The sequence below is a fragment of the Tenrec ecaudatus genome, chromosome 9, assembly GCF_050624435.1.
Source record: "Tenrec ecaudatus isolate mTenEca1 chromosome 9, mTenEca1.hap1, whole genome shotgun sequence".
Classification (NCBI taxonomy): Eukaryota; Metazoa; Chordata; class Mammalia; order Afrosoricida; family Tenrecidae; genus Tenrec; species Tenrec ecaudatus.
Genome location: NC_134538.1, coordinates 102363785 through 102652142, shown reverse-complemented (window position 1 = coordinate 102652142; position 288358 = coordinate 102363785). Strand labels below are relative to the sequence as shown.

At 41.4% G+C, this 288358-nt stretch overlaps 1 protein-coding gene across 6 annotated transcripts; it reads right to left on the bottom strand.

Annotated features, from left to right (window-relative positions):
- Window positions 1-171337: 171337 nt before the first annotated feature.
- Window positions 171338-276968, bottom strand: SEM1 (SEM1 26S proteasome subunit). 6 transcript variants are annotated; one of them, XR_012786119.1, is made up of 4 exons: window positions 276739-276968; window positions 261044-261137; window positions 186509-186710; window positions 171338-174451 (listed from the first exon to the last, which is right to left on the bottom strand). XR_012786119.1 is itself a non-coding variant. In XM_075558381.1 (4 exons), the coding sequence occupies exons 1-4, from the start codon at window positions 276812-276814 to the stop codon at window positions 186702-186704; spliced, it is 225 nt and encodes a 74-aa protein (XP_075414496.1). In that variant the 5' UTR covers window positions 276815-276966; the 3' UTR covers window positions 186177-186701. The 6 variants fall into 6 exon arrangements, 5 of the variants coding, with proteins under 5 accessions (XP_075414496.1, XP_075414494.1, XP_075414499.1 ...); XM_075558381.1 differs by lacking the exon at window positions 171338-174451 and adding an exon at window positions 187581-187626 and having other exon boundaries at window positions 186177-186710; window positions 276739-276966; XM_075558383.1 differs by lacking the exons at window positions 171338-174451; window positions 186509-186710 and adding exons at window positions 253700-253905; window positions 254690-254747 and having other exon boundaries at window positions 276739-276966.
- Between the last annotated feature and the right edge of the window lie 11390 nt (window positions 276969-288358).

Genomic DNA, 288358 nt, shown 5'->3' with positions numbered 1-288358 from the left:
ATGGCTTACATTTAGGAATATGCTCGACAATTATCCCCGACCGAGCGAGCAAAGGTGAGAAAGTGGAGCTCTGAACTCGCAGCGGGGAAGAGAAGCCAGCACTCGCTTTAGTGATCTCCAGTGGTTGGCCTTCCATGAGCCAAGGCTCACACTTCCTGTCCCGGGCTTCTGCAAGAACTGGGAGAAAAGAAATGGCGAATCTGCCTAGTGAAATCTCTCAGTCACATCTGATCCAGTCAGTCCCAGTCTGCATGTGGAGAAATGCTCTGACTTTACCCAGGAAATGGAAGGTCCAAGAGCACAACAATCAGATTTCAAACCAACTACGATCCTTGTTAGAATCATTACCTTTTGGCAAAGACAAAATTTTCAAGTTGTCCTATGATCTTTTTCTAAGAGCTTTTAATTTCTGGGTGGTGCAAAGAGTGAAGGTTCTTGGGTCCTAACCAAAATGTTTATCAGTGGCACTTTGGAAGTTATACAAAAAAACAAACAAATAGATAAACACAACCCCCCCAAAATACAGTCATAAACCCCTATAAATCTACTGACACATGTGGAATCTCCAGGAATCAGAATCTATTCAAGGCAACTGGTTTTATGTTAAACAACTCCTACTTCAAACTTATTTTTTTAAATGAAGTAGCTAACTCCATTGCTTTTTAAGAATATTTTTTGTCAGTAAAGATGGGAGCAGCAGTACATAGCTCAGCATCATCCTTCTTTATTCCATTAAAACAAATTCTCAAACCTGGCGAGAGACATCAAAATATCGCAACTTAAAATACTCAACAACCCACTTGTCCTCGTTGAGCCGGCTCCATAAAAACTAACGAGCTTCAGAAGTGTTGGGGGGTGGTCAGGAGAACTTCAGAGGACTCTGTGAAGTCCCACCTTGGGTTTCCTCTTTTAATGATATCCAAAATAGACCCATTCATCTAATTTTAGATTTTCTAAAATTAGCGACTGAAAAACAGAGTAGCCAGCCGCAGCCATCGGCTACTTCATTACCTCCCCTATTAGCCTGACAAAATAAGGGACTTTCCATTAAACGGCCATGAACGAAAAGGAGAAAGGTTTAGAGGTCAATAGCTCCTGTGATACGAATCCTTAAATGTAGCATATCTCTAGAGGCTGTTGCAATTAACTGCTGACAAGCTAATTGCTCTTATTCCCTAATTAACCAAGCCTTACTTCATTAGTAGCTTGTCTCAATTGGACAACATTTTCAGGGAGCTTAAAGATTTAACCAATAATAATTAGTAAACAACTGAAATGAAACCAGCCTCCACTTGTTGACAAGATTAATTGAATAATTATTGTTTCATTGAGAATTAAAAAGAGCAAGGAAATGTAGCTAGGAAATCTATGGCACTCTTTTCTTGGGAAAAATCTCCTCAGAAATAGACAAAAGTGGGAGAGTTGCAGAATTTGATTTATCCTAAGAACCTGAACATGGAATCTACTGTTGGAGTTGTAATGATTTATTGTGTCTTTATTTCTCTTAATAAAGTGTACTTTCCATGTGTACATTTAACATTTTATATAGCAATTAAAACACCAACCATATGGACAGATTCCGAGCAAGCATCTACCAAATACAACTGGGCAAAAACTAATTATTCAGCTGAGCAAATCATACTCAGAAACAACTTTTGGCAAATATCTCAGAACAAGGTGTTTGGTTTAGTTTGACTTAATAGCTGTGATTTTTGAAATTGTTCAAATGGTGCTTGAATACCGATTGCAAAAGATGAAAATTTACATCAAACTTCCATGGAGATTCTAGCTTTCTTATTTTTTTATTGTGTCATAATTAAGCACAAGTACGAATTTCGATGCTTGAAAATTGGTCACCATGGACAGCCCGTGATTTCGTTATACTTGAGCCTGTTTTTTCTTGTCAAAAATGATTTCCTCCACCCAGCTGGAGCTGTCAGTGAAAAGGGGATCCCGACTGTCTCAGACTGGATCGTTCCCTCTGGAGACTCGATAGACTGTTAGCAAAAAGCCATTTTAAAGGGTCTGAAGATTTGCCGACCCCTCCATCAGTGGGAAATAAGAAGTCCTGGACAACTGCGGGGATGACTACCCATCTCATTACAAGAACAAGGCGGGAGTCTATCTCGCCCTTCCAAAATGGGACTGACGGTACTGTGCAAGCTTGAAAGCAGAGAAGGGATTCTATGCAGGGAACCCAGAATCTGTTTGGGGTGCTCAGACGCTTTACGTGACTACTTTACAAAGTTGCCTTTGGGGAATTTTATTATATCCCAACAAATTGCAATAAGGTATGGAAAGGGCGATACAAATTACAACGGTCGCAGCTGCTGTCCATGAAGCAAATGCTCCTGCTAAATGCTGTACGAACATGCCCTTAATTGACACAAGGCTTCTGCACGGGAGGTTTTATTTTTCCCCTCCGATGAGAAAATAAATGATGAGTGTCAACACAGTTAATCAGTGGAAAAGACAGGCGTCAAGCTCAGGTCTGTCTGACTTCAGACCCCTTGTGGTTACTGTAACCCCACACTGTGTGCTGGGACAGAAACCCAGAAAATGTCTACCAGAATCGCTGTTCCATAGATACATAGCAGCAAGATTATAGCACCAGCAATAAGGAGAGAAGCAAAAATCAGCTCATTTCAGTTAGTGAATTGAAAATCACATTTCACCATGGCGTTGGTCCCAGGGCACAATAAACTAAGACACAATAAACTAAGACAATCCTGGGAATGTCTTGGGTCTAAATTAATCTCCGTTCTTTGACAGAAGGTCCTGCATGGCTTCTAGAGCAGTGGTTCTCAACCTGTGGGCCGTGACCCCTTTGGGGATCAAACGACCCTTTCCCAGGGGTCGCCCGATTCATAACAGTATCAAAATTACAGTGATGAAGTAGCAATGAAAATAATTTTATGGTTGGGGGGTCACCACAGCATGAGGCACTGTACTAAAAGGTCGGCATTAGGAAGGCTGAGAACCACTGGGATAGAGTGTGAACAGCAATGGATCTGATCAAACAAGGCAGCCTTGCAGAGTAACTGGGAGTCCCTGGATGGCACGAGGGTGAATTGTGACTAATAACTGAAAGGTTGGTGGTTCAAACCCACCCAAAGGTCCTTGAAAGAAAGGTTTGGCAAACTGCTTCCAGAAGATCATGGCCTTGATACCAAAATGGTAAGTTTCACTCTGGGCCTCAGGAAGGCCACCGTGACGGCTGGCTTTGTTGTTATTTCTTTGCTGGCCTGCAGAGTACTTGCAGCTGAGTCTCGATATACAGATATCCAACCACAGGGTAAAGTGTAAAAGGGGTGAGTTAGGGAAATGGCTGGCAGCAAAGTCCCCAGTTTGTAAAGAAAGATCAATAAACTGGAAATCAGGCAACTTAGGTTAATTCTCCTTTCACCCTCTGACGATTGTTGCTCTTAGGTGTCCTTAGTAAGGTTCAACCTTATACTGAACACTCTGCACAGCAGGACAAAACGCCGCCGGGTCCTGCTTCATACTCGTTATTGTTGCGTTGAGTCCATTGTGGCAACCACTCAGTCAATTCCTACCATCACGGCTCCTTCTCATTTCCACTGCTCCTCCACTTCACCACGTGTGAGGGCCTGCTGCAGGCACTGACTTCACTCGATGACACCTTCAAAGTACTTGAGATGAAGCCTCTCCATCCTTGCTTCCAAGGAGCGGTCTTGCCGTGCTTCTTCGAAGACAGATGCGTTGGTTCTGGCAGTCCAGGGTACTTTCAATATTTCTCGCCAACACGATCATTCAGATGCATCGATTCTTCTTCATTCTTCCTTATTCAATGTTTAACTTTCACATGCTCATGAGGTCATTGAAAATGCCATGGCTTGGGGTGGAAGCACATTCGCCCTTAAAAGTGACACACTTGTTCCTCAACACTTTACAGAGGTCACGTGCAGATTTTCCCAAGTCAATGCATTGTTTGGTTTCTTGACTGCTGTTGCGCTGAGTACTGATTGTGGATACAAGCCAGATGAAAGCCTGGACAACATCAATCTTTTCTCCATCTAATCTGATGTTGTCTATTGGATTTTTGTTTTCTTTCCACTGAGTTCCAGGCTATCCTGAAGACAGCAGTCATTTATCTTCTTCAGCAAGTGTGTCAAGCCCTTCCTGCTTTCAGCAAGCAACATTGCGTCATCTCAGTATCACAGGTCGTTACTAAGCTTTCCTCCAACCCGGGTGCTGTGTTCGTCGTCATGTGGTCCCGGTTCTCATATTATTTGCTCGGCACATGGGTTGAGTAAGTGGGATGAAAAGATACTACTCTGCCCCACCCCTTTCCTGGTCATCAACTGTGCCGCGTCCTCATGTTCTTTTGAGTGCGTGTTCCATGCCCAGGTTCTACACAAGCACAGCGGTGCGTTCTGGAATTCCCATTCTTCTCGATGCTATCCATAGTTTGTTAGGATTCATACAGTTGACTGCCTTGGCATAGTCAATATAATGCTTTATTAGTGGCGCCGTGGGTACGCATTGGATGTGATCCAAAAGCCCAGCCGTCTGAAACCAGCAGCCGCTCCTCGAGAGGAAGATGAGGCTTTCTGCTGCTCTAACTCATAACCCCCGGGGCAGGCAGTTCTACCCTGTCTTCCTCCAGGGTTAGCTGAAAGTCGACGTGGACTCAGGGTTAAGGAGTCTTTGAGACAGTGCATTGTCTTCTTCAGCTGCCCTCTGAAAAGCTCGGTTCAGCTCCTTTACTTGGTCATTTCTTCCACTTGCTTTGCTGCTCTCTGAGCAAACGCATGTGTCAGGGTCTCTCCTGATGTCCACTTTGATCTTTTCTTTGTTTCCTTTTTAACGAACTCCTGGTTTCTTCCTGTATGGTGTTCTTTAGTCATCTCACAACTCACCAGAGCTTATGTCCCTAGTGTCCAATGATTCAATGTATTCTTGAGGTCTTTTAAATCAGGTAGGATATACTTAAGGTCACATTTTGGCTCTAGTGGATTTCCTTTAATTCTCTTCAATTTTATCCTGAACTCACATATGAGCAATCGACAGTCTGTTCCACAATCTGCCCTTGGCCTCATTTTAGCTGCTAATATTGAGCTTCTTCGTCATCTCTTCTTATAGATGTAGTCAATTTAATTTCTTTGCATTCTGTATGGTGAGGTCCACATGTTCAGTCATCACATATGCCATTGAAAAATGGCTATTTGCAACGAAGAAATTGTTGGTCTTACAAAATTCTATCATGTGATCTCGTTTCATATTTTCCAACTACTGTTGCTTCCTCTTTGTTTCCAACTTTCAGATTCCAATCACCAATAATTAATTCATTTTGGTTGCAGGGTTGATCAATTTCAGACAGAAAATAATTGTAGGATTCTTCATTTCTTCATCACTAACTTTAGTGTTTGGTGCTTAAATTTGAGTAATAGTTGTATTAATTGGATTTTGCCAGTTAAGGAGTCTGTGTGGTCAGACTCCAAATCCTGATTTAAGAGAAATTATTGTTATAGGTATATATCTGTCACAAAAAAGTTTTAAATAAATAAAAATTTCAAATTAAAATCAATGTCAAATGTAACATGAAAGCATACAGTAATATTTCCCTGGAAAGGGGGAAAATAACAGTTTAATACATGTAATTATTTGTTAGCTTCATTGCCTTTTTATATTGTATTCCCTTAAAGTAGTAGATGGTCATGATACCTAAAGAATTTCACATACTGTTGGGCTACCTTTGAATAATTCATTCCAAACAGACTATCTCAAGGGAAAAAGATCTTTAGTTTTTCTTCAGCAATACTACAGGTGGGAGAAAGAAATAAAAAGAAAGTTAACTTAGAGGTAGGTAAATAGAAGGAACATGAAAAATATTACATTTATGTACTGGGAAACATTTCTATTTTTTCTTTATTATTATTATTTTTAGATTGTAGCTGTCAGTAACAGGATATGGAGACTCAAAATAGCACACAAACTACTCAGATGTTTATCTATTGCCGCTCGGCAGGAGGAGAAAGAAGACTATTTGCACTCAAGGCCTGATGTGCTATACATAACAGAAATAACTATAAATCTATATTATCTTAATTTGTGAGCATAAACAAGCATTCAGGACTCAGCAGATCTTTACAGAGCATTCTGTGTATGGACTCTAAAGGTCTGTAAGGGTTAACTTTTAAGATGTTTTCCCTGTGTACAATTCAAGACTTCAAACTGGTTCTTTCCAGTTCCGATTTGGCTGACAAAGTGAAACTGGAATGGACCTAAATCTGTAAAATGTGGATATACCAGAATGATAACTGGAATGGGAAAAAATTATTAGTCACTCTTCTTTATCAGTTCAATAAGGTCAAGATTCTCCATTCCAGCTCCACAGCTTTTTCAACTCAACCTACGGCTCTATTCTTTTTAGAAGTAAATCTGTGATAGGATGCTATCGCAAATCCTATAAACCAAAGTGACAGGTGAAAGCTTGGCCATATTGGCGAGGCATTTACACTACCGCCTGCTGCTCAGTTGGGCTGTGCTGCCTTGCATATTGCTCTGAGGCTGGTAGCGTTGTTGGGTGCCCTCAAGTAGTTCTAGAAAATGGTGGGACATGAACAACAGAACAAAATGCTGCCTGGTCCTATTCCAGCCTCGTAACTGTTGCCACGTTTGAGCTAATTTATGCAGCTCCTTTCTCAATCCATCTTACCGAGGGTGATTTCTCTCATTCACTGGCCCTCAGCTTATAGAGCATGATGTCCTTCTCCAGGGACTGGGCCTTCCTGATGACTTTTTCAAATATGAGAAATATTGCAATTCTCATTTATAAGGAACATTACGGCTGTATTTCTTTGAAGACAAATTCGCTCATTCTTCTGGAAATCCATGGTACCTTCAATATTTGTTGACAACACCTTACTTAAAAAGCATCAACTTTTCTTCAGTCTTCTTGAGTTGGTGTTTAGCTTTCACATGAACATGAGGCAATCAAAACTACTGTGGCTGGGATCAATCCTGGATGTGACATCTTTGGTATTGAACACTTGAAAGAGATAATTTGCAGATGATTTTTCCCAGTGCAAGACATCATTTCATTTCTTGACTGCTGCTTCCTTGAGCATCAGGTGTGGACCCAGGTAAAAGGAAATCCTTGGCAACCTCTACCTTTACTCTATTTATCGTGATGTTGTTTACTAGTGTAGTTGGAGGATTTTTGTTTTCATTATGATGAGCCATGCCACCAGTATTTCAAATTCCAGGAGGGTCATTCATGGTGGACAGGTTACAACAGAGCTTCGACATAAAGACAGATGAGTAAGAGAGGCCTAGGAATTTACTTTCAAAATCAATCAACAAAGAGAAGTCTATCAGACTGCTATACACATTGGACAAGACCACAGAAGAGGAGATCAAAAAGGAGGTACTCTTCACAATAGCCAAGCACAAATGGAAATCTCTAGGGATATACCTGATTAAAAACACAAAAGATTTATACAAAGAAAACTACAGAACACTATTACAAGAAACCAAGTGTGACCTCAACAAATGGAAGAATATCCCATGCTCATGGGTTAGAAGACGCAATATAGTAAAGACATCAGTTTTTCCCAAGATATGTCGGTTTAATGCAATCCCTATACAAGTACCATCATCTTGCTTCACAGAATTTGAAAAACTGATTACCAACTTCATACTGAGAGGGAAGAAGCCCAGAATTAGCAGAGAACTCCTCAAGAAGGACAGAGTGTGAGGGCTTACTTTATCTGACTTCAGCTCATATGATACAGCCACAGTGGTAAAAAAAAAAAAAAAAGAAAAAAGCATGGTATTTGTATAATGACAGATACTCAGACCAATGGAAAAGAACTGAAAACCCAGAAATTAAATCATCAGCATACAGACAAACGATCTTTGATAAGGGCCCCCAAAATATCAAATGGGAAACAGATGCCCTCTATAACAGGTGGTGCTGCAAAAATGGATATCTACCTGCAGAAAAATGAAGCAAGACCCTACTGGAAAACACTCCTAAAGGTCAACAAAAAGACCTTGAACTATTTATAGGCTCTTTTTTTTTGTCGTTGATTTTTGTTGTTGTTTTGCTTTGTTTCTTTGTTTTGCTCTGTCTTGTTTTTGTGCATATTATTATCTCTGCAGCTCATCTAGATAATATAGGTGGGATAAACAACCTGGAGGAGAAAACAACGGAACCAATGGTTCTAGGGGAACATGGGAGAGGGGCAGGCGGGGGAAAGGAAGTGGGTGTTAACAAACCCAGAGACAAAGGAACAACAGGTGATCTAAAATTGATGGAGAGAAGGGTGTAGGAGGCCTGGCAGGGCTTGATCAAGGGCAATGTAACCAAGAGGAATTATTGAAACACAAATGAAGACTGAACATGATAGTGGGACAAAAGGAAAGTAAAAGGAAATAGAGGAAAGCAATAGGAGACAAAGGGCATTTATAGAGGTCTAAATACAAGCATATACATATGTATATATATTTATATGTGATGATAGGGAAATAGATCTATGTGTATATATTTATAAGTTTCGTATTAAGGTGGCAGGTGGACATTGGTTCTCGACTCAAGTATTCCCTCAATGCAAGAACACTTCGTTTTATTAACCTGGCATTCCAAGATGCTCACCTTCCCAACACGATCACTGAAGACCAAGTAGGTGCATAAGCAAATGTGGTGATGAAAGCTGATGGAGCCCGCCTATCAAAAGATATATCATCTGGGGTCTTAAAGGCTTAAAGATAAACAAGCGACATCTAGCTCACAAGCAACAAAGCCTACATGGAAGAAGCATACCAGCCTATGTGATCAAGAGGTGTCGATAAGATCAGGTATCAGGCATCAAAGTACAAAAAATCCTATCATTGTGAATGAGGGGGCAGTGTGGAGTGGAGACCCAAAGCCCATCTGTAGGCAACTGGACATCTCCTTACAGAAGAGTCATGGAGAGGAGACACGCCAGTCAGGGTGCAGTGTAGCACTGATGAAACATACAACTTTCCTCTAGTTTTTTAATGCTCCCTCCTCCCACTATTATGACCCCAATTCTACCCTCCAAATCCAGCTAAACCAGAGAATGTAGACTGGTACAGATAAGAGCTGGAAACAGGAATCCAGGACAGATAAACACTTCTGGACCAATAATGAGAGTAGCCATACCAGGAGAGTAAGGAACAGTGGAGGTAGAAAGGGGGAAATGACCACAATGATCTACATATCATCCCCTGCCTGGGGGACGGACACCAGAAAAGTGAGTTAAGTGAGTTAAGGGTGACATCAACTAGTGTAAGACATGAAAAAAAGTTATAAATCATCAAGGATTCATGAGGGACAGAGGGTGCAGGAGGGAGGCGAAAAAATGAGGAGCTGATACCAGGGCTCAAGTAGAAACAGTATGTTTTGAGAATGATGATGGCAACAAATGTACAACTGCACTTGACACAATGGATGGGTGTATAGATGGTGAGAAGAGTTGTATGAGCCCCCAATAAAATGATTTTTTTTAAAAGAAAAGAAAACTGAACTATAAAAGACTATTGTCTGATGTCGTGCTGGAAGATGAGGCCTTTCCATTTGAACCCAATTCTACAACACTGCCTTGGAGTTGATTACAACTCTTAGCAGCTCTGTGTGCAGTTGCCAAGGCTGCAAACCTTCCTCTTGCAATTGAACCACCAACCTTGTGCTAGGCAGTCCCATGTTTACCCAGCAGTACCACCAGGACACCTTTCATAGGAGACTCACTGCCATCAGATCAATTCTGACTCATGTCAATGTATGGTTGCCCACTGGGCTGCTAACTGCAAAGTCAATGATAAGGATTTCCAAGACGGTAACTCTGAGTAGAAAGCCGCATATTCTCCTTCGGAGCAGCTGGTGTTTTCCAGCTGCTGATCTTAAGGTTAGTAGCCTAATGTTTAAACCATTACACCACCAGGGTTGCTTACCAAATCGTCTGTGTCTAAAATAATGGGCTTGAGCAAACCAATGATCATGAAGACAGCACATGATTGGGCAACATTTTGTTCTGCTGTACAAGGGTTGAGTATGCGTCTAAGCCTATTTGAAAACAACTAACTACACATACCTATCAAGAATGGCTTATTCATTCTCTCTCTCTCTCTCTCTCTCTCTCAGGAGTGGGGGTGGGAAGAGAGGCTGAAGCTGTTCTGGTAAATTCCAGCTGCAGGATGTGCCTGCTTGGCTCCTTGGATGATGATTGAACAGGATTGAGGAGTCCAAATGAATATTTTGACTTCTAAGGTGTATTTCTAGACATGTTTTGTTTGTGTTATATTGTTCCGAAAATTATATTTCTGTTGATCATTGCATGGAAATATTTGTGTAATTTAACAATATAATTGATCGGTTTTAATGCCATACACACCTCCAGGTCCCTGGGAGCCTAATCTCTCCACAGGAATATGGTGGAAACAAGTGAATTATTTCCAGAATGACGGTTACAGAGTGCTAGAATGTGCAACAGAAGCTACATCAAACGAATGTATTCGTTCGTAGTTAATTATGCCTCCCAACATATACATTGGCCCTATAGGCCCATCCACAGGCATTTCCATATTGGGTTAATTTACCTATCTCCCTTTATGTAGATTTTGCTTTGTTCATAAGATTCTTGTTCTGACTGCTGCGGGGGTGGAGGTGGGTTTTTTTCCCAGAACTGTGTGAGTCCCATTAGCTGCCTTCCCATAGCTTCCACACAGCAGGAATCTCTATGATTTGATCAGCCCTATTCAACCTTACAAAAAGATCTGTTTCTACGTGGGCTGATGCTTCAAGCGCTGACTTCACACCAAGGCCTGTTGCTCTATTAGCCTTTGTGCCACATGCCTGCATGCAGAAGCCCAGAAATGAGGAGGTGAATGAAAATACAAACAGGCCTCTACGCCCGCAGAGGCGATGATTGCTTCATGCATTTCATTTGCACAGCGGCCCCCAAAGAAACCAGGAAAGTGGCTCCTCAGTGAGGAGGGGTTAGCATGTTGCAGCAGATGCATAGTCAATTCTAAAATAGGAGAACCTGGACTGGCATAAACCAGTATTACCTTCACACAAAGTTTTCTAAGGGAAGCATCAACTAAGTCCACATGGAAGAAGCACATTAGCCTGTGTGATCCAAGCATTATAATTAATAAAATTTAAATCCGAAGGAGGGAATGGTAGCAGAGCTTAAATTGTGAACATCGGTTTGCAGAAGGCTATGGATGACAGGGCTTTGGGAGCCCAAAATCCATGTGCAGGGTTCCTACCTGGATGAAGCTTTTGGTAAATTCCCTCTGACCGTAGTTGAGGGAAGGGAAGAGCTTCTCTATCACACAAAGAGCATTGTAAACTCAATCACGGCAGATGCAGTAGATTAAAATGTAGTACTTTGTCATGTGATCTTTCTGTTGACCCATTTTAAAGTTGCTTCAGGTTTTTGCATTTCCGGTTTTCTCTTCTGTCGAGGTTACTCTGTTTTGTCTAGTCACTGATGCTGGGTGTTTTGTTTGCTTCCTTCATGTTTGTGTTCTGTATATAAAAGCCAGGATAGCAGAGCTATAGACAGTAACTGGATCGATAATTGCTGAGGGTCAATGCAGGGAGGGGATGAGGGAAATGGGGAGCTAACGAATGCAAGAAGAAAATGTTTTGAAATTGATCGTAGTGATGGCTGCACAAATCTTAAGATGTTCAAAGGACTACATTGTATGACATGTGAGGTATATACACCAATGAACTTTTCTTTTAAAAGTGAAATAAAACCAGGACACTCCCCCCTCCAAATTTCCTGTTGATAGGCTGCAAGAAAGCAGCATGTATTTGGTCATGTCACACTTTCCAAGTGATTTCAGCTGCTTAATAGGTTATAACTAACAACAACAACAATATTGTTATGGATTCTTATCTTATTTTCATACTGATTACCTTGTAATGGAAATCTTAATTGGAAATTATATTGTCAGTCATACTGGGATGGCTTACATGTATGTCCTACTGGAGTGGCTTACATGTTAATGCGATGATGGAAGATAAGCCACCTGCATTTCAAATACCAGCAAGGACACCGTTGATCGGAAAATTTCAATGAAGCATCTAGACTAAGAAAAATTAGCCAATGACCATCATATGGATCTCAGCAGAATGTCATTTGGAATATACTATTGGAAGATGGGTGTCCTAGTTTGGACGACAACAATGTACTCAGGCATGTGGTGATCTTGAGGATGGTGTGGGGCTGGACATGGTTTTGTTTAATTGCAACAAAGTCACCATGAACAAGGCTGAGTTGATGGCATCTCACAAGAACATTGTCTCCTCTACTCTGCTGAACATGCTCTCTGTCTCCAGGGACTGGCCCATCTTGATAACATGTACAATGTACATGAGACAAAATTTCACCATCTCTGCTTCTAAGAAGTCTCTGGATATACCATGTATGCTCAAATATAAGCCAACCCGAGTATAAGCCGAGGTACCTAATTATTACCTGGGAAACCAGAAAAACCGATTGACTCAACTATAAGCCTAGAGTGGAAAATGTGGAAAGCTATTGGTGAGTTTCAATAATCAAAACAAATGAAAGTAAAATTACTAAAAATTGAGGCATCAGTGGGGTAATGTATTTAAATATTTATTTTAAATAAGAAACCTAAATAAGAGGAAAAGTCATTTAACATTAGTAAACCAGCACAGTAAGTGGAAAATAGGTTCAACAAAAACAATAAGTTATCAGCAATGATACCTTAAGAGTTCTTCTATTCCCTGAGCTCAATCAGCAACCAACCTAAAATGTAAAGAGTTAAAATCCTTCAAAACTGGATTCCTCATCATCATCCGTTTCCCAATGCAGAGCTTCAGCTGGTGTGAAGTCATCATAGACGCTGTCCTCACTGAGATCGCCGTCATCACCATCACTGCTGTCATTTTCATACAAAGCGCAGTCTTCACTGCCATCCACGGCATTACTAATACTACATTTATGGAAGGCATGTCACACCATGTCTTCTGGAATGTCTTCCCATGCATCTCGAACCCACTTTGCTATTAACTCTATGTCAGGCTTCATGAGATTTCCTCCTTTTGTTATTCGGGCTTGACCAGATGACATCCATTCACATTTTTTGTGCTGAAAAACTCGGCTTACACACGAGTATACACAGTACTTCTTCCAAGACAGATTGGTTGGTTTTTCTGGCAGCCCCTGGTGTATTCAATATTTTCCACCGGCACCATAATTCAAATGCATCAGTTTTTCGATGGACTTCTTTATTCATTGTCTAGCTCTCACGTGCACACAAGGCAATGGGAGATGCCAGGCTGGGGTCACACATACCTTAGTCCTCACAGTGCTGCATGTCTTTGCTCTTCAATAACCCGGAAGAGCTCTTTGGAAGCAGATTTGTCCAAGGCAGTGACTGTTGGATTTCTTGACTGTTGCCTGCATGGGTGTTTCTTGTGGATCTGTAACTTCCTCCTCCATCCATGTATCATGATTTTGCTTATTGGTTTCTCTACACACCAAATCAAGCATAAATTCTAGTTGAAGGCCCCCACTAAGTTAGAGTGGATGGTTTAGCTGCTTTTCTGCCCTCCGCTGGTTCTAGCACATCAAGGAAGAAGGCAGGCTGAATTTAGTCATTCAGTCACTAGCAACAAGTCTAGAGATGTGCTTTGTATCCAACCGTTTGCAGCTTTATTTAGAATTCACTTAAGAATTCTTTATTTTAGTTGCCAATTTGTGAGGAAACATATGAAGTCATCATTTAATATTGTAGAATGATCTGGAAACCGTTTGAGTTTTTTTCCTTTCTTTTTAAGAAACACACTAGTCTAAAGAAGGTTAAATATATTTGTTCCTGAGCATTTCACTTGAATTTGCCTACCCTGGTAATTTTTCTGGGAATGGGATAATGTTCTCCATTTGCCTATCATTATTATTGCTTTTCATACATCAATTTTGACCTTTCATTTTGATTAAGGTATGCTTTAAATACAATAAAATGCAAGAAACATTAAAAGCATGCAGCTTGATGACATATATGTACACACACATATATATATATACAAAAATAAGTAAAAATATACTGAATTTTTTCTTGAGGTCTTTCAGTTTCAGATATGTTGAGCGTCCTCTTCCTTTTTGGTTTTCTAACTCTAGGTCTTTGCACATTTCATTATAATATTTGACTTTGTCTTCTGGAGCTTCCCTTTGAAATTTTCTATTCAACTCTTTGACTTCATTATTTCCTCCATTTGCGTTAGCAACTATATCATTACGAGTAAGTTTCATGGCGTCTTCTAACATCCACTTAGATCTTTTCTTTCTTTCTTGGTTGGTTTAATGACCTTTTGCTTTCTTCATGAATAATGGTCTCTATGGCCTCCCACAGCTCATCAGATCATTCATCATTAGTGTTCAATGCATCAAATCTGTTCTTAATATGTTCTTGAAATTAAGGTGAATAGAGTAAAAGATGTATTTCGATTCTCATGGACTTGTTTTAATTTTCTTCAACTTTAACCCAAATTTACATATGAGCAATTAATGGTATGTTCCACAGTAGGCCCCTTGGCTTCTGTTAGCTGCTAAAATTGAACTTTTATATTGTTTCTTCCCACAGATGTAGTTAATTTGATTTCTGTGTTTTCCATCTGGAGAAGTCCATGTGTTTACTTGCCTTTTGATTTTTTTGAAAAGGGATACTTGCCATCAGCAATTCCATGGTTTTACAAAATTCTATCATGGGACCTCCAGCTTATTTCTGTCACCAAGTCCATATTTTCCAATACTCTTGCTTCTTTGTTTCCAACTTTTGGATTCTAGTCATCAATAATTATCAATGCTTCTTGATTGCATATTGGATTCATTTCCAACTGAAGTTGTTGATAGAATTGTTCAATTTCTTCACCACTATCTTTTGTGGTTGGTGCATAAATTTAAATAATGGTTGCATTGATTGGATGTTCTCAAAGTGGGATAGATGTGATCCTATCACAGACAGTATGTGCTTAAAGACTGGTTTTATAATGTCCTTTTTGACAATGAGTGGCATGTCATCCTCTTGAATGTGTTATTTCTGGCATAGTAAATCATATGATTTTCTTATTCCAAATGGCCAAGACCAGTACATTTCAGCTCATTAATTTATAGGATATTGATATTTAAATGCTGTTTCATTTTTCATGACTTCCAATTTACCCAGATTCATATTTTGCACATTCCAAGTTCTGATCATTAGCAAATATTTGCAGCTGTTTCTTCTAACCTTGAGTCTTGCCTCATCAACAAACGAAGATCCTGACAGCTCCATTCCCCCAGGCTTGGCTCCATTCATTTTACTCTGAGTGACTCCACTCAAAGGAATCAGCTCCTCCTCAGCCAGTTTCAGTGTCCTCTGACCCAGGGGCCCATCCCTGACACTATCTCGGATAATGTTCTCTTTGCATTCATTGGGCTTTCAGTCTCTGGAAATGTTTCAAAGTCATGAATAAGGCTTTCAGTGGCTACTTCCTCCAAAGCTGGCTGCCCTTCCTTGTCTGTTCATAGTCTGGAGGCGCCACTGAAATCTGTTTTCACGGCGGGTGACCCTGCTGGCATTTGAAATACCAGTGACATAGCTTTCAGCAGCACAGCAACACACAAACCACCACAATATGATTGATAGACAAGTGGCAGTTTATTCACTTTGGCTGTTTTAAAAATGTTCTTTTGTTTGTCTGTTTATTAAGAGTTTTATTTATTTATTTTAAGGGTTTTGTTTATTTATTTTAAAAGAGTTTTATTTACATATAATTTGCATATAATTATTTAGATATAATTAATGTACCACACCATTCAACAGGGTTAAATATATTAAAGAGATTGGTGTAATTATTACCCTAATCAATTCTAGCTAATTTTCTTCATTCTTGTGTCTATGATTATTAGTTCTCAATTACCCTGTTTTCTATAGTTGGTTATCATCCACCTAGTTGAATGCCTTTGTGTAATTAATAAAACACAAGTAAACATTTTTCTGGTATTATCTACTGTCAGCCAAGATCCACCTGATATCAACAACGATAGTCCTTGTTCCATGTCCTCTTCTGAATCTGGCTTGAATTTCTGGCAGCTCCCTGTCAATGTATTGTTGCAACCATTACTGACTGATGTTGCAAGTTGCCTTAATGATGTGGAATCAGTACAGATATGGATCTTTTCCAGGTAGTGAGCCAGGTACCAGTGTTTCAAATCTCTTGGCATAAATCTGTGAGTGCTTCCAGTCCTTCATCAGCTTGTTGAAACATTTCAATTGGTATTACATCAATTTCTGGAGCCCTGTTTTTGACTAATGCCAGCGGTGTAGCTTGGATGTCTTCCTTCAGTACCATTGGTTCTTGTCCATAGGCTACATTTTGAAATGGTTGAATGTCAACTAGTGCTTTTTGGTATAGTAACTCTACACTCATTCCATCTTTTTTTAATGCTTCCTGCATCATTCAATATTTTGCTTATAGAATGTCTTAATATTGTGCCCTTCCTTTCTGATAGTCTAAATTCAGGTATTTGGACATCCCATGATAATATTATTATACTTTGTCTTCTTAAGGTGCTCCCTGGAATTTTCTGTTCAGCTATTTAACGTCATCATTTCTTCCATTTTCCTTAGCTACTCTCTACTCAAGAGCAAGTTTCAGAGTCTCTTCTGACACCCACTTTGATTTTTTCTTTCTTTCTGACCTTTTCAATGATTTTTTTTTGTATAAGAAAGAACTTTATATCAAGAGAGTGATTTTATCTCCAGAAAGTGTACCAGCCCAGTTTAACTCGAGTCCATGGACATCCCTAGCCAGAGAACTCGTCAGACTCACGTAGCTGCAGGCCTGATCCCATTGACACCTCATGGTCACACAGGATGGAGTGCTTCTTTCATGTGGGCTTTGTTACTTGTGAGCTAGGATGGCTACTTGTTTATCTTCAAGCCTTTAAGACCCCAGACTATATCTTTTGATAGCCGGGCACCATCTTGCCTTCTGGATGTGCTGAACCTCTGTGAAAGTGTTACTGGAAATCCATGCTTACTGGACAATCCCCGTCCCTGTCAGGGACTGCAAACTTGAGCAAAGGCTTTGATTCTGTCAGAAGGTGCTCAGTCCCTCTTGGTGACCCATGGGGAGGTGCAGGAGAAGAGACGAGGAGAGATGTATCTTTCTAACCAAGACTTATTTTTGAATGTTCTTCCTGTGTTATGTTTTGATGTCATTCCCACAGCTCATCAGATATTTTGTAATTAGTGGTCAATGAGTCAAATCTATTCTTGCAATGCTCTTAAAATCGAAATGGATATACTCAAGGTTGTATTTTCTCTCTTGTGGACTTGTTTCATTTTCTTCAACTTCAAACTGAACTTACATATTAGCAATTGATAATCTGTGCCACAGTCCACCCTTGGTCTCATTTTGGCTGCTAATATTGAATGTCTCCATTGTCTCTTCTGGAAGATGTAGTCAATTTGATGTCTGTCTATTCCATTTGGAGGTGTCAAAAAGGATAGGCATCATTTATGTTGGTGAAAAAGGTATTTGTGATGAAGAAGTTGGTGGTCTTGCAAAATTCTGTCATGTGATCTCAAGCTTCATTTGTATCATCAAGGCCATATTTTCCAACTACTCTTCCTTTCTCTTTGTTATCAACTTTCAAATCGCAATCAATAATAATTACCAATACATCTTGATTGTATGTTTGATCAATTTCAGAGTGAGTGCACTGCTGGAAATCTTTGTTTTGCATCACTAGCTGTCGTGCTTGGTGCTTCCATTTGAATAATAGTGTTGACTGGACTTCCTGGTATATGTATAAATATTATCCTATCATAGAGAACATCATACTTCAAATAGATCTTGAAATGCTCTTCGATAATGACTGCAATTCCATTACCCTTGAGTTTGTCAATCTTAGCATAATAAACCATATGGCTGCATGATCCCAATGGCCAAGATCAGTTCATTTCCGCTCACTAAGCTTAGGTCATTTATGTCTATGAAGTCCCTGAAATTTTTCAACATTTCCAATTTTCTTGGGTTTGTACTTTGTGTATTCCGAGTTCCAATCTTTAATCAGTATTTATAGCCATTTCTTCTCATTTTGAACCATGCCCTATCAGCAAATGAATGCCACGAGAGCTCTACTCTACCATCATGATTGTGGTTGTGTCTAATTTCAGAAGGCAGCCCTTCCTGAGTCATATTTTGAGTGTCTTCTAACACGCGGGCAATGTTCTGCTGCTATCCATAAGGTTTTCAGTGGCTAATTCCTCAGAAGTGTATAGGTTACTCCTTCTTTATAATTCTGTTCTCCATCTGGAAGCTCCCCTGATACCTATTCACCTTGGATGACTCTGCTGGTGTTTGAAATACCAGAGAGATAGCTTCCAGCATCATAGCAACCTACAAGCCACTACAATATGACAAACTGACAGAAAGTGGTGGAAAACAAAAATCAGTAGCTTAATTTAAGATAAATATACAAAAAAAGTGTGTTTTTCCTATACTAGCCATAAGTACCTAGAAATGGCGATGGGAAATAAATTTCATCCCAATAGTAATTACACAATAATTGGGAATCACTTAACAAGGATCACATAAGATCTAAAAAAGAAGACGTACCTTATTGAAACACAAAAAATATAGATAGGACAGGTGTGGGATGGAAGTAAGATGGTCGGTTTTAGCAACAAATGTTGTACTTAGTACACACAGTGGTGGAACATCCAACTAGGATGTGAAACAGGCACTTTAATATATGAGTCTGTCAAAAATGTTCATGGAGATAAAGATTTGGGAACTGCTGACACTGTATGTCAGGAAACATTTGTGAGTGTGCCATGATGAACTTCAGGGTACCCAGAATGGTTATTGCTCACTTGGGTCTTGACTGAGAGTGACCCAAGTGTTACAGATTAGAACTGTCCCACAGGGTTTTCCTTAGTTTAAAAAACTCTTCCATTGTGTTTTTCAGTGAACGTTTACCCAGAAAACTGAGTTCCGTTGTATAATTTCTACACCGATTGTTCAGTGACATTGGTTACATTTTCCAGAATGTATCACCATTCTCGTTATTTCTGGACTGGCTGTCCCATTTCTATGTACCTAGGTTCTCTGGCACCCATTACTTTCTTGTCTTTCCTGTAAAGATTGACTGGTCTCATACAGATGATTTTTCAAAGAAGCATGCTATTCACAGGTGATGGTATTTATTTTATAAGCCATTCTGTTCCTTGACTTGGGACCCCCAGGAGTAGTTCCACTTCAACATTTACAAGAGAACATCATGCTTAGTAAAGTGAGTCAATCTTATAAAGACAAATATTTAATGACACCATTATCATCAGGAAAACAAAGGAAAAGTACAGAGATTTTCGTACCAAAGGACAGGACTGGGACTTTGAATGCAAAAAGAGGCCAGGGTGGGGCCTGGGATAGGGAGAGGGGAGGGGCTGGCAACTCTGGAAGAAGGGCGGGAGGGAGGGGACTTTATGGTGGTGGGGGTAACAGGACACTCTTACTGATGTGATTTGATGAGGGGGTGGTGCAACGACACAGAATATGTTTTTCATTAAAAACCAAAATGCATTAATAAATAATGTTCCAGTATTTTTTTAAGAGAGTGAAGGCTCACAGCCTTAAAAAAAAAAAAAAACCTGTCAGATTCCTTAGCCTTCAGATCTAAACACTGGTTTGAGTGACTAAAAAAAGGAGGAAAAGTAAAACTGAAGTGGACTTGGATTCTTTAGCTACGTGCAAGACAAGACAAGACAGGAAAAGAAAAATATATCTCCGGGCAATAGTTACAGGAGGCCCTCTGGGCTGGTGTAGTCCAGAAAATCTTGACTGTTTAAAAATCTGAGTTTTGTTCCATACTTTCCCCCCATTCCATCATGGTTCATCTCCTTGGTCCTGATTAGAATGGTTGGCAGGGATACCTGGGCATGAGCGTCCTACAAGTCCCAGGGGGAGATGAGGCTGTGGTTCCTGCAGTCTCAACCCTACATGTTCCGTTTCCGCTTCGGGTCTTTGGTTCATTCTTTCCTTTGTGTCTCAAATAGATTGAATAATTGTATTTCAAGATTTTAGAACTCCAAATGCTACTTCAAAAATTAGGATGTAGAACAGTAATGAACTTTATCAGTTGACTGAGTTGTCCCAGCGGCCCTCAGACTTTGTAAACAGGGGGCCAGTTCACTGTTCCTCAGACCTGTTGGAGGGCTGGACTATAGTTTAAAAAAAAACTATGAATAAATTCCTATGCATACTGCACATATCTTATTTTGAAGTTAAAAAAACAAATGGGGCAAAAACACCCGGCGGCCCGAATAAATGTCCGTGGTGGGCCAAATAAATGTCCTCGGTGGGCCGCATGTGGCCCATGGGGCCGTAGTTTGAATAAGCCTTCGTACCCAATAAGCTAATCCTCGAAGGTGACTGGCTGTCAGTCGTTGTGCCCTCCCCAAATGGTTTCTTTGGCTTCAATCTTTATGAAAGCGGCTTGACAGGCCTTCCTCCCAAGGCGCCAGCTTTGATTTGGCAGCCAATCACAAACTGCTGACACCACCCAGGTTCCTTCAGCGTATTCACACCTCCCTAAATGATTTCGGAAAACTTATGCTTGAGCATCTATCTTTTTCAGGAATAAGTTTTAGAATTTTCAGCATATTCTCAATAGGGTCTGGGAGTGGAAAAAAAGAAAATAAAAAGAAAGTGCACTGATATAGATCACTAGAGGTTAAGGTTATACTCACCCTCACTGCCTTCAAGTTGATTCTGACTTATAGCCACCCTATAGGATAGGGTAAACTGCCGGTGTGAGTTACTGAGACTAGAAGCCTTACAGGAGTAGAAAGTCTCATCTTTCTCCTGTGGAGCAGCTGGTGGTTTCAAACTTCTGACCTTGTGGTTAGTAGCTCAATGTCTAATGCGCCACAGCACCAGGCTACAGTTGAGGTGATGGGAATAGGTCAAACTACTCAGCAAGGATGTGTGGAGTGAGAAGAGACCCTAGGAAGGAATCTTCTAGAAGAACAATACTATGAGGTAGGGAGAGAAAGCTATTGAATATGGGTGGATCTAATGACGCAGTCAAAGCAGGAGAGGGTAATGCTATGGAAATCAATGGGAAAGAAAGGATCCCCAGAAAGAAGTCCACAGAAATCAAGTGAGCTAAGGACAGAAAGGAGGTGAGTACTTGGAGTGGATTCGTGAGAAGATTTAGAAGTGACGTGCAGAACGTGACTGTAAACTTTACTTTCTGAGGGGTGGTTGTGAAGAGAGAGGGACAATCTATTGATAGAGAAAGGGATGCAGGTTTAAATGAGAGATTTAAGCATATACTAAGTGGAATAAACTAGGAGGAAGGGAGACTGGGTGAGGGAGGATGAAGAGACTAATTGATGGAGCTGTGTCTCTGCAGATCTGAGCAATGATGGGATTCAGAAGATAGGCTTGGGAATTAGGCTCAGAGAGAGAAAGTTTTTCTATAGGTAAGGAAGGGAAGAAAGGATTGTTCCCATGACTCCAACAACTCTCCCCTTTTGGGGGGCATAGGTTTCAGAGGGGGCAGTTGAAGAAAATCTCTTAGCATTGCTTCTTCTTTTTTCCTGAAATAGTAGATGAGGCCACCTCTTGAGAGCAAAATAAGAGATCTTGAACATATTGCCTGGGGTGCCCTGGTGATGCCTCAGGTGAGCATTAGCCGGCTCACCATAAGGTGTGCAGTTCAAACCCACTAGCCCCTCTGCTGGAGAAATATGGAGCTGTCTGCATTTGTAAAGATGCACAGTCTTGGAAATCAAATATCGGGGAACTCTGGTGGGAATTTACTTCTTGGCAGTGGGTTTTTGGTTTGACTGAGAAGATGGATGAACTTTTGAAATTAGAATTTGATAAGGGAGATAGATCCCTGATTAGAAACACCTCAAGAGTTTAAAGTCAGCACATGTTTAACATTGCTGAATGCAAAAAAGGTGACCCGATATATAAACCTCCATCTAAGTCACAATAATGAAAGAAGCCTTTATAGGCAATGATAAAAAACAAGCAAAAATAGATCTAGACCAGTGGTTCTCAACTTGTGGGTCATGACCCCTTTGTGGGTTGAACGGCCCTTTCACAGGGGTTGCTCGATTCATAACATTAGCAAAATTACAGTTATGAAGGAGCAACAAAAATAATTTTATGGTTGGGGGGGTCACCACAACATGAGGAACTATTAAAGGGTCACAGCAGTAGAAAGGTTGAGAACCACTGCTCTAACCTGTGAAGGGACCCCACTCTGCACTGTAGTCTTATATACTCCAGGGACTCAGTTATATGATCTTGGGCATGTTGCATAACCTCGATGTATATATAAACAGTGAATTATAATATCACTCTGATAAGATTGTAAGGATTAAAATATAAAGGTACACAATGCCTGACACATAGTAGTAAGTGGACAAAAAGAGGTAGTGAAAAACTGGTATTAGTTACTAAAAGAAATATTTGTGATCCATGTCTCATTTATTTTATCTTTCATTGTAATCTTTGCAGAAGGATTGTCTACAGCAGTGCTTTTCAACCTTCCTAACACCGCGACCCTTTCATACAATTCCTCATGTTGTGGTGACTCTCCAACCATAAAATGATTTTCGTTGCTACTTCATCACTGTCATTTTGCTACTGGGATGAATTGGGCGACCCCTGTGAAAGGGTCCTTTGACCCCCAAGGGGTCACGGCCCCCAGGTTGAGAACTGCTGGTCTTCGTGATTTTCTCCAGTCCTCAGGTACACGCCTTTCTTCACCCCAAGCTGCTGTCCTCCAGCTGCTGACCAACCCTGCTCTCCAGGTCAACCTTGCTGTCCACATCACCAACTCCAGGGCCCGCATTGTCCCGTCCTCTTGAGCTCCCTGAGCGGCGTGACCATGCCTGCCTTCTCCAAACACTTCCTTCTCAGCTACAAGGCACAACGCTTCCCTGGGTCCCCTCTACTTGAATTGTCCGCACCTTTGCTGGCATCTTCTCTCCTGCATTCCTCTGAATGCTGGGCATTCACAAACAGTCTCTCTAATCTGTGTGTGCCATTTAATTCAGCCCCATGTTTACAAACCACCAGTTTCCTGGTGACTCGCTCATTCACAACTCTGCTCCCAACCTCTGCCCTGAACTCTGGTCCTGTATGTATTTTCCTACCAGACACCTCCAATGGGATCATTTTCCCCACCTCTGCTATTTAACAGCCTCTTAATTGGTGTCTCCGTTACCACTCTGGTCTCTTTCCACCTCATCTTCCACCCCTATCTATTAATTTTCTTTTTAATCTCTGCCAAAGCCTGTCAGGCTGGCCCTACCTACTGGGACTCTCTTTCCCTGCAGACTCACTTGTTCCACATTCACTCCTCTCTCAGAGCCCTCCGGACACGGAGGCTTTGCTCCTCCAACCTACCCAACTAAGGGCCAATGCCTGAGCGCTTCTCTCTTTCCCGAATATTCTTCTCCTGGGTCTTCCTATGCAGTGACTTCATACCATTCATTTCATCCGGTCCACAGTGCAAACTGTCCACAGACACTCCTCGGCCATCGCCTACCACTCTATGCTGCTTCACATTCCCTTCACAGCTTCCTCGCTCAAGGAGATTGTCTGTATTTTGCAGAAGCCACCTCGTTCTTAGTCGCTGCTTCTTTCGGACATGGAACAGTGTGCGGTGCCAAGTTCGTGCTCAAAGCATGTTTTAAAGAGTAAATGGATGCATGAGTAATCATAATGTTAACGTTTACCGAACATCGAATTAGCATTTGACATTGTATTGTGTCACCTCATTAATATTAACCAGCTCCGACCCTGTGAGGAAGGTATTATTGTTCTGATGAACTAAGTATTTTCGTGCCCTTTTACCTCCATGTTCCAAAGGAAACAGCATGGTGTCTTCTTTCTTAACCTCCGCAAGAAGAAGAGCACCAAGGAAATTTAGTAGCATTATTTAATAGGCTGAACTAGCCATCTGTAAACTTTTGCTTTTTTTCTTAATTCAATGTTAGACATTGAACTACATGTGTTTCTATCCTGAACACTACAAATTATTCAGGGAAATTGCGCTCCATTATTCCTGGGTCCAGATGCAAGAAGTGCATGGTAGTCAGTGCTCGGTAATGAAATGAGATTGCCGGCTGGGCTTCGAATCCCCGGGGACACCGAATGTGCAGCTGCACTAATAACCCCACCTATTAGACGCATAGCCAGCCAGGTCCTTATTTCTTTACGTATGAGTATGCGTGTGTGTGCGCGCACTCGCCCCACACACATACACACACTCACATTTCTATTTCTAAAGCCAACAACAACCCAAACACAAGGTTCTCATTCTGGCTTTAAATATGGGAAATAATATTAGATTAAGTTAATGTAATCACTAACATCATGTTCGGTAAATTGAAAACTAATGCAGACTGCCCAAGAAATCAGAATTTCCAGAATGGCCAGACCCACACTTTTCGATGATAAAATATATATACCCCACTTGGAGTAAGGTGCATAATTTAATATTTTATTGTGTTTGATTTATAGGCTTCCTCAGCCCTTATTAAATTTATGTTTTCACAATTGAGGAAAGGCCTTAAAGAAAGCATATTTGTGGTTAAAGATGTATCCCACATGTGCTGGGCTGGCAACGTAAAGGCTGGGGAACTCCTTGCTGATCCCTCACAGAGCTGCTGGACGTTTCCATTGCCGAGCTAAGGTCGGTCAGGCTGAAGTAGGAAAGGCCAGCGCTCAGATTCCAGGCTGAGGTGATTGCTTATGTCTTTGAGGCTTGGTGTTACATCAAAAATCCACTCCAGGCCCAAATCTGGTATGCTAAACCTTGAAAACTCATAGAAAACTCTGGGCTTGTGTGGGGCTAGGAGAGTGATTTTCTTCAGACACCCCTGGCAAGTCCTTCTCAGTTCACCTGCAGAGCAGCAATTCTCAACGACTTGGACCTCACCATACCGAACTGTAGCTGGAGACACGTTCCGCCGAGTGGCAGGTATTTCCTGGCAGCCATTCCAGGTCCAGATGAGCAGATATTGAAGTGCCTCTGGGCTCTTAAGTGGCAGTGCCTTTCCTAGAAATCACCTTTGCCTCCCTTAGGGCTGCAAGCCCAGAGAAGTCCCCAAGGTATAGAGCTGGTGTCACTGACGAATGGAAATGTCTGTCTAGCTTACCTCCATGGCCTCCTCCCCTTGATACCCTGCCTGGCCCTGTTGTCCCTAAGGAATCATTTGCTCCTGCCTCTCCTAACCTTGCTTCACTCTTATGTCAGCAACCATCTTCTGTCCTTCGGCACGCAACCGAGGCCGCCAACATCATTCGTGTCTCGACCCCATCTCAAAGTCACCTTTCATTCTTCTCCTGTCCTCTACCCGCCCCACCCTACTACCTTGTTGACCGTCTCTTCTGGAGGTCTTTGAAACCACTTCTTGCATTTCCATGGCTTTACTTGAGCTCAGGCCAGTTCCAGGCCTCGTTTTTACTCTCAGAACAGGTAAATTGGTCTTTCTGATCTAAGAGCCGTTCCCAGCCTTCCCCATTCATTCTTTGCTAGGCTATCAGAGGAATCTTTCTAAAATGCCTATCCACCTGACCATATCATTCCCCTACTTGAAACTTTAGTATCGCATCATTTCCTTGGGATGAAGCCCAACCTCCTTACCATGGCTTACACGCTCTCTTCAGCAGACGTCCCTTCTATTGTCTCCTGCCTTACATTCTACACTCCAGACTGACGGAACGCCTACTAGTTCCTCCAATGGAATCTGTACCACTTGCCTCTGAGCCTTAGCCTGTGCTTCCCCCTAGCACTCGGCGACTCTGCTTTACCTGACTAACTCCTATGCAGGCTTCCAAGCTCAGAAGTCACATCCGCCAGGACAACCCCCTTGACCTCTTCCTTAGTTTTTCTCTCCTGCAGAATCTCCCTAACATAGCCCCTGTTCATTAGCATACATGTAGTTCATATCTCTTCCTTTATTCTAGCATCCTGCTCTCTTTTAAGCCCTTAAAACTTAACCCAGTGGCTGACACATGGAAAGGCCCTTACTAGACATTAAATAAATATTCATATTTGTGTCCTCTAAACAGATGAACTCAGTGCCTTGCACAGAGTGGGTGTCCATTCCTAATTTAATGAATTTGCTCAAAATTATCCATTGCTCAAACTACCTGATAAAAAATACAAACCTGTTAGAACAAACTAACACAGCAAGGCCAGACCCTTACGGTTGATTTAAGAACAATTAAAATGCTCTTTGTTCACAAACAGATTTGACTCTACCTTTCAATGACATTTGACTAACAGGACATGAATAACCAGACGGTGGTGTGGTTGCTGCAAGGATTTGGGAGACTCTGGCATTGTAGTTATTGCCTGCACACAGTTTGCAGACAACATTTGTTGTCTGAAAATTGGGTGCTATTGAATTGGCAAGAGATTTAAAAAGACCATCATAGTGATTATACTACTACTCAATGTAATAGTCCTAATAGTCATTAATCATGTTCTCAGCCCTTTATATATATCAACTGATTTAGTTAGTATAGTAAGCCTAGCAAGTGGATCTCGGGATGTCCTTTTCAGGCTATAACCGTCAATAACTCACCTACAGAACTAGGAAGAGGTCAAGATGGACTCTCAACCTTGAAAGTCCTGCTTTGGATTCCAGGCCACTGTTTTTGGCTGAAAGAGCCCTACAGGCACAGCGATTCAGTGCCCAGCTGCTAACCACAAGACCGGCAGTTAGAACCCACCAATTGCTCCCCTCAAGAAAGCCGCGGCAGTCTGCTTTGTAATGGCTTACAGCTTCTCAAACTGCACAGAGCAGCTCTACTCTGTCCTGGGGTGGGGGGTGGGGGGGCACGGTGAATCAGGATTGACTATGGCAATGAGTTTGGTTCTGGGTTGTTTTGCCCACTTTGTTATCAAAGCAATGTTTTTGGACATAACTATGGTCCTCTCTTTGGCTATCTATGGGTTTACAGACCATGCACAGCCTGGGGAGCCTTCTGTACGGTGAGTATGCATAGGACTTAGGAAACAGGTCAGCACCTTGTCATCCCTGCCGGACTTGATCTCAATAAAGCTTCGCAAGCAAGTCGTAAGAGAAAGGGGAGCAATTTGGAAATAGATTACTTCCATTATGCTAAAGGATCTCCTATATCCTGTGGCATTTAGGAATTATTCACAGATGTATGTTTACAGTGAAAAAAACTATACTGTACTCAATTATGTTGGGGGGGGGACCCTAGTAAACAGCTTTTAATTGGATTGAAATTAAGATACATTTAGGATAATGAAGGAAAATGTCTTAATAGCAAGATTTATAGACTGTGTACAAAACTTCCATTGGAAGTGAAAGTAGTCCAGTATTTTGAAATGAAAAATTTATATGCACATGAGGAAAACAGATTATGCATACAATCCATCTCCGTGTAGTCATAAAATGCTTTTGAAAGAGTGTGGGGTGCATTTCGGCTATTCATTAGACAGCAAGCAGCACCCACTCTGTGAAGTCTCATCCTAGGCACCATGCAGTAATAGAATTCTCTAAAATTCAGTTGCAGGATTCAAGTAATTTATATCTACTTCATTATAAGACTTCTTTGTTGAAGGGACTTGTATGGCGTAGACTTAGAATGAGAATTAAGTTATAAAATATTCTTTTCGGAAGAGAGGCTACAGTTGACGGAGGAGTAAATGAGGTCCCGGGGGGCATTCTGAAAGAAGAGAGGGAGAGGGGGACTCGTCATTCTCCTTCTCCAATTTGAAAGTTTAAATGCAAGAAAGTGTTTGTGAGGATCCTAGATGGAGCCGTAAAAAAATAGCTTATTGCCTTACTTGAAAATATGATTAATATGGGTTTGGGTTTGAAGAGTGGTACTAGAGCCTACATTTAAATTAAGATAAATCATTTGGGAAAAGACACGACAGACTCGGAGCCCTTGATTTCCAGATGTGCAATCTGTGGACTAGCAACTCCTGTGAGCTTGCTGGGCCTACAAACCCTCCTGCCTTCTTCCCCCAGCTTCCAGAATCAGAATCTCTCTCTTTTTAAAACAAGGTCCTGGGTGAATTTGCATGTGTGCCAGATTTTGGAAATAGTCCTGGTGGTGTAGTGGTTCCACCTTGGGCTGTGATCTGCATAGTCAACAGTTCAAAACCACCAGCAGCTCCTCAGGAGAAAGACTGTGCTTTCTGGCATGTGACTGTAGATCTGTTTCTCTGACAGACAGCAGAAAGGTAATGGGAGGGGTGGTTTAAGGAAAGAGTAGCTTCTGTGAAAAGAGAAAGATGCAGAAATGCTTAAGTTTGGTGAGAGGATGGTGAGAAGCCAATTTAGTTGGAGAAGCTAGTTTGGGGGGGTGGTGAATTAGAGATGGGGGATGTTAGGAAGGTAGCCAGAATGCACATGCCTGTTGCAAAAAGAGGAGGTCAAATGCCAATTGTACCATACCCCAGGTTTGCTATGCTACACACACACACACACACACACACACACACACACACACACACACACACACACACACACAGCCATCAGGTCAATGCTGACTCATGGTGGCCCACTGTGGGTCTCTGAAACTGTACCTGTTTATGGGAGTAGAAAGGCCAGTCAGGCCATGTCCCACAGCATATACAGCCATGGTCCCAGCCTCTGAAAAGCCTATTACATTTAAAATTCTGAGGTACCCACAGTGGTTTGAATTACAAATTGGTGCTACTTTGTGATGTGCATCAAAATGTTATTATTATCATTGCAGTATTTTAATATTAAAGGAGCTTTAATGTGCCCAGTCATATTTTAACGCATATATACCAAGACAACATTGGACTAACTAACATTAGACACCAACGGTTTTTAACTGTTCCAACTCAGATACATCATTTCACTTAAAGACAGATGAAGGAACAGAAAGCACTCATAATCTGGTCCCTACCTGTGTAGAATGCAGTGTTTGCACAATATCCAAATCACATAAGACCCTTTCCACAGACCATATCATGTATGTTTATTGATGAATGACTATATTTGCATTACATATTATGCTGTATGTTTTCCTGTCTTCCTCCCAAGTTTCCCAGTATATCCCTGATTTGGCCCATGTGTCCGCCAAGACTCTAAACTTTTCCATGTCCCCGTCTCACTCCACTCGAATGGCTGGTTTACTTCACTCTATTCCCACGGGGCGGCACAGCGGTCTGTGAGCAGCTCCAATCTTACTGCAGCGTGATTGTGCACACGCTCTTGCTCTCTCTGCTGTGCACTGGTGCTCTATACTGTGAGCATCGCAAAGGACATGTTTGGGTTGCTTTTGTAGCACTAGCACATGCAAAATGTTTGCCGAATTTATGATTTATTTACAAATTAAAAATCATCATTGCCTATTTAGTCAACCACCGGCCCTGGTAGTGTGTTGGGTTATCAGTTGGTTACAAGTTCAAAACCAACAGCTGATTCACGAGAGAAAGAGGAGGCTTTTGGCTCCCATAAAGAGTGACAGCCGTGGCAAGCCACAGGGGCGGCTCTGCCCTGCCTGTAGGGTTGCTCTGAGTAGGAATTGGCTTGACGGCAGTGAGATGTGTTTTCTTTCGTGAACCACTGGGACGTGCAATAGGTGGAACAGTGACAAGGCATCGAGTCTAGAACTCTGAAAATATTTGCAGTAATATTCAGCACTAGTTTATTGACTCACACTAAGGAATGCAGGGGTCCCTGGGTGATGCACTGTCACATCTAACAGATGCTGTGCAGAGACCCTACAATCATCACAAGTAGCATAACACGGACAAATCGGAACATGGGAAATGGAACATGATGTGTTGTATTATATTCAATTTCAGGGAACACTAAACATTTGAGGGGTCATGGATTCCTAGAGATTAGGGGGAAATCAGGAGGTCAGTGATTCCCAGAGATTAGGGGAAATCAGGAGTTCAGCAAATATATAATTTTTCTCAAGAAAGACATTTTCTAAGTCCTAGTGGCCCTTATAAACCCATGGGCCTGGCTCTGGCTCAGCAGTGAGCTTGCCTGCCCAGAAAATTTCCAAATACAGAGGATTAAAGAACCAGATAAGTCCAGCTGACTTCTTCTGGGATGCCCAGCCCAGCAGCATTTATAAGGAGGTCCAGTCATGGGATAAATTATCAGGCATCAGAAGACCCAAACAAACAAACATATCGATGTAAATGATGGGTCCATCTGTAGACAGCTGGACATCCCTCACAGAAGGGTCGCAAGGAAAGAATGGGACAGCCAGGGTGCAGCACGGCACCCAAAGAGCACACAGCACTCCTCTAGCTCTTAATGCTTCCCTACCCCCCACCACTATCATGATCCCAGTTCTACCTTATAAATCCGGCTAGACTGGAACATGTACACTGGTACAGATAAGAGCTCTGGACACACTGAATCCAGGACCAATAAACCCCTCGGGAACAGTAATGGGAGTAGCGATACCATGAGGCTAGGGGGAAGGCGGGGAAGAAGGGGGAGAAACAGGGAACCAACTTCAATGACCGACATATAATTCTCCCCGCTCCTCAGGGGGATGAACATCAGTAACACTGAACGAAGGGAGACAGTGAGCAGTGTACTATTTGAAAAAAATATTTATCATTTATCAGGGGTCCATACATTCCCTGCCCCAATCATTCTCAAAGCATTTGCTCTCCACTTAAGCCCTTTGCATCAGGCCCTCTTCCCCCCCCCTCCCGCTTCCCCCTCCCTCATGTGCCCTTGGTAATTTATACATCGTTATTTTGTCATATCTTGCCCTATCCGGAGTCTCCCTTCCCCCCTTCTCTGCTGTCCCTCTCCCAGGGAAGAGGTCACATGTGGATCCTTGTAATCAGTTCCCCCTTTCCAACCCACTCACCCTCCACTCTCCCAGCATCGCCCCTCACACCCTTGGTCCTGAAGGTATCATCCACCCTGGATTCCCTGTACCTCCAACCCTCATATGTACCAGTGTACAGCCTCCGTCCTATCCAGCCCTGCAAGGTAGAATTCGGATCATGGTAGTTGGGGGGAGGAAGCATCCAGGATCTGGGGGAAAGCTGTGTTCTTCATCGATACTACCTCACACCCTAATTAACCCATCTCCTCTCCTAAGCCCCTCTATGAGGGGATCTCCATTGGCCGACACTTCATCAAGATTTTCAAATAATTTTTTCAACTCACAGTAATGATCTGAAGACGTTAAAAAACCAATTCAAAAAAAACAATTGTGTAAAGTATACATTGTAAAAAATGTGAATATTTTATAAGAACATTAACTTAAAGATAAATTACAATTATTTTAATATGTACTTGTGTTTTCAAAAGTCTTCTTTTAATATATTCATAATTTATTAAAAACAAAAGATAAAACACCCATTATAATGAATAGATGCCCATATTGTTACATACTAAACTATATCTCATTATTTCTATAAGGACATTTATAAGCAAAGCATTTTATTTCCCTTTAGTTGCCAATTCTAAGAATAGGTGCCATGATACATATGTGTACCTGCAAATAATACAAAATATCAATCTTTCAAAATATCCTGAAGTCCTCTTTCACAACTTTGGAGAAAATTAAGCCAGTTGAATATCGTGTGAGCCAGGAATTAGAAGAAGGAGAAAAGAAACAAGAAAATGGTCCTTTGGCATTCTCTTCCTGTCTTTTGAATTTGTGTTATATCTCCGAGGAAGACTTTGGTAAGTGTGATGGTTCACTTAACCCAGCATGTTTGCCCTCTCACACTGACCATGCATGCCACAGCAATGCTGGCATCTTTCTAAGTACAATCCATCACGGCTTTCAAATTCAGCCGCCTCTTCTTTCAAGACGATAGGACTGTGACGCAGAGAAGCATTCCCCCGAGACCCGAGCAGTGTGGTCACCAGAGGATTTAGAATGACATCCGATGATTTGGGCCTGCTCTGAATAATGCCAGATGTGGAGCGATAGAGACCCTGTGCGCTCCTTATAAATTCATTTATGCGTGATTGTGATACGCGAAGCTCTCTAAAATATATCTTCCCTAGATGTAAGGCGAGTATAGTATATATCATCCATAATCTCACTTTCCAGGAGAAACTAGTGCCGACATTTTGGGACATTTTCTTTCAGTTATTTTCTATCCCTTATTTTCATGTATAAGTATATATCTTAGATACAGCCTTATATCCTGCTTTGCTCATAAGGCAAAATTTACCAGTGGGAAGAGACCAGCTTGACTGACTTCCCACCCAGGTTAGGAATTCTTACCAGAGGACTGGACAGCCTTCTAGAACTGCATTCTTTCAACACTCTGAGGGCATATGTTATTCAGTCATTGCTGTCCACACCCTCAGAGTTGGAAGAAAGTTCATATTGTTCTCACAGTGAGCATATTGTTGTGATGTGTCATTGGGTAGGTTCCAAGTCATAGCGACCCTCTGGACAACAGAATGAAGCATTGCCTGGTCCTGTACCAGCCTCCCAATAGTTGTTATGTCTGGGCCCATTGTTGCAGCCACTGTGTCAACCTATCTTGTTGAGGGTTTTCCTCTTTTTTGTTGCCCTTCTACTTTTCCAAGTGGGATGTTCTTCTCCAGGGACTGCTTTCTCTTGAGAACATGTCCAAAGTACATGAGGTAAAATGTAGCCAGCCTTGCTTCCAAGGAGCATGCTGGCTGCACTTCTTCAATACAGGTTTGTTTGTCCTTTTGGCAGGCCATGGTACTTTAATATTCTTCACCAGAACCAAAATTCAAATTTTTTGATGATGATGATGATTCTTATTCTTCTCCTCCTCCTCCTCCTTTCTTCTTCTTCTTCTTCTGTCTTCTTTATTCAATATTCAACTTTCACATGCATATGAGGTGATTGAAAATACCATGGCTCAGGTCAGGTGCCCCTCGTCCTCAAAGTAACTTCCTTGGTTTCAACACTTTAATGATATTCTGTGCAGGAGGCTTACCCAATGCAATGTGTCATTTGATCTCTTGACTGCCACTTCCATGAGGATTAGAGGAAATTAAACCCAAGTCACCAGTCAAAGCTATTAAGTGAAAATTAAGAAATATATCTAAGAGGCAGTATTCGATACAGTACAAGGTATTCAAGCACAGGTCAGAGTTCCTGCTCTCATGAAGGATTATCAATGAGGTTCATGTCTTTGTTCTAGGCAAAGCAACCAAATATCACTAAGTCAAAAAGAAATTTGTCTAAATATAAAACAACATTACTTTCAATCTCCAGGGACGATTTTTAAAATCGTATTGTTTATTCTTTATTTTTTACAAATCATTTTATTGGGGGCTCATACAAATCTTATCACCATCCTTACATCTATCCATTGTGTCAAGCACATTTGTCGCCATCATCATGCTCAAAACATTTGCTTTCTACTTGAGCCCTTAATATCAGCTCCTCATTTCCCCCCTCTCCTCACACTCCCTCCCTCATGAACCCTCCATAATTCATAAATTATTATTTTTCCATATCTTAAAGTGTCTCACATCCCACCCTTCTGTTGTCCAACCCCCAGAGAGGAGGCCATATGTAGATCCTTGTAATCGGTTCCTCCTTTCTACCCCACCTTCCCTCCACCCTTCAGGCATTGCCACTCCCACCACTGGTCCTGAAGCAGTCATCTGTCCTGGATTCTCTGTGTTTCCAGTTGCTTTCTGTACCAATGAACATCCTCTGGTGTAGCCAGATTTGTAAGGTAGAATTGGGATCATGATAGTGGGGGGAGGAAGCATTTAAGAACTAGAGGAAAGTTATATGTTTCATCATTGCTACCCTGCACCCTGACTGGCTCATCTGCTCCATAGAACCCTTCTGTAAGGGGGTGTCCAGTTGCCTACAGATGGGCTTTGGGTCTCCACTCTGCGCTCATCCTCATTTACAAGGATATGATTTTTTGTTCTTTAATGCCTGATACCTGATCCCTTCGACACCTCGGGGTCATATAGGCTGATGTGCTTCTTCCATGTGGGCTTTGTTGCTTCTGAGTTAGATGGCTACTTGTTTATCTTCAAGTCTTTAAGACCCCAGATGTTATATCTTTTGGTAGGCATGTCCTCCAGTCAAGTCCGATGGGGTGCCACGCTCTGGCCCCAGAGTCTGTCCTTTGTACTCCCTCGGGAGCTCTCCAGGGATGATTTTTATTGTTAGTGGCCTCAGGTCCATTTAAATCATAGTGACCCTGTGTACAACCGAGTGGAACATTATTCAGTCCTGTGCCGCTCTTAACATCACTGCTACACTTGAGCCCCTGGTTGGAGCCCTTCTGCTGCTCTACCTTGCTGGGGAGCTTCCTCTTTTCGCTCACCCGATATTGTACCCACAGGAGGTCTTGCTCGTAGGAGTGATACATGGCCAACGGACATGGGATGAAGGCTTCCAATGCCTTATTCTAAAGGGCATACAGGCTATAGTTTTTCCGAGACAGATTTGTTGGTCCTTCAGACAGTTTATGGTCTATTCAAAATTTCTCACCTGCACCATAATTCAAAAGTATTGATTCTTTTTTGCCTTTCTCTATTTTCCAGCTTTGCCACATATAGGAGGCAACTGAAAATACTAGAATTTGGGTCAGGTGCAACCTAGTTCTTAAAATGATATATTTGTTAACACCTTAGTTCGGTGTTTTGGATCAGATTTGCCCAATGTAACACGTTTGATTTTTTTTCTTTTTCATGTTTGATTTCTTGACTGCTGCATCCAGGCTCCTTCTTTTGTGTGTATATTTACTAATTTTTAAAAATCATTTTATTGGGAGCTTGTACAACTCTTATCACAAGCCATCCATCCATCCATTGTATGTCAAGCACATTTGTACATTTGCTGCCCTCATCATTCCCAAAACATTTGCTTTCTACATGAGTCCTTGGGATCAGCAGCTCATTATTTTCCTTCTCTGCCGCTCCCCCCTCCCTCACGAACCCTTGCTGGTTTATAAATTTTTATTATTTTGTTATATATTACACAGTCCGATGTCTCCCTTCACCCTCTTTTCTGTTGTCCATCTCCCAGGGAGGAGGTTATATGTAGATCCTTATAATCAGTTCCCTCTTTCTACCCCACCTTCCTTCCACCCTCCCGGTATCACCACTCTCACCACTGGTCCTGAAGGGATCATCTCTCCTAGATTCCCTGTGTTTCTGGTTCCTATCTGTACCAGTGTACATCCTCTGGTCTAGTTGGATTTGTAAGGTAGCATTGGGATCATGAAAGGGGGTGGGGTAGTAGGAAGCATTTAAGAACTAGAGGAAAGCTGTATCGTTGCTACACTGCATCCTGACTGGCTCATCTCCTCCCTTCTGTAAAGGGATGTCCAGTTGCCTATAGATGGGCTTTGGGAGCCCTATCTGTAATCCCCCTCTTTTACAGTGATATGATTTTTTGTTCTGATAATGCCTGATCCCTGATACCTTCAACACCTCATGATCACATGGGCTGGTGTGCTTCTTCCATGTGGGCTTTGTTGCTTCTGAGCTAGATGGCTGCTTGTTTACCTTCAAGCCTTTAAGACCCCAGACACTATCTCTTTTGATAGCCAGGCACCATCAGCTTTCTTCACCACATTTTATGCACACATTTGTCTTCAGTTATCGTGTTGGGAAGGTGAGCATCACAGAATGCCAATTTAATAGAACAAAGTGTTCTTGCATCGAGGGAGTACTTGAGTGGAGGCCCAATGTCCATCTGCTACCTTTATACTAAACCTATAAATATATGCACATAGATCTATTTCCCTATCATATACAAATATATTTACATATATAAATGCACTGAAGCTGCAGCTCAGGAAGAGGAACATGTCTGATCAGAGTACATGGGAGCAAATGAAGGGGGAGGAAAGGAGAGTGGAGCAGCTCCTGGCCCACCAAGCCTAGAGGACGATATCCCCGTTCAGACAACCAATGCACAGAGAGGACCATATGGCTGGCTCTATTATTAGACACAACGTCCCTCGCTGACCCATGGCCTTACAGGGGACAACACTGGAGACACGGTATCAGGATTGGCCGGGGCTGACAAAGGGTGTTCGGCAGAGCTAGGGGGAAGCAGAGGAGGGAGGTCCCAAGGGAGTGCCAAGGATAGACTTTGGGGCCAGGGCATGGCACCCCATCAGAATTGACAGGAGGACACTCCTAGAGGTCAACAAACAGACCTTTAACTATTTATAGGTTTTTCTTTTTAAAATTATTTTTTAATTAATTAATTTTTTGTTGTAATTTTAATAGCCTTCATTGAATCCCAAGGTGACATTCTTCTACTTGTACAGCTTCTCAAATTATTTGCTGAGCAAAGATTGCTTAAGTGTGATGAAAGGATACAACTTTGATACACGCCTTTCCTAATTTTAACCAAGTCATATCTTGTTCTATTTGAACAAATGTCTCAGTTCTACACCATTATAATTAAGTTTGCTGGAATTTCCTTTGCTCATTTACTATGATCCACACAATTGAATGCATTTGCATAGTTAATAAAATACAGGTAAGCATCTTTCTGGTGTTCTCTGCTTTCAACCAAGATCGTCCTAGGTCAGAAACGATACCCTTCACTCTACTGTATCTTCTGCATCTGGTTTCCGTTCATCCAGTTCCCTGTCTATGCACTGCTTCAACTGTTTTGGAATTCCCATCAGGAAGATTTTACTTATGTACCATATTAGTGATATTGTTTAATAATTTTCACGTTCTCTTGGGTCAGCTTTCTTTAAACCAGCACTAGAATATGGATATTCTGTGGGAGAATTACCCAACTGATCACACTTATAAAGGGTTTGTCAGAAAGGTGATGCACGGCATAAGATTTTACTCTTAAGAGACACCTTCGCCTCCTGTGTGAACCTGATGAGCTGCTCTGTAAATCTCCACAAGGGTCACCAAAGAAAACAAATTAGAGAGAAGACATAACATTGCATATGGAGAAGGGGTACACATTGCAAGAAAGGAAAGATCAGCTCCCAAGATCATCCTGGAATATGTCATACTCTTGTGTGTCTCCAAGTTTACGTCCTTTCCCTGCAGAACTGCTGTCCTCTTTCTCATGAATGCTCCCTCCGGCTTCTCCAAGCATGCCTGCAGCTTTAGAAGTGCCGGGAGCTTACTCTCCGTGTCTCCGAGTCCTCTGATTCGGATATTCAAGCTGGGCCTTCTCTCCTTTACACCGACCTTTTCCTCTGCCCCCTGTCTCTAGCAGGGCTGGAGGAGAGACAGGCACGAGCTCTGGGCACGCTTCAATGCTTGGCTGTAAATGAAGGCTGATGATTCTAGCAGATCCGATGGCTCCACAGGAGAAAGATGCAAAGATTTGCTGCCAGTACGATCCCAGTTTAAAACAAACAAACACACACACACACACACACACACACACACACACACACACACACACCTATGGGACTGTCTTACTCTGTCACTATGATTCACTATTGCGTCACTATGAATCAGAATTAGCTTACCAGCACCCACCACCTTTACCACCACCAGCAGCAGCATCAGAAGATAGGCTGTGGAGGTATCCCAAACTTCTCAGATGGGAAGGAGACAAGTATAGGGCTGCTACCTCATCTGTCTGGTCTCAACACCCACATTTGAAGCGGACCTCCTGAGTGATGGTGGTAGAAAACGATAGCAGCAGGAAAAGCAGGGCCTTGGCCTGTGATCAGGAAAATTGTTTGTCATCTCATCCATGGTCACAGCTGTCTAGACAGCATCTCACTCATTCTTGACTCCAGTGTAAAGGGGCTGAAGCGCTCCCTACGGGTATAAGAGCAGCCATCAAAATCAAACGCAATGGATGATGACACAACTTGCTATCCAAATTTCCCTGCATGGGGTGTGTAGCTGCAGAAGGAGCAGTGTTTCCAGTTCCACAAGTTAAACTGGTTCTCATATAGAACATACCAATAAAGAAGAATTCTTCTCTGGCTCCCTGGGATGGGACACCTGGAAATGCCTGCTCTCACTCCGAAGACTCTCTTCCCATTCAGCAACCAGAGCTTAGTCAGGGAGCCAAAGGGGATTTTTGACATGCCCATGAACACATAAACATACATTTTGCCATTTCAATAATTTGTAAGTGTACAATTCAGTAGTGTTAATTACACTCTAAATTAACCATTACCACCATCTATTTCCAAAACTTTTCATCACCCCAAGCAGAAGCGGTCTACCCAGAAGACAATAACTCCCACTTTCCCCCTCACCCTTGGCAGTCTCTAATATCCTTTCTCTTTATGAACTTATAGCACGCAAAATGTAAGGGGGCATCATATGGTAATCAAGTAATCAAGGTAAACAATGTTGAAAGCAATATTTAAAAAATAAAAAGGAATGCTAAATATCCATGATGAATAAAGCATCAGCATTCTAAATAAAGAAGGGCCACCTACCAACATGGTACTGAACCGCCCAGATCCCAAGGCAAAAGCAGTCATATTACTCATGTTTATTGAAAATTTTGGTGTTTTATTGATAATGGATCTGGGGGTATAGATTTAGATTTTTAAAAAAGAAATGCATTAAAATATTATTTTCATGATTGCTTTTTGCCTCTTAAAATGCTGCTACCCAAGGTTAATCTCTCCCTCACCTCACCCTTGACCCAGCCCCACAGTTTGGATGCTTTGTTCCTCATGGCTCCCACCTCAGGTGGGCACTGACCACATTGCTAACAAATCAGTCCTGACTCATAGCAACTCAGCAGGACAGGGCAGAACTGCCTCACAAGGTTTCCAAGACTGCACCTCTTGATGGAGGTAGATTACCTGAGCGGTCTTCTAAGGAGCGGCTGGTGTGTTCGAACCAGGGAGCTTTTGCCTACCAGACCAGTGCTGGGTGTTATTACCTGTGTTTGACATTGAACAGGGAGAGAACTAAGTCCCAAATCAAGGAACATGGTCCGTTCAGAGCTATGCCGTAGAAACAGAGATTAAAATCCAGACCTGCTCCTCCCGAACCGAGAACTCTTCCTTCTGACACCAGGGATTCGGACTGTCTAGTGCCCTGGCAAATCATCCAGGGAAATGGGTTAAATGCAGATGGCCGAGCTCCAGCTACCAAGATTCTGATCAGAAAGTCTGGGATGAGACGCAAGCGACTGGATGATTCTGATGTGAATGAGTCATACTGGAAGCCCCCATCCTGTCATGGGGCGGGCATTACAAGGGTAGAGAATTCTTTTCATTAACACTTCCTCTTGTGAAAGATACGAGCGTCTTCATTTGAGCCCAGTAAGTGTAACTTCAGCTAATTGACAAATAACAATCAGTAGCTGCCTCCTGTGTTCCGACTCATGGCGACCCCATGGTGTCAGAGCTGAAGGGTGCTTGCTAGGGTTTTCAGTGGCTGACGTTTCCTTTTTCCCTGAAGTCGATTACCAGGTCTTTCTTCCAGACATTTCTGGATGGATTTGAACCTCCAACCTTTTTGGTTCCACCCAAGTGCGCTAACCCAGGGAAATGGAAGCAGGACCGATAGTTTGAGGTATGAGAAAATACAGAACTGTGTTTTTTGAAGTGTAACAACACAGAACTGATATATTTTGAGGTGTGAGAAAAAGAAGGGAAGTTTGGAGCCTAGGAACAGCCCCCATTAGGTGGGCTCCCTCAGGAGTCTGGGCGACTTGACGGAACCTCCAAAGGATAGGGAATGATCTTTGTGGCAGTTTCATAATCTCCTGTCAACTCGAGTGGGGGGTGGGGTGGCGCCTAGCTTGTCAATCAGGTTGCAGCTTGATGACATCACATGGAAGGTGCAACGGAGAGAAATAGCTTCCTGACGGCCAGAACCAGTCTCTCTGCCTTCCATTTCCTGCTGTTGAGACACCCAATCTCCCTGCAAGACCTTCCTGTTGACAAGCCACATGGAGCTATGTTGATGGAGCGAGAGCCCTGGAGCTGGAGGGGCCACATGGAGACGCACACCAGCACTGAGATGCTTCTACCACCACCGGATCCACAAGATTTCCCACGCACTGGCCTGTGATCTTCCTACATTCAGCATCATTGCATGTGTTGTATGAGTCTGGCGAGGAATTCATAGACTGGTATCAGGCATATGGGCTAATGTTGGACTTATGAACTTGATCTGGACCGAACTGGAATGTTTTCTTAATATACAACTACTCTTTGATATAAAGCTCTCTCTTACATACATACGAGAGTCTCTGGATTTGCTTCTGTAGTCAACCCAGACTCACAGTCTTTCAAAAAATTTTTTACCTACCTAATTTTTCTAGCGCCTGTTAGAGCTGAGGAGAAATTGACTCTTGTTAGGGACATTTCTAAATCAGGAACAAGTAAGACAAATTCGTGTGTTTTACATCGGTGCTTATGGAAATGGTAATCCTAGCTGCACACCACGAGGGCCTACAAAATAGTCGAGTGGAATATGTGGCTAGCAGGAAAGCAGCCTGAGAATCTCATCAGCACAGCCAGGGAAGCGTTCTGTTTGGGGTCAAAGCATGTGAAAATCAACCAACCAAACAAAAATATTTAAATTGGATTCTTAAACCATTCATCTCTGGGAAGGGAAAAAATTAAAAGCTGATGTTCAATTGTATCAAGTGCTAAATGCTAGCTATGCATATTTACCAAAGCGCCCCATCCAGGCACCAGATTTTCCATTGCCCTTTCCTTCCCCCAGTGATTCACTGCAGTCCCACAGCCGGACTCAGGCGAGACCAGAATTCTACACCCAAAATAAGACGCACTGGTCTACCTCGGAGGTAGAAGAAGTGATAAAGGGAGACAGTTATTTAACAATTGAAGTATCTCCCTCCCCCCCCTCCCCCAAAGACTTCAATTAAGGGTTTCTTCTCAAGTGTTCCTATTGCTTTGGTTTTCTGTATCCAGTGTTGCGGTAGCTGCCTTCATTGGCCTGAGGCACAATGGGATCGATTGCTTCCCAGCCCTGTGTTAGTCCCATCACTGGCTGTAGATGGAACCGTTATGATTCACAGGCTGAGTTTTGGGGCAGCAGATTGTCAGTCCTTTCTCCCTAGTCTTTCATAATCCGGAAGCGCTGCTGAAACCTGTTTGGTATTCTGGTTTCATTTCACTGGTCTTGGCAGAAGCAGGGAAAACCAGTTCAAAGTCCGGTTAAGAACACCCATCATAGTAACATGTAAGCCTCCACTGAAAGATACGTAGTGACTGTGAATGAGGTGCATCTGCAAGGAAACACACCTGGGCCCCTTGCATAAAAGATGAGAATCCAAGCACTGAGCCATGAATGTCTCCAGTGTAGACATATCCTAATACACTTATTTGGAAAGTGCAACAGCAACACAAATTCCGAGGGTGGCCTCTCAAAGCAGAAAACAAAATTTTCCTCTGAAAGATGACGGTTTGACACGGATCCAACACCCCAAAGTTCAAAAGCTTTGTGGGAAAATGGAATGAAAATATAACAGAAAACTTCCACAAACTGTTAGAAGTCCTGTCACTTATGGACCCCTACTCATCTGTCAGGTGGTCGCACGGCGGGCACTTCAGTGCCACTGTGAGGCTGGTGACATTGCCATCAGTAGTTCAAATATCAGTAGGGTCACCTGTGATGGACAGCTTTCCACGGGTCTTCTGGACTAAGAACAGACAAGGAGAAAGAGCGAGGGAGCCTACTTTGGGGGCACTAACTTCCAGCCTATTGTCTGATATAGGGCTGGAAGATGAGCCCGTCTGGTTGGAAGGTCCTCAGCATACGAGTAGAGGAGAAATGGCTCCTCAAGGTAGAGTCCACCTTACTGATGCGGATGAAGCAAAGCTTTCAAGACCTCCGCTGGTTGGTGAGGCACAACTACAAAAGAGAAGTAACAGCTGCTAACGTCCATTAATAACTGGAACATGGAATGCAAAATATCTGAACCTAGAAAAATGGGAAATTGTCAAACTTAGAATGGAATACACGAAGATCAAGAACCCAGGCATTAGTGAGCTGAAATAGACTGGTTTGGGCAAGTTTGAGTTGTAGAAGCCTATGGTACTATGGTGGGACCAGTTCAAAACCACCAGCCGCTCCTCAGGAGAAAGACCAAGCTTTCTACTCCTGAAAGATGCGCAGTCTGGGAACTCATAGGGGCGGTTCTACCTTGGCCTACAGAGTTGCCAGGAGTCACTGGATGGCAGTGACATTGGTTCAGTTTTGGTTATTACATTTATCATTTAAAATTAAAGTTCTATCTTGAAGAACAATGTTATCTGTAAAAGAATACTATCTATCCTCCTATACAGAAAACCAGTTAATACTATTATTCAAATTTACCCATAAAATACTAAAACCAATTATAAAGAAACTGAAAAATTCAACCAGCTTCTTTAACATAAAATTGATCAAACATGCAATCGAGTAGCATTGACAATTCTTGGTGACCGGCATGTGAATGTTGGGAACGAGAAGTTACAATTCGTAGCTGGAAAATAATGACTTTGGTGATAGAAGCAGGTACAGATCTCGTGATAGAATTTCTTTGAGGGGCGACATTGTTGTGAAGAAAAACCAAAGAGCAACAGGGAGTGGGGGTGAATAAGAAACCTTTGGGAGGAGACCCCAAATTCCCAGAATCCCTTGGTCTCCTCTTCTTTGGGTGCATGGGGTCTGGGAGTGAAAGGGAACAGGCAAGGTGTTGTTTTTATTTCAAAATGACCCTATAGGTCAAGGTAGAATTGCCTCTGTGAATTTCTGGGACGTTAACTCTATAGAGGAGTAGAAAGTCTGTTCTTTCTCCCGCAGAGAGCTCAAGTGCACCCCAGCTCACATCCGTGTACTTGCTATGAGCTCCAAGCTTCCCCTTGCAGTTTCGGGACATTCTACACTGATGTGCCGGGTCTGGGTCGCAGGCTGAGTCCGGGTCCTTTTGGAAACCCAGGGTGAAGTTCTTGCTCCTGGAAATTCAGGGCCCCCAAGTCCACCCCATGCGTTCACTGCTTGGGCCCCTCTTCTTCCACCTGTCTCACCTTTCTTGATGGTCACTGTGGAAATGAGCAACTAGAGGGCGAGGGGAGCACAGACAAGAAGGCTCGGTGCTGCATCTGACTTGCTGCACTCCCACATCAGCCTAGCCGCATGATGCAATTTTTACAGGGCCAACGATTTCATTGCAACTACTTTTTTTTAAAGACCTTAAAAGACAACTATACACATGTCTCTCACCAGATGGAATACACAGAGATCAAATTGACTAGATCTGTGGGAAGAGATAATGGATAAACTGAATATTATCAGCTCAAACAAGTTGAAGCTGAAGAACGTGAATATAATATGCTACCTTAAATTTTGACACCGCCTCAGACACAAAGATGCACATTTGAATACCAAACACGGGTGGAGTTGTGGCATGGCATCAATCACGGCCATAGATGGAGAAAGCAAAAGGTCATTGACAGATGAGAAAGAAAGAACCAAAGAGATGACAGAAGAGATCCTGAAACTGCTCCAACTATGGAAGAGCGAGGGGGAAAGGCAGAAAGGATGAAGGTACAGAGCTAGACAAAGTTTCCAAAGGCAGCTGGGGAAGAAAAATTAAAGAATTATGGAACGTGCAAGGTCCTGGAGTTAGAACCCAAAAGGGGAAAACCTGGTCACCGACTCTCAAGTTGAAAGAACTGAACGCTAATAATACTACAAACCTCTAATTGCAATTTCAAAGAGTTCTATGGACAAAACTAGGAGCCCTAGAGGCATACTGGGAGATAAGTTGGGCTGCTAACCACAAGGTCAGCACTTTGAAACCACCAGCTGCTCTACAGATGAAAAATGAGGCTTTCTGCTTCCATAAAGATTCACAGCCTTGGGCCCTCACCCAGAGAGCTTTCCTGTGCCGCTCTGGGATGCTGTCATGGGAGTCAGCTTGACAGCAGTGCGTTTTGTGGGCAAAACAGTAGAAGATGTAGGAAATGTCACAAGAAGATGGAAGGGGTACACAGGGTTTCTGGACCAAAATGAAATTAATGGAAATTCAGCCATTTCAAGAAGTAGCATATATTCAAGAACCAATGCTATTGAAGAAAGAAATCCAAGCTATACTACTGATGTTAGTGAAAAACCAGGGTCCAGGAATTAGAATACCAATTAAAATGTTTCAACACACTGGTACAGCGCTGCAAGTACTTGCTAGTCTATGCCAAGAGATTTGGAAGAGAGCTACCTGACCAGCCAAGAACAATGACCTAACAGAATGTAGGGACTGGCCTTTCCTGATCACGTGCTCCATAGGCCAGAGATAGAATGCTCACCGGAGCATTCTGGCTACGCTCCTTCCAAGACAGATGTTTGCTCTTCTGGCAATCCACAGTATTTCAATAGTCCTCGCCCGAAGACACCAGTTCTCCCTGGGTCTTCCTCATTCACTACAACTGTCACACGTGCATGAGGTGCCTGAAAACGCCATGGCTTGGGTCAGATGCACTGCGTCCTCAAAGTGGCGTCCTTGCTCTTCAACCCTCTAAAGAGGTCTTACACAGAAGTTTGCCTAGTGCATACATCTTCGGATTTCTTGACTGCTGCTTCCATGAGGATCCATGGAAGACGAAATCCTTGACAAATTTGATCTTTGCTCCATTTCTTGCATTGTGGTCTGCTGATCCACTTATGAGGACTTTTGTTTTCTTGACATTGAGTGACAGCCCATACTGTAATTCTGGTTTGTGTCAACCATATAGAAAGTCCCCCAGCTTTAAGTCTTTGTAAGAGCAGATATTGTTGTGATTGTTGAGCGCCAGAGAGACCATTCCAATCCATCTCGCTCCTATAAGCAATCGGCAATTTGAGCCCATGCTTTCTGCCCCGAGAATTTCTCCAAGGGGCAACCGATGGTTCTGAATCCCTGGCATTGGGTCACTTAGCATCAGCAGTCCAACTCTTATCAGACCAGGCACCAGGCTCCTCAAGAAAAATCGAGGGTCAGTGAAGACCTTTAACCAGATGAGTTAACCGTGGTCACAACAATGGGCTCAAACACAACTACACTTGGGGGGATGGCACAGGCCAGGGTGATGAATTTTCTCTCTTCTATCAGAAGTTGCTGAGTTAGAGCTGATTCAATGGTACCTTTTAACAGCAAACCCATATGAAAACTTTACTCTGACTTAAAAAATATCTTTGTTGATATTCTCTGTTTCTAATTATCTAACATTTCCTTGTCAGCTAGAGCAGTCACAAATAGTGCGTTAGAATCACATGGAGGGCTTGGCAAACCACAAACGACCAAGTCTCCCTCCTACAATTTTCTGATTTGCTAGGTCTATGTGGGCCCTGTGGATTTGTCTTTCTAATATGTGTCCAGTCAATGCTGAGGTTCAGTCTGGACACTGAAACCTACCAAACCATCTAATGGTGGTTCATTAGAATTGCTGAAAGATTCTTTTAACAATACCTATGTTTACCCTCCAGAAATTAAATCCGTTTCCAGGGTTGGAGCTCTTGCTAGATTATGAAACCCTTGAGGGCAAGAAGTATGTGTTCCTCAAGTTCTGTGAGGAGTCTAGTGAGAGCAGGATGTGAAAACCTAAAACATGACTAGATGAGTCATGTACACTGTTCTTCTAATGCACAGTTTCACAACACCACCGATAAACACTCTCCTAATTTATCTTAAAAGCATGTTAAACACAACTTTACATTCCAAGGGCTTTAAAATGCCTTATTTTGTATCTAAATTCGGCTTTACATTAAAGCCCTTCTGCCCTGAAGCACCAGATGATAGTGAAGGTATTCCCTTGTAGACAAATCCATATGCTGTTCCTCAGAGCATGTTATGGGGAATACTTAAAAAGAGCCAGATTTAAAACACTTCTGAGAGCTTTTAATGGAAAGGAGCAATGTTTCAGAACTTTCCATTATGAACCAGAAATAATATTTTCACATGAAACAGAAATGCTGAATTACTAAACTGCCTCCCAAGGGTTTTGAATTTTGTACTGTGTAAATGATTGTTTTAGATGAATTAAAACTTCAGGGTGTCTCTTTAAAATGCTGTGGAGTCCAAACAGGAGACCAGATACCTATTTTCAGTACTCAGGGTTGGAGCGGCAAAGATGGGGGTGGGGCATGGCGTGGGGGCTTGGACCAACCATGAGGCAGAACAGCTCACATGTGAAGCTGTGTCATGAGGACTTCAGGTGCAGGTGGAAATCAGAGGATGATGGGTCATCTGGTGGCAGTGGCATCCCAGGACCGCATTCAGACTTGTCCATATGACTCTGTGTTGGCTCTGATATCAGTTATGGGAGTTTAGTGGGTGTCTTAGTTTCTCAGTGCTACTTTAACAGAAGTACCACAAGTGGGTGGCAGGCATTAGTTTCCTCACGGGTTAAGAGGCGAGCAGTCTGAATTCTGCGCACTAGCTCTGGGAAAGCCTATCTATTTCTCTCAGTGTTGCAATTGCTCCAGTGTGTTCAGGGCCTCTCGGTCTCTCAAACGGAAGAATGGACTCACAGACCACAAGGCAGAGTTTCTCTGGAAAGGAAAGGAAGCCCTTGGTGAATCAGGTGGAGACTCAAGTGCGCTGCCACTGAATGAGCCGTGTCCAGGGGGTTGTTTTTATCATATGTGGGGTGCTTGGCCTGTCTGCCTCTCCGGACCAATCCCAGGACTAGTCCTATTTCTCCAGTCCAAACACAGACACAGTCATGCTCTCCCCTCAGCTGGGTCTTGCCTGGCACAGACAAGGAAGTACGCTTGCCAAGGTTTGATGAGCTTAGAGTTTAGAATCAGCCTTGGGGTCTGATGCCTGTAGGTTGAAGATGAAATTGTCGCAGGCTGTGGAGATCACTCTTCCAGATATCTGGCTGCTCCCAATGTTTCCTGCCTCTGGGCCTCTTTGCCTCACTCTACCTGCAGGCTTTCCATATCCTGTCTCTCAGCAGTTCCTCTAGCTCAGCGGTTCTCAACCTGTGGGTTGAGACCCCTTTGGGGGTCCAATGACCCTTTCACAGGGATTGCCTAAGACCATTGGAAAACACATATTTCCATTGGAAAACACATATTCCCAATGGTCTTAGGAACTGAGACACCACTCCCTATCCATCTCCATGTGGTCCACCCACTTATAAGTACCCAGTGTGATGACATCATCATGCCAACCTCATCACATACACCCTGTACAAATACAGGTATATGTAACAGGTTTGGTGCCTTAACGTACTTATGTGGACCATTCACACACGTGTAAAGAGCAGCTACTGTGTAGAGAGCAGCTACTATGTAGAAAGCAGCTGCTATGTTGAAAGCAGCTACTCTGTTAAAAGCAGCTACTGTGTTGAAAGCAGTAGTACTAGAGGTAAAATGACACTTCATGAATCAAAATTACTGGGTAAATGTAAGATCATATACAGTAAAATCATCAGGTACTGCAAAAAAAAAAAAAAGAATCTGTACCATGGGAACTTAATCTGGATGCTGATCAGTCTTTTTATATTCAGCTGTGGTTGATGTGAATACTGCCCCCTTGTGATAATAACAGGTATGTTAAAAAAAACCACAGAATGGTAAATCATAGGAAACTTTAACTGTATTGACTGAACTGTTCCATGTATCATCTTTTGTATTATTAAAGCTATTGTTGTTATATACGATTTTCATTATCAAACCATCCCATGACAACCGACTGTGTAGAGCAGAATGTTAAGAGAAGAAGATATAGTGAGGATTTTTACAGTGTGGTTTTACCTCAATAATGCAGCAGGAATTGAGAAAGAGCAATGTGTTATTTGTTGTGTAGCTCTATCAGCTGAATCTATGAAGCCAAACAAACTGAAATGCAGTTTTGATAGTGAGAAGCCGAGCTTTGCTGGCAAAGATACCAACTGTTTTAGAAGCAAAGCTGGTGGACTCAAGAAAGCCAGACTTGACACTGGTGGCAAGTCCCACAAACAAAACATAGCAGCCATTGAAGCTTCATATTTGGTGGCACTCAGAATCACCAGAGCTATGAAACCCCACACCATTGCTGAGGATTTACTGTTGCCAGTGGCCAAAGACATTGTTCGAGTTATGATCAGAGACGAATTTGTTATGAAATTGAGTGCAATGTCCTTGTCTAATGACTCTGTCCACAGAAGAATAGATGGCATGTCTGCTGATATTCTTGATCAGGTCATCCAGGAAGTTAAATTGGCTCACTTCCAATATTTAGCATCCAGCTTGATGAGTCTACAGATGTTGCAAACTGTTCTCAGCTACTGGTTTATGTGAGGTATATTAATGATTATGACTTTAAAGATCAGTTTCTTTTTTTTGAAATCTCTTGAAATGACAACTACTGCATGTGATGTATTTGACACAGTTGGTTCATTTCTGAAAGAGTGTAAGATCTCTTGGGAAAAGGTTTGTGGTGTTTGTTCAGATGGAGCTCCAGTTATGCAGGGATGTCGATCTGGATTTTAACATTTGGGACTGAATGAGTCACCAAAAGTCATCAGAACTCACCGTATGAGCTATCTGCATTATTAGCAACAAAGATGCTGTCACAAGAGTTACAAGAAGTAATGAAAAGCGTCATAAGTTCTGTCAGTTTTGTAAAGACGAGCACTTTAAACAGGACTGTTTTCCCAACTGCGCAGCAAGTTGGATGCACCAAATAATGCTCTGCTATTTCACATTGAAGTGAGATGGTTGTCCAGAGGAAACATTTTAAAATGTGTTTTTGAGCTTCGTGACAAACTCAAAATGTTTTTTAATCAGAAAGCGAGACCGCAGTTTGAAGCACTTTTCAGTGATGAAAGTGATCTGCAGAAAATAGCTTACTTGGTTGACATTTTGAATAAGTTAAATTTACCACTGCAAGGACCAAATGCAACAAGCCTCGATCGGTCTGAAAAAATACAATCATTCCAAATGAAACTTTAGCTTTAGCAAAAACTATTGGATAAAAATAAAATTTACATGTTGCCTACCTTATCTGCTTTCTTCGAGGAACATGACATTGAACCAGACAAAAGGATTACGATGATAATTTCTGTGAAAGAACACTTGCACATGCTTGCAGACGAAATTTCCTTGTACCTTCCAAATCCACCTGACACCCCATTTATACTTACCAGAAACCCATACACAGTCAAAGTTGAAGATGTTCCCGAGACAAAACAAGAGGAGTTCATTGAACTTATTAACAGCGATGCAGTGAGAACTGATTTCTGTACAATGCCAGTTACAAAATTCTGGATCAAGTGTTTGCAGTCATATCCTGTTCTGTCTCAGACGGTGTTGAGACCTTCTTCCATTTCCAACAACATATCTTCGTGAAACAGGGTTTTCCAGCTTGTTGGTTATCAAGTCTAAATACAGAAGTAGATTTGTTCTGGAAGATGATCTTTGCTGTGCTCTTGCAAAGACTTCCCACTAGAACTTCTGATCTGAATGAAGCTATCGCAACCTTCCCACTGACGTTGACTTTTTACACATACTGTCCCAAAATTAGCAATATAGTTTACTGTTGTTATATTAAGATTATTACCCATGCTACACCATGCTTCAAGACAAAATTTCATATATTTGTAATTAGAAATAAATATTTCCCAATATATAATTACCTATTGTTTTTGTGATTAATCACTATGCTTTGATTATGTTCAATTTGTAACAATGAAAATACATCCCGCATATCAGATATTAACATTACAATTCATAACAGCAGCAAAATGACAGTGATGAAGTAACAATAAAAATCATTGTATGGTTGGGGTCACCACAACCTGAGGAGCTGTGTGAAAGGGCCGCAACCTGAGGAGGGTGGAGAACCGCCCATCCAAGCTGTGGTTCCTTAGCTATCTGCATGTTGCATTGCTCTGTCCCAGGTTTGTGCATCCGTGTTTCTGGGTCTAGGTGATCAGGTTTAAACCCACGCTACAGGGAGAGGGACTCATTACTAGCATAAGAAGGAAGGCCCTGTTCCCAAATGGCTCTCAATCTGCTGGTAGATAGTTTAGGATCCACATGGGGACACAATCCAGTGCATTACTGTGGGGTTCTCTGGAGACGCCTATGTGCCCTTCTGTGGCCCTGGGACATGCAATGAATGAACTCAGAAGCAGGAACCCTCAATGCTTTCCTCAGCCATACCCCAAGAGATCTCTGAGGTTCTTTGGCATTTTAAAATATATTGATATGGGGAAGTTAGATGTTGTTTGGTGGATTCTGTCTCAACCACTCCACATGGTGACAAAAGCAGAACCTCTCCCAAGGGGTTTCTGGGCCATAATCTGCATGGGATCAGATTGATGGGTCTTTCTCCAGAGGAGTGCTAGGTGGGTTTGAACCACCAACCCCTCTGTTCGCTGGGCACTTTGCTCCCCCAGGGCTCCTTTGCTGTGAGGCTACAAGGTCATCAGTAACACTGTGACTCAGGCAGCCTGCTTTGCCTTGCTGTGTCTGCCGCAGGCAGGCTTCCTTTCAAAAAGCAAAGAGCTTCCATTCCTCATGTTGAGTTTGGGAAGTATTTTTCCATTAGTGTATTTCTGAATCTGATTTTGACACCCTTTATGAAGCAAAACTCCCTCTTACCGAAACCAGACATCTGACAATGTTTAAAAGTTATGAAAATAGCTAAGTGCCTTTGTAATGTTTTAAAAAAATCTTTATAACCACACGCTCAATAGTTACAACAATTTCCAATTTTCTCTTATAACCAGTGATAGCAGCAGCTCCTCAATATGATATTGTCTTTCTTCTCCCTGGAATTATCTTTTCTGCCATTGAGAGAGACGGAAATCACCTGCCCATTTTTTTGAGCAGACCCTTTCTGTTTTTGGGGTGACCTTGAGGGCTGATCTTAGAAATGGCACAAGACTAGTCGGCGGTTCTTTCCATTATGCACGAGTTCTCCATGACTGGAGGCTACCTTGGCAGCAGCTAACAGCAATGATGAAAGTTGCTAATTACTCAATTCCACATCATCTATGCGAAAACATCGTATTGTTCTCCCTTCCATTCTTTTCTACTTTCCGTCTTAATCTTACAAGCTAAGCTCTCTCCATGCCCATGCCAATGCTTTCCACTCTCCCAAGGCCCTTGTCCACCACATGTGTGCTGTCATGGCTTGCGGGGTGCTGTCATGCTGAAAGCGATGCCCCCAGTATGTCAAATACCAGTTGGGTCACCTGTGTGGGGCCAGGTTTTAGGGAAGATCTCAGGGTAAGATACACAAGGAAGAAAGATCTGGTGATTTGCACCCAAATGGTAGTCAGTAAAAATCCTGTGGATCAAAACAGAATGTTTCTCAACCCAGGGAAGACGAGTCCCTTAGGTTGGAAGGCACTTCAACTACACGTGGGGCACCAGAGCACACTCCAGCACACCAACAGTTGTATCGGGTGCATGGGCTTGTACATAGGTTCTTCTGCTGTACATGAGGTCACCGCCATAAGCTACAGTTGATTTGTGTGTCACTGAGAAAAGCAACAAAATCATTTCCGACTGTCTTTCAAAATATAGATGGTCTCCATTTAGCTTTATGTTTATAGTTTGGCCTCTCCCAAACACAAGTAGAGTTTCTCACGTGCAGAATCTTTTATTCTATAATCTTGTGAGAGTCCTGTGATTCTAGGTAGATAAGTGCGTGCTAATTTATGAAATAAAAGAAAGTGGTAGGAGCAGACGGTTTGCAATATGCATAGATAGAATTTTATCAGCACTCTCCGGAAGAAAATGCTTTGCACCTGGGAAGAATTCTCTCCGAAGAGTTGTCAAATCCAAGAATAACAAGAATGTGGCTATTTAAAGCGTTTCTTATTCATTTTTAATTGCAGTGTACAAACTGGGATTAGTGCATTTTAAAAGAAAAATACTCCCCGGCTGAGTCTGTTTTTCACTTTAAACAACTCCCAACATATGTAACATTCTTAATAAGTATCCCCTCTCTTCTCGTCAAGGTCCTGATAAGGTCCCAACTCAAGAAACATCTCAGTCAAAGACACATAAAATATTCCGAATACTAACAAGCCTGGCAGCTATTTTCAAAAGGAGCTTTTAAGATCCGTCAAGAAACAGATCTTTTTCTCGTTGAGAAGGCTCCCGAGGGACAGCCTCACACTGTATAGCAGGTCCAGAAACGGCTAACGCAGCACGGCGTTGGGAAAATAAGCAGATGTGACATTCAGAGGTGAAGCCTAGAATCTGCCGCTCCTTCTTCTTGCACTGTGGCATGAGTGTTATAACTGCACGTGGGCCAAGGCGTGTGTAAGAAGAGAACATCTCAGATGAGGTCCGGTGGAACAGAACCGGGGGGCTGAGGAGAGAGGGGGCTGGCTGGGGGCATGAGGATGGGAACAGAAAGAAGAGAAGATTTGGAGACTGGGGTAATGATAGTTCAGGCCATAGGGTCCTGAGAAATTTTACAGGTCCATACATCAATGATCAACAGTCAGGATTTGGGGGTTATGAATAATGAATAAGTAATATCACGTGGTCAAATTAGCTCATTTCTATCTACTGTTTATAGATATTGTACTTATTCCCCCCCCAAAATTAATACCAAAGCTCAACCTTACTATTCTGTTTTCTTCCTTTTACCACCTTTCCATGAGTCAAGGAGACACCCCTAACTTTTCTTTTCGGCCGATATTCTTCTGTCTCCTGTGAGGGAGGCACGCACACAAAGGTTGCGAGGTCTTCTGGCAGGTGTTCTTGTCTTTCCATGCATGTTTGCAGTTATGAAAATTAAATCTTAAACAAAACACGGCCCACACTTTCACTAGCATTCCAGTCACAATGCTACATCCCTGTCAGTGCTGGGGGCCCTGAATAAACCACAGTTGTGGCTGATAGACGGCTTGTCAGGAAATGCTCGGTATTGGCCATGATTGGGAGCTAATTTCCTGGATGTTTTCCAGTTTCCGTGATCTTCCTTTTCCCTTTTCCAGACAAAAGTGCTTCTGAAAATTTCTGTTTAACATCTTTCACTTTGAATAAAGAAAACACAAAGCATGCCCCTCGCAGCTGGCATGGGTGCAATTACTTCCCTTCAGGCACCGGCAGATGAGGGGTCTTAGTCGCAAGACACTGGGCAGAAGGTTGCGTTCAGTATCAGGGCCTACACTCAGCCCTGCAACCTGAGATCTGTCCCTTTCACCCCCCCCCCCCGCACGCCCACGTGCGCGCGCAAACACACACACACACACACACATCTAAATGGACACAGATGGCTGGCACCCAGAGTAGACATCTAGGAAAACAGCCCCGGGCTTCTCTGGCTGCTGTCATTTCATTCTACAAATGGAGGACCCAAGCTGTCTGTGCTGTTTCTTAATCTGGGAACACTCTTTTTTGGGCACTTAACCACTTCCTGTTGGAGGAGCATCAGAAAGATGCACAGACATGGATTTGCCTGCAATCAACCATCCTTTTCAACACTCTGTTTAAACAGTATTATAGCTCATGAAAGTTACACAGTGATCAATTCTCTCTCAAGTCCTAACGGCCGCTTTGTTTCCCCTTCGAGGGTGGCAGAGCATCACCACCCGACCGACCTGTGTCTCTGGCAAATCAACGCCTCAAAGGGCACTGGAAAGTCGGAACAGCCAAAATGCACACGCGCTGAAAAAACAATCTAGTCTTTATGCTTCCCAAGTCAAACCCAACATGGTCCCCTTCTTTTAGTTCTGTGTAAAATATGCAAGCAATTACCTGGATTGGAGGTCGTCGTGATGAAGAGATTGATTCTGAAAGGTTATTATTGATTTATTGAAGTTTCTAGTTTGATCGAAGACAGACTTAGGGATAATATATTTTTTAAAAACATTGACTTTCCCAGGAATAATACATCCCAGCTAAGCGGTTTAGATGTAGTGACATTTCTGTCGAGCCATCTCACCCATTGAAGTATGCTTTATATGCTTCCAAATACAGCGACTAAATTCCTAGAGCAGTTTGGCCAAATCCGCATTTTTCAATTTCTTCTCACGGCTTTATAATCCTCAGTCTGCAGGTTGAAGATCATGTTAACATGCATAACGTCTTGGTTTAAATAAGAGCCCTGGCTCTTTTCATTTCCTATTGTGTCTGTGTCCGCTTCTCTGAGCACCTACACATGCCCCGCGAGTGCCTAATGGGAGGATGTTTCCTGTGGCACGGGGTTGCACAACAAAACTGAAACCTCCGGTGGAGAGCACCCCTCTACAGAACCTGTACATGCGTGTTCAGTTATTGCCGAAACGTTTTTGAGAACACTCTTATTTTCAATCCTCACAGGATTGGCTGGTGTCACTATCCAGAGTAAAACAAAACTAAAAGAAAAGCAAATCCTCCTCAAGGAAACTTTTAATTTACCAAGCCAATCATAAAAGTCTTAATTGGACCTTAAATGGGATTCTTAAATATGAAAGCTTCCTAATTTGTGGATTTTACATAAAGATTGGCCCAGTGCCAATAATCCCAAAGTCAAATGCTTCCAGAAATGAAAACAAAGAGCAAAGCCCAAGAGTGCAGGCCTCGCTTGGTGTGTGTATGCCAACAACATCCAGAAAGCACACACACAAGCGTTTACCGTCTGTGATAGATCACACTGGTGAATCCTTGTAATTTGCGTGAGAGCCACAAGATCTGGCGTGTACAGAGATAAGTAATACTAGCCAAGAACTCTCGCTTCTCGTCACGATGGAGTAACAAGGATCGGATGGACTCTTCCATTTTAAGCTCCTAGAAAGTTGGAAAAAATTCCTGAAACACTGACTTCCCCCGGGCAATAGGCAGTCCAGCTCTGTGACCCCTGACAGAAGGGTAGGGAACAAGCTGAGTCCTGTCCTGTGCGGGAGCTGCCATAGGAGTGACTCCAGCCCATTTCCAGGCTGCAGCTCGTGGAGGGCGAGCATTTGTGAGACAGAGTACCAGAGAGGCAGGAGATGTACAGAGAAAGATGGGAAGAGAGAGGAAGGGAGGAGAGGGGCAAGGAGGAAAGGGGGAGCAGAGAAGGGTGAAAACAGGAGTGGAAGGAGAAGGATATAGGAGAAGAGTGAAGGAACTTACATCTTCATGGCAGAACACGATGGTATAAGGTTGTTCCGCAGCCTTTTTGCTTGCCACAACCAGTGTTCAATGAAAATGTGACCATACACTAATAATATAAACATAACAGAAACAGTAAACGTAAGGCTATGAGGTAAAGAAGAAGAATATACTGGCATTAGGTAAGGCTTACGTGGATAGGTAGCACATGCTTTATGAAGATATATAACATGTGCTTACCACTGTCGGGTGCTATGCAGTCAGGCAACCCCATGAGCCCGAGTAAAACAGGGCCCACGGCCTGCTTGGTTTGGGTCTTCAGGGCTGGTTTGGCTGGACCAGCCAGCCTTGCAGCTGGTTATCAAGTACTTAACCCTTTTCACCACCAGGGCTCATTTAATGCGTGCTATCACATTCAAACCTACAAGAACCCTTCCAGGTAGGTTCGGCTCTCCTTACTGAAGACAAAATCATATGACCTGACCAACGTAGAGGGAAGTAATCAAGCAAAACATCTGGTGTATGGAACCCCTTTTGTAAAGAAGTGTAGTAATAGTTTCTGTTCTGTCATTATTTTTTGTAAAAAATATTGACTTTCATGGTTTCCCTACAACATGATTTCATATAAACACGATTTAATAAACTAGCCTTAACTAAAATCAACTGATAAAGGATTAAAGCACACAGATTTTAAACAAAATTATGTCAGTACACTAGAATGCCAATAAGTAATCGTATTTATTCTGAAAAGTGCATTAATGTAAATGCATTGACCCTAAGATAAGAATGTTTTATCTTTATAAGTTATGCAAAGGAATTATTATTTGCTTGAACAATGTCTATATAGTTCACGAACCCTGGTGGCGCTGTCAGGCAAAGCTCTGCCAGGTGAACATTGAACTGCTGACTGTAAGGTTAGCGGTTCAAACCCACCAGCTGCTCACAGGGGAATGAGGAGGCTGTGAATATTTATAGTCTCAGAAGCCTTCTGTAGGGTCACTATGAATAAGAATCAACTTGATGGCATCAGGCTTTGGGTTTAATGCCGTTTAACTTCTTTGTACCAAGAAAGAAAACCAAGATAATTTGGTACATTTCCGTCCCTTTTCAAAGAGGATAAAGATGGACGTGAGTGACTGTGTCAGGCTACCGGCCACATAAACAAACCAGGAATAAACTAGGTACCGAGAGTTTCACAGGTAGATTCTTACTGCAATACTTCTTCCTCTCCTATCAGCTACTCTACACTCCCAGAAGGCGTCTCTCCCTGAGTGTGGCTGGTCGAGGGTGAGGCAGAGGCCATTGCAGGAAAGGTTCTTAGGCAACTGCACCATTCAGTTTCATTTTATTGAGCAACTATGAAGTACAGTAACTATTCAAGTTGGTTAAAGCAGGCATCTAATTTACAAATAAACAAACCAGTCTAGTGGGTTTATTTCTGTTCCAGGCTCCTCTCGGAAGACCAGGCTAATAAGCAGTCACTCAGCATAGAATTGGGGAAAAATAAGCAAACCCTCCCTTAATCTTATCACAAAATTCTCTTATATGTTAATTCCATTGGTGTGGAGTAGATCAGGAAGCAATTTCATCGGGCTAGAATATTTTGTTAATTGGGGACCAACCTGCTGACTTTGAGTGCCTAATTCATCATCTCCACCTCAACGTCTAGCCCCTGTTGCCTCACGAAACTCCAGCTCAGGGAATGATGTAAAAGACTAGACGTCCTCTTTTTAGGGAATCTGACAGAACCAGCCCGCTGCCATGCCAGTTGACTTTTATGCACAAGTGCTGCCTACCATCTCTGCCTGCAGCTCCTCCTCAAGGCTCCATGAACATCTCAGCAAGGTGGAATCAGACCTGAGGTCCCCATCAGTCCTGTTGGTGCTGGGTAAAGCTGGTTTGTCCCCTATCATCTTGATTTAGACCTTTCTCTGAGAAGTCCCCCCCTTCCTTAGTGTTATGATAACATCAGGGTTGGTAGATGTCCACTTCCCTAGAGATAAATGGTCAAGATAGTCTTGAGACAGCTCCCCACTGGTCACCCACTATGTACGATTCACTCTGAAAGAAGGCTTATGACTAGCCTGCTTTCACCCTCTGCCTCGGGCCTTTTAGTAGCATGTAGACCTTTCACAGAACGAACCCTCTTTTTAGACTACCCCCTAATGAAGAGTGTTCCAGAATCCTTGAAATCCATGGTGATCTATGTACGCTCATTTATAAAAGAGAGAAAATAATAATTCAAACACGACGGGCCTTGGGTTTTTGTTGTGCACACGGAACTATTTAACTAAAATATATCCAGTGCTTAACACATGCTCAATAAAGACTTATAATCATCATTGATATGATTGGCATGGACCAAATATGTTACCATATGTTTTACATGGAGTATTTCATTTCATCCTCAGGAAAGCTCTCTGAGGAAAGTACTATTTCCTCCGGTTTAAAAGTACCTTGTAAAAACCAAAAAACAAAACTCACTCTCATGTAGTCCATCTCACTCAGAGACCCAGTAGGACGAGCAGAGCCGCTTGTGGGGGGGTTTCTGAGACTGTACGGGAGTGGAGAGTCTCGTCCTTTCCCCGAGAACAGCTGCTGGCTTCAAACTGCTGATCTTAAGGTTAACAGTCCAAAACATAATCCACTATACCTCCTATAAAGAGCTAGCGTCTCAGAAACTCACAGGGGAAGTTCTGCCCTGTCCTACAGGGTCTCTATAGGATCCTCAGAATCAATTTGATGGCAGTGAGAAATGTACCTTAGAAAGGATAAATAGCCCATGCCTGGAAGAGCCACAACTCAAGCCCACAAGAGGAGGGCCTGTACTGTAAATCACTGTGCTCGCTCTCTCTCTCTCTCTCTCTCTCTCTCTCTCTCTCTCTCTCTCTCTCTCCCTCTCTCTCTCCCTTACAGTGAAAATTACCTTTGCAATGACCCCCAAAATGAAACATTTTTTTAAAAAAAACTGGGTTCTTGTTTACTTGCTACAAGTCAGTAGAGAGTTTTGGACCAAGACTGAAAGCCTTGGAAGGAGAGGCCTTGGGTCTTGAGTAATTAGTGAGTTACAATACCCTTTGGCTTAGGAACTAAGCAGTTAGCCACTGTACCATTAACTAGGTTCCTAAAAATGACTGGTCTCTGGGTGATGTAAATGGTTAAAGAATTCACTGCTAACTGAAAGAATGGAGATGGAAGTTTACCCCAGGGGCCCTGGAAGACAGCCTGCCAAGCTACGCCTGAAAGTCAGCCATCAAAAACCCCCAGGAAGCCCAGTTTTACTCTGCACACATGCAGTCACTATGAGTCAGTAATGACTCTATGGTAATTTTTTTTAATGACTGTGATCAGGTCACTGGTGAACATTTACCTACTTAGTGACTTGTTAAGCTCTTTGATCCCTATTGTGAGCTGCAAGGACTTCTCTGTTTATATGCTGGTCAGGCTGCCAGTGAATATTGTTCTTGAACAATGAACCTTGGGTGCCTAAGTGCTCTCTGGAACTTTGCGTCCATATGAGGGTAATGGCAGACTTGAATGTGAAAACCTGTTTGCTCTTCTGGAAGCATCTTTATGTTGGTTCCCCACAAGAGCACACCCACTCTTTCCCCAGTTGGCACAAATGCCCTGGTTACCTTTTGTGGGAGGAAAAGGATTCACCTAAGAAAACTCGCCCCTTTCCACTTTCCTCTGGGAGCCAGTGTATCATGGATTACTGGAATCATCAGGGGTAGAGATGACGGAGATAGGCTAGCCGAAACAAATCTCCCTGCTTTCATTTCATTTCCCTCTTAGGCGTCCGACACTCAAAACTAATGCAGGGGTTCCTAAACGCTTCGCAATTCTTTCCTTGTGGTGTTAGAAGGACTTTTAATGATCAGAGTCTCCTGGAAGCATCGGAAATTTCCAGGTCAACAGATATTCCAACCCAAAAGGCACTTCCCTCAGAATTCCCGTAAATGGGATGGATTGCTATTATTTACGCCGTGTGAACATCAGCAATAAGACGGGCCGGGCTTCACCACGACTTTTTCTTCAGCAAGAAGACTCAGGGCCGGACTGACCACACGCTTCCTATGGGGGCTTCCTAAGGGCCTAATTCTCTTGGATCCTGAAGTTGCCTACAAGGCTCACATTTTTACTGTCACAGAGCCCACTGGAATAGGCTTACAGTTTTCATTTTCCCACTTCAGACGGTTGGTGTCAACAGTCGGGATTGATGTGATCCCTGTGAGTCTGATGAAAACGGGGAACTTTCTCTGCAGCAAAATACACATAGGAGTACAACTTTAGATCATTGGAAGACTGTCCAGTGTCCTCCTCAGGCACCCTGGGGACTAACCAGCATGGGACTACTGCATGAGCCCAGTATTCTTCAAAGGAGCATGTTTGTGCATCTATAAAGATTTATCTATAATTTGCATTGTGCAAATTAAAAGCACAATGAACTATTACGACATACCAATGCGGATTACTAAAATTAAAAGATGAAGAATACCAAGTCTCAATATGCTTGCTTCTAAGAAGTGTGCTGGTTGTCTTCTCCCAAGAGGAATTGGCTTGCTCGTTTGGCACTCCACGGTCCTCTCAGTAGTCTTCTCCCGCACCATACTCGAAATGTAGTCATTCGTCTCCAGTCTTCATACTCAATGCCCGACTTTCGCATGGCGATGAGGCCGTTGAAAATAGCACAGCTTGGTTCAGGTGTCCACTAGTCCTCAAAGTAACATCCCCATTTCTCAACACTTTTAAGTGCTCTTATGCAGCAGCTGTCCCTACTGCAGTGCAGCAGTTGATCTCCCGATTTCTGCTTCCACGAGCATGGTTTGGGGATCCAAGCAAGACAAAATCCTTGACCACTCCATTCTTTTTCCATCAACCCGGATCTTACCTATTGGTCCAGTGGTGAGGATTTGGGTTTTCTTTAGGTTGCCTTGTGATCCACACTCAAGACGGCAATCCTTGATCTTCGTCAGCAAACGCCTCTAGTCTTCACTTTCGGGAAGCAAAGTTGGGTCACGTGCATGTGGAAAGTTGTAAAGAAGTCTTCCTCTGGCCCTAATCCCACGTTCTTCTTCATATAATCCAGCTTCTCTGGTTATTTATTCAGCATAAAGATGAAATAGGCATGATGAAAGGATACAACTCTGACTCTCACCTTTCTTGACTTTGAGCCATGCACTGTTCTCTCGTTGTGTTTGCACAACTGGCTCTGGATGCAGGTGCAGGTAGGGTCCGCAGTGGCACGGTGCAGGGCTCAGGAATTCTGTTCTTCTCGAGACTATCCATAGTTTGCTGTGGTCCTCACAGCCGAATGCCTTAGTTGGTAAGGAAGCTGGTGAGAACTTCTTATAGCTTTGCAGTACTCTTTACATGGCATGATAAGCCATCCTCTATGTTTTTGTGATTTTCTTAAAACACCTATGGTCATTTCTTATATTAGAAACGTCATACTTCATATAGTCATACACTGCAGACCCATTTTGGGAGAACTTCATGTGTCACTTAATGAAATCTCCAGGTTAGAAATGATAGAGGCTGGTCCGGCTTCCGTTTCCTACAAATGCCATGATGAGGATCCCTCTGAATTCAACTTATTTACAATTCCGAGAGCCAATGCTGATACTATGGAAGCTACATCTCCAATACTTCTATTAGGTCAAAGAGAACTGCTTTGTCCTTGTATTTTAAATTAGAAAGGAAGTGTTAGCAAATGAATTGGAAATTTTCACATCCAAGTGGTGGTACTTTTGATAAGTATAGACATTTTAAAAATTACTTTAAACATGATATTACAGATAGAAAGCACATTTAAGAAAACCATGGACACACAGAATGGATTGATATTTATAATTTTAAAAACGTGCTCCAGTGTTATATATGAAAGATGTTTATAGATGTAGTTATAACTTAGTACATAAACAGGAAGGACATGTACCAGCTTCACAATATTGGTTAACTCTTGGAAGGGAGGGAGAAGATGGAGGAAACAAGAGAAATGAGATCAGGAAGGAGGGACAAGGGCTTTATTCTAAGAAAGTCTGAGAAAATTAGAAGAAATGACAAAAGAAAAAGGTAGGACAGAAGCCTCTGGCTGTACGTGTGAGTCACAGGAAGCAGGCTGACTTATCCTCAATGAGTTGGACTAGAGCAAAGCAGTAACTTTATATCGTAAGCCGGACCTACAGAGGGGGCTTCAACAAGTCTGTGGAGAAATCCCATTATCTTTTAATTCCATTTCCCCACGAACTTTTTGAAGCCCCTCTCATAGCTTTTCAAGGTAGAGAGAATATATGAACTTCAAAATGACTAAACTGATGTTTAAAGATGAAAATACAAACTGGGTCCATGTTAATTGCAAAAAAAAATCTATTGTGTTTTACAGCAGTGTTCAGGTCAGGGAAAGGCAGGCCTTTATTTTTTCCAATAGCATTTTATTGCTCCAGAAATTACTGAGTGCCAACCCTGAATCATTCACTATACAACCATTGGAACTCAAAAGGAACAAACAACACATACTCCAAACAGTACATTCTGGCCAATATGACTGCTTTCCAAGCTTCTCCTCTCTGCCTCATTACCAACATGACCCAGGAAAACACCAAGGTCTAGCCAGGCAAGGTGACTGTTCTTAGTCCTCTTTCCCATGACTGGCTGTTTCTAAGGGTAAGGTGTACTGTGGGAGATGGATAGGTATACCTAAGTTTGGAACTACCACCTACCTGTGTGCAACTACCACCTACCCGTCTCCACTGCCCTATTTCTCCTGGTGAGGTTAGAAGGGGTATAAAAGTGTCCCAGTAAAACTGATTTCAGCCTGCATTCTGGCCCAGCACAAGGATGACAAAAGCAAGACACACCCATTACCATGAAGTCAATGTCTACTCATAGGGACCCTATGGGACCGAGTGGAACTGACCCTGCACATTTCCAAGACTGTAACTCTTTATGGGAGAGGAAGTCTCATCTCTTTCCCACTGAGCTGCTGGTGGTTTCGAACTGCTGACCTTGGGTTAATAGCCCAACATGTAACCACTATGCCTTCAGGGCTACCATAGGAAAGACAGCAACTCAGAAATGTAAAGGTCTCTGCCACACAGGAAAATTCATGATCCAAGGAAGAGAAATTTCTACTGTCTAAACTCCTCCTTGGTACAATGGTACCAAGTACAAACTAACAGGTCACCTAGAATTCAATCCTGTAGACACTTGGCTCTCCCGGTTTCCCATTCTACTTCCTTGTTTCCTTGGTGTGTGTGTGTGTGTTCTGTACCACATTTGAAACTCTGGTGATGCTGTGAGCTGGGCATTGGGATGCAAACCATGAGGTTGGGGGTTCAAACCCAGGAGTGACTCCCTGGGAGAAAGAAAGGCTATTGACTCTCATAAAGATTTACAATCTCAGAAACCAACTGGATTGGCATGGCTTGGGGGAAGCACACTTAAACATTTCGGCATTTGCCATAGTGTATCTTAAAGGAGAATTTCACAGTATTATATGAGACCCAAGTTAGTGAAAAAGGGGGGGGGCTGGAAAAGGTGGGTAGAAGAGGGGCCAGTCTCCATAACCAGAAAGGAATGAGATAAAAACAGAAGGAAAAAGAGCAATGTGAATGAAAATAGATAGGAGACGCGCCTGGACTGCAAGGAGAACAATTAAGGGGATGCAGTATTCTCTGCAACCTTTATTTTAACAGGAAAATGTGTTATGCATTATCTGCATAATAAAAAAATCAATGTGATTTAATAAGCCAAAGGGATGGCAAGGAAAGGGAATGAAAGTGGAAGGAGAGAGAAGAGGCATGCTGACATCATAACTGCACATAGTGAAACACTTGTGGCGGTGGGAGCAGGGGCTGGGGAACAGTCTGGGGTCAATGAGAACAGTGTAATTACCAAATACTCAACCCATGTATACTTGACCTAAGCAATGGGGCCAGGAATAAAACCCAGATTTTCCAGTTCCTGGCTTTGGGTCTTATGTATTGAATCACAGTGCCGCTGTTGTCAGATAATCATCTTGCATCTGGAACATACATACAGCCAATTCAAATATGCATCTTGATCTTATCATGTGGTTAGCAACTCACGCTGTTTTATTGTCAGTAGGACTAACCAAACCGACCAAACCCACTGCCACTGAGTTTATGCTGATGCGTAGCGACCCGTAAGTCAGGGTAGGACTGCCCCCGGGGTTCCAAGGTTATAAATCTTTATGAAAGCAGATTGCCACATGGTTTTGTCTCAGATTAGCTGATGGATTCAAACTGCCAACCTTTCGGACCACCAGGGCCCCTAGGGTGGCATCCTGTTAATACCACATTTCACTTGGTCTTCAATCTAATGGCATGAGGTGGATACACACGATTTAAAACGTGGTCAAAGAAAATCACCCTCATGCAAACGCCATCAGCCACAAGCAGAAGTTTCTAGCAGTGATCAGTAAAGCAAAGGGAAAAATTGGGAACATTTATTTTCATTGTCTCGCATATATAACTCTAAATCAACTGGGACTTATTTTTTTCACAAGTGTAATGATTTCATTAGGATAAAAAAACCCCTAATGCCGACCTTTAAAGGTAACTATGTTTGCTATCATCAGCGCCGAAATGAAATCCTCACGTACATTGCTTAGATGCCCTTTGTGCGATCATGGGGCCCTGTGCCACGGCACCCACAGTGAAGCCACATGACGGGGTAGAACTGGCCCTGTGAGTGTCTGGACCGTAATAACTCTCTACGGGCATGGACAGCTCTGCTGCGATCAGCCAGCATCGACTGTTTGACAGCGAGTTTGGTTTTGAGTTTTACCTGCCACACAAGGAGCCCTGGTGGCACAGTGGCTTATGATGGGGGCTGCTAACCACACCATGCAGCAATTTGAAACCACCAGCTGCTCCACGGGGAAGAAGAGGAGGCTTTCGACTCCTGCAAATAGTTAGGGCCTTGGAAGGCCCCAGGGGCAGTTCTACCCTGTCCTCTAGGGTTGCTGTCAGTCTGCCTGGAGTGCGAGCAGTAAGTATACACCACACACAGGATCCCTGGTGGCTCTGTTGAATAAGAATTGGATTGCTAACTACCAGTTGCTTGCAGGAGAAATTAAAGTAATATCATCCCTTTAAGCTCTATAGCCTTGAAAACCATAGACAAGGTCGTTATGAATATACATGGCAGTGGTTTTTGATTTTGATGTGCCACGTAAGCACCCCAGTGGCACAACAGGTAATGACCACGGAGCAATTCTACTCGTAATTGATCTGATGACGGCAAAGGATTTTTGTTGTTGCTGCTGTCTATGTATTTATATGTAAACTAGATTGGAGAACTGGTTATCAGAATTAGTTATCTGATGCATGATGAGGAGTCATCATTGGTGCAATGTTGCCACAGACTCAATAGGAAAATACGCTCTGTAGCATTGAGACCCTCCACAGCAATAATGACAGAACGACTGAGGGGGTCAAAGATTTGATTTCACTTGGATCCACAAGCAATAAACATGCAAGCCACAGTCAAGAAATCAAACAAAGCAATGCTTTGCTTGCTATGAAAGACCTCTTGAAAATGTCAGATCCAGACTAAGGTGCACCTAACCCAAGGCATGACATTTTTAATAATTCCCTCAGCATGGGGAAGTTGGACAATGCGTAAGGAAGACCAAAGTAGAATAGATGCCTCTGAATTATGGTGTTGTTGAAAACATTCACATGCTATAGACGGTCAGAAGAAGGAACAACTCTGTGGGACAGACAGATGTTCCTTAGAAGAGAGCAAGATGGGGCTCCCTGTCACATACTTTGGATATGTCATCCAGAGAGACTTGTGCCTCGAGAAGGACAACAAGCTCGGCAAAGCTGAGACTCAGCAAAAAGGCAGAAGACCTTCGATGAGATTCGTTGACCCAGTGGCTGCAATGCAATGGTCTCAACAAGGTGCTAAGGGTGTGGGAGGAGTAGGACTGGAAAGAATTTTCTTTTGTTGTACAGAGAGTTGTTATGAGTAGGAAATAACTTAACAGTGCCTAACAACAACAACAACAACAACATGTATGCACGTCACTTTCTTGTACTGTTGTAGCTTTCATGTTCTTATAATTCTGGAAGATATGCTACGGGTATTTCAAATATTAGCAGGGTTCCTCAGGGTAGACAGGTTTCAGTGCAGCCTCCAGATTAAGATGGAATAAGAAGAGCTAAACAAACTTCAAGCCTTGAGTTATAACCTTGAAAGATTCTAGGAGCAAAATATTGAATGATGCCGGAAACATCAAGCGAACATGGAAAGAACACACAGAGTCACTGTACCAAAAAGAACGGGCCGACAGCCCACCATTTCAGGAGGCAGCATCTGAGCAAGAAAGAACCGATGGTGCTGACGAGGCTCAAGTGGCATTGAATGTATTAGCCAAAAACAAGGCCCCAGGAATTGATGGAATACTCATAGAATGTTTCTGCAAGCCGAGGAAGCACTGGAAACACTCATTTGTAGACGCCAGGAAATTTGGAAGACAGCTACTTGGCCACCTGGCTGGAAGAGATTCATATTTGTGCCCATTCCAAAGAAGGGTGATGCAACAGAATGATCAAACTCTACAATGATATCATTGACATAAAATTTTGCTTCAGATCATCCAACAATGGTGGTAGAAATGTACTGATGGAATTGCCAGAAGTTCAGGGAAGATTCAGAAGAGGATGTTGAGCATGCGGTGTCATTGCTGATGTCAAGCGGACCTTGGTTGAAAAAAGAGAACACCAAAAAGATGTTTACTTGTATCTCATTAACTAAGCCAGGGTATTCAACTGTGTGGGCCACCATAAACCGTGGACAATGTTTCAGAAGAACAGGAATTCCAGAACACTTCATTGTATTCATGCGGAACTTGTACATGGATCAAAAGACAGTTATGTGAACAAAACAAGGGAATAATGCTTGCTTTAAAATCATGAAAAGTTTGAATCAGGGTCTTATCCTTTCACCATATTTGTTCAACCTGTACGCTGAGCAAATCATCACAGAAACTGGCTTATATGACGAAGAACGTGGCATTAGGATTGGAAGAAGGCTTATTCACAACTGACAGCATGCAGATGACACAACTTTGCTTGCTCTAAGTGAGGAAGAATGGAAGCATTTGCTGATAAAGATGAAGGATTGCAGCCTTCAGTAGGGATTGCAATTCAATGTAAAGAAAACCCAAATCCTCATAGCTGAACCAATAGGTAGCCTCATGAGAAATGGAGAAAACATTTAAGTTATCAATTTTGCCTTGCTTGGATCCACAATAAATGCTCCTGGAAGCACCTGTCAAGAGATCAAAAGACAATGCATTAAGTAAATCTGCTGCACAAGACCTCTTTAGCATCTTACTTACTTTGAACATGTTGTCAGGAGAGATCCATCCCTAGAGAAGGACATCATGCTTGGTAAAGGTGGGGAAGGCCCTCAGTGAGATGGATTGACACAATGGCTGCATCTATGGGCTCAGGCATGGGGACAATTGTGAAGGTGGCACAGACTGTGCAGTGTTGCCTGCTGTTGTGCAGTGTCGCTATCGGTCAGAGCTGACTCAATGGCACCTAACAACAAGACACAAAGAAGAAGAAAATAGCTAATGAAAGCCCAACAGATGCCAACAGAATATTTTCCAACATACTGCTGGAAGATGCGCTCCCAAGAGTGGAAGCAAGGCATTTGGAATGCACAGCCAACAACAGTGGACTCTCAAGTATACCAGGGATGAGAAACAGAGCACAGGGCTGGGCAACCTTATGTTCTGTTTTACATGCTTTTGACATGAGTTGAGCAACAAACAACATGTGTCATGCACTGTGCTGGTTCACTCTGGTGGGGGAGATGACGACTATAGCAAAGATGATGCAACCAACTTGAGAGGTATAAAGCTTTTTGAAGATCCAAGGAGAAATGTCCTTTTTGATAGGAATTCTATGAAAACTCTTCCTGGAAATAAGACATTGCACTTGAGAGAGTGTGTGCAGAGGCTCTTACAGCAAATCCAATAACTAGGAAAGTGTGATATTTGTTCAAGTAATGGCAGATGTACCTATTGGGTTGAAGTATACAGGGAAAATTAGAGAAAAGAAGATAGCTGGAAAATTGGGGACATCATGTAGTATGTCAGTGTGAAAATTTAGAGGGAGTGCATAGAGATAGTGAGAAGAGAAGTAATTCCAACCATCACCAAATCAAACCTTCAGGGCGCCAACCTAGGAGAAGGGCTGAGAAGAGACGGGCAAGAGGGCAGAGTCCGAGCTTAAACTCAGCATCACCTTTTTTATTGCTTTCTAATGAGACTCATGCTGTGCCCCTAGGGATGAGACTCACACATTAGATACACAGACTCTTGCTTTCATCTGAAAAAATCATAATACGCACAAAAATCCCCTAGGGAGCTTGTGAAAATGCAGATTTGATTCAGTAGGGGTGAGTGAAGTCTAGGAGTCCGCATTTCAGGAGGGCTTGCGGGTGACAGCAGAGCTGCTGCTGCTGTTCGTTGGGGCAGCACTTTGACTTGAAGCCTTGAGAGTCTCACCATCACCCTCTTCAATTCTCAACAACCGTTCCATCAGCATACTTTCGCAAACATTGCTGAAAAGGCCCTTCAGAGACTGTGCTCCCAGGGTGCAGCCATTCTTCCTGCGGTAACCATGGCCCTCGGCTCCACTCCAAACCCACCCTGCCAGGACCCTCCCCCCCAGCCACCCCCCCACCCCGTGTCTTGGGTGCAGGGGGAGGACAATAAACTGGAGAGCAAGCAAACGTAATTAGGGGCTGACAGTCTAGGAGAGCAGATGAGGGATCCTGGGAAGAGAAACTAGAGAGAGTGCAGAAGCAGATAAATTACCCAGGGTGCTTGGAGTGAGTGACACTCACCTGACTTAGGGAATGATCCACATTTGTAACAATTTGGAAAATCAGATTAGCTAGCATGAACTACGAACGAAGCTAATGAGTGCGCACCACCTGCCTCGTTCCACCTCAGGCTGCAGGTAGCCTGTGCTCAGACTTGGAGCAATTAGTCAATGTAATTGAAGCCAAATGTAATTAATTATATAATTTGGGGCTGTTCGAGCTTCATTTCACTAAATCATATTATGAAACTGGGGCATCGCGGAGGATGAGCGAGAAAGGACAATAGGCTTGAGTAAAGTTTACTGGAGTGTCACAGGCACACCTGTTTCTCGACCTGTTACTTTTGGGGAGCTACAGGTACTGGTAACTTCCAGAGAGTCTCTGGTTTAAACTTCCATTCATCCTGTGCATTCGGAGAGTTAAGGTGCAGTCATGCAAAAGCGTGCAGGGCCTGTTCCTAGAAGGATGGTCGGTGAGGGGGGGGAAGAGCAAGAGGACAGTTCAGAGGGGACCCAGACCTTGCTTTAACAGGAACCCAGACGAGTAAGAGTGAAGCACACACACAGGGTTTTCTTAATTGCTTAATGGCTAAGTGATATATGATTATGGGTTTTGGTGTTTGTCTTTTAAAAGCAACACTGCAGACGTGTGTCAATGAGTGGGGCTCTTCGGGCCTTTCTTTCCTCTCTGTACATAAAAATGTCTGTGAATTGTTAGCAAGTATTATACTACAGATATTACTCTGCTACTTGCTTATTTAAATTTTACCAATATATAGTGAACCCACACAAATCTGTTCTTTAGTTTTTTTTAATGTCTAGAGATCTCATTTTATGGACGTATCATATGATTTATGCTCTAGATTTAGGGAAAGGGGAATTTGCTACTACAAACAATGCAGCAGTGAACACAGGCATGCATCTACCCTATGCTCTCTGAGAGCACAGCTTTAAACAGACTACAGCAGTGAGATTGTGAAATCAAAGGTGTTTATACTTTGATCTTGGTAAGAATTATTATAACCCACTGCCATTGAGTCAATTCTGATTCATAGGGTTGCTGATTCTACTTTGTAGAGCAGGGGTCCTCAAACCTTTTAAACAGGGGCCAGTTCACTGTCCCTCCGACCCGTTGGAGGGCCAGACTATAGTTTAAAAAAACTATGAACAAATTCCATTGCACACTGCACATATCTTATTTTGAAGTAAAAAAACAAATGGGGAAAAAACACCCGGCAGACCGGATAAATGTCCTTAGTGGGCCGTATGTGGCCCGTGGGTCATAGTTTGAGGACGCCTGCTGTAGAGAGAACTGCTTCATAGGGTTTGCAAGACTCGAATCTTTACAGAATCAGATGGTCTCATCTCTCTCCTGTGGGTTCGAATCAACAACCTTTCAGTTAGCCATCCAACCACACATACTACTATTAAAATTGGTTGCAACTTACTGGGATTGGGCATTACAGTTATCAGTTAGTTGCAACCAGGATCCTCTGCTCTGGATTTATGTTCCCCATGTATCATCCAGTTCATAATTTAGTTTCCCAAGTGATCACCTCACTGAGAAGGTAATGCCCAAATTAACCAGTATCAATATTCTGATCAGCTTGTCTCTTGTGAATTATTCAATCCTCTTATAAAAGAAGCAATGCTTTATACTATCAGCCCTCCCCCAACCAAGCAGGTTGTTCTCACAGCAACTGACTCCTTCATTAGGGAAAAGTCTGCAAGCTAATATGGCTTCTGTGAGGCTTCCATCATATATTAGGCTGCTCTGATGCTAACCAACATTGAAATTTTTTTTCTTTTATGAAGCAATATTCATTGACCTACAGGGGCATTCAGTGTAACACATGTGGGCTGACAATTATTATGAAAGAACGGAGAGATGAGAAAGGAGAGGAGAGAAGGGGCATGGATATATGTGCATATATTTACCTGTTGAGTATTAAGGTAGCAGACAGACATTGGGCCCCTACTCAAGTACTCCCCAATGCAAGAACACTTTGTTCTATTAACCTGGCATTCCGTGATGCTCACCTTCCTGACACAATTGTTGAAGACAAAGTGGGTGCATAAGCAAATGTGGTGATGAAAGCTGATGGTGCCCAGCTATCAAAAGATATAACATCTGGGATCTTAAAGACTTGAAGATAAGCAAGCGGCCATCTAGCTGAGAAGCAACAAAGTCCACATGGTAGAAGCACACCAGCCTGTGTGATCATGAGGTGTCAATGGGGTCAGGTTTCAGGCATCAAAGACCCAGAACCAAAAAAAATCATATCAATGTGAATGAGGGGCAGTGTAGAGTGGAGACCCAAGGCCCATCTGTAGACAATTGGACATCCCCTTACAGAAGGGCCACAAGGAAGAGAGGAGCCAGTCCGGGTGCAGTATAGCACAGAGGAAACATACAACTTTCCTCTATTTCTTTAATGCTTCCTGCCCCCCTCCCACCCCACTATCATGACACCAATTCTACCTTACAAATCTGGCCAGACCAGAGCATGTACATGGGTACAGATAAGAGTTGGAAACACAGGACAGATAAACCCCTGAGGACCAAATGAGAGTAGCGATATCAGGAGTAGAAGGGGAAGGTGGGGGGAGAAAGGGGGAACCGATCTCAATGATCTACATATAACCCCCTCCCAGGGGGGACTGAAAACAGAAAAGTGGGTGAAGGTAGACATCAGTCAAAGACATGAAAAAATAGCAGATTTATAAATTATCAAGAGTTAATGAGGGAGGGAGGGAGGATGGGGAAAGAGAAAGGGGGAAAAATGAGGAGCCGGTACCAAGGGCTCATATAGATATAAAATGTTTTGAAAATTATGATGGCAACAAATGAACAAATATGCTTGAGACAAGGGATGTATGTATGGATTGTGATAAGAGCTATATGAGCCCCCAATAAAATGATTTTTAAAAGAAAAAGAAAAGAGGGGAAGCATTTCATTTATCAAGATGTGAAGACCGGCACCTTCATTTTAGACACCGGAAATTATTCTTGGTCTCAAAGCCATTTTTCAGGACCTAACCACGTGTGAGGGGTTCTGGGGGGTGCTCTGGGTGAGGCTTCAGACTGCAAGTTGCAAGGTAGCGATTTACATCCTCTAAAAGTCAAGATGAGAGACTGCTGAAGGAGATAAGGGCGATGAAGCGTTCTGCTCCCGTGAAGCTGCACAGGCTCGGAAACCCGTTATCAGCTCACTGAGAATTAGAATCACCTCAAAGGCAACGGGTGTGATTTGGGAGCGGAGGCAGCTGCAAAACCACTTCCACATGTACAGACGGAGGGCACGATCCTGGTGGTCCGCTGCCCTCCCTACTTTCCTACCTTCTGCCAAAGGTGCTGTGATGGATTGGAATGACGGGGGTAATACATATGACCATCTTCACAAATGAAGACAAAGCCAGCAACTTGATATTTAATATATAAACAAAGGAGCGTTGGTGGCACAGAGGTTAAGAGCTCAGTCAGCGACTGACCCTCCTCTGCTCCCGAGGAGGCAGTGGTAGCAGCCTGCGGCTGTCACAATTCCAGCCTGAGACAACCCATGGGGCAAGTCCTCCCGTCTCCCACGGGTCACTAAGTCGGAATCGTCTGGACAGCACACAACAGCAACGCGAAGACCTCAGGGGTTGGTAAAGGCTTGGAGATGAACAATCTTGAAAGCTGACGAAGGAAGTGGAGAGAGATGCCATTCATTCAACGAACCACTTTGAGCCTTTACCAGGTGCCAGCACGGTGAGCAATCAAAAGGGAAGCTTCCTTCCCTTTAGAACTTCATTCTCGCGGGAGGGGACAGACAATAGAAAGCATAGGCCTGTAGGTAGTGATACAAGCTACCAAGGCGTCTCCAAGTGGTGCAATGGGTAACAGCTGCTAAATGAAAGGTCGGAGGTTCAAGCCCACCTAGGAGTATCTGGGACAGCAGGCCTGGGATATTGAAAAGGCTCGGAAGCAAAGTTCTAGTCTGACACACACAGGGTCGGGGGGTGGGGAGGGGGGCAACTGGTTTGGTACCTGCATTGAAAAAATGATGGTTAAGTCAGGTAAGCAGGACTGGGCGTATGAACCTAAAGTGGATGCATTTTGCATTTTAAAACGTGACGATGGGAAATACAGGCTCATTGAAAAGATGAGGTCCACGTAAAGATTTCAAAGAGATCAAGGAGTGGGCTGTTTCTGAAGCATAACCTTGCAGGCTTGTCGATATTTCAGAAGCAGCCTATCAGTCCCTTTTTCCAAGGTGGCTTCCGGTGGACTTGAACCTCCAACTTTTCAGTTAGCAGCTGTTAACCATTGCACTCCAAGGGGCTCCTCTGCAGCATGTATTACCTCCTAAAACCCTCCGCCTCTCCTTCTGAACAGAAAAAGAAGACTCCTATGTCCTTGCTTAGGGGCAAATGTTCACCATCTGCATCCTGACTTTGAGATTTCTGTGGCCTGTGAGAAGACAGCGATCACCAGACTGGACTCAACCAGGCCTCGGTCTCCCTTTTCAGCTTCTTAGCCAACGTCAGTTGACCAGGTGATCTCTGCCAGCCACACGGTTGAGTTTCTCTACCAGGGCTTATATCCCAAGGGCCCCTTATATCTCAAGGTGAAGCTTTCGTATGTAACACTGAAGCTGATGAATTTAATCTCTCAAGCAAACACGTTACTACAGAACCTCACAAAGAAAGGGATGTTTCGCTTGGCTTGAAATTTCAAGTTATTTGAGTGAACTCATAGAGCATCCCTAAGATTTTCTCTGAAGGGCCTTAAGGATAAATGGAGGGCTTGCTGTCTCTCGCTGAATATCCCCATTCCCATCCTCTGTCAGACCACTCCAAAGCACTCCCTCCCACTTTTATCATCTGAAACCTGGTGCAGATACGCGGTGTGGGGAAGGATGCAGGTTGCTACTCAGGGCCCCTGGCACGTCATGTTAAGATGAAAAACATAAGTTTGCTACTTAAAGGAGCACTGCTGATCCAAGGTCATCTTTCCCCTGCAGACCATGGGTGTGGGGTGGGACAAGCGTCTGGGCTGGGTCTCTTTGAGTGAAGCAGCGAGTAGAGCATTTCCTCCAAATACCAGATCAATTGCTTAGCAGCCGTTCATCTTCTACTAAAATGATCTCAAGTTCACGATTCATACGACCCTGACTACCTTTTTTATGGATGCGTTCCCCCCACACAACTCAGACCATATTTTAGGTCAGGCCATGAGGCGTAATAGGCCTCAAACTTGGCAGGTTCGTGTCTGTCCGTCTTTTCTTTGCCCAACCCACAGCAAATTACATGCTGACCAAAGTTCCCTTGGGGTCACTTGGAATGAGGACTTGGCTTCACAGATTCACATGTCCAGTCCCAAATGGAGGCATCTCCTATCTGACTACATTTTTCCATACCACTTCCAGAGGCCTTGTTTAGGGGCCTCTTGGAGGCTGGGCCAGGCTGTACTTTCCTGTGGATGGCCCAAGTTATGAAACTATAGGTAGGACAATTACAATTAATGTGTGCAGATGGCCCTTCAACTATAAAGTTACCAACATTCAAGAGGACAATTAAACCCGATTGTTTACAGAATCAACTTGAACTGTATGGAGCAAAGAGGGAAAGAGACCTTCGGGAGAGACAAGAACAAAGTAAACAGATTTTTTTCCTTCGTTTCCCCTATTTTAAAAATCAGTTTTGCCAAATCGCTAATTATGCTTGACAGGATGCGATGTGCAGTGAGGAGGAAGCCAGCGTTAGCATGTCAGATATCCTGGCATGTGTCATGTGCAATCGCTGGGACATCCAAGAGACACGACTGACACAGCGCTCCCTGCACATGCTCATTTTATTTGCATAACTGATCCATCCCTGGTACGTCAACACTGACCCCCGGGTGCTGTGGATTAAAAGATCAGAAGTTTCAAACTGCTGTCTTTATGCAGGTGGATATTAGCTTCTCCATTTCGACACTCTAGGGACCCAGGCAGTGCTGTAGATTAAGGGTTCGGTTGCTTAACCACAAGGTTGGTGGTTCACACCCTCCCAAGGAAGAAAGATGAAATTTATAGTCTTGGAAACCCTACATAGGGGTCCCTCTGAGTCAGAATCAATTCAATAGCAGGTTTTATTTACTTATTTTTCCAGTTTCATACTTTTATTAGATCATCAACCCCTAGTTTTCATTCCCATTGACTGCTTGTAGGTCTTTGAAAGTGGTGATAGGCACAGAAGTAACCAATGTACAGAGCTTGTTTGGTGACTCTCCATCCTTATTAGGTTTCCTGGACCACCTTCACAGACACGGTGTGGCTGCTCCTGATTCCTTTGGCCGGGCCAGCTTTGCAGAGCCTGATGTCGATCTGTACATCTGGTGTTCCCATCTCCTTCATGGCAAACTTCCGAATTGTCTTGTGTGCCCGAGGGGTACGCTTCCTGGATGCACTTGCGAGTGTGGACGGTGTGCTGTCTGTGCACGACTTCATTTATAGCTGAAGGGCCCTCCTTTGTGGGACTCACTGTGACCGCACCAGGCTGGAAAGGAAGAACCAGTGGGAATTTTTTCTAGGCCCCGAGGTGTCCCTGGATTTTGTGTTTGTCTTAAGAATGCAATACTCAAACCAACCAGTTGGCTCTGGTCAGAGGAACAGAACATCAAGTTTCATTGTTTCTGCCTCGCCTATTTTCATAATTATACATCACACCACCATGGGATTATAGCTGGGTACACATGTCACTCTACCCTGGTGTTATAGCTGTGTATATGTGCAGAATGCTACTTAGAAGTAAAGATGGAAGGAGTTCATCTCATGTGCTTTGGATTTCTTATGAGGAGAGATTAGTCCTTGGAAAAGGACATCATGCTTGTAAAGAAGAGGGGCAGTGAAAATGAGGAGGATCCCTAACAACATTGATTGACACGGTGGCTGCAGCAATGAACACAAACACAACCATGATTGTGCGGATGCCACAGGATTGGGCGGTGCTTCCTTCTGTTGTACATGGGGTCGCTATGAGGTGGAACTGACTTACAGACTTAACAGTAATAACAGCAACATATGCAGAGTTGAGCACTTGCCTTGCACAAAGTCTGTGCTAAGAATCTTCTTACATCTCATCTATGCCACGAATCTATCCTGCATGTCTTAACCAATCTCTCTTGCTCAAAAATCTCTATGGTGGCTCAGAGAGGGCCCACATTTCTTAGCATTGTGTCATCCTTGTCCATATTCTGTTCTGAACTTACTTTCTCTCCCTGAATTTGCTTTTAAACTACCTTCTTTCTACATTCACCACGAGTTAAATACTCTGTACAATTTCTTGCTTATCTGGTCTGTGATCTAGTTCAACTTTGTTTTTATGCTACCCAAGAAAAACAAACCTCTCTACAAATTTGAATACTGCCAAGTTTTTCAGATTTTTTTTCCTGCTTTACAAAAGATAGTAAGATCTAGTTAAAAAAGAAAATAAAACAAAAACATAATTGAATTAACCATGCTAAGAATGCTGTCCCAGATTTATGATCCAGATAAATCAAATACAGTAATGGGGTAAGTGTATCCTAACTACCTTTAAACCCTATCCCAGTTAAAAAGAAAGTGAGAAAGGTTAATTTATTTGAATTATTGAGACTATGTTTATTCAAATGATACGTTTTTTCTTTGTACTGATTCTGTCAATGAACTCTTAAAGGAAAATAGGACATGAAAGAAAGTCAAATAAAGGATTTATCAATATATAAAAAAAGAATGCTGTCCCAAGACCTGTCACTTAACCGTATATACTCATGTATAAGCCAAATTTTTCAGCACATTTTTAATGCATTTTTTGGTGGTAAAATTAGGCACCTTGACTGATATTCTGGTTGGTTTATACTCAAGTATATATGGTAGTTCTGTTATGTTAGATGAGTTGCTTTTTTCTTCAAGACTTGGTTTCCTCATTGTCAAATGTGAATTGCAATAATATACCTAGTTATCCAGCTTTGAGGAAATTACACAAGATAACGGAGTCTCTGGGTCTTGCAAATGATTAACATGCTTGGCTGTCAACCAAAGGGTTGAAGGTTTGAGACCACTCAGAGGAAACTCAGAGGAAAGGCTTTTGATTTACTTGCAAATATTTGGCCATTGATAACTTTATGGAGCACAGTTCTACTCTGTCACACTTGAGGTCACCATGTAACAGAATAGACTTGATGACAACTACGTTTAAATGACATGAAAGAGGTAAAGTGCTTAATATAGTGTTCCCTAGTAATCACTCAATTAATGGGAGTTGCCCTTAGTGATTGTTCTAGTCTCTGAATCTTTATTGCCTAGCTTTCATTTAGGATACTCACTTCCTTTGTGATGAAAATATACATAACAAAATCTCTACTCAGTCAGTGGTTTTTGTACCTGTGAAGTTCACGGATCTTACTTGTGCCCATGCTTCCCATTGTGTCACACTCTTCCGGTCTCTGCCTACGCTGTTGCACTGACAGTACTGCAGCCTCTTTATCACTGACGGTTTTCATCTGTGCGTATGGGTTACTGTTGTCATTGTGATCTCCTACAAGTAATTTTTTAGAAGAACACATGCTCAAGGCAAACATTCTTTATTCATTGGTTTACACCCTTGCTTGGCTTTTAAAAATGGCACAACGGGATAGTTTAGGTCAGACAGGCTTAAAATTAGTTTCCAGGCAGTAGATTCAAGAGTTCACATGGTCTCAATGGAGCTAGTTAGGTCTCATGTGCATAAAAATTTGTGGTTCTGTTCCATGGTGATACTTCTCTTATTCAGAATCCAACTATAGGGTCCTTGATTAAAACATTCAATAATGGTAGCCAGCACCTCCCAATAGCCATCTGTCAGTTTGTCCTACTGTGGTAGCTTGCATGTTGTTGTGATTCTGGAAGCTTTGCTAAAGCAATTTCAAATACCCACAGAAACATTCATGGTGGACAGGTATTATAATGAATTGAGCAAAAACCTGAAGTTAGAAAAGCAAAGAGATCGAATATTCTCTGCATTTTTGAAGGTTAAAAGGAAAAAATGCAAGCATTGGGTGGCACTACTGAAACCTTCTCTGAGAACCACATTGAACAACACAGGAAGCATCAGAGGGTGGAAAGGATACAGTCGCTGTACCACAAAGAATTGACTGATGTTCCATCATTTCAGAAAGTAGCATATGATCAAGAACCGATTATTAACGGAAGAAGTTCAAGCTTTACTGAAGGTGTGGGAGAAAAATAAAACAACAGGAATTGACAGTAAACTGAGATTTTCAACAAACAGACACAACACTGGAAATAATCACTTGCCTATGCCAAGAAATCCCTAAAGAGAAGTACTTGGTGAGGCTAATGGGAGGCATCCATATTTACGCCCACTCCAAGGAAAGGTGGTCCAAAAGAATGTAGAAATTTTCAAACAGTATCATTATTGTCACAGGCAAATGAAGTTTTGTGGATGTTATTAAATACGATGCTATACTATATGGACAGGAAACTACTAGAAAATCAAATCAGATACAAAAATACATGGAATGAAGCGTATCAATCCTGACATCTGATGGAACTTGGTTAAAAACAGAGAATACCAGAAAAGATGTTTCCTTGGGTTTAATTGGCTATGCAAAATCATTTGATTGTGTGGATCACAACCAAGTATGGTGATGTGAAGAATAGGACTTTCAGAGTGCTCATGTGGAACCTTTATATAGACCAAAAGGCAGTTGTTGCACAGAACAAAGGGACATTGTATAGTTTAAAATCAGGAAAAGTATAGAGCATAGTCATATCCTTCATCATATTTATTCATTCTGTTTGCTGAGCAAATAATCAGAGAAGGTGGGCTGGATGAAGATTCATCAGCAACTTGCAGATGACACAACCTTGCTACCTGAAAGCAAAGTTTCTGTTGAAGATCAAAGATCATAGTCTTCAATCGGGATCATACATCAACATGAACTCCTAGTTCACTGACATTGAGTCAATTCTGACTCAGAGAAACCATATAGGACAGAGGAGAATGGTCCCTGTAAGTTTTCAAACTGTAAATCTTAAAAGGGTTGGAAAGCCTCATCTTTCTCCCACCTCAACAGAAGGAAATCCTCACAAGCGAACCGACAGACAAAGCCATTTCTAGGTAAATGGAGCTAAGATTGAGGTTTCCAAGGACTTCATTCCATTTAGCTCCACAAGCAATGGCTCACGGGTGCACAGTCAAGACATCAGATAGGCACTGTTTTGGAGAGATGCGCTGCAAAGGGCCTCTTTAAGGCATTTAAAAGCAAAGATGTTGTTACTAAGACTTAGGTGCACCTGACACAAGTAGTAGCGCTTTCAGTTACCTCATGTGCAAGTGAAAGCTGGACAATGAGCAAGGAAGGCCAAAGAAGAGTCAATGCCTTTGAATTATGGTGCTAGCAAAAAACAGTAACGAGAGCATGGACGGCCAGAAGAACAAACAAATCTGTCTTGGAAGAAGCTCAGCCAGAATGATCCTTAGAAGCAAGGATATGGAGACTTTGTCTCATGTACTTTGGACATTTTACCAGGAGAGACTAGTTCCTGGAAAAGGATTTCATGCCTGGTAAAATGAAGGGTGAGCACAAAAGAAAAAGATCCGCAATGGGACAGACTAGCACCCGACAGTGACAATGACCTCAAGTAGAACTGTTATGACAATGATACAATACTGAGCAGTGTGTGTTTTTCTGCCAATTTCCCTCTTTTATTAACCATTTTATTGGGGGGTTCTTACAAATATTATGACAATCCATCATTCAATTGCATTAAGCACACTTGTACATATGTTGCCATCAACATTTCCAAAACATTTTCTTTCTACTTGAGCCCTTGGTATATCAGTTCCTCTTTTTGCCCCCTGCCTCCCATTCTCGTGAATCTTTAATCAATTCTATATTATTGGTGTTCTTTCATGTCTTACACTGTCCTTGTCTCCTGTCACCCACATTTCTTCTATTCGTCCCCCTGGGGGGTGGGCTATATATCCAACTTTGGGAAGGGTTCCCCCCCTCCTTCCCACCTCCACCATCCCCCTACCCTCATGATATCACTACTCCTATAACTGTTCCTGAGGGGTTTATCTGTCCTATATTCCATGTGTTGAGAGTTTTTATCTGCACCAATGTGTGTTCTCTGGTCTAGCCGGATTTGTAAGGTAGACCTGGGTCATGGTAGTGGTGGGGAGGAAGCATTCAGGAACTAGAGGAATGATGTGTGTTTCATCATGCTCTATTGCACTCTGGTTCAATTGTCCCTTCCTTGTAACCCTTCTGTGGGGAGGGTATCCGATTTTCTACAAATGGGATTTGGGTCTCTCTTACAACCCTCCTCAGTCACATCCATGGTATTGTTTGTTTGGGATCTTTTGATATCTGATACCTGATCCCATTGACACCTCATGATCACACAGGCTGGTGTGCTTCTTCCATGTGGACTTATTTGCTGCTCTGATAGAGGGTTGCTTGTTTATCTTTAAGTCTTTAAGACCCCAGGCACTACATCTTTTGATGCCCGGGCACCATCTGCTTTCTTCACCACATTTACTTATGCACCCATTTGGTCTTCAGCGATTGTGTTGGAAAAGTGAGTATCGAAGAGTGCAGGATTATTATAAAAAGTGTTCTTGTGTTTAGGGAGGCCTTGAGTAGAGACCCAAAGTCTCTCTGCTATCCTAATACTCAACATATAAATATATTTACATTAGCCTCTATCCCTTTCATTATAAATTAATATATTTACATATATACATGCCCATAGCTATACCTCTGGGAATAACTTTTGCTTCCTACTTCTTTCCCTATTTCCTTTCACCTTCCCCTGTCCCACTATCATGCTCAACCACCACTCAGTTCTCAGTAATTCCTCTTGGATACATTTCACTTGATCAAATCCCAGGCCCCTCACCATCATTTTTAGATCTCTTGTTGTTCCTTATCCCTGAGTTTTTTGGCTCCTTCCTCCCTATTCCAGGCCCCTCTTCTCCCATATCCCCACACCCCGCACCCCTGACTGCTGGTTCTATTGGTTTCTCCTATGAATTGTTTGCCCTGCCTCTCTTGTATAGATGGACATAGAGCAAAAGAAAGAAAGAAAAAGAAAGAACTGCAAAATTCCAGTAGATTATTCCAGGTCTGTCTGCTGACCCTTATGAGTATTTTCCAATTGGGCCTGATGAGGTACCAAGTCCTGTCCCCAGAGTCAAAAGCCAATTTTCAGGATTCCTTGGGAACTTGGTTACTTCACTTCCTTTGCTGTCCTGTTGCATTCCCTTCGCGTTTTACCCAACTGTGTGTGCAGCAGACCAGTCACACTTTCCGCAGTGTCTACAGTGCTGTCCCCCATAGCGCTATGGGTCAGTGAGGGAACTCCGAGTCTCATGCTGGGGCTGAACCTAGGGTCCTCTCTGTGCATTGGCTGCTCCAAGCAGGGATGTCGTCCCTGGGGCTTGATGGGCCATGATGAGGGTCACTCACTCTCTCTCTTTCCTTCTAAATTCACACCCATATGGTCTGGACAGACCCACCACTTTCCCCAGGCTATATCTTCAGCGCTGTACCCTGTATTACATTTTTCTAGGGAGGAGGACAACATAGCTTAGCTTGGGCCAACAGTGTTTTGCTCTATTGTATTTATGGTTGCATGAGCAGGAATTACTTAACCATAACTGGAAACTCTAGTCCAAAAATCAAAATGACAGTCGAATTGATTCATTGTGACCCTTTGCATTTAGGGCACTTTAAATATTTATTGGAGTACATAGCCCCATCCTTCTATAGAGTCAGGTGGGTTGGAACCATTGGCCTTGGGGTGAGCAGTTCAATTTGTAGCCCATTTACACCCTCAGGGCTCTGAACACTCTAGCAGTAATATTCTTTTTTACATATAGCCATATTGTCTCATTTAATTCTAAAAAAAACTCATGAGTAGGCACAGTGTACATTATTAACCTAAACAGCTGTGTTGTCCAATGACTAATGAGAATCAGTGACTAATCCCAGACCTTTTTAAAAGTCCACACTCTTTGGCAAGTAAACAAATGTGCTCGTGATTCAGAGGCTAAAAGAAATCAGATACAGTGGGAAGAAAAATCAGGAACTAAATTAAGTAGAATTAATTTTTCTAGGTATCTATTGGTAAGGAGCTTTAGAAAAACTCCAGTTTTTATAGTGAAGATCAATAATTTTTATAAAAGAACAAGAGTGTACATACTAGTCAACATCCTGGGACATAATCTGTAAAGCTCTTTAAAAACTTGCTTTCACCCATGCATACACAATTTCAATGAAATTAAAAATTAAAATCAATTTATTAGAATACTTAGCCAAGCCTTTTAATCATAGAGAACATTCAAATGCCCACCAAACACCAACAGTCTTCAGAAAGGTGGAAATCAAAACCATAAGCAGGTACCATTTCATACCTACCGGGATGACACAGGTAAAAAATCAAAACAAAAGATACAAATGTGAAAGAGCAAATGGGGAACTGGGACCTTTATCCACTGCTAGTGGGAATGTAACATGGTACCGCTATGGAGATTCCTCAAAAAATTAAAAATAGAACTCCCATGTGACTCAGAAATTGCACTCCCAAAAGACTTGAAAGCAAAAACTCGGAGACTTGTACACCAATTGTGGTAGTCACCCAATCTGGTGTCAATTTAAGGATGAAGAGTGTAGGGGTGGAGTCTAGGCTGTCAATCTGGAGATAGCCAATGAGACTTCTGGGTGGCCTTCTGAGAATTCTGGGAAATCTTCTACTTCCTCCTTGGAGGCGGAAGACACCTCTCTCTCTGCTACTCCCTGGGAGACATTGCAGAAGACAAGCCACATGGACGCAACCAGACCTCGGGAACCAGAGAAGCCACAGAGACCCCTGCCAGCACTGAGCTGTTTCCAATGACACTGGATCCAAAGACTTTCTACTCACTGGCCTGTGATCTTCTGCATTTGGTGTCATTGCATGTGTTTCATGAGTCTGAAGAGGACTTTATAGATTGATATCAGAAATAAGGGCTAATATCGGACTAATGGACTTGATCTGGACTGGGCTGGGATGTTTTCTCAATATTCAATTGCTCTTGTATATAAATCTCTTTCTTATACACATGTGAGCCCATGGATTTGTTTCTCTGGTCTACCCAGACTAAGACACCACTGTTCTCTGCATTACATTCACAGGATCCAAACGGTGGAAACAGCCTACATGCCCATCAATGGATGAATGGGTAAACAAAATACATACTAATGCAGAAAGAGAAATTAAGTCATGATAAATTCAAACCAAACTCACTGCCATCGAATTGATTGTGACTCATAGCAACCCTATAGGAAAGGCAGAACTTCCCCCGTGGGTTTCTGAGACTATAACTCTTTAAAGAGTAGAAAGCTTCATCTTCTTGCTGTGATTTAGAACTGCCGAGCTTGCTGTTAGCGGCTCAACACATAACCCACTAAACCACCATGGCTCCTAAGTCATGACGCACGCTACAATACAGCTGGATTTGAGAACATAAATCAATCATAAAATGCAAATATATGACCTCACTTATGTAAAAATACAAGAACAGGCAAATGTATAGAGAAAATTTATTAGTGTTTCCCAGGGGATGGAGGGAGGGAGGGAGGGAGGGGACATTATTGTTTAAAGAATACTATGTATTGGTTTACAGTGGCAGGAATTTGTCATGAAGGGTAGGCTTGCACAGCAAATTCAGGTCACTCTGTCAGTAAGTTGCATACCGGTTAAACAGCTTATTTGCCAAAGTTTGATGAGACATTCCTTTATAGTGAGACCACCCCGTGCCCCCCAAAAGAGAGCACCTGCTGAGTTTGCTCATACATAATTAGACATCACATGGGATTTGGTTCCTAGATTTGGAGGTTTAGGGTCTTGCTTTTATAGGATATTGCTATTAGTTTGCCTAATAATGTGTGTGGTGCTTCTGCTTGGCCTCCTAGGTCACTGTACGGCGCCAAGGGTCTTCAATGCTTGCAATCCTTCCGATGTACAGCAACTGAGCTCCACAGAGGAAACTTCCCTTAGAGTCAGTGCCCTGACTTTTGACTTCTAGCCTATTAAATGGCAAGAGAATGAACTTGTTTAGTACAGCACCACTAAGAAATGAAGATATTACCTACTTAAATATCTATGTCGATGTAAATATTCTATATTTTTGCTACATATTAGCTCCAAGCTGTGGCTATTTAACCTTTGAAATACAGTTATTTAAAATTAGGACTGAATTTTTTAAAATTTTCATTTTCAATGATTTAAATTTAAATAGAAAATATAGCTAGTGACTACTCTATTGGACAGAAAAACTGTAGGTCAGTGGCATCCAATAGGAATAAATAACCCCATAGGTAATCTCAAGTCACCTAGCAGCTACATTTTTTAAAAAAACATGGTTAAAATAAATATGATAAATATAAGGCATCATGCAAAAAAAAAGATATAAGTGTGTGTATGTATGTGTATATATGTGTATATGTATATATGTATGTGTATATATATATTATATTAAATGAAGGGGGAAGTGCAGAGTGGAGACCCAAGGCCCAAGTGTCGGCCAATGGAGATCCCCTCATAGAGGGGCTTAGGAGAGGAGATGGGTTAATTAGGGTGTGAGGTAGTATCGATGAAGAACACAGCTTTCCCCCAGATCCTGGATGCTCCCTCCCCCCAACTACCATGATCCGAATTCTACCTTGCAGGGCTGGATAGGACAGAGGCTGTACACTGGTACATATGAGGGTTGGAGGTACAGGGAATCCAGGGTGGATGATACCTTCAGGACCAAGGGCGTGAGGGACGATGCTGGGAGAGTGGAGGGTGAGTGGGTTGGAAAGGGGGAACTGATTGCAAGGAGCCACATGTGACCTCTTCCCTGGGAGAGGGACAGCAGAGAAGGGGGGAAGGGAGACCCCAAATAGGGCAAGATATGACAAAATAACGAGGTATAAATTACCAAGGGCATATGAGGGAGGGGGGAAAGGGGAGGGAGGGGGGGAAAAAAGAGGACCTGATGCAAGGGGCTTAAGTGGAGAGCAAATGCCTTGAGAATGATTGGGGCAGGGAATGTATGGATGTGCTTTATACAATTGATGTATGTATATGTATGGATTGTGGTAAGAGTTGTTGGAGTCCCTAATAAAATGTAAAAGAAGAAAAGAGAAAAAAATGATTAGGGCAAAGACTGTACAGATGTGCTTTATACAATTGATGTATGTATATGTATGAACTGTGAAAAGAATTGTATCAGCCCCAATAAATTGTTAAAAAAAAACATGGTTAAAATAAATATGATAAAATGAGTGATATATTTATTTAAATATAACTATTTAAAATTAATGATATATTTTATTTAGTGGACAAAATATTATCATTTTAAAAGGCAATCAATACAATAGTGTTGATGTGATAGTTTGTATATTTTTATTAAAACTATCCCTTGTTTATATTGTTTCCAATATTCAGTAGTTTATGCTTATAACATATTACTAGTTAGATACTAAATTTTCAGGAAAATACTTGATATATATTTATATGACTCACATAGCAATTTGTTTCAAACGTACTTCCCAATGAGTTTCCTATTAATTGAAACAAGTATTAATTTTTAGTTATATTAATGAAAAATTTATTTTCTCTGCCACATTAGCCTTGTTTTAAGTGCTTAATAGCTACATGTGACTAGCGCGTACCATTTTGAATAGTGCTGAATGAATGGTGCGATGTTCTCTCCATCTTCAAGCCTCTCGATATCTTGTCTCTTTTTTCACTAGTTTGTTTAAGAAAGACTTAACTTTCTTAATGAGGCATAGTCAATTAATATGGCTCTTCTAGCCAAATTCTTCGTGTGGTGTATTATAATTCTGGACGCTATGCCTGTGGCTAGAGTCCCATTTTGAAGGGCATTCTTGGCTACCCTGTTGGACAAGCTTAAAGCAGGATTATTAAGTCCTGACCTGAGTAGAGTGTGAATCAAGTGTTTCCAGGATGGTCTGCTGGAAGACAAAAGCCACACCTCAGTCACAGCCGTCCCTCTGTGCAGAAGTGCCGTCTCAGGCACATCAGAAGAGCACATTCAAGATCTTGGCCGGAAGTGGTGGAGGTTGAGACCAGAGGCCAAAGCAAAAAATTCATGAGTCCAGACAGAAGAGCAATGTTGAGACTGTGGACTGTTGGAAATTACAAGTGGACTTTCTGGTTCATGGAAGCAGAGGCCATGGGCTCATGTGGCTGAGAGGCTGAGGACCTGAGAGAGGTGTGGCTGCTGGCTGAGGAGAGCCGTTTCTGTGGACCAGTAACTGTATCCTTGGTGTTTACTGATCCTGACTTGTGTTAACCTATTAACTTCCCCAGGAAAGCTCCATACCTGAATTTTGTCTGTAACTCCTGTGTGTCTATAACAACGAATTATTGAACCCAATCATAGAAGAGAACTGCTGTAGGAGGAATGGTTTGCATCAGAATAAAGAAAATGGAAGTGGGGGGCACGTCCGACCCTGCTTCATGGCAATGGGGAAGCCGGAGGTCAGATATGGCCCTCCCCACATTTTCCAACTTGACTACCCTCACTCCCAGAACAGATCTAAACTTCCCTCCCAACCATAGCATGTGCTTTATTTCTTATTCTGCCTGCTTTCTTAGAGACATCGTTATGCTCTCGTTCACCTTTGTTTTCATGCTTCCATCTGTCGGCTGCAGTGTTCTCAACTCCTGGTCCCCAGACCACCGTCACCATCACCCACTGAATTAGGTACAAGCAGGACTCTGACTTTGACGGACTCTTCAGGTCCTTGTGTGGAAGAGTAGACGCAGTTACCTGAAGAGTGTGTCTATATCTACAGTCTAGGAGCCTCTCGTTAATAGAAAAGTACCACAGAGAAGGACCAACAAAAACTAATAAAAGTCATTACCCGTGAATAAACCTGAGGGGCAGGGGGACAGGACTAGGTAGATGGAGAGAAGGCTGAAGGGAGACTTGTTTGCATTCTTATGGCTTTTGAACCATGCATTGGAGTTTTTAAAAACAAAACATTTTAAAGAGAATGAGTAGAAAACATATGAAGGACAGACCTCAAATTGATAGTTGTAACATTGGATACATAGTAGTTTCACTCAGAGTACTTTAGAACACACAGATGCCTCCACATTTGTATCTTGTTTCGTTTGGTCTTGGTCCTTAGCATATTTTAAAAACTCTCCAGGTGAATTTATGACGCCAAATCCAAAACCCTTGACAAATAATGTATTGGTGGATAGCAGAGGATTCATTCTGGGGACAGGGTTGTTTCCCTTGTGTATTGGTTTACCAGGCGAGAATTGCTGCTTTGAAGTCCTGTGTCTTTATATGATGATTTTAAAACTAATTTATTGATATACAATTAGCATATTATGCAACAAACAATTTAAAGCGTCCAATCCCGTGGTCTTTGGTATGTGCTGCTGTACAGTCATCGCCACCACCAGTGTAGAGTACTTTCCTGCCCCAGAAAGAACGCTCACACTTACGAGCAGTGACTTTCACTGCTCTACAGCACCCTCCACGTCCATTATTGCTTTCTAGAGGTACATTTTTTAGGGGCTCATACAACTCTTATCACAATCCATACATACATCAATTGTATAAAGCACATCTGTACATTCTTTGCCCTCATCATTTTCAAGCCCTTTGCATCAAGTTCTCTTTTTTCCCCTCCCTCCCTGCTCCCCACTCCCTCGTGAGCCCTTAATAATTTATAAATTATTATTTTGTCATATCTTGCCCCGTCCGGCGTCTCCCTTCACCCCCTTTTCTGTTGTCTGTCCCCCAGGGAGGAGGTCACATGTAGATCCTTGTAATTGGTTTCCTCTTTTCAGCTCACTTACCCTCTACCCTTCCCATATCGGCCCTCACACCCATGGTCCTGAAGGTATCATCTGCCCTGTATTTCCTGTGCCTGCAGCTCCTACCTGCATAGTGTACATCCTCTGCTCTACCCAGACTTGCAAGGTAGAATTCTAATCATGGTAGTTGGAGGGAGGAAGCATTTAGGAACTGGAGGAAAGCTGTATTCTTCATCAGTGCTACATTGCACCCTGACTGACTCATCTCCTCCCCTAGACCCCTCTGTGAAGGGATCTCCAGTGGCCGACAAATGGGCTTTGGGTCTCCACTCTGCATTTCCCCCTTTATTGACTATGGTAAGATTTTTTTTTCTGATGATGCCTTATACCTGATCCTTTCGACACCTCGTGATCGCACAGGCTGGTGTGCTTTTTCCATGTGGGCTTTGTTGCTTCTGAGCTAGCTGGCTGCTTGTTCACCTTCAAGCCTTTAAGACCCCAGACACTATCCCTTTTGATAGCCGGGCACCATCAACTTTCTTCGCCACATTTGCTTATGTACCCGTTTGTCCTCGGCGATCGTATCATGGAGGTGTGCACCCAATGATATGATTATTTTGTTCTTTGATGCCTGATAACTGATCCTTTTGGAACCATATGATCACACAGGCTGGTATGTTCTTCCATGTGGACTTTGTTGCTTCTGAGCTAGATGGCCGCTTGTTTATTTTCAAGCCTTTCAGACCCTAGATGCTATCTCTTTTGATAGCCGGGCACCATCAGCTTTCTTCGCATTTGCTTGTTCACCTTCTTTGGCTTCAGGGGTTGTGTCGGGAGGGTGAGCATCATAGAATGCCAATTTAATAGAAGAAAGTATTCATGCATTGATGGAGTGTGAGTAGAGGCCCAAGGTCCTTCTGCCACCTTAATACTAAACCTATAAATACAGGCACATAGATCTATTTCCCCATCCTCATGTGTATATTTACATATGTACATGCCTTTGTCTAGACCTCTATAAATGCCCTTTGCCTCCTAGTTCTTTCCTCTATTTCCCTTGACTTTCCTCCTGCGCCACTATCATGCTTCGTCCCCACCTGGGGTACAGCTATACTAGAGGGACATTTTTTAACAGCAATATTTTTCAAACATTAATTCACATTCATTTTGGCAGTAATAAAACATCTTCCCGGTCACAGGCACGGATCTAGGCATAAAGTATATATATTTCTTCCTGAAATACAAAATATTCAAAATACATGGAATATACAAAGCTTCTACAAATAGTAGTCTAAGCTGTTTTTAACATAGAAGCATAAAACCAAACCTTAGTATAAAACCCAACTGATCTCCTTTTATTTCAATAAACCATTATTGCTACGATCTGCTGTGAGTCCATTCCAACACAGAATGAGCCCACAGGACAGAGGAGAGCTGCCCCGTGTAGTTTTCTCAGCTGCAGTCTTCGAGTTCTTTTCTTCCATAGAAGGACGATGGGGAGTCATATTCAGTTAGCAGGGGAGCACTTACCCAGCAGGGCATCTTTAATCACCAGTAAAAGAACCCAAATTTACACAGAGAAAGGAGAGCCACTGGAACAAGTCGGGGGCTTGGACTGAAGACCCCACACAAAAACCAAAGGAAAATGAGGGCCCGCAAGCTGCCCTTGACTTAGACTGTGCTGAGTGACCAAGGAAAATCCAGGGGAAGCCACTCCAGCCAAACAAAACTCTCCGACACTGAGTCCCGTCGGACTCTCAGCAACCCTATAGAACAGAGTGCAAGTGCCCCTGCGGGGTCCTGGACTATAAATCTTTACACAAGTAGATTTTTCCTTTGGAGTCATAAGACAAAAGACCAGACTATTTGATTCAGCCTTGAAGGGAGCTTTCCAAAACAGCCTCTTCCTTGATCTCCCGGAGCCCGAGGATGATAAAATGGTTTGTGGGCTTGGCTGGTGCCACCGGGCTGAGAGTCCACACAGGACCCCAGCCCTCCTGGCTCCTCTCCGAGAATGGCTTTGTTCTTCCCAACCCTTAGGGCTGATGTTCCCTAGGAGGCTAGGGCAGTTTTTGTTACGGACCAGACATATCAATTTCAATGACAATCACCCTTCTCATTATTAAAAAAAAAAAAGAAGGACTTTTTTTTCACATTTCCTCCCTTGTTCTGGAAATTGAAACCTTAAAGGAAAAGGAAGAAGGGGTGAGAGAGGGAAAAGAATTTACCTACAGAGAAGTTAAATAATAACCCACACAATCATTCCTTCAAGCCACCACCCCCTCCCCCCCCTCACAAACACACACACCAGTTTGCCTCTGGAACTATGAACATGGAAAGAAATCTCTTTTCCTGAAATCATGTATCAAGAACATACATTTCTACATTGAGCATCTTGAGACAAAGAACTGAATAGTTATCTTGGGGTGGGGGTAGCGGGACATCATATGCAGTGAAGTGAAATGAGAAAGGAGGGCGGAGGAGGCAAAAGAAAGAAAAATATCCCAAGCTAATAATATGTTCCTTTCTTCCTTCCTAACACAGTGACACATGTGACTTCACGAAACCAGGGAGTTTGGAGACTCTGATGTAAAAGTTCCAAAAAAAAATACTCTTCGGCAAAGGCCCCTGGGTAAACGGTGTCATTTCTAATTTCTCCAGTTCGCATGATTTAGAGCAGACCCAGGATCTGAAATTCACACCAACTCTTTGTGCTCTGAGGTCTGGGAGGCGGAGGCCCAGGCCCGAGCGGACGCAGACTTCCCATGTGATTTCACCACGGCGGTCCTGCTTTGTCTCACGTTTAAAATAATTTGCCAGGTAAAAATAAACTTCTCAGAATCAGAGAGTGAAAAATATAGCCAACAATTCAATCCCTTCACGTTCGGGATTGACAGAGAATGTGCAGCTGAGGCTAGTGAAATCTCCCAACATGCACTTGAGCGGTGGTTTCAGAGGGTTGGTTATTCATTCATTCACATCATTCTCATTGTGATTATCACCACAGGTCTGGTAATTGTGTTTGCATGAGATAGCAAAATGTTTCGGTCATGAGCTCGCTGTGAAAGCCAGCTTTGCGGTTGATGCCTTTCCCGAGTACTGTTCTTAGAGAGCAAATCACATTCTCCCGAACTCCCAAGTCCCCAAAGAAAGGGCATGCTCCACGTTATTCTTGCCTGTGACTCTTTGCAGATAATTAAATTCCTCAAAAAGCTCTCTTTTTAAGCCTGCTTTTGCTCATAACGCTCACGAGAGAAGGAAGCCTGCTTCCTGGTGCCAGTAGATCCAGGGAACCTGTAGTGGTTTTCTACTCCTAGCTGATTTGAAAATCTCAGACTCCCAGTTTCAGGCCCAGTGGGGCCAGAACTTCTCTTTATCCCGCAGGCACAATTATGGCACCTGTATAGGATTTTTGTAGTCAGATCGTTCCCTTATTGTTATTCAAGACTAATGGCCGATCACCAACGTGCTCCTTTGCTCCCTCACTTAGCGAGGGCCACTCTGAGAAGGCTGCACTGAATCTGGCTGGAGCAGGGTGGCTCTTCTTGCTTCAGCCTCTCCAGCCGGAGCTGCAGGCTTCCTGGTGCAGGGATTTAAGGAGTGGCTTCCATGCCCAGCTACTCAAAGCGTGCTCCCTGGAAACGCAGTATTGCCACCACACGTAAGCTTATTAGAAACGTGGAATCAAAGGCCCAACCTAGCCCTACTGAGTTACAATCCACACTTAGCAGGATGTCAGGCGATTTTTAAGTACTAGAAGATGAAATGGAAACATTTGCTTTCTCATTCTATACCTGCCAGCAAGCTTCCCAGTGCCATGACTTTCTGTGCCAACCTAGAAAGTATTGGCAAACTTAGAAGTAGCCTTGTAAAAGATATCTTCATCCTGAAGAAACTACCAAGTAGTAAATTTATTTCTCCAGCAACAACACAAATGAAACATTTATTCTCCCAATGGGCTATCCTGTAACCTAAGCTAACTTGAAGGAAAGCACTGGTGTGTTGGATGGTCAACAAGTAACTAACCTCATAGCTTGTGACAGTCACTTTTGACTCTTGATCCTGCTGCAGTTGTTAGAAGCCATCAAGGCAGTCCCTACTCATCGTGGTCCTACGCACAGCAGAGCAAGACACTTGTTATGTTTGAGGGCATAGTTGTAGCCACTGTGTCAGTCCATTACAATATGGATGTGTTAGTCAGGGAACTTTAGAGAAACTAATTCACAGAAATTCATATGTATGAGAGAGTTTTACATAAAGGATAAGTGCACATCCATCAAGAAAACATCTCAACCCAGTGCTGCCCAAGCCCACAAGTCCAACACCAATCCACAAAGTCCTCCTCCATCTCACAAAACACACACTATGACACCAACTGCAAGAGGAAAGCCACGTCAGTGAGTGTGTAAGGATGTCAGCACTGATAGGGGTCTCCACACCCAGCGCTGCATCGGGGTAGGTCCATGTGGCTTCTCCTTGGGGATGTCTTGCAGGAAGTGAGCCTTGCCAGCTGAATCAGTTTGACCATCAGAAAGCAAGAGACTCGAGAACTCGAAAGGCAAGGCTCACCAAGCCATTTATCTCTTTGCCCTTCAATTAACTCAAGTGCTTATCGGACAAGTTGGCACAATAAATTTTAACTATATCAATCCACCCCTTGCCAACTTGGCACCTGTACATAATTCTTTAGCCTCGGGATTGCAATTAAGTAACACCTGCACCTTAACCCTATAATCCTGTGAATGTGTTCCCCCATCTATGGAAGTTTATAAACCAACCACCTCATGCCTCTATCCCCCCAATTTTGGGTATCCAATTTATATACTGCCCACTTACATCAACCCAGTGCTCTGAGAAGACAATCATTTTCTAACATGAATCTTCATTCCAGCTGGAACCTTGTGACGTCTGCATCTATAAGCAGTAAAATCTGGACAGACCATCCATAATGTCAGCAACAAAAGGCACCAGTTCACAGGCTCAGAAATCTCCATCTGGTCGGGTTCTGGTCAACTCAATGTGGGCTGCCTCACTCAGCCTCCCAGGGTGCCCATTGGTCACCTTGCCTTGAGACCATGGGCTCTCACCAATACTCAACCAGCCTAGCCCCCTTGGGCTTGGGTCATGAACTTTAGACCAGTCAACCCGCTATCGTCTTCTCTTTTTCCTGTAAACCAAGTCCACTGGTTTCAGTGGCCAAACTCAACCCATCTCTTTATTGCTGCATTTCTCCCACTTCCACTCCACAAGTACGTCCAGGTGGTTACTTAGCAAGCATTTTAGCCTGCCCACAGGCTCCCTTTAACATTCAGTCCTAGAGGGGAGTTTTCTTCATGGTTCCAGATTTTTTCCAGCTTCTGACAAGTTCTGAAGAGTTCCTGAGTACTCCAAAGCACTGGGTGGGGCATATCTTTTCAAAGCTTTCTTTACAGGCATAGCCTAAACCCATCTAAAGATCAAATTTTAATGGCTGAAAACAAGTGGGCTTACAGACTTTTTATTTTCCTACTTCTCGTATTTCCCCCAGAAAACCACCGAGTAAACAGTGTGGGTTTATCGGACCCCTGGCTAGACAAAGAAGAAAAACTTCCATGAGAGAGAGGTCAGACAAACATCTCTCCATCTTATGATTTGTTTCTCCAGTACCCCACTCCCAGGGTACCATAATGTGTTAGTCTGGGTACTTTAGAGAAACTAATCCACAGAATTTTACATAAAGGGTAAGTACACTTCAAGAAAACATTTCAACCCAGTGTTGCCCAAGCCACAAGTCCAACTCTAACCCATATGCCCAACACCAATCCACAAAGTCCTCCTCCATCCCACAAAACATACACTATGATGCCGACTTCAGGAGGAAAGTCGAATCAGTGAATGTGTAAGCATTTCAGCGCTGGCAGGGGCCTCCACACAGCTGCTCCAGCACCAAGGGCTGCATTGGGGTAGGTCCATGCGACTTCTCCTTGGGGACGTCTTGCAGGAAGTGAGCCTTGCCAGCTGAATCAGGGAACTGGCTAAGGCAGAGACAAGGTAAGAGACCCGAGAACCAGAAAGGCGAGGCTCACTGAGCCATTTATCCCTCTGCCCTTCAATTAACCCAAAATGTATTTATCAGCCAGGTTGGCACAATAAACTTTAACTATATCGAAGGATCTTCCTCTTTTTTGAGACCCGCTACTCTGCCAAGTGTGGTGTCCTTCCCGAGAACTGCTTCCTCCTTTGGAACATGTCTAAAATACATCACTCTCATTTTCAAGGAACCTCTGGTTGTACTTCTTCCAACACAGATTTGTTCTTTTAGCAATCTGTGTTAATTTCAATATTCTTCACCAAAGCCCTAATTAGGATGCGATAATTCTTCTGTCTTCTTTATTCATTGTCCAGCTTTCATGTAAGTGGCTGTGCTGTTCGGTGCACCTTAGTCCTCAGAGTGACGTCTCTGCCCTTTGATACTTTAAGGTGGTCTTTTGCAGCACATTTGCCCAGTGCAATGCAGAGTTAGATTTCTTGACTGCCGCTTCCATGAATGCTGACGAGGGTGGGGCGAACGCTGCAAAAGGAGGAGCGTATTACAGAAGTAGCAGCTTACAGCATGCCCTCTTTCCCTAACTCGACCCCAAAAATTAGAAATAAAAAGAATGATTGCATCCAATATTTCAAAAATTATAAATGTTCATCCCAAAAGTAAATAAATTAAAAATCTGGAACTCATTTGCTGTCATTCATGAAGACTTGCTTGGATTCTCCACCCTGATAAGGACAGCTTTTTTTGGGAGTTTCTTCTAATAAAACTTCTTTGTATATTTATCTCATGGATCATAGTTGCAAATTATTTTTATATAAATAATGTTGTTTGTCTTTTAATTTCCATCTCAATTTAAAAAATCGAGTCTCTTTTCCTCACTTATAAAAATATTTATGCAAAGTAACTTGACATTTGTAATTGATTAAATTGTATCTTCCAACACTATGTATTATGCCAACCTCTATACATTCTTGGTTGGTACCAAGAATATGGGATGCTGTTCTCACAAGTAACAAAAATGCACAGAGGCTGGAGAGGGGTGCTGCTTTTGTCAGGTGCCTTCAGCTCAGTTGACTCCCTGCAACCATAGAAACAATCGAATGAAACACTGCCAGGTCCTGTCCCTCCTCACAGTCACTGTTAGGTTAGAGACCATCGTTTCAGCCACGGTGTCAATTCATTTTGTTGAGGGGCTTCTTTTTGGCTGACCATCTACTTTACCAAGAATCCTGTCTTTTCCCAAGAACTAGTCTGTACCAGTAACACATCCAAAGTATGTGAAATGAATCTCAGCATCCTCTGGTGGTACTTGCATCTGATGGCACTTGCAAGACAGATCGTTTCTCTCTGGCGGTCCATGGTACTTTCAATATTCTTTGCCAACACCATAATTCAAAAGCATCTAGTAGGTTGTCTTTGTTGTATGACTGAGGTGGGATTAATACAGGGTGTGTTTCAAGTTCATCTCCTTTGAGACACAGAAGATTAGACAGGCAAGTGAAAGAAACAGAGAAGGCAGGGGCGGGGGGGTGGAGAGATGCCAAACCACTTGAGGATTTCCCAAGAGCAGAAACTCAGAGACCTTCCAGCAGAACTGAAGGAAGAGAGCCAGTCCCTAGAGCTGATGCCCTGAAATCAGATTTCTAGCCTCTTAAAATATGACCAAGTAAATTGCTGTTTGTTAAGTCCACCCATTCATTGTGTGTGTGTGTGATCGCAGCACTAGATACTGGGACAGCATTTCCAAAATCATAATTATGACAAGATGCTTTGCATGAGGAAATAAGATCGAAGCAGTCACACGACTGCAGGTCATGCTTTTAAAAAGATAAAAGAAATTTTAGTTCTTGGCAAAGCATTCTCACTTAGAATTATTTTGAGCATGGAAAAGTAGCATTTCTAAAAAGAACCATCATGTTACAGAAATAGTTTCCGGGTGTTTTACGCTAACTTTCACTATCTTTGGGGAGATACAAATAAAATGGTGTATTTTTCCCCCTGCATATTAACTGTGATCCTCTTCTAAAAACAAATACACACTTTAGGTTTAAAAACTCCCTTGGCGATAAGCACAGGAAGAGCTTTCACTGCGGTACTAATGTATTCTGAATTGCTTTGGGGGAGCCCTGGGAATCCCAACTCCTAGCATAAAAGGAGGTGCTCTGCTTCCTCCCGGACACCAGCACTCACCAGTGCCAACTTCTCACCTGAGACCGCGTGGCTAGCGGAGGACCGCACTTCTCGGTTGGCTTTCAAGTTTGTTCTAGGGCAATCGCTGTTCATGATTTCAGCTAACGTTACAGCGGAGACGGCAAGAAGGAAGACTCATCTTTTTTCCATAGAACACTTGTTGCTGGGTTCAAACCATTGCTGTTGGGGTCACCAGCTCAGTGTGTAGTCCCCGATGACATATGTGGTTGCTGTTAGGGGCCATCGAGTGGTTCCCGCCCACAGTGACCCTGTGCACAAGGGAAACGGCACGACCCTGCACCGTCCCCACACTCGTTCCCATGCCTGAGCCCATTGCTGCAGCCACTGTGTCAACCACCTGGTTAAGGATTTTTTTTTGTACTGTGACACATCACGCCTGGGAAATAGCAGAGCTTGACCGCATCTCCACCCCCTCTCTGTTATTTGTTTGTCCTACGGCGGTGCTTTCCAAGCTGCTGGAGGGCTGGCAGGAGCCTGGGTGGCATGATAGGAGTGTGCCCTCAGTGCGTCAGGGAGAGGAGAGAAGGAATGACTTCCTCCAGCAGCTTGGAAATCACAAACACTCCTTCCAACGTTAGACTGCCAATGAAAGATGGAAGCTTCCCAGTAATCCCTCATTCCTTTCTGCGATTAAGAACCAGAAAATAATTCCTGACCTGGTGATGTAGCGATTTTGCAATGGGCTGCTACCTGCAAGGTCAGCAGTTTAAAACCACAGCTGCTCCACGGGAGAAAAGACGGGGGCTTTCTACTCTGGTAAAGAGTTACAGTCTCACAAACTGACAGGTGCAGTTCTGCCCTGGCCCACAGGGTGGTTATGAGTCACCATCAACTCAATGGCAATTACTATCTCTAAAAATTTACCTATCCTGTAAAAGGAAACAGAAGAAGGGCCTAAGAAGCAAAACGATGGATAGACGTATAAGCATAGGTGTGTACAGATATAAATGCCTTAATACACAAAAATAGAGGGATTGGCCTATGTACATATATTTATATGGCAATACACTGAGGTGGGCCTCTGCTCCTACCCTTCCTCAATACAAAAATGTTTTGTTCTAACAAACTGGCATTCTGTGATGCTCACCTTACAGGCACAAGCACTGAAGACAAAACAGGTGCAAAAGCAAATGTGGTGAAAAAGAAGGGTTTAAGTGGAGAGCAAATGCTTTGAAAATGATTAGGGCAAAGAATGTACAGATGTGCTTTATACAATTGATGTGTGTGTGTATGTGTGGATTGTGATAAGAGTTGTATGAGTCCCTAATAAAATTTTTTAAAAAAAAGATGGATGGTGCCCAACTATTAAAAGATGTAGCCTCTGAGGTCTTAAAGGCTTGAAGGTAAACAAGTGGCCATTCAGCAGAGAAGCAACAAGCCCACCTGGAAGAAGCACACCGCTAGTGCAATCATGTGGAGTCATTGGGACCGGGTAACAGGCATCAGAAGACACATAACAAACAAACACACAAAAACATACTGTTGAGAAGGAGGAGGAGTGGAGCAGAGACCCAAAGCCCATCTGTAGACAATGGAACAATCCTCTCAAAGAGGGGCCACAGGAAAGGGATGAATCAACCAGGATGCAGAAAAGCATCAATGAAACACACAATATTCCCCTTGTTCCTTGAGGCTTCCTCACCCCCCACTATCATGACCCCAGTGCTGCTGCTCACTTCAGACGAGACCAGAGCATGTGCATAGGTACAGATAAGAGATGGGGCTCACGACACACAGAATCCTGGAACAGGAGTGGGAATGGTGATATTAGAAGGGCAGGGGTAAGGGGTAGAGAGGAAAGGAGAAAGGGGCAAATTATTGAAATGATCGACACATAACCATACACCCCTCTCCAGGGGGAAGAACAATAGAGAACATGGGGGAAGGGAGACAGTGGCCAGTGTAAGATATGAAAATAATGATATATAATCTATCAAGGGATTGTGGGGGGAGGAATAAAAGAGGAGCTGATATCAAGGGCTCAACAAAAAGTAAATGTCTAAAAAAGAATGAAGGCAACATATGTACAAACATGCCTGAAGCTATCGATGTATAGATTGTAACAAGAGCTGTAAGAGTCCCCAATAAAATGATCTTTTAATAATAAAAAATATCTCTCCTGGATTTAATACACAGAACATAAAAAAGCAGAAAATATTAAAATATAGAACACATTTAAGTGAATCACAAGGGAGACTAAATGATAGGATGCTAAATTTTAACTTAACTACATCCACTTTCCAATGTGTTCTGCATGTTTGCAAGGCCGTTGAACCCTGGCCCATGGCCAGCAAATTCTTGATGGAGTCAAAGTCAGTCCATTACACAGATATCTAGGAATAGATTGTTTTAAACTCTATTTAAAAAATCGATTTTTATCCCTGAGCTGGGATAGGGAGTGGGGGAAAGCCCTTGAGAAGAGCTGGCGCCATGCAAAGTAACGAGAACAATCCACTCCGGAAGAGAGTGTGGTAAAGAAGGAGCCCTTGTTCCGCTCAGTGGAGCTTGGTCTAGAAGGATATAATAATCATGGCAGGCACAGGGGGTGGGGCGTGGACAGAGAAACAAGAACATTTATTTAACATACAGTACATTTTGACACAATGGCCATGATTTAAAAAATACTTCCACTGTTTGGATTTGTATCATGCTATTTAGCTATGGAGGTAGAGAGAAATCCTCTCTTCTAAACATTTTATTATTTTAGGGCTGAAAGATAAATTGGAAATATTATTGTTGGCAAAATAGTCATAGTGAAAGAGATGAAAAATGACAGAACTTGTGAAAATTATAAATCTGGAGGATATGTGGACAACGTATAAGACATGAGTGAAGATTCTGTGCCTGAGATCAATTTAATGGTTTTTCATAGAAAATGCACAATAATTGTTCATATGTCTGTCATTCTTTGAAAGAAAACTTCCTGAGAGTTTAAATAAGAATGTATGACAAGGATCAGAGTGAGCAGGTGCTCAGTGTTAAAGGAATTTTAACATTGACCCTATTATTACTGATAGTTGATATGGTAAGCATTGGGACATTTCCACATATGCAATATGCATTTCTAAGAAATATTATGAATGGCAATCCTAGATACCCTGTTTCTGTAAGAATGAAGGTACTGCTTAATTCCCAGTAGTTTTGTCCCTGTGCATTTGTACCCTGAGTAAGAGTTTTTGAAGTTCTAAATGAAAAGCTATTGTCTCCTTTGTGAAGATATGTTCACTTCTCCGAAGAAGTTAGTCTCCTCTTTCTTGGGAGTCCAGGGTTTCTGCTAGGTTCTTATTGAGGTGTTGTAAGCTTTCCGCTCACCTGTCTGCACCAACCATTGAGTTCTAGGCTTCTTGGAAAAGGGCTGTGTTGATGTATCCTTAAAGCCAGGTAGTATGTGACACATTTAAAATCTCATTAAATAAATGAATAGAAAATGATAGATATATGTGCTAAGTACCTGAAACCTACATAAAATTTCAAGTGCTATTAGAAGATTGGAAAGGAGAGTCTCATGGTGAACGCTGTCTTCAAGAATTGACTTTAATATCATTATCTTGCTTCTGTAATCCCCCTTTTACCTACCCCACCCCTGCACTTCCAATTCCATTGCTCTTTTTTCCCCCCATGTAGCAATTTAAAACAAAGCTTTGTTTGTGAATTAGGTGGGGGCTTATATTCCTGATCATCATTTTTTTTAATTCGACAACTTAAACTGTTTATGAAACTCCCCTCCCATTTTCTTTGCCCGTCCCCTTTGATTTCTCCTCTCTTGTGAATTCTTATTTTCCTCCTCACCAATACCTTCGACCCTCAACTTCTCTCCCTCCCCGCCCTTGATAAGCTCCAGAGGGAGCTCCCCTTGGTGTGAAGGTCACTGTCTTGTGGCTGGTTTTTTCTCCTTATAATAGTGGCCTCATTCATTATTTGCGCCTTTGTGACTGCCTAATTTTACTCAGCAGAATGAATCCAATAGCGTTTTGTATAGATCTCTTTATTGTCTTCTCCACTAGAATTCAAGCACTCTGAGGAGAGTCAATTTTGTTTATTTTTCTTTTTTGTTCCTTCTATATCCCAAGTGCCTAAAACAGGGCAGGCACACAGTAGCTGCTCAAATATGAATTTGTTTGAAAAGGAATGAATTAATAAAGACTCAGTGAAAGCATTTGTTTGTTTTTTCAGAGCAGGAAAAATAGACTGAAAGGTTTGGGCAGGGTTATAGATTTTGACTTTTGTGTGATACAAAGTAGAAATGGAAAGGGTAATCTCCCAACTGTCATGGGGGCCAGCAAGTGTTCGTGTATCAGACATATCCACCATTAGACTTTTCTAATTTAACATGGGTAAAAGGATAAAAAATACTTTGTAGGACAAAACTAGTTCTAACACAATTTTGTGCTTTAAAGCAAAGGATTTTCCCCCTTCTTTTTAAACATTTTGAAAGTTGTTTAGGTGGAAGCGAGTGAGGGCACTATCATTGCCCTTGTGGGCGTGGCCTCCCCTTCATTCTAGGAGAGGCTTTTCTACGGCGACAGCACAACCATTGTCCAGTATTTGCTGATCTCCAAACTTTGTTGAAGTGGAATCCATTTAAGCAAATAGAAATATCATCTGCATCTGTATTATTTAACTTTTGATGTTTCAGTGAAGAAGTACATACTGACAAAAATCATGTCCATGGTTAGCTAATCCTACACACACACACACACACACACACACACACACACAGTATGCACATATTCTCTTCTCTTGTTTTATCATCAATAGATATGTTTCCATGGAGTAAGGTTTGGCCACTGAGTTTGTCAAGAAGACAAGGTGTGATGTTGGTTCTAAATCATAGAGGACATGACCATAAAGAGTTAGGGAAGCCAAGTCGAAGGTCATAGCAATGGTGCAAGCAAGAAAAACCATGGATTTCAGAGGACAAATGGAGAATAATAGTTGGGAGATGGCAGACTGGAGGGCTGAGAATATGAGCTAAGCCTTAGAAGGTTGGCAGAAATAAAGATGAGAGCATTCTCTCCCTTCTAGGCCAGCTACAGATGAGATGCCCTCTTAGTTTCCTGGAAAGAAACAAAGTCTGCATCCTAACATTTCTATATCCCCCCCCCCCCCATACTAAACAGCTGTATAGGTAGCTGCGTGGCAGAAATAGTTACATGCTCACCTACTAAGTGAAAGGTTTATAGTTCAGAGGCAGCTTAATGTCAGACCTGGTGATCTGCTTCTGAAGAGTCATAGGTTTGAACACCTTGTGGATCAGATCATCTCAGCACACATGGTTGTCTCCTCTGAGACGTCAATCAAGCCTGGGCTTACTGCGCAGACAGGAAAGTGAAGTCCGAATAGTTGTGTGCATTACCAGCCCTTCTGTATTCTGTCCTTGAATGATGATGTAGAATTCTAATTTAGAAAAACTAATATTGTTAAGTTGGCTAGTTGAGTGTCATATTTAATTTTTTAAAAAGTAGGTAGCTTGTTTTAATGATTGTCATGTCACCAAATGTGAGAGGATTTGATTTTTCCAAACCCAACCCGGGCTTTGTATACTTATATTGAAATAAAAATATTTTAAGCAGAATGCATTATTTTTCTTCAAATATTTTGTAGGATGAGCCCAAGCTTTCTTCATTTTTTCCAAATAGATTTAATATTTAACATTCTAAAATGAAAATGAGTACAATAAAAAGGGATAAAAACATCTGTTTTGTTTTTAAAGTTTTGACTCTCCCCTCACAATCACTGCTAATACCATGGCAGAAATAACCTGGAGCACCGGTGTGTCAGTTAAGTGTCAAACTACTAACTGCAAGGTCGGTGGTTCAAATCCACCAGCTGCTTCTTTGGAGAAGGCTGAGGCTATCTGCTGCCTTAAACACTGACAGCCTCAGAAATACCAAAGGGTCACTATGAGTTGTAATGAACTCCAGGGCTCTGGGTGTGTTTGTTTCCTTGCTCACTCACCTGTTTGTTTTCTCAGAGGCCAAATAGCCTTCAAACACACTAAAGGAAATGTGAATGTCAACTAGGACTTGCTATAAGGCTTTTTCTTAAGGATCCATCAGAGGAAATATTTCTTCCCCTTCCCTACAAGGGAGCCTTTAAAAATGGTGCTGTTCATTGTTGCCGACATTCCCCGTTGGTAAATTGATAAACAGATCACCACTTTGTATTCCTCGCACCTGCACCAGGCTGTTCTCTGGAAGATGTTTAGCCCGGGTGTAGTGGATGCATCTGCTTTAGAAGTTAACCGACAAAATTTGTTTATAAACTCACTGAAAGCTAAATGAAGCAAACTGCATTATCTTACTTGCTAATTACATTTCATTTCAGCTGAAAGCCTATTCCAGATACAGTCTGAAAGCCTGACTTTTTAATTTTGTTTGCATCCACTTTTAGTCAGCTCCTGGAAGACATTCCCTCCCCCCTTAACTCAGAAGGAGGATTTGAGAAGCAGTTGACTGGAGGAGGCCAGGATATTGGTTAATATCCCTTCAATTCAAACTCACTGGCTCCAGGTTGATGGGGACTCATAGCGACCCTATAGAACAGGATAGAACTGCACCGTCAATTTCCCAAACTGGAAGTAGAGTCGCTTCCTTCTCTCGCAGAGTGCCAGGTGGTTTAGAACGGCTGATCTTGTGGATAGCAGCCCAACGCATAACCACTGCCCCACAGGGGCTTCTCTGAGAGTTGGTTCTGTTTCTCAAAGATTCAGCTTCCAGACCGCAGGACAAAACTGATAGCCAGCACCATACCTATCTGGGTTTTGGACACACCACTTTCTCAACACTACCATGTCCACTCAAATATGTTCTTCCCACTTTTCCTCAAGAAGGAACTCTGCCCAACATCTGAAGGGCCGCTAGGCTTGTGCGTGTTCATAAATGGCTTAGCTCCAGCTGCTCGTGATTGCTGCCTCCTTCCCCTGGAAGGCGGTTTCTCACACTACCATTCTCCATCAAGCGAGACTGGCCGAAGATCGTTACCTGCTGCTGCCTTCTGAAAGAGTCACCAGCACGATGCTGCACTGTGCAAGGAGCCCGGATGGCTAGGCTGCTGAGTTTACTAAATGCGTGACTCCTCTCTGATAAATTCAGAATCTCCAGCTTCTGCATTCATGTATTATGCTTACTCTTTCTTACCATCTGCTTTTGATCATAGTCTGGGGGTTGCAAATAGTTAGTACTTGACTACTAACAAGGTTGGCAGTTCAAACCCAGGTGGTGCCAGGGACCAAAGGCCTGGATTTAGATTACAGCCAAGAAAACCCCATCGCTTTGTTACTTTGAACATATGGGGTCTGCAGGAGTCAGAATTGACTTGTCAACAATGGGTTTGTTTTCTGGTGTTTTACAGATGTGGCAAGACATCTGAAGGCATAGTGGTTACATGTTGGGCTGCTTAACCGCCAGGCCAGCAGTTCGAAACCACCAGCAGCTCTGCGGGAGAAAGACTGGGCTACTGCCGTAAACAGTTACAGTCTCAGACACCCATAGGGGATGCTTTGAGTCAGCATTGACCTGGGGCAGTGAGTTTTTTTGAGTTTAAGTACTCACAGTAAAAAGAAAAGCTATCATAACTTTAGACTAACCTTGATGTAGTAAAAATTACCTATTTTATTTCATTTTAGCTCTTGCATATATTCTGCTTTATTATTCTAGATGACACAAAATGAAAGGCATATGCATACAGGACTTCTGCTACATACTGAAGTAGGATATGGCGAAATTTGAGTTCAGAGCTGAACTGTTTTTCTTTCCCTCACAAATGCCATTTTTACTTGAAAGAATGACTGACAAACTGTGGTTATTCAGACTCGGGTGCTTGGCAGACATTTTGTCAGAGATGAACAAAGTGAGCTTGTCATTTCAAGGAAAACAACTGACAGGATTTGTTGCCAATAATAAAATTTGAGCTTTCAAGCAAGAAATCAGAATTTTGGAAAATTTCTATCCTGCCACCGTGAGCTTGACAACTTCCCAATACGTCAAGACCTTTCTTTTGAGACTGGTGTAATGTGAGCCAATGCGATGTGTTGATGCTATACAATGACATGTGTCGACATTTGGAAAATCTGTATAATACAGTGAAGCAATATTTTCCAAATGACCAATGTATGATAACACAAAATCATACATGCAAGATTCATTCAAAGTGCAAAATAGGGATGTTAATGTAATTGTATAAAAAGCTCATTTTCATGGTTTCGTATTTCTCATTACAACTAAACTAAGAAACTGCCACTTGCTGAGTTTTGGTGTAGTATCAAAGAACAATCACAAATGTCCAAAGAGCCTCCTCCTCTTTGTAGCCACATGCTTTAAATTTTTAAAATATGGTGTTTTTAAAAATAAGTTATGCTACTTATTTAAATAAAACAAAAACTAACAGATTACCTGTTATTGGGTGAATTTAACTCATAGTAACCCTATAGGATAGAGTAGAACTTTTCTTGTGGATTTCCAAGGCAATAAGGCTTTACTGGAGTAGAAAGTATCATCTTTTCTCCCAGGGAGCAGCCTGGGGCTTTGAAGTAATGACCTTACAGCAGTAGTAGTTCAACATAGAACCCACTATACCACCAGAGTTCTCAGCTGTTTATATTAGCTTGTAACAACTTTATTATTATTATTATTGTGTAACTAATATTTTAAATTCCATTTTATTTTCTAACATAGTAAATATATACATATATATGGAAATATATATGTATGAAAAATGTTGGATATTACAAATTATTTTTAAGAGAAACCTAGGGGTCCTGAGACAATGTTCAACGATTACTGCTCTAGCTACTGCTTTGGTCTGAGGAGTACTGCTGTGATGGCTGTTGTCTGGCTATGCGCTCACTGCCAGCTAGCCAGCTGCACACCCAGTAATTTGTAATGCATGTACGGCTTCAACAAATACTACATTTATTAAATTCCATTATGTACATTAATATTCGAAAGTGAGCCATCTCTATAAAGTTGAACTGTGAAATCTAGTATTATATAGCCCAGGAACTTCTGTCCTAGACAACTATATTTTTCAGTACATTAAAATTCATCATTTTAAGTAAAAAAACAAAAAAACATTCACTTAAGGAGGATGGAAAAAAAGATCTAATGTAAACCATGGCTAACAGATACAAACCCCCAAACAAACTCGCCGGCATCTAGTTGATTCTAACACATAGTGACCCTATAAGAGAGAGTAAGAATTGCCATTGTGAGTTGTCGAGATTGAAAATCTTTACAGGTGTATAAAACTCCATATTTATCCCCCAGAGCAGGTGGTGATTTCAAACTAGTGGTCTATGGTTAGCGGCTGTGATAGGTAGGTTTATTGTGCCAACTTAGCCAATAGGAACATGTGGGATTAATAAGGTCGCAGTTTGATTGGAGGGCCCTGAGATAAATGGCTCAGCAAGGCCTGCCCCTTTCCCTCTTGCTCTCTGATAATCGGACCAGTTTGTGGCTGCTTTAGCTAGTTCTCTGCCTCAACCTGGGAGCTACACTACCTGTGGGACAGCCAACCGTGGATCATGTCTCTAGCATGTGAGGTTCCTTTAAGACCTGCTTCACCATGCTGCTGGTGTGTATATCGCTTGAGCTTGAGGCTGGTGGATCTTGTCATCTTGCATTGCTTGAGTTTGATATCCCATCTGGGCCTGCTTCACTAAGCTCCTGAGCTGCTGACTGTTGGTGACTTGCCCTGCTGTTTGCTGCCTGTGACCAGTCTGCCTGCACTATCCTAGGGAAGGCTCTTTGGACCCAGCAGCCCTCATGAGTTGAAGGACTTCCTGTATATTAACTGTTCCATGGAAGTGAGTTGAACTGAGCCCTCTGTACTACTGTGTGGAATAATTAGTTGTTATATTCCTTCATGCTGTATAAATCTATCTATCTATCTATCTATCTATCTATCTATCTATCTATCTATCTATCTATCTATCTATCTATCTAACTATGTGTCCTGGTTTTGATTCTCTAAAGAACCTTGCCTAATACAGTGGCTCATTTTGTAACTACTCTGCCAAGGGAGCTTCAAACTGTTTGTGGAAGAATTCTATTATCTTTTAATTCAATTTTTTCCCACTAACCTTTTGAAGCTCCCTCATAATCTGAGATTATAGATTTCCCTCCAAGCACTGTTTCTAATATATCAAACAAATTTTAATGTTATATTTTCATTTAATTAAAAATATTTCTTAAAGTGTTTCTTCTTTGAACCATGTTTTAGTTAAGAGTGTGTTGTTAAATTTCCAAATATTTTGGATTTCCCAGATATATTTTGATATTAATTTGTGACCAAATTCTACAGAGAATTAGGAACATACTTTATAGGTTTGTTTTCTTTCAAGCGTACTATGGGCCAAAAATGTCACTTTGGTGACTGTTCCATGCGAGTTGGAGAAGAATGTGTTTTCTACTCTTGGTCAATGAATAAAGTATTCTATAAATGTCAATGAGATCAAGTTGACTGATAATACTTTTCATGGATTCTAATCTTTATTTTTCTCCCATTTGATTTAAAATACTTGGAGTGCATACTTTGATGTCAGAATATGGTTAGATAAATAGCATCATAACTTTATATCTAGACCATAGCACGATATAGAGCAGCAGTTACTGATCGAGAAATACTGAAATCTATAGCAGTGAATTGATCTATTTCTCCTCACACTTCTATTAGGTTTCGCCTCACACATTTTGATATACTTTGGTTAGGCCCTGGTAGCATAGTGATTACACATTGAGCTCCTCACTGCAACATCAGCAGTTTGAAACCACCAGGTGCTCAGTGTTTCAAAAAAGGTAAAATGTCAATTGATGACAAACCTCATCTGGATGTCCATCAACTTCCTGAAAGGACTTAAATGTCGATGTGTAAATGCATTTAGAGTTTGTTCTATCAAGTTAGACTGTTAATCAAGCTTTCTATTTAGAGGTTCTGAAAAGACAGTGTAACAGTGTGTGACAAAAAAGGCCTGATTTGTGGCAGATGGGGGACTGGTTTTGCCACCACAACAAAGCACCTGCTTACACAGCCATCAGGGAGCCAGTTTTTGGCAAAATATAGCATGCCTCTCTTGCCTCACACACCTTACGTACCTGACCTCACTCCTTGCAACTTCCTTTTGCTTCTGTGGGTGAAGAGGGACAGGAAAGGACAGTGATTTGATGACATAGAAGAACTGAAGGGAAAAAAAGAGGGAGGTTCATTTTGTCAGCCACCCAAACAGATGAGTTTGAAAAATGTTTCCAAGAATGGAATCACTGATTTGACAAATGCATTAAGTGTAATGGAAAGTACTTTGAAGGGGATAAGGTTGTTTTGTAAAAAGAATCCATTTTTTTGAGGGGTACCCACTTGTATAATGCTTGTACCTGTTTTTTAATTGCTGCATTTGTCCTTAAACTTTCCTCTTCCTGACTTCCATAGTTTTAATTGAGACCTTTATATAATTCCAGTTTTTCATATATTAGTGTTATCATCTTTACTTTTAAAACATGGTTGCCTAAAAATATGGTTGCCTTAGAATTACAATATGAACTTTGATCCTGGTTATGTAGTAGTTATGCATTAAACTAGACTTTATAAACTAGACTTTGCTTCTGGATGCAAATACTCAGCATTTCAACTAGAATAAATATTCTTCGGAACAAAGAACATATTTTTTTTCTCAAAGTGCTGGGTCGCTGTTTCTGTGCTTAGGTGCCATCGAATCAGTTCTGGCCCACAGTGAACACAAGCACAAAGCAGGAAACACTGCCTGGTATGGCACCAACCCCACTGTTGTTTCTTGTTGGCGCTCATCATTTCAGGCACTATGTCAGTCCGTCTTGTTGAGGGGCTTCCTAAGTTTTTGTTTCTCCTCTGCTTTACCAAGCATTATATCATTCTTTTCAGACACTGGTTTCTCATTATAACATGTCCAAGTACATGACACAGTCTCACCATCCTTGCTTCTAAGAGGCACTCTGGCATGACTTCTTCCAAGACAGATCTGTTTGTTCTTTTGGTAATCCAAAATTCTTTCAACATTCTTCACCAGCAACATAATTCAAATGCATCCTTTCTTATTTTGTTTCTGTTTTCCTTACTCAATGTCCAACTTTCACATGCATAAATCAATCGACTAGGTTGCTAGGGATGGGCAACTTAACAATTAGGTGCCCCAAATAGGGAGAGATAAAGGCATGAAGTCGCTGGCTTTTATGTGTGTTATTAGTCTCAAGTAAGTGGGACAAGAAAGGACCTTCAATGAATAGCTTTCTCTTTTATTGATGGATCTAGGGAAGAGAGTGGGAGAAGCTGGTGAATGGATAATATGTTTATGTAAGCTATTTATTAATAGGATTAAATGTGTTTTAAAAATTGTTATGGAAGATGTACCTGAAAGAGGCAGGGAAGCTAATTCTTCAGGTATGAAAGTAACCATGGCTAGAAGAGCCCAAGGATAGCCTGTGGTGAAAGAAACTTTTAATATGGCTCTTCTATCCATGTCTCTGTAAGCACCACAACATTATTGTGTGGGGCCATGCAAAATGAGTAGGTGAAACACTAACAGAGGGGATTGGCCAGTTTTAGTTGCTACTCCTCTTTGTATAAGCCAGCCGTCTCAGAAACAGAGAAAGTATGCATTCCTAGGACCACCAAGGAAGAAGAACCTCTAGTGGAGCATGGTCAAGATCCTCCCCTGCCTGAAGTGCAAAGGCAATGCGGGCTCTGTTCCACCAAGACCAGAATCCAAGGAAGGAGACCCTGAACTGATGCAGTTCGTGGTATCCTATTCACATAGACTGCTATGCTGAGCAGCGTGTGGTCTTCCTGGTTGACGGAGACCGAGACCAAGGGACCACATGGCTGAGAGGCTGAGGACCAGAGAGAAAGGTGACTGCTAGCTGGAGAAAAGTGCTATGATGGACAAAAGTCTAAATGATTTTTAAAATTACTGTGTTTTAGTGAGAGTTTACATAGAAAATTACAAATTAGGGTCCCATTAAACAATTTCTATATCTATTGTTCAATGACATTGGCTACATTCTTCACATTATGTCAACATTCTTTTTTTCCTAGTGATTTCCTTGATATATACCTCCATGGCTAAACCACTTTTTACATGGGTTGTACATACATAATCACAATCAGTTCCGGTGCTCACTCCTAGTCCCAGATTCCTGGTTTACTCCCCAAGCCTCATCCTCCCTATATCCCACCCCACCCCGCATCCCTCATAAACCACTACATAAGTTATTTTCTCTATGCATCGCCTCCTTTTGTGCTTCACAAACTGGGAAACCCAGTTGTAACAATAAAAAAGAAAACCAAGATAAAATGGGAAGAATAAATTGCTACTATAAAATACAAATAAAGAGTAAGAAAAGACCACCATCAATATTTTAAAAGCCAAGGAAGAAATTTTTTGTCATGGAATAACAAGAACTACTTGAGACTAGATTAAATTCAGGTTGGGTCAAGGTGGAAGTCAGCTGACCAAGTATCAAATTATACCATGTTTGATCCACAATAATCAAGTTTACAATACTCTGGCTGATAATAAAAGTTGTTTAAGCCCCTTGCCTATGGCTAGAAGGGTTCTGCCGGAGGTATAAGCTAACCGGATACTCTGCAGATAGGCACTGTCCCCCACAGCCTTCTACAAATTGGGTGTTCACAATTTAAGTTCTGAGACTGTTCCTTTCATCATATTTAGATTTTGTGATCGTCATCTTTGGATCACACGAGATGGTGTGCTTCTTCCATGTAGGTTTAATTGATCCCTCACTTAGATGGCTGCTTATTGGAAAACACGCCTTTAAGACCCCTGCCACCATTCCACTAGATATCCAGGCCCTCTGCTTTCTTCACCACACTTTGCTGTAGCACCCTTATCTTAATGATCCCTTTATGAAGGTGAGGACTGAGCAGGGCCATGTTATCAGAACTGTTCTTGTATTGGGGCAAGGCTTAAGGGGGAGCTCAAAATCCATCGGCTTTTCTGTAGGTTCTGCAGGACTCTGGTATACTTTGGCAACAATCTATATTTTAAATGTTTTCTCATTCTGACTTATGCTAACCGGTTAACGTCTCTGATAACCCCCCATAATTGTATTGTCTGTGAGTTCTGCGTGACCATTGCAATGGATTACCAAACCCAGCAGAGATGGAGTGCCATGGAGGATCATTGCTGTTGGGAAAAGAGATGCAAAGTGGAGACATGGTGCACCTCGGCCTTGTGGTAGGTAGTCAGCCTTGGGTTGGTGTGGGGTTAGATTCTTTCTCCCTTCTGGGGCCAGAGGATGCCGGATGCAGTTTCTGCAATGATTTCACAGTATGCACGATCGGGTTCACATTCAGCTCTATCTTGGAGTCATCTCAAGCCGCATGTGAGTCTTAAAACTCGCTTGTTGTTTGTCGTTGGGTTATTCCCCTATAGGGCTTCCCTAGCCCCACCTGAACATCTAGGATCAAGGTAAATCAAAAGCCTGTTATGATTTGTTCTACGCCATTTTCCTCTTGGTAAGTGAGACTTTTATAATCCAAAAGAAAAGCCTGGATCCTACTTCACGGGGCTGCAGTGTTGTGTGGGTGGCATTCTTGTCTTAGATTGATAGTTTGAGAATTTCCAGTTTTCTTCCTAATTTCATTGAAAGGCTAATAGCAGTTAATGTTCTTTGTACAGACCCAGAAAGATTAAATGAAGGAACTCACAAGCTGCTCAGAGCTCTTAACGCTTTGAAAGTAGTAATTCCTAAAGCTGAAATAGTAAAATTCAATAGCTGGTGAAAACTGCCACCGAGGGAAATATTTATGGCTGAGGAATTAGTGTACTGTCAGAATAAAAGACTATTTTTTAGCCTTTGCCTGGCACTAAGTTTTATGTTGCTGCTACAAGAAGCTGATAACATGCTCTCTGAAAGATTTCCAATGCTTGCCAAGTACACTTACTCCTTGGTAGTTCATGCTTCAATGCGGAAATACTTGCTGAAACTCTACCTTCTGAAGCACACATGGCAGTTATGCTGTATCCATGCATGAACCAAAAACCTCCCTGCCGCCGAGTTCGTGCCCATTTACAGTGACCTCACAGGGCAGGGGAAAACTGCTCGAAATCCTCCAGCTTGACTCACTGACTCTGGAGCAACTGGCGCTGCTAAAAGGAATTTGGGAGCAAACTTGTCTTGCTTACTTTCCAGTGATTGGCCTAGAAATTCTATCAATGCAAGAGGCACTCCAGAGCCTCCATGGCTCCTGAAGAATGAGACTTGGGAATTTAATTAGTTTGCGCATTTGTGTTTCATCCTTTGAGTCAACTATAGGCAGAGCAGCTGCTCTGTGGTCTTCTTGGCCGCTCTGATGAGATGAATCCCGCTCTGTGGCTGGGCAGGAAGAGGAGTGTGGAGTTCCTTCTTAGGAAAGCCTGTCAATTATGTTGATTCCTGGATCACCAAGGAAGCTCAGATAAGGGCCTGCAAAAGCCTTCAGGTTGTTTTTCAATATCTGCTGACAAACCTAGAGATTCAAAGATAAATAATAGGGTTCCTGTTTTCAAGTAAGTGGTTCTACATCAGATGAACGGTTTATGTCAGTGGCATCATGAATGAGAGTTTGGTGATCTACTTTCATAAGATTACAACCAAGAGAATCATGTGGAGCACACGTCTACTCCAAAGCACACAGAATCACCATGAGTTAGAAGGGACTCAATGGCAACACATTTGGGTTTGGGTCTTCAAAGAACTCACTGTTCAAGGAGAAGCAACTAATTAACAAGGACACTGTATAGCTATTAGTCCTGCGGTGGACCATTCATGCGGCTTCCTCATCTAAAATTGGATGCCCACTCTTCATACCCTCAAGCAAACTGTTACACACTTCTCTAGCACTTCTGAAGCAATGTCACCTTTCAAACAAACCAGGCTGAGTCAAAAGGTACCAGTGGATGGCTGCAGACAAAGTTGTCCCAGGAATACACTCCTTTGAGTGATTTCAAAAAAAGAAAAAGTTCCACTCAAAACGTTGGTTTCCAATGGAACCTGCTAAGGCAGTTTTACATTCAGAGGTCGGAGAGATCAGTTTAGAAAGTTACAGTCACTGTTTTATTGGAATTCCAACGTGGCATGTTTGGTAAATTTTCTTCAGGATCACAGGACCATCACAACAATGTCTCAGAAATGTTAAGAACATGGAAAGTTTCATTTGTGATAAAAAAACACGCCAGTAAAATTATGCCAAGATTTGTTTTCCATCGTGGCAATCCACCTCCTTCTCAGAGCACAGAAAGGGCTCTCCTATGAGAATTTCAGTGGGAAACCTTACCCCTTCCATCTGCAGCTCTGCTCTTGCCCTCGGATAACACTTTGATCCTCAAATTCAAAGAAGGATGAAAAGCAACACCATTTGAAGCCCCAAGGATGCTAGATGTGCCATTTGGGCACAGTATAACATCGTAGAACCCTTTGAGGAAGGCTTAGGGTGATGGACGCACCACCTCCAGAAGTTTCTGGACCAAGATGGAAGACATGGCAAGAAACAATAGCTTCACATTTTGAATTTTTGTTTAATAAAAGTTACTATGATTTTTACAGCAAAACTTTTTGTTTTACCTTCCCTTTTACTTACATACCTTTCTGCAATCTCTCACACGAAGTACACATGGGTGGTTTTGCATACCTGCTTCTTATGCATCAAAAAAAACTGAGCAGATTTATCTCAAGAGTTTCTTCATCTTTAGGTTTCATTAATTGACTGAGCAGGATAAAGAAAATTTTTCACTATATAGTTTTACATCAGTCGCTCCAGGGCTGCGTTGGATAAAGCTGGGATGTTCCCTCGGTGTGACCCTCACGTGGACTTAGAACAAGTTGGGTGTCAGGCCATTTGTTTCAGAAGGGAATTCCACTTGGCCTTCTCTGCAAAAAATGTGGTGCGACACAATCTGAATATTTGGAAACATCAGACCAGCATGCGGACCATTGTTTAAAGATACACTGTCAGGCTCGAGCCCAAACACTGTCCCCAGGAGCCACTGCTGTACCCCTTGTGGCGTAGAAGCCAAGGCGTTGGCTTGCTCTCCCTAGTAGCTACATGCCCATCATGGGGGAAAAGGCATCATCTTTTTGTTTGTGCCTGGCATAAAGTGCATCCGTCAGGGTAGAAAACCTGCAAATTCTCTAAAGCAGACTGCAGGCTGAGGTGGCAGACACGGGAGTGTAGTCTGAAGGAGCAGATGAAGTTTAGAGACCTGGACATCTGGCTTTTATTGAGATGGCAACTGCTCAATGGATGGGAAGGAAACTAGAGAAGACACCGCAACTCCCCGCGTCTTGAGTATCTTCGCTAAGCTATACAGTGACCTGCATTTCAGAGTGGACATGTCCTATAGCTCACGTGGGAGTTCCCTCCATTGACCACGCAAAAATAGCTAGGAATATCCATCAGTGATGCAAGTCCCTCAACCGTGCTTAACCTAAAGACAGTTGCTTATATACGAATGGAGTGTAGCCTTCGGTTACCATGTCGTTCATCTGCGAAGACAACTGAGGATGAATGAACATTGTGGTCAGTTTCATCCCCTGTCACTCACAGCCACAAGTTAAAAACCGTAGTGTTGTCACATTTCAAAAGAGGCATAAGTTTTGTTTAGTAATGACATCTTCTTATATGTTTACTATTCAAAAAATGCAGGTGTGGGTTTTTGAACAGTGGCCAAGGAGAATTTGCCTGACTGGCAGCAGTTCCGAAGTGAGTCACGTTTCACTGTCTGTCTGTTTTTATAACTGTTTTCACTGCTAATTTAGTTCTGTGATGCAGTGTGCAATTAGTTCCATTACGGACGCAGCTGGGTTCAGTTTTACAGCGGCACCTTCCTCGTTGGCGTGCACCGAGCTCGTTGTGGTTCTGCTGATGTGATGGCTAGAGTTGCTAAGTGGTACCTCGATGAGCCGCTGTGGGCCCGGACCATCCGTGCACAGCGCCTACTCACAGTTGCTTTAATGATGCTTCTTTCAGCTCAATTACAGAAATGGTCCCAAAGGAAGCAGCTCTCTGCAAGACATGTCCTGTGGAGATTGGTGACCATGCCACCGTTCCTTCAGTAATTCTACTGTTCACACAGACTCTATTTACAATTGATGTATTCGCTCCAAGTTTAGGTGGGAAGGAACAAGAGAGTTGCCTGTCTTCAGGTTACTCTCTAACCTAGGTTGTTGTTAGTTGCCACCGAGGCAGCTCTGGCTTGTGGCTAGCCCACCAATACCAGGATGAAACAATGCCCGAGCCTGTACCTCCTCCACCATGATTGGCCTGCTTGAGTCCATTGCTACAATCACTGCATTTTGAGTGGTCCCAAGAAGGGCGTTCATCCCCTAGCACTGTCTACTAGGACGACACTCTTCTGTGATCAGGGTTTCTGCAGGTTAACTTCCTGGAGTAGATGGCCCAGTCTGGAAGCTTCCCTGAAACTTGTCCACCATGGATGACCCTACTGGTGTTTGAAATAGAGGTGGCGTAGCTCTCAGCACCATAGCAACTTGCAAGCCACCAAACTGACAAAAAACTGTACAGACAAGTGATAGTTCTAACACTGAACTATGATATTAAAGCAAAACCAAGATGAAGTCTAATTGCAGCAAATACCAGTGCATGAACTGTATTAGAATGAGACCTGAATTTCACAAGTGAGTAGGCTATATTAACATGCTGCTGTTTCTACCACTTCCTCAAAGAACATCCTGTCCTACCAGTTGCTTCCATGGATTTTTTTCCTCAATCCTTGCTGACACCCAAAATTCTACAGGAGTCCTAGAGCAATGTCCATTCCTAGATCTGTCTTAGGTAGGGAAGACTAGAGCTATCACATTGAAGCAAAATTCCTTAATTCTGTTCAATTGATACTCAAATTCAGTCTCCAGACTGGAAGTATCAGCATCACCCGGAAGCCTATTACGAATGGAGACTAGAATTATGGCCCCACGTGAGTCAAATGAATTGGCTTCTGCTTTTTAACAAGATCCCCAGGCAATTCACAGCCACACTACAGGATGCAAAGCGCTGCGGTAGAACATTATCAGTTGCTCCCCAAAGCGACGGTATGAGAGCCCAACTGCCACTTATTAGTGGTTACTAATAAGCATCGTCATGCTTTATTGAATTTAGAGCATTTACCATCAATTGGAGGGAGGTCTAGTGGTGCAGCAGGTTACACATTGGGCTACTAACTGCAAGGTCAGTAGTTTGAATCTCAGGAGAAAGATAAGACTGCCTAGTCCTATAAAGACCCTCAAAGACCCAAGGGAGCAGTTCAACTCTGTCGGCGATCAAGTCACTGTGAATTGATTCCATGGCTGTTTGGGTGTCTGGTTTCATCAACCAGCTGGAGAAAGATGAGGCCGTCTGATCCCATAAAGATTTATAGTCTTGGAAACCCAGTACAGGGTCACTAGTGGTTGGAATTCCGTCTATGGCAGAGTTTGGTTTGGGCTTATTTTTTCCCTTCTATCATCAATTGCACCAAAAGATGATAGCTCACTCAAAATCACCATCTTAGAAATTGTTCATGATATATTTCTCATAGGTGCTAATAATTTGCATTGTCTTGGAGGTACACAGCCCTGAGGGTCTGAGCAATACCTTGTTGGAAAGGCCTTCGCACACTGAAGAAGCCTTAGGTTGTTTTGTCACGTCAATGAAACTGCCAGATAAATTCTCATGGCTTCCATTTCCAAATGTACTCTTTTAGTTCATTTTTCCTTTCACGAGCAAACAAAGGATGAGTAGGTTGTGTGTGATGAGAGGGGGCAATACTGTGGTGCTACAAAACCAGGTCCAGATCATTTCATTGCAAACTGCTTTCATTCAATTGCAGTCGTTTTGCACATGAATAGTGTGTTAGGCTGGCTTCACCAAAGAAGCAATATCAGTAATGCTTACATAAATAAAGAATTTCATATCAATATAGTTCAAATCTTTGAATCAGACGTTAAGCTGAAGGCCTTTCCTGACTCTTGTGGCTGCCAGGGCTGATACACCTGCAGCAGGAAAAAGAGCCATGAAGCAAGAGACAAAATAGACAAGCGACAAAGTAGAAATACTATGACTGGTAGATGAATACAAAGTCTGCAGGTCAAAAGCAGGCTCGGATGACTCTCAGGGTCATCGGGCAATGTGGCAGTCTGTTGGTTCAAGTGAAAAGAACTGGGGATGCACCAGATGGAGGATTCAGATCAGTAAGAAGACAGGCAATGCTCTATAACATTTACTTAGACAGATGAAGTAGGCCACATCCCCAACGAAGCATAACGGCTGTGAGCTGAGTAAGGGGTTAACACCCTACTCTCCCTACAGGTACTTGGCTGCTAACAGAGACACCATCATGAAGTTGTTTATATTACATTATAGGGGAGGCCTCAACTGCCAAACTACTGAGAATTTGGGCCCAGTCAAGTATTTGATTATTTAGCCAGATAGTATTACTTTCAATTTAATCTATAAATGCTCTGTGCTTCACTTTTTTTTTTTGCCATGATGCTATTTATTTAAATGGAATCAGTGCTCACTAACCAAAGAAGAGAGGGCTGCTCAAAGCTAGATTTTTCCCTCCTTAGATCCTAATAGGCTTTTAACAATGAAAAACATCTAGCAATGGCGGGCCTTAATTTAAAGGAAGTCCATCAAGGTATTGTAAAAGTTGGGGGATCAATAGGTAAAGGAAATCATTTAACATAAGTAGTGTTGTAAATCAACAGCTGTTTGTGTAGTCTCAAAACTCAGTTTTAAAATACTATTGTCTCATCGATTTGCTATGGAAAACACTGAATATGATACATGGTTCTATGATTGAAAAAGTCTAAATAAAGCTATTCCCTAGACTCATGCTTAATTGTTTAACATACCTGAGTGACTTTGGAATAGCTAAGTACTATATTAGTGAGCACTTGATAATGGCAAATGCAATTACCAACTGAAGTGCATTAATATTTTCTGAACTGCATTTATTATTTTGTTTGCAAAATGATTTGCAATTCCATTCATAAAGTATGATTTTATTCTTTGCATTGATATGCTGGACACTTTTGTAGGTTGTGTTTTCTTATGTTTATGGCAATGTTCATAACTTCAATGTCAGGATCAATTGTGAAGTATGTGGAAAGAAGCTTTAGCTAATTATATGAAGGGATCTAACGTTTACAAACGATTTACTTTTTGAAATAGATCAGAGTAGCTTCTGATTTTCTGACACATCTTATTTTGCTATGTTTTCCTGAGTGAGAGAGAGAGAGAGAGAGAGAATGGGGATTTGAACTAGTACAGTAGGACTAACTATTACCAGCTTTCTACATTTTTAGGCAGCAGGCTGGGGAGTCCTGCTTGCAAGAGTAGAAAAAAAATGTTAGGAACTGCTACTGTACTCTGTCAACAACAAAGAACGATGAAACAGAATTTTTTTAAGTTATAAACAAAGATGAAAGTTACATAGAAGAAATTCTTGCATTGATGTTCATTCAGAAATATTTATCAGGCATTTACAAGTTACCATGTACGCTCAAAGGAGCTCCGCCCTAGTGGCACAGCTGGGGACTGCTGGGCTGTTCACAACAGGTCAGCAGTTTAAACCACCAGCCCCTCTGCGGGAGCAAGATAAAGCTCTCTTCTCCCATAAGACTTGTGGAAACCCCAAGGATCCATTCTACTGTGTCCTGTCGGTTCTCTCTGAGTGAGAATCCACTGGATGGCAATGTGGAAAGTGCATGTGTCAATTTAGGTCCTTTAAGAGGCCTCACTTAGGGTTTTTGAGAAGGGCACGAGATGCCATGCGAAATATTTGTTGGGGGGATTGTACACGAAGAATACAACAAAGTGGGCATTGAGCCCCTTCACAGCAGTTCTACCCTGCCCTATACGGTTGCTATGAGTCAGCATCAACTCGATAGTGGTGACTTTTTTGGGAGGGTGGCGGTGGTGGTGGTGGTGGTTTGGAATCTGATACATGTGCAAAGCTTGTGAGTCTCCATCCTTGCCTATAAGGAACATTCTGGCTGTCTTTTTCCCAAGACACATTTGTTCTTTTGGCACTCAGTGGTACTTTCAATAATCTTCCCCAATACATCTTTCAAATTTATCACTTATCTTCCCATCTTTCTTACAAATGCATACGAGGCCATTGAAGTACCATGGCATACCTCAGTCCTGAAAGTAACATCTTTGTTCTCTGACACTTTAAATCCGTCTTATGCTGCAAATTTGCCCAGTGCAAAACGATATCTGATTTATTGATTGCTGCTTCCATGGACACTTATTGTAGATCCAAGTAACATGAAATTCCTGATAACTTCAATCTTTTCTCTGTTTACTATGACAGTGGGTTGGTGTTTTTGTTTTTAATGACAGTGTTTATTGATCCATTAGGGTGCCTTCCCAAAAAAAGGTACTAAAAACAAACAAACAAAAAACATTGAACAAAAGTCAGTTAACCCAAAGAGGTGACCTTTCTATTCCTTTTTAAGTAGAATTGAAGACAATTTGATAATCTGATGAAGACAGCGTTATAATCATAATGGAGGCTGAATGTTGGATTAACAAATGCGATGCAGAGGGAAAGTGCAATCAAAACAGCAGCTCCTCGAGAGACAAGAACTAGAAAAAGGTTCCTGAGGAGTACAGCATCGAGCGCAAGAGGGAAGAAACGGTAGCAGTGATTGTGCAGCACTGATTGATATGACTGATTCATTTTTGAAGAAAATCAGCTTCGGGGGGATCTCGAGGATCAGTTATATTGGAGGCAGAGAGGTCAGCTCAGAAAGTTGTAGGGACTGTTTTTTTTTGGGGGGGGGGATTCCAGAGGTGTACTTTTTTAATGTAGTATATGCAAAAGAAACCAACAGTTCATATACACCGCGGTTTCATATCCTTGTTTACTTATCCCACTTCATTTTGTGTTTTCCATTTCCATTCCTCCTCGTTCCTAACGGCTGAGTTAGTGAATTATCTAATGCAACTCTTCTAGTCAAATTCTCTAACTCACCAAACAACTTTTCCCTGCTTGGGTATGGTAAAAAAAAATTGGGGGACTCCAGTGAGATTAAAAGGACAATCAAAAAGTACTATGAAAGTCTGTGTGCTGACCCCACTACACTGAAGCAAGACACTGGGGCCGTGCAATGGAGCGGCGGGGGAAGCAGAGCAAGGAGGTCCCAAGGGAGTATAAAGGATGGACTTTGAGGCCAGGATGTGGGACCCCATCAGACTCATCTGGAAAACACTCCTAAAGGTCAACAAACAGACCTCGAACTACTAACAGGTGGCTTTTGGGTTTTTTTTTTTTTACTGTCTTTTTTCTTTTTTTTCTCTTCTTTTAAATTTTGAATGTCAGTGACTTTTTTTGTTTGTTAGTGTGTCGGTGTTGCTGCTGTCGATGCCACACTATGTGCCACTTTGGTGCTGTCAAAGCCATCGCATTTTTATGCACATATTACTGTATCTGCAGGTCCACCTAGATGATAGGCTGGACAAACAATGTGAGAAGAAAATAACGGGACCAACGGTCCCGGAGGGACATGAGAGTGTGGGAGGTAGGGGAAGGGAGGAGGTGCTGGCCAACACAGAGACAAGGGAAAAGTGAGTGGTTCAAAGCCAGTGGAGGGAAGGAATGGGAGGACTGGTAGGGAGTGACCAAGGGCAAGGTAACTGAGAGGAATTACTGAAACCAGAATGAAGGCTGAACATGGTAGTGGGTCAGGAGGAAAGCATAAGGAAATAGAGGAAAGGAGTAGGAGGCAAAGGGCATACATAGAAACCTAAATACAGACATGTACATATGTAAATATATGTATGATTATGGGGGAAATAGACCTATGTGCGTATATTTATAGGGTCAGTAGTAGGGTAACAGGTGGACATTGGGCCTCCTCACGCATACTCCCTCAATACAATAGCACCTTGCTCAGCTAAACGGTCATTCCATGATGCCCACCTTCCCAACACGATCACTGAAGACAGACGTGTGCATAAGCAAATGTGGTGAAGAAAGCTGATGGTGCCCAGCTATCAAAAAGATATAACATCTGGAGTCTTAAAGGCTTGAAGGCAAACAAATGGCCATCAAGCTCGGAAGCAACGAAGCCTACAGAGAAGAAGCATACAAGCCTAAGTGAACACGAGGTTTTGAAGGGATCAGGTAGCAGACACCAAGGAACAAAAACTATCATTGTGTGATCACCTTCCTCACATAAATGCTGAAGATGAATGTGTGCATAAATAAGTGTGGTGAAGAAGGCTGATGGTACCCGACTATTGAGAGATATAGCATCTGGGGACATAAAGGCTTAAAAGTAAACAAGTGGCCATCTAGCCCAGAAGCAACAAAGCCCACATGGAAGCAGCACACCCACATGTATGATCACAAAGGGCTGAGGGGACCAGGTTTCAAGCAACAAAGGTGGGGAAAAAAAATCACATCATCGTGAATGAAGGGAGTGCATGATGGGGACCCAATGCCCATCTGTAGACAACTGGACATCCCTTGCAGAGGGGTAGTCTGGAGGAGATGAGTCACTCAGGGTTCAGTGTAGCAATAATGAAAATCACAACTTTGCTCTAGTTCTTAAAAGCTTCCTCCCCCCACAACTATCATGATGCCAATTCTACCTTGCAAACCTGGTTAGACCAGAGGATGCACAGTGGTACAGTTGGGATCTGGAAACACAGGGAATGTAGGACAGATGAACTCCTCAGGACCAACGGTGAGAGTGGCGATACCAGGAGGGAAGGGGGGGGGCAGAAAGGGGGAACCGATCTCGGGGATCTACATATAACCTCCTCTCTGGATGATGGGCAACAGGAAAGTGGGTGAAGGGAGATGCTGGGCAGTGTAAGATAAGATAAAATAATAATTTATAAAGTATTAAGGGTTCATGAGGGAAGGGGGAGCGGGGAGGGAGGGGGTGGGAAAAAGGAAAATGAGCTGATTCCAGGAACCCAAGTGGAAGGCGAACTTTGAGAATGATGAGGGCAACAAATGTATAAGGGTGCTTTACTCAATTGATGTATGTGTGGATTGTGATAAGAGTTGTATGACCCCCAATAAAATGATTTTTTAAAATGAAATAAAAGAAAGTCTGTGTCCTAATGAATTCAACAATATGGAAGACATGGACAAATACTTGAAAAAACAATCCCTCCTAGATTATCCCAGATAGAGATCCACAAACCCATAGCAAAGGAAAAAAATAGATACAACTCTCAAGAAACTACCAACAAAAAAAAGTTCCCGGATCGATGACTTCACAGGAGAATTTTACCAAGAATTTTACCAAGCATTCAGGGAAGTGCTGACACTGATCCTCCACAAATTATTCCAGAGCATAGAAAAAGATGGCAAACTCCCAAAATGATTCTATGAAGCTAGTATAACTTTGATACCCACAGGGCAAGGATCCCATAGGAATAGAGAACCACAGACCAATATCTCTAATTATCAGAGATGCAAAAATCCTTAACAAAGTATTGGTCAATAGAATACAAAAGTATATAAAACATATCATCCACCAAGATCAGGTGGGATTTGTCCTAGGGATGCAGAGATCCAACAATCCATCAATATTATACATCACGTTGATAAGAAAAAGTATAAGAATCACATGATAATATCAGTAGACTCTGAAAAAGCATTTGACAATTTCCAACACCTATTACTAATTAAGATATTCAAGAAGATAAGAATGGAAGCAAAATCCCTCAAATTCGTATGAGCTATCTAGGAAAAGCCAACAGCCAATATCATAGTCAATGGAGCAAAGATGAAAACAATCCCCCTCAACAAAGGGACCATATAAGGATGCCCCTTGTTCCCACTTCTATTCATCATTTTACTGGAGGTCCTAGGTAACAGCTTAAGAGAATGGAAGGACATTAAAGGTATGTAACTGGGAGAAGAGGAGGTGAAACTATTGCTGTTTGCAGATGACATGATTCTATACATTGAAAATCCCCCCAAACTCCCACCCAGGAGTACTGACAGTGATAGAGGAATATGGAAGAGTGGCAGAACACAAGACCAGCAAGGAGAATTCTATTGGTATGCTAAATACATCGGACAAGACCCTGGAAAAGGAGATCAAGAAGACAATGTCTTTCACAATAGCCAAGAACAAATCGAAATATCTAGGGATATATTTAACAAAAAACCCCAAAAGACTTACACAAGGAAAACTAGAAGACCCTACTATAGGAAACCAAAAGCGACCTCCACAAATGGAAGAATATCCCAGGTTCCTGCATAGGAAGATTCAATATAGTAAAGATGTCAATCCTACCCAAGACACTATATAAGTTTAATGCTATCCCAATTCAAATACCAACGACCTTCTTCAAAGAATTGGAAAAACTGACCACCAAGTTCATATGGAGAGGGAAGAAGCCCAGAATTAACAGAGAACTCCTCAAGAAGAAGGACAGAAGAAGGCTTGCTTTACCTGACTTTAACACCTACTACACAGCCAGATACTCAGACCAATGGGAAAGAACAAAATCCCCAGAAATAAAACCATCAGCATATAAACAACTGATCATTGACAAGAACTCCCAAAGCATCAAGTGGGAGGCAAATGCCCTCTTTAACAAGTGGTGCTGGAAACAATGGATATCCACCTGTAGAAAAATGAAACAAGATGTTTGCCTCACCTCATGCACAAGAACTCAAGGTGGATCACAGACCTAGAAGTAAAACCCCAAACTATCAGGACCATAAATGAAGGAATGGGGACAAACCCAAGAACCGTGGTGCAGGGAATACATAGGCTAACTGCAATAGGGAAGGGTACATACACAGAACCTGAAAATAACAAATGGGATACACCAAGGATAAAACACCTATGTGCCTCAAAAGACTTCACACCAAGAGGGTAACAAGAGAAACCACAGACTGGGAGAGGATTTTTATCAAAGACACAAAAGACAACAGGCTTATTACTGAATTCTACAATACCTTCCTAGCCTGCAAAAAGAGGAAAACAGTTAACACCCTGAGGAAGTGGGCCAAAGACCCAAAAAGAAGTTTCACTAGGGTGGAGAAATGAATAGCCAGTAAACATATGAGAAAATACTCCCGATCATCAGCCATCAGAGAAATGCAAATTTAAACAACCATGAGACATCATCTAACACCCTTGAGGTAACTGAAATCAGAAAGCAACAAATGTTGGGAGGATAAGGAGAGATAGGAACTCTCCTCCATTGCTGGTAGTAGTGTAGATAAGTACAGCTTCTGTAAAAAGCGATCTAGCAATATTTAAAGCAAATGGAAATTGAGCTACCTTATGACCCAGCAATCCTTCTACTAGGCATATACCCAGAAGAGGTCAGAAATGAACCACGACCAGTTGTCTGCACTCCAATGTTCACTGAGTCGCAATTCATGATTGCAAAGAATTGGAAACAACCTACATTGTCATAGATAGATGAGTGGATTAGTGAACTCCAGCACATACACACAATGGAGTACTACGCATCGCTAAAAAGCACTGATGATCACATGAAGCACATAGCTTCATGGGAAGAGTTGGAGGAAGTTATGCTAAGCCAAGTTAGCCAATCACAAAAGGACAAGTACAACTCGCGTCCCTTAAGGTATGTACAATCAGCACAGTAAGCATAGAAGAAACCCCACTTATCTCACAAAGGGTTGAAGTACAGGCAGTGGGTTGGAGGGCCGACAAAATCCAAGGAGGTACATGTTATTCTAACACAAAGAAGGGGGTAATGGGAGGGAGAAAAGGGAGAAGGCAGGGATATGATGGCATTGGGGGTGGGGGGCGAGGAGCAGGGCACTAACCCACCCAGGGGAGAGTATTGGCGATGTGTCCACAGAATTGGGAGTGTGCCTGCAGACCCACCCTGGCGCACCAAACCTTGAGGGCAACATAACTACGAGGAGGCGTGCATGAAAAGAGCAGGGCACAGCGCCAGCCCCGATCAGAGCCACACCGACCCCTCCTTAGGGGTCTGTGCTACAGAGCACAGCACTAAATCGACAGGTTGGGGAGAGGGGCCGGCACGCCCCCCCCCCCCCCACACACACACACATGCTAACCAAGAAGGAAAAAAAAAAAGGAGAGTCTAGATCCCGTATCGGCACACCCAGCCCGGAGGACAATGTTTCTGCACAGAGCTGCTAAGGCACAGAGAGGACTTTAGGGTCAAAACACCTCAAGACATGTTGTCCTCTCACTGGAGCACACTGGGACACAGGACAATATTGGGGACACACGGCAGGGAGTTAGTCCAGTCTGAATGCTCCCCCTGTACCGGGGTGAACCAAGAAGGGAACGTACAGATCAGCAACAGGAGCAAAGCCAAGCCACAAAGCCCCCAAAATAGACTTCAAGCAAGGAGGGGCAGCTCCGGGATTCCCAAGGGCCAGTGGGGAGATAGTCATAAAGGTCAGTGGACAGGGCCTGGAATTATGTATGTTTTTTTCTTCAATCTTTTTTTCTTATTGTTTGGTCTCTGTTATTGTTGGTTGCCTACTTATATAACATAAGCATGGGAAGCAAGCTCGAGGAGGAAGCAATGGGACTGATGGTCCCAGAGGGACTTGGGGGAGGAGGAGGCAGGGGAAGGGAGCATTGAGCAAACAATACCACACACAGGGAAACAACTAGGGAATTAAAATCAACAACAAGGAGGACGAGAGATCCAGGGGGTGTTGGAGCAACAACAATCTAGCGGAAAGGAATTACTAACAGGCAAGGTAGGGTGAGTACATGGGGCAGGAGGAAGGTAAAAGATAAAGACACTACCAAGAAGCAAAACTATGGATAGAGCTGTAAACATATGTGTGTACAGATATAAATGCACTAATACACAAAAATACAGGTATTGGCCTAGGTACATATATTTACATGGCAATACACTGAGGTAGTGGACAGACTTTGGGCCTCTGCTCATACCCTCCCTCTGTACAAGAACACTTTGTTCTAACAAACTGGCATTCTGTGATGCTCAACCTCCTGGCACAATCACTGAAGACAAAATGGGTACATATGAAAATGTGAAGAAAGCAGATGGTGCCTGGTTATCAAAAGATATAGCATTTAGGGTCTTAAAGGCTAGAAGTTAAACAAGCGGCCATCTAGCAGAAAAGCAACTGGCCCACATAGAAAAATCACACCAGCCTGTGCGATCATGAGGTGTTGTTGGAACCAGGTAACAGGCATCAGAAGACCCAAAACAAACAAGCAAACAAACAAACATATCGTTGAGAATGAGGGACATCCCCTCACAGAAGGGTCACAAGGAAGAGATGAGTCAACCAGGGTGCAGTATAGCACCAATGAAACACACAACTTTCCTCTGGTCCTTGAGGCTTGCTCACCTCCCACTATCTTGACCTCAGTCCTGCCTTTCACTGCAGCTGTACCAGGCATGTGCACAGGTACAGATAACAGATATGAGCTCACGACACAAATAATCCAGGAACAGGAATGGGAGTAGCGATACCGGAAGGGTACGGGAAAGGTGGGGAAAGGAGGGGAGGAAGGGGGAACAGATCATAATGACTGACACATAATCACACACTCTCTCTCTAGGAGGACAAAAACAGAAACTGTGTGGGAAAGGAGACAGTGTAAGATATGAAAACAATAATAATTTTAATTTATCAATGGGTCAAAAGAGTGGGTGGGGGGAGGGAAAAAAGAGAAGCTGATTGATACCAAGGGCTCAAATGTATAGAAAATAATGATGGCAACCTAAGTGTAAATATGCTTGATACAATCGATGAATCAATTGTTATAAGAGCTATAAGTACCCCCAATAAAATGATCTTTACATTTTTAAAAAGGGGCAGGGGGAGATACTGATAGGACTCACCAGCAAGCAATTCTGACCAGGACGCCCTGGAGTGGCATCTTGGTCTGTATAAAGTGAGCTCTCGGAGAAGGAGGAGGAGGGATTTCATTGTCAGCAAGAGCCAACAATGGAATGCATCCCTTTCACACACAAAAACCTGCTAGTGGTAGCCAGGCACCTTTTAGATCTTCTGTTCTCAGGATTATGGAAATAGACATATATGTGATCTGTTAGTATATTGAACTAATTGGTTTCCATGCTTCTTCAATTTTCTTCAATATTCTCTGCTCCAGACAAGAAGATACCAATAGCTTCACCTAACATGAGCTTTGAAGACTACAGTCACTACTCACCGAAGTAGGGATAGGACATTGTCTTTGTGGATCATGTTATGTTCATTGAGACTGGTGCCCTTAAGACTCTGCTCCTTAGTCTTGAAGCCCGGCGACTCGGTTCCTCAGGTGTTTGGTTGTGTCTAAGAAGCTTTCATAATTTTGCCCCCTCAATGCTCTACCACATTAGGTGACTATATTTACAGCAAAAGCAAATACGTAATGTGTTGTCTTGAGTAATGCTCCCTATTTTACTTCTCTAGAGTCTAATGTCCATGGCAATGGTTACAAAGGACCCTCAGATAAAAGTCATGATTAAAGGGCTGATTGAGGAAGTTACCAGGTTGTAATGCTGGTGAGAAATGCTCAGGATAGTTATTTATTGGGACATGTTACAAAGTTCTTTCAGTCTGCTAATAAATGCCCAAGGGGGCATGTTGCTCAACTGAAGCCTCAACTGGAAGTCCACAAACCCAACTCCCTGAATTAAGGGCACAGAGCACCCCACTCCAAAATCCAGCCTCCTGCACAAATGCTCTCAGCTTTACTTGCTCTGTGGGTTGGGAAGTCCACTAGTCTGTTCTCTGCTTGGCCCCTGGTTCTGCCGCTGCAGCTCCTCTGGTGATACAACTGTCTTCAGAGCACAGAAGGTTCACTTCTCAGGGGCTCAGGTCCAGAGGATCTGCTCCATTTCTGGCTCTTGCTGGTAGTGAAATCCTTCCTCCTGCTTCTCAGAGGGCTCATGTATAGACCCCAGGATGGCATATCAGGAATCCTGTTCACAATCACTCATAGGTGAATCCTATTAGTATCCCCATCCCCACCCCCACCCCCGTTCTTACCAAACACATGCAGGGGGAAAAAAGGTATTTGGTGGGAAGTACACATTTTGGCTAGAAGATCCACATTAAATAATCCACTGCCCCTGCACCCATGACCAGTTATTCTCTTTCAGACTTATAGGTATACTCCACTCTCATTTGTTCAGCTTGTGTGTCTATCTCCACATTTGACCATTATTGCAGGATTGCATACATAACAGTGTTAACCTTTGTTGCTTTTAACTCTTGAACTTCTCTCAGTGTCTTCTACTGCCATTTTTTGCTGACTTCCCTCTCATTGTGCATTATCTTTCCCTTCACCAAAATTAACACATCTGCCATTTAGCAAGCAGTTTACTCTCCTTCCCTCCCCATCCATGGTAACCATCAAAGAATATTTCTTTTACTGTAAAATATTTTATTGACTTTTTCAACAGTAGTCTGATACACTATTTGTCATTTTGTGATTGGCAGATTTTATTTGGCATTGTGTCCTCCGGGTTCATTCATATTATGAGGTGTTTCACAAATGTGTTATTTTTTAACATGGCATAGTACGTCTATAACCTAGTTTGTTTACCCATTCATCTACTGAGGGTCATTCAGATATCTTCTGCCTTTTGTTATTACCATTAGTCTTGTGATATGAATAGATACTCATATTCCTTTTCTTCACAGCTCTTATTTCTCTAGGATATATGCCAAGTAGTAAGATTTCTGGATCATATGATATTTCTATTTTTTGCTTTTAAAGGAATATATACCCACAATGGTTATATCATTTTACAGCCCACCAGCAGTGGAAACATAACATAGAATATTTTAAGTGCATTGAAGAAAAAAAAGTGAACTGTCAACCTAAATTTAAATATCCAGTAAAACTGCCTTCCAACCACAAAGAATATCTGCTAATAAATGCACAAGTGAGAAAAATCCAAACAGTATATTTCAAGAAGAAATTTATATCAAATGAAAAATCTGAGATGCAAATATCATGAGCATATATTACTAAATACACTCATAAAATGAATTAATCAATGAACAATACATACAATCATTTCTAATGTATGGGAGAGTATTTAAATGCTTTCCAACTACTATTTATAAACTAGAGAGGGTGATTAAAAGAAAGTATTCAAGTTTTTTGTACTTTTGGAAAAGAGGATAAATATATTGCTTAACTTTAGGTTTTGTCAAATATCTGCATTAAAGCATCTAGTATAACCATTTAATAATTAGACATGAAATATTTAAATTCCAAAGTAGTGTGAGTGGGGGGAGTAGAAAGAAAAAATAGTTAAAACCTGTCAACACCACTCCTCTCTACATTCACATTGATCTACCCAAAGTGATCTATAAATTCAAAATAAATCCAATAACATCTCAGGTTTGTTCTGCTTTGTTTTTCCTGACATTTTACAAGCTTAAGTCTAATTCACAGCTGCCTTCCTCTTCTGACTGTGCTTTGGGATGCTGTCCTTAGTAACTCCTGGTACAGAGACTGTGCTCGCCTCCTCAAACAAGTGGAGAGACTTTTCCTCTGTGTTCAGTTTCTGAGGCAGTTTTTGTAAAATAGAGATTACTTATAATCAGGGTTGGGTCACATGTTTGGCTGGATGTCTCTTCTGGAGAGTAGGGATTGAGAAGTAGACAATAAGAAACTCAACTTTTGAAAATTCCTTTGTGATTTCACTTTCCTGGAAGCCCTGGTGATGCCGTGGGGCAAGCAATGGGATGCTTACTACAAGGTCAGCAGGTGGTACCCACCAGCTGCTTCTCTGGAGAAAGATGTGGCAGTGCACTTTTATAAAGGTTTACAACCTTCGCAACCCTTGGGGATAATTCTACCCCGTCTTACTGGGTGGCTATGAGTTAGAAACAACTCAATGGAAGTAGGTTTGGTGGCTTTGGATTTCACCTCAAGGCAATTTTGAAGTGTTTTTTTTTTTCTTCTAAAATTGTTCCAATTCCATCTTAATGCTACTCCTTGTGTTATTATTTGATATATAAAGATGAAATAATGATTTTAAAAATGTATCTCCCATGTGTGGAACAACTTGAGTCTAAGTACCATTAAAAAAAGTAATGGGGTTTACCAAGAGATTTTAGTTGGCCATGACCCCCAGAAGATACATTAGATTTCCCAGATCTCATTGCAAAAGTATGTATGGTCCTGTGACTTATGGGTTATTCTGCTGTAAGTGGAAGTGGCATGTTCATCTTCAGAACTTCTCATGAAAATAAATAGCCATGTTCTCATCTTTCCCCTTCGCCCATCATGCTGGGTAGACTATGAATGGGAGCTTCCATCTCAAATCATCAAGTGACCTTGGGAATGGAACCAAGCACTAAGGAACCAGAATGTGGCCGTGCCCATTTCCCTGAGAACTTTATGGAGTGGAGTCACTGTCCAGCCCTGGACTTTAAATCACAGAGACAAACCTGACTCCTTTTTATATGACTGCTATGGGGAGCTTTTAGAGTATTTTCTGATTAACTTAATCATAAGGTATGTGCATGTGTGTGCATGTGCTTGTGCATGAGAAAGCGACAGAGAAAGAGAGAAGTGCCAAAGTTGTGATTTGATTAGTTATAATTATTTGTCATTTTCAAAATCTTGAAATCAAGATTGCATTTAAACCTTAGATCTTTAAATTTCATTGCTGTTGAGTGTCACCAAGTAAATTCGGACTCCTGGTGGACCCATATAACAGAGTAGAAACTGCCCCAGAACATTGTTTATGGCTGTCATCTCAATGGAAGCAGATCAACTGGTCTTTCTCTCCTGGCAAGGACTGGGAGGGTGGGATCCACCAGCCTTTCAGTTATCAGCCAAGCACTTAACTATTTGTGCCACCAGGGTGCCTTTTAAACATAATACTTATTGACTTAAATATTAGAAAATATAAAGGCAACAAATTATCAACAGTGATCCTACAACAACAAGACAACAACCTATTGCCATCAAAGTGTTTCTGATCCACTGCCGCCCTAATGAAGGGTTTCTGAAGCTGTAAATCATTACAGAGGCAGGCATCCTTATTTTTCTCCTGAGGAAAAATACCTTGTAGTTAGCAGTTCATAGTTTAGCCAACAGCCCCAGCTAATTACTTTAAACTTTGATATATATATATATATATATATATATATATATATATATATATATATATATATATATATTCTTTATAGAGGATAGATTTACCCAAACAAAAACTAATTCTTTCTCCCCACAGACTCTTAGCAAACAGGCCTTAAGTCCTGATCGGAATGGATTTTCCTAGGTGGCCTTTAAGATTTCAGTCAAACCTACCAACCTAGGATATTATACTTCAACAAACAAACAAATGGTCCACCCAAGCCCTGAGGATGATATTTCTGCTCAGAGCAGCCAATGCACAGAGAGGACCATAGGGCCAACCCCACCAAGAAACATGATGTCCCTCATTGACCCAGAGCACTGTGGGGGACAACACTGGAGAAACATTGCGGGAATTGTGCCCAATCTGACCTCATCACACTGAGGAGAAACAGTAAGGGCGTACACAGAACAGTGAAAGGAGCAGAGCAATGAAGTCCCCAGGGAACACCAAAAACACACTGTGGGGCCAGGGCCTGGTGGCCCATCAGAATCAACTGGAAAATACTAGTAAAGGTCAACAAATAGACCTTGAACTATTTATAGGCTTTTCTTGTTTTTGTCCCTTTTTTGTTTGTTTGTTTTGTTATTGTTGTTGGAGTTATTGTTTTATTTTCTATTGTTGCTTTGTTTTGCTCTGTCTAGTGTTTGTGCATATTATAGGCATGTCTATCTAGATAAGATAGGCAGGATAAACAATCCGGAGCAGAAAACAACGGGACAACATTTCCAGAGGGATATGGGAGGTGGGGGAAAGGAATTAGGGGTTAACAAACCCAGGGACAAGGGAGCAACAAGTAACCAAAAATCAATGGCAAGGAGAGTATAGGTAGTCTGGTAGGGCTTGATCAAGGGAAATGTAACCAAGAGGAATTACTGAAACCTGAATGAAGGCTGAACATGATAGTGGGAAAATTAAAGGAAATAGAAGAAAGAACTAGGAGGCAAAGGGCATTTATAGAGCTCTAAGTACAGGCATGTACATATGTAAATATATTTATATATGATGATGGGGAAATAGATCTATGTACACATATTTATAGGTTTGGTGTTAAGGAAGCAGATGGACATTGAGCCTCTCTACTCAAGGACTCCTTGAACACACGAACACTTTGTTCTAATAATCCTGCATTCTGACATGTTCACTTTCCCGACATGATCACTGAAGACAAAATGGTGCCCGACTATCAAAAGATATAGTCTCTGGTGTCTTAAAGGCTTGAAGATAAATAAGTGGCCATTTAGCTGAGAAGCAACAAAGTCCACATGGAAGCAGCACACCAGCCGGTGTGATCATGAGGTGTCAACAGGATCAGGTCTCAGGCATCAAAGACCCAGAACAAAATATCATGCCAATGTGAATGGGGGTAGAGTGTAGAGTGGAGGCCCCAAACCAATCTGTGGGCAACTGGACGTCCCCTTACAGAAGGGTCATGGGGATAATACAGGCCAGTCAGGGTACAGTATAACACTGATAAAACACAACTTTCCTCTGGTTCTTTAATGCTCCCCCTCCCCAATATCATGACCTTAATTCTGCCTTACAAATCTGGCTAGACCAGAGCATGTACATGGGTACAGGTGGGAGCTGGGAACACAGGGAATACAGGACAGATAAACTCCTCAGGACCAATATTGAGAGTAGCCATACCAGGAGAGTAAGTGGAAGGTGGGGGGAGAAAGGGGAACCGATCACAATGACCTACCTATAGCCCCCTCCCAGGGGGATGGAAACAGATAAGGGGGTAAAGGGAATCATCAGACAGTGCAAGACATGGAATAATAATAATTTATAAATTATCAAGGGTTCATGAGGGAGGGAGGGAGGGATGGAGGGAGGGAGGGAGGGAAGGAGGCAGGGGGGAAAATGAGCTGATACCAAAGGCTCAAGTAGTAATAAATGTTTTGAAAATGATGATGGGAACAAATGTGCTTGACACAATGGGTGTATGTATGAATTGTGATAGAGTTATACAAATCCCCAATAAAATGATTAAAACAAAACAAGAAAATTCTGTTGTGGAACTAGCAAGACATATTTTAGCCTAAAGCAAATTCAGATTGGGTCAAGAGCAAAGTCAATTGACCAAGTATAATATTATATTGTGGTTTCATTCATAATTATCAAGTTACAATAATCTCGAATAGTAAAATGGTTCAGTTTTTGTAGTACTGTGTTTTTTAAATTTGTATCTGTTGCAACATCAACCTTTTCATATTTGCATATTCTCCTTCCATCCCTTTGTTATGTTTGCCAGTGGTGTGTCAATTTTGTTATTCCTTTTAACTTCTTACCTTGCTGATTTTTCATTTTCTTCTGTTTTCCCGTTCATTAATTTCTGCTCTAATCTTTATGATTTCTTCTGTTGTTGGAGGGTTTATGTTGTCCTTGTTTTAGATACTGGAGGCGTTCTGTTAAGAAGTTGAATTTGGATCTGTCCTTTTTTCTCATGCGAGTGGTTATTGATATAAATTGCCCTATCATAACTGCTTTTGCTGTGCCGCAAAGGTTCTGTCATGATGTGCTATTGTTATCATTTGTTTCAAAGAAATTCTTAATGCCATCCCTTATTTGGTATATCATTCTGTGGTTTTGCAGTAGTATGCTGTTTAATCTTCATGTTTGTCCTTCTGTTCCTGTTCATTCTCTTGCTATTTTCCAGTATTACAGCATTGAAATCACCATGTTTTTAATTTAGGAACATAAAATTCTTGGACATTAAAAAAACAAACAAAGACACCCTTTTCTGCTCGAAGTTTAATTTGAGTTTTGAGACTGTCATTTCATCCACTAAAAGCATCAAATGTGGCCTAAATGGTTTTGGCTTCTGTGGATGGAAAATGAATTTACAAGTAAAGTTATGTGCTTCATGCTCAAAAACTTTGTAACCTTTACTTGGAGGTTGAAAGATGGAGAGATATTTGCCCTATAAGTTGGAATGGTCCCGAGGAAGCCATTATAATCTAAAGGTCAAGGCTTTCTGAGAGGCACAATTTTAGTAAGTGGGTTGTGATATAAAAAAAGGAAGAGAAAAATAAAAAAGGAAAGAAGAGAGCAAATTCTTTTTCCATCCCTACAGAGGCATTCTAGAGTGTCCCAGAGATAAATTCTTCCAGAGCCCTTAACTTATTGTACCCAAGTAATATACTAAGGTTTATTTTAGTCTCAATCTTGGTTTTTCACTTCATGGTCTAAACTCGTACTCTGAACCTTGAATAATGATCACACATATACAGGGAGACGGGGTGAGAAGAGGTGTGGTGGGGTGGGGAGCAAGGAAACTAATTTCACCAATGAGAGGATGTTGAGAGGTTTTAAACAACTCCAGATCTATTAGAGAAGCATGTTAAAAATAAAGGCGTCACAGTTGCTTCCTATCTCTATGAGTAGAATTAAACTATAAATCAGTGCAGAGACTAAAAATACCAACCCCACCACAAGTGTTCACGTGAATTTTCTTCAAGAGAGAGCTCTCTATATGTACATTGGATTACTTGATAAAGCTTGGAAATAATAACTCACTGCCACTGATTCAATGCTGACGCAGAACGACCCACTGTGGGCTTTCAAGACTGTTTACAGAAGTAGAAAACCCAGTCTTTCTTCCTCGAAGCTCCTGGTGGTTTCGAACTGCTGACCATTTGGATTGCAGCCCAACACATAAGCACTACACCACCAGGGCTTCTATTAATACCAACAATGTACTCAGGAACTTTTTTTCAAAGTCTCATAGTCCTAGGTTTGAATGAAACATTCTGCTATTTATTAACTGCATGGCATTAGTTAATCCACTTAATCTACCTGGTTTCAATTTAAATTCTTGAATTATTATTCTCTAAAAGTAATGCATATATGATTTTTTAAAAATTAAACATACAAGAGTGTGCAGTAAAATGTGTATGTTCATTCCACCCTAGGGGATAACATTTGTTATCCATAGAGGCTACTATTGTAAACATCCTGTGTGGTGATTCCTCCCAGGCATATCACATGTAAATGCACGTATGCATGCCTGTATATTAATATCCAAATGTGATAGGGTTAAATTTATATTATTTTATTTCATGGATGTTTCTTTAGTGGTTAACAAGACTTCAAATGTCTTCATTCAAAGTCATTTGAATTTATTGCTCTAGAAACAGCCTGCCCATGTCCTCTCCCAATGTCATTGCTGTTGGCTGCTAAGTAGGTCCCGAGTTATGGAGACTCGTGTGTCCTGAGCACAACTGCTCTGGGGTTTTCCAGCCTCTGGTCTTGCTTTCTGAAGCAGAGGATCGAACCTGCCTTCCAAGACACCGCGGGGTGAGTTCAAGTTGACAAACCATTGACCAGTAGAAGAATGCTTAACAGTTTGTCTCACCTATTTCCCTCCATTTCTCATACTAGCTACTAAATATTTGGGTTATTGATTTGTTTTTCCATTTATTACTAAGGGTATATTAAGAGAGTTACATATATTGAGAGGGTTAGCTATATATATATCAACAACAACAAACATTACTGGGAGGATTCTAACATATGGCAACACCCTGTGTACCAGGGTAAAATTGTGCTCCACTGGATTTTCAGTAGCTAATTTTTTAGAATATGTCTCAAAAAGTATTGCTACCAAGTCATAGAAACCTTTAGTAAACAAACATAGCCAAATTTGAAGCTATGTTTCTCACACATTCTCCATAAATGTATACAATTCTGAAAGCAGTGGTTTTATCTCTCCAATTGTTCCTTTTCCTATCTTTAAAAAAATCATTTTATTGGGGGCTCTTACAGTTCTCATCACAATCCATACATATATCCATTTTGTCAAACACATCTGCGCATATGCTGTCATCATCTTTTTCAAAACATTTTCTTTCTACTTGAGCGCCTGGTATCAGCTCCTCATTTTCTCCCTCCTTCCCGCACTCTCCCCCATGCCCCCTTGATGATTTATAATTTTTTTTTCACGTCTTACACCAACTGCTGTCTCATTTCACCCACTTTTCTGCAGTTCATCCCCCTGGGATGGGGGCCATATGCCGATCATTGTGATCAGTTTCCCCTTACTCCTCTCTCCCCCAAACCTTACCCTCCTAGTATCACTGCTCCCTTTATTGGTCCTGATGGGTTGATCTGTTCTGGATTCCCTGTGTTGCGAGCTCTTATCTGTACTAGGCTGTATATGTTCTGTATATGTTCTGGGCTAGCCAGATTTCTAAGATAGAATTGGGGTCATGGTAGTGGGAAGGGGTGATTGGAGAGGGACGAAGCATTAAAGAACCACAGGAAGGTTGTGTGTTTAATCCGTGCTGTACTGCACCCTGACTGGCCCTTTTCTTCCTGTGGCTGTTCTGACAGGGGGATGTCCAATTGACTACTGATGGGCTTTGGGTCTCCACTCTGCTCACCCCCTCATTCCCATTGACCTTTTCTTTCTTCATGTATGATGTTCTTGATGACATCCCACACATTGTCTTGTCTTCTGTCATTAGTGAACTATATATCAAATCTGTTCTTTAGACGTTCTCTGAATCCAGGTGGGGTATACTAATGCCCTTAGTTTGCTCTTGTGGACTTGCTTTTTCTTCAGCTTCAATTTTCATATGAGCAATTGATGATTTACTCGACAATTGGCCCCTGGCTTTGTTCTCCTTGATTATAGTGAGCTTCTCTCTCCTCTTTCCACAGATACAGTCATTTTCATCCATACGTCCATTGGGGGGGTCCATGGGCATAATTTCTCTTTATGTTGTTTAAAAACAAACAAGGTAGTTGAAAAGAATAAGCGATTGATCTTTCCAAATTCTATCATGTGCCCTCCAGCTTTGTTTCGATAACCAAGGCCATATTTCCAACTACCGATCTTTCTTCTGTTTACACATTTTGTATTCCAACCACCAATATGAATGCATCTTGCTTGCATGTTTGAATTTCAGACTGAAGAAGTTGGTAGAATTTTTCAGTTTCTTCATCAGTAGCTTCAGTGGTTAGCATGTAAAGTTGAAGAATAAACTATTTAACGGGTCTTCTTTGTAGGCGTATAGATATGATATCATTGGCAGCATTATAATTCAGGATAGATCTGATATGCGGTCTTAGGTGATGAATGTTGTACCATTCTTCAGTTTTTGCTCTTGCCATACTAAATCATATGATTATCCAACTTAAAATGGCCAATAAAATCATATGATTATCCAACTTAAAATGTCCAATACTTGTCATTTCAGCTCGCTAATGCAAAGACTTATCCATTCCATATCATTTTTGATGACCTCAAATTTTCCTAGAGTCATATTTCATACATTCCACAACCTAATTACTAATGGGTGTTTGCAGTTGTTGCTCCCATTGTGAGTTGTGCTACAACATAGGAAGGTCCTGAAGCTTTCTTCCATGCATGTCAAGAAGGTGGGCAATTCTTTGAGGAGGCAGCTCTTCTCCAGTCATATTTTGAGTGCGTTCCAACATAAGGAGCTCATCTTCCCCCATGTCTGACAATGCGCTACTGCAAGCCATATGGTTTCAGGGGTCAAGTTTTCAGCAGTGGTCTACCTGTTTCTTATCCCTGGTCTAACTCAAGAACATCAGACATGAAGAAAGCAAAAACCAATTTAAAAGAAAAGAAAGAACAAAACTAAAATGAATGGCAGAAGAGACTCAAATTTGCTGGTGAACATAGAGAAGTTAGAGTGACTGGTAGAAATGATGAAGCACAAGAGCTGAACAGAAGATTCCAAAGAGTGGCTTAACAATATCAGGTCAATATATAATCAGATTGGCAATGACCTGGGGTTGTTATAAAACCAAAATGTTGGGGTTTGCTTCGGTTAACTTTTATGTCCTAAAAGTTTTAAAATGTAGTGTTTTGCATTTTGATTTCTTCTCTGATGTGGTTAAGAGATTTCAATTTTTTCATGTTGTAAGACTTTGTTTTAGTTATATAGCTATTCATCATTGTGAATAAAACAAAACCTTTATTTTCCTGAAATGTAGTATGTTTATAGCCTAGCAATACTATGTACATTTATAAAAGTATATTCCCTATATGGTGCTTAATATGTACCGATTAGATTAATTTCTTCAAATTTTGTCCATTTTGTTAAGAATATACACAGTAGAATATACACCAATTCAACAGTTTCTATATATAAAATATTGTTTATGTTCCTTGAATTGTGCAAACTTTCTCACCCTCTTCCTCTGAGTGGTTCCTCCTTCATTACTATAAATTCGCTCTCCCCACAGGTTCTCAAGTAATCTTTTTCAACTGCTGTTTGATCCAATCTAGACAGTCCTTAAAAGAGCACACACTCAAAGCAGACTCTTTCATTAGTTAAGCTAAGCCATTGCTTCGTTATAAGAAGACATCAGGGCTAGTTTTAGTTTAAGGTTTAAAGATGACCTCAGAGCAATAATTTCAGAAGTTTATCTAGCCTGCATGTCTCTAGAAATTTTAGATTCCATGAGGTTTTGAAATTCTGTTCTGTAGTCTTCTAAGTTAGTCTGGATTCTCCTATAGAATCTTTGATGAAAATGTTCATGAATGGTAGCCTGGTGCCATCAAGGTCTGGTCTCATGGCAAAGGAGACAGGTCTTCGGAGACAATTAACTGCACATTTCGTATCCTCCTTTTATTTTTAACTCTCCTTCCTCTGTGGCTCTAGACAAAGAGAGACCCATGGCTGGGCCTTGTGTGGCCTCCTGGGAACTTTTAAGGACACAGTCACTGTGCTACAGCTAAGAGGCAGAAGAGTAGCAATACACATATTATTAGGTCAAATAACAAGGATATCCCATTAAACTATCACCCTAAACCTCCAAACTAAGAAACCAACCCCCCTGAGGTTTTGGTTACACATAAAACCTCCTCAGAAGCTATTCTTTATCGTTTCTGTCGTCATTGTTGTAAGTATGCCTATCACACAACCTTGTGAGTTTCAACTTTTTGGACAACTTATTAATAACACTTCCAATATTTGACAGCAGAACACTATCCTTCATCAATGTGCTTTTTCTATGATCATAAACCAAAACTCAGTACCCCGTAAGCAATAGCACCCCTGTTCTCTTCTCTCTTGCTCCTGTTAACTACAAATAAATTTTGATCTCTCTAGATTTGTTTTCTTGACTTTTTATGTAAGTTGGATCAATATTTTCTTTTTATGGTTGACTTATTTTATTCAGGTTAATGTCATCATCTATTAATTTTGAGTATTTTATATCAAGTGATGTTGGTCTACTTAATGATATGGACTGAAGATGATAATAAGTACATATTATTAAGGTGCATGTTTGTAGCCTTATGTTTATTATAGCTTTGCTTTATGAATATTTATGGTATATTACTTAGTACATAAACAGCCATGACCATTTTATGTTTGACAATATTTCATGGATGAGATAGTTAACGTTTATTATGCCAACGTGGCCAATGAACACATGGGGGAATAACTGAAGGGCAAAGAGATAAATGGCTCACCGAGCCGAGCCTCTCATCTCTTGCTCTTTGATCATCAGACCAGTGTGCAGCTGCCTTGCTTGTTCTGTGCCTCCATTTGTAAGCTACACTACCTGTGGGACACCTAACCCGTGGACTGTGTTGCTGTAATTTGAAGTTCCTTCAAGACCTGCTTCACCACACTATTGGAATTTACATCTCTTGAGCTGGGGACTGTTGGACCCGGTCATCTGGCTGATGGTTGGTGAAGGCCTTGCTGTTTGCTACCTGTGCCCGGATAGCCTGAATTGCTCTACAGAGGACTGCCCGGTGGCCCTTAAGACTTGAAGGATTGCCAGTGTCTCACAATTGTCTCACAGGAGTGAATTGCACTGAGCCATTTGTACTGCTTTATTATTTAATTAACTGTTTATTTCTTATGTTATCTAGCTAACTGTATAAATATATATGAAATTATTAGCATTCTGGGTTTGTTTCTCTAGAGAACCCTGTCCAACACAATGAACTATTAAAATGACAAGCCAATCTGTCTTTGGAAAATTAAGACCGGAGTACTTCCTATAAGCAAGGATGGCAATACTTTGCCTTATATATTTTAGATATGTTGTCAGGATAAGCCAGTCCCTGGAGAAGGACATCATAATGTTGAGATCAGCAGGTCAGATGACGGGTCACTGACAACTCCCAGGATCAATAGCAATATGGCAAGTCATTGGCTCAAGTCCAAAAAATGAGATTGATGAATCAGAGTTAGTATCCAGATCCAGAAAAAAGCAAGTCAACTTTCCCACAGAATCTACTTGTATTGAAAGCAGGCCATACCTGGAAGGCTGTTAATTGCATCAGGGATGTGACCTGAGTAATCGAATTGCTTTTCACAAGAGGCTTATCCTCTTCTAGGGGTTTATGACTGGTTGACTATGATTTCATGGGTTAGGTTATGTCATGGGGATAACTAGCTGTTAACTGCCCAAACACCGAGCATCTGACCCAGCCAAATGGACACAAACATTATCACAGACATCATATGTGGCAGAGGAAACAGAGGACTCCCTCAGCAAGACGAATTGACACAGTGGCTTCAACAATGGGCTTAGTAGGACAACGACTATGGGGACAGTGAAGGACCAGGCCGTGATTAGTTCTGTTATACACAGGGTTGCTATGAGATGAATGGACTCAGTGAGCCCCAACAACAACAAAGAATACAATATTTGATCTCAAGAAAATTACTGAGATTGAGTAAATGTTACTGAATAACAAGATTGAGCCTCCAGCCATTAAAAGCTATGGCTGCAGGGAGAAACCCAGGACTGTCATTGGCAGCTACTCTGGGGGAACCAAACATTAGGTTGTAACCTCTAAGAACATCTGTTTGAGCCCTTGAAGGCTAAGTCTAGGGACTGCTCAGAAAGAAGGCTTAGATATGAGATTCCCATGTGCGTCCACATCTCCAAAGGAGACTCTTTCAGTGAAAGGGTAAAGATTACTGAATGAAATACCAAAAATGTCTAGCAGAGGGATGTATAAAATAAATGTTTAGCTGTCTCAGATTTGGTTCTTGATGGGGGAGTATGGGAAAATATTTCCCCAAGAATTTAAAACCACAAACCAATCTTTACAAGGATTTAGGAATAGATTTCAAGAAATTCAGTGACCTATGCAATCTCAAAGCTAAACAATTCATTTGATTTGGCCCTGCCTAGGTAATGCCTTAGGTGACTATCAGAAACAAAAATAAATCGTATCTAAAAGAAAACACTTTAAATTTGAGCCTCAAAATATTTCCACAGTCCAAAGTCTAAGCAATATGAGTTTGACATAAAAATAAAGTTAAATGAGATAATAAAACCACATGTGCAAGAATCAACAAAGAGTGCAAAAGAAAGATTATCTTAGACCCACTAAGGCCACAGACTAAAAATTATTACATACAGGATATAACACAGGTATGTTTGATATGCTTAAAGAAGTAAAAGAAACAATTTTAGTATAAGTGAAGGGTCAATGACTATACAAAATGACAAGACAAAAGTTGAAAACAATAATCAAGCAAAACCCACAACAAGGTTTTACAAATCAAACTAGAATATCTAACAGCTTATTAAGCATATGAAGAACAAATCATTGAACATGGAAGGGGAAGAGGTCTGAGGAAAGTATAATTAGATTACTTCAAGGAGATAAGAGAATTGGGGAAAGACAATATTCAAAAGGACATTAGCTGAGAATTTTTCAGAAGTGATACTAACACAAACCCTCAGGTTCACAACATCTGTCAAACTCAGACAGGATAAAGATGAAGAAGAAAAAAACAACACCTGACTACTCAATGAAACCACAGATGGTCAAAAGAAAAGAGAAGTTTATAAGATGGTATAGAAAACAAGCACACATGAAGAGATTATAATTATCTTCAAAGATTAAAGAGAAAATATGGGCCCATCTAGATCATCTCGTAAGCAAAACATTATCCAAAGTGAACTCTGTACATTCCCAACAAACTAAAAAACAAAATCTGTCTTCTCAAGGAATGTTTAAGAGAAGAACTTTTTAAGGTGAAGAAAAGTGATTTTCAAGGGCAAGGCTGAGATGGGAAAATAAATATGAAGAAAATATTTGATAAACAAGTAGGAAAGTTGGTGTTAAAAACAGTAATGCCTTGATTGTATCAAAAGCAGAATTATAGAACCTCCTAAGAGTATCCTAGGAGATTTCCTATGGTATGAATCACAGAATGCCAGTCAGGAGCCTCTTTGATGGAGTAACTGCAAGCCCAGGTGCCCACACAGCCTCTATAAGTTCAAAGAGACTTTGTTCTGGAGTTATTGTAAAGAACTCATTTTATGAGTGAAATTGATGGTTGTAATGGTTTATAAGGCCTGGAGATCTCATAAGTTCAGCAATAATGTTACAGCAAAAGAGGAACCCTAGCCATACCAAAGCTATGAACGCAAGGCAGTCTCTTAAATCTTCATATTTATACTAAAGATCAGAGTAGAACATGGAATAGAATATCATATAAAACTAGTCATAACATCAGTGAATTTTTCTTTCCCTAACTACCATGATGAGATTTCAAGAGAAGCCATTCTGATGCCATCATGAGGTCATTTGTAACCCCGTGGAGCCAGTCATTACTACTGTTTGAAATATAGTTATGCCTTTCAGCTGTGGCTTAGTAATGATATTAAGTCTGAATTTTCTTGCAAAAGCAATTTATTCTTGTCAGCACACACTGCTGTAAGCTTGTTTATGGCTTTTAAAATGGGATCTGTTTCGCCTTTTGGTTCTTTCTTCAGCACATTTTGCCTTCTGTAAAACACATCCATGTCCCCCAGTGCAGTCATAAACGATGACAGAGGAAAGATGAAATGAAGATGTAAAGTCACTTCCAAAGTCTTCACATGTGATGACCAGATTTGCCAAGAGGAAGGGGGAAGCACACTGCAGCCAGAGAACAGAATTTCACAATCCTATCAAAATTCTGAAATGTGTTCTCATGGCCGTTCAGTACGCACCTTCCCTCCTGCCTCTCTCCAATGGTGAAAGCTAAGCCATGGCAAGGCCAGCTGTTTCTGTAGGGAGGGAGGGGACTGCCTCGTGAAGTAGAGCCCCAGGTCAAATGGAGGATTTAGCCCTAAAACAGTGGCTTATGTACATCTCTCCATGTGATACAGTGACAGAAGACGGCACGCACATACTTCATGCCGATGTTGGGTTCTTGGCTTTTACATAATTCTGTAACTATCTCTTGGGGAAGCGTTGGACTGCTAACCACAAGGTTGTGGGTTCAAACTCATAAGCCATATTGTAGGAGAAAGATGAAGCGGTCTGTTCCATCACGTTTCACAAAGCCTTGTAAACCCTATATAGGGTTACTGTGAGTCAGAATCAACTCAGTGGCAGTGAGCGTTTGGTTTGGGATATGCTCAGTATGGGTTCTACCGAACCAGTGTGAAGAGGTTGAATCTCACCACTGGATATAACTCATGGGCGGAAAAAACAAGAAAATACAAGGGACTTCTCTGTACCAGCTTTGAACTTCCTGTGTATCTATAATCATTTCCAAATATTAAATGTTTACTTCCTTAGGGATGATGGAACCATTTGAGAAGAGATAGTGGTAATAGTTGTAAAACATGATGAGCATAATTAATGATGCTGAAATGTTGAAATGGCAAATATGTTAAATAACATACAACAAAAGTCTTTTTCCTCACCTCTCAATTTTCAAAAGAATGAAGATTGTGAGGGTTCTTTCTTTCTTTCTTTCTTTCTTTCTTTCTTTCCTTTTCTTTTTACTCGGAGAAAAATGCAGTGTTGGCAGGCCTGCCAGTCTATCTGATAACTCACCACCTCTCCCAGATGGTCCCATCTCTCCTTCACAATGCCAGCTGCTGTGGTAAGAAGGCATCTTCTCATCTGAGCTCACAGACACAAAACCCAGGGCCAGCATGTGTCTCAGCAAGGCGGATATCGAGAGCTTGGGAGAGGGGGAGTTGAAGAGGATAAGAAACTTAACTCACCTCATTTATCTAGCCGACCATTTCTTTCCTGCCACACCAAATAGCCATACCTGCTCCTGCCCAACAAACCACTGAATGCTTTAGCCACACATCACCCTGAATATGCCACCATGACAATGCTAAGATCATACTCATTTACATTGCCCATAGGCCTAGCCAGCCACGCTGAACTAGTCAGCAATCCAGCGCTCACATAATCTCCCACCTGAGTTGGCAGATCAATGCTGTTTAGGATTCACAGAGGATGGAATTTGGAGGATCCTTAGTTTTAAGATTTTGCTTTCCTGTGTACTGGACTTTGAGTCATGGGCTTTACAGGGAATGCTTCACCTGGTTCCCCCAACAACCTACGAAATAGGCCCTATTACTGTGCTCAGTAAGTGATCAGTGAAAAAGCAGGAGACTCTCACTGAGACGTGCTGACACAGTGCTTCACCCACGGGCTCAACCACAGCAATAATTGTGTGACTGGCACAGGATGGAGAAATATTTTATTCCGCTAAACCGAATGTCACTATGGTCAGAAGCAACTAGACAATGCCTAACCACCACACCATTGTATGGAGTGCCTGGGTGGTTGCATACTTGATGACTAGCCAAAAGGTTGGTGGTTTAAGCCCATCCAGAGGCATCTTAGAAGCAAGGCCTACTGCTCTGTTCTGTTTTGAAAGCCACATAGAACACAGTACTGCTCTGTGTAGCACAGGATGCCACCGGGATAGTATCAGGGCTTCAAATGAGTTCCTTCCAGTTCAGTCCTGGTCAACAAAGAGAAACAGAAATGCCCACATTTGCTTTTAAAAAAAAAGAAGTGGGTGAACTGAAATGATAGCTGAAACAGACAAGCAAGCAAAAATCACAGGTTTATTCCCGGCTAGATATGAAATCTCTCTCTTTTAGACTAAGAGCAGCATTCATATGGCATAGAAACCAATCTCTTGATTGGAAGGTTGAGGGCAAGGATGCTCCACTCAACGATGGTGGCTGACGGGCCTGCCTTAAATGTATGCCCATAATCCTGATAATATCTCCCACCCCAGCCTCCTGAAAGGGCTCAGGACATCCCTTCTGAATCTTCCACTCTAGAGTTTTTACTCATAATTACTTTTACTCCACTTATCATTCTGATTCACACAAATTTCAAAAATCCAAGTCTATTCTCATTCTACTTCAATGACCATGGCTGAACTAGTTCCAACCTTGGGACAATGGACTCAATGGCAAATGGTTTAGGGATTGTTTTTATCATTGTTTATTTTTATTACTATGATTTCCTTTTTCAAAAAATATATTTATTTTTTAGAACAATCAAAAAATTCAATTGTTTTATTGAAGGGACGTTTTCTTTTATAGTGCTTCAATTTTCCAATATATATCTACAGGTTAAAAGACATTAAATTACCTACAATGTCTTCTACTTTCAGAAATATACTACATATTTCTAAGCAATTTAGGTATTTAAAAAATTGTCATCTACATTTTGACTAATGTTCTATATTTTCAGAATGTTAACAGTCTTTAGGAACCTATGTGTGCCCTCCCCTATCCCCACTGTACATACTCCTGGTAGTCACGTGTGCACCCCTGCCGCTGTAAGCAATGACTGACTAGCAGAAAGGTCAACTGAGTCTGTGGCACTGTCTACCTGCAGTAAATTTCCTTTCCGTTCTGAGGGTAAGGAGCAAGACTTTGAATTGCAAATTTTTCATTTCCATTTTTGACCTGCCTCTCTGTGGTTCGTCATCTCCCTCTCTCTGACGGATGGTTATACAGAAGGTAAAGTTGAGCATTAAAGAGATCAAGGAACTTGCTGAAGAATACTGAAATTCAAACCTGAGGCATTTATAGTCAAAGCTCACACTTTTAACCACGTGCTGTTCTCGTCACCACGGGTCAGCAAAGTAAAGTCTTCAGTTTTTTGGATAGTCATTATATCCAGATTCACAAATGGTTACACAGAGTGCTGTGCTCACCATGGCATCCCTTCATGCAACTGGAAAGGTTACCAATTCACCAAGAAATTGGGAAAAAAGAACTCCAGAGTGCAATAAGTTTGAGAAAACCATCATTGAACGTGCATGCATTTATTACCACTATGAGAAAGATTATTTTCTTGGGAAATGCAAACAATGGGACCCCGAGGCATTTATAATGCTCAACTACGCACTGCGAACCTCCAAGACGGAAAATTACACATTTCTCAAACATATTTCACTACAGAGACCCCAAATACTCCCTGCTTTTGTTTGTTTTGTTTTTGTAGTTTGGATGCAAGTTTGCATAGGACTCACTTGGAGAAATCATTTTCTCCTTCTTTCTGGATGATGGCATTTCTTATTTTCCTACAAAACAAAACAATTTTTTTTAAACCTGGCAAGTGGTTTTATCAATTAGACAGTTACATTCAGAGAACTCTGCTTACATTTACGGTCACTACACAATAGGAGAAACGTCTAAGCTTGCAGGTTAATAACGTACATCAAAGATCCATTCCAGGGCCTAAGACTTCAACTTTAATTGGAGTAAGTCATTAAATGAATGCCTCGGAGTATAGCATGCATATGTATAAAGTTGTCATAATTCCATTTTTATCCATAATTCCAATGACATTATTTGAATACATACTATGTGTAATATAAGATGGTATACATAATTACAATATAATAATTACAATGTTGAGTTGAATGCATGATGGTTCTATAATGATTGCATGATGCCTACCTCCATGTCCATCCAGATAAACAGAACACTAAAGATTCCCGTTGTTACGTGTGTTGAAGTCGGCTTTAGTGCATATCGACTGTGCACAGAGAAGAAGACCAAGAGGTCCGTGCTATCCTCACCGTCCCTCCATGGTTATGGCCGCTGTCGGCACATCTTTGAGGATCTTCCTGTTTTTTAATAACCTTCTACTTTACTAAGCACGTGACTTTCTCCATGGACTAGTCTCTCCTGATAACACGTCCGAAGTTTATGAGGTTGTCTAGCGTCTTTGCTTCGTACAAATGAGCGCTGTAGGAGTACTTTTGGAAGTGCCACGCGCTCAGCGATGGTACCACGGGAGCTTGTGAGGTTGTACTTTTAATACAGATCTGGTCTTGCTTTTTGGCAGTCTGCAGTGTATGGGGCACCTCCCTCGAGCCCTGGTATTTCGTTCACCTCATATGCACGTGAAAGCCGAACAATAACTATGGAAGATGAAAGAAGAATCAATTTTTTATCTGAAGGATAGTGTGAAAAGAAGGTTGAACAACCTATTTTTGTGCCATAGCGGCTTTCAACCCATCACCTCCTCCACCTTCTTCTATCTGACTAATATTTTCCCCCTTTCATCTCCTTTCTCTCCCATTTTGGCCAGAGTGGGTCTGGCCCCACAGCTTCAGAAAGCAATGAGTGTGCTTCTTGCTTCGATGGGCCTGCCGGCCATCCAGCAGATCTATTCTCACACTGCATCTCAGAACCTTGTCTATTATTGTCTTTTGCCTTTGGACCAAGATCTGACTTTTTCCCAAGTAAATAGGCATTCTGAACTCTTAAGTAACTGATATAGTAATTTAGTGGTGTTTGTAACACCAAAGCCCTGGACGGTTGGTGGTGAAATCATAGATCCTATAGTTATAGCGCAGGAGCCCTGGTGGCACCGGGTGACGCACTGGGCTGCGCTCCGCAAGGCCTGTACTTGGATCCCACCTGCTGCGCCGGGGAGAAAGAAGGAGTTTCTCACTCCTGGAAAGCGTTACCTTCTGGGAAACTCATAAGGGCATTCCTACCTTGCCCTATAGGGTCCCTATGAGTTGGCGTGGACTTGGCAGTGAGTTTGGTGTGTGTGCATGTGTGTGTGCATGCTACACACACAGATAGGGTACTTGAGAAGTGCAAATAGTTGTGAGCCACTTCTAAGCAAATCTCCCCAGTGTTGTGACAGAAGAAAGTCTTGATCATAAACTCTGGTAATATTGTTGTCAGGTGCCATTGAGGCACTCACTGACTCTCAGTGACCCTAGGGACAAAAGGGAGATAGGCAGCCTGTTTCATCCTCACAGCTGTTGAGATCCATGCCATTGCTGGAGCCAATGTGCCAAGCCACCTTGTGAGGGTCCGTTCTCAGTAGGGATTGTATTCTGAAATTCATGAGGTTGTCACCAGTCAACATTGACTAGATAGCAATAGGTTTGTTTTTTGTTTTGCTTTACTTATATCTTGCAAAATAAATTCGGTTTTTTTGTGTTTTCCTACATAATTTTTTTTGAAAGAAAAGGAGAAGTTTATTCTGTACTTCCCAGGGGAGAGTCCCTACAGAAATTGAAACACATTTAACACATAACATCAGTTATTGTAGAATGCTAGGTTAAAAAATGGCCAAGAAAACTTACCTGTCCTTAGATCCTGCCACTATCCTTTAAGAAATGCTGCACAGCAATGGGCGTAGCAATGCCGTGACAGAGGGAGGAAGGTGGGGAGGAGAGAAATGAGGAGCTGACTACCGTGATGTATAACCCCCATCCCTGGGGGGACAGAACATGGACGAAGAGAGACAGTGGGCCGTGTATGATATGAAAATAATAATCTATCAGGGTCCATGAGAGAAGGAGGGTGGGTAGGGAGGAAAAATTGAGGAGCTGATACCAAGGGCTCAAAGAGAAAGAAAATATTTTGAAAATAATGATAGCAGCATATGTACAAATGTGCTTGATACAATTGATGTATGGATTGTTATAAGATCTGTAGGAGCCCCCAATAAAATTATTTATTTATAATAATAATAAAAAGAAATGCTGCATGTTATAAAAAACCCTGCTCATCCTTTAGAGCTTTGGTAAGAAACCCTTCGTCACTCTTACAGTTCATCAAGCCAATGAAAAAGAAAAGAATTTCATTTCAGGCACATTGAATTATATAAGTCTATGTAGAAGGAAAACTTGTTTTATCAGAGCACATGGGAGCAAATGAAGGGGGAGGAAGAGAGAGTGGAGCACCTCCGAGCCCACCAATCCTGGAGGATGAGATCCCTGCTCAGAGCAGCCAATGTGCAAAGTGGACCATATGGCTGGCCCCACTATGGGACACGACGTCCCTCACTGTCCAATGGACCTACGGAGGACAACACAGGAGACACAGTGTTGAGATTGGCCTGGTCTGACCCCACCACACTAAGGCAGAACACTAAGGGCTTATGGCAGAGCAGTGGGGGAGCAGAGCAGGGAGCCCCTGAGGGAGTGCAAAGGTAGAGACTTTGGGACCAGAGCATGGTGCCCCATCAGACACCCTAGAGGTAAAAAAACAGACCTTGATCTATTTACAGGTTTTTCTTTTAAAAAAATCTATTTTGTTGTTGTTGTCGTCATTTTGTTTTCTTTTGTTGCTTTGTCTTGCTATGTCTTGTTTTTTTGTGAATATTATTATCTCTGAAAGTCTATCTAGATAGGCCGGATGAACAGTCTGGAGGAGAAAACAACGGGACCGATGGTTCCAAGAGGAAATAGGAGCGGGGGAAATGGTGGAGGAAAGGAGGTGGTGTTGACCAACCCAGGGACAAGGGAACAACAAGTGATCCAAAATCAGTGGCAAGGAGGGTGTGAGAGGCCTGGTAGAGATTCATCAAGCGCAATGTAACTGAGAGAAATTACTGAAGCCCAAATGAAGGCTAAGCAGGATAGTGGGACAAGAGGAAAGTATAAGGAAATAGAGAAAAGAAATAGGAGGCAAAGGGTATTTATAGAGGTCTAAATACAGGCATGTAAATATATTTATATATGATGGGGAAATATATCTACATGCATATATTTATAGGTTTAGTATTAAGGCAGCAGATGGACATTGTATCTCCACTCAAGTACTTCCTCAATGAAAGAGCACTTTATTCTATTAAATTGGCATTCCATGATGCATACCTTCCTGACATGATTACTGAAGAGAAAGCAGGTGCATAAGCAAATGTGGTAAAGAAAGCTGATGGTGCCCAGCTATCAAAAGACATAATGTCTGGGATCTTAGAGGCTTGAAGGTAAACAAGTGTCCATCTAGCTCAGAAACAACAAAGTCCACATGGAAGAAGCACACCAGCGTGTGACCATGAGGTGTTGAAGGGATCAGGTATTAGGCATCAAAGAACAAAAAATCATATCATTGTAAATGAGGGGGAGTGCAGATTGGGGACCCAAAGCCCATCTGTAGGCAACTGGACATCCTTTTATAGAAGGGTAATGCAGAAGAGATGAGCCAGTCAGGGTGCAGTGCAGCAATGATGAAACATACACCTTCCTCTAATTCTTAAATGCTTCCTCCCTCCCACCACCCCCCATCACCACTATCATGATCCCAATTCTACCGTACAAATCTGGCTAGACCAGAGGATGTACACTGGTACAGATAGGAACTGGAAACAGGGAATCCAGGACAGATGATCCTGTCAGGACTAGTGGTGAAAGTGGAGATACCAGAGGGTGGAGGGAAGGTGGGGTAGAGAGGGGGAACTGATAATAAGGACCTACATGTAACCTCCTCCCTGGGGGACAGACAACAGAGAAGTGGGTGAAGGGAGACATCGGACAGTGTAAGATATGACAAAATAATAATAATTATACATTATTAAGGGTTCATGAGGGAGGGCGGAATGGGGAGGGAGGGGAAAAATGAGGAACTGATACCAAAGGCTTTAGAAAGCAAATGTTTTGAGAATGATGAGGGCAACAAATGTACAAATGTGCTTGACAGACAACGCATGGATGTATGATTTTGATAATCGTTGTATGAGCCCGAATAAAATGATTTTTAAAAAGAATAAGGAACATAGAAAAAATACTAAGAATCATTTAAAGTGGACTAAGTTTGAAAATGAGAGAAAAATGAATATAATTCTAAGATGATGAATATGTTTCAATTCCTACACAGGGTGAATACTACTAGCACACATACTATAAAACTTGTTTACTATAGTAAACAAAATTCTAATATTAGAACAATTTATAGCACACTTCTTGAATTTATTAACAAATTGTAAATTACCTTTTAATATTTACAAAAGAAATAATAAGAACATTCACTTCCATTTATTTGTACCAATTTTGCTAATAATTATGAGCTATGAAAGTGAAAATTAGAGCATTCTGCTACTCCAATTATAATTTTGAAAGAAATTGTCTTGAATGCATGTTTTCTTGGAATCTAAAGTTCACATTAAGTGTTTATGTTTCCTAATATTTTAGCGGTACCAGCACAATTTGAAGCAGAGAATGCGTCTTCCATGGGCTGTGATCATTTAAATCAGACCACAGTCAATCCCAGGTTAGGAATGTCTGATTCAGGGACAGCTCACATGTACCCTTTAATGTGTTGTAAGTATGTTCTCACTTTGAAAGGATTGGAAGCCGGGTGGCATTTGGGTTACATCTTGGGTTGCTAACTGCAAGGTCAGCAGTTTGAACCAAGCAGCCACTCCGCAGGAGAAAGAAGATGTTATCTGCTTCTACAAAGATGAAAAGTTTCAGAAACCCAAAGGAGTTCTGCTCTGACCTATCGGGTCGTCTCTCAACATAAGAATGGACTCCATGGCCCTGGGTTTGAAAAGATCACACTGAGCCCCTCTCACAACAAATTCACCATCCCACTGGCGCTCATTTGTTGGGTGTGCAGCTTTTAAATGTTGAAAAGCCTTCAAGTCCTTTTCTTGTACCAACTTAGGCCATTGAGTCAATCCTGTTTCATGGTAACCCTGTAGCACAGAATAGAATTGTCCTATAGGTTTCCAAAGCTGTCAATCTCTCTGGAAGCAGACGTACATGAAGTGACTGGTGGATCCGAATTGATGATTTTGGTTAGCAGTCAAGTGCACTTAACCACTACATGCTAAGGCAGGGGTTCTCAACCCGTGGGTCGTGACCCCTTTGGGGGTCAAATGACTCTTTCATGGGGTCAGCTAAGACCATCAGAAAACACATATTTCAGATGGTTGGGGGGGGGGTGTCACCACAACATGAGGAACTCTATTAAAGGATCACCGCATTAGGAAGGTTGAGAACCAACGCATTGCTGCTTTATCATGCAAACATCGAGACCAGATAAAACGCTGATGTCCGCCTACCACGACCAATATCTCTGAAAAGGCTCACATCAGAAGACCCTAAATAGAATGGGAGATAAAATATGGAACCAAATCTAAAATCATGAAAAAGATCTGGGTCACTGGTCAGAGATGGATAGAACCTCCAACTATGGTCTATAGTCACCCTTCAGGTCCGAACTGAACACACATGCCCACGGTAGAATAATCGACCACTTACGAGCCCAAGGGCAGCATCTACCCAAGCACTCAGGGCAGCCGGCTCGGAAGGGAGGCGGTATCCAAACAGGAAACTGGCGCAGGAAGTGGGACCGGTGCTGGTACTGAGGATATCGCCATGAGTGAGTGCAAACAAAAGTGTGTGTGCGCTGTTATTCAGAACTGCCGAGACAGCCTTTACACCCTTCCTTTACTCACACTAGAAAGGTGGAAACAAGCAAGCAAATACAGCCCCCGCTGCAGTCCAGTCCACTCTGACTCCCTTGGGGGCAGACGAGAATGGCTCCCTAGGGTTTCGGAGGCTGTAAATCCTTACAGGAGACCAGGGGACAGCCTCATCTTTCTCGCTTCAAGCGGCTGGTGGGTTCAAATCGACCACTTTTCGCTTAACCCACTGTGCCATCAGAGCTCCCTCTCACACACTAACCAAAAAAACCCACCGCCAACGAGTCATTTCCGATTCACTCTGGCCTCATATTTCTCCCAAGAAGCAGCTGGTGCGCTAGTCCCAGTGCCTTGTGCTTAGCAGCCCAGTACTGCGACCCACTGCTCCACCAACTAAGGCTCAATCCAAAGCGTCCATGCCTGGTCTGACTCACCTACAAATTCAACTTATACTCATGCTTAGGAACAGATCTGGATCCTAAGCAGGGCGACTGCCTGGTTTATTCCTCCATTTGCTGTTCTCATAAGGCTTCACCAGTTTTGAGTGACTGCAGAGAACTTGAGTAATGGAATGTGTTTCAGAGGGTCACGCACACACATGCGCGCGCGCACGCGTACACAGAAATGCTACTTGAGGCAGAAAACGATGAAGATTTCAAATTTATACACACAGAGAACATGTAAATTTTACTGACGTATGTTAAAAAAGGGAGTGCAACTCCTACTCGGGTTAATAGCTTTTGCTAACAATATCTCATTTTTTACTTATTATTCAAATTAATCCTTTCAGATTTTCCCCATACCCAAATTTTATTTATTCTTTTGCCTCCCGATAGTATTACTTACAGAAAATCTACTGCCAAAAATGACTTCTTTGGCTTTTCCCCCATTGTAATGTTGCTAGAAAAAAAGACAGGTTCCCCAATTGAATCTGGGTTTCAGGTAGCCAATAACTGTTTAGTATATGTATGTCCCAAACATGACATGTGACACACTTGCATGAACAAAATATTCAATGCTTACATGAAATGCAGAGTCAGCTAGGCTTCCTCTATTTTTATTCGTTAATTCTGGCAGCCCTCGTCAATGTCTTGATTGCTTTTATTGCTACAAATCATGATGAACCCCACAAAATAGCACTCTTCTTTGTTACATTAAAAACTCAGAATATTCATATATTGAGGATTCAGAAAGAAACAGTAATAATACACTGGGGTCCAGAAAGAGCAGGATTTCTTTAGTCCACTCTAATTGGGTCATGAAATATAGCAGACTTCTGGAGATAAAAATAAACAAACAAACAATACAGGTTGTAGTACTTAACTGAAGTTTAGCGCCTACATTCTCATTTAAACTCTGGTAACTGAGAAAACTAGCACAAATTTGGCAAGCTCTAAGGCAATTACTTAAAAGGAAAAGAGAGGAGCAGGTGTAATTGAGCATGAAGTCTTGTCATCTTGTCAGGGAGATTCCTTCATTGAGGAAGTGTGGTTCTGCCCCAAGCATTTGATGAAATGCTGTATGTGTGAGCAGAGGGAGGGAGAGACTGTCAGAGAGGGAGGGCCGAGGTGACAACACAAATGTGGACCCCTGGGCCAACGGATAGTAGGACCTAATTTGGCCACAGGTGAAGAGTAACCCTTTGTTCTATGAAAAAAATCTACATTAAATGAGCGCGAGGTAAAGGAGGGAACACATTGCTTGTTTAGGGGAGGAGATCCACGTTTTTAAAGACAGATGTAATAGACGTGGCAATGGACCTATAACTGCGTGTCAGGTATTCTTAAATAGACCATCCCCCCTTTTGTTTTCCTGGGTTTTATCTTAATTTCCTTTAATTACTGAAGAACTGCCGCATGAGGTGATGTGGTGGGACTGTAGCCCTGATTTTGCTTGATTTCATTTTGGATTTTTTTTTTTAATGAAAGCAAATCTCTCCACCATCACCTGCAATGTTTCAGCGATCTTTCACAAAAGACTTTTAATTCCCTTCTGAGATTTTAAAAGCAATCGGTCATCAACCACCAGAATCACAAACCCCGATCCTGAAACGAATTGGAGGTGAAGTAACGCAGAAGTCGGCATCGAATCCAAAAACACTTCTCTGGAATTAACAGATGCGCTATGCAGTTCAAGGGGAATCAAATGGCACGTCCTTCAAAGGTTGCCTTACCAAAAATTCTTTAAAAAGGCATTTAGGAATATTAGTATCACAGGGAGTCTCTATAAAGCCGAGCATCTCATCGGATGGGCTGTGCCCAGAAATAATAATATTAAGGTCAATTCCAACCAACATTTTTACTCCTGACTTACTTTTGAAGGTTACTTGGGCTCCTCCGTAGGCCGTCTACTGAGCGTGGAGGGCTCTTCAGCATTTCCTTTCCCCTTCAAACATTTTCTAAATCAAATCCTCCTCTGAAGTGGCGTGAAAGGAACCTTCAAGCCCGGCTGAAGGGTTTCCCCACCTTTTCAAGACAGGCATTTGCTAAATTTCAGGGAAGCACCTGTATTAATTGTGTTTCCTGCTCATGTGTTGCTTTTGTTTGCAATGAAAGAATTCATCTCAGGTGAGTTAACCTTGCTTTTTAGAGAGGGCACCTGCAGTTATCTGGGTCTGTATTGTAAATCAAAACATGTTGAGCCTTTAAAGAGTGAAATAAAGAGGTGCTGACAAGAGGGGATGCCAGTAGGATTAGGCGACTTTCTCACCACTTGAATTATCAGGACAGAGAACAACTGAGGCACATTAAATTACAGGGGGCGAGAGATTCCCAGAAATTCCACAGATGGGAGGTTGACTGGCGTCTTGGGTAAGCCTGGGGAGAGGGGGGCCCTTGGGGCTCCCAGGTATGAAAAGCCAGCTCCCTCTTTAGCCCCGGGCTTCGATAATTGACCAAGATTTTTTCAGCTTGTGATTTGATCCAGCCAAACCCGGTTAGAGGCACTTGCCCCCAGCTGAGACCAAGGCTGGAGTGAATCAGAATTAGGTGACTCACTGGTATGTACAATACACCCATTCACATCTATTAGGATAAATGACACGTCGCTCACTTTAAGCATAGGCAGCTGGAGATTGTCATGTTCTGAAAATGACAACTGTTATTTATTTATTGAGAATATTTAGACAGGTTCGTCCTGGGCACGGGGAATGCATTTTCCAGTAGCGCTGTGACACCGGGCTGTCACGTGGTGAGAACAGACCGTAGGAAACCATTAGCACAAGCGGCGACAAAGCGCATGCACGAGGGGCAGCGATCTGTAGGCGCTTCGATTTAGAAGGCGAAATGGGGCAGGTTTTACAGTGAAGCCCTCATCAACTTAACAGGGGTTTTTTGTGTATGTATTTTCCCCCCAAATTCTCTGAGGAGAAAAGGAATTGTTTTTTCCCACACACGGTGTGATTTCGTTAACTGCCAGAGGCCAGGTCCAAAGCATCGATTAATTGGGTCAAGAGGTTCACATGATACAACTGGGGCGGCAGGGGCATTCCTGCCCCGGCGAAGGAGGAGTGGACAGAGGGTTTTGCACCGGAAGCAATACTACTCGGTGTGCCACACACTGGAACATGGAACTGTGGACAAGACTGGAGGAGGCTCTCTGAAGTCATTTGCTCAATAGTCTAAGAGGGACACATTCCTAAATATCTTAAAATAGCGTTTTCCAAGTCAAATTGCCCAGTCATGGGTCCCATTTCAAACCCACTGGATATGAAGATATGGAAGGGAGGACATGGGATGTTCATTTTACCAATGTCCCCTGATGTTTTCCACACACCAAGGGCTGCAAACCATTGTCTTGAAAGGAGAATGAGGTTATACTAATATATATATTATATATATATGTATGTATATATATATACACACACACACAGGCATACATACATAGTTTGAGCTTCATAGATTCTACGTTCTAATTCACACTGCACTCAGAACAATAAATACTGTTAGATGACATCTTCCAAATCGATGCAAATTATCTAACTGGTTCCCAGTATCTAAGAGGGAGCCTAAGAAATTCACTCCTTTCCCTAATTATATAAGCAAGTGAGAGGGGGGTGGGGATAGAACATTTTAAAGAGACTTTAAATATGTATACATTCCAGAAAAATATGACTTAAACACAAACCATTTTTCTGACAGCCACCTGGAAATAATTTTTTGGTATGTTGGCCTGTTCCCCAATCTCAGGAACGGAATTTGCAGATCCTCCTGTGCCATATGTGTGTTGACCGATCTCCTCTAGCTGTGGGAGGCACTGGAGAGAAATCCTTCTTAAATACAGATTTATTCTTCTTGGAAATAGGGTCTTAACAGGAATAAACTACACATGTATATCAATTTAAGTTTTAGGACATTATTTTATCGGGAGGGAATAGCAAGGTTCCTTGCTATACTGATAATTTCTTCCTTTTTTCCCCATTAATGAATATTTTTCTTACTACTGAAATAAGAGATAGTCATAAGGACAAAATGAAAATAAGCATTTTTAAATTAAAAAAATTAATTTAAAAATAAATTAAAATCTTTCCTTTCTCCTGCACAGGGAAAATTACTGTCCATACCATATGCATATACATTTATACATATACATATACTACTTGTAAACACAATAAAATTAAAACAAAACAAACCTGAGATTTCACCATTCATCTTGCTGCATAGACATAACAAATATTGTCACCAATTTTCTAGTCCATCAGTATACTAAGAGAACTTTTGTGGATGCTGCACAGTGTTCGCTTGTGGGGATGTGCCTTAAATTATCAAAGCAACTCCCTATTTTTGAATATTAAGGTTATTTCCAATTTGTTACTCTAATTAGGGACATGATGTCAGGCAGAACTAATTCTCTAAACAGTCTGTTTCTAGAATGAGGAAGACTTAAGACTGCAAACAAATCACGCCTACCATTAGAAAACCAAACTATCTGCCATCGAGTGGATCCCGACTCACAGCGCCCTACAGGACAAGGTGGAACTCACCTTTGAGTTTCCAAAACTGTAACTCTTTACAGGTGTAGAAAGCCCAGTCTTTCTCCTGAGGAGCGCCTGGTGGTTTCAGACTGCTGGCCTTATAGTTGGCAGTCCAACATACAACCACTATGCCAACAGGCACTACAAGCTGAGTGTAAACAAGCTATGGGTTCTAGCGCCAAGAGGACAGAGATAGACAGTCCCCAAGAGCCATTCTTTCCCAGTCACTGTCCTGTTTCACTAATGCGGGGCTTTACCCCCCCCCTCCATTCCCCTTATTCTCTAGGAATTGTGCGGGTACGACAGGTTATTTTCCCAAAAAAAGTTAGTTTGGATTGACTTTCTGTATTTAATCTCAATATTAATTTAAAGTTAAAATATGATGTATGTGCTATCAGTCGTTTCTAATTCATACCTACCCTCTTTACAACAGAACAAACCACAGCCTAGTCAATCACAAGCCATCCTTGAGGCCATTTTTGCAGCCACTGTGTCAATCCACCTCTGTGAGGATCTTCCTATTTTTTGACAACTCTCTACTTTACCAAGCATTATATCCCTCTCCAGCCTGATAGCTCCTGATAACTTGCCTTAAGCACATGAAACTCACCACCCCCACTTCCAAGGAGTAGTCCTGCTGTGCTTCATTTTATTTTTTAGTTCTTTTTGCAGTCCCCGGTATTGTCAATATTGTTTGCCAACACCATCATTCAAAGGCACTACTTCTTCTTTGATCTTCCTTGTGTATTACCCGGCTTCGCATGCACACGAGGCAATTGGAAAAGCTATGGCTCGGCACATCCGAAAAGGTAACAACCCCCCTGAAGGAAAGATGAGAAGACACGGAGGCAGAAAGACTCGAGATCTGGAAATGGACCAACCAGAAGGCAATTAAAGAGAATGATAACACATTGTGGAAAATATAACGAATGCCAACTGAACAATTTGTATCAAAATTGTAAGTGGGAAACTAATTTTATTTGTATTCTTCCACTGGAAAAAAGATGACTTATCACAACAGCACATTTCAGCAAGCCGAATGAGCCATCTCTCAGCGGCCAAAGGCATGGCTCTACTGACGTTTAAGCTTCATGGTCTCTCACTCACTTCCAAACATTATGCTTCTATAAAATTTGGAGTTATTCTGATATCAAGAAACAAACTTGGAAAGATGTTTTAAAATGCTGCAATGAATTAAGTGCAAATTTATCTGAAGTGCCCTGATTTGAATGTTTACATAAAGCATTGGGTACCTTTTATTTGGGGGGGGGGGTGTCATCTGTAAATATATAAAAGAACTAAGAGAAATTCAGGGGGAAATAGAACATTGAACTGAGCATAATAAAGATGAGTTATCAATAGCATTTCTCTGGCACAGAAAAGTTATTCATAACAAAATTTTCTTTCAGAAGAAAATAACTCAAAAATTCCCTTCCATTGACTGGAGTCTGACTTACAGGGACTTTTAAGGAGAGAGAGTAGAGCTGCCCAAGTGGGTTTCCAAGGCTGCTAATCTTTCTGGGCATAGAAAGCCTCCTCTTTTTCCCTCAGAGAGGCTGGTGGTTTCAAACTCCTGACCTTGTGGTTAGTAGTTCTATGTATAACCCACTACACCCCCAGGGCTCCATCTCTATTTAGCAGGTTGTCCAAATCCCTAACTCAGGAGCATCCACCACACAAAAAGAAAAAAAAGAAAAGTGTTTGTAGCCAACAGAGAGGGGGTAGCTCTGCGAAGATCAAACAAGAGGGAGAGCTTTGCAACTTTTGGAGGGATGGGAAGGCGGTCGTGGGAGGAGTCATGCAGAAAGCGTCCACGGTGCACCTCTCTACAGTACAGATGGATTTAGGAAACCCCTTTCTTAAGCAGGTAACCGAGTTTTCTAAGCCCCACAGTTAGCTCCCTAAGTGGTGCTTAAGTATATCACAAAGGCAACAGCCGAAGGATCAGATAGTTAGGGTACAACTTGCTTGTAAAACCCAAAGAGCAGTGGTTGATCTGATAACTCCAGGATTCTTAATAGCTCAACACAAACAAACCACTTGTAAAGGCCCCTGGGCTGGCCTGTCTCAGTCCTTTTCACATGGCAGTAATATATGGCCAGTAATTACCATAATGAGCCTCCAGAAGGCATCTATTTGTGAGCCCTAGAAGAGCTTGCATCTGGCTTCTAGGTGTGAAGCAGGAGAAGCAAAAGACAAGGAGCATTTGAATATATATTTCCTCGGGGCAGCTACTTATTTCAACAGCTGCTTAGGAGGCACGCAGCAACATTAAGAGTCAGTCCAATTCAGAAGGCTGTGTGCATCTTGATTTCTATTTTTTTTCTTTGAAGTACAGGACCAGCCTATTTTCTCCCTGGGTAATAATTTCCCCAAATTAAAAGTGGTTACCCGACTTAAAACCTGTGACAAGTCTATTGTGTTGACGTCTACAGCTGGGAGAGGGTGCAGGTTGCCCGGGAAATGGGCTCTAGAAAGGAACCGTGGACTGAGCTCAGAAGTCACGTGTCAAATTGTTTGATTTTAGATTACGTTTCATAGGCAAAATGATCCGGAGCTTTCTCTCTCTCTCTCTCTCTCTCTCTCTCTCTCTCTCTCTCTCTCTCTCTCTCTCTCTCTCTCTCTCTCTCTCTCTCTCTCTCTCTCTCTCTCTTTCTCTCTCTCCCTCTCTTTTGTCTTTGTCAAAACAAAGAATGTATAACAAAGGCAACGTTTTTTAGCCAGCTGCTGGATAGACAACAATATTTTCATCAAAACGGAAAACTGGTGGTTTGTTGTGTCAGCTTGTACATTTAATAATTCTAAATGAGGAGCACTCCCTCGTTAACCGATAGAGGCAAGTCTGCCAATTGAAGAAAAGCACCGGGGTACAAAAGAGAGCTTACACATGTTACAACAGTTGTCGCTGCAATGGGAAAACGGGGAGAGTTTGGGAGGAAGCGTTGTATAGAAATGGACCCAGGCGGAAGGTCTGTGGATCTTTGTCATTCCAGGGTAAGGAAGCGAGGCGAACGCGCGCTCTCCTTTGCTGCAGAGCGCACTGCAGATGTCTTAACATCGCTGCCTAGGAAAAGATACTGGAAATGTGGTCCATTTCCTGAGTGACCCGAGAGTGTCTGTGAAGCAGTGCCTCCAAAGTACACTGGAGCGCAAAACAAAGGTCACAAGTCTTTCTAATTGACCCAACATTTACCTGAGATGAAGAGATTTATATCAAACTTGGAAGAGGCATATCAGGGGTTTGCCTTGACATTCACAGATCACTGAGCAGCTCCAAATGCTTCTAAGACGATTATCAGGTTGTTGTGTTTTCTGAACTTTCCTGATCTCTCCTTTTACCTAGGGGTCAAACTGTAAGGCATTTGGTAGCTTACCCTTGAGATATTAGCAAGACACCAGCTGAAAGGAGCTGCAAGCAAACCTGCAAGAGGTCCACAAGATGTGCTTTCCTCATCATCCTCGGCTTGTAACTTTGGGATTGCTGCATTTTATTTATTGTTATATAGTGAAGAACATTAAAAATGAAATACAGCTAATATAATCAAGAAGCTAAAAAGATAACCATCTGCAATAAAAGGTCTCCTCACTCCTGCCAATTAATCCAGCCACAAATAACCTATGCTATTAGTTTCTTGTTTTCTTTTCTTATCTTTAAAAAAAATCCAAGTAAATACATTCATAGATGGGAGGGAGCTTCAAAGAGTTCATGGAAAAATTCTATTCTCTTTTAATTCCATCCTCCACAATTGTCTTGAAGCACCCTTCCATTGTTATTCTCATCCGCTTTTATACAAAAATCAGTGCAACCCACAGACTGTTCTGTGTCTCAATTTTTTCACCTGAAAATCCATATATCTTAAATACATTTTAATCTCAGTACATAGTTTCCTCGTTAATTTTTAACTGCATGATACCCCATTGTTCCAATGAATAATCATTTATTAATCCACATTGCAGCTTCTTTAAGTCTCAATCACTCTTAGAAACATCATAAAAATAAAAGGTGACAAGTCCTTAATGGCCTAAACTATTTGTATTGAAACACTGAATAAAATGTTTATTTGCCTATAGCCTGCATGTTTAGGATGCCCAGCAATATAATGGATGTATGGAGTCAGGGATTATTTGAAAGAACACCTAATTAATAATATGAGCTGGATAAAATGCATGGAATTAAGAGATAGAATCAACTAAAGACATTTAACATGTTATTAGCACTCAATAGGCTTTGGTGCTGGGCTGCCCATATTCTACGGCGTGTTTGCCATGATGGTCTTTTTTCCTTTAAAGATTGTATGAACATTCAGACTAAGTACGATTTCTCCAGGCCTGAGAACAGCTGCCCTGCAGTGCTTTGTCTCTCAGACCACAGAACTAGTGTGTCCTTAAGTTCTTCCTCCATCTCTGATCCTACTTTTACATTTAATTAAGGTAATCCTTCAATCTGCATCCTCTTCCAGACCCCATTCTCCTTCCTTTCTCAGTGGCTATCCAGGTTCCACCTGAACCAGGAGATCATATTGCAGTTTTGGTCCTAAGCTCATTAAAGAAGAATGCATCTGGCGTTTCTCCGGGAGGAAAATGGGCTTTCAAGTTCTAATTGGAAAGATCTGAAGAGGGCAGAACGAGGATGTCCTTTGACCACGGGCCCCAGACCACTGAGTTTATATGCTCACTGGGTGGAAAGCGTAGGGTCTATGATCTTAGTGGCAGTTGCTTTGTGCTTATTAAATAAAAATCATTTTCTTTTGTTTATGTTTTAGCCTCCACCCGGATGTGAGCAAAACTGTGTACCCTTTTGTAGTTGTTTTAATGGAAATAATAGCATTTGCCTGTCTTTAAGGAAATTTTATGAATTTTGTAGATAATCCTGGAGTACTAGAAAAAGTTCAAACAAAGAGAAATACAACAAAGAGTGAAGCTATCCTGGCAGAAATGGAGGGGGAAAGAAAAGGGCATATGGAGTCAGGAAAGAAGATGTGAGGAAGGGAAGGAAGAAGGGAGGTGGGGGGAGAGGGGAAAGAAAAGAGACAGAGAGGGAGGGGGGGAGAGAGAGAGAGATAAGTAGAGAGAGAGAGAAGGGGCTCACTTGGAATCAAGGCCTTTGTCTTTGCTTTAGGTCAAAATGGAAGATTAGGGTTTTATCAGGGGTAGAGAACACTTGGTTTTTCTAAAGAGAATATTCTCTTTGTACAAAGGTATTAGTTACTCAAAGCCTCTTTACTACAAAATCTGAAGGTACTGAGGACTAGAAAAAACTGAAAAGTAAAAACTTGAAGTCATAACAAATTGATTCCTGCCGACATATTAGCACAAATATACGTATATGGCCATCCCAGCATTCCTGGCTATGTCCATTTACCTTCTAGTACTTGCTTCACAGCCAAGGATATGTAAATACATATTTGCTGACGGTACTGGTAAGTGATTATTTCCCCGACATGATAATTCCTGCATTAGATTATCTTTCTAAGAGTGCTTCCTTTCCCAGGCCCCTTTTAGAAAAACGACATGCGTTTTGTTTGCTCTAACACGACTTTGAGAGAACAAGAGGACCAGCAGATTCCCCTGCTGGCCTTCTGACCCACACCCATCCCGGGGTCAGCCCGTGGCTTGTCTGCATATAGTCACCAGCAAATGGGTGCCAGATCCTCTTCTCGCGGCTAAGGCCGGCTCTGTATGTACTTATTTTCACCTGTTTAAAATGCAGTTCCACTACAACATTTAACCAAACATACAGATCCCCTCTGAAATCATCATAAAAGGATTTATTTCCTTAAGAACTTGTTAGCTTATCTAAACATCTGCTCCTCAAAAGTGATTACTTGGGAATTTCCAGGTCACACAGGAACATGTGAGTCTGCTGCTACCAGATTCATTTAGACAAAAACCAGTCACCAAACATTTCAGGGGAAGGGTGGGGAGGAGTCTTTCAAAAGTGAGTGTTTAAGGAGCTTGGGCGGGGGGGGGGGGGGAATGAAATAACATACTTTTGAATGCCATCCCTGGTTTCATTTTATTTTAATTAATCTATGTAATTGGCCTTTCTACTAAAGTCTTAGGTAGCAAATATATAGAAACCCTGAAGGATTTTGAAAGTAAAGATCAAAATATTAACTCTCATGTAGCAATAGCAACATGTTTTAAAATATGAGTTTCAGAAACACAGAAGTTAAAATTCACACACATAAACACTCAGATAAATCTATGAAGTGTTTGAGAAAAACAAACTTTTAGGGCATTTCTGTGGAATGGACAATAGGTTAAAGGAAAATCAGACTGCTAAAAAAACAATGTGTTCAAAAATATTCAGAACAATGTTGACTGGATTTGGAAGGAAGGAGGGAACCCGAGTCATTGGATTGGCTTTAATAGCCATTTAGCTTGGGGAAGGACATTAAGTATGGTACTATAACAGTATTAATAGTACTATACTATGGGCCAAGCATTTGGCACACACTATTTCATTCAATCCTCAAACAAATATTACTACTCCCATTTAATAGATGAGTTTGTGGCTCATTGAGGTTAAGTAAGGGACCCAAGGTAAGTGGCAGAGCCAGTATTTCAACTTGGGTATGTGTGCGTTGGAGCTCGCCGTACTGTGACATCTCTGTTTCCACATTCCTGTAAAGCAAGATTTAAAGAGCCAGTGGTGATACCTTGTAATGTAAATACTCTGGTTGCTGTGTCTTAGTTCTGACTTTACTTAATCTGTGGACAAGCAGGTATCACCATGGGTATTTAGCGTTCTTTCTGGATTTCACCCTCTGCCTGCAGGTTGGAATTGGCTCCCCTTTCCTCCTAAATGGAGCAAGTTTGGAAAGAGTCGTAGTGAAATAGAAGGCAGGAGAAACCCAGACAAATATCTAGAATTCATACAGCCTCCTAAGTCTTGTGTACTGGCTCCAGTTCTTATTAGGAGGATGGCTTATGAAGATTTGAAAGATTAAGGATATAGAAGGTGAAGGGATGAGTGCTAGGTCTCCTTCTTGTAACCAGAGACCTCCAAGAGGTTGTCTTTAAACTTGGCCTGTGAGTTGTTTATTTGGCTCCCACAGTGTTAATTTAAATTAAACCTGTTTCCTTAAAAAAGTCTGATGATATTGACGGGTTCCTTTAACAAATACATATCAAGCATGAGCCAGACACTGCTACAGAAGTGTGAGACTCACCGAGGGACCACACAGGGAACGCTACCTTGTGGAAGTTATATTCTAGGAGGCAAAGAGAAGCAAGTTGTGAGCAGAATGAATGAATAGAAGGTTGTATTTTAAGAAGGAAGAGTTAAGGGGAAACATGAATTAAGGCAAGGGGTGTTTACGAGAAAGTGTGATTGTTTTTGTGGGAGATCTGACTGAGAGGTGGCTTTGTGAACACACATTTGCAAGGGATAAGAGTGAATATGGGGGGGGGGAGTGAAAAAGACTCCAGGAAGAGGAAATAGCCCGTGTAGGGTCTCTCAAAGGGGGGAGTCTGCTGGATAATAACACAGCCAGTGGGCCTGGGGTGGTGTGAGGAGGTGAGACCTAGTAAAAAATGAAGCCGAACAATGAGGAACTGGAGGAGGGAGGATCTTACAAGAACAACTAAACAAGGGTTGACTTACTTTGATTGAAATGGGGAGTCACGCAGGGGCTTGAGCAGAAGAGTGCCATGATTTAACTTACATTTGAAAATAATTATTTTGACTGCTGTGTTGAGAATAGACTATAGCGAAGGAGATACAGGTAGACTCAGGAAGATCAGTAGGAATCCTTTGAAGTACTTCAGATGAGAAACAATGCTGACCAGGGAGGTACCAGTGAAGGTTATGAAGAACACTTAGAGTGTAAATATATTTCACAGGCAAAAGCAATGTAATCCCCTGTCAGATTGACTGCAGAGACAAGTAAAATATAACTACAAGTTTTCATTCCGAGGCTGACGTTACCAATGATGATAAGGGCCAAGCTGTGTTTGGAGGTTTTATTGGAAGGTCAGGAGTTAAATTGTGTTCATGGTAGGTGAACGAGGTCTATTAAACAACCCAGTGAGGATGTGAAGGGGCAGTTAGATATACAAAATGGAGTTGTGGAAAGTGACCTGTACTGAAGATATAAATCTGAAAGTCATGGGCAAAAAGGATGTCTTAAGACATGAACCGGAATCAATGTTCTTGAAAGATATCATGGAAGGGGCCCAAAGAATTCAATGCTAAGAAATTTTTGAAAGTGTCCCCAAAAGCTCAATAGTTTCACTTTCTCTTAAAAACAAATGATGAGGCTACTTTGAACCCACATTTCTGAGTGGTACCAATCAACTGAAGACGAATATTGCTACATAGCTTCTTCCCTGCCCTATCTTCCTTTTCTGCCTGGCCTGGTACATTTAGATAGGCTCTTGCTTTTCATCTCACCAGTATCTCCATCAACTTGTTTTTACTCAGGTCACTTTTCTTCTACTTTGCAAAAACTCGAGTGTCCCCATGCTGGTGTAACCCTATACACAAAGATGGCACCAGTGACCGCTTCCCACCTAATCACAGTAGCCCTTAATTTGAGCCAATCTAGCATTTCCATTCACTGTGTTTGGAAAATTCAGCCCACGCCTTCATGAAAAGCTATCTGGATTCTTGGTAAAGCTGAGTATGACATTGTTACTGTGATAGTTTTTGTGTCAACTTGGCTGGGCCATGGTTCACAGTAGTTTGGTAGTAATGCCCCGTGATGGGACCTAACATAATATAATCAACTCCATGATGGAATATCACAGAATGTAATCAACTCTGTGTGAAACCAGCAGCTGTAGTGGAGTTTAGCCCCCAGGATCAGGTCACAGCTTTGATGTAACTGGAAGAAAGACTCCGAGGGTGTATGGCCTGTTCCTTTTAAGCAGACTCTGGGAAAGCTTTCACTTCTGCTGAGTCTGGATCCTGCATAATTACCTTCAAGTTCTCAGAGCCATCATGGAACTGCTGACCTTGGATTCATTCAACTTTGCAACTACCAGGCTGTGTTCTTCCTGCTTTAACTTTCTTCTTCCTACTTCATCAACCCCCACGGCTGCATAAATCAAGAAAAGCCTCCGGCTTACCATCTGACCCATGGACTCGAACCAGACTGGACTTACCCACTCTACAACCATGTGAGCCATTTCTTTATATAATTACCTTTCTAAACACACACACACATATATAAACATAATTGGTTTTAGTTCTCTAGAGCCTAACACCATTAGCTACAGAAATAAAGGGGAAAACTGGTACTGAGAGTAATACAAAAGTAATGAATTAGCGAATATTTCAACATTGTAATAATTCAAAGTACTACCTCGATCTTGCTCTTATCAACTTTGATATATTAGCGAGGCTTAAAAAAGATTAATAAAGAGGATTAAGGACAGCTAGAGGGAAGGCAGAGGATTCTATTAGAAAACAATGATTAAGGAATGATTAGGACGAGGTGTCCAGTTATATCTGAAGGTATGAAACCCTAGATATGCAGAATTATTACCCTGTCTCCATAATGGCATAAACTGTGCATTAATTGGACTTTTAAAACTTGAGTCTTTAATCCAACAATTTGTTTGGAATGTAGTCCCATGTGTCAAGAATAGGAAATTGCAAGCGAACCATGCCTTTAAATGTGTGCTTGCCATCAATAGTTGAGCAAGAGACATTCTTTTATCATTTGAGATATCAAATGATAACCTACCTCTTGCACTGAGATTCTGTGCTCATTGACATTAAAGGGCATGTCAATAAGTTTTCTCTGTGGAAGAATAATAAGCTAGGCAAAAAAGCATCTTAAGTGCCTACGGTGTTGTTCTATCGGTTAGTCCAAAGGTAACACAGAATTGTGGCTGAAGTTCATGCTTGTTCTCTTGAATGACCCGGGAATGAGAGTCAGCTGTAGAGGGAGGCATAACAGCCAATCGAGAGAGCCTATCTGCTCTCTCTCACATATCTATCTGCTCTTCGCCTGCCCTACCATGAATCAGAAGGGACTCGATGGCAGTGAGCTTGGGCTTTTGAGTTTGTCTGCTCTTTCAAAGAAAACTGTTTCCACATTTTTGCAAAGTCCCCAACCCCATTCCCTGAGAAAATACTATTTTCTCAAAAGTTTGTACATAAAAGGTGTTTAATATATTCTGTTGCTGTGTCCTTTTGTTTCTTCATCTGTTGATTTTATTTTGGTTTCTATTCCTGTCTTACTTAGGAACTGATATCTTGAGCAATGGGTAAATGGTTCCTATGGCAACAGTCGCCAAGTGAATTTTCTCAACTGTCTCCTCACCCCAATTTCTTTATCTTTCCTTTATCAGTAGTTTACATAAGTGCGTTTGGGTAAGCAGAGATATTTTTAAAAGCACAGCCACTAAAGCTACCTACTTTTAAAATAGACATCAAAAGTTTCAGAGAAGCAATTTAATATATTGAGGCCTCAAAAGTCAATACAGGTATTATACACTTTGAATTTGTGTCTGTGTGTGAAATTGTAAGGTGATTGCACTCCAAGGTTGATGTTAGATACCATTGAGTTAGTTCCAACTTCCTATGACTCTTTATTCAACAGAAGTAAACACTGCCCAGCCCTACATCACCTTTAGAAGGGTTCAGTTTGTCCCTATTGTTCCAGTCACTGTGTCAATCCATTTTACCAAGGCTCTTCTGCTTTCTCACTGAGTCTCTATGTCCTCCTCCAGGGACTGGTCTAAACTACTTGTCCAAAGTACTAGAGATGAAGTCTCACCTTGCTCACTTCTAAGGAATGTCTGCTTCCATTTCTTCTAACAGATTCATTCTTTTTTAAATCGTTTTATTAGGGGCTCATACAACTCTTATCACAATCCATACATACATCAATTGTGTAAAGCACATGTGTACATTCATTGCCCCCATCCTTCTCAAAACATTTGCTCTCCACCTAAGCCCCTGGCATCAGCTCATTTTTCCCCTCCTTCCCTGCTACCCCCTCCCTCATGAACCCTTGATAACTTATAAATTATTATTTTGTCATATCTTGCCCTGTCTGACGTCTCCCTTCACTTTTCTGTTGTCTGTCCCCCAAGGAGGAGGTCACATGTAGATCCTTGTAATCGGTTTCCCCTTTCCAAACGACCATCCCTCTACCTACCCTCCCAGCATCGCCACTCACACCCCTGGTCCTGAAGGTATTATCCGCCCTGGATTCCCTGTGTTTCCAGTTCCTATCTGTACCAGTGTGCATCCTCTGGTCTAGCCAGATTTGTAAGGTAGAATTGGGATCATGATAGTGGGGGTGGGGAGGAAGCATTTAGGAACTAGAGGAAAGTTGTAGTTTTCATCGTTGCTACATTGCACCTTGACTGGCTCATCTCCTCCCCTAGACCCTTCTGTAAGCGGATATCCAGTGGTCTACAAATGGGCTTTGGATCTCCACTCCGCACTCCCCACCTCATTCACTATGGTAAGATTTTTTGTTCTAATCATGCCTGATACCTGATCCCTTTGACACTTCATGATTGCGCAGGCTGGTGTGCTTCTTGCATGTGGGCTTTGTTGCTTCTGAGCTAGATGGCCGCTTGTTTAGCTTCAAGCCTTTAAGACCCCAGATGCTATTTCTTTTGATAGCCGGGCACCATCAGCTTTCTTTGCCACATTTTCTTATGCACCCATTTGTCTTCAGCGATAGTATCATGGAGGTGAACACACAATGATATGATTTTTTGTTCTTTGATGCCTGATAACTGATCCCTTCAACACCTTGTGATCGCACAGGCTGGTGTGCTTCTTCCATCTGGGCTTTGTTGCTTCTGAGCAAGATGGCCACTTGTTTACCTTCAAGCCTTTAAGACCCCAGATGCTATATCTTTTGATAGCCGGACACCATCAGCTTTCTTCACCACATTTGCTTATTCACCTGCTCTGTCTTCAGCGGTTGTGTCAGGAAGGTAGCATCACAGAATGCCAATGTAATAGACGAGAGTATTCTTGCACTGAGGGAGTGCTTGAGTACAGGCCCAATGTCCTTCCTAACAGATTCATTCTTGCCATAGTCTTCCCCCAAACTATAATTCAAAGACATCAGTTCTTCAGTTTTTCTCATTCATTGTCCAGCTTTCACATGTATATGAGAAGTTTGAAACTACAATGGCTTGGGTCATTCGAAATTCAGTCTTCAAAATAACCTCTTTTTCCTTTTTAACACTTTAAAGAAATCCTTTGCAGCAGATTTGTTCAATGCAATATGTCATCAGATATTTGGAATGCTGCTTCAATGGGCTTTGATTATAGATCCAAGTAAAATGAAATCCTTATCAACCTCAAACTTCTCTGTTTATTGTGATGTTGCCTAATGGTCCAGGTATGGAGATTTTTGTTTTCCTTGTATTGAGGAGTACTGCAGTTTATAGGCCTGGATCGTCATTATTAAGAGCTTCAAGTCCTCTTCACTTTCAGCAGGCAAGCTTGTGACATCTAGATGTCACAGGTTGCTAATGAGTTTTCATCCAATTCTGATCCATGCTTTTCTTCATATAGTCCAGCTTCCCAAGTTGTTTACTCAGCATACAGAATGAATGGATATGGTGAAAGATACCACCCTCACAGACCGAAAAGGTTCCCCTTTTCCTAGCTAAATGCCTGCCTCCTGTCTATGTACAGGTTCCACCCAAGCATGATGGAGTGTTCTGAAATCCTTATTCTTCTCCATGTTATCCCGGGTTTGTTAGGATCTGTAGAGTCAAAAGCACTCCCTTAGTTAATAAAACACAGGTAGACATCTTTGTACTGCTCTCTATTTCCAGGAAAGCTTCCTCTGTTATTAGCAATAATGTCCTTCATTCCACATCCTCTAACAAATCCATCTTGAAATTCTGGCAGTTTCCTATGACATACTTCTGCATCTATTAAAATTACCTTAAGCAAAATTTTGAGTGTGATATGAGTAATGCATAATTTTCACATTCTGTTTGATCACCTTTGTTGGAATGGGTGTGGATGTGGAATTTTTTCCAGTTGTTTGATTGGTCTCCAAATTTCTCACCACAGATGAATGAGTACTTCCAACATTTCATGTTGTTCAAATATCACAATTGGTATTCTAAACATTCTTGGGACTTTTTAAAAATAATTGTTAATCATTTTATTAGGGGCTCATACAACTCTTATCACCATACGTACATACATCAATTGTGTAAAGCACATTTGTACATTCATTGCCCTCATCATTCTCAAAACATTTGCTCTCCACTTAAGCCCCTGGTGTCAGTTCCTCATTTTCCCCTCCCTCCCTACTCCCCCTCCCTCATTAACCCTGGGGCTTTAACTTCTGCTAATACCTTCAGTGAAGCTTTGACTTCATCCATAAATATTATCAACACTTGACCTTATACTACCTCCTGGACTAGGGGCTTCCTAGCTATAGTCTTGGAAACCCACAGGGGCAGTTCTACCCTGCCCTAAAGGGTCTTTATGAGTTGGCATCAACTCAATGGCAGTGAGCTTGGTTTTGGGTTTGGAATGGTTGAATGACCAATTCTTTTGGGTACAGTGACTCTTCCCATTATGTTGACCATAAATTTCTTCAATAAGGAAACTCGAGGCTTGAATTGTTTTCAGCTTGAGAAATGCCAAGCATGTTCTTCTGTGGGTTTCTAACTCGAGGTCTCTGAACATCTTAGTACAAAATGTAACTTTGTTTTCTTGAGTCAGCATTTGATATCTTCTGTTTAGTATTTTTTAATGTCTTCATTGAGTCTCTGTGGACATATGAACTAATATTGGACATTTGGACTTGATCTGGGCTGGGATGTTTTCTCATTATATAATTCTCTTTGATATAAAGCTCTCTTTTACACATATATGAGTTTCTCTAGTCAACCTGGATTAACACAACTTGCATATGAGCAATTGATAGTCTATTCCACAATGAGCTCCTGACCTTTCTCTGACTGATTATAGTAAGGTTACGCTTTACCTCGTTCCATGCATGTAGTCAATTTTATTCTTGTATGTTCTATCCAGTGAGGTCCATGTGTATAGCCATTGCCTATGTTGTTGGAAAAATAAAGGGATTTTCAAGGAATAAGTCTTAAACTTACAAAATACTGTTATACAATGTCTAGTCTGTTTCTATCACTAGGACCATATTTTCCAACTGCTTGTCCATTTTCTTTATTTACAACTTTCACATTTAATTATCAGTAATTATCAATGCATTTTGATTGCATGCTTGATCATTTTCAGACAACAGAAGTTGGTTAAAAAATTAATGTCCTCTCTCTGGCATTAGTGCTTGGATGACAGTCATGTTAACTGGTCTTCCTTGTAGGCATAGGGATAGTATCCTGTCACTGAGAGTCTCGTACTTCAGATCATGAGATGCTCTTTTTGATGAATGCAATACTATTCCTTTTCAATTTGTCATTCCTGACATAGCCCACCACGTAAGTATCTTTTTCAAAATAGCCAATACCAGTTTATTATGGCTCACTAATGCATAGAATATCGATCTTTTATGTGTTCCACTTTTACTTCTCTGAGAGTCGTCATTTCATACATTCCATGTTATGATTATTAGTGAATATTTGTAGCATGTTAGCAGCTTGACTTCATGTCATTAAGCTCGACTCTGCTTTGAGGAGGCAGCTCTTCCCCAGTCATATTCTGAGTCTCTTCCATCCCAAGGGGCTCATCTTCCAGGACTGTATCCGATGGTGCTCCATTTCTACTCATCAGGTTTACATGGGTCTTCTTTTTATTTTAAAGGAGATTTCCAGGTCTTCCTTCCTAGTCTCTCTTAATCTGGAAGCTCTTTTGAAACCACCATGTGTAAGACCCTGCTATCCTTTGAAGTACTTCTAGCATCACAATATTGCAAACTGACTTAAGATAATAAAAATGCATTAAATGAGTTTTAAAGTAGGTTTAACATTTCATTTTAATTATGAAGTATTCATTAGAGCAGAGAATGGTATTGAAAACCCCTCATGACACAAACAACTATCCACTTAACTCAGTACTAATACATCCATGAGAAGGCCTCTAGAACTAGAATCTTTTTGACGATTCTCTAGTTTCCCAAATCAGCAATGGGAGTGGTCAACAGAAACAGGATCCCATAAAGATGATTAAATTACTTATTTCCTTAGCTATTTACTAAATGACTTAGTCATTGTGACTTAAAACAGAAGCATAAGAACTTTTGCACTGGGTCAGACCTGACTTCCCCATATCTCTTGTTGTGACTGGAACAAAGGCAGAATTTGGGAATGCATTATGGTTTTCTTTAGTTAATAAGTTTCTACAAGCCAAGGTCAAACCTCCACTGGCACCAACATTTTTTAGAACAGTCATGAATGTTTATATTTATAACCATTGCTGCATCTTTGTGTGAAGAGGTTATAAATGTATTCATTCTTATATATATTGCAATGGCTACATTTAATTCAATATACTTCCAAGACTTTTTGGTGTGGTACTCAAGATGATCAACTCTGGCTCCAGCCTGGCTGGAATCAAGTCCAGTTTTGCCACTAGTTAACTGTAAAACCTTATGGAAATCACTTATATCTCCCTATACATAAAATTGCTATACATATATATATATGGCTTTTCTTGTTGAACTATGATGAGGATTAAATAAGTTCACACTTATAAACTGTTTATGATCCGTACATTAATAAGGACCCTTCTAAACCTTCGCCTTTCCTTATTTTAACTCTAGTGTATAGAAGGTGTATATAAAAGGTGCTTTTGTGGGAGACCACCAATTCCTTCAGGCATCTCAAGTTGCTCTTCTACCTTCATTTCTATATTGCCATTCACAGGGTGCAGAGACCAGAACAAAATCCAAATAAGCTGCACATTCCTAATTTTTTCCAAAATTAATATTTATTAGGAAAACCGTTAAGAAATAACAATAGTGGTATCATATTGAAGCACAAATATGCTGTTTGTAGAAGTAGGTTTCCCATTGATAACTGTGGTATTTTGTTTTGTTTTTAATCATTTTATTGGGGGCTCATACAACTCATATCACAATCCATACATACATACATCCATTGTATGTCAAGCACATTTGTTGCCATCATCATTCTCAAAACATTTGCTTTCTACTTGAGCCCTTGGTACCAGCAGCTCCTCATTTTTCCCCTCCTTCCTGACTCTCCCCCTCCCTCACGAACCCTTGATAATTTTCAAATTATTGTAATTTTGTCATATCTTACATTGTCCAATGTGTCCCTTTACCCACTTTTATGTTGCCCATCCCCCAGGGAGGAGGTTATATGTAGATTCTTGTTCCTCCTTTGTACCCCACTTTCCTTCCACCCTCCCAGTATCGCCACTCTCACCTCTCACCACTGGTCCTGAAGGGATCATCTGTCCTGGATTCCCTGTGTTTCTGATTCCTATCTGTACCAGTGTACATCCTCTGGTCTAGCCAGATTTGTAAGGTAGAATTGGGATCATGATTGGGGTTCAGTGGAGGGGGGCAGGGAGGAAGCATTTAAGAACTAGAGGAAAGTTATAAGTTTCATCATTGTTACTCTGCACCCTGACTGGCTTGTTTCTTCCCCGTGACCCTTCTGTAAGGGGATTTCCAGTTGCCTACAGATGGGCTTTAGGTCTCCAAACTGCACTCCCCCTCTTTCAAAATGATGTGATTTTTTTTTTTTTTGGTTCTTTCATACCTGATACCTGATCCTATCAAAACCTCATGATCACACAGGCTGGTCTACTTTTTCCATGTGGGCTTTGTTGCTTCTCATCTAGATGGCCGCTTGTTTACCTTCCAGCCTTTAAGACCCCAGACGCTATATCTTTTGATAGCCAGGCACCATCTGCTTTCTTCACCACATTTGCTTATGCACACATTTGTCCTCTGCGATCATATCGGGAAGGTGGGCACACAATGATATGATTTTTTTGTTCTTTGATGCCTGATACTTGATCCCTTGCACACCTTGTGGTCACACAATACCTGTGTTTTTTTAAAATCACAATAAATAGAAGTATGTCCATGGTAACCTTAACTAAATTAGATTTATACAATGCATAAACCCAGGAAATATGAATAGCAACTGCCTCTCTTACTCTATTTAGCTGTATCTGAAAAGGTAGAAGATTCACCCAAATTGTAGTGACTGACCCTACCAGAACAAGAGCTAGGGAACCCCTCTGGCAGTGTGGGCACCACTAACCGTGTCATTTGAACCGAGGCCCACATAAACAACAGACTAGAATGGGGCAGCAGTTGGGGGGCATAGAGTGAGTGTAGAGAAAATCATAGTACAACCCTTAGGAACCAGTCCCTTTATTTTACAGACATTTTACATTCAGGTCTATACACACATAACTAAAATAGCGTGCGCCATATTTCTTTCCCTCCATTAAGTTTGAAGACTAACCCCTGGGCATTAAGCAGGTTCCATTCAACAGCTCTCTTGGAGTCTCTCCCGCTTCAGATCTAATAGGAATCATTATCTTACAGACACATTTGTCTAATTTCCCCACAATATGTGGTCATACTACATAAATCTGCATGGAATTTATTTGCTATTTTTCTGCCCACTCATATGACCAAGTTATTTCTTTTTAGGGTTTATTCTTGTTGCTTACATATACCACTATGCAGAAGAATTTGGTGGAAACTTTTACTGTAACAGACATTTTTTAGATCACTGATAACAATGTTAAGTAAGTGATATAGTTCGTTTAATGTGCCAACCTGGCTGATAAACACATGTGGGGTTAATTGAAGGGTGGAGGGATAAATGGCTCGGTGAGCCTCGCCTTTCTAGTTCTCAGGTCTCTTGCTTTCTGATTGTTGGATCAGGGTGCAGCTGACAGCCAGTTCCCTGTTTTAGTTGGCAAGGCTCACTTCCTGCAAGACATTCCTGAGGAGAAGTCACATGGACCTACCCCAATGCAGCCCTGGGTGCTGGAGCACCCGTGTGGAGAACCCTGCCAGCGCTGAGATGCTTACACATTCACTGACTCGGCTTTCCTCCTGCAGTCAGCATCATTGCGTCTGTTTTGTGAGATGGAGGAGGACTTTGTGGATTGGTGTTGGACATATGGGTTAATGGGTTAATGTTAGACTTGCCGGTTTGGACAGCAGTGGGTTGGGATGTTTTCTTGATGTGCACTTAACCTTTATCTAAAACTCTCTCTTATACATGAGTTTCTGTGGATTTGTTTCTTTAAAGTACCCAGACTAACACAGTAAGATTGATTCAGAATTAATCATGGTCTTTACACATTTCTACCCATAAAGCATCCCCCTTCCTTCTTTTTTCCCTTTCCCTGTCTAACATCAGATATTTATGAAACACCTTCTATGCACCATAAACAGGGCATTCAGGATGCCTCAGTGAGCCAACCAAGCTAGAGGGAAAATATCACCAACAACAAACAAATAAATACACGTTCTATAAAACATTGCTAACGTGGAAGGCACTACCTTCCTTTTCCTTTAATTTTACAATGTGAGTTCATTCTTTGATGATAAAGTATTTTCCCTTAAACCCACACTATCTGTTTTTTAAAGAAACTTCTCTGTGCAGCATCAGGCACGGTGACATCTCTTGACAAAAATACAGAGATGAAAGTTTGTGTATAGGAGGGGTCCTCAAACTTTTTAAACAGTGGCCAGTTCACTGTCCCTCAGACCGTTGGACAAAGTTCTTCCCAAATCTCCATGCTGAGCAAAGGGAAAAGTGTAAGCAAAGGCCTGGCGAGTTCTGAATGAGCTTTGTTGACATCTCTCCAGAAAGGAAGATTCTAATTATGTCTTGGAATGTGTTGGTTGGGGCTCTGCTTCTGGACATCTCGTTCTCCACACCTGCTGGTACATGGCACACTGTTTCTATTGTTGTTCTTTCTTCTTTATAAAATTCACCCTCTTTTAATACAATTTGGGCATCTTTAGAGTCTTGATTGAAAGGTTCATATGAAACAGAGAACTTTCCAGAGTCTACAAGTCTTTTTATAAAACACTGGGTCTGAAGCTGTGGGCAATCCTAAAATGCACTTGGCATTCCTGCTGGTCTCAGCTTGCTTAATATCTAGGCAGAAAGAAACAACAGGTAAAAAGGGCTAGCAAGTCATCTACATGGGCCATATCATGAGATATGAACTGAAATCTAGTGACTCCACCCCTCCCCCTCCTATTCCTGGAGGAGATTAGATGTAAATATATATTAGAGTTCAAAAGAAGGAAAAAAATGTGAGTCATGGTGGGAAGGGAAAGAATGGTCCATATAGGAAGAAAGTGGGTCTGGGAAATGTGTAGGACTCAGATAATCAGAGCAGAAAAAAGGGAGATGCTGTACCATCTGGTTTTGGGGTTTTGTTGTTGTTCTTGAGGATTTCACTTGGGGTTTTTTTCATAGAAACTTTTGGGTCAGCCTAACCTACAAAGTAATCACCGAATACTTTGTTTAAATTATTTGACCCCATTATACTTGTGAATAACAAGTACAGAGTTTTTTCCATCCAAGCTCAGCTGACCCTAACTTTATTTTAATATGAATTACTATCTTGTTTTGATTATTGCATTTCTAAATCGATAAGACTTGTTACTGAAGGTAAATTTATGACATAGCTTGACTAGATTTTTGCCAAACACATTCTTTTTGTTTTTCTCCTTTCCCAGAAAAAAAGACAGCATAATTTCTAAACTATATTGTAATCTATTTATAATATAGCATATTTATAATCTATAATGAATACACATTTATCAAAATTATGACTAACACCTTCTAGTCAAATAAAACATTGGCTCATAAAAAAAGGCATTACCACCAAATACTGTGCACCTTAAAAAGTCTCCATATACGACCAAATGATCACTTATTACTCTGAGGCAAAGATGAAAGAGTCAGAAGACATGGCAACCACACTACTTGCTCAGGAGACAGGAGATGATGGGTGCCAGATATAACAAGCACACGGAGATCTCCGCAGCTGTAGAGGTTCCACCAGGAGGGATGCCCTGCACTTAATTCCTGGCAGTGAGAAAGTCAATCTAAAGGCTGGGCAGACCAAAGTTTTTGACGCCGGCACTCAGCAATGCCTCCTGACGGACTCCCCTTAATCACTGACCAATGACCAGGGAGCAGCAGAGCTGCTTCTGTGAGACCTGCCACTCCCTGGCATGGCCAATTCTTCCTGGCCCCTAAGGCAACTCAACCAGCCAAACATCATACCTAGCTGGCCTCTGTGAGCCATGCCGACACGTGATGCAGACATTCTCAGCATCCAAGCTAATTTTTCACCATGTTTTCTTGCTCCTGCCCTAGTGCCCACCCCACCATACACACAACAACACAACCAAAGGGGAAGAAACCCCCACCCACAGGGCAGTTTTATTTTTTAACTTTATTTGGTTTATTGTACTTTTGTTCTATTATAATAGTTTTATTATGTTATTCTACTTGTCTCCTACTTACTATTTTGGTCTGACCTCACCCTCCTGTGAATATGCATTCTCCCCAGCAGGCCTGGAGGTTCAGGACACCCACCCCATCACAGGCTTTTTTTTTTCTTTTATTCATGCACGTGCACAGAATTCTGATGACTCCGATGTATTTATTTTCAAATTGAGAGTTAATACATATTTCACAACATTCCATAGTTCAATCACACCAAGCAATATTGTATGATTGCTACCACAATCAGCTTCCAAATATTATTTTCCGTCCTGGACTCTTTGATATCATCTCCCGAATAACCCTCTTAAAATACATTTTAGCGAACTCCAGCGCTCAATACCGTGGTGGGAACTGACGCCTGGCCGCTGGTGCGGTCTTGCCTTCCAGAGCAATCCCACCCTGCATCTGTGGAACCCTACATCAAGCGGGCATACCACCCTGCTACCTTGAGGAAGAGTTGGAACTCCTCCAGTCTCATGGACAGGTGAACAAATCTCAGTTATCTCCTTACTTATCACTCTATTTCTTTCTTTATTCGCTTGCCCATCTATCATACTGCAGTAGGACGGGCTCAGGTTTGTTTTCTTTTGTTTCTCTTTCTTCCTTCTTTTTCCCTCTTTTTTTCCCTTTTCCCCTCTTTCTTCTTTTATCTCCCTCTCTTCCATCTCATACGCCACTACTGACTTCCAGACCACTACCCTCTGCCTCGGGTAAATTAACCCAAATAGCAAGGGGAACTCCAGCCTGCCCTCTGGGAGTGCTTTACAACACACAAGGCAGCTTTGACAGCCATCTACAGTGCGCTGCTAAGGAACCCTCCATCAGACCTCTAAGGTGATCTAACCATATAGGTAAATTCCACCCAGCACTACTGTGTCCCTGCATAAAAGGGCACACCAACCTGCCATCATGGGGGAGGATTTAAACCCCTCTGGCCCCACATTTATGCACTCAGGGATCAGCTATCTCTGTTCTTTATTTCCTCCATCTCTCTTTCTTTCCTATTTATCATTACAGCCAATCTTAGTGAGTACAGTTGAGTTTTTCCCCTTCTTTCTCTTTCTTCTTTCTTTCTCCTCTCTTTCTTTAATCGCATCTCCTCTCTCTATGCTTTTATGATTCTCTCTTCTGCCTCTCTTTCCTTCCACATGCCACTGATGGTTTCCAGACCCCTACCCTCTGCCTAGGGCAACTCTGCCCACCAGTGGAGAGAACTCCAGCCTGCCCCCTAAGACAGTGCCGCACACAGGACAAGAAAGTCCTATACATGGCAAAGCATGAGGTTCAGCGATCTCTTTAACTATTTTTAAAATTTTCTGGCCTTCACATTCTTTTATTTCTTTATCTTTCTTTTTTCTTTTTCTTCTTTCACGTTTTCTTCTTTTCTCCTCTTCTTCTATATCTTCTCTCTTTCCTGTCACAGTGAGCAGATTCAGTTCTCCTTTTTATTGTTTTCTTTTCTTTTTTTACTGTTTCCCTTTTGTTTAGTCTGTGCATTTTGTGTGCATATGCGTGTGGGTGGGGGTTAGTTTGCTAGGCATTGTTGCTCCAGTCTTTGAGTTCTTCTTTCTCTGTTTTTCTTATCCTCTCCCTCTCTTTCCTTTCACAAGCCACTAGCAGCCTCCAGGTTACTCCCCTCTACCTAGGGCAGCTCTGAAGGCCCAACTGGGGGAGCTCCCATCTTCATTCATTGGCTTCACATGCAGCTGGGGAAATCACGCTGGTCCTCTTACATACACAAAGCACCAGGGGCTTCTCCCCTTCAAACAGTTGGGGAACTCCAACCTAAACCCTGAGGCCCTACAAGTGACTGGGAAAACTCCTGCCCAACGCTAGTGGGGCTCCATGCTGCTGCAGGAACATCCACCCAAACTCCAAGATGAAATCTCTTATGCTGGTATCTCCCCTTGAGCTACAGTGCTCTACACCAAGGAGGGTGCACCCACACACCCTCCTCAGCACTCCAGTTGCAGAGGGAAGCACTGCATCCACCCACGGTGCTCCAAGCCCTGTGACACTTACTTAGAGTTCAGCCAGTGAAGCAACATTCTCGTGGGCACACAACAACTCAACCAGCATCACATGTGAGGACTATCCAACTCACATTCCAAATAATGAAATACTCATCGGCTAGGGTGAGAGTGAAACCACAGGAAGATATAGCGGCAGCCTGACACCTCAGTACAGCTACCAGAAAGTAGGTCATGGAAGCACTCATACGAGTCCCCCAAGAGAGAGCCTAGTGCTCTTTGACTCTGGAAGATGGCTCCAGACTAATCTAAAATGACACATAAACAGAAACTAGCCCTAATAACCTCAATGAAAAAGCAAGCAAATCAGAAGACAATGCTAGAAGAAGTCATGAACCTAACAATGTACATAGAAGTAGCAGATATTGACCTTCCACAGGGAGAAATTTTCAGAATGCTTCTTGGAGTCATACAGTATCTGAGGGAAGCAATACAGAAAAAGGATGAAATGATAGAGGAGATAAAGGCAATGCACCAAAGGGAAATACAAGACTTATGGAATGAAATAACAAAATCCAGTGACAAATTGCCAGACTTTGCCAACAGACTTGAATCGCACCAGTGACCCAAAGGAAAACCAAGCAGACCTCAGCAAATGGGAAAGGCTTCAAATAAGACAATCAGAAATTCTGAAAAAAAAATGTGAGAGCCCTGTCTGATATTATCAAGAGGAACAATATTAGAATAATTGGACCACCGGAACAAAGAAGTCAACAGGAAAATAGTGAGGGAATTCTTAAATGAAAACTTCCCCAGTTTAATATATGAAAATCAGGCAACCATACAGGAGACTGAAAGAACAAAAGCCAGACTGAATCCCAAGAAGAAGTCACCAAGACACATAACAGTCAAATTATCCAACTATGAGGAAAAAGAGAAGATCATAAAAACAGCTTGGGAAAAGAAAATAGTCGTGTATAAAGGTACCCAATGAGAGTATGTTTAGACCTATAATGGAAATGATGAAGAAGAGGAGGAAATGTAGTAACATATTACAAAAATTGAAGGAAAACAACACAAACCCAAGTACACTTTACCCAGTCAAATTATCTAAGATAGATGGAGAATTAAGAGTCTTCCTAGACTAGGAAAAACTCAAAGAATGCATAAAAAGAAGCCCAACTCCACAAAAGATCCTTGCCGATCCAGTATGAGCAGAAGGTCAACACTCACTGAGGGCAAATAAGAGACCATATAGAACAACTCCACCCAAAGGGTGACAAAGAGAAAACAGCCCCCAGGAGAGCATTGGCTCAATAGTGGAAAGAAGGAAAAAATAAACCATACACACAACACAAGTGGATAAGATAGATAGGCAGGAAATACCCAAAACAAAAGGTACAAGATGACATCTGAGAGTCCACAGATGGATGCAATACCACTGAATATCAAGGTCCTGAACTCAATCACTAAAAAGGAGAGGCTAACAGACTGGCTCAAAAAACACAACCCATCAATCTACTGCCCACAGGAGACACATCTCAAGCTTTCAGACAAAAACAGGTTGAGAATTAAAGGCTGGAGAAAAATATACCAAGCAAATAAGAATGCAAAAAACCAGCAGGGGTAGTGATCTTAATATCTGACAAAATTGACCTCAAGATACAGGCCATAACAAGAGACAAGGGGGGGGGCACTATATAATGCTCAAGGGAACAGTACACCAAGAACCAGTGAGCATAATAAATATATACGCGACCAAGAGAGATCTGCAAAATTTGTAAATCAAACACTTCAAAAGATGAAAAAAGAAATCATTCTCAACAATTATAGTTGGTGACTTTAGTACACCACTCTCTGAAAAAGTCAGCTCATTTGGAAAAAAACTCAACAAGAAGGCTACAGATCTAAACAGCACAATTGGACAACTGGACTTGATAGCTATTTTCAGAGCTTTACACCCACATGCAAAAAGACACAAATTCTTTTCAAGCCCACATGGCACATATTCAAAAATAGACCACATACTGTGACACAGCCGATCATGAGTAAATTCAAGCACATAGAGATTTTACAGGCGTCTCTGTCCAATCACTGTGCCATAAGGCTGGAAATTAACAGAAGGACAGTGAAGAAAACAAGGGTAAACAATTGGAGGATGAAAAATTCTCTATTGCAAAAGGAGTGGGTATTGACCCAGATCAGAGATGAAATCAGGAAGGTTCTAGAAAGCAATGAGAACAAAAATATGATGTACCAAAGCCTTTGGGAAACAGCAAAGGCATTTATCAGCAGAAGGCTTATGACAATAAATGCACACTTGAAAAAATAAGAGACTCGTGGATGATAGGCTGGCACAAACCTTACACCAATTAGAGCAGAGTGGAGACTGTTCAACAGAACAATCCTACTAATAGCAAGAGGATAGATATAATAAAATCAGAGCTGAGATATAGCAGAGGGTAAACAAGAAAACTATGGAAAATTAATGCTAAAAATTGGTCCTTCGAAAGAATGAACAGAATTGATAGACCGCTGGCAAACCTAACCTAAGAAAAGAAGGAACAAACGACAATTGCAAGGATGAGGGATGAAACAGGAGTCATTACAATGGACCCTAATGAAATCAAAAGGATAATTACACAGTACTATGAAGTCCTATGCTATAACAAATTTAACAACTTGGAAGACATGGACAAATATTTGGAAACACAATCCCTCCTAGACTATCCCAGATGGATATCAAGAACCTCAACAAACCTTTAGCAATGGAAGAAATATAAAAGGTTATCAAGGGATTACCACCCAAAAAAATCTCTGGGCCAGATGGCTTCCTGGGAGAATTCTACCAAGCATTCAGTGAAGAAATGACACCAATCCTACACAAACTTTTCCAGAACATAGAAAAAGACGGAAAACTCCCAAACTGTTTCTATGAAGCTAGTATCAATCTGATACCTAAAGTGGGCAAAGATCCGACAAGAATTGAGAACTATAGACAAATATCCCTAACGAATATCAATGAACAATCCTTAACAAATTACTGGCCAATAGAATACAAAAACATATTTAAAAAATAATTCACCGTGACCCAGTGGGATTCATACCAGGGATACAGGGATGGTTCAACATATGAAAGACCATCAGTATTATTCACCACATTGGCAGGAAAAATGGTAAGAACCACATGATAATATCGACAAATGTAGAAAAAGCATTTGACAACATCCAATACACATTCCTTTTTAAGACACCCAAGAAGATAGGAATGGAAGGAAAATTCCTCAATATTATACAAGCTATATATGAAAAACCAACAGTCAACTTGGTAGTTAAAGGAGAAAAGACAGAAATAATTCCACTGAAAAAGGGGAGCAGACAAGGATACCACTTGTTCCCACTCCTATTTAACATTTTATTGGAGGTCCTAGCTAACAACATAAGACAAATAAAATACATCAAAGGTATTCATCTGGGGAAGGAAGAGTCGAAATTATCATTGCTCTATTAAATTGGCATTCCATGATGCACACCTACCCGACACAATCGCTGAAGACAAATGTGTGCATAAGCAAATGTGGTGAAGAAAGGTGATTGTGCTCAGCTATCAAAAGATATAGCGTCTGGGGTCTCAAAGGCTTGAAGATAAACAAGAAGCCATCTAGCTGAGAAGCAACAAAGCCCTCATGGAAGAAGCAAACCAGCCTGTGTAACCATGAGGTGTCGAAGGAATCAGGTATCAGGCATCAAAGAACCAAAAAATCATATCATTGTAAATGAGGGTGAATGCAGAGTGGAAACCCAAAGCCCATCTGTAGGCAACTGGACACCCCCTTACAGAAGGGTTGTGGGAGGAGATGAACCAGTCAGGGTGCAGGAGATGAGCCAGTCAGGATGAGCCAGTCAGGGGACGGTAGCAATGATGAAACATATAACTTTCTCTAGTTCTTAAATGCTTCCTCCCCCCGCCCCACCCAATATCATGATCCCAACTTTACCTTACAAATCCGGCTAGACCAGAGGGTGTACACTGGTACAGATAGGAACTGGAAACATAGGGAATCAAAGACAGATGATCCCTTTGGGATCAGTGATGAGAGTGGTGATACCGGGAAGGTGGAAGGGAGGTGGGGTAGAAAGGGGGAACCAATTACAAGGATCTACATATAACTTCCTCCCTGGGGGATGGACAACAGAAATGTGGGTGAAGGGAGATGTAGGACAGTATAAGTTAGGACAAAATAATAATCATTTATAAATCATTAATATTCATGAGGGAGGGGGAGAGGGGAGGGAGGGGGGAATGAGGAACTGATACCAAGGGCTCAAGTAGAAAGCAAATGTTTTGAGAATGATGAGGGAAACAAATGTACAAATGTGCTTGACACAATGGATGTCTATATGGCTTGTGATGAGAGTTGTACGAGCCCCCAATAAAATGACTTTTAAAAATACATTTTACCATTATTTCCCCAAATCCGTTGGCCTATCCTGATGGCTACTTGTTATTACTGTCATGCTTTTATGTGTTCTCTCCCTTCTTTCACCCCACTTTCCCATTTCTCTCCTTTTCTCCACTTCACTACTGTATGTTTTCCAATACCTGCTAGACCTCCCTCACATCACTAGACAGAGCCAAGTACCACTACATAACCCAGCAGCTTACACGTCACTGAGAGCTGCACCTTAATGCTGAAAAAGCAGCACTGACAACAACAGCATGGATGACAGAGGAAGCCCAAAATCCACTGGCAGGGTTCCCACACAGATTAAGGCTCAGGTGAATCCCCTCTGACCCTAGTCCAGGGATGTGAATAGCCTTGGACAAGGAATTTTGAAAAGTGAATTATGGCAGATGTAGTTTGATTAAAAATATGAAATCTTATTTAGTTTCCATTTTGACATCTTTTAAAGTTGCTTCAGTTTTTAATACTGTCTGTTCTCTTTTTAAATAAGATTTTTCTCTCTTTTGTTTTGTTTTTGTCCATATGTCTATTGTTGTTGGGGTTTTCTTGTCTTCTTATTTGTGTTTTGTGTATGATTTCCTATATACAAAATCCAGAATAGGTAAGTCTATAGAGTCAGTAATTGGATTCATAATTACCTTGAGAGAGGCATGGCAGGGGAGGTGATGGGGTGGGGAAAGGGGGCAGAATAGGGAGCTAACAACAAAGAGTCACAGAAGAAACTGTTCTGGAATTGACTGTGGTGATGATTGCACAACTCTTCTTAAAATGATCGAGCAGTTAAATTGTATGATATGTGACTGACATGCCAATAAAGCTATTTTAAAAGGGAGTTAATGAGAATGTTGACAGAGTCTGAAAAAGGTAGCCAATGTCTGAACAATTTGAGTAGCAATTGTTAAATGGGACTTAATTTGTTTGGTAGACTTTCACCTAAAACTCAATAAAATACTATTAGAAACTTATGACCAGTACTAGTAAGAATTATTGTGACATTTTATACTAGCTTAGCACTTTACGGCTTATAAAATAGCCCCAAATGCATTCTTTCAGCAGTTCTGGAAGGTAGGCAGTGTAAATATTATGATCCTTTCTTATCATTCCACCGTTTTCCTGGACAGACCTCTAAGGTTGGCTCCAAACTTCACCCATCTTGCAAGAATATGCCAGACATGACTGACGATAAATATGTGTTGGTTCATTTTCCCACCAAGTTCATTGAGTACCTAGACCTAAGTATGATGTGTTAACACTTCAGAAAATCTAAGAGAGGGTTTGGATGTAAGTGATTTGTGGATATAGAAAGTTCAAGAAAGTTTGAACTGTTGCTTTCTTTTCTTTCATTAATAAAAAATACAAATAAGCAATCAATACTAAGTAAGCTGTACTAATTGAAAAAATTTTAAAAGCCTAGTCTTTGCAGCATCAAAGCAAAATGATTAGAGTTTAATTGTGTTTTACACAGACCTACAGGATCTTTTATTAAAAAATTCTGGATCATTGGTTTGTTTACTCCTTCCCAATGTAAAGGTAGGCTCCGAGTGATAGCAGTGGATTATCCAGGCAGCCTGAGGTATGGTATCTGAAACCTTGGCGATGTAGTTGTTAGGGATTGGCCTGCAATTCTTCTGGTTGGCAGTTCTAAGCCACCAGCAGCTCCAAGAGGAAAGACTGGACTTTCTATTCCTATAAATAGTTGTAGTCTGGGAACCCCTCAGGGGTCACTATGAGTCAGCATTGACTGGATGGCAGTGAGTGAGGGGTGGTGTTGTGGAAGCAACAGATGGAATAGAAATGGCTGGACTATTAATCATTAAGGGGGATAGGAGTGTCATAGGTTGATTGCATATACCCAACTTCACCGTTTGCTCTTCTTGTCCAATGCTTTTCCCAGTTCTGTTTACCTAAGATACCACTGTAGAAATGAACAAATAAATAAGTGGGAAAAGGAAAAGGCAAAATGTAATTTGTTACAGGTATTGATCAGACACTACCAAACACATGCAATTGAGTAGAAACGATGCTGGCAAATTCATTTGGAGTATAAGAGAAACTCGCTGCCATCAAGTCAATTCCTATGCATAACAACCCTGCAGGCCTTGTAGAACTTCCCCTTTCAGTTTTCAAGGCTATCAATCTTTATAGGAGCAAAGAGCCTCATTTTTCTCCTGAGCAGTAACTGATGGCTTACAACTGTTGACCTGCTGGTTACTGACCTCTAATCAGGGGTATAGTAAATTCAGTAAATCTCTCCACATATTCCCGATTCTCCACACATTACTAAATATGGTCTGACTTCCTTGGGAGCTAACCCTCCTTGCTGGCATCTTATAAAAAGAACTTTATGGGCTTCTCTGCCCTGTGGCTCAGATAGAGATTCTCAACTCTGAAACGGTGAATGAAACCAGTGTGACTTTTACTGGTAAAATGAGTCCCCCAAGTAAGCAAAGGCGCATAGGCAGTTTCCCCTTGGGGATTACTTTCAAATCTGGTATTGGGAGACGTAAACCACTATGTGTCATGGTCAGCTCACTGCGGGGGTGACTTAAAGTCTTTTCCATAAGTCAAGCTCAGATTGTGCCTGCTGATGTTTCCTTATCTTTATGAGAAAAGGAAATATGCCAGCCTTCTAGTGAAGGCCTTTGGATTAAACCCTCAGAAGGAAACCAGCCTTGCCTCATAAACTCACGTGAACATACAAGGAAATGGAAGGGAATCGCAAAATGAATGTGCTCATCAGGTCAACAAATGCTCAGAGCAGACCTTAAATCACACACAGGACAGGAAAGGGTGCCTTACTTCCAAGCTTGGAGACATGCAGTGATGAGGAACATTTCCTTGGGTTTTAAGGTTTTAATCACTAGGGGTGGGAGTTGAAAGGACAGGGAGAGTAGTCAATTCAAAGAAATAACATGACCTGGTCGAGTACCAATGGCAGTTTCTAAGTGGAGGAGGAGACTAGGGGCCATTCTCTTTTCCAGAGTGAAGGGAAGTTCTCATGTAGTAAGAGACTGGTCATTTTTGACGTCCCTTCCACTAACCAAACGAACAGTGCAAAACCTGCTTCCTAAGTATTGACAACTTTCCAAGAGTTCAGTATACCTACCCTATTATGTTCTATCGGGTTAGGAGGAATCAGAATCGACTCGATGGGAGGGAAGGAGGGAGGGAGCTGTGACAAAATCAAAAAGTAGGAGAAGGTCTTCATCAAACCCAGCAGCTTCAAATGCATTTGATCAAATCATCAGTGGGAAAGTCATATGAGAGAAAATGATTCACCCCATTCCATCCATGACATGTGTATTTTCCTGTATAGAGATGTGGCATTTTCCAAGGGAGGAGGCAAAATAGGCATACATTTAGAAAAGGCATTTCTGTTTATCAATGATACCCATTTGTGGAATTTGAGTTACACCAGCACTAGAGAACCAAAACAGGCCTAGTTCTCATCTTGATATCCCTGAAAATGTAACTGCCGATCTCTTCAGGCTGCCAGAAATCAATTCCAGCTTAGTGGAAGATTCCCTACCACCTTGTCTCCAGGAGAATCAAACTCCAATATGTTCCCCTATCAGAGTTGATACCAAGGACTCAATAGAAAGTAAATGTCTAGAAAAGAATGATGGCAACATGTGTAAAAATATGCCTGATACAATTGATATAGGGATTGTAAATAGGTTGTAAGACCCCACAATAAAATGATCATTCAATTAAAATTTTAAAAACAGGGTTTTTTTAAAGGAAGTTTTTGGAATTACTCCTTGTTGTAGGCACTTTCTTCCCCCTCTCTGAATAAATTAAAATGATCAACAAGCAGGAGGAAGCCTCCAAGTTTAAGGTTTAAGCTGCAAGGCTGAATTCCTTTGCATAAACAGGGCCCCTCAAACTCTAATATAACAAAATAAAAATCACCAGTAGATCTTATTACAAATAGCTTCTTTATTAATAGCTCTGTAATCGGGTCTGAGAGTAAGTCTCTCTAACAAGCTCCCAAATGATGGCAATGCTGTTGAACCACAGACCACACTATGACCTACAAGGGACAGAGCATCCCTCTCAAAGGTGGTTTTTTTTGGGGACTTGGGGAATTAAAAAAAAACAAAAACAGAACAAACTCCTGATGTCCAGAGTTTCACAGTTGATCTTCACAGATTAAAACATAATAGTGATATTTTAGTTTTGATGAAGTTTTCTACAGAGGTTAGGTTCCCATTCAACTATCTCTTCACACAGTGTTCAGTGGTGTGGGTTACCTTCTTCACAAGGAAAGAGCAGTCTTGTTGATTTTATTCTAGTTGCTTCATGTGTGAATTGAAAAGCTATGCAGTGTTTCCAGTGTTCAGGAAATGTTGGCAACCCTTGGTCTAGAGAGGGTTAGTTTTCTCCTGGTCTTGAAATGCCAGATTCAAAGTGCTCAGTTCAGTACGGTCTTCGGTACTTCGATAGTCAACAGACCTGAAGGAAGGAAGGAAAAGCTTCATCAAGGGTGGAGATAAGGTCGTGGTGCTAGAGTTAGCTGCTTAGGGATCCCAGCTTTTATTGCACAAAACAACTGTTGTGTTGCTTTTTGTTTTGTTTTTCATGAATAAATCATTTTATTGAGGGTTCTTACATATATTATAACAATCCATACATTAATCAAAAACAACTATTTTAACAATCCACATCGACTTCATAAATGACATGCAACCAGTCTGACTATTTTCTTTAAACTTTCCTTGTAGATCAATGATTTTTTTCGTTTCTTGCTGAACTTCAGAATTTCTGAAGAGCCTGTAAATATTACCATTGCTTGGACTCTTACATTTGACATTCGGATTTCATTGGTTTAGGGAAGGACCTTGACATTATGATATTTCAAATATCAGATGATTTTATATGTTTCTGGTCAAGTAGCATGTTATAGACGTGGTAAGAAGGAGAAAGTACACCTCTTTGGTTGTCACTTAAAATAATCAACATAGCTTAAAGGATAAATCATGATGGATTCTACACTGAAGCAATACAAGTATGACAGTTAAAGGGATATATTAAACTTTAAATTACTGGTAGAAAATGGCAAGTCAGGTTTGGAAGCATTAAACAGCACTTGAGAGACTACAAAATTGAGTTCTGATCCATAGCCACATCCACCTTGGCAAAAGCCATCATGGAGACAAGCTGTGGATGTGAGGTTGGGATAGAAATCATTATGGCTAGGAAAGGGTGCAGGCCAGATTATTAAGTAAAACAGTTTGTAATCGTGATCACTACACACTTCAGGCCATCACTACAAAACTCTAATGAGGAGAAAGAGAAAGATTCAGATGTGTATCATGTACTTACCCAATTTTGGACAAGGAAACTATGAGAACAAGTGATGTGTTCCACTCTGAAAAAGAGAGATCGCAGGGAAAGAAACTTAACAAGGAGGCTACAGATATAAACAGCACAATTGGACGACTTGACTTGATAGATATTTTCAGAGCTTTCCACCCAAATGCAAAAAAAAAAAAAAAAAATCACATTCTTTTCAAGTCCACAAGGCACATACTCAAAGATAGACCACATGCTGGGACACAAATCGAACCTGAGTAGATTCAAGCACATAGATATACAGACTTCTCTCCCGACCACTATGCCACAAGGCTGAAAATCAACAAATGGATGATATGGAAAACAAGGGAAAACAATTTGAGGAGAATAACTCTCTGCTGCAAAAGGAATGGATATTGGCCCAGATCAGAGATGAAATCAGGAAGTTTCTAGAAACCAATGAGAATGAAACTATGATGTATGTACCAAACCTGTGGGACACAGCAAAGGCGTGTATCAGAGGAAGGCTGATAGCAATACATGCACACATGAAAAAGGAAGAGAGACTTATGGGTGATACGTTGCACAAAACTTACACCAATTAGAGGGGAATAAACAGACCAATCATACTAAAAGGAAAGGAATAATCAAAATCAGACCTGAGGTAACATGAGAGGGAACACAGAAGACTAGGGAAAATTCATGCAGCTAACAGTTGGTTCTTCGAAAGGATTAACAGAATTGATACACCACTGGCAAACATAATCAAAGAAAGGAAGGAACACATTTCAATAGCAAGAATGAGGGTTGTAACGGGAGATGTTACAATGGACCCTAATGAAATCAAAAGGATACACAGTACTATGAAGGACTGTACTCTAACGAATTCAACAACTTGGAAGACAAGGACAAATACTTGGAAAAACAATCCTCCCCTAGACTATCCCAGATGGACGTCAAAAATCTCACCAGATCCATAACAATAAAAGAAATAGACAAGGTTATCAAGGGATTACCAACAAAAAACCCTGGGCCAGATGGCTTCACAAGAGAATACTACCAAGCATTCCGGGAAGAAATGACACCGATCCTACACAAATTCTTCCAGAACATAGAAAAAGATGGAAAAATTCCCCATATTTTCTATAGCGCTAATATAACTCTGATCCCTAAACTGGGCAAGGAACTCACAAGAATTGAAAACTACAGTCCAATTTCACTGATGAACATTGATATAAAAAATCCTTAATAAAAATACTGGCCAATATAATACAACAGCATATAAAAAAAATAATTCACCATGACCAAGTGGGATTCATACCAGGGATGCAGAGATGGTTCAACATATGAAAGACCATTAGTATTATTCACTACATTGACATAAAAAATATAAGAAACATGATAATATCGATGGATGCAAAAACAGCATTCGACAACATCTAACGCCTATTCCTGTTTAAGACACTCAAGAAGATAGGAATGGAAGGAAAAGTCCTCAATATTATACAAGCTATATATGAAAAACCAACAGCCAATGTGGTAATCAATAGAAAAAAGACAAAAACAATCCCACTGAAAAAGGGACCAGACAAGGATGCCTCTTGTCCCCACTATTGAACATCATACTGGAGGTCCTAAATATCAACACAAGACAAAGAAAAGACATCAAAGGTATTTTTCTGGGGAAGGAAGAGGCAAAACTATTGTTATTGACAGACGATATGATTTTATATATAAAAAATCTACCAAATCCCATAAGTGGAGTGTGGGAAGTGATAGAGAAATATGGCAGAGTGGCAGGATATAAGATCAACAAACAGAAATCTATCAGACTGAAGTCTATCGGACTGATATACACATCAGACAAGATCACAGAAGAGGTGATTTTAAAGGTAGTACCCTTTACAGTAGCCAAGCACAAATGGAAATATCTAGGTATATGCCTGACTAAAAAAGGCAAAAGAGTTGTATGAGGAAAACTACCTAAGACTATTACAAAAAACAAGAGTGATCTCAACAAATGGAAGAATATCCCATGCTCGTGGACTGGAAAACTCGATATAATAAAGATGTCAGTTTTTCCCAAGGCACTATATAAATTTAATACTATCTTGATATGAATATCATCATCCTTTTTCAAAGAATTGGAAAAACTGATTACCAACTTTATATGGAGATGGAATAAGCCCAAAATTAGCAGAGAACTCCTCAAGAATACAGCCACAGTGGTCAAAACAGTGTGGTACTGGTATAATGACAGATATTCAGACCAATGGAAAAGAGCTGAAAACCCAGAAATAAAAACATCAGCATACAGGCAACTGATTTTTGATAAAGGCTCAAAAAAGATCAAATGGGAATCAGATGCCCTCTTCAATAAATGGTGCTGGAAAAAAATGGATATCTACCTACAGTAAAACAAAGTAAGAACCCTTCCTCATTCCATGCACAAAAATAAACTCAAGAAGTATTACAGACCTTGAGGTAAAACCCCAAACTATTAGGGCCATTAATGAGGGAATTGGGACAAACTGGAGAACTTTGGCATGCCTGGGGAGCTTAATCAAGGGCGATGTAGCAGCAAGGAATTACTAAACCCAAATGAAGGCCAACATGATGGTGGGACAAGAGGAAAAGTAAAAGGAAATAGAGGAAAGAACCAGGAGGCAAATGACATTTATAGAAGTCTAAATACAGGCATATATATAAAATGAGAGGTCAACAGAACTATGTACTAATATCTATATGTTAAGAATTAAGGTTGCCTTAATTCTTGGACCTTGACTCAAGTACTCCCTCAAAACAAGAACACTTGGTTCTAACAATCGGCATTTTGTGATGCTCACCTTCCTGACAATATCGTTGAAGACAAAATGGGTACATAAGCAAATGTGGTGAAGAAAGCTGATGGTGCCCAGCTATCAAAAGATATAGCAGCTGGGGTCTTAAAGGCTTGAAGGTAAACAAGTGGCCATTTAGCTGAGAAGCAACAAAGCCCACATGGAAGAAGCACACCAGCCTGTGTGATCATGAGGTGTCGATAGGATTAGGTATCAGACATCTAAGACCCAGAACAAAATCATACCCAATGTGATTAGGGAAGGGGGGGCATGGAGTGGAGATTCAATGCCCATCTGTAGGCAATTGGACATCCCCTCACAGAGGAGTCACAGGGAAGAGATGAGCCAGTCAGGGTTCAGTATAGCACCGATGAAACACACACCTTTCCTCTAGTTCTTTGGTGCTTCCTTCCCCCCACTATCATGTCCTCAATTCTACCTTACAAATCAGATTAGACAAGAACATGCAAACTGCTACAGATAAGAGCCTGCAAAGCATGGATTCCAGGATAGATAAACCTCTCAGGGTCAACAATGAGAGGAAAGATACCAGGAGGATTAGTGGAGGTGGGGGGGGGGGACGTAGAAAGGGGGAATCAATCACAAGGATCAAGATATAAGACCCTCCCAGGGGGGCGAATAATGAAAAAGTGTTGAGGGGTGACAGAGGAAGATGCAAGATATGAAAATGATAATCTATAACTTTATCAAGGGTTTATGAGAGTGGGAGGGCAAGGGAAGGATGGGGAAGGAATAGGGAACTGATATCAGGGGTTCAAGGGGAAAGAGAATGCTTTGAAAATTATGATGGTGCATATGTGCAGATGTGTTTGACACACTGGATGAATGTATGGATTGTGATAAGAGATTTGAGAGCCCCCAATAAAAAAAATTTTTTAAGTGGTGTGTTAATTCGGGTTGACTAGAGAAACAGATCTAAGGATACTTGTGTGTGTGTAAAGAGAGCTTTATATCAGAGTAACTGTATATTAAGAAAACATCCCAGTCGAGTCCAGATCAAGTCCATAAGTTTGATATTACCATAAGTCTGATATTAGCCCACGAATTCTTCTTCAGACTCATGCAGCACAAGCAATGGTGCAATGATGCCGAGTGCAGGAAGATCACAGGCCAGTGGGTCCTGTGGGTCCAATGGCAGTGGACACATCTCCAGGGCTCTGGCTGCCATCAGTGTGACTCCATGTGGCTTGTCATCAGGAAGATGAAACAGAGAGAGAGTGTGTTCCACCTCCAGGGAGGAAGAGAGGAAAACTCCCAGAATCCTCATGCGAAGGCAATGCCCATACGAGGCATCAATCAGGCTGTGGCCTTATTGACAGGCTGGACTTTACCCCTGTAACCTATTTATCAAGTTGACATGAAATGATGTAACTACCACAGGTGAGTATCAGAGAAATTAGTAAGAAGTCCTAGAAACTAAAAAGCACCTTCCTGTATGCCCAAGAATAAGAATACTTTATTTGAAAATAAATACTTGAACGAGCTATTAGGCCCAGACCTGGTAAAATGAAGGTGGGTACTACAGAGGGCAAAATGGAGCTTGTCTCCATGAATAAATAATGCATTGGTGGAATTTAAAATGTGTACAAAAAGGTATGGGCAAAAGGTAATCACTGAAGCATTAGTTGTAATATTAATAAATCAGATACCGCCTTGATGTGCAACAAGAGGAGAGTTGGTTTATGAAATTAGGGAGTTTCAATTATACCTCATGCTATGAATAACGTTGACATTATAATAGAATATTATTTACTGTGGGGACATATTCTTACATGAAAGGGAGCTGCAAGTAACATGTATACGATTCTAATTGTGTTAAAACAAAGGAGCTTCAAAAAGTTGGTGCAAAACAGAATGAAAATTTAATGGAGTACCGAGGAACGGGCTAGAAAGACGCAGCTCAAATCCTTAATAACAGATCGGGACGTTGTACGTGGTTCCATAGGTTTTCACCAGCGCTTTCCTTATGCTTTAAAATTGTATCATTAAAAACAGTGTATCTTGTTTAAACAGCAAGGCTTACTTATATGAAGAGAAAAATGTGGAAGGTCAATTGTAAAGTCAGAATTAAAATTGGCCAAATAAGACCTCACGGAGCCCCCTCTGAGAATAAGCTCCACGATTATTTGGTAAGTGCCCAAACTGTTGAAGATGAAAAATAAAATATAACCCAGGACATAAAGGACAGGGAGACCAGGAGAGGAACCAGAAAGACTTTCTTGCAGTGAGAGACATCGCACAAGGAAACGGTTTACATAATGAAATTTCTCAGTACCTAAACATATGAAAAAGCACCCAAACACATTCCAACTGTGATTTTAGAATCACGGCGTGGAAGCTGGGCCCATAGCTGGAGCAGGAATGAGAAGTACCTTCTATTCTTGATGAAGAATGCAGGAAGCGTGTCCATCTCTACATGAGGGTGAAGAGCACACTGTGCCCAGCAGGAGAGACATGTGAGTAATTCCTGTGACATTTAAAAACCTTCCTTTTTCGTCTACGTTCACCCTGGTGAACCTCGTGGTCTCCGGAGAGAAGCCGTGTAGTCATGCTCTCTCTACTTCGGACCATCCCCTCCACGGTGCTCGCCTAACTACCAGGGGAAGCGTCAGGGAAAGTAACCAATAATCACCGAGACTCACTGCTTCTGAGTCAGAAAGCAGCTGATTTTTGAATCATCTCTTGTTTGTTTTCTTTTTCCCCAGAGAACACTTGTCTCAGATGTAAAGAATCACCTCCCATCTTTAAATGAGTCAGCTGCAGAAACTCCAGCCTCTTTTCAGCTTTGTAACATGCAGTCTCAGGTGATGAGCTTGAACATGAACACTGGACTAACTTAGCAAATCTCCCCAAACCCACAGCAATAACAGACACCATGTCACACAGAGACATGCTGTCTCCACCCAACTCCAGTTCCGAATTCTTCATTTCGTGGCTTCCTGCACTGACCACATTTCTTTAAACGAAATCAGACTTAACCTTTTCCTGGTTGGACTTGGCCACACTACTTGAGCACTATAAAGAAGACTCAGAAAGGATTCAGACCTGTTAGCAATCAGCTGGTTGTGACTTCCTGTGATGACTGGGCTCTTGCACACACACTACACACACCTTTCACTCCACCCCACCCCCAACACACACACTTTGAAATCCTGAATTCTATGCGTCAAGATCCAAACTCGCTGCCATCGTGTGGAGTCTCACCCACGGAGACCCTGTAGGACAGAGTAGACCTACCCCTGGGGGTTCCCAAGGCAGTACATCTTTATGGGAGCAGAGAGACTCATCTCACTCCTGGGGAGTCCCTGGTGGTTTTGAACTGCTGGCCTTGTTATTAGCAGCCCACAACATCACCAGGGCTCTCCTGAGTTACATGTATAACGAGAGAATAAGTACGAGTTATACATACAACCTTCTGATTCATTCGTTGTTCAACTGATGAGCAGGCACTCCTGAGGGAAACAGAAAAGGAAGTCTTGGGTGTGGTTGGTATTGGGCACCATCGAGTCAGTTCTGACTCACGGCAACCCTGTGCACAACAGAAGGAAACGCTGCACCTTCCTGCGCCATCCTTACAATTGTTCCGATGCCCAAGGCCAGTGTTGCAGTCATGGTGTCGATCCAGCTCCTTGAAGACCTTCCTCTTTGTGCGGACATGCCCCTCCACTTTACCAAGCATGATGTCCTTCTCCAAGAACTGGTCTCTCCTGACAATAGGACCAAAGTATGGGAGATGAAGTCTTGCCATCCTTGCCTCTAAGGAGCACTCTGGCTGTACTTCTTCCAAGACAGATTTGCTTGTCCTTTTAGGAGTCCGTGGTACTTTCAATGTTCTCCATAACCATAATTCAAATGCTTTGATTCTTCTTCAGTCTTCAGTGTCCAACTTTCACATGCATAAGAGGCAATAAAGAATACCGTGGCTTGGGTAAGGCTCACCTTGATCCTCAAAGCAATATCTTTGCTTTTCAATACTCAAAAGAGGTATTGTGCGTCAGGTTTATCTAGTGCAATTTAATTTACTTCATGATCTCTTGACTGCTTCCATGAACATTGAATGTGGAGCCAAGAAAGACAAAACCCTATCTTGGGTGAGGGATTACGAGCTGGATTGGGAGAGCCAATCCTAAACCTGGTCTTGTTCTAATTTCCCTGTTATCATTTATCCTTTCTTTAGCCCATGACTAGGAATTATGCTTTATTCCTTTCTATTCTTCAGTGTCCTAGTCCAATCCTGTGACTCTTCCTCCAAGAGACATCCCAAATACATCACCATAGTTTGACCACCCACACCTGTCCTCCAATTACTCCAAATGGCTCTTATTATGGGTCACCTGCTTCTACACTGGCCTTTTGGCAACCATTCTACAAATTGATATCAGAGTAAGCTTTAAAAACTACAAATTAGTCCATGACACCCCTCTGCTTAAAAACCCTCCAATATTTTCCTTTAATATTTAAAAAATAAAATTCATCTCAAGTTCAAAGTCATACAAGATCAAGTTCTTGCCCATTCCCTCACAGAAGGGTCACAAGGAAGGAACAAGTCAGCCACGGTGCAGCATAGCACCAATGGAACACACAACATTCTTCCAGTTCTTTAATGCTTCCTCCCTCCATCATGACCCCAGTTCTACCTTACGAATCCGGCTAGACAGGAACATGTACATTGGTACAGATAAGAGCTCTTGAGACATGGAATCTAGGACAGATAAACCCCTCAGGAACAGTAATGGGAGTAGTGATACCATGAGGGTAGGGGGAAGGTTGGGGAAGAAGGGGGAGAAATGGGAACCGACTACAATGATCAACATATAATCCCCCAGAAACGTGGGCAATGGAGACAGTGGACAGTGTAAGATATAAAAATAACAATAATATATAATTTATCAGGGGTTCAGGAGGGTGGGGGAGGGAGGGGAAAAGAGGAGCCAATACCAAGGCCTCAAACAGAAAGAAAATATTTTGAAAATGATGATGGCAACATAGGTACAAATGTGTTTGATATAATTGTTATAAGAACTGTAAGAGCCCCCAATAAAATGTTTTATTAATAATAATTTTAGAAAGCTCATGCCAATCTCATAGTACATCATTGTACCCATGGCCACTGCTCCACCCATACTGGCCTCCTTGCTGTGTCTTGACCATACCAAGTCTGACCCCTTTGAGGAGCAAATGTTACTCTCTTTCTTTGGAAGATGCTCTCCTCTGAATTACTGCAGGCCCCTTGTAGCCATTTGTTTTTCAGATTAAATGTCACTTCATTAATCACTACCATACTCTCTGTGATGGATTGGATTGCATCCCCTAGACATACAGTGTCATAAATCCCAATCTCTATAGAAGTGGTTGAGGCACTCTGGTGATGCAGTGGGTCAAGAGGTAGGTTGTGAACCGCAAGGTCAATGATTCAGACCCACCAGCTACTGCTCAGAGGAAAAATGAGGTGTTTGCTCCCGAAAGATGTGCAGCCTGGAAACCTGGAGCAGTTCTGCTCCGTCCTATAGGATTGCAGTGAGGTGGAATTGACTCAACAGCAGTGAGTCTTTGTTTGCTTGCTTGCTTATATTGGTGGGGTATTCCTATAGTGATAACCCCATTTGGGAATGAGATTTCTTCATGACGCTATTGCTGTTGTTTGAAGCCATTGAGTTGGTTGCGACTCACAGCTACGCAATGTACAATGAAAAGAAACACCACCCCGTCCTGTGCCATCCTCACAATGGTTAGTATGTTTTAGCCCATTGTTGCAGCTGCTGTGTCCATCCATTTCATCAAGGGGCTTTCTCTTTTTCACTGCCTCTCAGCTTTACCGAGTGCGATGCATTTCCCTGGGGACTGGTCTCTACTCATATGTCCAAAGCACATGAGACAGAATCTCGCCATCCTTGCCTTTAGGAGCATTCTAGCTTTACTTCTTCCAAGACAGATGTGTCTGTTCTTTTAATCATTTTCTGGGGGCTCATACAACTCTCACAACAATCCATCCAGGCATCAATTATATAAAGAACAGTTGTACGTTCGTTACCCTCATCATTCTCAAAACATTTGCTCTCCACATAAGCCCCTGTCATCAGCTCCTCATTTCCCCCTCCCTCCCCGCTCGCCCCTCCCTCATGAGCCCTTGATAATTTATAAATTATTATTTTCTCATATCTTACACTGACCGATGTCTCCCTTCACCCACTTTTCCACTGTCCGTCCCCCAGGGAGGAGGTTATATGTAGATCCCTCTAATCAGTTCTCCCTTTCTACCCCACCTATCCTCCACCCTCCTGGTATCGCCACTCACACCACTGGTCCTGGAGGGATCATCTGTCCTGGATTCCCTGTGTTTCCATTTCCTATCTGTGCCAGTGTAAATCCTCTGGTCTAGCCAGATTTTTAAGGTAGAATTGAGATCATCATAGTGGGGGGGGGGGGAGAGGAAGCATTTAGGAACTAGACGAAAGTTGTATGTTTTTCATCATTGTTACACTGCATCCTGACCGGCTCGTCTCTTCCCCGAGACCCTTCTGTAAGGGGATGTCCAGTTGCAGCGTGGGCAAAGGGCACTAACCCACCCAAGGGGAGAGTATTGTTTATCGCTCCACAGGGAAAGAGATGGTGCTCTACCTGGTGCTCCAAGACATGAATGCAACATGCTGGCATGGAGTAGGGAATCAGTGGAGAGGTCTGAGGGGTCAGCCCCAATCCCAACTACTTGGACAGCTGCCCCTCCCCCCATAAAAATTTATTTCAGAGGACAGCACTGAATCTGCAGCTCAGGGAGCACACGGGAGCAAAGGAAGGAGGAGGAACAGAGAGTGGAGCACATCCTGGCCCCACCAAGTCTTGACAACAATTTTCCCACCCACAGCAGTCAATCCACAGAGAAGACCATATGGCCGGCCCCACTATGAGATATGACATCCCTCATTGACCCATAGCCCTACAGGGGACAACACTGGAGACACAGTGTGGGAATTCTGCCCGATTTGATCTCACCACACCAAGGCAAAACACCAAGGGTGTGCAACAAAACAGTAAAGGGAACAGAGCAACGAAGTCTCCAGAGAATACCCAAAATTAACTTTGGGGCCAGGGCTTGGCACCCCATCAGACTAGAACAGAAAACACTCCTAAAGGCCAACAAACAGTCCTTGAACTAACTACAAGCTTTTCTTTTGTGTTGTGGGTTTTTGTTTTGTTCTGTCATTGCCTTTTTGCTGTTGTTTTCTTTTCTTTTGTTGCTTATTTTGCTCTGTCTTGTTATTGTGCATGTTATTATTTCCGCAGGACTGTCTAAATAAAATAGGCTGGATGAACAATCTGGAGGAGAAAAAAATGGGACCAAAAGTTCTGGGGGGACATGGGAGAGGGGGAGTTGGTGGTGTGGGAGGAAGTGGTGTTAATAAACCCAGGGACAAGGGAACAACAAGTGATCCAAATCGGTGGTGAGAAGAGTATAGGAGGTCTGGTAGGGCGTGATCAAGGGTAATGTAATTGAGAGGAATTATTGAAACACAAATGAATATTTGTTTCTTCTTTTGGCAGTCCATGATACTTTCAATATTCTTTGCCAGCACCATAATTTATACCCATCAATTAATCTTTGGCCTTCCATAGTCAATGTCCAACTTTCACATGCATACGAGGCAGTTGAAAATGCCATGGCTTGGGTGACATTCTTGCTTTTCAACATTTTACAGAGGTCTTGTGCAGTAGATTTAGTCAATGCAATACATCTTTTGCTCTCTTGACTGCTGCTTTCATGAGCATTGATTGTACATCCAAGCAAGATAAAATCCTTGACAATTTCATTCCTTGCCCCCCTTCCTGTTGATTATGTCAAATATTGGTCTAGTTGTGAGGATTTTTGGTTTTGTTACATTGAATTGTAATCCATACTGAAGGCTGCAATCCTTGCTTTTCATCAGCAAGTGTTTCAAGTCCTCCTCACTTTCAGCAACCAAGGTTGTGTCATCTACATGTCAAAGACTGATAATAAGCCTTCGTCCAATCATGGTAGAGCATTGTTATTCATATAATCTAGCCTTTCTGAGGATTTGCTCAGCATGCAGATTGAATAAATATGGTGAGAGGATACAACTGTGATGCACACCTTTCCTCATTTTAAATCATACAGTTTTCCCTGGTTCTGTTCACACAATGGTCAAATGATCCATATACAGATTCTGCATGAGCACAATGAAGTGTTCTGGAATTTCCATTCTTTTCAAGGCTGTCTATGGTTTGCTATGGTCCACAAAGTTATGTTTTTGTGAGGTCAATGAAACACCAGCAATCATCTTTCTGGTAATCTCGGCTTTCAGTCAAGATCTATCTGATGTCAGATGCCAGCAATGATATTCCTTGTTTCCTGTCAGTTCTGAATCATCCTGAAACTCTGGCAGCCCCCTGAAATGTACTGAGGCAACTTGTTAGATGAACTTCAGTAAATTTTTACTTGCATGTGATATCAATGATATTGTTCTATGATTTGTGCATCCTGTTGGGTCATTTTTCTTTGGAATGGATACAAGTGTGGATTTCTTTCAGTCAGTTGGCTGAGTCATTGTCTTCCAAATTTCTTGGCATAGATGAGTACTTCTAGTGCTTCATCAACTTGTTGAAACATTTCCATTGTTATTCCATCAATTTCTGGACCCTTGTTTTCAGTTAATGCTTTCAGTGCAGTTTGGGCTTCTTCCTTCAGTACCATTGATTCTTGATCAGATCCTACCTCTTGAAATGGTTGAATGCTGACTAGTTGTTTTTGGTGAAATGATTCTGTGTCTTCTCATCTTCTGTTGACACTTCTTGCATCATTCACTATTTTGCCTACATTATCTTTTAATATTGGGAAAGTTTACTTGAGTAATGAGTAAGCATTGTCGAATGAGATATATGAGGAGCCCTGGGGATGTAGTGGGCCATGCCCTGGGCTGTTAACCACAAGGGCCATTTTTTTAACCCATTCTAGTGTGTTTTTAAACTTCCTCTGCTGGAGGAAGGCTGTATGCTCCTGTAAAGATTTAAGTCTCAGAAACTCCCCCTCAAAGGACCAGTTCTACTGTTCTATAAGGTTGCTCTGAGTCAGAATTAAGTAAATGACAGTATTTGGGGGTGAGAAAAGACATACTAATTATCACTACTCGTCAAAAATAACGAGTTAATTACTCAACTTTCATGAGCATTGAAGGATCTTTTGCTTCTTTTAAACTATAGTTGAGAATTGATAGCAGCCACATATTAAGTGCTGAGAAAAGCTGACAAAGTGTACAAATATTCTATGTCTGTGCTCTGCGATGCACTGTGGTGGAAGTGAAGAGACACCGGCAAAGAAGTAATACGTTTTTCACGTTTCTGTGTTTTCCAGCTTCCTCTACAAATTCTCTTGCCCATGGTCCTTGCCATTTGTGATCTGTTCAAGGCATGAGGACTGCCTTTGCACATCCTTCCTAGTGAACGAAGAGTGCATACCAGTAAGTGGTGCACACTACACTTGCATCCTGACTTCTCTTCCTACCAACTTTTCGAACCTGCTCTTGCTTTCTCATCTACAAAATGACAATGATAACAGCACGATTTCAGAGGTTGTTGTAAAAATCCCATGGCTATTTCCTGTTTTTTCTAATCATTCTTAGGACACTACAGTCAATAAATAGTAGTCATTTGTGTGTGTGTGTGTGTGTGTGTGTGTGTGTGTGTGTGTGTGCGCACGCATGCATGTTACAGCCTTCAGAATGGATTACAACTCAATGTAAAAAAGACCAATATCCTCACAACTGGACCAATAGGTAACAGCATGCTAAATGGAGACAATGTTCAAGTTGACAAGTACTTTGTCTTGCTTGGATCCATAATAAGTGCTCATGGAAGCAGCAGTCAAGAGATCAAAAGACATGTTGAAGGGAGTGCAACAGGGCAGCGAGGAGAGCAAAGGAACAAAGTCCCTGAGAAATTTTCAGGATTTCTCAGGGCATACGGCTTGGCACCTCATCAGACCCGATTGGAAAACACTCATAAGCATCAGCAGACAGACCCGGAACTATCTATTAGGGTTTTGTTAGTTTCGCTCCATGTCTATCTATATAAGATAGGCAGGGCAAACAATCCCATGGAGAAAAGGGGGAACATGGGTAAAGAGGGGGTGAAGTGGGGCATTAGGGAGCCAACAAACTCAAGAATAAGGGAACAACAAGAGATCTAAAACTGATAGCGAGGAGGGTGTATAATGCCTGGTGGGGTCTGATCAAGTGCAATATATCAAAGAAGAATTACTGAGAGCTGAATGGAGGGTGAGCATGATAGTGGGATAGGAGAAAGGTGAAAAGAAATGGAGGAATGTGCCCCTCCCCCGAAAAGAATTTGTTCCAAAGGACGACATTGACTCTGCACCTCTGGGAGATGGACATATTTGATCAGAGCACACGGGAGCAGATGAAGGGGCAGGAGGAGAGAGTGGAGCACAGCCTGGCCCACCAGGCCGTGATGATGATGTTCCTGAGTAGAGCAGCCAGTCCACAGAGAGAACAACATGGCTGGCCCCACTATGAGACATGATGCCCCTCAGTGACTAAGGGCGATACAGGGGACAGCACCGGAGACACAGTGCGGGAATTGCACCTGACCTGATCCCACCACACCGAGGCAAATCACTGGGGGAGTGCAGCGGAACAGCAAGGGAATGGAGTGGCAAGGTCCCCAGGGAATGCTGAAAGTGGACTTTGGGGCCAGGGCGTGGTGCCCCAACAGACTGGACTGGAAAACGCTCCTAAGGGCCAGCAAACGATCCCTGAACTAACTACAAGCTTTTCTCTTGTGAACTGTTTTGTTCTGTTCTTTGTCAGTGGTTTGTTTTTGTTGTTTTGTTGTCTGGTTGTATACTGTTGCTTTGTTTTCCTCTGTCTAGTTTTCGTGCATGTTAGTGACTCCACAGGTCTGTCTGAATAGGACAGGCTGGATGAACTATCTGGAGGAAAAACAACGGGACCGACAGTTCTGGGGGGACTTGGGGTGGGGGGGTAGGGGTGGTAAGGAAGTGGTGTTAACAAACCCAGGGACAAGGGAAAAACATGGGACCCCAAATGGTAGAGAAGGGGGAGTGGCAGGCCTGGTGGGAAATGATCAAGGGTAAGGTTGCTTAGAGAAGAGGTATACTCTAGCCCAGGTGGCGATGAAGCATGGTAGTAGGGCAGGAGGAAAGTCAAGGGAGATGGAGGAAAGAGCTAGGAGTCAAAGGGCATTCATGGAGGTCTAGACAAAGACATGTACATGCAAATATATATAGGAGGATGGGGAAATAGATCTATGTGTCTATATTTATAGGTCAAGTATTAAGGTGGCGGAAGGACCTTGGGCCTCTACTCAAACACTCCCTCAATGCATGAATACCTTCTTTTATTAAATTGGAACTCTACGATGCTCACTCTCCTTACACAACGGCTGGAGCCAAAGTGGGTGAACAAGTAAATGTGGTGAAGAAAGCTGATGGTGCCCGGCTATCAAAAGAGATAGTGACTGGGGTCTTAAAGACTTGAAGATAAACAAGCGGCCATCTAGCTCAGAAGCAACAAAGTCCACATGGAAGAACACACCAGCCTGTGTGATCGAGTGGTCCCAAAGGGATCAGTTACCAGGCATCAAAGAACAAAAAATCATATCATTGACTGCACACCTCCATGATAGGATCGCTGAAGACAAATGGGTGCATAAGCAAATGTGGTGAAGAAAGCTGATGGTGCCCGGCTATCAAAAGAGATAGTGTCTGGGGTCTTAAAGGCTTGAAGGTGAACAAGCGGCCATCTAGCTCAGAAGCAAATAAGCCCACATGGAAGAAGCACACCGGCCAGTGCGATCACGAGGTGCCCAAGGGACCAGGTACAAGGCATCATGCAAAAAAAAAAGATATAAGTGTGTGTATGTATGTGTATATATGTGTGTATGTACATATGTATGTATATATATGTATATATATATATCATATTAAATGAAGGGGGAAGTGCAGAGTGGAGACCCAAGGCCCAAGTGTCGACCAATGGAGATCCCCTCATAGAGGGGTTTAGGAGAGGAGATGGGTTAATTAGGGTGTGAGGTAGTACCGATGAAGAACACAACTTTCCCCCAGATCCTGGATGCTTCCTCCCCCCAACTACCATGATCCGAATTCTACCTTGCAAGGCTGGATAGGACAGAGGCTGTACACTGGTGCATATGAGGGTTGGAGGTACAGGGAATCCAGGGTGGATGATACCTTCAGGACCAAGGGTGTGAGGGACGATGCTGGGAGAGTGGAGGGTGAGTGGGTTGGAAAGGGGGAACCGATTACAAGGATCCACATATGACCTCTTCCCTGGGAGAGGGACAGCAGAGAAGGGGGGAAGGGAGACTCCGGATAGGGCAAGATATGACAAAACAACAATGTATAAATTACCAAGGGCATATGAGGGAGGGGGGAATGGGAGGGAGGGGGAAATAAAAAAAAGAGGACCTGATGCAAGGGGCTTAAGTGGAGAGCAAATGCCTTGAGAATGATTGGGGCAGAGAATGTATGGATGTGCTTTATACAATTGATGTATGTATATGTATGGATTGTGGTAAGAGTTGTATGAGTCCCTAATAAAATGTAAAAGAAGAAAAGAGAAAAAAAAAGAAATGGAGGAATGAAGTAGGAGGCAAAAACTATTTATTGAGGTATAAGCTATAGGCATGCATACCTGTAAATATATTTATTTATAATGAAAGTGATAGAGGTCAATGTACATGTATTTATAAGTTAAATATTAAGATAGCAGATAGACTTTGGGCTTCTACTCAAGGCCTCTCTAAACACAAGAACGGTTTTTTCTAATAAGCTGGCACTCTTTGATACTCACCTTTACAACAGGATGGCTGAAGACAAAAAGGGTGCATAAGCAAATGTGGTGAAGAAAGCGGGTTGGTGCCATGATGTAAAAGATACAGTGCCTGGGGTCTTAAAGGCTAGAAGTTAAACAAGCGGCTATCTCAGAAGCACATAAGCCCACATGGAAGAAGCACACCAGCCTGTGTGATCATGAGGTGTCGATGGGATCAAGCATCAAGTATCAAAAGATGCAAAACAAACAATTTTATCAGTGCAAAGGAGGGGGATTGGAGTTTGGACCCGAAGCCCATCTGTAGAAAATTGGACATGCCCCTACAGAAAGGTTACAAGGAAGGGATGATTCAACCGCAGTGCAGTATAGCACCAATAAAACACACACCATTCCTCTAGTTCCTGAATGCTTCCTTCCCCCACTACCATGTCTCAGGTCTACCTTACAAATCCGGCTAGACCAGAGTACACACATTGGTACCTATAAAAGCTCTCAAAACATGGAATTCAGGACAGCTAAGCCCTCGGGAATAGTAGTGGGAGTAACGATACGGTGAGGATAAAGGCATGGTGGGGGAGAAGGAGGAGAAAGGGGGAACCCACCACAAGTTAGATATATAGCCCCCCTCTGAGGGGGACGAATAAGAGAAATGTGAGTGAATGGAGATAACAATGTATGTAAGACATGAAATAATAGCAATAACATATAATTGATCAAGAATTTATGAGGGTGGGAAGGTAGGGAGGGAGGGGGAAAATAGAAGCTGATACTAAGGGCTCAATTAGAAAGAAAATGTTTTGGAAATGTTGATGACAACATGTGTACAAGTGTTTTGATACAATTGAATGATGGATTAAGAGCTCCTCAAGAAAAATTTTTAATTTTAAAAAAAATTAATGTTGAATCGAGTAAATCTACTGCATAAGGCCGCTTTAAAATATTGAAAAGCTAGGATGTTATTTTGAGGACTAAAGTGTGCCTGACCCAAGGCATGGTATTTTCAATTGCCTCACATGCATGTGAAAGTTGAACATTGAATAAGAAAGACTGAAGAAAAATTGATGCCTTTGAATTATGGTTCTGGAGAAGAATATTGAGAATACCAAGGACTGCTAAAAGGTGAAACTAATAAGTCTTGGAAGAAATCAGGCCAGAATGCTCCTTAGAGGCAAGGATGGCTAGACTTTGTCTTACATGCTTTGGACATCTTGTCAGGAGAGACCCGTCTCTGAAGAAACACATCCTGTTTGTTAAGTAGGAGGGCGGCTGCAAAGAGGGAGGCCTTCGAGGGGATGGACTGACACGGAGGCTGCGACTCTGGGCTCAGGTAGAGGAACAATGGTGAGAATGGTGCAGGACCAGGCAGTGATTCGTTCTGTTGCACGCAGGGTCGCTATGGGTCAGAACCAACTCGTTTGCACCTAACATCAATATTGTTATTACTATGAACCAATTTTTTTCTTAGAAAATAGAGTCAGTGGCTATTTGGTCATTTACAGTTTCTTTCGAGCACAAATTTGTAAGTCACTTGAAATGACTAGTGACTAAAAGTACTAGGTTTCTCAGCACAGTGATCACCACACTTTCTTCTCTCAGAGAACGCATGGAAAAATAGGAAATGGGGCCTCTTACTTTGAAATCCGCTAAAGTCAAAAGTCTCTCACAGGGACCATAATGAATATTTTATTTTAAATAATAATAAAAAATTAAAGACAAGGAAAAATAACCTTCCAGGACTGACATCACATCCCACGAATACACTGTAATTGTTTTTCTTTTCCCGTGAATAAAATAACAAGTATTATGTTAATCTATCGGAAGACAGCCTGGAATGTGCAATCCGTGCGGGAACGGAATTGCAAATGTTTGATCAGGATAGCAGGAAGCACACTTTCCGACACTCCATTCCGAAAATAGAAAACCTATTTAGCACTTTGTAAAACACGCTAAATGAAGTTTGCTCTCTCCTGGAGATAGAGATTTTACTTCATTTTGTGCCAGTGAAATTTTTGAAAATTGCATGAAGAGAGAGCAATTTTTGGCACTTTGGCTAGAAGTACAAAATGTTAGCAAATGGTGCTGAAAGGATCTTAAGTGTAATGTTGGAATAATATTCACACAACACTGGCTGCATCTTCATTTTTAACCTATTTACATATTCAAAGGGAAAATGCTTAGCAGTTATTTGTTTAAAGGGGCCTATTTAAGGGGAAATGGCACTCACAATTTTTGAATGCATTAGTCAAAGAGGTTGCTGTGAATAACAATTCATAAAGAAAAATATCATTTCAGCTATCATACGAGAATGTGGACGGATCTAGGTGGAGTGATTCTGGCCATCAGCATTAGCTCTGGCTACAGAGAGTGAAGGACAAAGGGGAAGAGTGTGAGGTCCGGACACTGGAAATTTCCAGCGTAAGCGGCACCAAGAGAGTGACTAAACCAGGCTGAACAGAGCAGACAGAATGTCTGCAGTTCCAACGCGGCCCTGCTGCTTCCTGGCCACTTGCTAAGTACAGAGGTCCTCGCACAATGTAAATATGTTGCTCATCAGCTTAAGCGGCACATCTTTTCATTCATACTACAAATCTACTTGTATGCCCACGGTACATATAGAGGAGCTGTACCATAGAGAGAGAAGTCTCTACGTATTTCTTGTCCAGGAACAACTGAAAATTAAGTTTGAGAGGAAACTGCCTTCATGGAACACTGAGGTGAAAGAGCCAAGACACAGCTCCTGGCTCGGGTCGGCTTCTCTAGCAGCAGATTCTGAGTTGAAACTTGGAATCTGCCTGTGAAAGGCAGCAGGACTGGGCCGAAGAGTTCAAATTGCAGTGGGAGGCTGACAACACCTTGGCCCACCCAGCAGGAGTCACTGGAGCATGGGTCAGCCCCCAGAGCTATGCCACAGCTGGCTGAAATGCCCAAGTCACTGGAGCCGAGCCGGGTGAGTCCTCGGATGGCGACCACGCTGGGAAGGGTGAGTCCTCCACCAAAGCGGCCCCCTGACGCGGAGAGAAGTGAAGGCAGGCTCGCTCAGCGCCTACCCTAATTCATTTAGAAGTAAGGAACTCGCACGAGAGCGCGCGTCAACAAAGATGAGGGGCAATTCAGCAGAAAGAGAGCTAAGCACAGATTCCAAGAGGAGCTAGCGGAAAACCCTTGCACAGCAGCGACGTGAACTGCGTGGATCCACTGACAGACTTTTTTTCTAATGTTGCGTAATCCTAATCATTTCTACACACAACGCTCATCTCTCCAGTAAAATGGACCTCGCAATAAAAAGTGGTTTCTTGTGGCTCTAGCACATACTTTGTTGTGTTTAGCACAGTACTGTCACCTTGAACGGCACTGTGCAATGGCGGTCGGAGGCCACTGGTGAGGCTGGAAGCGGTCCCGAGCAGCAGATGAAGGTCAGGACCTGACAAGAAAGGCTTGACCTGCTTCCGAGGGACTGTGGATGGAGCCCCGCAGCTGGGGCTGCCCACCATTTCAAATGAACGACTTCCGCAAAAGGAACACTGGGAAAAAAGGTCCAAAGAGGAGGAAATCCGTAAAGCCATCACTGTAGCTTTATCTGCAGGCACGAAAACCTTGCCTTCCCGGTGAACTACCTCTTTAATCTCATGTTGAAAAATGCAACTTTTATATAACACATGTATAATATATAATATGTAATAGCAGTAGATAGATAATACCTATGAGAGGGTTTCAAGAAGCTTGTGGGAAAACTATACTTTGTTTTTTTTCCATGAACTTTTGAAGCCCCCTTATATAACATGTAAAACACGTTGATTGACTATGTTATCAGTAAGGTTTTTAGTCAACAGTAGGTTATTAATAGTTACATTTTAGAGAGTCAAAAGTTATATGTAGGTTTTTGACTATGTAGGGAGTTAGTGCCCCTAATCCTTGTGTTATACCAGGGTCAACTGGGGGCAATTATCATTATCCATGACATGGTCTATGAAGTCACTGCAAATTTAATTAGTAAACATAGAACCTTTGCTTTTAAACGAAATACAAAATTAGGTTTCTGCCAGTCTCTGACCACAATATTTTCATCAACTGGGTCAATCAATATAAAATGTTTTATATGTATTCCTACTTAAAGAATTTCTGTTTAAAATATATTATTGATTGCTTAACATTGATCTTACAGCCAGCTGCACAATAACGAATGCCCAAGCGAAAGCTCACTTAACACACGCGCTTCTTTAGAAGGCACGTCACCCTGCCTTGCACTTCGGACCATGAGACCACACTGGGGCACTGCACTTAGGGGTAGCTTTACTTATTTATTTATCTGCTGACTTTTACTTTAAAAATATTTGAAATAGAGACTATATTGTGTGTGTGCTTCTTTTTTATAAGTCACTGTATTGGGGGCTCTTCCAGCTCTTATAACAATGCATACATCAATCATATCAGGCAGATTTATACATATTTATACATATATTGACATCATCATTAAAATTTTTTTTTTTTTACTACTTGAGCCCTTGGTATCAGCTACTCTTTTTCCCCTCCTTCCTCCCCTCCCATCCTTGTGAACACTTCATAAATTACAACCTATCGTTTTCATATCTTACACCATCCACTGTCTCCCTTCACCCACGTGTTTATTGTTTGTCCCCCTGTTGCTTGGGGGCAGGGGGCGGGTGGTTGTACGGCTATCCTTGTGATTGGTTATTCCTTTCTCCCCTACGTTGACTTTTCATTGTGGATTGGGTATAAGTTTACAGATCATATTAGTCTTCCATTCAACAACTTATACAGCTTTTTTTCCATGACTTTAGTTGCAATTTTCTCATTGTAATAGGCCTCTTTCCACTTCCTCCCTGAGTACCTGTTTCCACCTATCCTCTTTCCTGCCTTTTAAGCTGCTTGTGGGGTGAATGCTTCCCATTTCATCTCATATGGCTGATGGTACTTGGGACTACATTCCTCCCTGATGTTGCTATTACTCACTTTCCGGGTCTATTATTGGTCTACAAGTTAATCCCTATTGGTGGGTGAAGTTCCAGGCTTGAAGGATGTTTATGTATAAAAGTCATAATTGTGAAGGTTCCATGAGTTTTTATCAGACTAGAAGGTTGTCCTTATTTATGATTGTGAATTGTTCTTGACAGTGTTTTTGATCTCCCTCTTTGACTTATTGCAATCAGAGCAGTTGATAGTAGTAGCAGGGCAACATCTAGTTCTTCTTGCATCAGTGCTTTGGTTCATGGGGGTTGGGAGCCATTGTAAATAGTAAACTCACCAACACCGGACACCCAAGTACGAAAGGTATGCACCAAACATATGCAAAAAGACACTTGTTCACCATATTAGAGGCGAAACAACCAGGAATGTGTGCATGGTCCAACTCAATTGTTTAGCAGCTCTTCGCCTGTCCACTAATGACTATGAAAAGCGTTATGCATTGGTTTTAGTGTTACAAGTAAATATTAGCAAATATGCAAGTTTTCATTATACAGACTCTGTGACTAATGAGGATCTACAGTGCCACATAGATGCAGTTTAGTGCAGAGAGAACTTGTAAATGGACAGAGCTTCATCTACACTCCCAATTACACCCCACAGGGACCCCAGACCGACTCTCTGATGCTGCACATCGTTACGGGAGCAGAGTCTCAATAGAGACTGCCACGGAGCCATTGCTGGGTCTGCGCCATGAACCTTGGGGTGCGCGGTCCAAAGCTGACTTGACAGCACCACCAGGGCTCCTGACAATTATAGAACTAAGATTTATTTTTTTGAGGTACCAAAAAAAGTACGGATTTTTCCAAATATTTTCCTCTCAACTATGGAACAAGTCAACTAACTATGAACAAGTAATCTGGCTTAGGATAGCTTCTTGGTTACACAAGGAGAAAAATCACAAGTCATACTGTGGTTGAAAGATCTGAGTTTTTTGGTTTTGGTTGCTTTCGTTTTAACTTCTGAGAAAAGAGGCCTCCAAATCCTTACAATCAATAACCTTATTGGTTTTTAGTAAAAAGTACAGTTCATTAATGTCATTTTTACATATTGAGGTACAGTTGGTCTAACCCTTTGTTATGACCCGTCTCTTCCTACTCAAGACAGCCAACTTGGTGTCACGGGAAAGTTTAGATCCTCTTCTATTGTACCCACTTCATCAGTAGGCTTGATGATGTCATTTCAACCCTCTATGTGGCCATCATCATAGACCACTTATAAGTATCTCATCATGAACGACAGCAGCGGCATTTCTGTACAGCATATCTGTACCATATAAACAGCTGTGCAGTTTGGCACGAGTGTTTAACTGTCCAGAAAATTCAGGTCCGACCAAAATTGGAACCAAACACTACTCCTGATGTTCTCTTACATATCACCCACCAACTTTCTTCCTCACAAGTATTTCATGTGGTGAGTCATTATCATTTCCAATTTTCAGCTGGGGAAGTTGAAAATGAGAGGGGCTTAGTGACCTAAACCCAGGTTTATATTCATTCCTAAACAAGAAACTGTTATAATTTTGGCAAACAGTAGGTTGTATTTACATGTTGGTCTCTGGCTCCAACGCAAAGGCCTCAGATGTTATAAACATGCGGGATTGATAACTAGAGGTTGGAGGGTTCAGTCTACCCGGAGGCACATTGGGAAAAAGGTCTGGAGATCTAATTCCCCAAACTCAGCCATCGAAAACCCCCCAGAGCACGGCCTACTCGGCCCCATGTGCTGTTGCCATGAGTGTGAATTGACTTGATGGTGGCAACTGGCGAACTAGTTTCCTGTTGCGTATGGATCCGTGGGCACATTAGCAGTGTCCATTGGCACATCCCATGTGTTTTTGGTAACACATGAACTCTATAAAATATTAACAATGTTTCAAAAATAATGTTGGTGAACAAATCAATTTGGAAATTACGAAGCAAAGATAAAACAGAATACTTTTTTAGCACCATGTCTCAGAACACATTCTAATGTGCATTGTGAATCTATAAATAGCTGGAAGATGTGAGTCCACAACTTACAGACCGCCAAAATCTTTTTTTCTTGGAAAAAAATTAAGGAAATCTTAGAAAATTAAGGAATCACAGGAGACACCGTGGAAAGCTGTATTGCACAAGACTCAAGACAATCTCCCTTCAGCTACATGTCAAAAGGCCTCTCTGCTCTGGCATGCCACATGAGGGCTGTGTTGACGAGAAGATGGGTTTTCATCGCTGTTAGGAAACGTTCCAGGCAGTCAGGCACGTTCTATGAGCACCTGGGAGATATTGTGCTCACCCGGCCCTTTGCCTTACTTTGTGGGTCAAAGCCAATGCCACCGACTTTTGGAGAGATGGAATTCAGGTCTTTTTCTAGCAAGCTTAACATGAAAAGATGTTAAGAAATTATGAAGGAATAACATTTATAAGTAACAATAACAACGCTGAAGCGTGGTTTTGCCTCTGAAAGATACTACTAAAGATTTCAATAAAAACTATAAACTTCTAAATGAGAAAAAAGACGAATTTTTAGATTCTACATACACACATACACACACACACACACACACACACTCAGAGCTACAGATAAGATCCAAAATGTTCACCACGTACAAACTGTCCTGACACCAATCATTTACAACATACAACCATTTATCTTCCTTTAAACATTTTTAGGAACTGTATTTTTTATATTTTTATATTATTTATCTTGATATAAGGTGAGTTTCATCCATTCAAGCCCATCGTTTTTACTTGCTAGGGTTTGGATGTGAATTTACGTGTGGTGTTTTCAGGTGTGTGGCTTCAGCTGACTGTTGTTTTTGGACTTCCTATACTTCTGAGATCCTGGGCCTGAGAGGGAAGCATTTACTCAGGCAGAAAACTGAAAGGTGGGAAGGATGAATAACAACAGTCAGTAATCTAAGACACCACAGTCTTCATGTCCTCCAGAGGAACAGCTTTAAAAACACCACGCGGGTGGCAAGGCAAGGATTGGTTTTTATTAGCATTGCCATAAATTTCCTGAACCTTGTAGGAAATGTCACTTCTTGGTCCAGGGTGGTAAGAAATGAAATAAGTGAGGAATCAAAAGAACTTAAAATTCCATACTGGAAAGGTGCTAGACACTTCTTTTAATATCACCATGAGAAACACTCTTTATAAATATGGCATCCTATATATTATTAAAATGACAAGTGATGTTTTCAAAGATAAACTATCATGACTTGGAAGAAGTATTGAGACAAGTGAGGCGGCCTTTCTCAACCCTCCGCAACATTAAATGCAATTCATACAAGAGACACTTGAGAGAAAGAACACTGGTGTCTGAGGATCTAAGGGATATGATCTTAAACATCCGGGTATCTGCTCGTGGAGAACGGAACCTGGGATCACCAGGGTGGAAAAGAGACTGACGGAGAGAAGGGACAAAGTATGAAGATGCAAAATGATGAGTCAAACGGTTTCCAAACTCCGAGTTGGTACCAAGGTGACAATTACTTTATCCAGGGACTTCAGAACAGAGCCGATTTGCCTCCCATATGAACATCTAATGTGATTCCATTTTTCATTTTGTATCGTACCCCTCTCATCTATTTTTATCATTTTCTCCCCATGAGATTTGGATAGCATAAACATTTAAGTGAATAAAGTTGTCTGTAAAGACAGAATGCCTCTTTTTTATCTGATTGTTCAATTTAACTGCAATTTCATCATGAATATTGTGGTAAGATGTACTCTTGAATGAAGTAAAAAAATTTAATGTTAAAATAACATGTACTGCCTTATTTTTTACTGCCCGTTTGTGTCTGAGTTGTGAATTTCCTGTTCACGCCTGCTGTTGCAGTTGGTAGGTAGCATTGCATTCATTCTAAACCAGCGGGCCCACGTACAGGAGGACAAGGCACTACTTGGTCCATTACCATCCTTACACTCATTGCTATATTTGAGACCACGGCTGCAGTCATTGTGTTAATCCATTTCATTAAGGTGATTCTTTTGTTTCAATAACCTTTAATTTTACCAAGCCTGATGGCCCTCTCCAGGGGCTGGAGTCTCCTGATAATGTGTCCAACGTTCATGAGAGGAAGTCCTGCCATGCTAGTTTCTAAGGAACATTCTAGCTACACTTCTTCCAAAACAGATTTGTTCCATTTCCTGGCAGCCCATAGTATAGTCGATATTCTTCACCCACACCTAATCTAAATGGATCAGGGATTTGGGGTGTTTCTTATTCATTTCACACCTGTAAGGTGCATACCAAGCAAATGACAATCCCACAACTTGGGCTCAGATGCACATTAGGCCTCTAAGTTACGTCTTTGCTCTTTGATGCAGGAAAGCAGTCCTGTGTAGCAGTGTTGCTCAATACAAGAAGTATTTTGTTTTCTTGACTGATGATTCTGTCAGCATTGACTGTGGATCAAAGTAAAATAAAATTCTCTTCAACTTCAATCACTATTTATTATGATGCTGCTTATGGGTTCAGTGGTGTGTATTTTAAAAAAATTCTTTCTGCTGAGGTGTTAGCTATCCTCTTGGATCTTCATCAGTAAGTGCTTCAAATCTTCACTTTAAGCAAGCAATGCCATATCACCTTTATATCACAGGTTGTTAATAAATCTTCCTCTACTGTTAATGCCTCATTTTTCATTATTCCACCAGGTTCTCACGGTACTTGCTCCTGTGGAATAAGTATGGGAAAGAATACAAGAATACAACCCCAATGCACATCTATGCTAAACCACACATTACCCTTCTGTTTGAACAACTGCCTCCTAGTTATTCAGGTTTTCATTGTTTTTAATGTTAGTCATAATTTGTTATGGTCTGCACAAAAGAATAGCATTATGTAGTCATTAAAATGCAGATAGTTTCTGTTTTCAGCCAAGATCCATTTGACAACAGCCAGGGTATCCCTTGTGAATGTGGGTTCCTCTTCTGAATCTGGCTTAAATTTTTGGTGGTTTTCTGTAGAGGCACCGCTGCAAATTATTTTTAAATTATCTTTGGAAAAATTTGATAATAATAGTAATTTATAAATTATCAAGGGTTCATGAGGGAGGAGGGATGGAGAGTGGGAGAGAGAGGGGAAAAATGAGGAGCTGATAGCAAGGGCTCAAGTAGAAAGCAAATGTTTTGAGAATGATGATGGCAACAAATGTACAAATGTGCTTGACACAATGGATGGATGTATGGATTGTGATAAGAGTTGTATGAGCCCCCAGTAAAATGATTAAAAAACACACATTACTTGTGTGTGTGATTAGTGAAATTTTTCATTAATTTCTGCATCTTGTTGGGATTGCCTTTCTTTGGGGTGGGCACATATATGGATCTTTCCCTTATTATTCAGTTGAAAAATATAGCCTGAAGATCACATGATCAACATTTGCAATACCAATGACTTATTTCTTGCAAATATCTCCTTTCAACAAAACACACGACTATGCACACGGACCTCACTGGATGGGACACACAGGAATCAAATTAACTACCCTATAGAAAGAATATCATCAATAGAACAAGGCCAGTGGCCAACTGTGGAACCAACCGTCAGTTGCACATAGGCAAGTACAAATTGGAAATTGAAACAAGTATGCAAGAGCAGATGTAAGAACTTGGCCTGAGTCTCTAGACCATCTCTGGATTGATTTGATACACTGAACATCAATGACTGAAGATCAGAGAAGTTGTAGGATAACATCAGTGACATGATGCATATAGAGAAAAGGCATTGAAAAAACGAGAAAGAAAGAAAAGACCAAATTGGGTAACAGAAATGCTTTGAAACCTTGCTCTTGAACATTAAGTAGCTAAAACAAAGAGAAGAAAAGTTGAAATAAAATAACTGAACTAAAGATTTCAAATATTGGCTAGAGAAGACAAAGGAAAGTCGTGGAATATGCAAAGATCTAAACTTAGAAAACAAAAAGAGAAGGAAATGCTTGACATTTCTCAAGCTAAATGAAGTCAAGAAAAAAATTAAGCTTCTAGTTGCAATATTGCAATATTTTTCTTAAATTGTATTTCATGTTTCCAGTCTTGACTTTTACTCATGCCTTCAGTGCAGTCTGTACGTCTTCCTACTCTACTACTGGTTCTTGATCCCATGCTTTCTCCTGAAGTAGTGCAACAACCAGACCTTTCAGTACAGCAAATCTGTGTATATGGTCCTTCTTCTTTTGATACTTACAGTGTTGTTCAATATTTTGCCCAAAAAGAATAGAAAAAAATACACTTAACAGATCATTTCAAGGTAATATGTTTTATTCATCTTTTTAAGACTCTTTTCATTTGTATGGCAATCAAATATCAATTATTTAAACATTGAGAGTATTACAGATTGTGTATATAATGCTATTTAAAATCCCAAATAAAACCTAAGCTAGCCTAGGAAAAAATTTTTCCCCTTTAGTTGTGTTTTCCAATAAAAGAAAGTATGCAGTGTTTTTTTTCCCTTTTGTAATCAAATTGTTAGGGCTGTTAACTAAAAAGTTAATTGTATGAATTAAACTTGACCTTAAAACACATACGAATAATCACTCAAGCATTGAAGAGAGCCCGTGAACAGAATAAAAACGTTTCCTCTTTCTCTTTTTGTTTCCACTCTTTCTGTAGCATTGGGCAGCACCGTTACGGTTGACATACAGGCAAAAGCCCCCTGGATTTCTTGCAACTACGGTACCATGGCTTTGGAGGGTCCTGAATTCTATTGGCACTAATGGTAAAAACAGTTAATGTGATGGGTACTTATTTGGGTTACATATTTTGTGCATTATCTGATTTAATAAAAACAACTCTACAGGTAGAAAAGCCTGCTGATCTACTTCTCAAAAACCAGCTGGTGAACCCTTGTGGAATCAACAATGCAATCCATAAACCACTGGGCAGGAATTTTGCTCATAGTTGTTTATGAGGGTCACCATGAATTTGCAATTCAACTAGAAGCCAGCTAACCACAACAACAAATAAAGGACTGTCCCCATTGTATTTCTGAAGCAATCTGGGCACCACGGGGGACATGGAGAAACAAACTATTACTGGTGAGAATGCAAAATGATGCAGTAGTTGTGGGAAACAATTTGGTGGTTTCTCAAACACACACAACCAACCATTCTAACTTTAAATATATAATCTTGGGATCTAATAGAAGTGACATGAACAGGTGCATGCAAACCAGTGTTCAACACAGCACTATTCATTATAGCATAGCAATGGAAACAATAAAAAAGACAAGAAAAGGTAAATGTGTCCAGAACAAAGTGTACTAGGGTGCAGTGGGGACGGCAGCAGGGTGCAGTGAGGGGATTGATAGTGATGGAAATGTCATATTGATTACAGATAGGGTTGCACGGCTGAACACTGTAATTGCTGCCAATAAAATAGGCAAAAGTTGTATAGTAGATAAATCTATCACCATGCCCCCAATGAAAAGAACAGCTGTGGAGGCCGCATGTGTACATGCAGAACCCTCTTGGGATTACATTCCCTGTTTTGGAATTTTAAGGTCATAGGTTCATGGAATATCTCAGTTAATTGGACTAATAATGTGGTTCGTGTTTCTGTCCTGCCTCCTGGTTTGGTACATAGTGCCTGGGATTTTACAAGTGGCCTGTCCAAGGCACAACAATTGGCCTCTATTCACCGGAAGCAATGGAAAAATGAGAGTCAGTGATGATAGAAGGAAGACATGAAATGGGTGGCTAATTGTCCCATAATTGCCACCTTTGTCATGAGACCAGAAGAACTGGGTGGTGTCAGGCCTCTATTACTGAACATTTTCACCAAAGAGTCCATTGAAGAATCATGATCAAAAAAGGCAAAATATAAAACAAAATTTTAAATTCTTATGAGCTCCAGATTTTCAGCCATGGAAATTCTCAAGGAGCCAGACACGAGTATGGATAAACTCCTGAACCAATTGTCCTGAGATAAACTTTAAACCGAAGATATCCCCCAAAGTCTTCTTTAAACCAACCAGTAGTTTAGCTTAACTAGTAGAAAATGTCTTCCTGAGCACTAGACTATTTTAAGAACTGTCGATGTGGGATTGAATTAACCAGAGCAGCTTGAAAGATGAGCTAGAAGCCTTTGGGGCACAGGTTATTCAGATAACCCTATGCTACTGAAGGAGGACCACGCTGCACAGGAAGATGAGAAGGGCCACGGCATATGAGGGATGTCAACGTGTCAATAAGTGGTACCTGGGAGAACGATTGGATTGGTGTATGTACTCTCAACAACAACAAAATAACATTTTTAAAAATATGGAAACAATCTAAGTATCCATCAATCTAAGTGCCCATCAATGGATGTAAACATGCCAATAAATGGTACCTGTGAAAACGATTGGATTGGTGTATGTACTCTCAACAAGAACGAAATAACAATTTAAAAAATATGGAAACAACCTAAGTTTCCATCAATGAATTAAGTGATGAGAAAATGTAGTACATAGATACAATGGAATACTACCTGTGATAGAGAAACCTGAGTCCCCCAAAGGTCTTTCAGCGTGAATGCACCTAGAGGGCATTAGGTTGAGCAAAATAAGTCAATCACACACAAAAAAGACTAAAGCAAAAACAAAACCAAAAAGATACATTTTTATGATCTCTCTTTAACCAAGTGTCACAAGCCAGTAAGCATATAGAAACTAGCGTCCACTGGTGGCTACCTGGGATGGAAATAGAGGCGGAGTCACTCTTTAGATAAAAGAGACCCCAGGGGTGTGAGGGCGATGCTGGGAGAGTGGAGGGTGAGTGGGTTGGAAAGGGGGAACTGATTACAAGGATCCACATGTGACTTCCTCCCTGGGAGATGGACGGCAGAGAAGGGGGGGAAGGGAGACTCCGGACAGGGCAAGATATGACAAAATAACAATCTATAAATTATCAAGGGCTCATGAGGGAGGGGAGAGCAGGGAGGGTGGGGAAAAAAAAGAGGACCTGATGCAAAGAGCTTAAGTGGAGAGCAAATGCTTTGAAAATGACTAGAGCAAAGAATGTACGGATGTGCTTTATACAATTGATGTATGTTTATGTATGGATTGTGATAAGAGTTGTATGAGCCCCTAATAAAATGTGTTTTTTTTTAAAAAAAAGAACCTTGGATTACAAAAAAAAAAAAAAAAAAGACCCATGCTATTTTGGGTCAAGGGAAAGGCCATCCCCAGTGAAGGTGGAGTGGGACCAAGTAGTGTGATGCAGAGAAACAATGTCACGGAAAGGCACACAGAAAGGACTTGCTGGTGACTGGTATGGCATACGGAATTTGAACACAAGAGCAAATACAACACTGTAGGACAGGATAGAGCCACTCCACTGGGCTTCCAAGGCTATAAATCTTTACAAAGCAGATTTCGACACCTTTCTTCCAGGGAATGACAAGTGGGTTTGAACTGCTGACCTTTTGGTTAGCAACCAAGGGCTTCGTCTCCGCACCAGCAGCGCTCCTTGCATATATAAAGGGCTTCAAAATTCCTTTATCATCGAATTCCATCGTTCCCGTGAATTTTTTGAAGCCCCTTCATATTGTCTATTTATATGTGTATGTGTGGCTAAATAAAACAAATCTTTAGCCATCAAGCCCTGTCCTTCAGGGTCGCTATGAGTCAGAATCAACTTGTGTGTGTGACATATATTCTTGTGACTATATACAGACATGTTCATAGCTATAGCAAAGCACATAGGAGTACAGCTAAGCGTATGTACATCTTAGACATAACCAAACACCTTGAGAGACTGGATTTCTGGGCCTGAAGGATTAGGACCACAGTCTGGTGAGGCATGTCAGTCAATTGGTATAACACAGATCATAAAGTGATAGTAGGCAGCCTAGTTAAGTTAGTGTCTGAAATTGTAAAAGCTTGTGAGAGGCCATTTAAAATACAGTGATTGGTCTCCTGTGGCTTTTGTAGGGTGTTGTCAGGCATTGTTCTGCAGTGGCCCATGCATGGGTTATACAGCCAGTGAGACCTGGTTATGGGTCCTGACTTTGCTAGATGCTTGTTGTATGATCTTGGTCAGATGCCTCACAAGCTGTTTCTCTCTTCCTTGTGTGTGTGTGTGTGTGTGTGTGTGTGTGTGTGTGTGTGTGTCTATAAGACCTCTGAGCCCCAGTGGTGCACTGGCTTTACACATTGGTTTGGTAAATGCAACAGGTACTGGGCTGCGCATTCACTTTCTCATTTACTCTTCCCAACAACCTAGGACGCCCATATCATTAGCACTGTTGCATTGTACACAAAGAAACAGGTCTCCTAAACTTCCCAAAGTCTCCATGGTGAGCAAGCATTGGAAGAAGCCAGGAGCCCAGTTCGTCTTGCCTCAACCCATTCTACGACACGTCTCCTTTTTTTCTCCTGAAAAGAAAAGAAATGAGGAAGTGGTGAAAAAAGGCAGAGAGGCGTTTGTGGAAAGAAATTCACTTAGTGGTGTCTGGTTCTCTAGGAAGTTAGAAACTTGTTGCCCCGAATGAGGATGGGGGACTTAAGAGTTTCAAGCATTCATGTCCCACTAGGAACTGACTAGAGAAAAAGTGTTTGCAGAGCAACTGGGAGGGTCCAGTTGAGAAAAAAAGCCCTCGATTTGGAATGGAACCCGTAAATCAGGGAAATTGGCCAAGAAGCACTCAGGCCAGCAGCCACTGGAGAAAACTAAGGGAGACAGGAGACGTGCATAACGCCCCCCCCACCCCCTGATATAGTTAGTTTATTGTGCCAGCCTGGCAGATAAACACAAGTTGGATTAATTGAAGGGTGGAGAGATAAATGGCTCGGTGAGCCTCGCCTTTCTTGTCCCTCACTCTTTAATCATCAGGCCAGTGTACGGCTGCCCTGTTTGTTCTGTGCCTCAAATTATAGGGTACACTACCTGTGGGACGCCTAGTCTGTGGACTGTGTCGCTGTAAGTTGAGGTCCCTTTAAGACCACACGATTGGAATGTACATCTCTGGAGCTGTGGACTGATGGTTAGTGAACTGCCTTGCTGCTTGCTGCATGTGCTGGGATAACCTAGCTCTCTCTACAAAGGACTACCTGGCAGTTCTCAAGACTTGAAGGACTGATACTGTCTCACAACTCTCTCTTGGGAGTGAGTTGCACTGAGCCATTTGTACTGCTTTATAATTTAACTGTTCATTTCTTGTATTATATATCTATCTATCTGTTAATTTAACACTTCAATTCTTGTGTTATATATCTATCTTCATAAATATGTATATAAAATTATCAGCAATCTGGTTTTATCTCTCTAGAGAACCCAGTCTAATACCCTGTCTTACTGTACTGCAGCATAAAGAGATCTAACTGTGCCAGGTTTCTTTCTGGGGAGAGAGATTTGGGCTTTGAATGATACAGAAGCCCTGATGGGCTGCTAACTGCAAAGTCAGCAGTTCAAATCTACCAGCTGCTCTATGGGAGAGAGATAAGGCTTTCTAGTACTATAAAGAGTTACAGTCTTGGAAACTCACAGAGGCAGTTCTGCCCTATCCTGGAAGGTCGCTAGGAGTCTGAATTGACTGAGTGGCAGTGAGTTGGTGTTGTCTGGTTGTTTGTTGAGCTATCCAGCTCTTAGGAGACTCCATTAGCAGGCATCATGATCAGGGGCTAAACTATAAGTTCTATATGATATAATGATAACCAAGTGCAAGTTCCTTCTGTCAGCTCAGGATTTATAGCTGCAGGTCACCAGCTCCTTCCCTGCTGTGGTCAGGAGTTTAAGTCCACACAGTTTCACATAAAACTGTGTGACATGGCAAACTCTCAGTGTTTGTAGGGGAGCAGCCCCTCCTCTGGCACTATCAGCCGAGGTTGGACTCAAACATGGTTGCTGACCAGGAGTGATTGATTGCTTTAAGCACTCGTTGGTTTCCATGGGGTTTTGCAGAACACCCACTCCTTTCCAGGGATGCCAGTCAGCAGGAGATCAATCTTAGGCAAGTGAACCCTTAACTCTCAGTCACTTTTCTTCTTTATTGAGAGGCAAAGCTAAGAGTGCCAGGCATTAGTCTGTTTGCCATGAATCAGCTTGGAGTCTGGACCAGATAATGAAGGACGAGGAACCAAGAGAAGTCTATTAGCAAGAAGATTAGATAGTTAGATAGATAGATGATAGATAGATAGATAGATAGATAGATAGATAGATAGATAGATAGATAGATAGATAGATAGAATCCACTGACTCTCATAGCGATCACCCCGTGGTTGTGTGAAAACTCCACTCACATACCCCGGCCTCTGGTGCCAGTAGCTGTTTCATTTAGCTTCCCACCTCTTGATGAAGATGTAAGTGACATGCAATCAACTTGAATTTTATGGTCTGGGGGGTCACATGTCTGAGCACATGCGTGAAAAGATTGGCACGATCAAGATAGTGGACAGTCATAGCCATGGCCCCAAGAGTGAGCGTCCTCATGCCCCTTTGCCTCCACTGGGAGACTCAATCTAGCCCACCATCCGACATAGGCTCTAGCAGAAGGCACAAAGACTTCCTTCGCTCAAATTCTAAGCCCCAAATCACATTCCATCTGTGCTGTTGGTTTTGGCATTCGCTACATACAGAAGAGGTTCCTTTATTGTTCTGGTTCCTTTATTGTTTCCCAAGCCTATGACTCTCCAATCTCGTATCCAGAGTTCTCTCTTTCTGCAGCCCCACCACTCTTCTCTTTTTGCTTGTCTTATCTCCCAGACTCAACACCATTACCTGGACATCACTGCCTCACCTGCAATACATCATTCAGACTGTTAGCTACAGAGCACTCGACTCCCACCCATACTAGCCACCTCATGCCTGCCTGGTCTATCACTGAATATCCAGATCTCAATTTGACAACTTAATCCCCTTGTCTACCCTCGCCTTGCCTAGTGAATTTTGCATTTAACCAGGTTCCATGATAAATTATGCCTTTTCTTCTTTAATCCTAAAGAGTCAGTGTAACCACTGCCACCAAGTTTATTCCAACTCACAGCAACTCTTTGTGACAGACAAGAACTGCTGCCTAGAGTTTCCAAGAGTATTAATCTTCAGGCAGCAGATGGACACATCGTACTCCTCCAGAGTGGCTGGTGGCTTTGAACTGCTGACTTTGCAATCAGCAGCATTACATTAACCCACTGCACCATCAGAGCTCCTTAAAGAGTCAAATTAGAACCTAAGAAAAATAAAACCAAGATTCTTCCACTTCATCTATATGTAGACGATGTTGTATGTCAAAATCTCTTCTATATCTTCAGCTAGTGGGATGAAGTGGGAAGAACAGCCTCTGAATCACAAGGGGGCTTCAAGAAGTTCATGGAAAGAATTCTATGATCTGTCATTCCATTTCCCCATGAACTTTGTGAAGCCCCCTAGTATATAAGTAAGAACAAGATCAACAAAAATGTTACACTCTAGACCTTTATGGCATGTGCATTCTGCCACTGGTCCCTGGGTGGGGCAATTAATGCACACGGGGCAGCAAACTATGAAGTTAGACGCTTGAGTCTTCCCAGAGGTACCTCAGATGGGAGGCCTGCTCACCTGTTTCTGAAAAAGCAGCCAGGGAAAGGCAGTGGAGCTCTGTATTACTCTGACGTGCATTCGGTCTACTCAGCTGCTGGGTGGAGTGCAGCCCAAAGTGCTCTGCAAATTGACTGGTGACTCCCAGAGGTCTGAGAACTGACGCTGGCTACAGAGTGAAGATGGCGGCTATCTCCCTCAGCGACAAAGGAGCCTAGCTGGCGCAGCAGGTAAACGCTTGGCTACTTAACCGAAAAGCCAGCCATTTGAACCCAGCAGCACGAAAGGGGACAAAGAAACCAACAACCTGGTATCTTACTTCTCTAAAAATGAGAGCATGGCACCCTGTGGAGTCGTTTCACTCTGTCCTTTGGGGTCACTATGAATTGGAATTGACTAGCAGTAGATTTGACTTCATCTGGACAAAACAAATAAATGTTACTCATAGCTCCTGAAAAATAGGAACCACGCGTTTCAGACCTTTCCAGAAAGAATGGTAATGGAGTAACTTAGAATCAGTGACAATACTGAAAGGCATGTACAGGTCAGGGGAGGATTGCGATCTCATCCGTGACATGCGTGAGGGGCTTGCACGACACAATGGCTACTTGTCAGGCTGCTAATCCCAAGGTCCGCAGTCTGAAACCACCAGCCACTCCTCAGGAGACAGATGGGGCTTTCTACTCCCACAAAGAGTCGGTCTCAGAAACTTACTGAGCTGCCCTACTCTGTCCTATCGGGCTGCCATGAGTCGGCATCAAAATGACACGGGCGAGAGTTTCCTTAGATGACTTTAGAGATGGCATTTGGAGCCTGGAGGCTGTCTTGGGGCTTTGGCAATGATTCTAAACTGGGGAAAGTTCATATGTGTAGAAATTTAAAAAAAATGTCTACTGCAGATGGAATTGAATGCTTTATTCCATAGGAGTGAATAAATTGCACTTTTTTATTTGTGATGCTGAATTTGGATATCCCTACAGGAACTTGATGCTACTCGTTAGGGATTAAAGTTTAGAGAAAAGAAAGACCCACCTTGTGTGACCCCCAAAGGTCTTTGGAGCAGGGTGTCTGTTCCCAGTTTCATCTCTCACTGGTGAGCTCAGACAGAAGCAACTGCAGATTCTTTAGGGCCACCTCTAGTGGGCTTTCTCAGTTGGTTGGTAAACCTCAAAGGTGGGGATTTAATTAGGAATTTAACATTGGATCTGAGAAAGCAGTCACTGCATCTAGGTAGTTCACACAGAGGAGAAGGTAAGTCACTCACAAAAGAACTTCCTGCTGAAAAATTCTTCGGTGGCAGCAAGTTTGGCCCGATAATTGGGGTGATGGCCAAGATGGCGCCAATGGCCAGCCCTTTGCCCAGGATGGCTGCCTCCATTAGGAATGGCAATGTGCCCTTTTTGTGCACTCTGAAAGACAGCCAGTGGGGAGGCGTGCGGAGCCTTTGTGCAGAGGGCAGGGCTGGGCAGGTCTCTGGCCAGCCAGGCTGAGCACCCACCTGCTGGCAGGACCTTTCTTCCTCATGAATACATCCAGGGGATTCCATTAAAGAAAGTGCTGCTTCGAGCAAGCTCTGGCCACCTTTAATGATTTCCCGGGAAGGAAATGAGTCTCCCAAATCAATTATGACACTCAATTAGGTTATTGAAGCTGATGAATCCCAGGGAAATCAGAGGCTGGGATGTGTGATTCAATGACCTGCGACTGTCTCGGCTTCAGGACCCAGGGACTCCCAGTTCGCACTTTGCGAATAGGCCCACTGTCCCTTTGTGTCGCTGTGGTTGGTGGCGACCATCTCGGGTGCGGAGCCAGGGCCTGTGAACAGCAGCTGAAGGGACATCTCGACGCCTCTCTTTGGTCTGGATTTGGCTCACATGTAAGCAAACTCTCACTGGGCAATCATTCATGCCTGCTGTACACATGTTACCTACTATAAGAGCGTGCGGGCCTCTCGGATGCACAGTCATGTTATTTCCTTACTGATCTGAACTAGCAAACCCCGGGGGAAATCGGCACACCGATTGTGGCAATTCCAGGAGGCAGTGCCCATCGCTTGTATTGTGTTAGAAGGTGGCACAGCCACAGGGGCACCTTGTCTGTCTGTTCTCTAATATAACAACACGTAAACATCGCTGTTGTTCTGTAGCCCACTGGGGCTTCCTCCTTTTGCCTCTGATGTCAACACCATGCCCGGGGCCACAGCCACCAGAGGTCTCATCTGACGACCGTTGGGACAGTTGTGTCCAAAAAAAAATTTATCAGTCAAGGGGGCACCTTTGTCCCCAGGCTTTGTTCCGTGAGCGGCAAAACAAACGTCCCAGTGTGAACTGCCCTCACCCGGAGCACGGGCTTTCTTCTAAGTACCACACAGGCAGCAGACAGCTCAGCGGAAGCCTGGAGTCGCGCTCACTGCACTGCTGGGGCCGCCTGTGGGCTCCCGAACATGCACACAATCCAGCAGCTTCGTTAAAAGAGCTTGGTCAGAGGCTCATGCTTGTCACGCTGTACTGGTGCAAACACGGCGGAGAGTTACAGGAGAGTGCGGCTAGAGCCAGCATCCAAAATAAAGCCTCCAGGAGTCCTAGACCTGGAGAGACGGTGATTTACAGACACGGAATGCATTCTGCATGCCAAGCAAAATAAAAAGAAACCCACACCTGCACACACGTTGGTGAAACTGCGGTACCCAAAGACCAAGCAGACATCTGAAGAGTCACAGGAAAGAAAACGAGCCACAAACTCCAGCTAGACCCTCCGGGTTGAGGTGGGAAGCAAGAAACATTAAAATAGCGTTTTCAAAGCGCTGACAGAAAATAACTGCCGAAAGGCATCCTTAACACAACGTCTTCCAAGAACAAAGGCAAAACAAAGATATTTTAGGCAAACAAAATTTGAGATAATAACTGAAACACCAAACCAAACAAGAAAACACTTCACAGTAGGAACTTCCAAAGTGTGATTATCAGAAAGGGGGGTGCGGGGGGAGCATCCAGAAAGGATAACGAAGGGAAGTGAACGAATGTTTAAATATAGAAGTAAATGTAAACAACACTGTGTGTAAAATAGCAATATTTTCTCGCTGACAGCTTCAAGGTAAGTGAGAAGATGATTAGATTAACAACAATATAAACAACAAAAATGGATTCAAGTTCTTTGAATTCTTTCAGAGAGATTACTGAACAATGGTCTCTATCTACAGTGGAATTAAGTTTAAAAAAATCAATATCTTAAGCTTACTTGCAAACTTTAAAGATGATCGCTAAAAAGAAATAAAATGAAAAAATTTCAAACCAATAAGGGAAAAGATAATAACTATATAAAATAGTTATTCACTCTCTATAAAGCAAAGAAAATAAAAAGTAAACAAGGGGGGGAGAGGAGGGGGTACAAATAAAAGGAACATTGTAAGGTGATTTAAAAAACAAGGTCAAATGTATGTGTAATTGCAGTGCATGCAATTGTATTTTACTTTTAAAAATTAGTATCAGACTGGAGATTTTAAAAATTCATCTGTTATTTACAAATGACACACCAAACGTATAATATGAAACAATTGATAATAAAAGGACTGAAAGAGCTAACCAAGCAAATATCAATCAGAATAGAGCTGGAATACCTATAATAACAGCAGATGAAAGACTGCAGCAAAATCAATGACTAAATCATTAAAAACCCAAATCTTAGGGCGGGAGAGTATCCCTTCATAATAACAAAGTTTCAATTTTCCAGGCAGAGAAGTTGTTTCTAAGTCCCCTGGAACAAGTTCTCTCCCACAGGCGCCTGGGTACACCAGAATGAAACACTGCCCCGTCCTGTGCCATCCTCACAATTGTCGCTCTGTGTGTGCCCATTGCTGCAGCCACTGTGTCAAGTCTGTCTTGTCCAGGGTTTTCCTGTTTTTTGCTGACCTTCTATTTGACCAATCACGATGTCCTTTCCCAGGCACCGATCCCTTCTCATAATGCGTCCAACGTCTGTGAGACAAAGTCTTGCCATCCTTTCTTCTAAGGGGCATTCTGGTTGTATTTCTTCTGAGACAGATTTATTTGATCTTTTGGCAGTCCATGATTCTTTCAACATTCTTCTCCAGCACCATAATTCAAATGCATTGATTCTTCTTTGGTCTTCCTCATTCAATGTACAACTTTCACATGCATATGAGGCAATGGAGAATATCATAACTTGGGTCAGGTGCACCTAGTCCTCAATGCTTTTCCCAGTGCAATACATCGTTTGCTCTCTGAATTGCTGCTTTCAGGAGCCCTGATTGTGGGTCCAAGTAAGATGAAATCCTTGAGCAACTTCAACCTTGTCTCTCTTTATCATGATGTCACCTATTGGGCCGGTTAGGAGAATTATTGTGTTCTTTACATTAAGTTGTAAGCCATCAAATAGAACAATTCTAAAGTTGCATATAACTAATCAAATATAAATACTCCTCATGTTACAAATGTAAACCTACACCAACTCCTGCTTGCCTTAAGTGCCATGTAAGTTTACCCTCACTTTACCAGGATTAGAAGGCCTGGTGGCATAGTGGTTATGCTTTGAGCTGCAGCTAACCACAAAGTTAGCAGTTTGAAGCCAAAGTCGAGACTTTCTTCTCCCATAAAGAGTTACGGTCTTGGAAACCCACAGGGGCAGTTCTACCCTGTTGCATAGGGCTGCTGACTCACGATCAACTCATTGGCAGTGCATGAGTGAGTTAAAAGGATTGACCGAATGAACCTTTCTCTGCAACAAATTCTTTATCACAATCACCTTCACATGCTGCACCTACAAGCTTCAAGTCATTGTATTGGGCTGATAGCCTTTGCTTGCACTAAATAAGATTACGTAAGAACCTTATGCTCCTATTCTGACTTACCTACAAATCTGACACATTTAGGAATTTATCTTGTCCATAGCCTGGGGACTGCTCTTAGCTTCAAATTGATCAACCAGACATTGATGGAACATCATAGTGGGAGGTCTCAACACCCTTCTTTTAATTCTTGTTAGGTCAAAGAGATGGGGAAAATACATTAATGATATGGAGACACTTTTTCCCAAAATTAATTTTTTTAATAAAACATAACTACCACTCTGAATAAAACTTGAGGGGAATACAACTTTGAGGGAAAATCGATACTGTTTTATGAGAAGACATTCAGACCTAATTAATACTTCTGACTAGAAAAAACCCAATAAACAAAAAAAGAAATGTTATGCTTTATAAAAGCTGAGAAGCTAATCATGATATTCACCCATTGCTATGGGGTCAATTTGGACTCACAATTATCCAAGATGGGGTTTCCTAGGCTGTAAATCTTTATAGGAGCAAAACCCTCATCTTTCACCCAAAGGGCTGTTGGTGGGTTTGAACTACTGACCTTGTGGCTAGAAGTCCAACAATTACCCAATAGGGTCATTAGATAATATGTAGAACTTTCAGTATTGGTTTTGAAATCTCGACATCGTTTAAAGATAGTCTACATTACTAACTCAATGTGACCTACTGATCTGGTCAAACCCATATACCCACACACTTTAAAAAATATAAGTACAGGAGATTTTAGCACAATTTAAAAATTCAATTTAATGGATACATAGAGAAATCTGTATCAAATAACTAACACATATACATTGCCTTGTGGGATATTTACAAAAATTGACCACCAGCTCACCAAAGAGTAATTTCAAACAAATGGCTTCTAACCAGGGTGGAATTATATTTAAAATCAATATATAAAAGCCAATTACATGTCTGTATTCAGAGGTAGAAAAATGTAATTACCAAAAGAAAATCATTCTATTTCTTTTGAAATAGAATAACAAATACAAGGAACCTGGGGATAAATAATGCTAGTGACTAAGCCTTGTACTAGAAAAAGCAACAACAACAAAAAAAACCTAACTGCCATTGACTCCATTCCAACTCATAGTATCCCTGTGGGTTTCCTAAACTTTAAATCTTTACGGGAGGTGAAACCTCACCTTTCTCACAAAGAGCAACAGGTGGTTTCAAACTGCTGATCTTAAGATTAGCAGTCCAAATTATAATCCACACCACCACCAATGTTCCTTAATGCTTATATAATTTTTTAATATCTCCAAGATCTGCTTTTATATCCTTTTCTTATACTAATTTAATATATACAACAATTTCTGCCCATTACCCACTGTCATTGAGTTAATTTTGACTAACAGTGACCTTGTAAGACAGAATAGAATGATGTAACTTTTCAAGACTATAACTCTTTATGGAAGCAAAAAGCCTCATGTCCCCCTGCAGAGTGGTTGGTAGAACTGCCAACGTTGTGACTGGCAGCCTAATTCATAAACCTCTCCACCACCAGGGTAGAGTCTAACTGTCACTTCCACTTTAAAGATGGGGAAACTGAGGCACAGAGAAGTTAAATGCATCTAAACAGTCTGATAGTATTAATACCTGGACAGTCTAATGCTAGAGTCTTTATTTTGGGCCATTATTCTTTACTATCTTTCAAATAACCTGCAAGATATTTGAGGGGAAATCAATACTGTTTGATGAAAAGACATTCAACCCTATTTAATACTTCTGATGAGAAAGACTACACAACATTGAGATACTAGCCCCCACCCTTAACTCTTCCCTAAACTTAATGAAGTTTCTATTAAAACCTCAACAAGTTGTTGTTGTGAATTCAATACTTAACTCTAAAATTATATGAAAAGAATAAATTCTCAAACACTCATGGCCCTGAAGAAGAACAGAGTCAGGTATGACTGAAGGAGAGACTTGGTGCTGAGTTAATGAGGGTTGAGTGGTCCCAGCACAGAAGCAGATACATTTTCGCAACTGAACTCACTGCAGAGTTCAGAGAGACATCCATAAAAGATGCGCATGACAGCAGGGAGCTGCATTGTGAAACATATATTTGCCTTCATAAGACCCCAACACGAAATGTCCAGCCACTGCATCGATGTAGACTCCTCTTCTAGGTCAGGGCAGCCTGGACTCTGTGGGTTTCCAGCATGGCAAGTCTTCATAGGAGTAGAAAGCCCCATCTTTCTCCCATTAACCCTCATAGCTCCCACAAGAGTCAATTCTGCATGATGGAGGGCTTATGCGTTAGTCTTGGTGGACTAGAGAAACAAAGCCAAAGACACTAATGTGTGTGTGAGAGAGAACGTTACACCAAAGAGCAATTGTTTATTGAGAAAACATTCCAGCCCAGTCCAGATCAAGTCCACAAGTCCAACATCAGCCCATATGTCCGGTACTAGTCCAGGAATTCTTCCACAGGCTCACATGCAATGATGTCAAAAGCAGGAAGATCACAGGCCAATGGGGGAAGAGTCTTGTGGAAGCATCTCAGCACTGGCATGGGTCTCCCCATGGCTCCTCCAGTTCCAGGTCTCTGGGTCCATCAGTGTGTCTCCATGTGGCTAGTCAACAGGAATGTCTCTCAGAGACATTGTCTGGCCTCCAGTGAGCTATTTGTATTTGTCATGCCTCCAAATGAGATCATCAAGCTGCGACCTGAGTGACAGGCTAGACTCCACCACTATGCTCAAGTTGACAGATTATGTAACTGACACAGCTTATATGCGCAAAAACAAAAGAATGAAAAACTTAGAAAGCAATACTTGAAAAACAAAACAAAAATTCAAACCCACTGCCACAGAGTCGATTCCTATTCATAGCAACTCTACATAGAGTGTTTGAGGCTATACATCATTGTGGGGCCAGATAGCCTCATCTTTCTCCTACTGAGAGGCTGGTTGGTTTGAACTATCAACCTTGCAGTTAATACTCAAACACTTACCCAAAAGTTCCATCAGGGACCCTTAGAAGGCAATAAAGGAGAATATTTTATTGATTACATGACATGAAAGGTTTTCTTGAACAAAGATAGGAAATATATGATAAAAATAAATTTAATTAGCCAACTACATTAAAATAAACCTCTTTTGTTCAGTCAGAAAAAAATTGAGCACAAAGTGTTAAAAATGAAAAAACCAAATAAATTATTAACTTTATTATGTATGATAGTGATGTTATATGTGCTATCTGCTAAGATATATAGGGAAGCATTTCCTAATGAAACAATACGATGGAAGCTTGCAATAAAATGCCTGTGGAAGTAGAGGGGAAATGCATGGAACAAGATTGAGGGGAAATATGGATAATTATGGAAGCTGAGGAATGGGCATAGGGACGTTGTGGTACTCTTCTCTCCAGTCTGCTGAGTCTCTTTCTACTCGTCGTGACCCGGTGTCCAACAGAAGAGAGCATTTCCTGGTCCTACGCCATCTTCCTAAGCTTTGCTATTTTCGAGCCTCTATGTCAGTCCGTCTCACCGAGGGTCTTCCTTTGTACTTGTGTATGTTTTAACATTTTCATAACCTAAAGCCAAACAAAATGTGAAGGAAAGGGAGAAAGTAAAAACAAAGGAGAAAAATAATTCATTCATAAAAAGTGTGTGAGTCTGGGTCCTCCAGGAGGCTGATGACAAGGTGGAATCAGACATGGAAGAAACCTACTGGGGGAAATATCTGTGAAGACTAAGGGTGAAAGGGAGCAGGAGGAGGTGGGGAGAGCCACCGATGCTGATGCAGGTCTGACACTGGTGAAGAACCGGGGGAAAGAGGGAGGGTTGGGTAGACGAAGCTTCAGCCCAGGGCTACACTAGCTCAGAGCCGAGATGGCCCACTAGCCAAGGCTCACCTAGGGCAGGAATATCGGGATCTGGGGACTGCCTCCATGCTCAGGCCTGGTTCTTAGCTACCTGAGGAGGATGTGCATGCGACGCTGAATCCACAGGTGCAGCAGGAGGTTGGCATTTGATCACATTCTTCACAAAACATGCTCCCTGGCTGCCACAGACATGGAAAAGGGCAGTCAAGACAATACCTGTACGAGCTAGCGAGGATCTCTGCTGGTGCAGCGGACTAAGCGTTGGGCTGCTGTAGCCACGAGGTGGGCGATTCAAGTCTCCCAGCTGCTCTCAAGGGAGGAAGATGAGGCTGTCTGCTCCTACGAAGATTCGCAGTCTCAGAAACCCTGGAGAGCAGTTTCACTGTTCTATCGGGTCACTGTGAATCGGCATGGCCCTGAGATTGGTGGGTTCAGTCGTTTGTTTGTTTGATATACTAATTATAAGGCGAAGGAGCCCTGGTGGCATAGAGGTCATGCTTTGGGTGGCTAACTGAAAATTCAACAGTTCAAAACCACTAGCTGCTCTGCAGAAGGAAGTCAAAGCTATCTAGTCCTCTAAAGAAGGAGTTCTCAACCTGTGGGTCACGACCCCTCTGGGAGTCAAACAACCCTTTCACAGGGGTCACCCAATTCACAACAGTAGCAAAATGACAGTGATGAAGTAGCAACGAAAATAATGTTATGGTTGGGGGTGAGCACAGCATGAGGAGGTGTATTAAAGGGTCGCAGCCTGAGGAAGGTTGAGAACCCCTGCTCTAAAGAGTTACCATCTCAAACTTACAGAGGCAGTTCTACCCTGCCCGACAGGGTCACTAAGAGGCAGAATTGACTCAAGGGCAGTGAGTTTGGAGTTTGGGGAGTTATGAGGAAAAACTGATCCCTGAGAAGGGCATCATGCTGGGTCAAGTGTGTCAAGTAGAGGGTGAAGGAAAAAGAGGAGAACCCTCACGGAGATGCAACAGAACATTTGTGAGGACGGCGTAGATGGGCAGGGGTCCTTTCTGTTACACAATCGGTCAGCAAGAGTGGCACTTAGTAGGAACTTAGTGATGACACCTGAAACCAAGACCTAGTTCTGAGAAGTCTGACGTGTCTCGGCCTGTGTTCTTTTCTGGGCGCTCCCGAGGCGCCTGGAGTTCCTGTTGATTTGCATTGGTGGCAGACCTCAGTGCCTTGTTGTGCGGCTGGGGTCTCCGTCTTCTGGCTGGCTAGAAGACGCAGACAGAGGGCTGTATCCAGCTTCCAGTGGCCGCCCCATCACTCTGCTGAAGATCCCCTTCCTCCACCTTGAAAGATGCCAATGATGGTTTGATAGAGGCCCATCTCTGACCCATTCTTCTGATTTCCATTTCTACTCTTAGGACTCCTGCGGTTAGGCTGATCCGGCTGGACACTCCAACCCATGCTCCCCACCTCAAGGCTCCTAGCCTTGCTTACTCACAGCTGCAAAGGCCCTTTGCCTTACAAGGTAGTGTGCACCGTGAACTCCAGGGATCAGGAGGAGTCAGTCTGCCTACCCAAAACAGGAAGGAAACTTTTGCACATGTGCACCAAAGACAGGGCCAGGAGTGTTGATAACAAAATAGGAAGGGGTGTGTGTATAGATATACAAAACAAAACTAGAACAGTTTATATATGTGTGTGTTTTATAGAAATCATAGTTTTTACCACAGCAACATTGTTTAAAACAAAAATTGAGAAGAGTCTAATTAGGTATTAAAGGCAGAACATAGAATCAGTTATGACATATTCATAAAGTAGAGACCGATAAGTACCGGATTAAAGAAAGAGCTACAGTTGTATTAAATAAACTGGTTGGGTTTTAGATACATAACGATGAGTGAGAAGAATCTAGGAAACTTTACAGAACCCATCTTGGCAAATCTCGACTGCAAGTTAACATGCGGAACAGAGGGGGAACCCAGCACAGGAACTGGAGACTCGGCAAGTTGCTGGGTGCTTCTGGGCCTTGCATTTTCCACCTCTGCCAGGGTGCTCTCCTTTGTACCACTTTTCTTTTCTTTTTTTCATCTTTACCACTTTTCTATTGTTCATTTTAGAGGAAAATATTTGCATTTTCCTGCTCTGGTGTTGTTTACACGTTGCACAGGTTCTGACTTTTGCAGGTTTTACCGTGTATATTTTCAACAGCTTATACAATATGGCTTTTAAAAAGTAATGGAAGAATAATGCAATATTCAACAAAAAGACCACGTGATTACTACTGGCCAGGGAAGCTGGATGGGGAGAACGCAAAGAACACACAAGCCATCTTAATGGCCACTGGTAGGATACCAAGTCTGAAGTCACGGACTTGAGGTGCTTACCTCATCATTTTTCTGTGTCACACGTTGCACGCATTCTCTTTCGATATGTAAAATGTCCCCCGCCCCCTTTTTAATGTAAAGAGGGTGTTGGCAAAAGGAAAGGGAAACACTGTTGCAGTCTAGAAATCTAGAGAGTGCAGTGTTGACCAGTCATCAGCACACATTTACCTAGCGTGATGGTGTTGCTACCGGTGACTCTTCCTGTTTCTATACTCCTGGAGAGAAGTTTAAGTCATTGATGGAGGCGAGGGAAAGACCAGGAGATGGCAGTAATAAAATGGGCTGGAAGAAAGTAATCAGATGACATGGACATGACCTTGAGAACCCACTTCATACCAACAGGCCCATCTGATGCTACTCCCTACCTACCTACCTATCCTATCTCTATTCTGGAGCCTGACCCTAAATTCTCCCTAGCTGTTCTCTTTTCGCTTATTGTCCTGGTCTGGTCTCCTAGACATTGAGTCTTTGCTGGCGTCTCCCTGGCTTTCCAATCTCTTTCTCACCCCACAGGAAGCCCTTCTTCCCAGGCAAAGGGTCCTTCCAACAAATGTTTTGTCTGTCTAGTCCTGCTTCTTCTTCTCCCGTTCATGTGCAGACCCAGAGTGGGAGCTTGAGTAGGAGCTGTCTTCTAGCAGGAATACCTTCAGTGGGGGGCTGTAACAAACGGAAACTCGTATCACATGGTAGGAGACTAGAAGTGTAATTTGGGACGCCAGCTGTAGGGGAAGACCTGCCCTCTCTCTCTATCAGCTTTGGAGGAATGCCTTCGTTTCTTTTGAGCTTCTGCCATGGGTAGGCTGGCATCTATCGTCTCCCATCTCTGCTTCTGCTTCTTTGTGGACCCTCTTATATATCACAAAAGAGACTGACTCAAGATTAACCCTACACTGAGTTGCCTTACTAGTGCACACAAAACAGACAGCCCACTCTCTAGCCACAGACATCCACCCTGGGGTTTCCAACACACATTTTGGAAGATACAATTCAATCCACAGTGGACGGAGCAGGAAAAGAGTCTTCCACTCTTTGAGGGTCCCTCCTCTTTTTTTTTTGGACAAAAAGCCACTTTGCTTTTGTGCATCTATTAGCCTTGCACTTGGCTCTGATCACTCGGCTCTTGCCTAATGCTACAGTGCTAACTTGTCCCGACTGCGGTAAGAGTGGACAAAAGGCATGAGCAAAGAGATCCGAGTTCTCAGTGCAAATCCCCTTTTCACCGTATGCATTATTTTGACTTTAGGCAAATTAGTGAGGCCCTCCAATTTCAACATTTTAAGATGTGAAAGGTCAATCCTACCTACATTGCAGGGTTTTAATGAGGGATTAAATAATATAACCTAACAAATGTAAAGAGATAACAGGACACCTAGCCCAAAGTAAGTGCTCAATGCATAGTAGAGGTAGTGTTGTTTTGTTTATATAATACAAAACCTAAAAGCCAGCTGCCATGGAGTCAACTACAAGCTACCGACCTCATGGATGTCAGAGAAGAACGGTGCTCTAAAAGGTTCCCGCGGGGTGACTCTTGGGAAACCATCAGGCCATTTTTCGAGGTGCTTTAGGGTGGACTCAAACTTCTAACCTCTTGGTTAGCAGTCAAGCTTTCCAATGGAGCAAGAGTGGTGCTTTATTTTTATGGAAATAGTTTAAGTGCTACCATTGGGGTTGTAGGTGAGGCAAGCCTTCCCAGTTTCCTCCAAGGGATCCCAGCTGTGTTAGTCTGGGTAAACTTAGGGAAACAAATCCACAGAAAATCATATGCATATAAGAGAAAGTTTTATATAAAGGGTATGTGTACACCAAGAAAGCATCCCAATCCAGAGCTCTCCAAGCCCATAAGTCCAACATTATCCTGTATGTCCGACACCGATCTACAAAGTCCTCCTCGATCTCACAAAACACATGCAATGATGCGACTGCAGGAGGAAAGCCGAGTCAGTGAATGTGTAAGGAGCTCAGCGCTGGCAGGGGTCTCCACACGGCTGTTCCAGCACCCATGGCTGCTTCGGGGTAGGTGCATGTGGCTTCTCCTCAGGGATGTCTTGCAAGAAGTGAGCCTTGCCAGCTGAAGCAGGGAACTGGCTAAGGCAGGTGCACTCTGGTCTGACCATCAGAAAGCAAGAAACCCGAGAACTAGAAAGATGAGGCTCACCGAGCCATTTATCTCTCTGTCGTTCAGTTAATCCCACATGTTTACTGGCCAGGTTGGCACAATAAACCTTAACTATCTCACCAGCCTAGGTCACAGACACAAACATAGAGAGGGTGGACCCTTCATTTATTCCAATCATCACATCATCCACATGGATTAAAGAGGCATAATTCTCTGGAGAGACTTTCTAGGTCCTCCTTAAAGTGTGTTTCCTTGACTATTGTGGTTCTAAACTATGGCCACAGGCTCAAGAGCAAATTACAGCTTTTGGCAACGGGTTTCAGGCTGGTGGTTACAGCAATGAACTTGGAGTCAGGAATCCTGGAGTCTCAGCCAACTATTCCCTGGGTAACCACAAGCAAGATAACTGCCCTTGTCTCAGTTTTTCGGTCAGTCAAATGGGGTAAATTTCCCTTTCTGTCATTACTTCAAAGGCATATATTATGATAATTAATTACCCCATGGCTACGATAAATGTGGAAGCCTCTGTGCTATTGTCACTTTGGGGGATTTTTACCCCCACTTTGGGGAATTACTTTAGGTTTTGTGGATTCCTGTCACAGCCAGGGTCATTCAGGGGAGATTTTCTCTAGAGTTGCTGAACCACATACCCGATTGCTTTATGGCTTCCTAAAACGTTAAATAAAAAGCCCAGACTCAGCTCAAGAACCAGCATTGCTAAATCACACCAGTGGCTTTCTTAGGCCCCCTCACAAGCATCAGACACCTTTTAAAAACTATTGTACAGAATAGAGCTAAGTGTTCACAGGTCAACAAAGCCAGAGAAATGTTCCCATCTCTTTATTGGCCTTGTGTGCCTCCAGTGCCTTCCTGGATCTGCCTTGGGTCTACCTCTTCTAGTTCTACAAGAATCCTCTGTCAGCCTCCATGTTTCTAATGATGCTTTAACACTGAGAAATTCTATTAGCCTCCTTGCTATAACCATGAACATATCTATGGGGCGTGGGAACCCGCTTCCAACTACTACTTTTAAAGTGGTTTGGAGAAAGAAATTACTTTAGGCTTCAGTTTCTATAGCTGAGACAACTGATAGCCAATGGGAAAAAAAAGAAAATGGACCATTTGCAGTTATGTTCTTTTTAAAAATAAATTATTATTTACAATGCGAATCTCTCCTTGTTTAGTATTATTTTATATGATATCATTCATGGATAAAGATATACAACCTTTGATAATTTAGTAGACTACTAAAGTGCTTCCCCATATAATGTGCATTAGTAATATTCTACTCTGCTTCATGTAATACTTAACTGACAACAGAAACAGAGAAGAGGAAAATATAACTCATCACAGTCAATCTTTCCTGCTGTAATAATTTTTCTGGTAATTATAGTATTGGGACTTTTAGCCAACTACAGTCTATAACCTTAGCTAGAATGTTCCAAACGAATGTCCCAGATTAATGCTTACATACACATGTTTTAAAAAGAACTCAATGGAATTCTGGGCTGCATATACATTGGATATGGGAGATTAATTCCATTTAAACCCATGTGGGATTGTGGGAAGCTCATTCCACAAGCACTCAGAAAGCCACAAACCATGGTCTAGTCTTGGTCCTGCCATTAACTCTCTTGGGGCTTTGGTGGAGCTGCCTCTTGTGGGGATCTAGTCTCCTTTTCTTTAGACTGAGACCTCTGGACTCTGAAGGCCTCATCAAGCAACTTTTATTTCGTTACTATTCCAAGGTAGGGATCAAGACACTTCTTCTGTAAAGAGCCAGATAGAAAATATGTTAAGCTTTGATCATATGGTTGCACCTACTCTAGTATGCCAATAGAAATAACACATAACTGTGGACTTTTATATGATTTTCACAGGGCACAAAATATGATGCTTCTTTCCATCCCCTCCTCCCCTCACTATTCTTTGCACTTTGACTAGCCAAAACCAAACAGAAGGCTGGATTTGGGCTCCAGTTTGCTAGACTATTCACAAATCCTCTGCCCACTTGGTAAAAAGGAGAAGGGAATAGCAATAGGACACCTTTCACGCAGGAGACATCAGCTGAGCAGGCTGACTCACTGTGGATAATAGTAATTGTGTTCATATGTATAAAACACATATTTTTATAAGCCATTTGAGAATAATAATAAATCAGTATCCTTTAAAAACAAGAAGCCTCTTTTTGACTACCTCTTATCTTTTATTTTAGTGGTTAAGGCTATTAACAGTGGCACAAAGGTAGGTCCTAAAGTCTATCACTATTTAGGGGTCCTCGAGTGGTACAAACCCTTAACTTGGGCTTGACTGTCAGCTAAAAACTTAGAAGCTGGAGTCCACCTTGGAAGTAGGTGCTTCCCACCAGCCTGTCTGACCACGAGGTGTAGAAGGGACCAGTTATCAGACATCAAAGAACTAAAAATCGTATCAGTGGGTGCCCACCTTCCTGATATGATCAATGAAGACAAACGTGTGCATAAGCAAATGTGGTGAAGAAAACTGATGGTGCCAGGCTATCAAAAGATATAGCATCTGGGGTCTTAAAGGTTCAAAGATAAATAAGTGGCCATCTGGTTCAGAAGCAACAAAGCCCACATGGAAGAAACACATCAGCCTGTGTGATCACGAGCTGTCGAACGGATCAGGTATCAAGCATCAAGGAACAAAAAAATCATAGCATTCTAAATGTGGGTGAGTGCAGAGTGGAGACTCAGAGCCCATCGGTAGCCAAGCAGACACCCCCTTACTGAAGGGTTGTGGGGAGGAGAAGAGCCAGTCAGGGTAGCAACAATGAAACATATAACTTTCCTCTAGTTCTTAAATGCTTCCACTCCCCCACTATCATGATCCCAATTCTACCTTACAAATCTGGCTAGACCAGAGGATGTACATTGGTACAGATCGCAACTGGAAACACAAGGAATCCAGGACAGATGACTGCTTCAGGACCAGTGGTGAGAGTGGCGATGCGTGGAGGGTGGAGGGAATGTGGGGTAGAAAGGGGGAACTGATTACAAGAATCTATGTATAGCCTCCTCCCTGGGGGATGGACACCAGAGAAGAGGGAGGGGGGGAGACGTTGGACAGTGCAACATCTGACAAAATAATAATTTATGAATTATGAAGGGTTCATGAGGTAGGGGGAGTGGGGAGGGAGGGGGCAAATGAGCAGCCAATATTAAGGGCTCAAGTAGAAGGCAAATGTTTTGAGAATGATGATGGCAACAAATGTACGTAAGTGCTTGACATAATGTATGCATGTATGGATTGTGATAAGAATTGTACAAGCCCCCAATAAAATGATTTAAAAAAAGAAGTAGATGCTTCCATTCGTGCTTGATTAACTCTTCACCTGTATGGAGTGAAGCACTTGCTCAGGAAGATCAAGGACTGCAACCTTCAGCATGGATTACAACTCAATGTAAAGAAAACAAAATCCTCATAACTCACCAATCGACAACATCATGATAAATGAAACAACTGAATTCACTGCTCCTTGAGTCGATTCTGAGATATAGTAATCTAGATGGCAGGGAAGAACTGCCCAAGTGAGTTTCCAAAGTTATAAATCTTCATAGGAGTAGAGAGCCCCATCTTTCTTCTTGGGAGTGGCTGGTGGTTTTGAACTTCTGACCTACAGTTAGCAGGCCAACATGCAACCCACTACGCCACCAGAGCTTGTGATGATAACTGAAGAAAAGATTGATGTTGTCACAGATTTTCTTTTGCTTAGATCCACAATTAGTGCTCATGAAAGGTGTAGTTAACAGATCAAATGCCTAATGCAAAGTGGATTATAGCAGACAGACTAAAATTTGGCATCCTGTCATCTGAACTTTCTTATAATCCATATGAATTTTAGTTTTCAATACTTTTTACTTGCTGTTCGATTGCAGTTCTGTCTATATTTCTTTGTTACTCTTGTCAGGGGTTGTCTGTTTGTTTGTAAATGTTTTTCTGTATATGAAGTCCATAGAGGTAAATCTATAGAGACAGTCACTGGATTCATGGTTCTTTGAGGGTATGGCAGAGAAGATTGGAAGGAACTAGGGAGCAAGTAACAATGAGTACAAGACAGAAGAAAATGTTCTAAAACTGATGGCGGTGACAGTTGTACAACTCTTCTTGATGTGATTGAACTACTGAATTATGTGACATGTGAGTGATATGCCAATTAAACTGTTGGGGATACGTGGGAAAGAACAATAGCAAACAGAAATCAAATGCCATGCTGCATTGAGCAAATCTGCCGCACAAGAGATGTCACTTTGAAGATCAAGGTGCGCCTGGCTCAAGCTATGGTATGTTCAATGCATATGCCTGTGAAAATGGAACAATGAAGAAAGGGAAGAATTGGCACAGTGTGGTTCTGGTAACAAATACCGAGGAACAAACAAATCTGTCTTGGAAGGAGGACCGCCAGATGGCTCCTTGGGAGTGAAGATGGCAAAACTTTGGCTCACCTGCTTTAGGCTTGTTATCAGGAGAGACTAAAATAAATGAATGAATGAATGAATGAATGAATGAAAATATTTTTTAAAGGAGAGACCAATCCCTGGAAAATGACATTGTGTATGAAAGAGGGTCAACAAGAAGAGGGAGCCCATAAGAAAATGGGTTGACAGAGTGCCTGCAAACGTGATGATTGTGATGATTGTGAAGATGATGTGGGCCTGAGCGATGCTGTGAGTCAGAACCAACGTGATGATTGTGAAGATGGTGTGATGATTGTGAAGATGGTGTGGGCCTGAGCGATGCTGTGAGTCAGAACCAACTCGATGGCCCTGAACCACAATACAGGTGCCTCAAAAGAAATGCCTGGTGACCTGCTTACCCCAAAAACCAGTCACTGAAAACCCAAGAGGGTAGTTCTACTCTGGTACATGTGAATTGGGATTGACTTGATGGCAATTGTTTGTTTATTTGTTTGATCATTATTTATTGAACACTTATAGGGTACTAGAAGCTTTCCTAAATGCTTCACACAATTATCTCATCAATCTGTACAATAACCCTGCAGGTTTACTCGCACGTTCCCTTTACAAGTGAAAGGTTAAATAACATGCAAGCCATCACCCAGCCGCAAATAAAATCTCAGGTGATTTTTGACTCTATGATCCACAATTAAGCTATTTCACATACTTTTGTTAGGTTCTTCTTATGGTTAATTAGAATAATTTCCATGATTAAGAATATAGAATAACAGAAAAAATAAATAATGGAAAAATGGACTTTATTCAACACACTAAATTATATCAAAGATAGCATTTGATTTCTGTGCTTCAAATACTGGAATTAGATGAGCCAGTGATGTGGACTGTCTTAAACTACTTAGCCCTGGGAAACCTGCGGTACGATGTTCAGTACTCCTAAGAAAACCAGACCCTGTCTTATGTGTGCCCTTTTCTCACCGCCCAATGAAAGAACAGGATGGGGAGAAAAACGTGACCTGTTAATAGCATATGTGATTAAGTTCTTGATTCAAGTGTATTGGCAGATGGTAGAAAAGAGAAGAAAGGACATAGATGCCAGGGAGATGAAGGTGGTGTAATCAAATACAAAACCATCTGGATCCAGTCCCTGGGTGACCCAGTGTTTGTGCTTAAGCTAAACCTTTTGTACCATCACCTGACAGATCACAGACCGAATCTCTAACCTGAAACCCCCTTTCGGCAAGCACAGAAGAGCAAAGTATTCTTTGAGAAAATTATACACTTCATCTGTGTAAAGGTTAAGTCAATGGAATTATTAAAATGGCACAACAGGATTAGAAGGCTTAACCCCTAAGGGTGCCATCATGCCTGGCACACAGAAGGCAGGTAATACGCCCAACAGAAACCCTTCACAGAGTGCAAAACCAGCAATCTGCTTTGTGTTACTTTCTAATAAATGTCAATGGACAGAGTGTGCCTAGAACTTGAAATACAAAGGGGAAAACCCAGTAGTTTGCCACATGGGAATACATCCTCCTTGTCTATTCCAGGAAAATGTCAAATCGGTCCAATTGCTCCAAGAAGTCTGGGCCTTACTGCTGCATTGATTAAGTTGCATGTCCTATGTTTTTAGCATAATGTGCCACATTCGTGGTGTGTTGATCCCCAATGGCTCAAGAAGAATACCAGAGCCCACAAACTGCACTGAAGAGAATATTCAGTTATTTTTTTGCAGTTGAGCAAAGTAAGATACATCAAATAAGCAACCTGCTTTGAAACAAGCTAGGATTGGAAGTCAGAAATGAGATTCAAGTCTAGATTCAGTCTTCTGTAAGCAGGTCTCAAAAAGTACATGGAGGATTTTAATTAGATTATAATGGATATTTGCATCTATAGGATGCCTGGGGTATGGTGCTTGATTTTGGTTACATGGATGATTTCATAGAAGCATCTCTTATTTCCAAAGCTACAACAGAATTAAGGAACTCTTGGTAAGCTTTATTGGAGACCAGCTTTTGCCCATTTAATTTAGTTCAAATGACATTATGATCAAATGAAAGAACTATGGGAACTTTACATTCTAATCAGTGGAGAAAAACAAAAGCAAACAAAAATCCTCAAAATAGATAACTTCCATTAAGTGAGGCTAAAGGGTAAGATGGAGTACCTTGGTAGTGCACATGGTTTACATGTGTGGCTGTGAACAAGGTTGGAGCGTCAACTCTATCCAGTGGCACCTTGGAAGAAAGTCCTGGCCATCTAAATCACCCATTGAAAACCTTGGGGAGCACAGCTGTACTTGCACACACACAGAATCATCATGAGTCAAGCTCTGCTCGAAAGCCACTAGCCCTGAACAACGGGAAGATAAAGGTAACCAGTGAACGCAGTGGGAAGCCAAAGGCAGGCTCCACACTGAGTGGAACCTAGGAGTTGCAAAAGCTTCCAGGAGAGAATGAGTGCTGAAGTACGAAGAACAGTTCTCAAGCACTCAGTGTCATGAAGTCATAGCAAGCAACTGGATAGAACAGAGTACAACTGCCCCTCTTTATGGACGCAGAAAGCTTCGTGGGCCTTCTGTGTAGTCACTGGTGGTTTTGACCTGCTAACCTTGTGGTGAGCAGTCCAAGCCCTGCCCGCTCTGACACCATGTTCCTTCATTAGCCAACTGAAAGGAGGATGGCATTGCAGCCAGCAGAAATTGCACGAGCAAAGCCAGTGGCCGGCAACATGGTGTGTCATGCTGGGTAAAGAGCTCCGTGTAGACCAGAATTACTAACTTGGAAGGCATATCTATGGCCATTCCATAAAGGAAAAAAATATATTTCCAGACAATATTATTTCTTAAAATTTGAAATCCACAGTGCAATCTGACCAAAAAAACCCCCCTTATTATATTGCCTGTATAAGGATGGAGAACCTGGTTTTAGGAATACCTTTTATTAAAATGAATTAGATACATGACCCCAGTCCTGTTTCTCAATTCAGACTAGACCGGAGCATGGACACAGGTATAGAAAGGGATGGGAGCTCACGACACACAGAATCCAGGAACAGGAGTGAGAATAGTGATACCAGAAGGGTAGGGGGAAAATGGGGAGAGGAAGGGAGAAAGGGGGGAACTGATCACAATGATCGACATATAACCATAAACCCCTCTATAGGGGGAAGAATAACAAAAAGCATGGGGGGAGACAGTGGTTGGTGTGAGAGATGAAAATAAAATGTACAATCTAACAGGGGGTTATGAGGGTGGGTGGGAGGGAGGAGGGAGAAGAAAACGAGCTGATGCCAAGGATTCAATAGAAAGTAAATGGCTAGAAAATAATGAAGGCAACATGTGCACAAACATGCCTGGTTCAAATGACGTGTGGATTCAACTGAACAGTTGTACAAACTCCCCAAAATTTTTTAATGAATTAGGTAAATGAATTTATCTTTGCCTCACAAATCATTCTTATCATTAGATCAGAGTCCAGGTTTAGTGAAAGCTTAGAAAGACTCCAGGTATGACAAATAGAAACTTAATACCCTTTCCAGTAGAATTCCCTTAAAAATCATTAACATTCAATCTTCTGACAACCCAGCATTCTTTCCCAGGGCTCCTCTGTGGTACCTCACATGTCTATCTAAGACAGTCCCTCACAGAGGGCCACGTGGAACGGATGGCACAGCCAGCACCAAAGAAACACACAGCTCCCCCTAGTTCTTTCATATCTCCTCCCCTTACTATTATGGTCTTACTTTTACCTCATTTATCTTGTGAGACCTGCGTATGTTTATTTGTAAAATTAAGATCTTTTGATACATGAAATCCAAGATAGATAAACTCTTCAGAAATAGTAACTGGAGTAATGATTCCCAGAGGGTACAGAAAAGGGGAGAGGGAGATGAAAGAGGAAACTGATAGCAATGATGACTATATAACCCCACTCGCGGGGAATGAATAACAAAATGGTAGGTGAACAGATACATTGGATTGTGTAAGATGCAGCACAAATAAATAATGTATAATAACCAGGATTCCTGGGGGGTAGGGAGCTAGAGGGAGGGGGATAAAGGGGAGCTACTATCAGTGTTTAAGAAGAAAGTAAATATTTTGAAACTGATGGTGACAGCAATTATAATTATGCTTGATTTAATTGAACTATGGATTGTTATAATATCTGTAAGAGCTCCAAAAATGTAATAAAATAAAAGTTAAATTTTCTGTGTTGCTATAGGAGCCCTGGTGGCATAATGGTCATGCTGTGGGCTATAGACAGCAGGGCTGACAGTCCTAAACCACCAGCAGCTCAGTGGGAGAAAGACGGGACTTTCTATTCCAGTAGAGCTACAGTCTCAGAAACTCACAGGGGCAGTTGCACCCTGTCCTATAGGGCCACACAGTCGGAATCAACCTGATGGCAGTGAGGTTTTGTGTGTGGTGTGTGTATGCGTGTGTATATTTAAAAGAGCATCCAGTTTTCCAATCACATTAAACTTTTATTTAATAATTTATTGAATTCTTTTGTTATGAAATTTTATACAGTAAAAGATTGAATTTTTGTGATGCAAATTATAGTTCAATAAAAATGTTATTTTAAAAAAAAAGGAAAGGACAAGGGTAGCAGGAAAACAAGTCAATATTGAGCACTGAACTGAGGTAACAGGCTGCCCCCACAAAGCCTAACCTTATACATATGTTCACCTACCTCAGCTCAAAGCCATGGTGGCACAGTGAGTTAAGTGTTAATAGTTAACTTAAAGGTAAGCTGTTTGCCTACCAGCTACTCTGTGGGAGAAGAACAGTCGTTTCCATCAAAGTCTTTGGCTTCAAAACCCAGTGCAGGGATTCTACTCTGTGCTGTAGGATCACTAGAGGTTGGAATGGACTCCGTGGCAGTAAGCTACCGCATCACAGACACACACAAGGAAAGGCCAGAAAATAGATTCATTTCTATCTATGAGAGGAGATAAAATCTGGGAACTTTCTTTTTGCTCTGGAGAAAATTGTCCAGGGCTCAGTATGAAGCAAACCATACAGAATCGAGAGGTAACAATTTCATGACTAACATTAGTGTTTAAGTACTTCACTATGAACCTCCTCCACAATCTTCTTTCCTCGGGTCATCCATTTCTGCCACATCTACACAGAGACGAGGGAAGGCGCAAACAAGTACCTTTAGTGCTAATACTTCTTATGGCACTGCTTTTATGGTGGTTTTGTAAGGAGCTGGGCCTAAATGGCACCTTTGACAGAGATTCAGATGCATAACTGCATCCCATAACACATTGTGCGGTCCCAGTTCTTTCCATAGTCCTTCCTAATAGCACAACAATCGTCCTGTGGGAATAATTCTAATGGTGTGTGTGGTCTGAAGGAGAAGTCTGCCTCTCCCTGTAACGTCCCACTTCCGAGGAGCATGCTCCTTCCTCCACCAGCTCCCTGGTACAGCCAGGGAAACAGCCAAACAGACATTATGTGGGACTGCAGATCCTGAGTGAGCGGTGCAGAGGGAGAGAGCACAGGCAGAGGTCAAAGCCACTGTAGAAGCACTGGGTGTCTGAGGCCTAGGCTGCTCCTGTCAAGAATCTGGTCAACTAAAGTCTTGTCACTTTCTCAGCTTCCTCTTGATCCCTGGCCCCCAATAGCTTACCAATAAATTCTCCTTTGACTTAAGATATTTAAGGAAGTCTCTATTGCAGGCAAGGCTGTACACAGAGGTGTAGGTTGTACTCTGCACAGGAACACCAGCAAAAGAAAGCGCCAAGACTGAAATCTAGCCTATGCTCAGCTTGCCAAACTCACAGGGCTACATCCTCCTGGAAGAAGGGTTGATTTTCCAGTTTGCACAAAATCTCTGTATAGACTCGCAGTGACCATCACCAGAGGCCCAGGGATGTCCACAGAAACTCAGATGCAATGAGGTTTGGGGAGATTCTGCAGCCTTTCTCTCTCTCCACAGATAGGTTAGGCCACCTAGTTATTTCTTTCAGAAAACCGTGAAAGGGCAGAAAGAATGTTAACAGTTTATCCTTCTGTGAATAGACCTACCCATCACGGGCACCTACAATCTGCCTCCAATTATTTAAAAGACCTTTATAAATAGCTATGTACTACAGTACTTATTAATGAAAACATTACTCACCACTGGCAGAAAGCAATTCAAAGAACGCAAGAACCTTGCCCCCAATCCTTAATTTCTTACCAAGTATGCTTTCCTCATGTTTCTAGAAGGATGTAGAAAAGTAACGGTCTGGAATGATGCTGGCCGACACTCTAGCCTAATCTCTGGAATTTTTTTTTAAACCAATCCATTTCATTTTATCCCAATCACAAATTCTCTGGAGAGGCTATGGGCTGGGATAGACCATAGCTGGCATGTAGCCAGCATTTAATGAAGAAAGGAAACGAGTCGCAGCTCCTTCCATTAGGAATCTAGCAGTTATGCCTTCTGTCCTTTTCAAAGTTTCCTTTCACCATATTAAATCCTCCCATCATCCTTTCATGTTACTTTAAGACGCTGATCAAAATCTTTCGTTCCTACTTCTCCTGCCCGTAAACGAAAATTAGATTTGTTTTCAGGCTTTAATCCTGCTAAGATAAAGTGAATCAGCTCTGTTTTCATTGCTGTCCAGTCAGTTCCATCAATCACTGAAGGGAATCACTAAAAGCAATCAGTGAACAAGGTCAACAGCACTCAGCATAGGGCCAGCGCAGTGGTACTTTAGTGGATCAAAATGAAGACTGGGAAAAGACTGACAGTGCTTCACAGCCCAGAGACACCGTGCTGAGGCTTCCTAAGCAGTCGTCTCTAAAGGGGAACGGAGAAGCTACGTGGAAGAAGGGACTCTTTATTGCCTCACAGGTCTCCTGACACCACGCTTGCTAGTGCAGCAGAGGACTGAAAGGGTGTGGACTTTGAGACAGAGCCCCGCACTTTCAGAGCAGTTTGTGTTGTCACATCAACTGAAAAGCTGAAACTTCTTTCTTAAGTGTCACTTGGGGTTAAATGGTCGAAGCAACAGAAACCAACTTTAGGCAAAGCCAAAGGGAATTTTAGTGGAAGAAAGTGAGTTATGAGAATCAAAGATGAAGTCAAAGGATTGGGCTTCAAAAGAACAAGATCCAAAATGTTCTAGTGGAGAAAATGTCCCAGAGGCAGGAGGAGCCACCCAAGGCTTTAGGCTAGGTGAACTCTGACAGTTTTCTTCTTAGGATCCCTCTGCTTGAGACAGAAAGTCTCCAGCAAAAGCGTCCAATTGACTAAGCCCTGTTCACATGGCTTCACCCCCTTTGCTAGGGCTAGACAGGGGCTTTGATTTTTGGCAACCCTACAAAAAATGAAGGTGAGAGGAAGGTGATGGTGTGAATCACCTCCAAGAAACCTGACAGTTGCCATCAACATAGGGGCAACCCCTGCTCACAGAACCAAAACAGAAACTGCACCTATAAGACCCTAGAGATCAGGGGCTTTTTATTTAGGTTGCTTCAATAGACACTGAATAAAGCATGTGCAAGCTAACAAACTAGTTTCAGTAAATTACAGTGTGTGAAGTATAATAATTGTACAGTATTTGTTGAGCAGGTGGAGTTTTTTTCCTTCCAGTTATTTGTCCTTATATTTCCCTTTATGCCATTCATGTTTCCTAACACCTATGTTCTATACTCAAAATTGATGACATAGAATCCCTACAAGAGCGAATGTTCAGTGAAGAGTAGCAGAGTAGAATCACTGATTGCTTCACTCATTGTGATCGTGGGGACAAGTCACAACGTCTTTGGGTTTATTTCTTCATCTGTAAAATAAAATGGTAAAGATAGATGCTCGTTAAGAAACTAGCCAATTCTATAAGCCTAACACCATGGTCACACATATATAGATGACAGAGAACTAAGGAAACTAAGGAAAAATGTTTATAATTTTCACAGTAGGAAATGACTCTACCCTGAAACTGGACAGAAAGTAAAACCTAACTTACTTGGTAGTATTTAGGAGAAATTGCCAATATTGTAGAAAATCTAGATCACTGTTATCAAACTTTAAACCAAAGGAAGCAGAATCAATTTTTCAAATAAAACCTTACATTGAATACCAATGTATATAACAAATAATGGTCAAACTGCCCCAACTGAAACCAGGGGCGACTCTTGGAATCCACCCACATGCCCCCTTACAGGTTCTGGGGATACCATTTGGGGCTACTCATAATCACTGACTGGCTATTGGTAGATTTTCCCCTATCTTGTCCTTGTTCTAAACTGAATTTTATAATTTCACTCAGACGACAAAAATTAAGGAAAAAGATTTCTATGGCAAAATACATCTTTCTGCAGAAGATTTTGTAGCAAAAATAATTTTCAATGCAGACAGTCCCCCCAAAAAGTGTATTTCATGGTCAATTAACAACATTTCTACAGTGGCATCACAAAAGATATGAAGACACTGTTGCTAGTCTAAAAATCATTTTAATGTTAAAAATAAGGTAAAATCTAATAGCAACAAACCCCAACACTACTGAAAACTAGTAATATGGCTAGCACAACTGTAATGCACAGTGAAAATTTAGCTTCTAAAATATTGTGTTACCTATTCAACAGGTTAAGTTGTAAATTATGAATATAAGTCTAATTTAAAATTTTGTTTGTAATTTTAAGAAAGTTTCACAAATCATCTTTTTCTATGTATTTTCCTAGTGTCTCTAAAACCAAAGTAATTTAACAAAGTCCTTTTATTAGTAACCAAAGGGGAAGTAACTGAAAATATTAAATGGTATAAACACAAATTATCCACTTGTGGTTAATGTTTGTGGCCTTTTAGCCTTCGCAGAGAGAAACAATTGCTCATTTCATAAAGTCAGGGTGCTGTGCTGTCTTCTACTTAGTACCACCATCAAAATAATTTAAGACACTTCTCCTAACTTTGACCACATAACTTTGACTACACATAAAATGCCAATCTTTGTGTCTAAGCATGAGCTTTGCAAAATTTAAATAGCCTTGTTAAAATAATCCTCATTTAAATATGAACACTAATGCCTAGATAAAAGCACATCTGATTACCTTAAATAAGGGGCTAAACTTGAAAATGCAAACAATATCCATGTGATCAAAATAATGAAGTTACTAATTTCAATTACGTAATAGTTTTGTCTAAGCAAATACTTATGATGTTTTCTGCAAGAAACTTTCAATGCAGACAGCAAACAAAAAGTATATTTAATGGTCAATTAATAATCTTTCGACAGAGCATAGGGTTTGGATTGTCTTAGAATAATCAGTTAAACATGATGTGACTTATTTGTGACATGGATTTCTTAGATATAGAGATGACAGCAAACCAAGGAAACTAAGGAAAAATGTATACTATGTTTTGTGAGACTATGTATCACAAAAATCTGACACGCCTTCCAACTGAGAGAAAAGGCATCTCTCATTATAAAGCATCTTCGCTGTTTACAAAGGCTCTCTGGCAGCACAATGGCTAAGCACTCTGCCCAGAGGGCAGTCGTTAGAACCAAGCAGTCATTGTAGGAGGCCTGGCAGTCTGCTCTGGAGACTTGACCCTCTAGAGGGGCAGTCTAGGGGTCTAGTAAACCCAGGGGCAGTTCTGCTCTGTCCTCCACAGCCACCACAGGGTCTCTACAAATGGGAATCGACGCAAAGGCACACAACTGTTTCCTGATTTATGCTGCTTCAGCAAATTTTTCTTCTGGTCTCTCACTCAATGGCTTCCAGATTCAGTTTACAGCAAATATTTAAGATACACGAACTATATCCTCTATTCTTCAGTTTTCTGTATATGTCGATGTTTTGGTCTTACTCAAAAGTTTTCAATGGTTAATTCCTCAGCAGTGAGCAGTCTTCATAGTCTGTTTAGAGGGAAACTGCTGAAACCTGTTCACTTTGGGTACCCTGCTGGTTTATAAAATGCCCATGACATAGCTTTCAGCCTCACAGCAACACAGGGGCCACCACGGCACAGGTGGCTCCGTGCTACAGCTCTAGCTGCAGCCATGTGGTTTCATGCCCTGCCCTATGTCCACGCGCAGCAGCTCGAAGCAGAGACGCCGCATTCCCAACCCTTCCGTACCTATGACTGCGTGGTCTTCCTCTTGCCAGCAGATAAGCTAGGGCAGTAATACTGGAAGTAGGTAGATTCTGGACATCTGCTAAGATATTCCCATCTTAAGGAAGAAATGTGTAGGTTTACTTTACAGAAAGTCTACTGCTAGTGCAGGCTCCCAGTTTGCTGAAGACAGCAGCGCAATGGCAACATCGAAGAACCATCCTCGGACTTTCATCACCCCTGCCTCCAAATCTGAGTTGTTAGTAGACGGCTGCCACTAGCAACTGAGGGTGACTCCCTGGGTGGCACAAAGGCGTGCACACTAATTACCAGGCGACAGGCTAGCAGTTCAAACCCACCCAGATGCATCTTTACAAAAGGTTGTGATCCTACAGTTCAAACTCGATAGCCTTGAAAACCTTTTACTGCAGTTCTGCATCCATGGGGTCGTCATGAGTCAGAATCAACACAACAGCAACAAGCAAGCAACTGTGGTGAGATGCTTCTCAGTCATAGAAAAAGCAGCTAGTTTTAAGTGACTATTTTATAAGCCAAGAGTCTTCTTTCTCAGATGCCCAATCTCCAATTTTTGTTTCACTGGGGCCAACTGCAAGGTCAGCGGTTACAAACCACCAGCCTCCACAGGAAAAAGACATCAGGCTTCCTACTCTTGTAGTTCGTCTTGAAAATCCACAAGGGCATTTCTATTGTGTCCTAGAGCAGCAGTTCTCAACCTGTGGGTCACCCTTTCACAGGGGTTGCCTGATCCATAATAGCAAAATTAACTATGAAGTAGCAACGAAAAACATTTTATGGTTGGGGCGTCATCACAAGAGTAAATAGCATTAGGAAGGTTGAAAACTACTGTCCTATAGGTTCACTATTAATGGGAAACAACTCAGTGAGAGTTTGGTTTTTGACTTTGGTCTATCCCTTACCTAATCATTTGTAAGGAAGATGAGGTTAGCACTGTTGGTTTAAGATGGAGCCACGCTGACCCGGATGGGTTTGAGGCCAGTTTGCCTTGAATAATAAGGTAAAAGGATGGGTAGCTGGGAGAGGAAAGGGAAGAATAAATACGCAGTTAGCAGGCAGTGGGTCAACTTAATGGGTTGATCAGCTGAACAGGTAAAGTTGACCAGGTTATTAGATTTAGTTCTGGGGACAAGAGGAGATTCATAACAGTTCCTATAGTCTGGATCTCTGCAATTATAAGTAAAGTGCATTTACTGAGATGACGACTGAATACAGAGCAGGTTTGATAATAAAGGTTTCTACTTTCACCAAGAAATATTTTTTACAGTGGAGAGGTCATCAAGTTGTGAGAAGAATACCTGACTTTAGAGTTTCACAAGAAAAGTCAGGACCGACATTAGATTAGACGTCATATACACACAGTTGGTTTTGTCTGTTTATTTGAAAACAACTGAGACTGGATGAAAACACAGCAAGTGACCCTAAGGGAGAAGCTGAACAAGAGACAAGATTTAGAGACAGAGTACCAGAGTAGCTATTTAAATCACCACTAAACCCTGCGTTCAACATCTCAGCACCAATCTCGTGGATTGGCCGAGGGTACAAATCGTCAGCTATTAAAAAGGTGGTCCCTCTTTCAGTTCGGGAAATGTGAGGCAAAGGATGAGTACTTATAAAGGTAACATGACAGGGCTGACCATGACATGTCACTAAATGTGTAAGGCATTAATAGTATTCCAGTCTTTTTACATGACACTGACCATTACTATAGCTATAACTGAACTCAAATTATTTCAATGGAATTATGATAATGAAAAAATAAATAGCAATTCATCACTAAGAATTATGCCTATTAGTTCTTGTTAGAAGCAAATCTGTAAAAATTCCTTTGTCCATACATTGTCCACTGAAATGGAAGGACTCAGAGGTAAAAGAGAAATCCAAAGTTATATAGAACTGTTCCTACCCTTGAGTGTAATGCCACTCCCTAGCAATGACACTTCAGCATACTGAAGAGCTCTATTAAGAATTGAGAAGCAAGGATCTGACTTTGAGAAATAAGGTATGCCTGATCCAAGCCATGGAATTCTCCATGGCATCATCTACATGTGACAGTTGGACATTAAGATTGAAAAATCGGTGCATTTGAATTGTGGGGTGGGAGAATATTGACAGTACCAGGGACTGCTAAGAGACCACACTGATCTATATTGGAAGTACAGCCAGAGTGCTCCTTAGAGGCAAGAACAGCAAGACTTTGGACAGTTAGGAGAGACCTTGGTAAAGCGGAGGGGTAGCGAAAAAGAGAAAGACCCAACTAGATGGGCTGACACAATGGTTACAACAATGGGCTCAGGCATAGGAACAATTATGAGGATGGTGCAGTACAGGGCAGTGTTTCATTCTGTTGTCAAGAGGGTTGCTATGGGTCAGAACAGACTCGATGGTACCCAACCACAAATAACAGCAGCGACCCTGGTAATGTACTGAGTTATGCATTGGGCTCCTCCCACAAGGTCAGTGGTTGAAAACCACCAACCAATCCTTGGGAGAAAGATAGGCATTTTACTCCTGTAAAGATTTACAGTATTTTAAACTCAACACCACTGACTAAATTAATACTATTAATTACCAAATGCCCCATGGGAATGATTTAAAATGTACTCCAATAAAATGATAGCTCTAAAATGAACCAGGGACACATATAAACTATAGATACACGAATGAATGAGTCCTACTCCAAAAACTATTGGTTCTTATCATGTGACTCTATCAATACTTACCCTCAAGAAGAGATCAATGAAGTTATGGGTGCTATAGCAAAGTATGGTGAAAAAATCAGATGGTGCCTATATACAGTCAGAAAAGCATCTAAGGTCTTAAAGTCTGGTCTTCAAATAGTCATCTAAGTGAGGTGTCAGCTAGTCCTCATGGAAGAAGCACAACTGTGTGTGCAATCCAAAGATCATAAATAACAAAGTCCAACTAAAACCAGAATGAGGTATGGTAATAAGAGCTTGAATTCTGAGTACTTGGTTTTCAGAAGGCTGCGGACAACAGTGAGAGCCCCAAATCCACCTGCATTGAGTCTCTGGTGAATCTGACCATTGACCAGGGACATAAACAGCTTTGTCAGTAGAGTGCATTGGAAAGTGGACTAATCGAGATGTAATTAGGTAAAATTTAACACCTTATTTGTTCTCCCTTCTGGCCGATTTTAATATTGTTCTAGTTTTTTCCTCTTTTCAATTGATGATTTTAATTTATTTTTGTTGGTTTTAGTTTTTCTTTAAATTAAATCCAGGATCGGTAAATCTAGAGATAGTTTAACTAGATTAATAGTTTCTTAGGGTGACAGCAGAAGTAGGGGAGTATTGGAGAGTAGTTATTGAGTACAAAAAATAAGAAAATGTTCTAAGATTGATTTGGGTGAAGATTGCACAACTATTTAATGCACTGCATTATGATACGTGAATTACCTGTCAATAAAACTGTTATTGCCACAGTAGCTGCAACAACAAATGGATCAAGCATGGGAACAATTAGATGGTGCAGGACTGGGCAATGTTTTGTTCTGTTGTATGTCGGGTCACTAGGAGTCAGAAACAATAGCACCTAACAGCAAAACTGTTTTTAAAAAAATAATAATTCTAAGTGTACACATCAAGCTATTAAAAAAAAACGCTATTATAAAATTTAGTGATTTGATATTTAATTTTTAATGAGTATAGGAAAACTTGAGATTAATTTACTAAATAAAACCTATGTCCAATTCTTATGATGTTTCAAAACTGTCTCTGGTCAATTTAAACAAAGTACAGGAAGGGTCTGTCCGAGGACATTGTCCAAGTCAACCTCTGAAAAGGGATCTACTGGTCACTGTATTGTTGATGAAGGATCCTAAGTCCACCTCAAGACTCTCCGAGAGCCCTGCACCTACAACTAGGAAACACTACTGTGCATATAAACACTAGTAACATTCTAACAGCGTCTAAGATGATCATTGTTGACTCAAGAGCTAAGTAAATTGTTATAATTAAAATGAACTGACATTTTAAAACACAGGGTCTGAAGGGTCATCTTAGGAATTTCAGCAAATGTTGCCTAAGCTAACAAAATACAGATGAGATGAAGATAATTATAAAATTATCTTACAAAACTGGACTAACATTTAATCAGTGTGATTTAATAAAAAAGACCATTTGGAAATGAGGTGCTAGCTCTGGGTCATATAAACTCTAAGCCTAAGTTAACATTCAAAAAGAAAAGAGGGGGAAATATCATTATTATGAAACTTAAGTATATATGTATACTATAGTCCTGGAAAATCACCAATAATAGAAGAGAGTTAATGGTTACAGGCAAAAGATCAAGATATTTGCATCAAAGCGAGAGTAGATAAAAATGTTTATTTTTTTGTGTTACAAAAGCAAAAATAAACCCAAGCAGATAATGAAATAAACATATAACTTTTAAAGGGTCCCGTCCTGGGTTCAGTCGTAGACATTAGTAAACAGTTCAAGTTTAGCTTGCTTCGACACTTCTCCTGGATGCTATGAGGTCTCCATCTTATAGCCATGTTTCTCTAATTCAGCTCTATAACAAAACACACAAGACAACATAATCAGTAAGCATTCTTCATGATCCAGAACATTTTCTAAAGTACAAAACATTTAAGAAATAAAGTAAAAAAGCTAAACCCAACCTGACATATCCACATAAAATATTACCAAGTAACTGTTAGTCCCTAAATTAAAATTGTATAAATTAGGATATGAGTCAATATGATGCTAATTACATTTTGCTTTTGCCATTAAGGTTATCTTTTATCTGTCCTTAGTTTCCTTATAAACTTATTTATGGAATGATTTCCAAATACCACACAAATGCTTTACTCTAAAAAATAGTTTAAAATAAATCTTGAGAAACATTAAATTTGAGGCTAAAAACACTCCACAGGAGTGGATCTGCAGGTCCTCTCTATTACAGAGCAACTGGAGTGTGCAAACCACTGACCTTTTGTTAAGCAGTCAAGTGTTTTAGCACTGTCCCCACCAGGGGCTTCTTTTTTAACCTTTTCAAATCGTACACTCATAACAAGTGTACCCTAAACAGAGAAAAATAGCTGCACAGATTGCTTTTTCATAGTGATATGTATACATTACTTTAACCAAAAGGGGGAAAGAAAACTTATGTGTGCAAACTCTAAGGGTGGCTTGAAGAATTACTCTGTATTAACTATATATAGACAAAATTAACATGTTATAAAGTATTAACGGAGATTTCACTGACCTAGTTTAAATGTAGAAGGAAAATCTCAAAAGTATATTTTGATACAAACACACACACATACTTCAAGATTTTAAATAATTTATTGAACCTGAAGCTGCAGTCACACTTTGCTGAAGTTTCAGTCACACTTTGAAAAGCCGGTCAGCCTGACAATTGGGATAAAAAAGCTTAGCTCTGCAATCAGTTCCAATGGTTTAAACGAGTTTTTCAAATATCGAGTTGTCTGTCACATTCAAATTTTATAAAGTGTACGTAAAACATGTTAGAGTGCAAGCCTTACATCATATAAAATGTGATTCATATACATTACATAGTTATAATCAGTAAGTAAAAAGATATTTGGTCTCATTTGAAAACATTTTACAAAGACTAGAAATACTTACTTGTAAATCAGCACAGGTTTTGAAAGCAAAGGCACACTGAAGCTGTGCTAGTCAGCAGTCACTGCGTGTGGTTCAATGAACTTAAAATGAAATCAGCTGTTCCTCAGCATTGGCCGTGTTTCAAGTGCTGGCTGGCTAGTGGCTAGCCCCTGGCTATTGCACATGTTACAGAACAATCCATTACCAAAGGACGTGCTACTTGACAGATCTTGGGAGGTGTATCAGCTTTAGTGAAAAAGAACTCTTGATTCCAATAAGGAACTAAAAAGCAAAATTCTATTCACGAATAGAGGCATCAAGATTTATGGCAGGGGAGGCTATGGGAAAATGGGGAGTTAATAACAAGGAATAAAAAAGAAGAAAATGTTTTAAAAGTGATTGTGGAAATGATGGTAAAATTGGGGGGTTTTTTGGTTTTGTTTTTTGATGGTAAAATTCTTCTTGATATTTCTGAATTGTGTGATATGTGGATTACGTTCCAATAAAACTGTTTTAAAACAAAAATTTATGTACTTAATGAAATTCACAAACCTTAAGGTAGAAACACAATAAAGAAATAAGAGTGCTGTTGAGGTGTATTAGAAAAATAAAGCAGAGCTAGGATAAATAATACTATATTTTCAAACCAGTGAAACAGTCAGATAGAGTAGTGATAAGAAATCTAATTATCAATATACCACTAAAAGTCACATAATTAAAATCATAACATTTGGTAAAATCTTGAAGAAATTTAAGTGCCATTTTTTGATTGAGAGATATAAAAGAAATAAAACTTTGGATACTGGACTTTAAATCACAAAGGACGAATAGTCACTTGGCCTAAATTTGTAAGTGAATTTCAAAGATAACAAGAAAAGCTGTCATACAATTGAGACCATGAAATAAGACTCGAGAGAGTTGGGATATTTGAAAACAAATGTCTAACAATATTGATTGCAATGAGAAAGAAACAGGATGCACACAAAGGAAAGAGGCAGCTGGGTGTTTTCTAATGTGTATCAGTTTTTTTACAAAAAAAGTGGCATGAACTTTACCGTAAGCATTCTTGTTCTTGGGTGAGTCAGTCCTACAGACAACAGAACATCCTATGCCACCCTGACACCCGCTGGTATGTTTGACTCTACTGCACACAGAGAATTAGTGAGATCTCCAACGAACTGAAACTGATCACAAAATGGGCTTTGAGAGTCAGAGATGGAAGAAGAATGAAGATAGATGGTGTACGATGAAAACATTTTAGAGAAAAGCCTCAGGAGCTATAGTTCTAATTTTGTCCATAAAACTACAAAAGGAAAAACAACATCATTAAAGTGAAACTGAAAACCAAGACAGATGAGATTAAGTTCAAACTGCATTAAAGTCATTTAAAGTCTTATGGCTCTGAATAATTACTAAGTACTAAAAGAACTGACATGCACAGTAAAAAATCAGTCAATGTCTTTTGAGAAATCATGACGAACCGTAAAAGGACCCGACTAATAGTGAAAGACAAATATAAACTGGACCATGTGGGAAATACGGAAAAAGGAGACATTGCTATCAGCTTCTAAGACGTCTTCAGAGTATAGACTTTGAAGCCTCTACTCCCGCCTATAAACAAGGGCAGCTACCAGGCCTTCCTATCATAACTTCTACTGCAGCCGATGTCTTAAAAATTAAAATAAAAATAAATAAAATCAGTTCATTATCTCACATCTGTTTTGAACACGAATACTATAGTAAGGTAGAAGTTTGCAATAGTTCTTCTATCTTGATTTCAGCAAAGTATGTTAGAAAAAAAAAAGCCTATTTAGAAATTTTTGTGGCTAAAAGAGATAAACATAGGTTGAATCCAAATAAAATTGAGGTCAAAACGACCAGAATGGAAATAAAGACAATGTTTGTGCATTGTAAAAAATATAACCAATGTCACCAAATTATTTGTATGGAAATTTCTCAATGGGAATATAAGCTACTGTGTAGACCCTTCATGCCACCAGGGCTCCTGCAAATACACAAAGTACTGTTTTTTAAAGAAAGAAGGCAGAGAGGAGGCCAAATGGTATTCAACAATGATACCAGATAAATGAATATTCACATGAAGGATGAAATTGGACCCCTATGTCACATACCATATGTCAATCTTAACCAAGAATGGATGGCACACCTAAAATATGGAGAGGGGTTGTTAGGGGCCATCAAGTTAGCTCCAACTCCTAGCTACCTGCGTGCGACAGAACAAAACCCCACCCAGGCCTGTGCCATCCTCACGACTCTTTTATTTGAGCTCAACGTGCAGTCACTGTGTCAATGCCCTCGTCGAGGGTCTGCATCTTTTTCTTTGCCGCGCCACTTTACCAAACATGATGTCCTGCTCCGAGACTAGTCTCTTCCCCTAACATGTGAAACCAGTAGTAAGTCTCACCACCCTTGCTTCTAAGGAGCATGCTGCCTGTGTGCTTACACCTCAGGCTGCTAACTGAAAGGCCAGCAGTTTGAAACCACCATCCGCTCCTCAGGAGAAAGAGGCAAGCTTGCTAACCCTGTTCTAACCTGCCCTATAAGGTGGCTGTGGGTCAGCAAGGATTGGATGCAGTGAGTGAGTGAGTGAGTGAGTGAGTGAGTGATGGTATTTTAAATATTCTTCCTCAGCACCATAACTCAAATGCATTAATTCTTCTGTCTTCCTTATTCAATGTCCAAAGTTCATGTACATATGAGGCAAATGAAAAGACCATGCTCCCTAGTCCTCAAAGCAATAGCCTTGCTTTTCAACACTCTCAAGAGGTTTTGTGCAGCAGCTACACCCAATGTAATGTGTCATTTGAGCTCTGGACTGCTGCTTCCACAAGCATTGATTGTGGATCTTATGAAAGATGCAATCCTTAACAACTTCAATCTCTTCTCCGTTTATCACGATACCTCCTGGTCCAGTTGTGAAGACTTTGGTTTACTTTGAATTGTAATCCATATTGAATGCTGAAATCTTGATCTTCATTCAGCAAGTATTTCAAGTCCTCCTACTTTCAGCAAGCAAGGCTGAATCATCTGCATGTCTAAAGGTGTTAATAAGTCTCCAATTCTGATGCCATATTTTTTTCATATAATCTAGCTTCTGATTATTTATTTGCTCAACATATAGACTGAAGTGTGCTGAGAAGATACAACCCTGACACACACCTCTCCTTATTTTAAACCGTGCACTATTCCCTTGTTCTGTTCACACAACTGCCTCTTGATCCATGCATAGGTTCTGCATGAACACATGGGTTCTGGAATTCTCATTCTTCTCAAGGCTATTAATAGTTTGTTATGATCCACACAGTTGAATGACTTTGAATGAGTCAATGAAACTCAGGTAAGTATATTAAATATAAGAATTAGAATAACAAAATCCTCAGGAGAAACTCACAGTCAGTTCTCATGACCTTGAATTTGGTGATGGATTCTTAAATATGACACCAAAAAGCAACAAAAGAAAATATAAATTGAATTTCATTAAAATTAGAAACTGTTGGGTAAGGGATCCCAGTAAGAAAGTAAAGAACAAGAGAAAATATTTGCAAATAATTTATCTAATAAGGGTCTAGGACACAGTATGTCAAAGAAATTTTTATAATGTAATCGTTTTAAAAATTGGCCAAAGCTTTTAATAGACTTCTCCAGAGAAATATACAAAGTCCAGTAAGTCCATAAGAAGACATGTATCACTAGCCCCATTAGTGGGTGTTAAGAAACCCAGAGACAAGAGAACACTAGTGATCTACAATCAATGCTGAAGAGGATATAGGCCTGGTAGGGCTCGAACAAGGGCAATGTAACCAGGAGAAATTACTGAATCCCAAATGAAGGCTGAGCATGATAGCGGGACAAGAGGAAAGTAAAGGCAATAGAGGAAAGAACTAGGAGGCAAAGGGCATTTATAGAGATCTAAATATAGGCATGTACATATGTAAATATATTTATATATGATGATGGGGAAATAGATCTATGTACATATATTTATAGGTTTAGTATTAAGGTAGCGGATGGACATTGGGCCTCTACTCAAGTACTCCCTCAACACAAGAACATTCTGTTCTAATAATCCGGCATTCTGTGATGCTCACCTTCCAGACACGATCCCTGAAGACAAAATGGGTGCATAAGCAAATGTGGTGAAAAAAGCTGATGGTGACCAGCTATCAAAGATATAGAGTTTGGGGTCTTAAAGACTTTAAGATAAACAAGCAGCCATCTAGCTCAGAAGGAACCAACCCCACATTAAAGAAACACACCAGCCTGTGTGATCACGAGGTGTCGATAGGATCAAGTACCAGGCATCAAAGACTCAGAACTAAAAAGTCAGATCATTGTGAATAAAGGGGGAGCGCGGAGTTGAGACCCAAAGTCCATCTGTAGGCAATTGGACATCCCCTTACAGAAGGGCCATTGAAAGGAGACGAGACAGTCAGGATGTAGTATAGCATCGATGAAACATACAACTTTCCTCTAGTTCTTTAATGCTTCTTCCAGCCCCACTATCATGATCATAATGCTGCCTTACAAATCTGGCTAGACCAGAGCATGTACATGGGTACAGATAAGAACTGGAAACACAGGGAATCCAGGACAGACAGACCCCTTGGGCAGGACGAATATTGAGAGTAGCCGTACCAGGAGGGGAAGGGAAAGGTGGGGGGAGAAAGGCGATAACCAATCACAATGATATACCTATAACCCCCTCCGAAAGGATAGACAGCAGAAAAGTGGTAAAGGGAGACATTGGTCAGTGTAAGACATGTAATATAATAATAATTTATAAATTATCAAGGGTTTATAAGGGAGGGAGGAAAGAAGGGAGGGAGGGAAGGGGATAAATGAGAAGTTGACACCAAGAATTCAAGTAAAAAGAAAATATTTGGAAAATTATGATGGCAACAAATGTACAAATGTGCTGACACAATGAATGGATTATAGTAAAAGTTGTATGAGCCCCCAATAAAATGATTAAAAAGAAGTACAAATAAATAAAAATAAAAAATTCAAATAAAACTATAAGGAGATACCACTTCACACTCATTAGGATAGCTATATCCAAAATGATGGAAAATAAATTTTCACATGGGTGGAGAGAAGCTCGAATCCTTGTACATTGCAAATAAGCAAATTAAGAAGGTGGAACCACTGTGGAAAACAGTTGAACAGTTTCGGGAAAAGTTAAACAATTACCAAACAAGTCAGCAATTCCACTCAACCAAAAAATCCATGAAAACAAGAATCCAAACAAAACCTTGTAGATGAATGTTTACAGTAGCACTATACACAACAGCCCAAAGCTAGAAACTCAAATGTCAGAATGTTATTCAGTCATATAAAAGATAAAAAGTACTAGCACATACTTTAACATGGATGAACCTGGAAGTTGAATTACACACTGTAGTTCCCATTTCTATGAAACACCCACAGTATATAAATTGACAGAAAATAAATTAGTGGTTACCAAAGGGTGGGGAGAAAAATAGATGGGGAGCGAGGCTTAATGGGCCTGGTGTTACCTTTAAGGGTACGGAAATGGTTCAGAACTAAGCAGAGATGATGACTGCACACACTACGAATACATTAAATGTCAGAGAACTGCATACTTTCAGTTGTTAAGTTATATGATTTTTACCTCATTCAAAATAAATAAAATTAAGTGGCTGTTTACATAAATACAAACAAATCTACTCTAACACCTTCATCTCCATTCCAGTTTGGCAATCACCAACGTACTGGATCCCAGCACTCTATGATTGTAATTGCTGCCAAGTTATAAAACACTGGCAAAGAACTGACACAGACATACTGAAATCCACAAGGACTAAGGGGGGGGGCAAATATGATTTTATTTAACAACCTTTGTAAAGAGACAAAAACAGAACAAAATTACATGTAATTATGAAGAGTATTCATGCTTAGAAACAGATGAAGGCAATATGCCTTACTTTGTATAACTTAAAAACATATTTCAAAGATTAATTATCTTTTAAAAGGTCAATTATTCTATCTAAGTTGTATATTACATGCTCACAATTAATACTGAGCTATTCAAATCTTACCGTAACTGATTGGAGAAGTCATCCTCTACGTTGTCATCATCCCAATTATCCTCCCAGACATGAGCATCTTCATCTTCATCTAAGCCAGCCCAGTCTAAAAACAAAAACAGATGCAGCCTGAACTTTTCTCATATATTATTTCCACAATTACAAAAGCTTCACAAAGCTTGTCACTGAATCAGCCTCACAATGCAAAACCAAATATTCTATCTATGAGAAATACTAATCTTATTTAAATCTCAAGAACTGCATGCTTTCGTATCAATTCTTGAATTTGGAGAGACTCTAAAACAGAAATTAATATAAAAGAGTGCTATGTACCATGAAAAGATTAACTTTAAGACAGGACATTTACTTTTCAATTTTTCCCTCGGCTAAGGCTATAAGATGTGTCCTAATCTCTCAAGACACTGCACCAAGAGCACTGAGCCAAGTCAGGCAGCAGGGAGAAAGATAAGCAGCCAAGAATCTAAATAGGCTAAATATAAGTGAGGAACACTCATAGAAACAGTATGACAGACCAATGCTTGGCTAATATTGATATAAACTTCATTTTTAAAGAAAGAGTAAATATGCATAGAGAATGTTAATAGTTCCAAGTTTTAAGATTTTAATTTCCCTTCCTTTCCTTTTCGTGGTGGTAGTGAGGGTTTAGACTAGTTTCAGCTTTTGTTTATCATCGGCATAAACACAAGTGAACACACTTTCAGGCAATCTACTACCAGAATCAGAAATATCTACTGTTGTAATAATAGCACAAGAAATTATAGGCAACTAAATACACAAGTAGGAAGGAAATGTCAGTAAAGTGGCTTTCTTACACCCAAATACCTAGTTTTTGTTTTTTTAATTTCAGAAACTAAGAGACATACGGTGAAATATAGACCACCTCTCACTCCTCCTTTCCCATATGCTGTTGAATAGTATTCTATGTGGCTGAGAGTGCTTCAAGTAGGAATCTCTATCCCTGGTCCCAGATCCCCTCTACTACTTTCCTGAGTAATATATTTCAATGATGTTACTGATTTCCAAATCTGTTTTTATAATTACACATGCAAACTGTCTGCTGGACATCTTTACCTTCTCCACCTTTAACTAACCTGCCTTCCTACTCTAAGGAAAAAAAAGTAAATACAGTCAGCAATATCAGATGCATGGGAAAATCATCCTAGATTTCTCCCTTTGTCCATGACCAAGTCCTGCCCATTTTTTCTCGTCAAATCTATCCTTGTCTCTCCACTGCTATAACTTCTCTAGTTTAGATATTCGCATTATCCTTTCTTAACTGCATAAAGGCAATATCCTAACAGCTCTACTCTCTTGATCCTGGTAACAATTTAGCCTCCAGTGTTAAAATCATGTACTTAAAAACATACACCAAGATATTTACCAATACAACTTATATAATTACAATTCAATGACAAGATGTACTATCACTGCATCTATCCTTTCCAATATATTCCATCGGTATTTCAAATATCAGCCAGAACATCCAAGGGCGCAGATTTCAGTGGAGCTTCTGGACTAAAATTAATTAGGAAAAAGGTTTGGTGATCTTCTACTCAAGATTATCCAGTTTACTAGACTCACACAGTTAAATGCCTTTGCATACACAGTCAATGAAACACAAGTAACCTCTTTCTAGTGTTCTCTGCTTTGAGCCAAGATCCGCCTGACGTCAGCAATGATAGCCCTTGTTCTACATCCTCTTCTGATTTCGACCTGAAGTTCTGACAGTTTCCTGTCAATGTGCTGTTTCAACAATTATTGGATGATGTAAGTAAAATTTTACTTGTGTGCGATATCATTGATCATGTTCTTAGGCTGAACATTCCGTCAGGATGCTTTCTTTGGAATGGACAAAGATAGGGAGTTCTTCCAGTCAGCTGGCCAGATAGCTGTCTTCCAAATTTCCTGGCACAGACGAGTGAGTGCTTCCAAGGTTGTTCAATAGCATTCTGTCATTCCTGGAGCTTTGTTTTTGGCAAATGTACTCAGTCAGTTTGAACTTCTTCCTTCAGCACCACGGGTTCTTGCTCCTATGCTACCTCCTGACATGGTGGACTATTGGTTAGTTCTTTCGTGTATAGTGACGCTGGATTCTTTCCATCGTCTCTTCATGCTTCCTGCGTCATCCATATTTTACCTATAGAATCTTTCAAATTGCAATTCAAGGCTTGCATTTTTTGGGGGCCAGCCATGTTGTTCTCTCTGTGGACTGGCTGCTCTAATCATGAACATCATCCTCACGGCCTGGTGGGCCAGGCTGTGTTCCACTGTCTCCTTCTGCCCCTTCATCTGCTCCCGTGTGCTCTGATCAGATATGTCCATCTCCCGGAGCTGCAGAATCAATGTCATTCTTTGAAACAAATTCTTTTCGGGGGAGGGGCAGGAATCCACTTAATTTTTGGTGCTGGGGCCAGCCTCCCTGACGTCTCCACTGGTTCCCTACTCCACGCCGGGATATTGCATTCACACCTTGCGGCACTGGGTTGAAGGCTTGCATTTTATGGAGTTCTTTCAGTTTCAGATACGCTGAGTGTGTTGTGCCCTTTCGGTTTTAATTCTAGGCCCTTGCACATTTCATTATAATAGTGTTCCTAATTTTTAGTTGCTTAGTTTGAACTCATCCAATCACTGGACATCATGTCTAGCAAGGTGATGGAAACTTCAATGAGCTGGAATGCACAACTGCCTCAATGGAAGATCTCATATACATCAGTGGTCATGAGGATGGCGGGACCAAGTTTCATTCTGTTATATATGGGATCATGTAAGTCAGAGCCAACTCAATAGCATTTAACAGCAACAACCAGTAGAGAGATGCAAGAGTTTATGCTATCTTGCTTTCCTCCTTCACTTACGTTGGTCCCTTACTATAAATAATTACATCATTTTATGCTTATCATTTTTAAAATACGCATTATGTTGCATAGTCAGTGCTTTAAAGTAAAATTAAATTATTTAACATGAAAAGATTCCCCCATGTTAGCCATATAGCTTGAAGTACTCTGTATTCTCCTAATACAAAAACCATAGAAATGAAGCACAACCACAAACTCTTCATTTTTCGTTGGTTCAAACTTTAAACTTTGTTTTGAAATAAACATAAACTGTTCTGTTCATCAAATACTTGTGTTGTTCCTCATATCTCGGCTTTGGTTATGCCATTTTTCAAAACACCTTTGCTTGGCTTCAATTTACCTTGAATTAGCTCAAGGGCTCATTCCCCATAAAAAAAATTTTTTTTTTTAAACCCATAGCTCTCTGGGGGAAATGGCGAATTCTAGGGACAAGGAAATTACTAGGGGATAACTTTTTATTCCCGAAAGCATATCACAAAGCAGAGAAAACTGGCTTAAATCCAGATCTGGGACAATTGAAAAATAAAAAGGGATTATAGTACATTGAATTTTTTTAAATCCAGGAAAAAGGGAGTTGGAAAACAGTGTTTATCTTTATAGTCTTCAGGAATGAATATAAGGATATAGAAAGGCTGCTAGAATTAGCAATCATTATGCAATAATACAATTTAGGAAAAATCAATAATAGACACTAAGTATTAAGTAAAACTATTAGTAAAACAATAGACACTAACTACTGAGTAAAATTTACTTGCTCATTACAAAAGGGAAAATGGAGAAGACTTACAGTCATATTAACCAGGTGATCAATCATATTACTAATAAATGGGCCAAGCTATTGTGTCTCGATGAGAGATAGTAAAAAATATCACCTACATGGTACTCTTGCTAAAAAATGCTGATTCTGAATCTAATCATAAGGAAACCATCAGGCAAATCAAAAAGGTTGTGTAGAGCCAGTCTCTTCAAATAAATTAAGGTCTTCAAACATGAAAAGGAAAAAAGGTGCGTGGTCGTTTCTTGATATTTGTGACTGAACACTAATGGGAAGACAGCAGTCAGACATTTTTGGAAGTTGCTAAAACTGAATGTAGATTGCAACCTGGAATGGTATATGGAATGAATGTTTTCTGGTGAGCCTGTAAGTTAGGCTCCTAGCCTGTAACACCAGAGGTTCAAACCCACCAGCTACTCTATGGAAAAAGATGAGGTACATGCTCCTATACAGATTCATGGTCTGGGAAATCCTTTATTGGATTGCTACGAGTCAGAATCAACTCAATGGTAATGGGCTTATGGTTTTTATAAATGTTTTCTAATTATGATATATAATAAATGATAGAAATATTAGAAATGATAGACATAAAGCAAATACATCAAATTGTCAACAACTGATTATACTCTTATTTTAACTTTTCTGATCATTGAAAAGTTTCAAATGTTAAATGTGAGGGAACAGTTTAATAAATATAAAAATTTGGAAATAACCTCTGGAAGTCTTCCCTAATCCTTTCTCCTGTATTTTATAAAACAAACAGCTGGTGCTGTCAAGCCCATTCTAGGTCATGACAACCTCATGTGTCAGAGCAGAGCAGCGCTCCACAAGGCTGATTTTTTGGAGGTAGATCACCAGACCTTTCTTCCAAGCCTCCTTGGCTGGATTCAAACCTCTAACCTCTCAGTCAACAGCTGGGTGCATTGACTGCCTGCATCAGCAAGTCTTTTATGAAATCTCTACCACAGAATTTACTTTACATATTATCATGATCACCAGTTTATGTATTTTCATCCATTACTAGTATCTGAGCTTCTAGCAACTATATTTTACTTATATTCTTCAGCTATAAATAATACCTAGCATATCAACAGGGGGCCCAGGTGGTGTAGTGATTTACACATTGAGCCACTATCCTCAAGGTCAACTGTTTAAAACCACAAGCTGCTCCAAGGGAGAAAGATGAGGCTTTCTACTCCCCTAAAGATTTACTCTCAAAACCCACAGAGGCAGCTCTACTCTGTCCTCTAGGTTTACTATGAGGCCACACAGGTTCTCTATGTCAATGAGTTTGAAATTTAGGGTTTTTTTTAAAGCCTAACAACAATAAATAGCTGTATACAACAGGTGCACAAGAAATGGTTATGGAAGGAAACACCAGAACTCTAAAACACAATTAATAAAAATCAGACCATGTAAACTTTTGATTCCTGTCACTACTCAAAAACCTGTAATTATAAGTAAAGACTCTAAAATAGGCCATTAATTTCATCTTAACAGTTGATTTATTACAAAGAAAGCTAAGGACATTTAAACCTGAGGAGGAAAACAGCCAAATAGCAAGAGGTACTATTTGGATTTTCTTACACATACATATACTTAAAATTGCTTGGTAATGCCTAATACTGTGGATATTTTATATACTTGATATGTCAGCATCCAGATTTTGAAACAGAAGAAAAAGTACCTCTGTCTACCTGGTTTCCTAAACCAGAAACTTGGAAGCACCTTGGCTATTCATTTTCCTTCAACTATCACAATCACTAAGTCCTTTCCATTTCAAGTCCCAAGTGTATACAGGTTGTCAGTCCCTCCTTGTTCATAAGTGTCATTTTGTTAATTCAGGAGGGATGGGTCCCCTTGGTGGACAGCTACTGCACTGTGGTCTCATTTCTGTTTCTTCCCTAGGACCTCATTTTACACAACATATACCCATCTTCCACTGATACCTAAAATTAACTGCCATTCATTCCTTTTATCAACTATTCAAAAACCTTCAGGCAAAAACCACATCTTATTAAATGTGAAAGCCTAATGATTATAGCTGAATGCCTGAAACAAAGTAGATAGCAAAATGCTAGGTAAACATAGTTACATTCCCTCGTCAAGCCCCGAAGGAACCCTACTGGGGGAGTGAGTGACATGTTGGAATCCTAACTGCAAGTTCTGCAGTTCAAAACCACCTCGAAACCAGCTCAAGGGGAGAAAGATGAGGCTTTTTCTCCCTTTAAATTTTACCATCTGGAAAACCTATGAGGACAGTCGACCCTGTTCTATAGGGTTGCTATGAATCAGAAAGGACTCAATGCAGTGATATTAAGATTTAAGCCCAGAAATAGGAATCATCAAATTAAGTATTCATATTTGTTTTACTGATATGTAATAGTCACTGTAAAGACATCTTATGGATTGTAATCTTCTACCACATAATTCAAATACTTTAAGATAGGAAACTATATTTTGGTTAACTGGAGTGATAATTTTCAATTCACGAATGATCTGCTCTAAGGTTCTGAGATAATTATCTGACTTGAAACTTGTCAGCCTGAACCCTTTCCCACGAACCAGCTTTCTACATTATTAACTATAGCGAAATATTCAACTTAGCAATGTAAAAATACTATGTATTTAACATTTATTTGCTAACATTTAAACTCTTTGGAAAATGTTTAGGGCATTAATCTTTTAAAACACTTTAAACATAGCCTTTCTTCCACAAAAAAGAGACTCCATAGGAACTCTCAATCTAATTGCAATTTGATTGCAAATTGATTTTAATAGTTATTACTTGATGTCATTCTAATGTCTGCAAAATGATGGAAAAAACATACTTGCAAATTGTATAGAATCTTTAAACCTGTTTTTAAGTTTTCTTTTCTAATAAAATTACCAGATCTAATAACTTTTAACTACGTAGGAGCCCCAATTTTTAATTCTAAAAAGGCTGGGAAAAATCAATATAATATAGGTGATACTAAGTTAATAGTTTTGTTTTTTACATACAACAATGTTATGATTTCTAGTTTCTCAAGTTGAATTCCAATGGTGATTTAACATTAAGGAAAAAGTATCTCTTCTGTAACCATCACACCTCATGTAATTTTAATGGCAGGGAGAAAAAAAAAGTAGAAATAACTCCTAAAGAAAAGGAAATTAACTAAAGAAAGTAACAGTTTTACAAGCAAGAACTTAGAGCACAAAAGCAGGATTCATGAGAATAGCTCTCTATGTCATTACCTTATCCTTCCTATAATCAACGAAATATCTGAGATAGTAAGCCGTCTTTGGAATCACAACTTACTAAGATTATTTAATAAAAGTGCCACTAAGAACACTGATATTCGGATGGACACACCAGAATCTGTAATTTGTTAGGAGAAAACTTCCAAATTGTTTTCAACTAGGATCATATATTGAGTCATACTAACTAAAGATATCAAACCATAACACACTAAAAGCTTAATAGGGTGTAATTCCCTAAAATATCATTTCCAACACTCAAAACCTTACTAAATAAATACATACAGGCAGTACTCCTTGCAAACAATATCTGTTCCTAAGTCTGGCTTCTATGTCAAAATTTGTAAATCAGATGGATGTGTTAGGTTCTTGTTTTTGTAAGTGTCCTGGTGCCATAGTGGATTACCCACTGGCTGCTAACCATAGGCCAGTAGTTCAAACCCATCAGCCACTAAATGGGAGAAAGAGGAAGTGTTCTGCTCCAGTCAAGATCTACAGCCTCAGAAACCCACAGGGGCTAGGAGTTGGTATCAATTTGGTGGTAGTAAGTGAATGAGGTGACTGCAATAAGGAGCCCTGGTGGCAAAGTAAATTAATTGTTGGGTTGCTTAACCACATGGCCAGCAATTCAAACCCACTGGTCACTCCTCCCACTCCTCTGGAGAAAGAGGAGACACTCTGCTCCTATGAAGATTTCCACTCTCAGGAACCCAAAGGTGCAGTTCTGCCCTGTTTTACAGTGTCACTGTGATTCTGAATCGGCTCGATGCCAACGGGTATGGTTTTAGTGTGTTTCTAAATGCGAGAGAGGAGCCCGGGTGGCACAGCGGTGAGTGTGCTTGGCTGCAATCCAAAAGGTCCACCTTGTGAGGGAATGACATGGCAGTCTGTCTCTGGAGCAATTACAGCCTTTGAAGCTTGCGGGGCTTTTCATCTCTGCCCCACAGGGTGACTAAGGTAGAATCCACTCAGTTGTAGTACTTGAGTTTTAGTACAAGGAGATGGCAAAGCCTTTTCCATGACTTAAATCTGCACTTGAAGCATGTGAAGATAACAGTGATGAACAATTTCTTGCAAGCAGGGGTTTATTCAATCATTTCAAAACCAAACTCACTGCCATCAAGTCAATTCTGACTCAAAGCAGCAGGGTAGAACTGCCCCTGTGGGTTTCCAAGACTGCAGTACAACTCTTTACAGGAGTAGAAAGCCCTGTGTTTCTCCCAATCATTTAGAGGGCAAATTTACATAACATCAAAGGGCAAGTAAGAGCTGTCCAGAACTATTAAGATCCCAGACTTACTACAGAGTAAAAAAAAAGTATGCAATGAAAAAGCTATGACTGTTGCAATCTCTGTGATTTCAGATAACATCAAAGGGCACTGATTTAAAGACATCACTAAATTGTGTTTTAATTTTCAAATATATTCATGCATTGATAATTATCAATTTCATTTAATCACTAATTTTTTTAGAATCTTAAGCCCAGAAGTACCTTAAAAAAAAAAAAGACAAAATGGTCAAATTAAACAAGAATACCTGACTGATGTCAAATGCTTTCTTCCATAAGCAAATAACCTTATGAAGTATACACTTTACCTTCAACACTAACTGCACTGCCAGGATTTTGATTAAGCACTTAAGTAGCCCCAGCTGTGTTTACTCCAATATACAGCCCTCCAGATGTGTACTGGTTTAAAAAAAAAAATACCGTATTTTTAAAAGTTAGAATTGGAAATAACCAATAACAGATGCCTAATACATACATTTTAGCAATTCTAAATTATTTACGACTTTTCCCCAAAATTTGGCTTTGTTCACTTTTACACGTGAGAATTATATTTGTGACCAGATTTAATTATAAAAAAATCTTAGACATAAAATATTCCCATACCCATTCTCTAAGTATCACCTTGACATTTAAGGGTGTAAAAGGGTTTTCTCTCATCTTAGAAAATGTTTTTAAAAGTATTTAGTGTCTCCATTCCCAACAGACATTGTGAAATCTTTTATAAGTATGACACAAACCACTGTGGAGGAAAATGAAGAAATTCCATTTATACCAAATAGGATTGCAAATGTTCTATTCTACATTCATTTTCAGGAACATCAACTTCTCATTCATTCTGTAACAGTAAAGCTTCTCTGAATATAAACAAATAAATCTCTAAAAAAGATTTTTCAAATAAATAATGTATAGGTATATGGGGACTTTACATGAACCGAAAAGTAAAATAAACAGAAAAATGAAACAAACAGAAACAAACTTCAAAAAAGTTTTCAATTCTACTCATCATTGGTGAGTGTAAAAAGATCATCAATAGTTGCCAACAGCATCATCACATGGGTGAGCGTGAAAGTGGACTACACCAAATCTAGTCACTGAGATGTAAATGTGCCTGTGCAAAACCAAAAGCGTCTCGGCAATTCCGAATCACAGTAACAGAACCCCCTCCACTCCCGCAAAAAAAAAAAAATGCTTGCTGCCACTGAGTTGATTCTGACTCACAATTACCCTTAAACTGTATAAAACAGATTAAGATTACTTTTATAACACTTCCTTTTCTCCTAAGTTATAAGGATGCAGACACCTGTAAATGCAGATCTCATGTCTAGTCAGTGGTTATGCAATCAATGTCCAAACAGCAACTCTTCTGGTGCTAGTCTTCTCCAACAAGGGCCAAAACGCCGTAGTAAAACACAAACAAAACCTCCCACAAAAATCAACCCCATATATGTTGCCATCCAGTTGATTCCAACTCCGAGGGACGCTACAGGTCAGAACAGAGCTGCCCCATAGGGTTTCCTGGGGACGTTTTTATTAGTGGAAGATGGTCTTTATTCCCATGACCACAACCTTACAGCCCAGCACTTAAAACTGTCACCGGGGGTCCTTGATATATTATAGAAGGCAAAGTGCCTATCTGCATACACACATACAATACACACCTAATGAAGGGACTTCAAAATCTATACAAAAATGGAATTGAAAGATAATGGGATTTTTCATGAACCTGTTGGGCACATTTACATTTGTACATAAAGGGCATAGGCGCATAGGTATTTCAGAAAGCAGTGAGCACAATTAGAGTAAAGAACTTGTTTTTGAAATGCCTTCTCCACTAAAAGGAACTCACCCCCAAAGTAGTTGACTCCAGCGTTAGCGAAGGAGAAACACAGGATAAGCTTGAAACATTTTGTGCCAGGATGCTAGGATACACTGAAAGGATGATCTGGAGGCATGTCAAAAAGGACACTGAAGTACTCAAGTTCAAATGTGGGACACTTTGACGATCACAGTAAATTAGGATAACAATTCAAAACACATTGGCTAAAATGAGAATCCATGAGTCGATACTGATCTTGAAAAGAGAATAAACTGAATGTTTGATAAAAGAATCGTACCTTCAGAGCTTCAAAGTCCCTGTCCACAAAATACCTATTAATTTCAAAGGAATACTTATTAACTTCACAGTGGAGAAGCCTGACGGACAACACATTGAAGTGCTCACAGTGAGTGTCTCTGGTATGCTCCCCCTGATAGGTTGCAATGAGAAGAACACAGTCACAAGTGCCAGATTCCTGCCAAGATGGAGAGGCTGAGTCTAATCATGTGGAAACACGAGACAAATCCATTTGAGAGACAATCTACAAAAAAATTGGCCTGTAATCTTCAAAAGTGTCAAAATTAAGGCTCTACACTAAAGAAGACTAAAGAGACATGGCAATTAAATGCAACCTATGATTCTGAATCAAGACATTACTGAGACAACTGGAAAAACCGGAACAGAATCTGAAGATTTGATGATAGTAAAGTATTGGTGTTAATTTCCCAATTTTGATGGAAGCATTGTAGTTATGTCTCTATAAAAATTTACGTTAAAGTATTTACAGATAATGGGGTATAAGGTAGGCGATTCACTCTTAAATGGCTCAGGATAAAAGTTGCCCTGTACTTTCAGCTACTTTGTAAGCTGATGAAAATTTCAAAACAAGAAAACTCTACAAAAATTAGAAATAATAATGAAGTAGCCAATTTGAACTGGCAATTTCCCCTCTAATGTTTATCTTAAAGAAAAGCACATATGCATACACAAAACAAAAATGAGCAAAGGTCTAAGAATATAGACTGTAGCATGTAGTTACAGTAAAAATAAAACAAAAACAAACAAGAAAAAACCTAGATACTGATTGCTAAGGTACTAGTCAAATTATTTAACATAAATAAATTTATGCATGTAGTATAAACTAGTATAAAACTACTTTAAAAGCATAAAGCAGATCTTTACATCACTACCCAAAACTGTCTACGGCATACAAAGCAAGTAGGAGGAAAGTACATATAGGGCAGCTGTTGGTATGCATATTTAAAGGCTATATACTTAGACATTCTAACAAGATACATGAAAAACATTTAGCTGTAGTTACCACTGAGGCATGAGAAAGCTGGGGAAAAAAAGGTACAGAACAATGCTTTCACTTTTCAGTTTAAGGGTTTAGATTTTTACCCAAAGCAATTACTTTTCTAACTATTCTTTACTATTAAAGTTTAAAGAACAGTAGATTTGAATCTAGGTTTAATCCTAAATTCACCATGCTTATTCCATCCTGGGGCTCAGAAACTTTAATGTGCTCGTTGCGTATGGTTACTACTAACGGAAACTCTAGACCCCCAGCCACTTACCACACAATACAAGCTGTGTCTTGTTTGGGGGGTTCAAAGGTTGTTTGACAGGATGTAGTCATCACTTTTCTACCACTAGTTACTAGAAAATATTTGAGCTTCCCTTTTCTAACAGATTTCTGCCTTACTTAGGGTCTTGCTTTCACAACCTTTACTGTATAGAGTTTATATTTTTCTTGAAAAAATTTCATAACATGAATTTTCCTCTTGCTACTACCCTGTAACTAAGTAAAAGGTTGGACACTATTGTTTGTTTATATGCTCAATGTATCATACTTAGAGTCCTGGTGGCAAAACAGTTAAGCACTCAATTGCTAACCGTAAGACTGGAAGTTGGAAGCAACCCAGCAGAAAGACCTGGCAATCTTTGATGTAAAGATTACAGCCTCAAGAATCAAATGGAGCAATTCTACTGTTACACGGGGCTGCCAACAGCTGAAAACTGACTTAACAGCACACTCCCAACACATTTCACTGAATAGCTACAACTGTCAAAACTCTTTCCACATTAGGAAACAAACTTGAGCATTAGCTGTACATAATATTCATTATGTCCACCTGCTATATTTAAGATCTATGGAACTCCTAGGAACTAATGAATAGTTACTAGCCAATGTTTAGTGTATCCAACAGTTAGTACCTAATAGTTTAGAACCATATATACTTGAGTATAAGCTGACCTGAATATCCGCTGAGGCACCTAATTTTACCACAAAAACTGCATTAAAAATATGCTGAAAAAACCTGGCTTATCCACAAGTATATACAGTATATCCAATAGTTGATATTCAATGTCTTGTGTATATGGCATCTTTCATCGAGCAATTGTGCAGGGCTAACTGGTCTATGTTGGTGCCTGGTGCCATCTAGTCAGTTCCAACTAAGTGACTCTAGGTTCCGAGTAGATTTGCCCAACGGGGTTATCTAGGCTGTAATAATGGAAGCAGACTGTGATGTCTTTCTCCCACAGCCCCTTCCTACTAAATGCTGGTAGTTATCACACAATGCCACCTATCAAGTGAATGTGGCGACCAAAAAACTCTCTTGGTGAAGAACCACTCTAAGATGATACTTTCTATCCCCTCATATGCTGGTAAAGGAGCTCTGGGGGCCCAGTGGTTATGAGTTTGAAACCACCAGGTGCTCTGAGGGAGAAAGATCCAGGTTTTCTATCTGTGTAAGCAGTTACAATCTCAGAAACTCCGGGGAGGGGGGTGGGGGGGGATTTCATCCTGCCCTATCAGGTCACTATGAGTCAACATCAACTCAAGGGCAATGAGCCTGAGGTTTTTTTGACAATGCTGATCAAAGTTGGACAATGCATAAGGAAGACAGAAGAATCAATACATTTGAATTATGGTACTGGGCACTGAATATTAAAAATACCATGGGCTGTCACAAGAACAAACAAATCTGTCTGGGAAGAAGTACAACCAGAATGCTCCTTAGACGCAAGGCTGTCTTTCACATACTGTGTACTTAGTACTTGTAACAGGACATCATGCATGCCGTTAAAATAGAAAGTCTGCAAAAAGAGGAAGACTCTCAAAGAAATGGACCGATACAGTGGCTACGACACCTCAAATATACAATTGCGAGGATTTCACATGACCTGGCGACGTTTCCTTTGGTTGCACACAGGATCACTAGGACTTGGCAGCAACTCGGTGGCACCTCGTAAGAAGATGTCCTAATCTGTTAGGCAGAGGGACCACTAGCCTTTGCCACCTCAACAGATTCCCATCACTAGCAGTTTCTTACATAGCAGTTTCACTGGTTGTAGAAACTTATAGAAGAACAGCATTTTCTGACAAATATCATTAATTCTAGAAGCGAACTCATTTCTCATCTTAAACAGCCTAAAACTCTTCCCTACCAAACACACACACAATTCTGACAGGAAGAACAGAACAAGAGAACTGAGAGAGCCACTTGTTTGATTCTCATTCATTTCTTTAAACTGTCAGAAGCAAAATTAGTGAAAACACTTTTAAAAAAAATTTTAGTATCTGTCTGGTATATATTATTTGAAGTTTGGGATAAAGTTATATTAATTTTAAAGCCCACGCTACAATTTTTCATTTCTCTTCCACTGAGCAAAATAAAAGTTGATACTGTTAGGTGATGTCAAGTCATTTCCAACTCAGTGACTCTATCAATGTACAACAATGAACAAAATGCTGCCAGGTCCTCTAATACCTTCATAATCATTGTTCTGTTTGAGTCCATTGTTTGCAGGCACTGTGTCAATCCATCTTTTAAGGATTGTCATCTTTCCCCCAGCCTTCTACTTTTCCAAGCATGATGTCCAAAACAAGGTCTGAGTGGTTCTTTGTGATAACTTGTCCAAAGTGTGTGAAATCATTCTGCCTACCCTTCTTCCAGGACAGGTGTGTTGATTCTGGTTATAACAAACAAAACCCACTGTCAGCTGATTCTGACTCAGAACAACCCTATTGGACAGAAGAGAACTCCTAACAAGAGCAAGCTGCCTCATCCATCTTCCCTGGGGCAGCTGTAGATTTGAACCACCAACCTTGAAGTTGAAACCACCATTCCACTAAGGTTGCTTGTTCTTCTAGTTGTCCATGGTTTTTTCCCTCCAACCCCATAATTCAAATGGATCACTTCTACATTCTTGCTGATTGTCCAGCTTTCCCCTGAATATGAGGCAGATGACAAGAGCCTGGCTTGGGTCAGGAGCACCTAGCCCTCACAATAATTTCTTAGTTCTGTAACATTTTGAAGAGGTTTTCGCAGCAGCTAGAGGAGCCCTGGTGGTTTAGTGATTACTTGTTGGTCGGCTAACTGCAAGATCAGCAACTCGAAACCACAAGCAGTTGCTCAGGGGGAAAAACAGGGCTTTCTACTCCAGTAAAGAGTTACAGTCTTGGAAACTCACAGAGGCAGTTCTACCCGGTTCCACAGGGTCACTATGAGTCGTCCACATCAACTTGATGGCTGGAGTTTGTTCGGTTTTTGCAGATGAACAAAACAGTAGAGCATGCTAGACATAAACTGAACACATTTCAGCTCTGTGGTTTTATGCATAAGGTCACAAAGGGAGTACAATTTAGGGCAATTTTAGTAAAGTGATAATAGCTTAATACAACAGACAGGTACACCATTAACCACAGTTCTCTTCCTACCATTCACCTGCCAAAAGGTTACACAATATCAAGGTCTCCTTTTCTTACAAGGTAAAGTATCTGTGAATCTTATTCATAACAATTGGCCAGAGAAGTAAGTAATTCTATAAAGCTGACAACAGCTAACAAATAAACTGTAATAGGGCAGCTTAAAGGGCTTGTGTTCCGAATCCAGTTCCATAATTTTCTGCCAGTTGTGTGCCACTAGGTGAGCCTATTAACTCTCGCCCTGCCCCCAAGAAGTTTCAATTTTGTAAAGTGGTAGTCACTATCCACTTCTCAGAACTTGAGAATTCAATGAAAGCACTTGGGAAAGTGTCTGGCGACGTGCTACTCACTCAGTACTGTTAGCCATTTATTATAAACCTTAACGACTTACTCTAACTACAGTGAGAAAACTAAGGATCCTCTTGGTGAGCATGAAACTAATTTTAATAAAACCCTCATTTTAGACTCATAGCTCAAAAGTGTGTGATCAAAAATGAGGAACTACAAGGGTAATCAATGTGTGTATTAAGCACCCTAATTAAGCCCTAATCCTCTCCTCCGACTTAGCAGCCTCATTCCTAAGCAGTTTAGTAACCAGCAGTGGCATGACCACGAGCAACAGGCTGACTTACTTGGGAATGGTTTTAGGGGCAAAGGCGGGCCATGAAAGCAAAAGAAAATAAGGGGGGGGAGGATTATGCAGACACAAACTGGGGGTGGTGTGTGGGCCCCTGAACAATAAAGGGCCGTATCCGACACAGGACTGGGGCCCCAGCTCCCCATGGCTCCCTCCTGCCAGGAGGGAGCAAATCCTTTAGGCCTCAACAGTGGGCCGTGGCCCCGGTCCCGAGGTGGCGCGTCAGGGGGCCGGAAGGTGGGCCGCCGGGGCCCAGACTTGCCACGGAAGCCCCCAGTCGGGCCCGAAGCCAGCGCCGCGTCCGCAGAGGCCTGAGTCACCGGGCGCGCGGCCTGGAGCGCGGCAGGGCCCAGCCGGTTACCTTCGGCGGGGAACTCCTCGAACTCGTCGTCCTCCTCCAGGAGACCCAAGTCTACCGGCTGCTTCTTCTCCGACATCGCGTCCCTATGAGCCGAAAGCCACCAGGGCCGCTTCAGAAAGTGGACCTCTCACGTTGCCTGCCAGGGACTGCCAGCGCCGCCGCCGCCGCCGCCGCCGAGCTGCAGGAGAAAAGCGACTCTTGGACCATAGAGATGCAGGGGCAGAGCTACGCGGACAGCGCAGGGGATGCCGGGATGCTGGAGGCCGGGCCCGCACTTCCGGCGGGCTGAGCAGGGCTTCCCACTAGGCAGGTGTGTTATGTCGTGTCCTTGCTTATTTTACCCGGGCTCTCTGAATTGCCAACGTGGCGATCACAGTAGATCACCTAAATTTTAAACCTATATGTAGCAAAATTAAGCCCTTCGGAGTCACTTAAACAGTCAATTTTACCTATTGATAACGAGGCTTTCTACTCACGTAAACAGCTACTATCTCAGAACCCAGCCGGGAAGCTCTACCCTATCCTCGAGGGTCACTATGAGCAAGTGGATTAAATGGCCATGAGTATTGGTTTATTAGCTACTGTGCAGCACTTTTGTAGCTAAAGAACGAAATCTAGGAAAACAAAGTGACAGCTAAGGGTCCAGTTTGCATTAACCACTGGACTTCTAAGGACCATTTCAGTAACATGCATTACTTCTAGTCTTTCACCCAGTTTCCACGCAGGGAGTTAGAAAAATCAAGCGCAGAAAGGAACAAAGAGGAGTATGTAGTGCTATGCAGTTCACCTGACTTTCCCATTATATACCGTTCCTCAGTTACTTTGTGATAAAATAGCCTGTTAAATAGAATAGTCTATATTCTATTATATAATATACAGTCTAACTTTATTTAATATACATTAATTAGGATGCTAATATGAAATTGTATTCAAAATATATAATCTTGAAATTTTTGTTTCATTGAATTTTATTTGGAATATAGTAGTGAACTACATGAAACTAACAGATTTGAATATACAATATGGGTGAATACTGTAGTACCTGGGTGGCATAATGGTTAAGCACTTGACTACTAGCCAAAAGGTTGGAAGTTCAAATACACCAAGAAGCACCTTGGACAACACACCTGACAATCTGCTTCTGAAAGATCACAGCCTTTCAAACTATGAAGTAGTTCTATTCTGCATCCATGGGATCACCATTAGGCCAAACTCAGTTAACTGACAGCAACAATATACGTGAATATTGTGGAATATAGATTTGTGTATAGATAGATTTAAAAAATAAAACCCTGCCATTGATTCAAACTCATAGAGACCCAATGTAGGGTTTCTGAAACCGAAAATATCCTAAAAGAGTTGACAATTTCATCATTGTCTTTCAGAGCAGAGCCACTGGTGTGTTTTGAACTGCCAAACAGATTATTGCTGTCTCAACAAGTAATCCAGTCTGTTACCAAGGCTCTGTAGATAGAGAGACAAAATAATGTAGACATGGACAGATAGATGAGACTTCAAAAAGTCTGTGGGAAAATGGAATTAAAAGATGTGCCCTTTGTGTGTGTGTGTGTGTGTGTGTGCCTTGATGGCTCTGTCAGGTAAGTACTGGACTACTGGTAGGTGCTCCTCAAGAGAAAGAAGAAGCTAGCTGCTCCCTTAGAAATGGACAGCTTCCGAAATCCTATGCAGGGTTTCTGTGATTCACACTGAACTGGATGGCAGTAGGTATGGTTTCAGGATTGGTTTGTATGTACACACACAAGAATTGGTTATATAGTAAGCTGGATGTATGCATTTTTGTATTTAAATTTCCTATATTCATTCAGTAGCATTAGTTCATGCATATATTAGGCACTGTGCTAAAAATCAAAAGTATGGAAATAAGGTTCTTCCTATCTAGGAGATCATATTCCAACCAAAGACATGTAAAAAGAAAAATCATAATGAAACATAATCATCCATTTGGTTCTTCCATTTAAAATACAGTTAAGTGAGAATGGGCATAGAATATTAGCGTACAAAGAATGAAGCAACTAAACAGAACAAATTTGGAACTCGGGAATCCACAATTAGATGTAACCTTTTAAAAAGCCAGCTGGCCCTTATATTTTGATTTGGATTGGTTACAAGGATCTACATATAACCTCCTCCCTGGGGGATGGACAAAAGAAAAGTGGGTGAAAGGAGACATTGGATAGTGTAAGATATGACCAAATAAATAATTAAAAAATGATCAAGGGTCCATGAGGAAGGGGGGAGTGGAAAGTTGGGGGGAATGAGGAGCTTATACCAAGGGCTCAATTAGAAAGCAAATGTGGGTTTTTTGAGGGGGGGTTGGGGTTTTTAATCATTTTATTGGGGACTCATACAACTCTTATCACAATCCATACATCAATCCATTGTGTCAAGCACATTTGTTGCCATCATCATTCTCAAAACATTTGCTTTCTACTTGAGCACTTAATATCAGCTCCTCATTCCCCCTTCCCTCAACACTCCCCCTCCCTCCTCTGTCATGAATCCTTGATAATTTATAAATTATTATTATTTTGTCATATTTTACACTGTCTGATGTCTCCATTCACACACTTTTCTCTTGTCCATCCTCCAGGTAGGAGGTTCTATATAGATCCTTGTAATCGGTTCCCCCTTCCCACTCTACTCTTCCTCCACCCTCCCAGTATTCCCACTCTCAGCACTAGTCCTGAAGGGATCATCTGTCCTGGATTCCCTGTGTTTCCAGTTCCTATCTGTACCAGTGTATGTCCTCTGATCTAGTCAGATTTGTAAGGTAGAATTGGGATCATGATAGTAGGGCTGGAGGGGAGGAAGCATTTAGGACTAGAGGAAAGTTGTATGTTTCATCGGTGCTATGTTGAACCCTAACTGGCTCATCTCCTCCCCACAACCCTTCTGTAAGGGGATGTCCAGTTGCCTACATATGGGTCTTGGGATCCTCAGTCTGCACTCCCCCTCATTCACAATGATATTTTTTACCTTTGATGTCTGATACCTGATCCCTTCAACACCTCATGATCACACAGGCTAGTGTGCTTCTTCCATGTGGGCTTTGTTGCTTTTAAAAAGCAAATGTTTTGAGAATGATGATGGTAACAAACATACAAATGTGCTTGACACATGGATCTATGTATGGATTGTGATTAGAGTTGTACGAGCCCCCCCATAAAATTATTGAATTAAACAAAATAAAATATAGATTGTCTTCAAATTAGATGCAATGCATATGTCGCTTGGCATGTTGTATAAATTAATAACAAATTTAGGGGAAGGGGGCAAGGAAAATCTAAAATAGGAAGCAGAAAATTGTATAACACTCCCATGTACTGAAGTGCATTTTGTGATGAATGTCACCAGGAGTTGGTGGCCAACCACATAGCAGCTACCAGCAGCAATAGCATTGGCTAAACTTTTGGAGTCTATTGAAGTTTCATAATCAGAGCCCCGGATGTGTTCAGCCACCAACCACAAAGTCATCAGTTGGAGATCACCAGCCACTGCTCCCACAAAAATTTGAAGTCTCAGAAACCCACTGGGGCAATGCTACTCTGTTCTACAGGGTCACTTTTTGGCCTGGAATCAACTAAATAGCAGTGAGTGAATCGTTACCATGACCCCGAGAATCACACTCTTAATTGAAGCTTTGAGCATTGTTGCAAGGTACTGTTGAGTAGGTTCCAACTCATAGTGACCTTATGTACAACAGAAAAAAGTATTGCCTGGTCCTGAGCCATCCTCACCATTGTTACTATACTTAAGCCCATGGTTGTGACCACTGTGTCAATCCATCTCATTGAGAGCCTTTCTATTTTTTTACTGACCCTCTACTTTACCAAGCATGATGTCCTTCTCCAAGAATTAGCCCCTCCTGATAACATGCCCAAAGTATGTGAGATGAAGTCTCGCCATCCTTATTGAACTTTCCAGTTGTATTTCTTCCAGGACAGATGTATTCATTCTTTTGGATATCCACAGTATATTCAATATTGCTCTCCAATACCATAATTCAAATGCATCAATTCTTCTTTGGTCTTTCTGATTCACTATCTTTCACATGGATATGAAGCCATTGAAAATGTCATGGCTTAAGGTCAGAATTAAGCCTCAGTGGGACATTTCTTGCTTATGAACACATGAAAGAGGTTCTTTGCAATGCCTTTGCACACTGCAGTGCATCCTTTAGTTTCATGATTGCTGCTTTCATGGGCATTAGTTGTGGATCAATGAAATGAAATCTTTAACAATTTCAAAAGTTTCTCTGTTTGCCCTGATGTTACTTATTGGTCAAGTTGTCGGGTTTTAAGTATATTGAGATAATTTTCAGTTTTTATATAATTAATACCACACTCAGTATGTAATCTTTAATCTTCTTCATACTTCAATTCCTCTCCCCTTTCCCTAGCAAGGATATGTCATCTGCATATCACAGGTTGATAATGAGTCTTCATCTTATTCTGATGGTGCATTCTTCTTCATATAAGCCAGTTTCTCAGAATATTTGCCCAGTATATATATTAAATAAGTTTAGTATAAGATACAATTTTGACATGCATCTTTCCTGATTTTAAACTACTCAGTATCCATCTGTTATGCTGTTTAAATGACTGACTTTTGGTCTATGTGGTAGTTAAAACATAATTTCATGTCAACTTAAAGATAAAATTATAGGGGTGGAGTTTAGCTTGTCAGTCAGGTCACAGTCTGATGGTAACTCCTTGAGGACATGACCCTTTCATAAGGAAGGTCCTAGAAACCTCCCCCCACCCCTCTTTGCCTTCACCTTCCTGATGGCTGACCCTGATTGCTGCCAGAGTCCTGGAGATGTGTCCACTGCCCTTGGATCCTAGAGACTTTTCACCCACCAGCCTGTGGTTGTCCTGCATTCTGCATCATGGCATGGGCTCCATGAGTCTGTAGAGGGACTTATGGACTAGTATAGGACTAATGGACTTAAGTTGAACTTGGCTGGATGTTTTCTTGTTGTACAATTACTTTCTGATATAAAGCTCTTTCTTACACCTATATGGAAGTCACCTGATTTGTTTTTCTAACCAACCTTGCCTAACATAGTCTATATACAGTTTCTGGATGAGCACCATGTAGAGTTCTGAAATCCCTAGTTTTTTCAATGTTATACATAATTTGTTATGATGTGCATAGTGGAATGCCTTTTCCTGGTGAGTAAAACCCAGGTAAACATCTCTCTGCTATCAGCCAAGATCCAGCTGACATTAGCAATGGTCGCATTCATTCTATGATTTCTTCTGAATCTGCCTTGCAATATGTGCTGCCCCTGTTGATGAACTGCTACAACCATTTTAAAATGACCCCTAGCAAAATGTCCCTGGTATGTAATATTAATGGTACTTCCAGTAATGTCTGCATTTCATTGCATCCGCTTTCTGTGGAACGGGCACAAAGAACTCTCCTCCAGGGGTTGCCCAGCAAGCTCTCTTCCATTGCTTCCAATTCTTGACATAGATAATTGAGAACTTCCAACGTTGCGTCCAGTTCTTGAAGCATCTCAAATTGTATTCTGTCAATTCCTACAGAAGGGTCTTGGGGAGGAGACAAGACAGTCAGGGTGCAATGTAGCAACGATCAAAAATACAACTCTCCTCTAGTTCCTAAATGCTTCCTTCCCCCTGCCCCCCCCCCTACCACTGTCATGATCAGAATCCTACCTTGCAAGCCTGACTAGACCAGAGGATATACACTGGTACAGATGAGAACTGGAAACACAGGGAAGCCAGGGTGGATGATTCCCTCAGGACCAGTGGAGTGAGTGGAGATACTGGGAGGGCACAGGGAGGGAGGGTTGGAAAGGGGCAACCTATTCCAAGGTCCAAGTGGGGAAAGGGAGACGTAGGACAGAGCAAGATATGACAAAATAACAATTTATAAATTATTGGGGGTTCATAAGGGAGGGGGAGTGGGGAGGGAGGGGAAAAAATGAGGACCTGATTCCAGACACTTGGGTGGAGAGCAAAAGTTTTGAGAATGATGAGGGCAACGAATGTACAAATGTGCTTTACACAATTGATGTATGTATGGATTGAGATGGGTGGTGTATGAGTCCCTATTAAAATGATTTTTAAAAAGTGGCAGAAAGTGGGAAGATGCCATTATATTTTAATTCATTTTTTTCTACACTTAAAAAAAATCCCCTCATATTATACTTAACCTTAAACAGTACATTGTTTAATGGTACTTTTTAAATATGATATGCCATCTATGTAAAAAAAAGAAAGAAAATGTTTTGAAACCGACTGTGGTAGCAATTGTACAATACTGTTTTATCTGATTGATGGAATGTTATGATATATGTAAGAGCTCCCAATAACATATTTTTAAAAGAAAATAAAAGTTCTCTAACCTCTTCTCTTTGCATATTTCATTAGAATATTTCAGTGTGTCTTTTGAGACACCCTTTGAAATCTGTTAAGCTCTTTTATAATTCCTTCAGTTCACTTTAACTATTCATTGTTCAAGGGCAAGCTTGAATCTTTTCTGATATCCACATTAGCCTTTTAATTTTTGCCTGTCTTTTAAATGATCTTTTGCTCTCCTCAGGTATGTATTTCTTGATGCCAAATACTACTTATCAGGCCTTTTGTCATTATTGTTCCATGCAACAAATCTGTTCTGAGACGTTCTCTAAATGCAGGTGGAATACACTCAAGGTTGTATTTTAGCGCTGATGGATTTGTTTGCATTTTCTTCAATTTCAACCTCAACTTACATATGAGCAATTGTTGGTCTATTTAATAGTCAGCCTCTGGTCTTATTTTAGTTGTTAATATTGAACTTCTCTTCCTACAGATGTATTCAGTTTGATTCCTGTGCATTTCATCCAATGAGGTCCTTATGTACAGTGATCAATATATTGCAATATAGGTCATATGTGAGGTCCATATGACCATATATTATAAAACATACTTGCAAGTAATAAACTATTGGTCATGCCAAAATCTATCATGCAATTTTTCATGTCATTTCGATCACCAAGACCCTACTTTCTAATTACCGTTCCTTTTATGTGTGTTCAAAAGTCATGGTGTATTGTTTTATATGCTTTTGTATTCTAGTGGCCAGTATTTTATTAAAGATTTTTGCAGCAATGTTCACTAGGGAAATTGGTCTGTAGTCCTCAATTCTTAGGGAATCCTTGTCCATTTTAGGTGTCAGAGTTATATTAGCTTCATAGAAAAACTTTGGGGGGGTTCTGTCTTTTTCTACGTTTTGGAAGAGTTTGTGTAGAATTGGTGTCAGTTCTTCCCTGAATATTTGGTAGAATTCTCCTGTTAAGCCATCTGGACTGGGGGATTTTTTTTGTTGATAATCCCGTGATAAGCCTGTCTATTTCTTCTATTGTTATGGGTCTGTTGAGATTCTTGATGTCCATCTGGGATAGTCTATGGAGGGATTGTTTTCCAAGTATTTTTCCATGACTTCCAAATTATCAAATTCATTAGAGTACAGGCCTTTGCAGTGATGTGAAATTATAATTTTGATTTCATTAGGGTCCATTGTAATGTCCCGTTTTAGCCCTCATCCTTGCTATTGAAATTTATTCCTTTTTTGGGGGTTAGGTTTGCCAGTGGTGTATCAATTCTATTAATCCTTTCCAAGAACCAATTGTTAGCTGCATTATTTTTTCCATAGTTTTCTTGTTTTCCCTCTCTTGTCTCTCAGCTCTGATTTTTATTATTTATTTCCTTTTGTTATTTGTAGGATTGTTCTGTTGATTCTGCTCTAATTTGTATAAGTTTTGTGCTGGCATAGCAACCATAATTCTCTCTTCCTCTTTCATGTGTGCATGTATTGCTATCAGCCTTCCTCTGAAAAATGTCTTTGCTGTATTTCAAAGGTTTTAGTATATACAACATTTTAATCATTCTCATTGGTTTCTAGAAACTTCCTGATTTTATGTCTGATTTGAGCCAATACCCATTCCTTTTACAATAGAGATTTATTCATCCCCCAATTGTTTGCGCTTGCTTTCTTCATCGTCCTTTTGTTGATTTCCAGACATATGGCAAATGGTCTGAGAGAGAAGTCTGTATAAATTCTATGTACTTGAATTTACTCAGGTTCAGCTTGTGCCCCAGCATGTGGTCTATCTTCGAGTATGTGCCATTTGGGCTTGAAAATAATGTGAATTTTTTTTTTATTTGGGTGTAAAGCTCTGAAAATATCTCTCAGGTCACGTCATCCAATTGTGCTGTTTAGATCTGCAGCCTCCTTGTTGAGTTTCTTTCCCTGTGATCTGTCTTATTCAGAGAATGGTGTATTAAAGTCACCAACCATAATTCTTGAGCCTGTGATATCATTTTTCATCTTTCCGAGTGTTTGATTTACGAATTTTGTGGGTCTCCCATTGGATGTGTATATATTTATTACGCTCACTGATTCTTAGTCTACTGTTCCCTAGAGTGTTATATGGTGTCCTTCCTTGTCTCTTTTTATGGTTTGTATCTTGAGATCAATTTTGTCAGCGATTAAGATTGCTACCATGCTTTTTTTGAATTGCCATTTGCTTGGTATATTTTTCTCCACTTTTTAATTCTCAATCTGTTTTTGTCTGTAAACTCGAGATGTGTCTCCTGTAGCAGCAGATCGATGCATTATGTTTTCCAAGCCAGTCTGCTAGTGTCTGCCTTTTAATGACTGAGTTCAGTCCATTGAAATTCAGTGTTATTACATCCATCTGCGGACTCTGTGATGTCATCTTATACCTTTTGTGTTGGGTGTTTTCCTACCTACCTATCTTATCAGTTTGTGTTGTGTGTGTGTGGTTCATTCTTGCCTTCTTTCCACCATTGAGCTAATGCTATATTGGGGGCTGTTTTCTCTTTGTCACCCTATGGGTTGAGTTGTTCTATGTGATGGTCTCTTATTTGTGCTCAGTGAGTGTTCATCTTCTGCCCATAATGGGTCAGCAAGGATCTTTTGTTGGGCTGGGTTTCTTTTTATGTATTCTTTGAGTTTTTCCTTGTCTGGGAAGACTTACTTTTCCATCTATTTTAATGGCTAATTTGGCTGGATATAGTATTCTTGTGGATGTGTTATTTTCCTTCAATTCTTGGAATATGTTACCCCACTCCCTCCTCTTCTTCATCGTGTCCTTTGATAGGTCTCAACATGTTCTTATTTGGGTATCTTTATACGTGACTACTTGTTTTTCCCTAGCTCCTCTTATGATTTTCTCCTTTTCCTCATAGTAACCATTATGTGTCTTAGTGACTTCTTGGAATTCAGTCTGGCTGGTGTTCTTTCAGCTTCCTGAATGATTCCCTGATTTTCATTTATTAAGCTGGGGAAGTATTCCTGTAAGAATTTACTTGCTAGTTTCACTGTTTACGTGTTTGCTGTGTCTTGTTATGGTAGTATAATTATTCTAATATTGTTTCTATTCATAGCATCAGACATGGCCCTCAGGTTTCTTCAGCTTTCTGATTGTTTTATTTGACTGCCTCTCCATTTGTTGAAGTCTGCCTTGTTTTCCTCTAGGTCACTGTTGAGATTCTCCGTCTCCTCAAGTCTCTTGGCACAGTCCATTAATTTGCTACTGGATTTTGTTATTTCATCCCTTAGGTCTTGTCTTTTCCTTTTTGGCATGGCCTTTATCTCCTCTATCATTTCATCCATTTTCTGTATTGCTTTCCTTCTATCCTATATGACTGTAAGCAGCATTCTGAAGATTTCTTTCTGTAGCAAATCAACGCCTGCTTCTTTTATACACGTCATTATTTTCATGGTTTCTTCCGGCATTGTTTTCTGTTTCTCCTGCTTTGTCATTGAGCCTGACCACAATCACTTTTACTCAAGTAGTTTATGTCCAATATCCAATTATGTATGTATGTATGTGTTTGTTTGTTGTTTTGAGATTCTATGACATATGAAATCCAAAAGGCTGAAACCAGTGAAGTAATTTCTCATTTTTGTCATCATGGTATAGGGCACAATGAGAGCTTTTTCATTTTAGTGGTCATCACATATGGAAAAACTTCAGAAAATGATAAAGATTTCATTTGTAAGCAGCATCATTGCTTAATTTAATTAAGCACAGAAGAAAATGATTGAATTAACTAAAATATAAGTGCTGGCTCCGTTCTAATTTTGCTAAAGCTTATTTAGATATTAGCAAGGTAATGTGGGGATTAAATGAGATTATGTATACAAAGAGCATGACATAATACCTACCACACTGTAAGTAATAAATATGCTTACTACTTTTATAAAAGAGGTCAATTTTAAAGTACCTTAGATCCTACAATTTCTTAAACTCTCTAAGCATAAATTTTGTTTCGTAGATGATATTTTGATGATGCTTTTTAAAGAAATCAGCTTGTTCTAATATTAATCATAATTATAACAATAGCTAGCACATGTGTTAGTTGTACTGAAAGCTTTAGTGGGGAAAAAAAAAAAGCTCCAGGAGTTGACAGAATAACAACCGAATAGTTTCACCAAACTGATGAAGCACTGGAACACTCACTTGTCTATGCCTAGACATTTGGAAGAGAACTACCTGGCCAACAGACTAGAAGAGATCTATATTTGTGCCCAGTCCAAAGAAAGATGACCCAATAGTTTGCAGAAATTATCAAACAATATCATTAATATCACATACAAGTAAAATTGCTGAAGATAATTCAACAACAATTGCAACAGGGAGCTGTCAGAAATTCAAGCAATATTTGGAAAAGGATATGGAATAAGGGATATCTTTGCTGATATCCTATGGATCTTGGAAAACAGAGAACACCAGAAAGATGTTTTCTTGTGTTTTATTCGCTATGCAAATGCATTCAGTTGTGTAGATCACACACAAAAAAACAAAAACCCAACCCCTATAGATAACGTTGAGAAAAATGGAAATTCCAGAACACATCATTGTGCTCATGCCCAAACCTGGACCTAGACAAAAAGGCAGTCATTGAATCTGAACCAGGGAACCATGTGTGGTTTAAAATCTGGAAATATGTGTGTATCAGATTTGTATCCTTATTCAGTCTGCACGCTGAGCAAATACACTGAGAAGCTGGAGTACATGAAGGAGAATGCCACATCAGGATTGGAGGCAGACGGTGGTAATCATTTCCTTTAGAAGAATCAATACCAGACAAGTTCCAAGGAGTTGGGGTTTAAAGATGTCCCAAATGTACAACTTTGCCAGCATGTTATACAGCTCCAATTTCCCACCACACCTCCCCTTTAGTTTATTCGTTCATGTTCCTGGGTTCTGGAATTTGCTGTAATGTCTCACAGAATCTCACAAAATTTTAAGGAGCTGGCTCATGTGGTTGTGGGCACTGAAAACTCCCTTATCTCAAAGTCAGGCAGAAGCAAACTAAATGCAGGGTTCAAAATGAGGAGTCAGGAATGGTTTAAAAATAAAAATTCAAAACCTATCTTCCTCCATCTCCCAATACTCAGTCAGGACAGAAGTCACAAGAGGGGATGGCTTTTGAGGTGTGACCTTTATCTTGCAGTCAACTATTCCCCCAGGAAAAACAAAGAGTCGTGGCTTATGTCACACCCTCTAGTCATGCAGCGTCTAAAGATGCATCCCATGCCAATCCTGTAACAGAGAGCT

What these genes read in the sequence shown, in the direction of transcription:
- SEM1 (XM_075558379.1), bottom strand. Translation starts at nt 276,814, where the DNA reads ATGTCGGAGAAGAAGCAGCCGGTAGACTTGGGTCTCCTGGAGGAGGAC. An exon ending in CGAGGAGTTCCCCGCCGAAG is followed by an intron (nt 261,138 to 276,738) that starts GTAACCGGCTGG and finishes TTTTGTTTTTAG; the next exon opens with ACTGGGCTGGCTTAGATGAA. An exon ending in GACTTCTCCAATCAGTTACG is followed by an intron (nt 186,711 to 261,043) that starts GTAAGATTTGAA and finishes TCCTTCCTTCAG; the next exon opens with GTCTGTTGACTATCGAAGTA.